Raw genomic sequence first — 288,358 nt, 5'->3', positions numbered from 1 at the left:
GCTGTCTTAGTGTTAATTTATATAAATACTGATAGACATAAAACACATAAACAAAAAATAGTTTTGTATTCTGTTGATTTTTAAAGATAACTGGTCTTAAGACCAAAAAGATTAAGAACTAAAAATATAATCATTTACCTTTAAATGTTGACACTTTGAGAGTGATATTTATGCTAGTTTGGCATAACAGGCCATACCTGTATTCCCAGGACTCAGGATGCTGAGGCAAGAGGGTACTAGTTTGAAGCTAGTCTAGGCTGTGCTATGAGGCTCCATCACAAACAAATATAGACTGTACAAGTTAGCAATATGATGCTATATCTCAGCTTGCCTATGTGCTTATCCATACTTAATGCTTCGTTTTTGATGTACTAAATTTTTAGCAGATATTTGGAAAGAGTCACTAGTCTCCTTGTCAACATGTCTTGTTTAGAGAATTGTCTCTTCACTCTTCTTTCCTCTAGCATTGAGTAATGATGGCTTGTCATATGTTCTTCTTGATTTGCCATTAAACAGCATTAGAGTGCATAGGCTTGTGTGGCTTCATAAACAAGAGGGAAATTGTATGGCAATTGTGTTTAACTGCTGCCAACACCATAACTAGAAAAACAAATTGAGGGTTCCATTTCCTTTCTTTGTGTGTCTGTGTTACTTTGCTGCTGTTTCTGTGCAGTGTTACAGGTGTGTACATCTTGGGTCTTTTAAGAGCCTTGTTAATCTATGATTTAGAGCAGTGGTTCTCAACTTTCTTAATGCTGCAATCCTTTCACACAATTCCTCATGTTGTGGTGACCCACAATCACAAATTACTTTTGTTGCTCCTTCATAACAATAATTTCGCTACTGTTATGAAATGTAATACAAATATCTGTGTTTTCTGATGATCTTAGATGACTCCCAAGAAGGCCTTGACCCACAAGTTGAGAACAGGAATAGATTTTTGTTTTCTGCATTTACATGCTTAATGTCTTAGTATCTCAGACACTTGAATAATTAAATCCTTCCATTGAAATATTCTCATTTGGTTTTTAAGTGTATCTCTCTGTGCTAGATTTTAGAGAACACTTTATAGGGCAAATGCCTCCTATACAAATTGAGAAGTTTGTGTTTTTAAATTGAAGAAAAGTTGCCATCTGAACAGAATTTTTTGAACAATATGCAAAATAAAATACAAACTGCTGCAAATGCCAGAAAGAAGAGGCACTGTGTTGATATTCTCTCCCTCTAACTAAATACCTAGATAGCAAGAGTTGCAGGGCAAGATTGCCCAAAGCTGTCATCATGACAGGCAGAGCTTATAGAAGACATTAGAGAAAACAGAATTGTTAAACGCACAGGCTCCTCTGCTGCCCCCTGGGAAGAAAATGTGTGAGGTCTTTTGGAGTAGATTTTGCCTAACTTTTGCTATTGAATGGATGCAGAACTCACCTGAATCTCCCCAAATCTTGAGCATTGTTTAGACTCTAATCCTGAACTTTTTCTCTCAGTGAATAGAATACATCTTTATGAAGGAAGTCCCATGTATTTTGGAACCTCCATCAATAGAATTCATTCTTATGCTTATTACAAAGCCTTATTCCCTGGTCCCTTACCCTGAGCACTGTTTATTAATCAATAGAACTCATTGTTACAGGGGCTTTGCTAGAAAGGTATATGTTGAAAGGGAGTTTATATGCAACCATCCCTGAATCTTTTTTGTGACAATTTTCACATGACTTTCCCCCCTCAAAGTTATATTTGACTTAAACAAAGAGGCCAGATTCTGGAAGGTTTTGACCCAGAGGCAGCTAAAGTGGGGGTGACTACACCTCATGTGGATTATTTCCCTGTGGGCTGTAATGCTTGCAGGGACCTTAATATGTCACTCAACCACAACTGGGGATTTTGAGAATAAATATATCCTTTGAAATCTCTAACAATAAACAGCATGGGAAGGTCGCTGGTACAGTTGGAGTGTGTACTTTGAACTGGTAGAAACATCACAAGCAGAAGGTTTGGGCAGTGCAGAAAGGAAGGGGAGAGGAAGAAAGTAAGTTATATACTTAAGGGAGTCCACCCCTCCTTTGTTTCCTGGGCACATCATTCTAGTCAAGGACTGTGATACTTTTCCAGACAATTTTACTGACATGAAATGAGCAGCCTAAATTACGATGAAATCAGAACAGCCAACCACCAGGGAAGCCATTAAGAATTTAACATGAGGGAGTGTGGATTCTACTTGTCAAAGAGAATATTAAAGGACTATTTGATATAAAATGCAACTATCACAGCACTGAGCGCCGGATTCCTCTGCTGGGTTTTCCTTGAACTCATCGCCTTACAAAGTTAAACACTGAAAGGGATTGCTTCACAAGAGCAGCATAGTTTGTGCCAAAACATGAAAACCTAGATCAAATGCACGGGACAGAGATTTGACGGGCTAGGTACCCATTGAATAGCCTTGTGACAGAAAAGAAATCCAAAGGGAAGAAGACCATATGAATTGGGAACTGAGGAAAATAACAGAGAATTTGAAATCTAAAACTGAATTAAATTCTACCACTACAATGTTGTTATAATTTTAGCCTCTATATTCTTAATCTCCTTCATCTTAAGACAGGAACGGTATCTACTTCATAAAAGGGCTCTCAGATTTAATGAGCAAATCACCTGCTATGATACCTAGTACAGGTCCTAGCAGGGAGTGGAATTTATTAAATATTACCTAGCCTTTCCTATCTTTACCCTTAATATCATGGTCCATTTTTTTCTTTTTCAACTTTTCTGATATTTTAAGTAACTTTTTATTTGGATTGTACTTAGGTTTATAGAAAAGTTGTGAAGCCATCATAGAAAGTTTCCCTGACATTCACTGGTTCTCACATTTTTGCTTTTAAATGTGTTTCTATTTATTTGTTTTGTTTCAATGCATGTCTTGCAGCAGTTTTTGAAGAATCCAAGTGTTGTATTTTAGTGTAATGTCTCACTATTCAACTGTAACTATATGAGATGCCGAGCACTTCCTGTCCCCAGGTAATAGGATAAGGAAGCCAGTTTTTTCTAGCTTCTTCTGCTTTCTGGTTTTTCTTTTTTATTTGTTTATGGATGTTGTTTTCAAAATTCCTCAAGTTACCATGGAGCTGTTTCATGTATCCATGCCTGCACTTATACTTGCTCAGCTCTTCGAACCTAACAAAGAAGCTTTTCTAATTTTCCCAGTATTAAAATGTTATCTCTCAATATGTTGTTTAAACAGAGCATCTGGTGAAGAACGTGAGATGAGGTATAGCAATTCATGTGGACTCGCACAGGCAAATAACTTAATGCCCTTTCTCTCCTTCAAAAACTTGTCTTTAAGAGAAGAAGCTTTGACTAAAAAAGACTGTGATGTCCAAGGATTACCAAGGATGACTGGAGCTGAACTTGCTACAGTGGGAAGAAGGAAAGAAGACTTGAGAGGCTTCAGTCTTCTTGAAAGTCTATTGCTAACCCAGAAAAAATATGCTTAACTTTTCCAGGTATAAGAAACGTTAGTGCTCTAGAGGCTTCCGTTCAGCTCACAACACATATCCTACTAGTACTTCCATCTGTCAGTCTTACAACTGTCCATTTAGACCGAGTGCCACTAATTGCCTTTATGGGATCTGAGGTCTTTATCCTCACTCGTGATGCTGGAGTGGAGCCTGAAGCTCAGCTGAGCTCTAACTGCAGTTTGATCAGAATTTGCAGAAGACCTCTCTGGCCTCTTCAAACCTTTGTAAACGTTCTCTAACCTACAAACACAGGCACACAGACACATACATACATACACACAAGCACACACAGACTCATAGAAACCTGCATAGATACACACACACACACACACACACAAGCACACACTCACACGGACTTATAGAAACCTGCAGACACACACACACACACACACACACACACACACACACACTCACACAGACTCACAGAAACCTGCATAGATATACACACACACTCACACACACACACACTCACACAGACTCACAGAAACATGCATAGATACACACAGACACATACACACACAAACACACACAGGCTCACAGAAACATGCATAGATACACACACATACACATACATACATACATACAGAGAGAGAGTTACTATTTGATGTGTAATGTGTGAGTTGAAATATTGACATAAAAAGGAAGAATAAAAGAAAGAAAAGAAGGAAGGAAAGAAGGAAGGAAGGAAGGAAGGAAAAGAAAGAAAAAAAGAAAGAAAGAAAGAGAGAGAGAGAGAGAGAAAGAAAGAAAGAAAGAAAGAAAGAAAGAAAGAAAGAAAGAAAGAAAGAAAGAAAGAAAGAAAGAAAGAAAGGAAGGAAGAAAGAAAGAAAGAAGAGAAAGACAAACCTGTACTTGCCTTGAACAGCAACTTCAGGAAATCAGGACTGCTTGGAAAACTGTTGCCAATAAAATCAATGTAGCTTGTTTCCTTATTTTTATGGAATAAGTTCTGATATTGTTGAAAAATAAATTAGTCTGATGTGTCCTTGACATACTATGCTTATGACACAAAGAGATGAGGGCAAGCTGCAGTGCTGCAAGGAGGCCAGGCTGCAAGGCTGAATTCCAGGCAGAGGTTTTGGAGCCATAGAGAGCAGGTGATATTTTAGAGCGTCTTCATGTCATTCTGAAAATGAAAACAGTGGGCTTTGTGTCATGAGCGAAACACCATGGAAATTTCCTAGATCCAAATCAATGCAAGTCAAAACACTCATCATCAGCAGTTTAAAAAAGAATTGTGTTTTCTCTCCTGAAAGCCATTCCTCTGGCTGTGGACCTTGGCACAACACTTTTGGAAAAGAAAAATAATGAAGACCAATGCTAAAGGCCTGAAAATGAAGAATGGTTCAAAGGTGTGAAAGAACTGGGAAAAAAGATAAAAAGTAGTGACAAAGTTTATTTCATTCCCATCATGAGATCTGGCCATGGCTATATTGCTTCAGTTACCAAGGCCACAAACCATTATTTTCAAAGGCTCATTGCTCTGTATGAGCATCAGGATTTGATGGGAAGATAAGGCAGTGTGGGCTGAAAATTGTCTGACCCTCTCCATGGTAGGGTTCTTTTCCTTGCTTTTTAAGAGAATAAGTAGAGGAAGGAAGTGTTCAGAAAGCAATACTAGTAATAACATTAATCACCCTTATCAAGTCTTTCTTAGAGTATTGAACTCTAATCAGATGACTTTATCCTCTATTTTCTCCTTAGTGTCTCCATTGTCATGACAAATGTGGAATGCATAAGTTTCTAAAAAGAATGTGGTCATACTCAGTGATAAAAATTTTAATTCAACTTTTAATAGACACACAGTGAAAGTTAATCTAATGGAAAGCATAAATTAACCAGACGAGCTATATAGCTCATAGACAATATAATTTAAATTATATAATGAAGATGAAAGCAGTGGAATAAAACAAATGCATATTCACCATTTCTGAGATATTTATCTGGGCTTCTCATGAATCAAGCTTAAGCTGCCTTGGAGGTAAGATTAATACACCTGTATATGAACAGTATAATTTCCATTGCCTTTTTTTGTTATTGCACTAATGAACTTTTTAAATGCATGAGCAGAATGCAGTTATCAGAGGGATGTAAACCAGAATTCCTTCTCTTCCTAGTAATAATCGGTGCTAGCAAAAACATCAGGTATTTTCAAAGATTTCCTATGAATCTATTAGATAACTAGACACTTCATTATTTTTCTATGGCAGTACAGACCCGGTTCAATATTCATTCACTATGCAGTCTTTTCTAGTAGTATTTGCTTCTAGTAGATTATTTGCAAAGCACATACTTCTGCCTTCCATTTGGTTCTCAAATCTGATATTGAAGGGTTAATTCTGATGGGCAAATTCTAGTAAGAAGGCAAACAGTATAGCCATGAGAACAGACACAGCCAAATTATGCTACCTAGATTGCTCATATCCTAGATCATCTAGGATGTATGAGAAAAAAAAAGAGCAGCATTTGAACATCTCAGGGCACAGATGCCACAGACCGTGTGGCAGAACTTTTACTACTCAGCTCATCCTCTTGAGAGCAGACGTGTCAAGGAAATGACACCTATGTCTGAAGTAAAGGGGATTTCAAGACCATCTAGAATGTGCACTTCTTTAAAGGAGATGTGTATCATTTTATTCACTCCCTTCTTCCTCATGCCTCTGTAGAAAATTTTTATATGAATCAGTCCGAAATTGACCCTGCTGTAAACAAGGACATGGAATCTTGATGGTTTACATAGGTTTCAGATTTTCTTTTTTGTTTCTTCCTTAGCATCTGCATGATGTAATGATTCCTAAACTCTTAAGGTTACCACAGTAATTATTATTCTCAAATGGAGAAATTATTTGTGAAGCAAGAAGCTCAACAAATTTATTGTTTGCAGCTCTACAGCAGAACCACATGCGGCCGTCTTTAAAGAAGAGCCGGCTTTGTGAAGCATTGGAACCTGCATTCCAAAACTGTCTTCATGTGGGTCTTTAGTGGGTATGTGAGTGAATGTGGTAGAACACAACACACCATGCATAGCTATAGGAGTTCTGCTAATTGGAGACTTTGACTTCTGAAGACAGTTTAAGGTTGTAGATAACCTCAGAATCTACTGGATTTTAGAAAAATCAGTTTGTTAGGGCACCTGAAAAGACATTACAACATGTCTCACCACAGTGGTTTTCAAGTCCATACACTGCATGGTTGTGGTGGCTTTTAAAGTTTCAATGAACTATTACCATTGTTTGCTGTTGTTTTTTTATTTTGATCTTAAGGTCTTGTCCATATCCTTATTGAAACACTGTATTCAACTTGCTCTAGTCAATATTTACAGGGATCTTGGCACACCAGCATGCCTTTGCAAAGAAGAGAAACCTGGATTTCCCTTTTCCATGTAGAAAGTCTTGATGTTGGCACCATTTCATCCACCAATAGTACGTTATATAAATGTGGAACAAATGTGTATGTTGAAAATCAGTCCTCTTTGTGTTCCCCTTGTTAGAGCCAGTCCAGCTTTGTTTAGACATATACAGAAAGACTGGGATGCAAATTTGCCTACAGCAAATGGTAACTATGACTTTTTAAGATAGACTGTGGCACACAGTCTTAAGGACAAAGACAACAGTGTATAAAGCATAATCATAGCTCCTACATTTAAACCCCTTTTCATTTTCTGCCTGTGTGTAATGGCCAAGTTTACTCTATAGCTTCAGTTTTCAATTACAGTGTGAGTTTAAAAAACGTTTCATGAGTTATTTTTAATGAAATCAATTAGTATCTGTAAAATTAGAGTAACTCTGGCCATAGAAAGTATCAGTTGCTTCAAAATATTTGAAAAATCTTTGCCTTTTCTCTGAGCATCTCAGGTTAGTTGCTTAATAGAGATTTGTTTGTTCTTTTCCTTTTGTTATTGGGAAGCGATGAGCCAATGAGCCTCGTGTTCCTTTGTGGAATCCTTTTGTCCATTGAGGATGAATGCTCATCCAACTTCTAGGTGAGAATGACCTGGAGCCATTGTAGTAGCCAGGGCACATTGGCCTATTCTATTGTTGAACTGCACAGGCGATTGACTGCCAAACACTCAGTTCTTGGGTAAAGGAAACTTGGCACAGTCTGCCCCAGGCAAAGGGTAAGAGAATGAATATTGATTTATCTCCTCTTCATATCAATGAGCAAAATGCATATGTCCATCTTAAATCAAGAAAAAACATTTACGGTGCAGAGGTATGGTGTGATCCCTAAACGCTGCATTGCCTATTTTGTGGGGATATTTTTTTAGCATGCCATTTGCAGGAGGTATTGGGAGAAAAGAAGACTTCCCTGACATTTCTAAGCCACTGGGATGCGTCTAATTTGTTTCCAGGGTATTTAATCTATAAGACATACTAGGGTGAATAATTTATGTAACAAAACAATGACAACAAGGTCAAAGAAGAAGTATGACTTTACAGTGGGGAATATTCATGACATGATGCTATCTGAGACAGGCTTCCTGAATATTAAAGAGTTCTTCCTAATGTTAAGCTCCAATTAAATAAGCAGAAAGGTATTTAAAAAAAAAGAAAATTGAATTCCTTTTGAATTAGAAAATTAAGCAAATTCCAGGATGGCAATTATAATTTTGCTAATTGAAAAAATGTCACCTCCTGTCTGTCCACATAGAGATGGTAACTGGCATTGTTTTCCTTTGTGACCTACTTGCGATATAAACCTCAGAGTAGCAGATACTCGGCATCAATAAATTAGATATTCATAACCTGATTTATTCAGTGATACATACCCTCAATTATTTATTTGCAGTTGCATTTCAGCTTAGAGAAGAGTCAGGGCAACAGTGTTGGCTGTTTAAGATGCCTTATAGATTGAGTTTCTGACAAGACCTAACACCACTCTTCATTTAGTGTCACAGTAGGTTTTATGTTTTGAGAGGAATGATAGCTTCTTATGCAGTAGAACTAAAGAATAGCTCTATGAGAATAGCAAAATATCTTGGACACAATAAAGGGCACAGAGACTGACTGCTTCTTCAGACCACAAGATTTAAATAAACTCATGGACATACAGACTTATGGATAATAACATAATCAGGATGTCTGAGGAGAGGCTAGTGCCCAGCAGCAGAGATAGCACAGTAGAGTTTTTGCATAGGGAAATCAGAACTTATATGGCAAAGGGGAGATTTCACATTGTAAGCCTACTACCAGGTTCAATGATTCTTAGGCAGGAGATATAACAAGGGAGAGGAGCAAGATTTGTGACTTTGATATAAACATATTTCTCAGGTGAGAGATACTGGCTTGGGAATATCTAATAGCCAAGGACTCACAGCTAACATCTTAGTAGGGTACCTGTTGGTTATCTGAAATGGGAAAAGCTGCCGCAGGAATTGTTGCCTGTGTAGTGGCAAGAAACATTCTTATAAAAACTAAACTAATGCTGAGGAGACCCTGTTGTTTGCAGATCTCTATCTTCAGTTCACTTGATTCCTCTGACACTACCTTCATTAACTGTAATATTTAATATTTTATTTAAAGTATCTTGGATTAGTTAGAAAGAATTAATTCTTCAGGCTCTAATGAACAAGCCAAGAATTTTAGAGGATGAAGGTAAAATGTCTACTCCTGGCTCATGTTGTCAAAAGATATTCATCCTCTGAGCAGTGGCCCTACCTTCTTCTATGTCTTCAAACTCCATGCACCCTTGGCAGGATGATGAATGAAAGGAAGAAGGAAAGAAACTTAGTTCAACATGGACCAGACCTAGGCCTGTGTTCATATCTTTATGGGCAGAATCCATTCATAGGCTCTTCTTATTTGAAGCCATACTAAGCAACACATTAAGGCCTATGGATAAATTCAGCATAGAGTTTAGATTCTCTAAGAGACTGATTTCTCTTTTAATCCACACCATCAGTTTTTGAAGATCAAAAATTTATATTTCTCAAGGCAAAATTGGGCCCATATTTTTGACTCCTTCTATACTCTTTTATTTCTTTTTTTTTGGGGGGGGGGGTTGAGACAGAGTTTCTCTGTGTAACCCTGGATGTCCTAGAACTCACTCTGTAGACCAGGCAGGCCTCGAACTCAGAAATCCAACTGCCTCTGCCTTCCAAGTGCTGGGATTAAAGGCATGTGCCACCACTGCCTGGCTTCCTTCTGTACTCTTAACTACTATGTTAAATTGCCTCCTTAACCTTTGCAAATCTCTATGTAAGATTATTTACCCTAAAAACTAAAATGTAAGTATATATAGTCTGTTATACCTCCAGGTATTGGGAAACTGTGGCCATGACAGAACCTGTCTTCTCACTGTTCCACAGATGAGATGTCCAGCAACCTTTTTTTTTTTTTTAAATTAGGTATTTTCCTCGTTTACACTTTCAATGCTATCCCAAAGGTCCTCCAAACCCACCCCCTCCAATCCCCTACCCACCCAGTGCCCCTTTTTGGCCCTGGTGTTCCCCTGTACTGGGGCATATAAAGTTTGCAAGTCCAATGGGCCTCTCTTTCCAGTGATGGCCGACTAGGCCATCTTTTGATACATATGCAGCTAAAGACAAGAGCTCCTGGGTACTGGTTAGTTCATAATGTTGATCCACCTATAGGGTTGCAGATCCCTTTAGCTCCTTGGGTAATTTCTCTAGCTCCTCAGCAACCTTTTAATAGCTATGTCCTCTGTGCATATATTCCATCTCTTCTTGTCATCTCCAGAATTTCTCCTCTGTTTGCCTTGTACTTCTTTGTAGTTGTTGCTGTTAATTTTTAGTTGGTTGGCTTATTAGTTTGTTTGTTTTCATCAATTAGACACAAGCTAGGTAATTTTGGTATAAAAAAATAAAATAAAATTCAATTGAAAAAGTACATCCATCAGATTGATCTGTAGTCAGGCCTGTGGGCATTTTTTGGATTAGTTGATATGAGAGGGTCCATCTCATTGTAGATTGTTCTGAGTTGTGTAAGAAGGAAGGCTGAGGAAGCTATGAGAAGAAAGCAAGTAAGCAGTACACTTCCATGACCTCTTCTTCAGTTCCTGCTTCCTGCCCTCACTTCCCCAATGATAGATTGTGGCCTGAGATCTTTTAGCTGAAATAAACCCTTTCTTGTCCAAGTTGCTTAGGTCATAATATTTTATACTGCAATAAAGCCATAACTAAGACAGAATTATGTCACAGCATCTTTCATCTCATCATACATATTATCATTTATTTTGATGACAAATATATTGCTCAATTCCATACATCCATTGCTTCATTGCTATACTCTCTGTAGCAAAACTTCTGTATTTTGTAACAAAGTATCTTTATTGATTTATACTCATCATTTCCAATTCTCCTCCTCCGGTTCCTCTGGAATTCCTTCTAATAACATTCTTTCACCCTTACAACACAACGGATCTTGACACTGAGAAAGCCACCTTGGCTACAAATATTTCTTTTCCCTTAGCCATACAAGGTCGGAAAGCAGGCTGAAAGTCTGACATCTCTACCTTCATTTCAGATATGTTCAATGACACAGGCAGCAAGGCAACTTACTGTCATTAACCATTCCCCTGAGGAACCTTAAATTCCAGGAAGAGCTGAATACCATTCAGATGAGGATAATTTCTGAGACTAAGGATGTCTCCCAATTGTCTCAGTGATCAACAATTTATCAAATTACCACACAATTTTACAGGACATAGCCTAGAACCCAGACGATTCACAGGACTGATAATAGGCACACCCTATCTGATATTTAAAACTAAAGCTCATTTGAGTGACCAGAAGATGGACCTGGGATCCCTAGATCCTTTTATGTGTTCTTCTTCCCAATATAGCTACAATGAATACATCGTCTTTTCTTTTTTTCCTTATTACTTCTCTCTTTAATTGGCATATTGGGGATCATTGGCCAAGCCTTGCTTGTTTGTTCCAATGAAGCTTGAGCATTTTCCTTAAGAAAGCTCCAGCTACAATCTTGGTAAGTTTACTAAGAGCATTCTTTATCTTGCAATATCTCTCAGTACTACAGGTTCTTTTCTGATAGAATTTTCTTCATTTTAAATTAATCTCCAAGATATGGATTAGCTTTGGCTTTCTTTCTATTTTTGTGGACTTCCCTTATGTCCTCTTGCTTTCCTCTTTATCTCTCTGGCCTTTAGCTAGATTTTTTATTATTATTATTAGATATTTTCTTTAGTTACGTTTCAAGTGTTATCTCTTTTCCTGGTTTCTCCTCTGAAAATACCTTGTCCCTTCTACCCTCCCCTTGCTCAATAATCTCCCCATTCCCTCTTCCTGGCCCTGGCATTCCCTTATAATTGGGCATAGAACTTTCACAGGATCAAGGGCCTCTCCTTCCATTGATGACCAAAATTTCTTAAGAGCTAAGCTCTGAAAAGCTTTCCTTTTTTCACTTTATATTTGCTTCTATGATGAAATCATCTAGTCTGATGGCTTCAAAGACCACCTCCAATTTGATATTTCCAGATGTCTTATATGTATGGTTTATTCAGTGTTTTTCCTTGGGCTTTAAAAAGTTGCAAATCAAAATTATTGTTCCTCCATCATAACAATCCTGGTTCAAGTTGCCACATCTCCCTTTTGGATTTTCACAGTGTTTTCCTGAATAACTCCTTTGCTTCTTCTCTTGAATATTCTCTAGTATATAAGGCCAAACTGCATCACCACATGGACTGATTAGCCTTTTTCCATTCTTACTTGAAATAAATCCATTGTTCTCATATGGTCTATGAGGCCATTCAAGATCTGAGACTATTGGATTTATCTAATTTTTATGTTCAGTATCTGTGAGCCATTTCCCTAGTCTTAGGTCTCTTAGAAATTTCTCTTCTCTCTTTATAATATCCCTTCTACAACTATTCTAAGGAAATTATCATGTAAATAAAATATTTAATAACAGTTTTAAATGGTAGCTTAATAATATGTTTCTTAAATTTAAAACAAACAAACAAACAAACAAACAAACAACAGGGAAGGGAAGGTTGTAACACTCGGGACCTTGGATGAATGAACAGGAAGGATAACAGAAGGAAGAAAAAGCTGTGCTTCCTGAGTGCCTGGCAGGAACTTTTGTCACATGGTAGTAGGCAGCCACATGGCATGGAGAGATCACCAGAGAAAGAGGAATAAAGACCAAAGGACCAGGAAAAAACACACTTAAGTCTCTGCTCACATCAAAATGAAAGCAAGAGGGGAAAAACAAATAAGTAAACAATAAGGAAAATTGGCACGGTTCAGAAAATGAGTAATCCCAGCCAGCCAGACATCATGATGACTAGGCTCCTAGTGACTGATGGATGGCATGGATTCTGGGAAGGAAAAAAAATGTAGTATCTCTTTTAAGGAAAAGATATTTCACCTATTTCTTTAGTATGACTGTTCTAGTTTCCTTCTATTGGAGTGGTAAAACAAACAAACAAAAACAAAACAAACAAACAAACAAACAACAACAACAACAACAAAACTGACCAAAGCACCTTTGGGGGTAAAGGGTATATTTTAGTTTACACATTATGAAGTGAAATCAGGGGAGGAAATAATGCACAGGCTGGGGGGGAATGGTGCCTCCAGCTTGTTCCTCTTGCTTTCTTATACCACCAAGACTTTCCTGTATTGGCATGTACTCTAGGCAACAGTCAGTTATGCCTGACTCACTATAAAAGGGGATGCTTGCCCCCTCCTTTCTATCTTGATCTTGCTCCCACTTATTTTCCTCTCTCACCCCATTCCCCTCCCCCCTCCCTCCTTTTGCTCCTTGAACTCAACTCCTCACCCTCTGAATAAACTTTATTATATACCATATAAGCACTGAGGAAGTATATCCTTCTATGCTCATTTAAATATTTTTCTACTAAGGTACCCCCCTTTGATTCCAAAGAGTCTCTTACCTCCCAGGTCTATAGTGCATTCTGGAGGGTGCCCCCAACCTCCTATTTCCTGAGGTTGCCTGTTTCTATTCTTTCTGCTGATCCTCAGGGCTTCCTTCACCCAATACCAGATCAGGTTTCCCTCTCCCCCCTCTCTATTTCCCCCAACCACTTTCCCTCCCAGGTCCCTTCCTGCCTCCCCACTTATGATTGCTTTCTTCCCTCTCCCAAGTGGGACTGAGGTGTCCTCACTTGGGTACTCAAGTTCTTGGGTACTTGAGTTCTGTGGACTGTATTTTGGGTATTCTCTACTTTTATTTTATTTTATTACTTTTTTTTTTTTTTGGTTAATGTCCACTTATTAGTGAGTACCATGCACACCTTTTGCCCGATCGTAGGGACACAGGACATATAGAACCCACCTCCAGCAGGAAGACAGGGCATCAAATAAGGAATTGGGTTGCCATCTCTCACCCTTAGTTGTTCTTGTCTGAAAAAATTCCAGGTATGGAAATAGAGAGGAGGCTGAGGAAAAGAACATCCAGTGACAGGCCCAAAGTGAGATCAAGCTCAAAAGGAGGTCCCAAGGCCTGACAATATTACTGAGGCTATGGAATGCTCACAAAAAGGGACCTATCATTACTGCCCTCTGAATGATCTAACAAGCAGCTGAAAGAATCAGATGCAGATATTTGCACCCAACCAATGGACAGAAGCAGTTACCCCCGTGGTTGAATTAGGGAAAGCTGAAAGAAGTTGATAAGAAGGGCAATCTTGTAGAAGGACCAGCAGTCTCAATTAATCTGGATCCCTGAGATCTCTCAGACACTGGACCACCAAACAGACAGCATACATCAACTGATATGAGGCCCCCAACACAAATAAAGTAGAAAACTTCTGGATCTGTGTTCATTCAGAGATAATGCATCTAACCCTCAAGGGACTGGAGGCCCCAGGGAGTTTAGAGGTCAGGTGGAGACAGGGGTGGGGTGGGGAGGAGGTGTGAGAAGTAGAACAGTCAGAAGGTGGATGGGGGGGGCCCAGAAATGGGGTATGGAATGTAAAAAATAAAGTAATTTAAAATTTTTTCTACTCATTTCAGTATTTATCTCATTTACAGTTTAACTGCCAGGGCGACTTTAATGTGCTACTTTTGGATAATTAAAAAAAAAAAAAGCTCTACAAGGATCTGAGATGCAGTACTTATAAGAATCTGAGATACAGTCCTTCCGTTCTGTCTTATGACAGCATCTTAATTCACTGGAAAGAAGCCGGTAAAATAAAGTCTTGCAGAATTAGGAAAAGAGTGATCCTTGATCTGGTGCCGCTCCTGAGATGCAACATTGCTTCATTCAACTTCTAGAGGGAAGCCCTGATATTTTGTGTTGTTATTTCTGCCATCTTCCCCTATATCTGAGGATCCAAAAGTCTTGTCGTTCTTATTGTCTTGGTAAGGATCATAACTGACTGAAACATCCCCATGCTTTTGTAGACACTCAAACACTTCTATATTTTATTTGAAAAAAATATATTTATATGTATGTGTGTAAATCTTGTCAATATAAGTCATGCATGTGAGACCAGAAGAGACAGTTGGAGTTACAACAGATATCTGAGTCAACAGATATAGGTGTGGATAATTCAACTCAGGTCCTCCAAAAGTTCAGAGAGAGCTATTAAATGCTAAATTATCTCTGTAAATCCCCTCTGCATCTCTTGGCCTTGATACCTTGGACCTCCTACCACATGATTGATTGCCTTACAGATATTTTTTACAACAACAATAATAAACACATATGTGGTTATTTAGCTTCCACCTTAACAGGAATTGACCTAGAAGTCACATGTGACACATGTCCACTCTGAATGACAGTTCCTAGAGAGAGCAGCACAGTCCACTAAAGCTTGTGCAAGGCCAGGCTAGTTAGCTGATTACAACTTGAATGACTGAGGAGAGATTTGAATGCTGCAAGTACAGAAACAAATATTCTTGGGCTATTTTAAGCACTCTTGATATCCCTTTCTCTACATAAATGAACATATTAGTGACCATTAGGTTAATCCTTTGAAATATCCAGACACCTAGTTTGAACCAACCACAAAAGCTAACAATGCCATCCAATCCAATAGCATCTGAAGCCAATAAGAGACTTTCCTTCTCTGCTGTAACATGTCTACTTACCAATGTATTGCAATGTATTGCAAAAGTGCCTTAATTTCTTTCTTTACTCTTTGTTCAAAACCCCAAATGAATAGTTACCATTTTGGGACATGGGATTTTCAGTGACCTAACTCTATATTCCCTGGCTATGGTCATATTTGGCCAGAAAAAGAAAAAAAAAATCTGTTTTGAGGAATAAGTCATGCTTTTGCCTTGAGAGTTTAGACTAGATTAGCTCTAGTCTTATCTTCTCTCTTCTTTTCTGAAGATGTTGCAGACCTCACACACATAGCAGTCACATTCCTACATCCCTAAGAAGGAGAACAGAAATGTCTCTTTTTTTCTCATAGAAAATCTGCATAAGGAGAGATCATATGTCTAATTATTCTTCTTTCTCTCTATATATCCATTTTTTTCTCCATAACCAATGGTCTAGGAAAAAAATGATCCCCTCTTTCATTTTCTCTTTGTTCTATGTATGTCCTTAGCAGTGTTATTGAAATGGACACTTCATGATAGACATGGACTGTTCAAAGGAACTATTTGCCCAATAGTAGTATAGCTGTGCTTTAAAACTAAAAGAAAACAAGAAAAAAAATAACCATACAAATAAACAAAGCCAGAAACCAAATCAAAGCAGAATAGCAGGCATCTCAATAACTACACAACACAAATATTACATTTTTTTTTCTTTTTGGAAATAGTTCAAGTTCAATAGAAGTTTGGTTCCTTATTTAAGATTCAGAGATGAGCTAAAATTTCAGAGGAAAATGAGCCCGTCTGTCACTAGAGAAATGAACCACAAGCATTAGAACTGTGTTTATGAGGGCTATTCTTAGAGCCAGGACTTGGAGGATCACCCACATAATATAGGCATGTGACATGGAGTCACGGAGAGCCCTGCATTCAAAATTGTTGTTTAACCCTTTGTGGTAGTTGTTATAAAGTTCTCAATGAGTTTTAAACAGTTGAATCCTGCATTTTTACTTCATACTGGCTCCTATGGTAGTGCCAGGAGGCATTTTGATACTTAAACATTGAGACAGTGCTTTGTGCCTGAAGTCTACAGGCTTACTATGGTTCTTCTGCAAGGCAGGTGAGCAGAAGCAGGATATTGTGCTTAGAGAGTAAAGAAAAGGGTGAATGTTTGTTTCAGTTGACTTATGGCTTTCAGAATTTGTATAGATGAAGTTGATGGAGAAGTTATTCTGGCTTCTGAGATGTTTTCTTGGATTATCACACATCTACCAGTAGGTGAAGATAGAGCAGGACCCATCATTAGAAGTGAAGAACATAAAAATTGGACTAAGATTAAAATTCCTCTTCACCACCAAGAGCCTTCATTTACATAGCCAGCACCTCATTCTCTGCTTGCTCTTACTTCCAGAGGCTGAGAATGAGAAGGGCTTCCTGAGTATTTCAGGGCCAGAGGGGGGATTTAAAAGATAAGACTAAGAGCTACGATCATTGACAAGTGAGTGATTATACTTTAATTGGAATGAATACTAACTGAGAGAAAAAGATACTTTAAAATAAAATTCAATGTACTTGATAAAGACTTAACTAAGAATGGACCAAATAAATAAAATATCTCAACAGTTTGAACAATGAAAGAACTGAATAGTGTTGTTTTATAGTTTTGACAATAAAGTCAGTTTTTCATGCTACTCATGTGTTTATACAGAATTCTCAGTCATACCAATAACACACTGATTACATATGAGTGGAAATTTATTAATCTTATAGAAGTAACAAGCATATTTATATGCATGAACATTTTATTTTTGGAACATTCCGGAGATCGTGTCTCTAGCTGCATATGTATCAATGATGGCCTAGTTGGCCATCATTGGGAAGAGAGGCCCCTTGGTCTTGCAAACTTTATATGCCTCAGTACAGGGGAATGCCAGGGGCAAGAAGTGGGAGTGGGTGGGTAGAGGAGTGGGGGATATGGGGGACTCTTGGGATAGCATTGGAAAATGTAAATGAAGAAAATACCTAATTTAAAAAAATGGCAGACCTACACTGCCCATGACTTTAATGACAATAAGTTTCATTTATACTCAATTTCTCTCATGTCAGTTATTACTAGCAAGCAAAGCAATCTGTAGAGGATATTTGAAAACATATTAGGACTTTTAGGGAAGTACTGTTAATTTATTTTGTTTCTGTCCCTTGGCATCCTCAGCACATGAAATCATCTGCCCACAGATGGATGGCTACAGTTTAGGTCTGTAGTAAAACACAGTTCATCGTTCAGCCAAAACAAGGCAAATTGCCGACAGGACAAACCAAAGAGCATTGTAGCTTTACACATAGATGACATTGATTAGAAGAAAAGCAAATGGTAACAGAGAATCCTAGAGATTCTGTACAGGAGTCAAAGAAGCTGCCAGTCAAAAAGAGAAGACAAAGAAGGCTGCAAGTGAGAACCGGTGGGACTGAAGATAATAAGAACAGCAGGAGGAGAGAGGGAAAACATATAAAGAAAAAGAAGAAAAAAAACAATAAAAGATGATACATAAAAGGGAATGAAAAACCAATAGAAGATGCCAGAATTTCTGACAGTGAGTGGTAGGATCTGAAAGAGCTTCTGAAAGAAGTGGCTGAACTTCCCTGAGAGGCACTATCCTTGACAGTGAGGTATTAACCTGGAGGGATAACAGTGCAGCCAAGTGCAACAGAAGTAAAACACAGAATAACTAAAAAGCATGCACCAGATTGCAGGTATCTGCTCAGAGCCACTTCACCACTGATACTTCAAAGAGAACGCTATAGAAAAGCTGTATGTTTTAGAAAATGAAATCAAAAGAATCTTTGATGTTTGTTGTTATTGTTATTTGTTTTTGTATGTCCCTCCATTTTTCTTGTTGGCATGGTACCCAGTCCTCAAAGCGAAGGCTGAATTGAATAATCATTTGAACATAGAATTAATTTGTTTTCCTGTGTATTTTCTTTTATTCATTCTCTCTTTCCTTGTTTATTCTGAAACGTTTGCTTGAAAGCATTTCCATCCTTGATTATTGATGATCTGGTAGCACCAGCTGCAGGTCTTGGTTTCTTTCAGAGAACAGCTATTTTAATCCAGCTCCACTTCCAGCTCATGTGTAGATTCTGCAAGCATTGACATTCATTAAAAATCTCTATGCCCTTATGTGTGTATGACTGGTGCCCAGAAGACTATAGAGCTCACTTCTGACTTTATATTCAATCCATCCGGCTCAGCCTTTAAGAGTCCTGTGCTGCGTCATCTCAGGCATAGTGCCCTGCCATCTTAACATCGGAGAATACTGGGATGATTTCACCAGGAATCGTCCTCAGCAAATGTAGAAACATTTTGAATAAGTCACAGGTCCATTTCTTGTTAGCAGTTTGCTTGTTTATTTTTGTGAGTGAGAGAGTTACATAAGAGACTGATGAGTTCACACTTCACCAGCCATCACACTGGGCAGTCCAATAGTTCTGGCACTAGCTATGGTATAAGACTATAGACAAGTTCCATTTGGTCTGATGGGTAGACATGAGATGGACAAGTGGAAACTCATATTTGTAAGGAAGCAAAGGAAACTTCTTCTGTGAGAAGAGAAAATACAGATAAGTTAAATCAAGGCTATTCAAAACCAGCCACTAACTCTGACTGAGAATAACTCCCAAGAAAGGGGGGCAGTGATAATTCTCTGATCTTTCTTTTGGCATAAAGACTGTACAAGGAAAGTGGAGATAAGCAGTTTCCATACCACCCCATTCCACAACACCATCTCTATGGTAGCCCTATTTGTGGGGGTGAATTTGCTGAGGGGTTTCAGGCAGCTGGAAGACTGTAGCTTATGTGACAGAAACTTTGTAGTAGTTTCCTCTCAGAAGCATCAATCTCATCAAAACTTTATGAAACAAAGTTTACCAGAGCCAAGTGTACTTCTTGAGGATGGTGTTCATTAGCCAATTTCAGAATACACAACATCAGTTCATCCTCTGATATACTGTTTTTCTTTAGTTCAAAGTGCCTTACAAAGAAACAAGTCGTCTTCTAACAGAGAGTTCACACTATTGAGAAGTGTCTATAGAGGTGGAATAATTCAAATATTTTTAGTTCATCAAAAGTGATCATTACAGTTGATGATGTACTGTTTATCTATATAAAGACAAGAAAATAGTTTCAAATACAAATAGTGGGTGGGTAGAACATTCCATATTCTGAAGTCATTTATTTGAATATTTTTCCTGGGTTTCTTTGTACTTTATCATATTTTAAAACACACAAAATTGTGCTGCTTGAATAATCTGTGATTCAGAAAATATTAATTTATTTTTATTCATTGAATGTGCCATCATAGTTTGCTAAGACTGTCATAACAAGACACCATAGAATGGGGATCTTAATTAATTATTTTTCTTACAATTCTGGAGAGTAGGAGTACAGCATTGGGGTTGGAACCGGTCTGGTAATACACTGAATTTTCTCTTCTTGACTTGCAGTTGGATGTCATTTTTGATTCTCTTAAAGTGGTTGCAGTTCTATGCCAACATGTCCAAGGGGCTCTGATATGTTAATTTTCTAAGGAAGACAACAGACACTTTGGATTAGGGCTCACCCTACCAGCCCAATTTTTAACATAATCACTTTTCAAAGAGTTCATGCTCAGGTAGAGTCACATTCTGAGGTGCTGAATTTAGTTAGCTGATATCTGTATTCAAGAAGACACAGTTTAGCTCAATGTACCTCCTATGAATGAGACACTGCTCTAAATTGTTGGGATCATAAAGAATTTAGGAAAAATAGCTACCAATGGGCATCCTACATGCTAACAAAGGGAATTGTACTGTTGAGGTGATATTGAATTTCATGTGTCTGAAAAAATTCCTTGCATGGATAAATCCCAAGCACTCTGGCAAATATTAAATATTATATATTAATATTAAATGTTATATAATGTTAGAAGGTGACCACTGCAGTGCTAGGAGGAAAATACTAGAACATAAAAAGGGATATGGAAAGCACTTAATTAAGAAAAAGGGAAAAGAGTCTACCAAGGAGTGGAAGGGTAGTGGAGGCTTTGGAAATTTTAGAAAGGTTTGCAAGTGGGAGCATAATAGCATATTATAGAAAACAACAAAACTTCTGTGGTCAAATCAGAGTGATTAGGAGAGCAGAAGAAATAGCAGTACTGGGAAGTTCACACAGAGTATCCAAGGAGCTAAAGAGATCTGCAACCCTGTAGGTCCAACATTATGAACTAACCAGTACCCATGAACTCTTGACTCTAGCTGCATATGTATCAAAAGATGGCCTAGTCGGCCATCACTGGAAAGAGATGCCCATTGGACAGGCAAACTTTATATGCCCCAGTACAGGGGAACGCCAGGGCCAAAAAATGGGAATGGGTGGGTAGGGGAGTGGAGGGGGGAGGGGGGGACTTTTGGGATAGCATTGGAAATGTAATTGAGGAAAATACGTAATAAAAAAAAAAGAAAAAGAATAAAAAAAGAATGGTGCTGCTGCTATTGTAAAATCTTAAGCTTTTTAAATACCCATGTAAGGAGTTACAGAGACAAAGTTTGGAGCTAAGACGACAGGATGGACTATCCAGAGACTACCCTACCCGGGGATCCATCACATAATCAGCCACCAAACCCAGACACTATTGCATAAACTAGCAAGATTTTGCTGAAGGGACCCTGGTATAGCTGTCTCGTATGAGGCTATGCCAGTGCCAGACAAATACAGAAGTGGATGCTCACAGTCATCTATAAGATGGAACACAGGGCCCCCAGTGGAGAACCTAGAGAGAGCACCAAGGAGCTCAAGGGGTCTGCAACCCTATAAGTGGAACAACAATATGAACTAACCAGTACCCCCAGAGCTCGTGTCTGCTGCATATGTAGCAGAAGATGGCCTAGTTGGCCATCACTGGAAAGAGAGGCCCCTTGGTGTTGCAAACTTTATATGCCCCAATACAGGGGAATGCCAGGGCCAAGAAGCAGGAGTGGGTGGGTAGGGGAGCAGGGTGGAGGGAGTGTATAGGGAACTTTCAGGATAGCATTTGAAATGTATATAAAGAAAATATCTAATAAAAAAAACTTAAGATAATTCTGTAAGCAGGTCAGCAAAACCTGAGAGTAGATCCACCTGAACTCTCTCAAAACAGCTCTTGTGGTTTGTTTTGAGATGAGAACAGTGGCAGGGTGGAACCTACAAATCAAGGCATCACTACTGCAATAGTCCCAGGGAGAAGTATTTGTTGCTCAGACTAAACTCAAGTTAATGGAAATGGAGGGGAATAGCGGTTTTCTAAACATGTTTGAAGACTGAGAGAGCAGAATTGACTAAAGCCAGATTAAATATGAGAGATGAAGTTCAGAGAAATGGGAGGTGACTGATGTGGTCCAAACAGATGAACTCAATCCAATCATAGAGTCTAAGAAGACATTTGGTAGGGAAGATCAGGACTGGAGTTGTGATGTTCTAATTCTCTTTTAAAAGAAAATGCATGACTGTAAAATGATGGTTGAGGAATTTTAGGGAAATACATCAGAATAATAGATTATAGGACCAGTCATTAGGTTAATATGAGACTGCATTCTTAAGAATATGAACCAGACTCTGGAACAACCATTTAATAATGCAGCTACCATAGTAGCAGCTTCTTTTATCCAAGAAAACTATCCTTCCAATACTAGAAAGGCACAAGTTTAATATCTAATGCATCACAGGAAAGGGATGCTGTGACTAAGAAGGGAAGGCACAATGGCAAATGAAAACTGCATATCAAACGTTAAAGTTATTCATAATTCTTGCCACACATAAGACAGACCTCAATCAATTCTGGTAAGAGTACAGTTGGAGAGTTTGGAAGAGTAGGGTCAGAGTATATCATCTGCCAACTCTGTTAGCTACTTTACATTAGCCAAGAAATAATTAGGCTTTATTTTACTTTCAAGTCTGGAAATAACTTGACAATGCAGAGACAGGCACAAATCAAGGTTAGGTTTTCAAACATCATAGAGAAAGTGGCTGATAAAGTCTATTTTTCTAGAGGAGGTTTACATTTCAAAAACTGGCTCCTATGAATTTGAGAAAGACATCCCTGGGTTGTAAAGCTGGGAGAAATCTTTAAAGATATTTGAATCTTAAAGGAAAAGGGAAAGGCCTGACAGTTTCAAATTGTCTGAAGAAACTGCTCTAAGGAAAAGGAAGTCAGGGACTCTGAGTCAGGAAGAAGTCTACCTAAATTTTGGTCAAGATGAGAAAAAAAAATGTCACTTATGTTTTAGTAAATTGTATTTGAGAAGCAAGTAATTCCAGTCCTATAGCATGCTAGGTGCTCCCAGAATCACAGCAATTATAGTTCATGTTATTGTTTGCTGCCATAGAAAGTCGGTCTAACATAGACAAAATGCCCAAAGACTGATGCTCTGGTCAGTACTGTCACATGTCAGGAAGATGAACATGGTGGTTAATTATGAGGTCATCATTTAGTATGCTACAGAAAGAACCAGTGATCACAGAAGCATCATCAAGGCTCTCGTCATGCTAGGGACATCCTAATGATTTTCTGAGGAATATTCCCCGGCAATGCTCTCTCTAGAGATGACAGGTGCCTGACCCCAGCAAAGCTGTAAAACAAAACTATGGATGTCATTGTTTGTGGCTAACAGAAAATGACACAAGCCAAACCTACTGCTTTATTCCTATCATTTAATGCATAAAGCGCCAGTGGCTACTAACTGAATGTTACTTATTTTTAGTGGGTGATTTAAGGTGAGAAGATACAGTGCAAAGGTTCTACAAACAATCATTCTAAACATGCTGGACTCTGGAAATCTGTATTGTCTGTAGTACAGTAGATATTTAAAAGCTCCAACAGATTGAATTCAATATTACTGGAATGACAAATTCTTGTAGAAAACCACATATTAAAAAAAAATCTGTCTACTTATCTAACTTACCCAGTATATAGAACCAAGAGTAAATGGGAGTTGAAATGTACATTCTTGACTGCACAGTGGAGAGAAGAAATTACGCCTGTAATATATAAGTCATGTAGAAATTATTTTATAGCTCATCAACTAAAATTCATATCATTCATTATTTTCAAGACTTGATGGAAAAGTACTTTGCTTTCAGTGATTTCCTTACTGAAAGGTTAGAGACGGAAATGCTTTAAATTTGCAAAATTCTAGAAGTCCAGGATGGCTTGTCAAGGGGTTGTATGGGTTTAGTTACTCTGCCACAACACTGAATGGTACCTCTGAGAAAAGGGCAGTACAGAAACAAAGGCTATGCAATAAGGCACCAAACCCAGGAATATACTTATACTTTTGAAAATAACATGAAAAAAATGTTAATCATTTTATTGCTTCAAAACCGTTTATCTTTAAACATAAGAAAATGTATTGTATTAGCCCACTCTTTTCATTGCCTTAAGGAAATACAATGCCTGAGGCTGGATAGTTTACTCAGAAAAGTGGTTTACATAGCTTGAAGTTTCATAAATTTAGTGGTACTTGCAAATGCTGGCAATTCCCCACGATAGGTAAATCATATCACAGTGGTAGGACTATATAAGAGAGAATGAGAGATCGCATTGCAAAACCAGTAATTAGATGCCCAGAGTACTTCATAAATCCCTTTTAGAGGCACACACTCACTAACCCTCTCAATGGGAACTACCATTCTTTCCAAAAGGGAGCATTGCTCCTGTCAAACTTTGAGCTTATGCAATTTTGACAGGTATGAAATGACCAAAGACAGCAGCCATTCTTGGAATAGAATGGATTTCCTGTTCCTCAAACAAGAACTCCCTTCTCATGTACCTGATAGCTGACTAGAAAACTATTTCTTTATGTCCATAGATACAGTAAGAAGGAAAGATGGTGTGCTATGGTGCTTAAGCCAGAAATAATTGCCTTTTACTTAAAAGCAAAATCAAAATAGATGACCAGAAGGTGTGTATCTGACAACTGTTATTTCTTCTATTTACCCTCAGTTTGCTTCATGGGGATAACAGTTAATATTTGGGAATACTGAGATTTTTGTCTTAATATATTCCTTGAATTTCTTGTTAATGGGTTAAGCTAAAAAGAGTATTGTAAAGCTAACTTCCCAATTCCCTTTGGACAGAAGTCTATGCAATTTATGCCAGGTGGTGTGTTTCACAACATTGTAAAACATAGGCAAGTGCCCTATAATTATTTTTATCACCTGAATGTAATTGATAAAAGTGCCACTCATGTAGATGTTTAATACACAAATGCACGCATGCACACACACACACACACACGTAAATTATATATATATATATATTTAGCCAATGCAATTATGTGTGGATGGATGCATTGGAACACATGTATAAACTCAGAACTCAGTACACAAGTCACACCATTTTGTCAAAACCAGCCTTGAACAAAGATTAAAATATTTTCCTAAAAATTATACAAAGCAAATGTCTATGTAAGTTGAATTTAATACTTAGTTTGCTATATGTGTACAAGAATGTAAACACAACTGCATAAATATTTTCTTGTGCCACTAATGAGTACTCTTTTTTTCAACAGAGGAATGAAACCTGCTTTAAAGGAGGTGGAGAAGAGCTTTAAAATTTTAAGTATTGCTGCCAAAAACAGAGAAAAATATTTTTTGTGTTGGCAGGGTTTGTGTGTATGAATAACCAGGAGGCATACATGGCAATAACCATACAAGGCAAAGTTCAACCATGGGTGCGGCCTCACTTGTTCTTATTAGGATTGCCCATGATATCATTCTAGAAGCTCTAAATGCATCCAAGCAGAATTTAATTCGTGAATCTTTCCTTAAGCCTCCAAAGAGAATGGCTCACTTCTCTCTCTGCAGTGATGGCAAAATACTTGAGTGTCTTATTTCATTACATGTATTGTAACATATTATAAATGTTTTCTATTAAACTTTTAACTGCCTAAAATCATGTGTTATCCATTTATATGCCTCAATCATTTTCATATAGATAAAATTAATGCAGAATAAGTTCAATATATCCATTCATTCATCCATCCATTTGTCCATCCATCCATTCATCCACCCATCCACATACTCACCTGTCTCTCTTCCTATCTATCTATCTATCTATCTATCTATCTATCTATCTATCTATCTATCTATCCATCCATTTATTTATCTACCTACCCATACATTTATCCTTCTATCTACTTACCTACTTCTGTGACTATCCTAATATTTTAGACATATTAATTCATAAACTCTTCTAAAAACTTTAATATACAGAGAACCTGAAGTTCAGATATGTAAAATGACTTCCTGTACATAAGAAATAACACCAAGAGAGTAATACTGCTAAACAATTCTAATAATCTTTGTATGTGGTTTTTTTTTTTTTTGTGTGTGTGTGTGTGTGTGTGTGTGTGTGTGTGTGTGTGTGTTTGTCCTGTTTAGGATTTTCAGAGACTAGAATCTGAAAACAGTGAGGACAAAACCAAATCTTTTAACAGGTAATAGTGGCAAGTACTGTGTCTGTATCAAGAGGCTACTTTAGTTCCTGTTGATTCTCAGGGCTCCTTGAGAAATTATGGGAAAGGTAACATTGATGAAAAATTGGTTTGAAAGAAGCAGTGGCAGGCAGACAAGCTTTGAGGTATAATCAGCGGAGTTGGGGGTTGTCTTGTCTTAAAAGGATATGTATACTTTGACCTATACCAAGGAAACAGTGATTGGTCACAGTCATTAAATCTAAGCGGTTACAAATGAAAATTATGTCTTCATTTTTGTTGCCTTTGAACAAAGTTCTCTCTTACTTCACACTATTGTCTCGAAATTTTTTCAGAGTCTGCATGAGTCCTCCAGATTCCATAATCCAAGATTCTTACCCCCTCAACCCAGAATGAGATGTTTCTAACTCTTGGCTGTTGTTTTTCTCAACCCTCTTCATTGAATTGTATGTACCAGTAAGATTATACAATTCAACTTGTTCTGATTTTCATTGCAAACTTAGACAAGAAATGGATTTATAGTTCCTATATTCATTCAATGAGTAAGCCCCCAGGAATATGTGGCTTAAAAGCCCATTAGGTGCATTGTAGAAGCATAGTGAGCGGTTACATCTGACATTATTAATGTCCTTCAGGGAAACACTCTTGTTCTTATAGAAGTAAAGTTACTGGAGGGAACCATTTGCATTATGTATCCATCCCTACTCACTCTGACTACTTTCCTTAAGGTCCCCTTGGGGTCTTACAAAGCAGGCATAGCACTAAATTTTCAATGATATTCTTCACTGCTAACATATTTGCTTTTCCAGTCTCTCTGTCACCAACATTTCTGATATGTGGAATAAGAGTTGACAAGAAAGAGCAGATAAAAGCCTCAATAATGAATGTGGGTACAGAAGAGAAAAAGAAAGAACAGGAAAAGAAAGAAAAAAATGAGCAGATTCAAATCAAAACAACTGAGACTGGAGAGATGGCTCAGTCCAGTAGGCAAGAGGATAGGTTTCACTTCTTGAGGATCAGGATTTAGTATCCAAAACTTACATGGCAGCTCACAACCATCTAACTCCAATTCCAGGTGAACAAATTCCCTCTTCTGGCCTTTTTATGTATCAAGCACATACACTGTTCACATACCTAAGCAAGGACACACACGCGCACACACACACACACACACACACACACACACACACACACCAACAGGTAAATTGTAACAATGTGTCTTCATAATCAGGTACACTCAAGACAGCTTCTTCTAGTTCCACATTTAAGGTAGAATGTGCCTCTTAAACTGCTAACCTTATGACTGAGAATAATGAGCCAGGAGGAAAAAAATCCTTATATTCTCTCAACTATTCTTTCCTCTTTGTCTTTTTCGGTTTTGTTCCTTTCTCTTTGTTTACTCTGTCCCTTTCTTCTTCCTTTTTAATGCCCATGCCCCCACTTGCCTTCTAGTACTATGATAAACACTATGACAAAAAACAACTTGGGGAGAAAAGGATTACTTTAAACATACAGTTTTAAAGTCCATAATGAAGAGACATCATGACAGAAACCCGGAGTTGGACACTGAAAGTAGAGACCACTGAGGACCACTGTTTACTATCTTGTTCAACCTGGGTTTAATTGCCATTGTGTTTGTTTGTTTGTTTGTTTGTTTGTAATAGCACCTAGAACCACGTGCCCACGATCGTCACCACCTTCAATGTGCTGGGTCCTCCTGCATCAATCACTAATCAAGAAAATATCCTTCAGATTCTCCTAGAGTCAATCATTTTAGAGCATTTTTCTCAGTTGGAGTTACTCATCCTAGGTAATCCTTACTTGTATCAGATTGACAAAATCTAACCAGAGGAATGTTCTAATGCTGACCAATTCTGTGAAAGTAGAAACGCTCTATATTTGAAATGTCCAATGCAGCAGCTTCTTTTTATCTGTGGCTCTTGAGAATTGAAATATGGCTAATACAAGTACAGTGGAAACTTTCTTGAATGAACATACACCATTAAATAAGTATCAAATTAACCAGTACAACTTTAAAGCAAGTATCTATCTCTAATATCAAATATGAAAAATTGCAGATATATTTATGACTGAAAGTTGAAATCCTCTTTGTACCAATGCTTTTTTATTCTGTTTTTTTGTTGCTTGACATTTTTATACATTTATATAATTTTTAGTAATATTCATTCCCAGACACCTCCCCTATTCCTGCCCTCTTGTGACAGCTGTTATCAGCAAAGCTACTTGGTCCAACTTCAACACTGGTTTAAATCTTTACCTAACTCCCTCAATTTAAGAGGCTTTTAGGGTAGGAGCAGGAAAGAACTTATCTGAAGATAGAACGTTCCTCTCTGGTTGCCTGGAGATTAGATATTCTTCAGCCAGAGATTCAGGGCACCCTGGTGGGTGGCTCAGACTTGGCTCATTTGTAAGGTATGTGAGTAGGTGTCTGAAAATTTCACAAGCAAAGGCAGAGGTCAGTAATCTCCTTGGTTATCTGCAGAAAAAAAATAATGTTGGTAAAGGGTCTTGAGCCAGGAAAAACATAAAAAGAAGAAGGGAAAGGAAGAATGAAAAAGAAGCAGTAGTAACAAATAATAGTGATAATGATGATACTAATAATAGAAGAATGTGTAAGAATGTGTGCACTGAGAGTGAAATCCTTATCACAGCTTTGCCCTTAGTTCTGGATGCCCAGGTAGCTGCTCTCTTAACCAAAATTTCAATCAACTACAGATGTTTATTCTCCGGAATGTGTAAGATTCTGGAAGTGAGGGAGGGAGTTGAGGTTATTTCTAGGTATCCCTCAAGATGTCTAATTTCCACTACACATGAGTCTAAGGCAACCCTAAAATGGACCAGTTGCTGTTTTCAGCACTTCTGCCAACGTTTTTTTTTTTCACAGTAGACAGTCCATCCTCTGAGTCTAGTGATCACCTTTTGGGGTTAGCCAAAGGGAGATGTGAAAGGCTTCTCAGGACCAACAGATCAGTAAAAGTATGCATTTTATCTCTAGACCTGCAGTTGTGCTAAATTACAGACTTCTGTTTTTCCTTAGCCTCTTCCTTACAGTCCTGGAAGCATGTTCCTCATATTTGAGAAATCTATTTTACATCGACTTCTCATATTTGCTACATTTTCTATTGACTGGCTTTGCTGGATGTTAAATGTATTTGTGTCTAGACTTGTGGGGTTTTAGCTACAGCCAATTTCTACATTATTAAGAGGGTTATTTTGAGTGGCCCCTGTGAATAAACCTAATTTTCCCTTCTGATTAGTGCTTAATTTGAAATTGTTTGTGCAGTGATGAAATCTTTCTTGAATCTTGCTTCCACATTCCAATCTCCATCCCCAGAGGTTGCTTTTGATTACATAAATGGATTCAGGTGATTATATGGGCAAGACTGGGCATTAGGTAGTTCCGTATTTTTTGTAGGAAATTTTGTTGTGTAGACAGAACTGCTGTGTTGGGTGCTGTGTTGGGTTTTGGATTGGAGGGTATTTCACAACTGCACTGATATTTCTTCTCCATAAAAGTTCACCCTTCACAAATAACTCTGTAGAATTTCATCACATAGATTCAATGACCCATTTTCTTTTGAAGATCTACACTGAGGAATGATGTTGTTCCCCTTAGAAACACACAACAGACTTTTCAGAGAATGTTTTTCCAAGTCTTTAGTGTCTCTAATTTTTGTAATAAATGTGTGTGTGTGTGCAGCTAATAAATTTATTACTATATTCAAAATACAACCTGGACATTAGAACCTTATGACCAATGCTTACAGTACACATCTTTAAATACACACTCTACTCGCTGACCCTTAGCCAAGGATTTGCTGTCTACACTCTCAGGTTCACAGCTGGAGAGGTTTTCTTTGAGGTTGAATCACCTTTCCACCTTATTTTAATGATACTGAGATTTTGAGCTTAGTGGTGATGTTCATATGAGTTAAACTGTAGAGGAGGTTGGAATGGACAATATTAGGGGTGGGCGGTACAACATATCAATTGAATATTTTCCAAATTAATTTGTGAAAGTCCTCACCCTGAGGACTTCAAAATCTGAACTTATTGGGAAATATTTTTAATAAAAAGAATGAGGGAAAAATTAGGTTATAAGAAGTGGTTCTGATTGAATATGACAGTGTTTTTATATAACAACCAAAAATTTGGATACCCAACCATACACAGTGAGAAGAGCATTAAGAGACAGACACATAGAGGATAGCATGTTGGCCTGTGTTGGGAACAGAGAACCAGAAGTACATGTTTGGATTTGAATAATATGGTGCTGATGAGGTTATGTGACACTAGAGAGTAGTAATCAACTGAAAATGGCCAGTACCAGATGTCTGGGGACTTCAGAAGTAAACAAGGGTGTAATCTGTTATATAACTATCTTTGGCAGAGTGACACTTTTGTATGATTTTGTATAAATATGATCTTGAAGGCAGAGGCCAAACCTTTGTTTTCAGCCTTCATGTGCCTGTCTGTATGTAGGACTGCTTCTTGTGTGTGTATGTGTGTGTGTGTGGGGGGGTGTAGGCCTGTGCCCTCCTATGTGTGTATGCTGACATGTGCTTGGGTTTCTGACACTTAGCCCAGAATGAATAGAATATGTCTTATCTGCCCATGGCTTTTCTTTTCTTCAATCTCCTGGCTACCTGTGAACCTTTTCTGGCAACTGAGCCTGGATGCCACAGCATAAAGACAGTCTTGTACTAGCTGAAGAGCAAAGTTAGGAACTAATCCTTCTTATAGCTCTGCAAAGTAACTAACCATCTCCATAACTTCTAGCTTTTAAACCTACAGAGCAATACACTTCTAGTCTTGAACTTCAGAGTTTTTGGAAGTAATCAACCGGAATTATCTGAGAAGGCCAGGTCACAGCATGGTCAATCTGGAGCATAGAAAAAGATCCTAGAAGAGATGACTTCCTATGACTAGTCCCTAATGGCTAAATACTCACCTCTAGGTCAGTATCACTTTACTCAATTCCTGTGAATGATTTTTAAAGCCATCTTCAGTTTTGGTAAGTCTTCTCACTACTTATCACTACTTATAAATCTCAAAGTCCAATGCTAATTTCTACATTCATTAGTGTCAAGTGTTATCTTTCCAGTGATATCTTGGAAGTTTTAACATGTTTTTAGTTTTTGGGGGAGGTATCCACCACAGAAGACCACTTAAACACAGGTTCAATCCAATAGAAAGTCTTTATTAGCTGTCCGGCAACTATACTAGATGTTTAGGACCCCAATGTAGCCCTGAGCCTTTTTCAGGATGAGCTTTTAAGCACAAACACCACATGCTGGATTATCACACCTCAATTAGCAAAACCAGTTATCAAGAAACAGAAAATCGAGGTTACTACATTATGGTCTTTCCCAGAACTGTGTACTTTGATGGAATAGATATTCATTAACATTTTGGCAGGCATTACTACCTACTTTCTGGGTTTCAAAGACTGAATGGTGCATCCATCATGGCATCAGTTGTGCTGAAGTCTAGGGATCTACTAATAAAGTCTGAGGGCCAGTTTTAACTTCCCTCATTTAATAGTATGAGTTAATATTTACTGAGTACATTCCTTTTGCCTGATAGTGTTTGACAATGCATTACATTTGGAAAGTGGACCCTGACACAGAGGAGGGATATACCTAAGCAAGCTCATTTAATTAGTTAATGGTGGAGGTGACAGTGATAAGCCTTCCATAATTGTAAGCATCCCGTTGCTAAGAGAATCAGACTGGGAAGGATCAAGGAAATGGAACAAAGTGAGACTTGAGAGAGGAGGTTGTGGGGACATTCACTGCTGCACATGGAATGACCTCCTTTTAAAACAATTTCAATTGCTTAAAGGCCATTCAGCTTTTCCCACTGAAGCCTTTTCAAACACCAGAGCCTAACATGGATAGATGTATCCGTTCAGAGCTCCAGCCACAGGCACACCACACTCACTGCACTAATTCAAAGAAACATTCTTTTGTAAACCACTAAACTCATTGCACTTGATTATTTGATTCCTGCCAAGAAACCATTTTAAAAGCTTGTTTACAATAATTTGATTTACAATTTCCAGGACCACTAAAATGACCTAGAGTTTTAGGAATTTTTCCTATGTTGCCTAGGAATGCTATGCCAGTAAAATGAGCAAATACAAGCAGAAGCCCATTCAGACTTTGATGATATCCATGTAAAATATACATACTCCCTGTTAATTGCATGGGTAGATAATCTCATGGGCCCCCTTTTTAAGGTTACCATTTCACTTCCATCATGTTCTCAGTGTGTGTATTTTAACTAGTTAACCCACTTTGACTCTTAATAACCTCATCTTTAGGTGTATGAGGTACTGTGTTTTTCAGGGGTGCCTATCAGAATTGGATGGACGAGTGAATCTATCGCTTCTGGTCCATGGCTGGGATCAGTGACCCCTCATTCATTCCACCTCTCCCTCTACTTACTTTCCACCCTTGTCATTTTCTAAGTCAGTTTCCTTTTGTGTATTTTTTGGGATCAGAAAGCAAAACCTACACAGGTAATGAGATTTTTGGATTCTATAATTTAAGGGTGGGTTTGTGTTTAGGAATTCTTTGAAGAGACAAATTTTTCCTCCTATTATTCAGAGTTAAGGCAAAACCAGATAGTTATTATCATGATATTTACAAATACATATGTGTATACTTATGTGTGTATATGTGTATATGCACACATATATGTATAGATATGTATATGTATATACCAATATTATATATATATATATATATATATATATATGTATATATATTCTGCCTGGCCTGTAAGCTCCAACTAGTGTTTGATTCCCTAGTACTGGAATTTGAGCACCTCCACTATATTAGGCTTTTCTACCTGCTGAGGATTGAACTCTTGTTCAGCAAATACTTTACTGACTGAACTATAACCCCAGCTGAAGTTTAAAGAATTTTCAGTCTTTAAAGTCTGAGGTTCTGATCTCTGGATCTCCTTGGATAGATTATAGACTACACTGGTATTTATTGATTCAATGAAGCCATCTCAGGGATAGCAAAAATCAGGAGATTCTGGGACCAGGGCAGATCTGTGTATTGGCCTCTTGGCATATTCTTTCTTGTATATTTCTGTTCTCTAAGAATTTCTAGATTCCAGATGGATGTTGAAGGCTTACATGAAGTAATTTCTCACATCTTCAGATAAACCTTATTAATATCCACATTTTTAGGTAAGTCCTACTGGCCTTCACATGTTCAGGTCTAGAATTTCAGCCTTACAGACTCTTTCTACCAGAGATCTAGAGAAATCCCCAGCCTTATATTGCATTGGTCACTGTAATAAAAGTTGGTATTTAACAGAAACCAGGTCTCTCATGTTCTGAGGGTTGGGAGTCTCTGGGAAAGAGGCCAATAGTATCTATTTCAAGGGACGTTTCTGTCCTAAGGTTGCAAACTTCAACTGCCTTCTTACTGTGTCCTTAAATGACTCTGCAATAGGATATGTTAGGGGTGGAGGAAAGACAGAAAAATAAACAAAGAAAGAAAATGGAAGGAAAGGGAGGTTAAATTATTTCTGGTATTCCTATGTATAGTTTGAATGTGAATGGCACTAGCCATAAGCTCACATATTTGTATGTTTTATTACCACTTGGTGGAATCTTTTTAAGGGATTAGAAGATGTAGCATTCTTAGAGTTGCTATGTCACTGGTAGTGGGCTTTAAGGTTTCAGAAACTCCTGCTAGGCTCTCTCTCTCTCTCTCTCTCTCTCTCTCTCTCTCTCTCTCTCTCTCTCTCTCTCTCTCTCTGCAATTTATGAATAAGATAAAACTCTTAGCCACTGCTCCACATCCATGCTTGCCTGCCTGCCTTCCAGAGTATTCCCTACTAAGAGGATAATAGACTAACCCTCTGAAACTTTAAGCCAGCCAGCCACAAACTAAACATTTCCTTTTATAAGTTGCCTTGGTTGTGGTTTATCAGCACAGCAATAGAACAATAACGAAAACATTCTGTATTGGAGTTAAACATAGTATAAGGTTCCTATCTTCATGAAGGCATCTAACCTTGTCATTTTCTTAATGATCCTATCTCCGAGTTATAACTTGTAGTTGGGGGTGGAGAGTACTCACATTCCTTTTATAACAACCTCTTTAAGTGCTTGCCATAATGGCTTTATGATGCAGATTTTGGTATCACACTGATCAATATAATCTTCATTCTTAGCACTTATAATGTGAGGATTACTTAAGTCAGAATTTGTACAAAAGCTAAGCATAATAACACATATAAAGCAAGACCACAAGGATCAGCACAGTGGGGTCTTCAGAATCAGCTTCCTTCTCACTTGGATCCACTTGCTCTAGACAATGCCATATATAGCAAGTAATATGTACTTATCAACTCCAAATTCAATCCCTAGCGGCAGAAGATAGGCCAGCTGTGACCCCAGCCACAATTACTCTGGTAAGAGATTTTATCATTTGGAGACAGAGTAGAGACAATCACATGAGATAAGGGAAATTAGACATTTCTATAACAGAAAGAAGCAAAACTAAACTATACAAAAAGGAAAAGATGACACTTGCATATTTTCATTTAAAAATCACATTTAAGCCAAAAGTTGCAAGCCAACCAGATGGTGAGCTAGAGAAGATAGAAATTAATCACTCATTTCTACTACAGTGGGAGAATTTAATGATCTTTGGGGAAGATGCTTAAAAGCTTCACTCTAATTAACCTTAGCTTATTAAGTGTGCCCAACCACAGATCAGAGCCAACGAATAAACTCTCAAGCTACTCTGAGGAAGACTGGGGAAGATATCTGCTCTGTACTCATTTTTCCAGAGTCGAGAAGCTTCCGGGAGTGGGGGTAATGAAACTACTTGAATAGCAAAGATGGCTCAATATACATTTAAGAGGGAATATAATCCTAAGAAAGTATTGAAAGTAAAACAGATTTTTGATAGAATATTGCCAGAATCCCATCCTGGGGGGAAACGTAAACAATGTCTATTTCTACTTCTAAGGTTCCAATGACAATTAGAGGCACAGATCCACCAATGCTAATGAGTTTATTAGATTCCCTGACAGAACTAAGGTGAAGGGTTACTTATAGGAGAATGAGTATTTATCAAGCATCACACCTGAAAATGACATACCTTTCACAGATGAGTATCTTCCTCTTGCCACAAAGATGAGGTCTCCTTTCCCCTCATCTTTCCTACCCTGTATACTATCTTCCTTCCCCATAACCACATGCAACTAAGGCAAAGTTGCATACAACAGGTGATAAGGAGTGGCTGGATACTCAGATAAGGGTCTTCTTCCCTTCTCAGATCATTACGGGAGTAAATAGTCAACAAGCCTAACTCTGAATGATTTTTGCAAGAGGTACAGCTGAATTCCCCCAAATTGTGGCTGCTTGGCTTAGATGATAGTCATGTATGACATTCACTTCTAAAGGCTGTATTTGAACTCTTTGACCCTGGTCTGAGTGTGATCTGAAAACTGAAATGACTTATGCTAATCACATGTTTGTAGTCTGGGCATATTGTGACTGTCCTAAACTATTGAGAACCTGTTTCTTCTCTGTGACACCTTCACATGAACATAAATGGAAAAGGATATTTCTTCTTGTGAATAGTCATCAAGTAAAGAGTTGGGTGGTTCAGTGGGACTTCTGAGAATTAAGAGATGTTTAACAGCCTTGAAATATTGCAAAGAAGAACTATTTTAAAATGTCTTTGTGACCTTTCTGGCTAAATTGGAAATGAAAAATAACAGATGAGCACACTTATTTTTTCTTATTCAAGGGAAATGGAAAACTCTCATTAACAGGCCAAGGAAATGAGGCTCAAAGAGAACAAAGCAGGGATAAAATGGGAACTTAAAGCACAAAGACCATGTCAATATTCATTTTACTTCATTGGTTCTGCACACAGGACTTTGACAAATATTGCTTTGTCTTAGAGGACCCTCTCCTAATTTCTGATATGTTTTCTTGGTTCTTTAATTTTTAAGTATTTCAAAATTAATAATTGTTAAAAATTTTTACCCTTCTCATTCTCCTTGGTAGTTTCCTAAATAAACTAGTGAAAGTGGGTATCTGCAGAATTTGCCATGAATCACAAATGGAAGTCTACCTGGTAAGTATTACATGTTTCTTTTCTGATTTCTGACTTCCAGGAAGGATGTTATCAGTCTGTCTTCAAAACTCTCTGAGATTTGACCAAAGCATTGTATGTGTGTATCAATGAGTATACATCTTTATGTATATAATATGTAAAATATGGGAATGTATATATGTGCATGTTTATATGTACCTTTAGGGAAAAAAAATAGCTATATAGTTCCTCTGGTACTAAGGTCAGTGTTTCTTACTCACTTAAGCTATTTCATATTTCCCATAAATAAAAAATATATATTTGAAAATGCAGTAGTAGGACTAAGTGAATTTAATACCTATGACAGAAAGCAATAGTGATTAGATTTGATGAAAAGAAAAATGAATTGCAAAGAAGGAGGCATAGTGAAACCTAGCAAGGCAGTGTGAACATAAATGCATGCCTCCTCAGGCTGCATTGATTCTTTATGTGAATAATTGCCTTAGCTGCCTTAGTTGATTGGGTGGAAACACTAATAATACTGAATGACTCTACTCCTTGAGAGTTTTTTTTTTATAAGAAGCAAGTATGAATAAATCTCTCTAGAAAATAGAAATTGTTCTAGTTATGTGCAAGTTGATAAATACAATGAAGTGCATAGGGCTTGTAGTTTGTAAAGTTACTAGAAATTTAAATTTAATACTCCTTGTCATAATCTTATAGAGTAGGTGGCTAAGAAAAAAGGAAAGAGGAAGGCACTCCAAGAAAAAGCCCAAGGACAGTCTCTCCTAAGTGACATAGAATTATCTGATGTGCTATTTTTAAAATTCACTCAATTTTCATAAAAATACATTATGCCCTTTGTTTGTTTTTATCTATTAATGCATCTGTCAAGAGCTACATAAGTCAATGTTTGTGATTTTTTTCCCTTAGCTGAAATTTCTCAGATACTCAGCTAATGTAAGAAAAACTGAGTGTGGCAGTTGATTGAGTATACTGTAACTTTTTCAAATGTCAAGAACATTTATAACTTTTCTTCAGAGAATTCTCCTTAAAACTTAAGAGTAACACATCAATAATTGTCAGTGGGAGTCAGGGAAAGGGAACACAAAAATACCACACATTTGTTCAGAAACAGAATGGTTTTCATTCTTGCCTGTGAACCTGCCTGGCACTTTAAAGAGTGTCTCACACATAGAATTCTTTGCTGAATATTGAGAAGTTACTAATGGAAAAATAATTTAAATGTTTGGGTATTTTCTGCCAAAAAGATATATAGATCTTTTACTAGAGCTATTTAAATTTCACAACAAAATATTGATATGAAAAGAAAAGAAAAGTGTGGACTTGCCACTGTCTCATATTCTATCTTAGTTGAACCCCACCCACCTTGAAAGTCAGACATGATAGAAGCCATTTTTGAAGATACTTCAAGTTTCAAGGTAGGCATATTCGGCAGATTTCTCTTTTCAGCCTTAGAAGGAGAAATGTATTGGAAATTTTATTTTGCTTTTGCCCTAAAGACGTAATTACAGCCCTGTGACCAGTACAGATTCCTTGGATTGCCTCACATTAGACACAAGAAGTAAAATACCTGAGTGTTGCAATCTGTACCAGATTGAGAATTAAAAAATATATATCCTAGCAATGATTCCTCTAAAAAAATAGCTATAAAATTTCTGGAAAACAGTGAATTTAGTGACTCTTTGTTTACTTTGAAAATGGGGGAAGTTGTAGATTATTTCTAAAATCATTCTTAGACTTACTACAATGGAGTCTGTGGATCAGAAGAAAGCCTGGCTATTTGTATTTGTCTCCCAGTCTCTTCTGATGTATTACTTTTTGCTGGGGACTAGGACACTCATTAGTTTTGTTTTCAAAATACTCATTATATTCACTTTAGGACAACTCAGAACTAGAGTTGGGGGGGCAGATATTGGCATAGTACTTAGACAAAGCAGGCTGATTCTTCATGTTCCACCACAAACAACATCCATTGATTGTCCTCATTCCTCACAGAAAAATCACTGGAACAAACCAAAGAGCTGTATGACTTTCTAGGTTACTTGTCTTCTTCCGTTAGGATTTGAAAGAAGCAAGTGAATAAGGCATACAGGTGTTTGCTGAAGGAACTTGTAATGCAGAGGTATAAGTGATGTGTTTGTAAAAAGATAAAGAGGTGTGGTATAAGAATATTTTCTATGGGGGTGTGGTGAGGTATGGGGGAAGGTGGTGCCTCAGCTGGCCTATGCCAAGACATCCCTTCTCCCTGAGGGACCAGCCTCAGGAGGATGATATAGTACAGAATAGAGTTTATTCAGTACATGGGGAGGGAAGTTAAGATGGAGAGAGAGAGAGAGAGAAAGAGAGAGAGAGAGAAGTTAAGATGGTGAGAGAGAGAGAAAGAGAGAGAGGTAGAAGCCCACTATGACCACGTGAAAAGAGAGGGTAAGGAAAAGGGGAACAGCCTAAGAGGGCAAAAGAGAAGCAAGAGGGAAGCAGGAGTAAGAGAGAGAGAAGGAGGCACACAGCCCCTTTCATAATGGACCAGGCCTACCTGGCTATTGCAACATAACTGTGAGGGGGAGCATATCTGGCTTTTTGGGGGGGTATTACATTTACATTTCCAATGCTATCCCAAAAGTCCCCCACAAGCTCCCCCACCCACTCCCCTACCCACCCACTCCCACTTTTTGGCCCTGGCGTTCCCCTGTTCTGGGGCATATAAAGTTTGCACTACCAATGGGCCTCTCTTTCCACTGATGGCCGACTAGGCCATTTTCTGATTCATATGCAGCTAGAGACACAGGTAACTGTGGGGTTGAGCTTAGACAGAATGCTAACAATAAGGTCAATGACAGAGATAAGGAAGGAGGTGGTTTATTTGAGGTGAACAATCTACCTACAAATGCACACACAGACATATACCATATACAATATAATAATGGGTGCTATTTGATGTGACTTTTATATATGATAATACATATTTATGCATATGCAGGATTTTTTAAAAGATTTATATTTTTACTCTCTGCTAAAGAATGGCTTGAAGCCATATATTTTTAGAAAAGGACTTTTTAAATTAAATTCTTATTTATTGGTTATTTATTTACATTTTAAATGTTGTTTCCCTTCCCAGTTTCCCTTCCTCCTTCCATCCCATCTCCCCTCCACTTTGCCTCTATGAAAATGTTTTTTTAGCTTCTACATCAACAATAGATTTTTAGAGAGCAATGGTAGAAGCTCTCTCTAGTGAATGTCCTGTTTTGATCCTCATAGGATTAGCAATGGCTTGGCTTAGCACCAGAGAAATAGAAGTAGCAAAGTAGCTAAAGCATCAGCATATGAGTTTTATGATTTGAAAATAAAACATCCGTCTAAGTTCATGTGTTTAAACACTTAGTCTTCAGCTGATACTGTTTGGGAAGGTTGCTGAACCCTTAGTATGTGGAGTTTGCTGGAAAAAGTGGTTCTCTGCTAGCTAGACCATGAGGCTTATCTGACCCCACTGTGCTACCTGACTACTAATCTCTTATGCCCAGAAGGGTTTTACTCCCTCTTCCATGTCTTCCACCCCCATGATGGGATATATCTCCCCAATCTATAAAAAGAAAAAAAAAACAGCTAAAATGAAAAACAGAGCCTCCCTCAATTGATTATAATTATGCATTCAATCCACAATAATGGCTGTCTAGCAATAGAAGGTCCAAGAATACAGTGATCATTTATTCTCTGAGGGTGGATATCTCAGCTGGTTTTCAGTGTACACCAAGGATCCTGAAGAACTAGGCCATAATTTCAGTGAAGTAATGAACTTGATAAGAAGAGAGAGAGAGTAAACAGGCCAAGACTAAACATGCTTCCTTCCTCCCTGTCCTTTATACAGGCTACCAGCAGAATATGTAGTCCAGATTAAAGGTGCATATCTTCACATTTTATATACAGGCTACCAGCAGAATATGTAGTCCAGATTAAAGGTGCATATCTTCACATTTTATATACAGGCTACCAGCAGAATATGTAGTCCAGATTAAAGGTGCATATCTTCACATTTTATATACAGGCTACCAGCAGAATATGTAGTCCAGATTAAAGGTGCATATCTTCACATTTTAAAATATTTGCATTAAAAGTGGGTTTTCCCACTTTTAGTGATATAATAACAATACTACTACTACTACTAATATCTTAACCATATGTTCAACCATTGGGTTTTATAAATTTCTGATGCAGTCAAGTTCACGACAAAGAATAGCTATGCCAGAATCTATACAATCAGATGAAAAAGACCTTGGAAAATGAAAATATTTGGTATAATAAATATGTGGTAAGACTAATGTATTCCACCATAAACAGGCAGTCTGGGCTGGAAGGGAAAGGTTTTGGTTATAGAGAAATGCAAACTTTTTTGAGATTCTTAGCAAATCTTACACATTCTTTTATTCTTTCAAGAAATATTTTATTAAATTTAATTACTTTTATCTACTTTGTGTGCACTGAGATATAAGTATGAGTGGAGACTCTCTTCTTCTATCCTGTGAGTCCTAGCCATCAAGTTTGGTGGCAAAATAAACCATCAAACATCCCACCAGTCCTCATTCTTCCACTTGTCTCACTTTCCTTTTGCTGCCCCACAAGTATTTTATGTTACTTTATAACTTTAGCGGGAATAGTAAAAATATTATAATTTTCATTTCTGGTATAATTCTCTTCATCACCTCAAAAATTAAAATTATGCATAACAAATACTCAGAAGATGAATCTTAGAGTATATTATTTTATATACATTCTATGAGAAAAGATAGCTTTGTTAGTGTCACATTATATTGAAAACAACAAACGACTATTAATTAGAATATTTTTATATTAATGAAGGATCAGGATGAACAAATCTTACAGTGTAGATTTAGGTTCAAGTTTTGTAACTATAAATTAAAAAGCCTGGAATCACTTAGTAAATCCTGCAAGAATAATATATTAATTTTGAAACAATGCATAGTTTTGAAGTACATTAAAATCAAATTTTTATTATGCAAATATAGGTGCTTCCTAAAATTAATGTGGTCAATTACATCATTAAATGTCAGAATTGCATTTGAAAGGATGGGTTGGAAATAATTCTTTTGAATGTCACATAAATTTTCTTTGCAGCTAATCTCTGAAAAGAGGGAAATTTTTCTCTCTACTCAGGCATAGAATAGAAGCATTAACAATGGAAAGGTCAGTGCATAATGATGCAAGAGAGAAAAGGCCTAAAGTGCCACATGGATGAAATGAGATGACGGAAGTCATACCGAAATATTAATCAATCAATCCTTAATTTAAGGCCTTAGGAATTGAGCTAAAAATCTTCTTTACTATTTAGTATCAAAGAAATGTTCACAATAAATTCATCCTGTGAATAGAAAAAAAAATAAGTTCAATATTTTCCTTTCCAATTCAGTTATTTATAATGAAGGTAAAACTGAAAAACTTGAGTTAACCTAGCAGATATTGAATAGCTATATTTTTCTCAATATAATTTGCCTGCATTAGTTTAGAGCCATGAATCTCAACTTGTGGATCATGACCTCTTTATGGGTCAAACAATATTTTCACAGGGGTTGCATATCAGATATTTACATTTTGATTCATAATAGTAGTAAAATTAAAGTTATGAAATAGCAACAAAATAATTTTATGGTTGGAGGTCAGCACAACATAAAAAACTGTATTAATGGGTAGCAGCTTTAGGAAGGTTTGAAACTACTGGCTTAGAGTTTCAAAGTTGATTACACAAACCAACACAAAAGAAAATTATGTGTTAATTAAAATTAATGTCTGGATAGTTATGCTATAATGGTTATGATGAAATGGCAGTTAAACTCGTGGAATATGAACCATCCTTTATAAAGACAGCACATACAAATTCATGTCCAAGCCAGAAGAAAACGCATATGATGAGAAAAATCATTATCTTTGTTTGACAAAACCCATTTTGTACAACCACTCTGGAAATCAGTCTGGCGGTTTCTCAGAAAATTGGACATGGTACTACCGGAGGATCCCGCAATACCTCTCCTGGGCATATATCCAGAAGATGTTCCAACTAGTAAATAACATATTTATTTGATTTTCCGAGTTACAAGTATGATGGAGTTCAACATATGGAGAGATGTGACTGGATTCAGCAAGTGTTCTTTTCTTGATCTCATTCATGTCATCCAATTTACTTATTTCTCTCATATATGTGGTAAAAAAGACATTAGTAGCTAGAAAGGAAAGAGAAACTCAAGACACATAAAAGGTAAGTTACCTTCTTGTAGGAAGATGAAGCTTTCAGGAAGAAAAATACTTTTTAAGTACATTTGAATCTGATTGTATACACGAGACTTCAAAACATACAAAGACAAAAAGAAGAACTTTACATTGACTTGCTGATTGACTCACTATTCATTTATTCAACTAAGATTTATAAGCATGAAATAGATGACTTTCTTATGGAATCACTGATGCATAAGTTCATCAGAGAACTCTAGGGTGTTGGAACTAAATATGTGAATGTTAGAATTGTGAAACATCAACAACTGAGATCTATACCAGTCAAGTTGGTAAGTTGATATCTATCTAGAATCATCCAAACCATGCAAGGTTGTTTTAAGTTTTAGTTAGGATTTAAATTTCTGTAGTTATTCACCAAATTAAGGAAAAGTCTTTCTTGAACAAGGTCAGCCTCTGAAAAATCCTGCCTGAGGTATCTAGAATTTGGGAGAGAATTGTAGTCAAGATGGAAGATTCTATAAGAATAATTCAACAGTCCTTCACTGTTGGTGGGATTGCAAGCTTGTACATCCACTGTGGAAATCAGTCTGGCAGTTTCTCAGAAAATTGGACATGGTACTACTGGAGGATCCTGCAATACCTCTCCTGGCCATATATCCAGAAGATGTTCCAACTAGTAAGAAAGAAACATGCTCCACTATGTTCATAGCAGCATTATTTATAATAGCCAGAAGCTGGAAAGAACCCAGATGCCCCTCAACAGAGGAATGGATACAAAAAATGTGGTACATTTACACAATGGAGTACTACTCAGCTATTAAAAAGAATGAATTTATGAAATTCCTAGGCAAATGGTTGAACCTGGAGGGCATCATCCTGAGTGAGGTAACACAATCACAAAAGAACTCAAATGATATGTACTCACTGATAAGTGGATATTAGCCCAGAAACTTAGAATGCCCAAGATATAAGATATAATTTTCAAAACGCATGAAACTCAAGAAGAATGAAGACCAAAGAGTGGACACTTTGCCCCTTCTTAGAATTGGGAACAAAACACCCATGGAAGGAGTTACAAAGACAAAGTTTGGAGCTGAGACAAAAGGACGGACCATCTAGAGGCTTCCATATCCAGGGATCCATCCCATAATCCCATAATCAGCTTCCAAATGCTGACACCATTCATACACTAGCAAGATTGTGCTGATAGGACCCTGATATAGCAGTCTCTAGTGAGACTACACTGGGGCTTAGCAAACATATAAGTGGATGCTCACAGTCAGCTATTGGATGAATCACAGGGCCCCCAATGGAGGAGCTAGAGAAAATACCCAAGGAGCTAAAGGGATCTGCAACCCTATAGGTAGAACAACATTATGAACTAACCAGTACCCAGGAGCTCTTGACTCTAGCTGCATATGTATCAAAAGATGACCTTGTCGGCCATCACTGGAAAGAGAGGCCCATTGGACTTGCAAACTTTATATGCCCCAGTACAGGGGAACGCCAGGGCCAAAAAGTGGGAGTGGGTGGGTAGGGGGGTGGGGTGGAGGGTATGGGGGACTTTTGGGATAGCATTGAAAATGTAAATGAGAAAAATACCTAATTAAAAAAAAAGAATAATACAACATAACCCCTAGCCCTAACATTTAGTGAACATTATAGATAAAGGGAGTGGAAAGGTCCTAAGAATCAGATGATCAGGAAGTATTGCATGAGAAAATGTCTCCTATATATGATAGGGAAGCTGCTCCATAAAATGTTGATAATTTGGTCCCATAAATAATGCACAATGATTGTACCAGTTAAGATTAATAATCAACATGAATATGAAAAATCTCATACAATCCTGCCACTAAATGAAGAGACTATATGCAATTAATGGCTACTAAGAAACAGGTAATCAGACTTCTACTTCTTTAGAAATGAGTCCCTTTGTGATAACCAATCTCCAAGTGATTGTATGTGTGTATATATATATATACATACATACATACATATACACACACAGACATATATGCACACATATATATGTATATATATATATGTATATATGTATATATACGTATATATATATATATATATATATATATATATATATATATATATGTACACACACACACACACACACACATATATATGGACCAACATTAAACAGATATATTTATATAGGCCTCTTTCTTTCTTTCTGTCTTTCTTTCTTTCTTTCTTTCTTTCTTTCTTTCTTTCTTTCTTCCTTCCTTCCTTCCCTCCTCTCTCTCTCTCTCTCTCTCTCTCTCTCTCTCTCTCTCTCTCTCCATATAATATACTTGCGTGTAGCAATAGTAGTTAAAAAAGGTCTGGAAGCTGAGAGGGCAGGAGAGCAACTAGAGGAAGGAGTAAATGGTGCTGTGAAAATGATTTAAGTATAGCACTCACATATATCATATATATCACATATATCATATATATTTCTAAATAAATTAAAATAAATGCTAAGATACTAAAAATAAAATCATTAATGGTTGAAACTAAATAAATATCTTCATGTCATGTGGAGTCATTGGTGTTTACAGTAGCAGTGTGTCACTGAACAACTGAGAGAGCATTTAGAAGACATGCTCTGTAAAAATACCAATATTTGCAAAATGGTGGCCCGATTGAAAAGAGCAGCAACAAGTGAGGAAAAGCAGAATACCACAGCAGTCCAGAAAAGGCATAGTGAAGATCTACAGCAATTAGGCGAGAACAGAAGGGGAAGGATGTATCAACAATAGGAACAATAACTCAAAATATAAAATAAGATAGTAAGTTCAACCTCTGAACCCATCAATGATTCACTAAATGAGAGTATATGCTATGATATTATGCAGATCTTGCTTTCAGGACCCCATTTCTTTTGCCCAATGTGATTCTCCTCAGCCTTAAGAACAGAGCCTATCAAGACAGACCCCAGAAATGCATGCTCCTTTGACTCAACTGAGTAATATTGTAAAGCATAACTCCAATTGCATGTCCAGATTATTATAAGCAGTTTAAATTTTGACTTACAAAAGTGTCTCCATTCAGTCTCTCTTACTTCTGCCCTCTGCACAGACAAGCTCTCCTTACTTCCTTACAGCAATAGGCTTCCTGTATATATATATATATATATATATATATATATATATATATATATATATAGATTTTTCTGATGCTAAGGTCCTGTCCCCCAATTGGTTCTTGATCTATCAATAAAGATACCAGTGACCAATGACTGAGGAGGGGGTAGGAAACTTAGAGTTGAACAGGAGAGCACAGGAGAATCAGGAGAACTGCACAAGAAGGAGGAGGAGGCAGGAGTGGCAGGAGATAAAGCTAACCAGCTGTCTTAGTCAGGGTTTCTATTCCTGCACAAACATCATGACCAAGAAGCAAGTTGGGGAGGAAAGGGTTTATGCAGCTTACACTTCTATACTGCTGTTTATCACCAAGGAAGTCAGGACTGGAACTCAAGCAGGTCAGAAAGCAGGAGCTGATGCAGAAGCCATGGAGGGATGTTCTTTACTGGCTTGCTTCCCCTGGCTTGCTCAGCCTGCTCTCTTTTAGAACCAAGACCACCAGCCCAGAGATGGTCCCACTCACAAGGGGCCTTTCCCCCTAATTGAGAAAGTGCCTTACAGTTGGATCTCATGGAGGCATTTCCTCAACTGAAGCTCCTTTCTCTGTGATAACTCCAGCTGTGTCAAGTTGACACAAAACTAGCCAGTATACCAGTCACGTGAGATTTTGGTTGAAGTGACCAATAACTACTCTACCCAATTAAGCCTGGGGTGGCAGGGAGGTTTAAGAGTGCCCAGTCATTAAGCTATCAAAGGCATATTAAGATTACCTAAATGTGTGTGTGTGTTGTTTTTTTATATCTGTGGATCCAAGGAAATCTGAGTAAGGGGCTAGTAGTGCAGTCCACCTGGAGCTGCAAATATATATACTTGAATCTCAGATCTAGTGAAGTTCTAAAGAATATGTCCAATACAATTTATAACAGGAATGTTTGCAGTATTCAATTAAATATTAGTGATTCAATCAGCATAGTTTCATTAACATTGAGAGCCTCATTATTAGTGGTGCATTGAAGTGATGAGATTATTAAGACTTCAAACAGTAGTAAACCATACAGGATCCACGTGGAGGAGACTTCCTGAAAGTACAATAACTTGAGCATTCAAGAAGTGGGCTAGCAGTACTTTTAAGCACAAAGAGAGTTGATATTATTTAAGACTACTAAGTGTGGTAGCCATATAGCAAAGGAGTAAAGATGACTAATTTCCAATTAAAGTGAAAGTAGGAAAGGCCAAGGGTCACTTCGGTAGCCTATTAAGAGAGTATTGTCTTTGGCAGGTTGAAGGAAAGACAAACTTGAGGATTGGATCTAATTTATAGTTATGCTGTATGACAATTTTCTACAGATTGAAGCATTCCATCAATGAGGGAAAATCATTATGACTCAGGAAGCAAATTTCAGGAAATCGCAGAAAATTTTCAGATTTACAAGGCAATTCACTCTCAATGAATATGTAATTAGTAACTACTCCTCAGGATAAAGGATATCAAGTGGAGGCATGGGGTTGCCATCACACCATCAAAACCTCTGACCCAGAATTGTTCCTGTCTGAAGGAACCACAGGGACAAAAATGGAGAAAAGCCTGAGAAAAGAGAGGTCCAGTGACAGGCCCAAACTGGGATACAGCTCAAGGCAAAGCCTAGGGCCCCTACACTGTTAGATGGTGGACTTGCAGATAGGAGCCTAGTATGGCTGTCCAACAAGCAGCTGAAAGACTCAAATGCAGGTATTAACACCCAAGCAATCGACAGAATCCAGAGACCTTTGTGGTTGAATTGGGGAAAAGCTGGAAGAAACTGAGGAGGGTAGTGCCATGGGTAGACCAGCAATCTCAACTGACCTGGACACCCAAGATCTTTCAAATACTAAGCCACCAACCAGGAAGCACTCACCAGCTGATATGATGCCCCTGACACATATACAGCAGAGGTCTGCCTGGTCTGACCTCAGTGAGAGAAGATGCACCCAACAGTTGAGAGACTGAAGGCCCCAGAGAATGGGGAGGCCTAGTGAGGTGGAGGTGGAGGGTGGGGACATCCTCTTGGAGATGGGCTAAAAGGAAGGAGGTATGGGATGGAGAGTGGTCGGGGAGCAGACCCGGACAGGGATGAAGTCTGGACTGTAAAAAAAAAAAAAAAAAGATTAAATAATAAAAATAAATAAAAATTTAAAAAAGATGATTGCTCATTTCCTAAAGGATAAAGAGGAAGAGAAATTAGAATGTTAAAAAGAGAGATTACAAAGAGTCCCATGAAATATTATAGGAAATAAATACATTTACTATAATGGTTTGAAGTTGTATATAAATTTCACATTTGTGAAACTATACTTACATATACACAATAATACAGTATATAATTCATAGATGCTAGGTAGATAGATAGATGATAGATAGTGAGATGATAGACATAGATACATAGAGAGATGATAGACAATTAGGTATCATTTACACATAACCCAAACAATGGAAAAAACCTCCCTATATATAAACATACACAATAGACCTTCTAAATCTAGCAGACTTGCAGTTACATTAGTCATTTTTATTCATGTCTACATATCATCATCATAGTTAGACACTGTACAAATCAAGCAGATAAAGTAATACCATATGACATTTGCCATTAAGTCCCTACTCCCTCTGTGAAAATGCACCAGTCCTTTCTTGTGATCCTTTTTGACCATCATTTCTATATCTGAGAATGGAGACTTTGGGCCCATGCCTCTGTCTCCTTCCTCAAATAAATAAGAAATAAATAGATTCCTTATCAAGTCTCTTGGAAGCTGCACAGGATCTGAACTTTGGTTGTCTTTTCAAGTATTGCTTCATTTCTACTGTGTTTGTTAGCTTACAATTGCTGTGACAAAATACCTAGGAGTAACACAGTGGTCAATATTTGCTTCCACTTACAATCCCAAGTCATGCTCTATGGATTCCATTGTTCCTTCAGTCAGTGATAAATGGGAAACATCATGAATATAGGCATGATAGAGAAAAGCTGCTTAGCTTAGGGTACTAAGTAAGAGAGGGTGAAGATAGGAAAGTTGGGGAGGGACAAGGATAAGAATTAGACTTCAAACTCACACCCTCAATGATGTACTTCCTTAACCAAGTCTCCATTTCTTTATAACTTTTCAATCCATTGATTAATTTAGCCCTTTCATGGTGTAAACCAATCCTTAACACATGAGCTATTTGGGGAACAATTTATATTCAAGTCAAAACACCCATAGAAAAGATCTGATGTTCCCGATAGCACAGTGAAAACACAATCTAGACTGTTTTCTTGGTGTTTCTCTGGCTATAAAATTTGAAGACTACCTGCAAACAAAATACTTATTCTGTGTAGACGTCCTGAGGGATGATTGGCTGGATCATCATAGCTGATGAAGGTCATTAGAGAGGAATACCGAATGGCAGAGAAGCACCTGAAAAAATGTTCAACATCCTTAATCATCAGGGAAATGCAAATCAAAACAACCCTGAGATTCCACCTCACACCAGTCAGAATGGCTAAGATGAAAAATTCAGGTGACAGCAGATGCTGGTGAGGATGTGGAGAAAGGGGAACACTCCTCCATTGTTGGTGGTATTGCAAGCTTGTACAACCACTCTGGAAATCAGTCTGGCAGTTCCTCAGAAAATTGGATATAGTTCTACCGGAAGATCCAGCAATACCTCTCCTGGCCATATATCCAGAAGATGCCCCAACCGATAAGAAGGACACATGCTCCACTATGTTCATAGCAGCCTTATTTATAATAGCCAGAAGCTGGAAAGAACCCAGATGCCCCTCAACAGAGGAATGGATACAGAAAATGTGGTACATTTACACAATGGAGTACTACTCAGCTATTAAAAAGAATGAACTTATGAAATTCCTAGGCAAATGGATGGACCTGGAAGGCATCATCCTGAGTGAGGTAACCCAATCACAAAGGAACTCTCACAATATGTACTCACTGATAAGTGGATATTAGCCCAGAAACTTAGGATACCCAAGATATAAGATATAATTTGCTAAACACAGTAAACTCAAGAGAACGAAGACCAAAGTGTGGACACTTTGCCCCTTCTTAGAATAGGAAACAAAACACCCATGGAAGGAGTTACAGAGACAAAATTTGGAAGTGTGACGAAAGGATGGACCATCTAGTGATTGCCATATCCAGAGATCCATCCCATGATCAGCTTCCAAACGCTGACACCATTGCATACACTAGCAAGATTTTGCTGAAAGGACCCAGATATAGCTGTCTCTTGTAAGACTATGCCAGGGCCTAGCAAACACAGAAGTGGATGCTCACAGTCAGCTATTGAATGGACCACAGGGCCCCCAATGGAGGAACTAGAGAAAGCACCCAAGGAACTAAAGGGAACTGCAACCCTATAGGTGGAACAACAATATGAACTAAGCAGTACACCGGAGCTGTTGTCTCTAGCTGCATATGTATCAAAAGATGGCCTGGTTGGCCATCACTGCAAAGAGAGGCCCATTGGACTTGCAAACTTTATATGCCCCAGCACAGGGGAATGCCAGGGCCAAAAAGGGGGAGTGGGTGGGTAGGGGAGTGGGGGGGTATGGGGGACTTTTGGTATAGCATTGGAAATGTAAATGAGCTAAATACCTAATAAAAAATGGAAAAAAATACTTATTCTGTGTAGACGTCCTGAGGGATGATTGGCTGGATCATCATAGCTGATGAAGGTCATTAGAGAGTTGATGGTTTTATTTTTGTTGTTGTTTTTTGTTTTTAGTTTTTAGGCTTTTTTTGTTTGTTTGTTTTTGCTCTATCATGAGACAGAAGTTATTCAGAAGTTATGTTTGTATCCAGAAGCTAAGCAGTGCTGATATATTCTTCACTTAATTAGCCTTAACATCTCTGTACTACTCATCATATTACCTTATTGTTTTTGTGAACTCTACCCACAAAACTTCATTCTGATCTTCAAAATGGTGAAATAATCCCATTTCTCCAGTCCTTTCCATTGTGTTAAATTTTAATCAAATTTCATTGTTTGAAATAAATCACATGTACACCATACATACATACTCTATTGGAAGGCCATATTAATTGTTATGTGTGTTTTGTGTAGTATATGCATGTGTTATTGTAGGTATATGCACATATGCATGTGGAGCATATGTGTGTGAGTGGCTATGCACATAGGGTAAGTAATGGTAGGCTTTGGATATCTTTTCTAGAGAATTCTCTATCATCCGATTATTTCATTATTATTAGTTCTGAGATAGGGTCGCTCATTGAGCCTGAAGCTCATGGATTAGGACAAGCTAGCTGGCCAGTCAGTTTCAGGATCTTACCTATCTCTGCCTCTTAAGTACTGGGGTTACAAGTCTACATCATCATGTCATTTTTTTTTTTTAATGTAGGTACTGGGTGTTAAATTTCAGGCATGTGTGGAAGATGCCTTACAAACAAAGTTATCTTGCAGTCCCTTAATTTGAGTTATTAATTATTGAAAAATAAAGAACAAGGAAGGCCAAACATTATAGAGAAGCTCTAGATCCTGATGAACTTTCTCTTGCCTTCTAGGTATCTTATTGGGGTGGGTGGAGTGCAGAAACCAAATAAACTCTCTGGTATATACTCAAGATAACATACTAGAGAAAACTTCACTCTGAAAGAACCCAAATGATCAATCTCCCTACCTATATTTAAGATAATGAAAACAACAAAACAAAACACAACAAACAAACAAACAAACAAACAAACAAAAAACCCAGAACATCCCTGGTTACTGAACCAGAGTCAATGCCATCAAAGATTAAGAACTGTTATACACCCCCAGGCTGTGTGTTCTAGGCATTTTGGAACCTCTTTATTCACACATTATCAAGTGTTTATTCTTGAGTAAAGATGAAATATTTGAAAAAAAACCACAGATGATGATACATAATAGGTACCACTAATAGATGACACCATTGGTCTTTCTCTAAAGGTCTTCATCTGTTCCTTTCATGGCTTTGGTTCTTTGACTTAGCAATTCTTTTACTTAGTTCCCTCTAGTTTGTGTGTGGTGTGTTTGCACATATATGTAATCTTTTGGCAAGATATATGGAGATGAGTCTAGATTCTATGTGCAGACATAATGATGGAAAGAAAAAAAAAAGTGTATAACATGATCACCAAGTCTTTTCCTGTTGTTCAACTCAGAATCCTAATAAATGAATCTTTAAATATGTGCATAAACTATGTTAGATGTCCATATTCTCTAAAAGTATAGTTTGGAGTCAGTTTTAATTTGAGTCATGACAATTACAATTACTGGGTGACAACTTGAAGGAGTGTTAAACCAATTATCTACTCTAAAATGGAATCGTGATATGTTTTGAAAAAGTGGTGTCTAAATCATGGTGTTGATTATTCTTGTATATTTGTTCCTACATTGCTGTCTAATTCAATCTTTGACATTGTTAAAGTTTATACCACTGCCTATTTTATATTTACACATTCAGCAATAGACATATAGAAAGTTTATATTTATATATAGAATTGAAATTTATATTTTTGGTTGGAGACAGCTTTGACAGAATTCTGATTCTGTTGCTCAATAGCAATGGTGAGATTTCTGAACTCGTTTGCTTTTCAAAATTTTTTATCTCTAAAATGATGCTAGTATAAGACATCCAAAAGAGCTTATAGCAGGATTAAATTCTGTCTGGCACTCAGTAAAACTCTGTGAGTTGTTATTATAATTACTAAACTTTTTCATATGGTGATTCTGTAAGTGAATAAAATCAAATAAAATCAAATGACAGCAGAGTAAAGATTAAAGATGTCAGCAAATAGATGAACCTCTTTCACTTTAACCTAATTTTTGAAACAGATGCTCCTCTCTTAATCTCAACAGGAAACAGATTTCACAGCCCAGGAGCATAATTACAGAAAACACTGACTCCTGTGGTCACAAAGTTATTCTTGGGGTGCACTGAGTAGCTGCCAATTCAGACCTCAATGGGTGATGAGGGCATACAGTGATAAAGGATCAGTCAAGAGTACACCATAGTGTTCAAGATATGCTCGCATATTTGCAAAATTAAAAATAGAGGTCACCATGCTGCTCCATCAATAAGAAGCAACAAAATTCACTGCATAGCCTGTTAGACACATTTCAATTCTTCTCATTCTTCTCCCCTCTTTTCCATTTTATTTTTTCATCTCTGATACAAAGTTGAGTGTATATTGACGATCTGTCATGTACCAGGGAATGTGTTAGATAGTGTGGACTAAATAATAACTGACAAAAATAAGTAATAGATAAAATAAAAACAGACATGTCCTTGGTTTTTGGAACATATAGCCCAGTGGGTCTCCACAGAGCTCCCTGCCATGTTAGTGTCTTGCAGGCTGAGAATTATCAGACACTCATAATTTACTACTGTTGTGTTTCACTATTCCTGTGGGAATGTAGGAAAATGTCTGCTCACCCTAGATAGGGAGCCAATAACAGACCAAAATATGGATGCTAGCAAAGTCTAAGCTGGAGAACTAATGAGTTTTAATGGGATTATTTACAGGGATATGGGTGAAGGAACAGAAATGATACAAAGGAAGCCAGATCATCAAAAGTTACCCTACCATGGTGACATTTCTAAAAAGCTAAACCAGATACACTGAATCTAATAAAAGAGAAAATAGAAAAGAGCTTTGAACTCATAGGCACAGGGGGGGGGGGTAATTTCCTAAACAGAACTCCAATGATTCATGCTCTAAGATCAACAATTGATAAATGGGACCTCAGCAAACTTAAAATCTTCTGTAAGGCAAAGGACATAGTTGATAAGACAACTCTGCAACCTACAGATTGGGAAAAAAATCTTCACTAACCACACCTCCAATAAAAGGTTATTATTCAAAGTATAAAAAGAACTCAAGAAGTTAATCACCAAAAAACTAAACAACACAATCAACATATGAGGTATAGAATTAAACCAAGAATTTACAACTGGGAATCTCAAATGGCTGAGAAGCACTTAAAGACATGTTCAATGTTCTTAGGGACCAGAGACATTCAAATCAAAACAACCCTAAGATTCCACCTTACAGCAATCAGAATGGCTAAGATCAAAACATTAGGTGACAACACATGTTTGAGAGGATGTGGAGAAATAGAAACGTTTCTCCATTGCTGGTGGAATTGCAAACTGGTACAACTCTGGAAATCAATCTGGAGGTTTGTCAGAAAATTGGAAATAGATCTACCTGAAGATCCACCTATACCATTCTTGGGAATATACCCAAAAGATGCCCCACCATGCCACAGGGCCATGTGTTCCTCCATGTACATAGTGGCCTTATTTTTGATAAACAGAAGCTGGAAACAATCTAGATGTCCAACAACAGAAGAATGGATACAGAAAATTTGGTTCATTTACACAATGGGATAATACTCAGCTAGTAAGAACAAGGACATCCTGAGTTTTGAAGGGAAATGGATGGAACTTGAAAATCTCATCCTGAGTGAGGTAACTCAGACCCAAAAGGACATGCATGGTATGTACTCACTAATAAGTGGATATTAGCCAAAAAATAAAAAATCAGAATACTCAAGGCTGAAGTGCCCAAGTGCAGAGGACACCTCAATCCCACTTAGGAGAGAGAAGAAAGCAATCACAAGTGGGGAGGGAGGGAGGAACCTGGGAGAGAAAGTGGACAGGGTTGGGGGAGGAGGAGAGGGAAAACTGATCTGGTATTGTGTGAAGGAAAAGGACTGAAGCCCTGAGGGTCAGCAGAAAGAATGGAAACAGGCAACCTCAGGAAATGGGAGGTTAGGGGATCCCCCAGAATGCATCAGAGACCTGGGATGTGAGAGACTCCCAGGATTCAATGGGAGTGACCTTAGGTGAAATGCCCTAGAATGGGGAGAGGGAACTTGTAGAGCCCACCTCCAGCAGAAAGACAGGACATCAAGTGAAGGATGGGGTTGCCATTCCACTATTACATCTCTGACCCATAATTGTTCCTGTCTGAAAGAATTATAGAGATGGAAATGGAGAGGAGACTGAAGAAAAGAAGGTCCAGCAACAGGCCCAAAATGGGATCCAGTTCAAGGACAGGCCCCAAGGCTTGACACTATTAGTGAGGCTATGGAGAGCTCACAAAAGGGATCTATCATGACTGCCCTCTGAAACACCCAATAAGCAACTGAAAGAGTCAGATGCAGATTTTGCACCCAACCAATGATCAGAAGCAGCTGACCCCTGTGTTGAATTAGGGAAGGCTGAAAGAAGCTGAGAAGAGTGATAGTATAGGAGGACTAGCAGTATCAATTAATCTGGACCCCTGAGATCTCTCAAACACTGGACCGCTAAACAGACAGCATACACCAGCTGATATGAGACCCACAACACACATACAATAGAGGACTTCCAGGTCTGTCTTCATTTGGAGATGATGCACCTAAACCTCAAGAGACTGGAGGCCCCAGGGAGTTTAGAGGTCAGATGGGGTTGGGTGTGGGGGGCATCCACCTGCAGATGGGGTGGGGTAGAGAGTACATGTGGGATGTGGAGCAGACGGAGGATGGAATGAAAAATGAAGTGTAAACAGTAAATTAAAAATAAAATCAAATTTAAAAAAAAGAAGAAGAAGCAGCTAAATACTTGCACCATACTGCCCAAACAGCAGCCAGCTCAACAGGTTCCTATGTGCCTTGATGGTAGCTCAGTTGTTATGAGCCTCCTTTTGGCAGCACAGCCTTTGTTATTTTCTCTGTGCAGCTTTCCTAGTTTCTGCTTCTTTCAGGCTGCTCAGATTTTCTGTTAAGCAGTCAGTTTGTTTGAAAGTAAATCCCTGTATTCTTAACGGCTTATATATTCGTAGAGGGGAAGCGAGCTATTAAATTTTGTCAGCTTCAGGGACTTCCTAAGTATATTAGTTGTCTTTTACTTTCTGATCTTAAAGAGCTTCCCTGCAAAATGAATTATTTCACCTTCCCTTTGAATACATCATTGTTTCCCTACCAATAAACGTCCTATCTCTTAGTGAGCTTTTTCTTTAGGATAGCCTCCATTAAAACATCTGTCTTAAAATTTCCTGCTGTTTTACCTCCCATGTAACATCCTGTATTTTCAGAAGCTTCCTTCCACGATGAAAGATTTTGATCTTGGAGGAAAATACTAGCCAAGATATCCACACAGAGAAATCTGTTCTTGATAACATGGCAGCCAACTGTTCACTGAAGATTCAGGTTTCACTTTCTTGTGGCCAAGCAATTTTATTATAGAAAGACAGTGATAGGATGGAAAAGAAAATAACTTCCATCAGATACATGAGTTCTCTTCTGTTAAGGCTTTGGTATGAATTACCAATGTAAGTGTCACTTGGCAATCTTCCATATGCCAATGTCTAATTTATTTTGTGTCTAGGCATATAGAATTGACTGTGCAAATAAATCCTCTTAAAGGTCAATACAGTTTGGATGAAGAGGAACTGGAATTTGTTGTTAATTCTGGCTAGGGCACTCAAGTTCTGCTTAAAAAATGGTGCCCAGTGTTAAGCTTGTTTTGCTTTTTATTTCTTAAAGATCACTTACAGATCATCAATATATATCTAGTCAGATCTGCAGAGTATTGTAAAAGAGTTGAAGTACTGAGGGGTGTGTGTGTGTGTGTGTGTGTGTGTGTGTGTGTGTGTGCAGAAAATAATCAGCTCTGCACTGCAATCCATCCCTGGATAGTTTAACTATGAGTGGGCATTTTATGATGAACACTGTACATCAGTTTCATGGGAGTCTTTTAACACCCAGAGCACCTTTGTGGTAGGCCAAATCCCCTTGGATACTTTTCTGAGAAAATGACTGGGCTACTCTTACTGCAGTTACTTTGGGTTAATATTGAAATTGGACACAGATGAAAGAAGCATAGTATAGGGGCAATACTAAAAATAAAGTATGTACCTTGCAGAGCATCTTGGATGGCTCTGACTTTCAACAGGTTGATCAAACTATGGCCTGCTGGGAATCTGAGAACACAGTTCCAGCTTGAATGATGCCTACATATTTAGTTTTATCCTATGCTCTAGTAGGAGGCCCTGAATTGTGCCAAATATAACTTAAAGTATAAAGTTTCTTCTGAAGAATTGTGTGTATGTGTGTATGTGTGCATGTGTGTGTGCAATCGAAAAGGTCTCCACAAAAGCACATAGAAGCAGAAGAATTGAAATGCATGAGGGAAGAAAGTGACAAAGATGGTTTACTTTACTTAGATTTCTCTCTATATATCCACTTTTCTTTCTCAGTCGGTGTATATGGATAATACATAAAACTAGATACAGACGTATATGTGCATATATGCATGTACATGCATATACACTATATAAATGTACATGTATGATGTGTATACACATACACACACAGATGGTTGTGGAAATGGATCAGGGCTTGAGAACACATAGTACTCTTACAAAGGACCACAGTTTGATTCTTTTTTTTTATTACGTATTTTCCTCAATTACATTTCCAATGCTATCCCAAAAGTCCCCCACACCCCCCCCCACTTCCCTACCCACCCATTTCCATTTTTTGGCCCTGGCATTCCCCTGTACTGGGGCATATAAAGTTTGCCTGTCCAATGGGCATCTCTTTCCAGCGATGGCCGACTAGGCCATCTTTTGATACATATGCAGGTAGAGTCAAAAGCTCAGGGTACTGGTTAGTTCATAATGTAGCACCTACAGGGTTGCAGATCCCTTTAGCTCCTTGGATACTTTCTCTAGCTCCTCCATTGGGGGCCCTGTGATCTATCCAATAGCTGACTGTGAGCATCCACTTCTGTGTTTGCTAGGCCCCGGCCTAATCTCATAAGAGACAGCTATATCAAGGCCCTTGCAACAAACACTTGCTAGTGTATGCAATGGTGTCATCGTTTGGAGGCTAATTATGGGGTGGATCCCTGGATATGGCAGTCTCTAGATGGTCCATCCTTTTGTCTCAGCTCCAAACTTTGTCTCTGTAACTCCTTCCATGGGTGATTGTTTCCAATTCTAAGAAGGGGCAAAGTGTCCACACTTCGGTCTTCGTTCTTCTTCAGTTTGATTCTTAACATGTATTTTTGCCAACAGAAAACCACCTGTAACTCAAGCTTCAGAGATTTTGATACACACACACACACACACACACACACGTGCACTCTCATGCATGAGCTTTTTCCTAATTCTAAAAATAATTTACCTTTTCCCTTTTATATTATGTAATCACTAACCTAACTTTATGGTAATGAGACATTTTGAAAATATGTGTGTGGGTACTCTCTCTACATATAAACCATATGTGTGTGTGTGTATACTAAAAATTCCATTACTATAAATCAAACTTAGTGAAATGATAATAGGATAAAAGAAAATGTTCTTTTTTTTTTGATGATTGATATAAACATTATCTTGAGTTTCAAGATTCTGCTCTACATGTTAAACCCGTTTTTGTCTTTGATTCTTATATGATCAGTTAGTAATCTACATTAAAGTATATGAAAAAGACCATTCCATTAAAATTCCTTTGTAGAGTTTGTTTCAATCAGCTTAGGAAGTAAAGAAGACAGTAGAGTGAAGATTGTGTCCTTAAGCAATATCACAGCTAGAAAACAATCTATTATGGTTCCCCACAGGCAATAATGTTCACCTTGAGTCACACAGGACAGATAATTCTTAAGGACACCAGACTCACTCTCCACAGGGCATCTCCAGATTGTTTCTAATTTTTAAAGTGTCCAGCATAGCTGGTAGACAGATAAAATTTTTATCTTAGTAAGCAGTTCTTTGCTGTTGTTTTTGTTTATGTTATTGTTGTTTTTCCAAAAAGCATAAAACAAAGCCATAAATATCAAGTCCATCATGGGTAATGTCCACTGACTCTCTTTATCTTATTTTTCTTAAATAAGTGACTGTGTTATGAGTTTTTCCCTGTGGTCTGCTCTGAGTAGGGAATACTTAGGATGCAGAAATACACATAATATGTTATACAAAGTTTACTTACTCCAAATAGCTCTGGAAAAATATGACACATAGCATTTAAAAGGAATAGCCAATGTTTGTAAATCTCTTTGCAAAGTTAGAAATTATACATTAAAAATAAATAATATGAAAACCTTGAGGGAAGAGCTAGGTAGCATTATTAATAATTTTAATGTATGTTGGCAGGGCATCTCCTTAAATAAAGTATGTCATAACCTCATTGAGCCTTGCTCCTCAAAATGTGAGCCATAAGGTTTCAGTGACCTTGACATCATACAATAATTCACTTTCTAAACAGGGGATCTGCATTTTAATGGGATTCTTGAGGTGAATCATGAGCCTATTAAAGATTCAGTAATACTTCCCTAGGGGTCTTTGTAAATATATGTTTCCTATGGGGGCATATTTATGTCAAAATCAATAACTATTATGGATAGGAACATGTCTTGGTCCTCATTAATATTAACATAGATGAAAGTACAAATGACATGTAGGATTCTACTAAGAGGGTGGACCGCAATGACCATATAGCTAAAATTATTTGAGAAAGTGTAGGGTCACTCACAACATGGTGTCAAGACATAACAGAAAAAAAAAGGACTAATCAAAAGGCAATAAACACAATGAAATAAAACAGAAAATAAGATTTTGTATCCAGGTGTTGAAATTTTGGTTGCATTTGGGTGAGTAGCAAGTAGGAATTAATCTTGTTCCACCTCACCTGAGAAACTAAGGACCCTTTCAAGCTAGGTATGCAATAGTAAAGTTCTCTCATAAAGACAGTGTGGGGTGTGCACAGTCAAACATGGCTTCGTCGACAGAGAAAAGGCAGCTTTAACTTCTCTGCACTTGGAGAAAAGGAGGCAAGACAGTAAATGTTCGAAACTAGGTGTTCAGAGTAAATCCAACTGGTACCACTAGGATCCCTTTCATTCTCAGTAATTTTTGTAACATCTATCGGTCTGTCTGCCCGCCTGCCTGTCTGTCTAGTAATGTGTTGTATTGTGGGGCTGTGAAAGCAGCCTGTTTTCTGGAAGAGTTACGTTTAAACCCTGGAGACCCAGCAGATTCATCTGCAAGGGACAGAAGGAAGTTTGCCACATGCTCCCAGACACCAGGCTCCTGACACGAGGCCCCAGCTCTATCATTCAATATTAACCCAAAGTAACTGCAGTAAGAGTAGCCCAGTCATTTTATCAGAAAAGTATCCAAGGGGATTTGACCTACCACAAAGGCGCTCTGCGTGTTAAAAGACTCCCACGAAACTGATGCACAGTGTTCTTAAAATGCCCACTCATAGTTAAACTATCCAGGGATGGATTGCAGTGCAGAGCTGATTATTTTCTGCACACACACACACACACACACACACACACACACCCCTCAGTACTTCAACTCTTACAATACTCTGCCGATCCGACTAGATATATATTGATGATCTGTAAGTGATTGTTCTTTAAGAAATCAAAAGCAAAACAAGCTTAACACTAGGCACCAGGTTATAATTATATATAATTAATATTATATATATTATAATTCTGTGCTCATCAGTAAAGTAGGCTGTCTGGAAACCACCCCCACAGTTACATGGCAACAGCCAGGTATGTTCCTCTACAGTCACCTGGGAACTGCTTGCAGCCTTCTTGCTCTCTTACTCTCTTGCCCTTTCACTCCCGACTCAGTTCTCAGCTCTTCCGTGGTATTCACCTTCAGCAACATCTGGGGTACCCAAGTGCTAGAACCTGCCATCCTGCCCTCCACGCAGGCCCGGGGACCCTGAGCCAACTCCAGCAGTTCCACAGGGACCTCAGACTGTGGCTTCTACTGCTCCCTCCCCAGCGGGGTCCTGCAGCTTCTCACAGCTGAAAGTCTACCCAGGAGCATCTTGGGGGTGCGAGCAGTCAAACTTCATTTGTCCTGCCTCATCCAGGGGCCGGGTCCAGAGCAGGCACGGGATCCAATTTTTAACCCATAATGTGTGTGTGTGTGTGTGTGTGTGTGTGTGTGTGTGCGCGCGCGCGTGTGTGTCTGTCTGTCTGTCTATCTATCATCTTTCTATAGTGTGTAGGTGTGCTGCCATAAACCTCCAACCCAAATATGCCTTGGCAATGAAAACACAACTCAGTTAATATGAATGCATGCTGTGTGCCAAGATTGGGAAGATCTACCACTATATTACCATCTTCCATATCTATGAGACAATTGGTTTTCCTGGTTACCGGCTAAAGGATATGTTGATTTGGGGAAAAGGTTTTCTCTTTGTGTTTTTGGAAAAGGTGATTAAGGTACTTACACGTTCCAGAGTATTATGGATCAGATTTGATAGAGGGAGACCCCCTGAAGAACTAGATTCCAGAGAATCCAGCAAAAAGGTTATCAATGATACTAAAATTTTGGTTTTGAGATTTATATATTATAGAATATATAGCCCTGGTGAATTTCATCATCAGACATGCTGAACTGAAGTGCCTGAACTCCTGATATTTTGTTTTTTCATTCAGATTCATTAAGAACACAAACATCAGAGACTAATTATACAATAATTCATTTGTTCTTCTTAAGGCTAACCAACTCCCCCATTTCTCTACCCTTCCCCCTTCCTTCAAAAATATCTCAATGCCCATATTCAGCTAGAAGAAGTTATGAAGAGTCATCAACCCAGTTCCCTAAGCTTTGAGGCTGGGGGTGGTTTATTATAGGTTGTCTTTGATACGAAAATGTTTGAAGTATAGGGCTTGGACCCAGTCCTTCTATTGCTTTTATTATAAACAGTTCTGAGATGTTTAAGGTGGGTTAAGGTCCAAATAGGAAATTCATGGCCCTGAGTTTATTGTTAGTGTGTTTTCAGTTATTTTGATCAGAAATGGTCGAGAGTAGTAACAGAGAACAGTCCAGATTACTTTGCATAGATCGTTGGTTTTCAAAAACACCCACAGAATGTGACATTTAATACTATTTATTCAGTTGTTGTTGAGACTAGTCTGTACCTGATAGCTTTCCCTGTATTGGATTCAAAGAAGAAACTGAGCATCCTTGTTATTCCACTTGTGGTAAAATAGCCACTAGGCTAGAATTGCCTCATTTCATCTACAGATATAATACTGTTCAAAGAAAGGCCACAATTGCAGGTTAGGACAGCTTGATTCTCCCAAGACAGAGGAGGCTAGATCTTAATATTCCTGGTTCTCTAAGTCTATCAGATGACCCTGGCCAGTAGACTGAAGACCGATCCTCCAATGTGTTGAAGTAAGGCAGTCTCTATAAATTGGCTAAGTTTTGAAAGCTGTATTAGGCTTCTATTTTCAGTTACTTATATTTCAGGCGTATATTTTCAGTTCCTATCAGGTATTATTGGATTTCTGATGGGGTTAAAAAATTGCATAGTCTCTGTACTGGCTGGTTTTATGTGTCAACTTGACACAGGCTTGAGTTATCACAAAGAAAGGAGCTTGAGTTGGGCAAGTGCCTCCATGAGATCCAGCTGTGAGGTATTTTCTCAGTGATCAAAGCGGGACGGCCCCTTGTGGATGGTACAATCTCTGGGCTGGTAGTCTTGGGTTCTATAAGAGAGCAAGCTGAGCATGCCAGTAGAATTTAGCCAGTAAGTAACATCCCTCCATGCCCTCTGCATCAGCTCCTGCTTCCTTACCTGCTTGAGTTCCATTCCTGACTTCCTTTGGTGATAAACAGCAATGTGGAAGTGTAAGCTCAATAAACCCTTTCCTCCCCAACTTGCTTTTTTTTTCTTTTTTAATATTTTTATTAAGTATTTTCCTCATTACATTTCCAATGCTATCCCAAAAGTCCCCCATACCCACTCCCCCACTCACCTACCCACTCACTCCCACTTTTTGGCCCTGGCGTTCCCCTGTACTGGGGCATATAAAGTTTGCATGACCAATGGGCCTCTCTTTCCACTGAGGGCCAACTAGGCCATCTTTTGATACATATGCAGCTAGAGACAAGAGCTCCGGGGTACGGGTTAGTTCATAATGATGTTGCAACTACAGAGTTGCAGATCTCTTTAGCTCCTTGGATACTTTCTCTAGCTCCTCCATTGGGAGCCCTGTGCTCCATACAATAGCTGACTGAGAGCATCTACTTATGTGTTTGCTAGGCCCCGGCCTAGTCTCATAAGAGACAGCTATATCAGTGTCCTTATAGCAAAATCTTGCTAGTGTATGCAATGGTGTCATCGTTTGGAGGCTAATTATGGGATGGATCTCTGGATATGGCAGTCTCTAGATGGTCCATCCTTTTGTCTCAGCTCCAAACTTTGTCTCTGTAATTCCTTCCATGGGTGTTTTATTCCCAATTCTAAGAAGGGGCAAAGTGTCCACACTTTGGTCTTCATTCTTCTTGAGTTTCATGTGTTTCATAATTGTATCTTATATCTTGGGTATTCTTAGTTTCTGGGCTAATATCCACTTATCAGTGAGTACATATCATGTGAGTTCGTTTGTGATTGGGTTACCTCACTCAGGATGATGCCCTCCAGGTTCAACCATTTGCCTAGGAATTTCATAAATTCATTCTTTTTAATAGCTGAGTAGTACTCCATTGTGTATATGTACCACATTTTTTGTATCCATTCCTCTGTTGAGGGGCATCTGGGTTCTTTCCAGCTTCTAGCTATTATAAATAAGGCTGCTATGAACATAGTGGAACATGTGTCCTTCTTACCAGTTGGAACATCTGGATATATGCCCAGGTTAGGTATTGCAGGATCCTCCAGTAGTAATATGTTCAATTTTCTGAGGAACTGCAAGACTGATTTCCAGAGTGGTTGTACAAGCTTGCAATACCACCAACAATGGAGGAGTGTTCCTCTTTCTCCACATCCTTGCCAGCATCCGCTGTCACCTGAATTTTTGATCTTAGCCATTCTGACTGGTGTGAGATGGAATCTCAGGGCTGTTTTGATTTTCATTTCCCTGATGATTAAGGATGCTGAACATTTTTTCAGGTGCTTCTCAGCCATTCGGTATTCCTCAGGTGAGAATTCTTTGTTTAGCTCTGAGCCCCATTTTTTAATGGGGTTATGTAATTTTCTGGAGTCCACCTTCTTGAGTTCTTTATATATAATAGATATTAGTCCCCCATCTGATTTAGGATAGGTAAAGATTCGTTTCCAATCTGTTGGTGGCCTTTTTGTCTTATTGACAGTGTCTTTTGCCTTACAGAACTTTGCAGTTTTATGAGGTCCCACTTGTCAATTCTAGATCTTATAGCACAAGCCATTGCTGTTCTATTCAGAAATTTTTCCCCTGAGCCCATATCTTCAAGGCTTTTCCCCAATTTCTCCTATAAGTTTCAGTATCTCTGGTTTTATGTGGAGTTCCTTGATCCACTTAGATTTGATCTTAGTACAAGGAGATAGGAATAGATCAATTCACATTCTTCTACATGATAACCACCAGTTGTGCCAGCACCATTTGTTGAAAATGCTGTCTTTTTTCCACTGGGTGTTTTTAGCTCCCTTGTCAAAGATCAAGTGAACATAGGTGTGTGGGTTCATTTCTGGGTCTTCAATTCTATTACATTGGTCTACTTGTCTGTTGCTATACCAGTACCATGCAGTTTTTATCACAATTGCTCTGTAGTAAAGCTTTAGGTCAGGCATGGTGATTCCACCAGAGGTATTTTTTTTTATCCTTGAGAAGAGTTCTTGTTATCTTAGTTTTTTTGTTATTCGAGATGAATTTGCAGATTACTCTTTCTAATTCATTGAAGAATTGATTTGGAATTTTGATGGGGATTGCATTGAATCTGCAGATTGCTTTCGGCAGGATAGCCATTTTTGACTATATTGATGTTGCCAATCCATGAGCATGGGAGATCTTTCCATCTTCTGAGGTCTTCTTTAATTTCTTTTTCAGAGACTTGAAGTTCTTATCATACAGATCTTTCACTTCCTTAGTTAGAGTCACGCCAAGATATTTGTGACTATTGAGAAGGGTGTTGTTTCACTAATTTCTTTCTCAGCCGGTTTATTCTTTGTATAGAGAAAGGCCATTAACTTTTTGAGTTAATTTTATATCCAGCTACTTCATCGAAGCTGTTTATCAGGTTTAGGAGTTCTCTGGTGGAATTTTTAGGGTCACTTATATATACTATCCTATCATCTGCAAAAAGTGATATTTTGACTTCTTCCTTTCCAATTTCCCAACTTGCTTCTTGGTCATGATGTTTGTGTAGGAATAAAAACCTTGACTAAGACAGTCTCCTAGCCAATCCTGGCTTTTTTAGTTTGAGAGGAACAGATTTGAAAGGATGGTTTTCAGATGGCATTCACTCTAAAGCCAAGACATAGCCAGGTGCAGGACTATAGTCTTTTAAGTAAGGATAGATGACAGAGGTTCTATTTAATTAACAAAGATGATGGGCTAGGTGTTAAGTCTCTTGTACTTTATAAATTACAAAATAGTAAATTTAATTTACCTTACCTTCAATTGTATCTGAGATAAAATAGTCTTTTAATTGTACAGAAAGGGGGAAGTGTTGTGGATAACTCTGGGGCTAATTACTTTTGATGTAAATTCTGTTCTCCTGTGAGGGGTTGTGAACAAGGAATGAGTCAGCACTCAGGTGATTTCCCGTAAACCTGCTTCCCACCTAAACTTATAAAATAAAGGAGAGCTGATGATTGTGCAGATAAAGGGAAGGTGGAGTAAAATGTTGGGGGAAAGAGAAAAAGGAGGAAATGGAAGAGGAAGAGGATGGAGAGGAGGAGGAGGAAAAAGAAAAGAAGAGCAGAAGCATGTGACCCGGAGAAACTGCAAGTTATAAGGGATCTCATAAATATGGAAGATGGTAGTTTAGTGGTATATCTTCCCAATATAGGCACATAGCATGTATTCATAATAACTGAGTTGTGTTTTCATTGCTGGGGCATATTTGGGTTGGTGATTTACCGCAGCACCTATACACTATAGAAAGATGATAGCTAGCTAGACAGTCACACATACACTGTGGGTTAAAAATGGGGTCAGATACCTGCTTGGGGCTCGGGGAGCTGGGTGAGGCAGGACAAGGGATATTTGACTGTGCACACCCCCACTCTGCTGCCAGATAGGCGTTGTGCTGTGAGAAGCTGCAGGATCCTGCTGGGGGCGGTGGGAGCCATAGTCTGAGGTCCCTGTGGAACAGCCAGAGTTGGCTGGGGTCCCTAGGCCTGCAGGTTGGAGATTTACAGCAACATAGGTGAGGGAAGAACTCAAGAAGCTGGACTTGAGAAAATCAAATAACCCCATTAAACAATGGGGTACAGAGCCAAACAAAATATTTTCAACTGAGGAATACTGAATGGCTGAGAATCACCTGAAAAAAAAAAATTCAACACCCTTAATCATCAAGGAAATGCAAATCAAAACAACCCTGAGATTCCACCTCACACCAGTCAGAATGGCTAAGATCAAAAATTCATGTGACAGCAGATGCTGCCAAGGATGTGAAAAAAGAGGAACACTCCTCCATTGCTGGTGGGATTTCAAGCTGGTACAACACAAGTGGAAATTCGTCTGGCGGTTCCTCAGAGAATTGGACATAGTACTACCAGAAGATCCAGCAATACCTCTCCTCAGCATATGCCAACTTGTAATAAGGACACATGCTCCACTATGTTCATAGCAGCCTTATTTATAATAGCCAGAAGCTGGAAAGAACCCAGATGTTCCTCAACAGAAGAATGGATACTGAAAATGTGGTACATTTACACAATGGAGTACTACTCAGCTATTAAAAACAATGAATTCATGAAATTCTTAGGCAAATGGATGGATCTGGAGGATATCATCCGAGTGAGGTATCCAAATCACAAAGAACACACGTGATATACACTCACTGATAAGTGGATATTATCCCAGAAACTTTGAATACCCAAGATACAATTTGTAAGACACATGAAACTCAAGAAGGAAGACCAAAGTTTGGATATTTTGTCCTTCCTAGAATGGGGAACAAAATACCCATGGAAGGAGTTACAGAGACAAAGTTCAGAGCTGAGATGCAAGGACCATCCAGAGACTGCCCTACCCGGGGATCTATCCCATAAACAACCACCAAACCCAGACACTATTGCATGTGTCAGCAAGATTTTGCTGACAGAACCCTGATATAGCTGTCTCTTGTGAGGCTATTCCAGTGCCTGGCAAATATAGAAGTGGATGCTCACAGTCATCTATTGGATGGAACACAGGGCCCTTAATGAAGGAGCTACAGTGGTCTGCAACCCTATAGGATGAACAACAATATGAACTAACCAGAGCTCATGTCTCTAGTTGCATATGTAGCAGAGGGTTGCCTAGTTGGCCATCAATGGGAGGAGAGGCCCTTGTTCTTGCAAATATTATATGCTCCAGTACAGAGGACTGCCAGGGCCAGGAAGCATGAGTGGGTGGGTTGGGGAGCAGGGCAGGCGAGGGTATAGGGGACTTTCGGGAGAACATTTGAAATGTAAATGAAGAAAATACCAAATAAAAAAAAGTGGGGCTTTCCTCACACAAGATGGGAAAGAGATAAGCAAATTTCACTAAGAGATCAGAAATAAAAAACAGGTTTGAATCTTGAATTTATGTGACCCACATGGCCTCTGGACCAGACCTGAACACCTTGTTTGTCAATGCTACTGGAGTTCTGAGTACAAACTGATAGGTAAATAATTTCAGAGATTCTTCAACAACCAAAGGTACTTGGAAGTTCAACGAAAATTTAAGAAGATATATTACAATTTTTAATATTTAAATATATGCTTTTAAAAGCAAGTTAGAATAATCATATTTCAATAATTTAAAAACAAGTAATACTTAAATAGGAATTGAAATTAGTATATTGCTATCAATACTAGTTAGGACAGTAAATTAAGAGTTATTGCCCAGGACTATAGAAAGAACTTATTAAGGAAATCAGTTGCTGTGTGTCATGATTTCCATTAGAACGCCTTCCTACCTCCCAACCCTACATAAAGTCATGTGTTTGAATGATTGGCCCATAGGAGTGGCACTATTAGGAGGTATGGCTTATGGGAGTAGATCTGCCCTAGTTGGAAGAAGTGTGTCGCTGTGGGGGGAAGGCTTTGAGGTGTTGTATATCCAAGGCATGACCAATGTGATGCACTGTTGTTCTGCTGCCTGCAGATCAAGATTGTAAAGCTCTTAGATCTTTCTCCAGCACCTTGTCTGCTTGCAAACCATCATGATTATAATGGATAAAACCCCTGAAAGCCAGCCTGTAAGCCAGCCCCAATTAAATGTGTTTCTTTATAATAGTGGGGTGGTCATAATTTTTCTTCATAGCAATGAAACCTTAACCAAGCTACTAAACAAACACGATTGGTCATCCCCTAGTGATTTCTAGACTGGTATCCTAGTCTACTTGGTGAACTGCTGATCACTGAGAAGTATTGCTTCAAAAACCACAAGGTGGGTGGCAAATCTGCTAAGGTTTTATTCTGACCCCCACATACATGTACATACATATGCTCACTTATTTCCTCTTCCACAAACCCAGACTTTAAAAGAGAGTTGTGGTCCAGTTAAATAGACAAGTATTGGATATATGAAGTTGATAATTAATTAAACTACCCAAATGACGTAAGAATTCAATGAAAAGTGATTTTAAATGTACTTGGAAGAACAATCAAGTTTCAATGTATATTTAGAGGTGTTTCATCATAAAAGAATACAGGGAATGACTACAAGGTAATAATCTGAGGCTCTAGCTATATTTTAAAACTAAGCAGAATTAATATAAACAAATCACAAACCAGGTCCATTGTGGTGAAATGAATGACTAAAGGCAGTGGTTTAAAAAAAAAGTCAAGAAAGCCGGGCGTGGTGGTGGACTCCTTTAATCCCAGCGCTCGGGAGGGAGAGTCAGCCGGATTTCTGAGTTTGAGGTCAGCCTGGTCTACAGAGTGAGTTCCAGGTCAGCCAGGGCTATACAGAGAAACCCTGTCTCGAAAAAAACAAAAACAAAAACAAAAACAAAAACAGCAACAACTAAAAAATTCAAGTAAAGAGAAAAGGGAGATCGGTTACAAAAGAATCAGAATTAGACTGACAGTACACAAAAGAGGCCAGAAACCCAGGGAAATTATGTCTTCAAAATGTTAACAGAAATAATAGCCAATTGAGAATTACATGCATGAATAAAGTATCATAGTGAGGAAAGAAAAGGTGAACAGATGTGTTAAAGACTATGATGTTATCCTGACAGAACTACAAAAGACTAACTTTCAGAAAAAAGAAAATTAGTCCTGGTGGAATAAGTGTCTGCAATACCCTCTGTGGTAAAGAATTACTAAATGTTACAAAGTCAGTAAAGTGTTTAATATTGAAAACAGCTATCACCATAATAGTAATTTAAGGTTGTTAAAATTAGGTAGAAAATAAAGTAATAAAAAATAAGGCAAAAGGAATGGGTCTGATCAGATGTAAATATTTTAGCTGTATTTTTTAAAATATTTGTCTTGTAACTTCCTTAATTTTTTTTCCATTTTTTATTAGGTATTTAGCTCATTTACATTTCCAATGCTATACCAAAAGTCCCCCATACCCACCCACCCCCACTCCCCTACCCACCCACTCCCTTTTTTTGGCCCTGGCGTTCCCCTGTTCTGGGGCATATAAAGTTTGCATGTCCAATGTGCCTCTCTTTCCAGTGATGGCCAACTAGGCCATCTTTTGATACATATGCAGCTAGAGTCAAGAGCTCCAGGGTACTGGTTAGTTCATAATGTTGTTCCACCTATAGGGTTGCAGATCCCTTTAGCTCCTTGGGTACTTTCTCTAGCTCATCCATTGGGAGCCCTGTGATTCATCCATTAGCTGACTGTGAGCATCCACTTCTGTGTTTGCTAGGCCCCGGCATAGTCTCACAAGAGACAGCTACATCTGGGTCCTTTTGATAAAATCTTGCTAGTGTATGCAATGGTGTCAGCGTTTGGATGCTGATTATGGGGTGGATCCCTGGATATGGCAGTCTCTACATGGTCCATCCTTTTGTCACAGCTCCAAACTTTGTCTCTGTAACTCCTTCCATGGGTGTTTTGTTCCCACTATTAAGGAGGGGCATAGTGTCCACACTTCAGTCTTCACTTTTCTTGAGTTTCATGTGTTTAACAAATTGTATGTTATATCTTGGGTATCCTAGGTTTTGGGCTAATATCCACTTATCAGTGAGTACATATTGTGTGAGTTCCTTTTGGAATGTGTTACCTCACTCAGGATGATGCCCTCCAGATCCATCCATTTGGCTAGGAATTTCATAAATTCATTCTTTTTAATAGCTGAGTAGTACTCCATTGTGTAGATGTACCACATTTTCTGTATCCATTCCTCTGTTGAGGGGCATCTGGGTTCTTTCCAGCTTCTGGCTATTAAAAATAAGGCTGCTATGAACATAGTGGAGCATGTGTCCTTCTTATCGGTTGGGGCATCTTCTGGATATATGCCCAGGAGAGGTATTGAGGGATCCTCCAGTAATACGATGTCCAATTTTCTGAGGAACGGCCAGACTGATTTCCAGAGTGGTTGTACAAGCTTGCAATCCCACCAACAATGGAGGAGTGTTCCTCTTTCTCCACATCCACGCCAGCATCTGCTGTCACCTGAATTTTTGATCTTAGCCATTCTAACTGGTGTGAGGTGGAATCTCAGGGTTGTTTTGATTTGCATTTCCCTGATGATTAAGGATGTTGAACATTTTTTCAGGTGCTTCTCTGCCATTAGGTATTCCTCAGGTGAGAATTCTTTGTTCAGTTCTGAGCCCCATTTTTTAATGGGGTTATTTGATTTTCTGGAGTCCACCTTCTTGAGTTTTTTATATATGTTGGATATTAGTCCCCTATCTGATTTAGGATAGGTAAAGATCCTTTCCGAATCTGTTGGTGGTCTTTTTGTCTTATTGACGGTGTCTTTTGCCTTGCAGAAACTTTGGAGTTTCATTAAGTCCCATTTGTCAATTATCGATCTTACAGCACAAGCCATTGCCTTTCTGTTCAGGAATTTTTCCCCTGTGCCCATATCTTCAAGGCTTTTCCCCACTTTCTCCTCTATAAGTTTCAGTGTCTCTGGTTTTATGTGAAGTTCCTTGATTCACTTAGATTTGACCTTAGTACAATTAGGTAAGTATGGATCAATTCGCATTCTTCTACACGATAACAACCAGTTGTGCCAGCACCAATTGTTGAAAATGCTGTCTTTCTTCCACTGGATGGTTTTAGCTCCCTTGTCGAAGATCAAGTGACCATAGGTGTGTGGGTTCATTTCTGGGTCTTCAATTCTATTACATTGGTCTACTTGTCTGTCTCTATACCAGTACCATGCAGTTTTTATCACAATTGCTCTGTAGTAAAGCTTTAGGTCAGGCATAGTGATTCCACCAGAGGTTATTTTATCCTTGAGAAGAGTTTTTGCTATCCTAGGTTTTTTGTTATTCCAGATGAATTTGCAAATTGCTCCTTCTAATTCGTTGAAAATTTGAGTTGGAATTTTGATAGGGATTGCATTGAATCTGTAGATTGCTTTTGGCAAGTTAGCCATTTTTACAATGTTGATCCTGCCAATCCATGAGCATGGGAGATCTTTCCATCTTCTGAGATCTTCTTTAATTTCTTTCTTCAGAGACTTGAAGTTCTTATCATACAGATCTTTCACTTCCTTTGTTAGAGTCACGCCAAGATATTTTATATTATTTGTGACTATTGAGAAGGGTGATGTTTCACTAATTTCTTTCTCAGCCTGTTTATTCTTTGTGTAGAGAAAGGCCATTGACTTGTTTGAGTTAATTTTATATCCAGCTACTTCACCAAAGCTGTTTATCAGGTTTAGGAGTTCTCTGGTGGAATTTTTAGGGTCACTTATATATACTATCATATCATCTGCAAAAAGTGATATTTTGACTTCCTCTTTTCCAATTTGTATCCCCTTGATCTCCTTTTGTTGTCGAATTGCTCTGGCTAATACTTCAAGTACTATGTTGAAAAGGTAGGGTGAAAGTGGGCAGCCTTGTCTAGTCCCTGATTTTAGTGGGATTGCTTCCAGCTTCTCTCCAATTACTTTGATAAAATGATAAATGGCTACTGGTTTGCTGAGGATTGCTTTTATCATGTTTAGGTATGGGCCTTGAATTCCTGATCTTTCCAAGACTTTTATCATGAATGGGTGTGGGATCTTGTCAAATGCTTTTTCTGCATCTAACGAGATGATCATGTGGTTTTTGTCTTTGAGTTTGTTTATATAATGGATTACATTGATGGATTTTCGTATATTAAACCATCCCTGCATCCCTGGAATAAAACCTACTTGGTCAGGATGGATGATTGCTTTAATGTGTTCTTGGATTCAGTTAGCGAGAATTTTATTGAGGATTTTTGCATCGATATTCATAAGAGAAATTGGTCTGAAGTTCTCTATCTTTGTTGGATCTTTCTGTGGGTTAGGTAACAGAGTAATAGTGGCTTTATAAAATGAGTTGGGTAGAGTACCTTCTACTTCTATTTTGTGAAATAGTTTGTGCAGAACTGGAATTAGATCTTCTTTGAAGGTCTGATAGAACTCTGCACTAAACCAGTCTGGTCCTGGCCTTTTTTGGCTGGGAGACTATTAATAACGGCTTGTATTTCTTTAGGGGATATGGGACTGTTTAGATGGTCAACTTGATCCTGATTCAACTTTGGTACCTGGTATCTGTCCAGAAATTTGTCCATTTCGTCCAGGTTTTCCAGTTTTGTTGAGTATAGCCTTTTGTAGAAGGATCTGATGGTGTTTTGGATTTCTTCAGGATCTGTTGTTATGTCTCCCTTTTCATTTCTGATTTTGTTAATTAGGATTTTGTCCCTGTGCCCTCTAGTGAGTCTAGCTAAGGGTTTATCTATATTGTTGATTTTCTCAAAGAACCAACTCATTCGTTTGGTTAATTCTTTGAATAGTTCTTCGTGTTTCCACTTGGTTGATTTCACCCCCGAGTTTATTTATTTCCTTCCATCTACTCCTCTTGGGTGAATTTGCTTCTTTTTTTTCTAGGGCTTTTAGATGTGTTGTCAAGCTGCTAGTATGTGCTCTCTCCCGTTTCTTCTTGGAGGCACTCAGAGCTATTAGTTTCCCTCTTAGAAATGCTTTCATTGTGTCCCAAAGATTTGGGTACATTGTGGCTTCATTTTTATTAAACTCTAAAAAGTCTTTAATTTCTTTCTTTATTCCTTCCTTGACCAAGGTATCATTGAGAAGAGTGTTGTTCAGTTTCCACGTGAATGTTGGCTTTCCATTATTTATGTTGTTATTGAAGATCAGTCTTAGGCCATGGTGGTCTGATAGGATACATGGGACAATTTCAATATTTTTGTATCTGTTGAGGCCTGTTTTGTGACCAATTATATAGTCAATTTCGGAGAGGGTCCCGTGAGGTGCTGAGAAGAAGGTATATCCTTTTGTTTTAGGATAAAATGTTCTGTTGATATCTGTCAAGTCCATTTGTTTCATAACTTCTGTTAGTTTCACTGTGTCCCTGTTTAGTTTCTGTTTCCAGGATCTGTCCATTGATGAAAGTGGTGTGTTGAAGTCTCCCACTATTATTGTGTGAGGTGCAATGTGTGCTTTGAGCTTTACTAAAGTGTGTTTAATGACTGTGGCTGCCCTTGCATTTGGAGCGTAGATATTGAGAATTGAGAGTTCCTCTTGGAGGATCTTACCTTTGATGAGTATGAAGTGTCCCTCCTTGTCTTTTTTGATAACTTTGGGTTGGAAGTCAATTTATCCGATATTAGAATGGCTATTCCAGCTTGTTTCTTCAGACCATTTGCTTGGAAAATTGTTTTCCAGCCTTTCACTCTAAGGTAGTGTCTGTCTTTTTCCATGAGATGGGTTTCCTGTAAGCAGCAGAATGTTGGGTCCTGTTTGTGTAGCCAGTCTGTTAGTCTATGTCTTTTTATTGGGGAATTGAGTCCATTGATATTAAGAGATATTAAGGAAAAGTAATTGTTGCTTCCTTTTATTTTTGTTGTTAGAGTTGGCATTCTGTTCTTGTGGCTGTCTTCTTTTTGGTTTGTTGAGGGATTACTTTCTTGCTTGTTCTAGGGCGTGATTTCCATCCTTGTATTGCTTCTTTTCTGTTATTATCCTTTGAAAGGCTGGATTCGTGGAAAGATAATGTGTGAATTTGGTTTTGTCGAGGAATACTTTGGTTTCTCCATCTATGGTAATTGAGAGTTTGGCCGGGTATAGTAGCCTAGGCTGGCATTTGTGTTCTCTTAGTGTCTGTATAACTTCTGTCCAGGCTCTTCTGGCTTTCATAGTCTCTGGTGAAAAGTCTGGTGTAATTCTGATAGGCCCTCCTTTATATGTTACTTGACCTTTCTCCCTTACTTCTTTTAATATTCTATCTTTATTTAGTGCATTTGTGGTTTTGATTATTATGTGTCAGGAGGAATTTCTTTTCTAGTCCAGTCTATTTGGAGTTCTGTAGGCTTCTTGTATGATCATGGGCATCTCTTTCTTTATGTTTGGGAAGTTTTCTTCTATTATTTTGTTGAAGATATTAGCTGGCCCTTTAAGTTGAAAATCTTCATTCTCATCAACTCCTATTATCTGTAGGTTTGGTCTTCTCATTGTGTCCTGGATTTCCTGGATGCTTTGAGTTAGGATCCTTTTGCATTTTGTATTTTCTTTGACTGTTGTGTCGATGTTCTCTATGGAATCTTCTGCACCTTAGATTCTCTCTTCCATTTCTTCTATTCTGTTGCTGATGGTTCCAGATCTCTTTCCTAGGGTTTCTATCTCCAGCGTTGCCTCGCTTTGGGTTTTCTTTATTGTGTCTACTTCCCTTTTTAGTTCTAGTATGGTTTTGTTCATTTCCATCACCTGTTTGGATGTGTTTTCCTGATTTTCTTTAATGACTTCTACCTGTTTGGTTGTGTTTTCCTGCTTTTCTTTAAGGGTCTGTAACTCTTTAGCAGTGCTCTCCTGTAATTCTTTAAGTGACTTATGAAAGTCCTTCTTGATGTCCTCTATTATCATCATGAGAAATGTTTTTAAATCTGGGTCTAGATTTTCGGTTGTGTTGGGGTGCCCAGGACTAGGTGGGGTGGGAGTGCTGCGTTCTGATGATGGTGAGTGGTCTTGATTTCTATTAGTAGGATTCTTACGTTTGCCTTTCTCCATCTGGTAATCTCTGAAGCTAGCTGTTATAGTTGTCACTGTTAAGAGCTTGTTCTTCAGGTGACTCTGTTAGCCTCTATAAGCAGACCTGGGAGGCTAGTTCTCTCCTTAATTTTAATGGGCAGAGTATTCTCTGCAGGCAAGCTCTCTTCTTGCAGGGAAGGTACCCAGATATCTGGTGTTCGAACCTGCCTCCTGGCAGAAGTTGTGTTCCACTCACTAGAGGTCTTAGGATCCTGTGGGGAATCCTGTGTGGGCCCTTGCGGGTGTCAGGCGACTCCGCTGGCAAGGCACCCCGGTGCTCGAGTGGAGTGGAAGGGACTTGTGCCCCAGGTCAGGCCCGGGTAGTCTGCTTCCCTATTTACCGCAGTCTCAGGTTTTGCGCGATTGGATTGGGGCAGACTCTGTGTTCCACTCACCAGAGGTCTTAGGATCCCGTGGGGAATCCCGTGTGGGCCCTTGCGGGTGTCAGGCGACTCCACTGGCAAGGTACCCTGGTGCTAGAGTTAGCTGTATTTTTTTATAAGAAACCAGCATCATTTAATATATTGGAAACCAAGGATCAGAATAGTGGGTTAAGAATGCTCACAAAGCATTAAACTATAAATTATAACTGTTCTGTCAGTAGGAAGAGCAGGTAATAAAGTAAAAATAATTAGTTGAACAATAACTAAACTAAAGATTTACATGGTACTTAGAGAGCCATGTCCCAGCATCATAAAATCTATGATGTCAACATCACACTATGATTTTGAGTATCTAACAGTTCCAAGAAAATTTCTGGCAAAATACACTTGGAAATATATATAGAGATAGATAGAGATAGATACACACACACACACACACACACACACACATTAAAATATTATATATATATATATATATATATATATATATATATATATATATATATATATATATTTTTAAAGGACTGGGCATGATATGCAGACCTTTGGTTTCAGTCCTGGTAATGCAGCCAGGCAGATCTCTATGAGTTCAAAGCCACCCTGCTCTGTCTATACAATGTGTTCCAAGCTTGCCAGGTCTATGGTCTACTTACAGTGATATCCTGTCTCCATATGTAAATGTTGAAACAACTGTACTTAAACCATGAAAAAAATGCTTAATTAAAATTGATATATCATATAATGTGTTTCAAACAAATGCTAATAAAAATCACTGGGAAATCAAACAAAGATAATTCAATATGTTAATATAAAAGGAACTTCAAAGGAAAAAATTCTAAACTTTGATGCATGAAACATCGAAATGTAAGATTGTACCATACAAAACATAAATTAGGTTTAAAAAATACAGCAACTCTAAGTTTCATTACATATAAAAACAAAATACTAACAAGATTATCCCAGTGGATAAATGTATAATAGCAGACAATTTAACAAACCACCCTATCGCACACAAAATGAACTGAGAGTTGGAGGCTGGGACAGTGCAAGTAATGATCTTGTGTTTTTTTTTTTTCCCCAAGCGGTTGTAAAACCGGTGAGCTATATTGATCATATCTTGAGCTAAGAAAACAAAAGTTTAAATGAACTTCAAGGACTTATAAAACAGAGACTAAAGTAAAATAAAATAAAATAAAATAAAATAAAATAAAATAATCAAAGAAGAAGGGACAGGAGAGATGGTTGAGTGGTTAAGAACACTGGTTGCTCTTCCAGATGATGTAGCTTCAATTCCCAGCAACCAGATGGCAGCTCCCAAGTGTCTGGAACTTCAGTTTTAGGGATCTGACACCCTCACACAGACATGCATGCAAGCGAAACACACCAATGCAAACAAAAAACAAACAAACAAAAAACAACAGAAAAAATCAAATAGAAAGTAAGAACACCCCTTTCCTTATTTCTCCAAGTTAATTTGGAAAAATGTAAATGCCTATTTCAATTATTTCTAGACCCATGTAAAAAAGCATATAGTTGAATCATCAAAGCAATAGAAGTGAAAGATACATGGGGAAAAAAATCCATATCTACTGCACTATGTGTTTTGTAAGGAGCTTCTTATGTTTCCTTGAAACAGGTTTGTCTCCCTAGACATCTTTCTGCCTGCCTTGTTAATGATTGTCAGTTTGTTTCACTCCAGTCCAGGCACCACTGGCCACCATGGTTATTTTATACTTGAAGTGCATCTTACATGAACTGAATTGTGATACTGATTATTCGTTGGATTTTACATCTTTCTATACAATAGAATAAAATGTATTTTTGTTAACAATATTTTCTGTTAATGACAGACAAAAGAATGGTGGGTTAAACTTCATTATACTTACTAAACTATATTTTCAGAAACATTCTCACTTGTTTCTTTTTATTTATTTGTAGTTGCTGTTAAAGTTTTGTATCCTAATGGAAGAAATACATGCAGAATGCTGAAATAGAACTATAGATATCTGCAAAGCATGGAACTTGGAAAAAGAAGGGAAAGGCTTTGTTCTAAAACCTGAAGTTTTTCTCAGCATTGAAATCAAAACTATAATTGCTAGAGAAGATAAAAAGGGAAGGTCCCCTCACCCACCAATTTAGACCAGGATTTGTGTGAAAAAGCAAGTACTATGAGAGGAAGTGTTTCCCAAAGGAAAATAGATTTTTTTCTTCTTTCTTTTCTTTTTCTTTTTTACTTAATTATGCCTACTGCCCATCACCAGGGAGAACTCTGAATTGCTAGTCCAATGCTTCATTTGCAGCATCAAGACTTCCTGTCCTCATGGAATAAGTTCTTTTCCTCTGGATTTCCTTCTCTATCCTTCTGTGGGCTTTGCTCTTTGTCTTTCAAGTGTGTGCTATTTCAATTTCTGCACTGTCTTAAACAAAGAGTAGCATCATTCCAAAGGAATTGGCATCCACAGCCATTCTGATCTTTTAAATTTCTCAGCTCTTTCTTAATAACAGGCAATGTTTCTGTCTCTACAAGGAAAATATTTCCCCAGGTTACATATTTTGTATACACAGCACCACACCACTCCCTGTCAATTGCGCAAAAAGACTTCTTGACATTTGAAGAAAATAATTTCAGCAATTTATGTGCTTCTTATCTCTATAGAGAAATTTAATGTAGAAGATAATATTTGCACTATATGTTAAAGCAGCTAATACTTCATTTTCTTCCTAGTTCAACCCCCCAAAATTTAAGGAGTTATTTCATGGCCACTGGGGAATTTGTGAATGTCCTTCATCATAGTTTTGGCATAAGGCATAGTTTTGCCTATGTTTTACACATCAATTGGCATCCCAAGGAATTTTGATTTGGATATGAGTTGCATCTTCTTAAAACAAAACAAACAAACAAACAAAAACAGTATGAATGGTTGAAATGGATAGTATGGGAAACTCAAAATGCTTTATGATTCTTAAAGTCAAGGAACAGGTGCTCCTGAAATGAGCTGTACATTCTCTCTAGTATTGTAGTGGTTTCAATGACAGAAGAGAGATTGTCCTGGAGGTTTCATATATGAAATATTTTGAACTCATGGTCCTCAGTTGGTGGAATTATGTGGGAAATATTAGGACATGTGTATTGTGTGTGTGTGTGTGTGTGTGTGTGTGTGTGTGTGTGTGTTTGTGTGTGTTACTGATTTGTGGATATGGATACAAGCAATGAGCTACTGCTTTAGCATCATTCCTGCCTGACTATTATCATGCTTCCTAGTATGATGGTCATGAACTCCAAACCCTATAAGCAAGACCCAAAGTAAATACTTTCTTTTTTGTTGTTGTTGTTTGTTTGTTAATTGTGTCTTATCACAGCAATAGAAAAACAAAAACCTAAGAGAGAAGTTGGTATCAGGCAGGAGGTTATTGCTCTGGCAGATCTGATCATTGCATTTTTTTTTGGAATGTGGAGGACTTTGGGACTTTGAACTATAAAGTCAGTTTGATGTTGTAAGCAGAACTTGATGGGCCATTCTAGTCAGAACTTGGAAACAGTACTGATAGTTTTGTTGACTGTGGAGGGATCAATCAAAATGTTTTCAGGAAAAATAATTAATAACTGGGTTAGGAACCTGTCTGTCTTGTGACATTTTGGCAAAAATTGTGGCTATATTTTACCTTTAACATAGGCATTTGTATGAAGCTACATTTGAAATAATCGACTACTTTCCTTAAGAGAGGAGATTTCAAGGTAGCCTAATAGTGATTCTATTGTGTGGTTATTAGTCATGCCATGCGGTTATCACTCTTATGTAGGTCTACAGTGAAAAAAAATAACAAGTGGGTAAAAAAAAATTACAAAATGAGCGGTCTGATAAAAAAAGTACTAACTTTAATAGTAACTTTAATGTTGAAGCCAAGGTGTGTGATTAAAGTGATGAAGAAAACTCTGATTGGGAGTGTCATAAAGGGAGTGGATCAGGACAAGATCCTCTGTAAAATGCTCTAGAAATTTCTGCTCCTAAAAAACGAAACCAAACAAATTTTTCTGAAAATATAGCAAGACAGTCTCCACTACAAATGGACATTTGAATTTGGCAGTGCTCTCCATATGATTGTGGCTTTCCAGTCATGAAGGAGAAAGGACCAAAGGCTGCATTATGGATCTACATTCATGGATAAGAAAGCTGCTAAGGCTAACCATGTGGCAGGGGAGCAAACCACTGCCTAGATACCCTGAGAGACTATTGTGTGAACCTGTGAAATTGAAGCCTGGATTTCTTTGGAGACTCTGAGATGTTAGATTTGCCAGAGTTATATGAAATTGGAAAGGAGAGTTCCAGACAGGGAATGGAACCAGTCTAAAAAAGCAGAGTGTGCTACCGGCACTCAATGCAGCAGGTTGGAGCTATCTTAACCCTTTGATCGGGCATAGATTTAGAGTTTGGCCTGCTAAGGTTTGGTTTCACTTTGGTTCAGTCCTTCCTCGCTGTGCATCATTCCCCCTTTGTGGAATGCTAATGTATAGTCTGTGCCATTGTATGTGGAAAATACCTTTTTGCTCTTTGATTTTTATTTTTCGTTAAAAATCTTTGCTGACATATAAGGAAAGACTTTGGACATTAAGCAGTACAAAGATTGTAAAAGACTGTGGGGACTTTTGAGTTTGAATGAAATTTATTTTGTATTCTGATATGGTCACAAGCCTATGGAAGCTAGAGAGTGGAATATGGTAGTTTGAATGAGAAAGGCCCTTTTTAGGCTTTTAAGTGTGAACACTTGTTTTCTAGTTAGTGGAATTGTTCTGCAAGGATTTGGAGGTTTGGCCTTGTTGGAGAGGGTTGAGGTAGTCTTTAAGGTTTCAACAGACTCACCCCTCCTCCCATTCTAGTCTTTCTCTCATTCTTTTTGTCTTGTTTGTGGGTGAAGATTAAAAACTCTCAGGTGGCCCTCTTACCAGAATTTTCCTTGACTCTTACGAACTCTAACATTCATAATTGGTAAGAACAAATTAAGCACTTTTTTCTTCTTCTATTTTATTATACTGACAACAATTAATTGGGTTCAGTCCATTTTCATCAATGCAGAGCATGACAGTATCCAGATAAGCATGGTACAGGAGGACCTGAGAGTTCTACAACTTTATCTGCAGGCCACTAGGAGAAGACTAGCAACAGCAGACCTGTGTTGAAATGGGGATACAGAAGAAGTTTGTAGAAGAGAAAGTGGTAGAAATGGCATACATACAGCATTTTCATATGAAGCTCTCACACAGATTAAATTAAATTACAAATCCATGTACCATTTGTGTCATATTATGAGATATGAACATATTTCATATACATACATATCATGTACTTGTGTGAGTGTATGTGTGTGTATGTGTGTGTGTGAGTGCATGTGTGTGTGTGTGTGTGTGTGTTCACATGCACACACATGTGTCTGTATTGTGAAACTTGAAGTACACATATTAAGCTCTGTCATATCTTTTTAGTCACTGGATTTCAAAAATATGTTCTAAAATGTTACTGCACTGACTTTGTGGATCCCAAGGAAACAGTATTGGGCACAGAGAAAGTGTGCTAATAAACCATTTCAAAGTGGTTTTGAAACCGTTGGTCTGTTCTCACTGCCTTCTGACAGCAAATTTAGACACATAAATCAAAGTACTGTAATCTTGTGACAAAATAAATGTAAGATTTTGATATGCTTCCTTTCTAGATACGTCATGTAATGCTTGTGTTCTTCACACTATAGTGGGCTCTCTCACTATGCACAGTACTTTTTACTACGTAAGTTGCCTTATGGTGGAGTCCCTGTCTGTAATGGAAAAGGATCATGTAAATGAAAACATGTCTTGAAGATTCCTTAAATAAGAAAACCCTGTGAATATACAGGTATTACAAACACAATGGCACTATTGATGCTATTTTGACTTCTTTGGAAAATAGCTGGCTATTCTTGATATTATATTTCTTTTGTTAAATGTTTAACATTGGAGGCTTTCCCATTTCATGTAAATTAGCATTACAATCTTATAAACATGTTTCTATTTGTTGAATTCTGGGTCAAAGTAATTATACAACAAAGAATAATGTTTTCATACCAAACTGCAATGCATGCATATAAATTGGGCCTCTTACTGAGGAGGCAATGGGTGAAATATTACTTTTCCTGAGTTGAATCTAAAAGGGGAAACCTGCTAAGAGACTTTTCATATTTCAGAAACCAGTAGTCAAGGAGTCACCCACTTTTCCATTCACTTTAGACATGATCTATTAAATGCTGTAACCAAAATTACCTGGGAAAGGTCCAAAAGACTCATACATAGGGGAAAAAGGTGAATTTTTACCTGTCAACATAATTTGAATAGTTTCATCTCATTAAACTATCATGACTCACATCTAACCTAATATTTCTAGAATAAAAACCATATCCTGGAAATTATACTATATTGTTGGCAAGGTCATAAGTCTACGGACCTGGTTTAGAGTTTGCCTCTTAGACCTAAGTGGCACTCAGCCATTTACTTAACCCTTCAGAGCTCCAATTGCCTGTTTAGAGAAATCTGACACGCATTTCAAGGGCATGTGAAAATTAAAAGATATTACTTATCACAAATAGTTAAGAATATTCAGTGTTTAGAATGCAACAAGATCACCACAAATGATAGTCTGTAAGCTGACTACCACTACTAAAAAATAGGTCACACACCATTGCCATCCCTTCTAAAATGAACCAGTGCAAAGCTACACTACAAGTAAGTGAGATGGAACCAGTCTGAAGCACTTAAAGTTAATTTTGCTACAATCAAGATCAGAATGTGTGGGAAATAGTATGATCTCTGCTCTTAGGATGTCCTCAAGTAGAATAATGAAGTGGCAATGCGGGAGCAACATTTGCTAAGTCAGATTGTTGTGTTACTTCTTTCTACACAATAAATTGGGAAAATAATTTAATATCTCTGGCTTCTACAATGGGCCTTGACTCTCAGAATGTGTGTGAGTTGTGTATGTTGTGTGTGTGTGTATATGTTGTGTATAATGTAGTGAATATATTGGTCACAATGTTGTCTACAGATTAAGTCAGCATGTGCACAGTGTGCTATATAGAGTTTGTTATTATAATTATTCAACTGACATCAAATTGAGTACCCTCTTGAAGCCTATACAGGAGAAAAATAAAAATTTCTGAAGAAATACAGAGAGATTTTATACCTCAGTGCTGAGTTCCCAGTCTCCAGCAACCTTTTGAATAGACAGCCAATCGAGTGCTAAAATTTATGTGAGACCATAATCTCAAATTTTGCAAATTTTTGATTAACATTCCTAAAAACATGGGTAGGTGTGATGGGATGTGTGGGGAAAGCATGGTAGAAACTGCACATATTTTGTTGTTGCTTTTCTAAAAGCTCAGGTTTTTGCATTCTAGGGGCAGTTACTGCATGGGTCTTTCAGCTGTGCAAACTGATATTACATGTCATAATTAGAGAAAGAAGTAGTTAAGAAGTTGCAACTGGAGGGTAAACTCCTTCCAGCCATCATAGAAAATGTAATCTTTGTGGCCTGAAGAACAGCATTTCTATAAGATGTATTGTTTCTTTTCTCAAAAAAAAAAAAAAAAAACCCAATAAAAACAAAATTTGTGTTTCCAAATGTGCATTTAGATGTCTACAAACTGCTATTTCTTCATTGATTTACTGCTTATGTATAGCATTTATGAAAGGATTTTCCCATCTCTGTTAGTATGCAGTTGAGACTGTAGGGTGAGGAAGGCTGTGTCCATATCAGAGTGGACCGAGCCAGTGCCACTTTCCATGAAGAGAAATTTTGAAACAGGAAATGAATTCTTAGTCTGGACACAGGGAAAGGATACCTTTATCTTTCTAGGACTGACTTACTTGGGTCTTGCTGGTGAGTGTCTACTTACATTGAGAGATACTTGAGAAAACAAAACAAAACAAAACATCTCTCCTTTTTTTTTACAGGAAGAAACAAAGAGACAATTTTTAATATCCTCAATACCAAGAGCTTGACAATGTAGCCCCTCAGAACAACCATTTCTAGAAGTTGCCTTTCTAGAAGTTCTGATGTGTACATGTACTACTTTTCTTCCTGGCCCGTCCTTCAGTGTTTGTCAAAAATCAAGGTTGTTTCTCCTATATCAGTTAAGAAAGAACCAACAGTGTGGTCACTTTGAAAAACTGCTCTCAGAGTTGCAGGTTGCATCAACAAAGCCTAGGTGTTCCTATGCTTTGGAAACAGTTGTTTCTTTGGTTGTGGGGCTAGCCTTCTGAACAAGAACTGATAAAAGAGAAGCTAGCTAAAGTTCTTGTGTCCAGAGGCTATGATAGGGACCCACAAGAAATCATGAGTTTTGACAACAGTATGTTACTAGGATAGAGTGGTGGTTCTGTCAGTAATAAGTATCAAGAAAACTTCATATTTCTAGTAGCATAATTTAATTTATGTACACAAACAGTGAAAGCTGAAACATTTAATTGTGTTTATTAGTAAAAGAAGGAAACCTATCCCAACAACAATTGATAGCCTAACAGTTAAACAAGAAAAGTATTGGTTGACCAGATGTGACAGAAGACTTCCTGGATATATATCAATTTTTAAATGATTGTCACTATTCTACCAACAAGACAAGTCATTTTCAGTCATGAGCATGGTGGATAAGGAACTGGGGATAGCCACTGGAGAGTCCCAGACACCAGAAAAATATGAGGCTCCCAGGACCCAACGGGATTTACTTTAGCCACAATACTCAGAGAAGGGAAAGATAGAACCTGTGGAGACCACCTCCAGTAGATAGGCACAGCCACTAGTTGAGGGAGGGGGCCAACAACCCATCTCAAAGTTTTTTTAACCCAAAAATGTTACTGTCCAAGGAAAAACAGGGACTAAAAATGGAACAGAGACTGAATGAAGGGCCAACTGGTAACGGTCACACCTGGGGATCCATAATGGGACACCAGACCCAAAACTGTAGCTGTGGTCAAGAGGTGCTCGCAGACAGGGACCAAGAGTGGCAGTTCCTGGGGAGGTCCAGCCAGCAACTGATCAATGCGGATGTGGATGCTTGGAGCCAACCATCATACTGAGCTCAGGGAACCTCTTGGGCATGCTGGCGAAGAACTGGAGTAGCAGAGTGGGGTAGAAACCCCATTAGAAGAACAACATAGGCTGGTCTGACTATGAAGTTCTCCCTAAGTCTAGACCACCAACCAAAGAATGTACCTGGAGGTACCCATTGCTCTAGATACAGATGTAGCCGAGGATGGCCTTGCCTCACAGCAACAGGAGGGGAGGCTCTTGGTCGCAGGGAGGTTGGATGCCCCAGAATAAGGAGATGCTGGAGCGGTGGAGCAGGATAGTGTAGGTTGGTGGGGGAGCACTGTAACATAGGCAAAAGGGAGGGGGCAGATGTGGGATAGGGGTTGGTGGAGGGATAATAATAATAATTAATAAAAAAGATTATTAAATAAGGAATAATTAACCTTATAAGTATAAGGTATAAGAATGAACCTTATAAGTAGTATAAGGAAAGAATGAACCTTATTTTAAAATATTTTTGCTATTTAATTCACATGTATGTGTATGAGCTTGCATGGGTTTATGTGCACCACATATGGAAGAACCCATGGAGACCACAGGAGAGAACTGAATCTTTTGCTACTCACATCGGAGGAGATTGTGGACGTTTAGAATCAAACTCAGGCTTTCTGAAAGAGCTGAGCCATCTGCCTAGGCCCATGAATGACTTCTTTTGTAGCCCAGCATTTGATGACCAACAAGATCCATTTTTACATTAGATTAAAATATTGACATTTTTCTTTGTTTTAACCCTACCTCTTTTCCAGTTATATAGTCTTTTTCATAATACATCTACTGCAATTTAAGAGTATCAGTTTCTAGACACATATATTCTTCAGGAAAAATCTTTTCCTGAATATTTCTCTGCCTGTGTATTAAACAGATTTATCTAGATTAATAATAGAATTTTGAGAATGCATCTTTCTTTATGTATGTACATATAATATATATAATCTCATATATACTGTATTCTACATTCTATATTCTAAATGCCATATAGCATATTCCATATTAACACATAACACATATCACATAAACATAACTTAACACATAACATAGTATATAATATATTAGATTTATTAAAATGACTTACATATACTGTGGTCCCATTGATTTTTTTTTTTTTTTGGCTGATTACCAACCTAGTAGTTGTTCAGTTCACGATGGTGGATGTCTCAGCTATTCGTCAGGATATGCCAGAATCCTATTCAAGCAGGCTGTATTGCCAGTGAATGAGGGGACTTGCTAGAGAGTTAATCTAAGAGCAAAAATTTCCTTCTTCCATGTCCTTATATCAGCTTTCATCTGAAGGTATGACCCACATTAGAGGTGTGTCCTCCCATAGCAGAAATCTGGGATCTTCCCACTTCAAATTAAGCAAGACTCCTTCACAGGCATGCCCTTTCATTTTGAGTTTTAAATGAATTACAGATGTAGTCAAAATGATGACCAAGAATAGCCATTACAGCCTGTTAGTGTTATCCACAGGAAAGTTTTGTGGTTTTTTTTTTTTTTTTTTTGTGAATTGCCTTTTAAATTAAATTACTGTGAATACTTTCTCTCTCTCTCTCTCTCTCTCTCTCTCTCTCTCTGTGTGTGTGTGTGTGTGTGTGTGTGTGTGTGCGCGCGCGAGTGTGTAAACATATGGAAATAGGAGGACAAATTTGGGGAGTCAGTTCTCTCCTCCCAGTTTTACATTGGTCCTGGAATAGGACTCAGGTTTTCAGACTTGTATGGTAAGCAGACTTTCCCATTAAATGTCTTGCTGGCCCTAGATCACTTTTTCTTTCTCTTGTTTTCTTCTATCCTCTCTTCTGTGTTCCTTTCCCTCTCAGTAAACAAACAATCCAAGAAACATATATATACATACATTGTTACCTTTGCTGTACGTCTTGTGATTTCAAGAGGTTACTGTATTGAGCAAGGATAAAATACAAGATTTTTCTTTTTATTAATGGGCTGACGTCATAGCTTTGGCTGTAAGGTAAAATGTCAGCTTGCTGGTCGGAATGAAATTTGCTGCCTCATGAAATTTCATGACACAGGGGTTCCTCTGCCAGCATCTTTTCACCTAAAGCTAGAACATTCCCAAATCTTATAAGACGAGGAAAGTAGTACCATAAAAAATAACATTGAAAATAAAACTTCATATATTTTAGCCTGTGGTGAAAACAAAACCCTAAGAGCTGATAGAACTGGGCTGTGGGGCATTTGGTTTTTGAGAGATGTTTGGGCTTTGTTTGCAGCTAATTAGTATGAAGTCTTTCATACTATTTTTGTATGTATGACTCATGTTTCAAAGACAGAAAGTTTTATCACTTAATATTCACCACGAGGCTGCTACAATATAGAAATATAGCCTCTAGAGAGCAGCAGGAATATGAAACCACAAATTGGCGCAATGCAGGTCGCTGTGCAGCTGATCCCCTGCAGTATTAGGATTCTGTAAGCGTGGAGGCTTGTACCTTGAACCGCAAATAATGATGGTCATTTCCTGGGAGCAAACAGGTCAGGACTTCAGGATGCATCTTCTGAGACTAGCAGCACCTTTATTCCAGAAACATAGTACTCCAAGTCTCCAATTCCGCCTTTGGGTCCTGACACCTATTCTCAACCTCTAAGGTTTTTTTTTCAACAACATTAACCTTTTCTCTTCTCACCTCTTTCTGTTTCCTAGCCCTGTTCTCTGCGGTTTTGGTGTCTTTCTAGGGCATCAGTGGGCTACTCTGGCATGAAATCAAACAGACTTAATTAGGTTTGATTACTTTTAAATAAATCTTGAAGGATTGGGAAAAGCACTTGGTAAAAGAAGCATGAACTAAACCCTAAGAGCTGCTATAATAAGCTAGAAATTCTTTAGAATCAATTCCAGAGAAAAGTATATTCCCTCACATTTTTTAAAAGGAGTGGATCCCTTCAAGATGATGTAGCAGGGTTCATTGCCTACCAAGTCTGAGGACCTCAGTTCATATCCTGGGAAGCACAGGGTGGAAAAGGGGGACCAACTTCCACAAGTGGTCTTCTGACCTCCACAGCCTCACAGTGATACACATGACCCCACCCCCACACTTAATTAATGAATAAATCCATTTCTAAAAGATGCCTTATCTCTCTTCTTGGATTTATTAGAAACGTCCTTCCTTCGACATTTGTTTTATACCATCTACTTTATCCTAGATTACTTCTCTTTCAAGTCAAAACAAAATATTGTAAAAATACTGAGAAAAGGTTGTGGCAAAACCAGACAGGATTTAGAATTTGAATCCAATTAGAAAAAAAAAAAACAATTGTGAATTTTATGCTTATTAATTTGTGAACTCTTAGCATGTTGCCACAGACCGCATGTGTCACTTATTCAGCTTTGAGGAAGAACATCAGACAGTTCACAACTGAACTGAGAGGCAAATTAAGCATATAATGTCTCAACCACTGGAAATCTTCACTTGTACCATACACTTGTGTGGTTAGTCTTTTTAAAAAATATATTTGGTTATGCATATACTGCAAACTTCGGGTCTGAATTTTCTAATTTTAAAGATAGAAATAAAGCACAGTATCTTCAAAAACAAATTTCTCCACATAAGCTTTGCTTGATGAAAATCAAAATTGTTTTTACCCTCAAAACACATGGGAATATCCAAAATGGCTAATTCGCCTGTATGTCTTCTTTACTGTTTATTTCATTTCAGTTATGCTGATGGTACTGATGAAGTGTAAGCCAGAGAGTCAATTGCATTCTGTGGAGTAACAATTTAACATAGAAACACACATTTTATTTGAATATTCGTTGGCCTAGCAGGCAAGAAGAAGAAGTGAATTTGCCTGGGAATGCTCACTGAAGAGACCTCAGATTTCTAAATTTCAATATATCTTCTTGTCACCTCAACTCAGCTAGCTCAAATATTCCAGGCTTGAAAGAAATTAGATCTACAGGGAAATCAAGCCTCCTAGACCTCACTGAGATGAAATATTCAATACTCTGCTTTTTCCCCAACCCCTTAATATTTCTCTGAGAATCAGAAGAAATAGTATTAAAACCACTGCAGGGTTCGAAATCTTAGTATTATTTATAGTCACCAAAGCAATATAATAAGCTAGAAATTGTAAAGAAAATAGCAACATTGGTTTATCTGGGTTATTGGACAAATAAATGCCCATACTTTGCCTGTATGTTCAAGAGTTGTTGAGATATATGTACCTGAGACAGAAAACATAAATACTAGAATATAAACTTCATTGTTGATAGATTTGATTTAGGGAAAGTAGACCAAAAATATGATCACAACAGGACCTGCATTATATTATACTCAGAACGAATGACTTATCAAGTCGCTGTCAGAATAGCCAGCATCCTGTCCCTTTTCCTATCTTCCTTTCTGAGGAACTCCTGCTTTAAAAATTCACACTCCTCTGACACACTTGAAGGCTACTGAAATTTCTTGAATCTATTCAAATTGTATCACTTGCTTTTTTTGTATGCCTTATATGCTTTTGTGTCAACAAGTCTTAGTGTTCTATTTCTGTGAAAAGGCACTATGACCTTATAAAGGGGAATATCTAATTGTGGCTATTTATAAGTTCAGAGGTTTAGTCCATTATTATCATGGCCGGAAGCATGGCAGCATGCAGACAGACATGGGTCTGGAGAAAGAACCAGGAGTTCCACACCTAGATTGGGGGCAGAATAAATAGAGAGAGACACTGAATCTGCCTTGAGCAACTGAAACCTCAAAGCCCAATACAGTGACAAAATTCCTCCAACAAAGCCACACCTATTCCAACAAGGCCACATCTCTGAATATAGTGCCACTCCCTGGTGACCAAGTAATCAAATCTATGAATCTAGGGGATCATTCCTATTCAAACCACACACAGCAACATGGTATATGGGATATATATAATATGTGGTGCAAAATCCTTTTGTACTATGATCTAAAGTTATGAGACAAGAGGAACATTCTATATCCTGTAATTAAATCCAGCCTTTTGTTGAGCCTGTGTCCCTGGATGGTAAGCTTTAGTAGCACTTCTCAGTTCCTCCCCATCCCTAACCCCCAGTTAGGTAGCTCAAGGCATGAGTATCCCCTTTCCTTCACAGGGACAGAGGCCTTAAGTGGCAGTAGGGATTTGCCATCACCCACAGGGATGAATGTATAGAAGTTGAGGTAGAAATCTCCTTTCCATTGCAGAAAAGATTGAATGGAGGTGAAAGTGGCTATTCCTTTTCTATTTAAGTAGATCCTTGCCTTATTAAACATTTATTTTTATTATTATCTTTGAGAATTTTATATATCTGTGCTGTATTTACATCATTTCCATCCCAAATTCTCTCCACTGCAGCTTCTTCTATATCCTCTTACTCTCTCTCAACTTCATAGTCTCTTCTACTTTATTATTGGTGTGTGTGTATGTGTGTGTGTGTGTGTGTGTGTGTGTGTGTGTGTGTGTGTGTGTGTGTGTGTGTGTTTATACTTGTGCATGCCTGGAGAGAGAGAGAGAGAGAGAGAGAGAGAGAGAGAGAGAGAGAGAGAGAGAGAGAGAGAGAGAGAGAAAGAGAGAGAGAAAGTATAAACACATGATACTGAGTCCATTTAGTGTCACTCATATGTATATCTGTTGTTCAAGGCTGGCTACTTGGAATTGACCAAATATATCAGAGAAAGATTGCTTTTCTCTCTCATAGACATTAATTGTCTGTAGCTCTTCATCTAGGAGTGGGACATATGAGATTTCTCCCAAGTAAATTGGGATTCTAACTGGTATTATCACTGTGCTGGTCTTATTTAAGTGAGAGTACTGTTAGGATTTCATGAATCCAATTCACTCTGTCCTACATATAATACACCACTTTGTAGCAGATGTCTTTGCCTCTGGCTCTTAGAATCTTTATAACCTCTTTTCAGTGATGTTCCCTCCTTCTTTCTTGAGCGTAGACGTGGTGTTGTAGATGTATCCATTAATGATACATCTATATGAATCTGTACATAACTCAGCCAGTTAGGTAGTTGTTTTCTACATTTTGATCAGTTAAGGGTCTGTGTGATGGTCCCTTCATGCTCTAAGAACTACATTTATTCATGGGTATAAAAACAAAATTTTGGATATAGTTAGAAATTATGCTGATTTGGGAATATGTATATTCCTTTAGAGTTTATGACCTCAACAGCACAGGTAGTTGTCTAGGTGTACAGTAGCAGGCACAAGCTCTATCCAATTGAGTCCTCATAGATGGCTCTTTACCCACACCCACCTCCAGCATGTCAGACTATCATGAACTATCATCTCATAGCAAAGCAAAATGTCCTGATATTTTTCTTTCCACCTCTGTCCTGCAAGCATTTGTTTGTGTGTGTTTGCATGTGTGTGTGTGTTTGCATGTGTGTGTGTGTGTGTGTGTGTGTGTGTGTTTCATTTTATATTTTGTTTTACTTTTGCTGTTTATTGTTAAAACCTGGTAAATTTCTTGGAGGTAAAACTCAAAAACAGTGCATAGCTAGGTAGCTAGGAGTTTTTAACTCTCATTCATTTTCAGAAATTATGAACTCTTTTTCCTGATCCAAAACTAGTTCCTGAAGAGGGTTCTACTAATGGGTTTTTGTTCTGAGTAGTAGTAATTTTTAAAAAATCTTCTTGTTTCTCTTGCCAATTTACAGGCAGGCAGTTTGCCCCATGATCTCATTCCTCTGACAAATGCCAGAAGAACTGTTTATTCTTCAGTTTGTTTGGGATTTTACTTCTTCTTAGAATGAATTGGCAATGTGTAATAGCCTTACTTGCCAACTCTGGAACTGAGATTCACAATAGTTTTTTAATACTTAATGTTTCTGCTTGGACAGTTTCAAGAACATCTGTTGTCATTCTAATGTTACGCCAATGGAGACTTAGAGATTTCTTCATGCTTTGGAAGAATCTTTTTTCGTTTACATGTAAAGTAAAATGAAAAGTCATAAAAACATTTTTATCATCGTTCTATCTGTTTCCCCAACACTGAATCACCACAGAGAAATGACGGGTGTAAATAAATTCACTCTGGTGTGTCTGTAGCTATGATGGCAGTGCTCTAACAGAGCAAAAGGATGAGGGGCATTTTTGCCTGACATCTGCATTTCAGACAATCTGTTTTATTCAAATGGAAAGAAGACAGGCAGATTACAAGCAAGGAATCAATTATGCTTCTCAGGCAAGACATTATTTTATCTCATCTTTATGAAAGTGCAATTAAAACACCAAAGGAGAGGGCGCTTCTTCCTTATGACATAGTCACAACCAGCTTTTAGGTCAGTTCACATCTTAGATATTCCCAGACCTACAACTTGGGTACATTGGACATGAATTTATCTAGTAAGCACAGTTTTTAAGAAACATGTACATAGGAGAGGACAATAAGAATTGTTTATGGGTTAAATTAGGTCAGTTTCATGTTGGAATGAGACAGGTTCTACAATGTACAATATTATTTAAAGTTTTAATCTGCTGTTAGCAAAATAATTTACTTCCTATTTTTCCTATTACTTGGGGAGAATTATGAAAGGAAAATTACTGTAAGTTGGAAGCAGGACCTTGTTGATAAGAATATATTGAAGAATTTGAAATGTAAATAAATAAAATACCCAATAAAAAGAATATAGGATAGATATCGAAACATATGGAATTAGATCACACTTATATCTTGGTATATTTCAAACTTATAAATCCATAAAACATAGATCTTCTATGGCTATCATGCTCTTACAAGGCATGTATGTTTGCCCAGTGAGTCTTTGTTTGCATATTTAGCCTATTTTAAGTATAGAGCACCAGTACACAAGTTAGATAATATGCCGACAGCTACATTTTCCATTTTTCTGTTTTATTTTTATTTTGTTTCAAACTCAGGCAAGAAAATGGAATCCAGATTATATATTGCCCTTTCCAATGTCATTATTAATATTTTATCTGAAAAGTAATATATAATATGGTAGAAATAAATAATTCTGAGGGCTATACAAGGAAGAGTAATACTTCTTGCTTTCAGATTTAATCTGTTTTCCAGACTAAACAACTATTGCTGGAATATTTAAGAAATATTCTATGAATAACCATGTGTGCACATATGTGTGACTATTCTATGTAAACCATTTCTTAATTTTGCTAACTTTAAACACACACACACACACACAAAGAGAGAGAGAGAGAGAGAGAGAGAGAGAGAGATGACCAGACAATGTATGTGTGTGTATGTGCAAATGTACATGTATTGTGTGTGTGAGTGTGTGTGTGGGGGGGTCTATTTCCTTTCTTAATTATATGCAAAAAAGTCAACTTTGACTATACCAGCACATTTAACCAATCCACAGTCAGTTTGAATTCAAATTATGTCTGCTCTCTCATTGCCGAGATTTTGTTTCCCTAACATCCTCTGGATATACATCCATAGAAATGGATACACTACATTAAAAAGTATATGAGATTGCATAGACTATATACATCACTGTCAAATTTCTCTCTACTGATAGCATATCTAGTAGCAACATTTGAGGATGTCAACTTGTACCTTTATCAATAATGCAACATTTCAAACACTTTGGTTTGTAAAATACCACTCTATGAAAAGTTTATACTTGAAAATAGGAACAAATGCCACCATGATTTTTTTGACATAAAAAGCAAATATCCACCTCAAAGTATGATTTTCTTTAAGACTTAATGCTATAAAGAATTTGTGTGGTGGTTGTAAATTTTGGACTGATGTCATTCTTCATGGAAATTGAACATACCTTTGACTTCTTTAGAAAAGAACACTCTTGGATACAGCACTTATTCTTACTTCTAGTTTGCACAATCCAATTTGCAGTGAACAAAACTAACTATAACAGGTATGTGATCCCATGGTGTCTAATATAAGTGGTCATATTTTGTGGGAAGAAAATGCCAATGAGGCATAGTTAAAGGTCATGTGTTCTAATGAGCTAGTCTCGGGCTCATGGCTCCACTGTTACTTTTTCCTTTGCCTTTTTGTAGGCTATGCTCTGATTAGCACAAAGATCGTTTAATACTTGTAGCATTTTAAGTTTAAATGGTTCTTTATCCAATGTATTTCTTTGTCCAGAATGAAAAGCAATTGAATTTTTATAAGCTTTTAAAAAGAGACTGGCTGCTCAGTGGCTAATGATCGAGTCTAACATGCATGGAAAAACTTCATAAAATTGGGTATGGTGGTAGAGGCACAAGGATCAGAAGTCTATAGGCATCCTTAACTACATTGTGAGCTCAAAGCTAGTAGTCTGAGCCCCTGTCTCATAAAAGAAGGGAGTGGGAGAAAGGGAGAGGGAGGGGAGGAGGAGTGAAAGGGACAGGGAGAGGGACAGAGAGAGAGAGAGGGAAGAGGGACAGGGAGAGAGAGAGAGGGAAGAGGGAGAGGGAGAGGGAGAGAGGGAGGAGAGAGAGAAGGAGAGAGAAAGAGAGAGAGAGAGAGAGAGAGAGAGAGAGAGAGAGAGTGATTGGGAAAGAGAAAGAGAAAGAGATTGGGAAAGGCTTAAAGCTTAAGATGTTCCACACTTTGTCTCTGCATCTCCTTCCATGGGTATTTTGTTCCCCTTCTAAGAAGGACCGAAGTATCCAATAAGATTACTACCAACCAGAGACTGCCCCACCTGGGCATTGATCCTATATACAATCTCCAAACCCAGACACTATTGTAGAGGCCAGCAAGTGCTTTCAGACAGAAGCCTGATATTGCTGTCCCCTGAGAAGCTCTTTCAGTGCTTGACAAAGACAGTGGTGGATGCTCTCAGCCAACGATTGGACTGAGCACAGGGTTCCCAATTGAGGAGCTAGAGAAAGGCCTGAAGGAGCTGAAGGGTTTTGCAGCCCCATAGCAGGAACAACAGTATGAAACAACTAGTTTTCCCAGAGCTCCCAGGGACTAAACCACCAACCAAAGAGTACACACAGAGGAACCGAAGGCTTCAGATGCATATGTAGCAGAGGGTGGCCTTGTTGGTCATCAATGGGAGAAGAGGCCCTTGGTCCTGAGAAGGCTCGATGCCCCAGTGTAGGGGAATGCCAAGACAGGGAAGCAGGAGTAGCTGTGTTGGTGAGCAGGGGGAGGGGATAGAGGATTTTTGGAGGGGTAATCAGGAAAGGGGATAACATTTGAAATGTAAATAAAGAAAATATCTAATAAAAAATTGAGGAAAAAAAGCTTAAGATATTCAAGAAGAGAGTTGGGGTTATTTGGTTAGAAGCTCTTCAGTTGTCATCATAAAATTTAGCAGAAAAGGGGAAATGAATCCCAGGTATCAGAATTGAATTAGTGAGTGTTTTGTGAGGCAACTGTCCTTTGTCTCTTGTGTTTTACTAGATCTGTGTCTGTGCTCCCGACTCTTGGTGATGGTGTGTGAACATCACTCAAGCAGACTAAACACAATTCATCCTAACTGATGAGCTTGCTGATCATCAGCCCCTGGGCCAGTCACCACATTTCTTCCCCTTCTTAGTGTTGAGTACCACTGAACTTGTGGTTTGGTGATTTTCAAAGTTTCCCTTATGTCTTCTCACCATATGAAATTCAGGAAAAACTTGTATGGTCTCACTGTGGGGTTTCAGGAAGTGAGGTATGAGGTAAATTTATAAAACTTGAAAGCTGTCTACCCACTAAGCTTTTGTGTCATTCTTAAAAAACATACCATAAGCTCTCCATGAGTGAGAATTATTTTTTCTAGTTTGATAGCATACAAACCCATTGATAACAATGGTTTGGTGAGAACTTAAAGAGGAATTTTTCTATCTCACCATCTAGTCTAAATGAATTGATGTTGATTAGGACATGCTGATTAGGAGAATATAAATAAAAGTATCTACAAACTACAACTACTAGCAATCTGTGAATTAGTAAGCAGTGATAGTTTCTCTCATGTTTCATATGATTTCACTTTCTTCAAATGTAGTAGAAATGGAAGTAGCAAATGAATTAAAATTCCCATGTATGTGAAAAGGTATAGTAATTAATATATGCCCATGTGCTCACAGGTTAGACAAAGAAGTCCTACCCATGCAGTGGTGATCTCTTCTCCTTCCATTAGTGGCCCCATCCTCTTTTGTTCATCCTCTTGCAGAGGCGACCCGTGTCTTACATTTTGGAGTTATCATTCCCATTTATATCTCTAGTCTCCAAAGAGTGTTGTGGTCCTTTAAAGTCCTTATCCTCCTTCTTACATGCTTTACCTAGTCACTTGGAGCCAGCTCTTAGTTCTTTCTTGTTCATGTTTTAGATTATGCATACTGATCAGTTTGCTTCTAGATTGTTTTACAAGACCTTAGAAAAGATTTTTTTCCAATAGTAACTTGATTCTATAACCTAGGAGCTGAATTATACAGTTTCTGTACTAATTTATTTTAGGGTTATAATACAAGGGAGTATATGTTGCTACTTTTTTTCCCCAAAGTCTTACCCTTCTTCTTCCTCTTCCTCTTCCTCTTCCTCTTCCTCTTCCTCTTCCTCTTCCTCTTCCTCTTCCTCTTCTTCTTCTTCTTCTTCTTCTTCTTCTTCTTCTTCTTCTTCTTCTTCTTCTTCTTCTTCTTCTTCTTCTGCCTCTTCCTCCTCCTCCTCCTCCTCCTCCTCCTCCTCCTCCTCCTCCTCCTCCTCCTCCTCCTCCTCCTCCTCCTCCTCTTCTTCTTCTTCTTCTTCTTCTTCTTCTTCTTCTTCTTCTTCTTCTTCTTCTTCTTCTTCTTCTTCTTCTTCTTCTTCTTTTCTCCTTTTTACAGCCCAGATCATTCCTCTCCTGGCCTGCCAGCTGACTGCTCCCCATCCCATAACTCTTCCCCTTGCCCCTGGTCTCCAAGAGATGTCCCCACTACCCACCCCGACCCATTTCCTGGGATCTCAAGTTTCTCAAGAGTTAAGTGCATCTTCTTTCAGTGAGTTCAGACCAGGCAGTCCTCTGCTGTATACGTGTTGGGGCCCTCATATCAGTTAGTGTATACTGCCTGGTTTGTGGCTCAGTGCCTTAGAGATCTGTGGACCCCAAGTCAGTTGAGACTGCTGGTCTTCCCATGGAGCTGTCCTCCTCCTTGGCTTCTTCCAGTTTTTCCCCAATTTAACCACAAGTGTCCCTGGCTTCTGTCCATTGGTTGGGTGCTCATATCTGCATCTGACTGAGCTGCTGTTGGGCTTCTCAGAGGGCAGCCATGTAGGCTCCTGTCTGCCAGCACACCACAGTGTTATTACTAAAGCTCAGAGTTCCCTACCTTCACCAAGTAATCACCACTGAATTGTTGGATGTTTTCATTTCTATGCTGTTCTTTTACTATTACATTGCACTTACTGAGGGAGAACTCTAGCACTCTATCATATGTTCTTATTTTTGAAAATCCAGGTGCCAAACTCCTGACCATGAGTAAAACATAGTGAAAGACACAGGATCTCCTATGAACAGGGGCCACCTTAGTAATGCAATCTTAGAAAAACCACCTACCCGCTGCTGCTCATTACTGAGGCAGTTGAATCGGCTGTTCCTGTACCATGTGGTGGCATTTAGCATCACCCAGTGTCCCTGAAGATGCTTTCTGTAGAAAAATATAACTGCTCCATAAAGCCACATACTGTTGCTAAAACCTAAGTCAAATCTCTAAGTAACATGACTGAAAAGATGCTGTAGAAAAATATAACAGGGCTTCACAAACCAACTAATGGTCTAGTTGTTAAGTAAAATTACTGTCTTACAATAACTCCTATTACAGACTATCCATTAAAGAGCAGCCTCTGCCTCCCTCTTGACTCTTTCATTAGCACAATACTCCCACATTAGTACCCAATTATAAACAAACCCTATCCGAATTTACATTGCTCTCCAAATTACATACACAGACTGATTACTGCTTCTTGAAAGAGCAGAAGCTACATAAGCATCGACTATTCCTTTCCTTTCCCAGTCTGGAAGTTTTTGGAGTCAAACCCTTTTTGAATATATGAGAACTACATCCTCTTTTAACTCAGTCTACAGAAAAAATCCTTGAACATGGATGGTACATGCTTCTATCTGGAGCAGGGGGCAGGAAGAACAGATCCTCTAGAAGTGTGGTTTCTCTTCTACATATATATTTCCTTATTACCTTCCTTCTCATTGTTTTCCTCACTTACTTTAAGCAGCTCCATGCTCTCATGATTTAGTAACATGGCTCTTCTCTACTTCTGATGATCTTGTGACCTCTCCATGCATGTATTAATATTCAGTGAGGTTGCTTCTCAGCATGCTGGCATTCATCAGTCTAAGAGTGTTTTATCCCTGGTGACTATTCACCATTTCTTATGGGTTAGAGAATCTGTGCTCCCACCTCATCTCAATGGAGCCACAGATGTTCAGTGCTCCAAACTATCTTATATTTCCCTGAAATTCTGTTTCTTCTCAGAATACAGGAAAGAACTGACAGGTCTGTGAGATATTTGATTCTTCAGGAAAAAAAAAATCTGAACTTTGGACCAAGGTACCATGTGTTTTAATCCTGAAGGTAAGATCCCTTTAATTTCCCAAATTTACAAACTGGTTAACAGTAGGAGAAACAGGGCTTCCCTAATGTATGGCTGTCATTTCTTTTGCATCTGAAGCTGCTAATCATTTGCTGTATTTTCCAATAGCAATCTCATGCTCATTTTCTTCTCAGATGCTAAGACAATCATTCTTGTTTGCTAGGAAACAAGAGTCTGATTTTCAAAGGGGTAAATAACATCACCATAATTTACTTAAAAATATTTCAGTGGCTTCTTCTGCATTTAGTATGTGATCTATTTTCAGTTGTGGTTTACTTTACTCTGTTTATAAACCCGACTTATCTCTTCCTTTTCACAGTTAGGATGAGTCTTCTCTCTCATTTAACAGGATGCAACTACATTGTTGTTCTTTGGAGGTGTTAGACTCACCAAGCTCATTCTTGCCTTTAGGGCCTTGCTATTTTTACTTGTTTCTTTCTCTAGATCTCCAAAAGACTAAGTACTTGTCATTTTTACCAAAGTGCAAATTTCAGCTGTTTATTTCCAGGGTTTTCATGGCATACAATAAGCTTTCCCAATCACTTGTTGCCTTATTAAGTTAAAAATCATCACTATGTTTATTTTTTTTTCTATATTGTTTTATACCTGCTAACTAGTTTAAGGTTTGTGGTGGGAGATAACCTGAAGTCTTCACATGTGGACTCCCAGCTCTGTCAGTCTCTGCCATCTGCTCACTGTTCCACCTCTGTGGCTTTAAGCATTGAAAGGAGAAATATGCTTTGCTTTCTGAAGATCTGACTTATAGTGGTACTATCTGGAAGAAACACAATGAAGCTTTGAGGATGAAGGAACACAGGCTTTTCCTTCACTATGAACTTCTCAGTCATGTTTGTGTGCCTTTCAACACATGGTAAGTGTGCATTCATAGGACAGACAAGACATTTGTCATTATGGCATTCTTCTCTGCTTTCTGTTGTCCGGGTTAGAGTTGCCAATCAATCTTATTTTTAGCTTATTATTTTATTTAATTCAAGGAAAGTATTGGAAATTTTCTATAAGCAAGATACATTTTTTCAGCTGTTCAGATCATACCATATCTACTAAGACTGCTCAGAAGTAGAAATAAGTAAGCACAAAAAAATATGGTTTTTTTCCTCAGCCTATGGTATATCTATCCTCATTTGCACATGCACAAACTAGGAAAACTGTGTCTTTATAAATTCATGCATCTTCATTCCAAGTCTTGGCATGATTTGAACTAATTTGGATATTTGAATATATCAATTCTTCCTTCCTTCCTTCCTTCCTTCCTTCCTTCCTTCCTTCCTTCCTTCCTTCCTTCCTTCCTTTCTTTCTTTGTTTCTTTGTTTGTTTGTTTGTTTCTTTCTTTCTTTCTTCCTTTCTTTCTCTTTTTCTTCTTCTTCTTTTTCTTCTTCTTCTTCTTCTTCTTCTTCTTCTTCTTCTTCTTCTTCTTCTTCTACTACTTCTACTTCTATCTTCTTTTATAGTCCAGACTTCATCCCTCTTGTGGTCTACTCTCCAACTGTTCCACATCCCACACCTCTCCCTGCCCCTGTCTCCAAGAACATGTCCGAGCCCCTACCCCAACCCACCAGACCTCCCCACTCCCTGGGTCCTCATATCTGAGAGTTAGGTGCATCTTCCCCGACTGAGTCCAGGCCTGGCAGTCCTCTACTGTTCTTATTCCTAAGAATAAAGCTGATCAAATGGCCATAAACTTTGCATAGTAGTTTAGGTACATTACTACTGACATAATAAATTTCCTCATTGCTGTGGGATAGCACTTTTGGTCCAGCCCAAAATAGAACTGGCCTTTTCTTCCCTGTTTCTTTGTCAACAGCTATTTTTGCAAGGTTTTCATTACTTCTTAATTGTTTAGACTTCCTATCTTCATTTTTCTTGTTAAGGACTGATTTTACAAATGAGTTCATTATCTCTACCATTTTAGACTCATCATTAATTTCATGCTCCTCATTTATTAGGGGGCCTATTTCTCACTGGTATTTGCAGTATATGTGAAATTCCCTTGTTTCCTTTGAGTCCCTTATGTCAGCTTTATTGCATTATTTTCATGCTACTGGTATCTTTCTTATGTTTAATTGATGCATATACATTTTATTCCAAATAGCAAGTTTTCCCCCACTGACTTTAATATAAGGTGTTCAAAAGACATTTGTGTTTACCTTTGTATTTGCACACCTCCTTCTTCAAACATATTTTAAATCTGCTCTAGTCTATTTAAAATATCAGTAGAAGCAGCACTGTCAGAAAGAATTGAGACAATTCTTCATCTTGTAAAATGCATTACTGTATACCATATATTTCTTAACCCTTAATTAGTGAAGAGATTCATGATAGTTTTATCTGTTAGGCTGATAACAGCTCATTATTCATTAATGTCCTTGTACACAAACAAACAGAGGAAAAGAGTTTCTATTGCTTTATTTGGAGGCATTTGGGATAAAAATGGATATGGTAACTCTAAATAGGCTCAGGAGTTGGAAAGCCTGGTCTAAGCCATGGATACCTCTGAGCAACATCAAACAAATCTGTCTTTTTTTCCTAATAGGATCACCATCTTCATTTTGACTTTTACTTCTCTATATCTTTGAAAGGTGGACATGGCAGTTGGGAAATAACAAAACTTGTGCTTATATGTAGAGCAGTCTGGCTGGAGATTATATGTTGCAAAATATGAATGAATGAATGAATGAATGAATGAATGAGTAAATAGCTTTGCTTACTATACTATGATACAACACAGCATTGGTTTTGGAAACAAGAGGCCTGGTGTTTTATTGAAAAAAAAATTTTTATTCATTTTTCTATTATTTTTCTGTTGGCAATTTAGAGTTCTCATTTGAAAATATGGAGGTTGAACTGGACTTCTGGTACCTTTTAAGTGTTCTATGTGATTCTCAAAACCGAGAAGCTATCAAGTAATTTGGACTCCTCTAGTCCTGTTGGTCTTCTCCTTGGAACGATAAAGGATTCTGGCCATTCTATACAATAGACATGCAATAATAGACAAATGAAGACCTGGAGGACAACCGTGTTTGGAGATACCAATCAAGGTTACTTTTGCCTAATTCTTGGATAATGGTGGTTTCATTGCAACTTTACTTAGGATTGAAATTTGAAGTCAGAGTCCTGCCTTTGCACTGGTATTTGTAGCATCTAGTATCCACAACATTGGAGCTCTCTAGGACTTGACACACTGCTTTAGTCTTTCCTCCAATGAACCAGTTTACTTTTCTGGTTCTAATCATTATGTTGTTACATGGAAAGGAAATGCCCATCGCACCTATACATTGAAACAAATCACACTCCTCAAATGACCTACTAAATGGTTTTGAAGGTTTCGGAAAACTCATTATTGTAAAATTTCACCTTGGGAAAATTTCTCCTTCAGTCGTAGCTTTGCCATTTGTAAACTGCTAAGTCACTTTATCAAAGCTGCTGTGAAAATCAAATGGTTTCTGTGAAATTCCTTTCTTAAGTACCTATAAGCAAATCTCAGACCACTAGCCTTGGTCTGCTAGTGGATCTGTTATGGTTTAGATATAAATTCCCCTCCTGGGAAGGCTTGTGTGTTGAAAGTGTGATCTCCTAGCTTGGTGGTGCCTTTGAAGGAAGAGTGGATCTTAAAGACAAACCTCATTAATGAATTAACCCATTCATAGCTGAAGGGCATGTGGCCTAGGTAGAGGAATGGAGCTTTGAGGCCCTTCCAAGTTGTCAGGAGGTAAAAGCAGATCTATGCTATTACCCCCTTTTCTGCCTCTGGCTCAAGCAATGGAGCTGTGAACCATGGACTGAAATCTCTGAAACTGTGGGACAAAATGCCATTGTTTTGATGGGAAAATAGTGATGAGTAAGCTACGGGGACTCAAAGAAGGTTCTGGTAATGCCTAGGACGAGTGTCATGATCATCACATTCCATTTGAACCTAAACAGCCTCACAAGAACTTAGCAAAGCCCCACACTATGCTTTGGGGTTCCCCCCACTGTCTTGGTTGAATGGTGGAGTGTTTTCTTGCCCTGCATCTTTCAATGATCTGACTTACACTCTTCCACCATTCCAAATGTTTGCTTCCTTCTCGGGAAGTAGGGGAGGACATTTAATATTAGTCATATTAAAGCCTCCACTGCTTAACATTTCTGAAAGTTTGTATTTAATTTTGAGATATTTTTCTTTCATTTCCTATGAAGTTTGCCCTTTTATTTATGAAATATCTTCCATTCTATCTGTATATTTTGATATTTCTGCTGCCTATCTAATTTCACTTAGCACACCACATAGATATCTCTTTAGTCTCCACTGTATTAGGGAAGTTGTAAGTCCTCTGGTGTTTTGGTGGAGAGAATGCAGCTTTTAGGTTAATGCTAATCTTGAAAAGGAAACCCTTTCCACAGGACTCTGAGCTCTTGGGATGTTTCTTATATGGTAATGTTGAACTCTGAAACAGCTTTCATTTTACCTTTAAGTCACAACTTGATCCACAGGAAGTTGAACTATTAAACACTTTAATGTCTACTGAGTCAAGGATCTCCCTGCAGATTAATTTATTCCTAAATTTTTAAATACAGAGATGTGTCTGTATTTAAGCCCATACATCTACAATGGCAAGATAGTCTCAGTTCTTCCTTAAGTGTTGGAACTTTCCTAAAGCTTGGTTCACCAGGAAAGAATCATTAGCAGTTATAGAAAGAATATCAAATATATCTTGATCAAGTAACTAATAAGTGGTAATGCAAACTCAGCAATTTATGTGGAATTCATTAGGGGTAGAGATAAAACACTATGATAATAAACTCATAGAAATATATGGGATCCAAAATTTTATATATGTATCAGTAATTATATGTATTTATATATGTATGCAAAAATATATAACATTTTAAATTTTGCACATCTATAAGAATTTATGGTTCTATGTTATTTAGAATGATGATGATTTTATAATTGTATATCATCAAAGTTAAGTGGATTTCTGAACCTAATGACATTAAAGAAAAAAGAATCATGCATGTGAGAAGTGTTTTTAACTAATTAAGAAAGAGACATCTTTCATTTCAAAATTAAAATAAGCCTAACATGCTGTTTTTCAAACTTTTGCATTGGTTATTATCATTTTAAAATATATTTTAGATAGGAAGTCCAATCAAGGCTATCTGAGAAGTATTTCAAGTACCCAAAATTTCAAGTCTTCTTTTTAGCTTTCAGGCCATAACTTCTAGAAAAACAAAAACAAAAACAAAAAACCTTCAACCAGAATTCTACCTTATAGAATTTAGCATATAATTTTTAAACACTTGTCTCTGAAATCCCACTTTCTTGCCAGACAAAAACGGCATCTTTCGTACAATTGTGTGGAACCCCAAATGGCGCACAAGCAACAGAAGTGCATGAAAGAAAGTGAAGCAGAACCTGAGACATGGGGAGAGCTTCCTGCAGTCAGCAATCCTCTTTCCTGAATTCAATTGTTTTTTTACACACTTAAGCAATTCAGGCCGAGAGACAGTGTTGGGATATTTTACTTTAAACCACATCATCCATTACTTAAATACATTTTATACAGCAAGATATGGAGGAGCCAAGGATTTACCACATGGCATAAACATTTCAAGAATCAGAAAAATCTTGATTCTGATTATGGTTTCTTGAGAGGTATTAACATGCTTACACATGTCTGTCCTTTTTTGCATTCCCCCCAAATTCCCAAATACAGTATGAATATTTTATAGTGATGTTTAGTAATGAGCACTGAATCCAACCTTAAAATGACTCCTCTCTTAATTAGCACATTAGTCACTCAGTAAAAATTGAGTGGGATGAATTATTCAAATATAATTCAGCAGAGACTTGGAGCAAATCTAAGGGATAAAGAAAAAGGGAACAAGGCTGCAGAGTTGCTTTTCTACTCAGAAGGTTAAAGAGGGACCCTGCAAAGCTACGAAGTGGGAGTCAGGAGAGTCACTCATTAGTAGAGGGACTTAGGCATCTTTGGCTGCCATATCAGTGGTGACCTTGAAGCACTGATAAGCACCAAGTGCAGAAGGGGAAAAACACTGTGATGAGGTAATGATTCCTTATCTTCTGCTTTCATAGCTTCAATTAAGCCACAGTGAATTGTGCTGTGTACAGCTTGGAGAGGACTCTCACTAGGCATTTACCTGCTGCAGAAAATAGTTTTGAACTGCAAAGAAGTGTTCATGCTGAAGGTTCTTGCCCCAGGATAATTCTCTAATTTATTGTGGAGAAATGATATGATTAGCAGTTGGGAGCAGAAAGAGATAACTAGAATGTGCTAAAACGTGTGTGTGTGTGTGTGTGTGTGTGTGTGTGTGTGTGTGTATGAGAGAGAGAGAGAGAGAGAGAGAGAGAGAGAGAGAGAGAGAGAGAGACAGAGACAGAGAGAGAGAGAGAGAGAGAGAGAGAGAGAGAGAGAGAGAGAATTATTTCAGGACTTTCTGAAGTAGTAGAGAAACTTGAGCAGGAAGGGGAATAGGGAAAGGAAAGGGGAATGGGAAGTCGATTTCAATAAGATAGTAGCCTTGGCAATTGGGAATAAAAATTACTTTTAAAACTACAAAGTCAGGACCATGAAAACAAGAAAGAAAAAAACGATACCCTCAAGAATTTAGAATTTCTCATGAAAATCTTCAAAACATGAGTAGTAAACAAAATGTGAATCCCAAGTGGTAGATTCCACCTCCGTGCATTTGTGTGAAGACAAGAAATAACAGGGCTGACAGGGAACTAGCACTAAAAATCAGCTTGGCTCTCAGGGTAATTTATCTACAAAACACATTCCCCTTCTCTGTGTAGTTTGTTTGGTTGCTAGTCTCTTTCCATTTTAGTTTAGTTTAGTCAGAGAAAAAAAACATTTGAAGAGAGTAAGTCTGATGGATAAGCCTTTCTCTGGGCTTGGTAGGAACTAGTTTGACTTTAGTCTAGTCTTTGCTCTTAAGCAAAGATCCTGTCATTGAAACGCCAGCCCTTCAATGACTGTATTGTGGAGATGGGTTATTTTATGATAACCTTGAAGGCATATAGAGCATTGGGATAAGTTAAGCCCAAGAAGCCAGAGTCTAACAGTCAAAATCTATATCACATGCGAAAACAGACCCAAATTGACTTCTTATCTCACCAAACAATGTTCTTCCACTTGACCACTTGGGCCATCAGGCCAAACTTTATCCTAGCTTAATCCATAAGTAACCATTGTTTGACTCAGTCTGTGCTTCTATTAGTCATTTGTTTGTAATACCTCGATCCCAGAATAGCCCTAGGCCAAAGAAATCTCTCCTTCCCTATAAGTGTAGAAGAAACAGCAGGGCTGCCTGTATATAAATGCTGTGCAGCTGCAGAAGCATCTCCTGCAGGAGGACCTAATTGAGGGCTGCCTGCTGGTGCAAATAATGCCAACCAATCAGAAACTGCTGTTTAGAATAGATACTTTCTTGGAACCAATGGGGGTGTGGGTGGAGGGTATTAAAGGAGGCTGAAGCAGTGTTCAGATAAGCTAGCTACAGCATTTCTCATGTTCTCCCAGAGTCTGTGTCATTGATTCTGCACCAACCCACCCCCAACATGCAAGAGTAGGCAGGGTCGGTCAGAAAGCTGTCCAGGGTAAAGGTAATGTATAAGAAATCATGGTAGACTATGCCAATGCTTTTAGAGTACAGGTCCTTTGAATGTGACAACACAGGCCCTGGAATCCTTATTCTCATCTCTAACCTAAGAGGGATATGTAGAGATTAGTTTATTTTAGCTACATAAAATTCTACTGCTTTTATGTTATTGAATTGATATATTCTAATATATAATGACAGCTTTACTGTGCAGTTTATCCTTCCTTCCTTCCTTCCTTCCTTCCTTCCTTCCTTCCTTCCTTCCTTCCTTCCTTCCTTCCATCCTTCCTTCCTTCCTTTTGTTTCTTTCATTCTTTTGTTGCTCTGGAATACACCATATAGCCAAGGATAATCCTGAACTGTATCAGATCCCATCTGCTGTCACCTTGCCAGTGTCATCTACCACTGTGAGCAGTAGAAGAAATTGAGGACTTGTTACTCTCAGTATATTGTATATAGCCAAACAGCAGAGTATTTGAAATATGAGTGAAAAGTAAATTTGCTTCACGAACTCCAGAATTTAACCTTCCTTACCAGCTCGAGACTAGAAATAGAATCACTTTCATAGAGTCACGCTATTATACAAAGTCTATTATTGCAGTTTTATTAACAACTATATCATATACATTTTCTGACCTATAAGTACAAATCATTCTAGTGACTTTCTGTCCATTGGCTAAGTATGATAACTTCAGCAGAATACAGGCCAGTTTTTTTCTCATTTGGTGGTTATATGGCCATCGCTCATTCTAGCTACGCAGTCAGTGTGACTGAACTGATGGAGGAGGGAATTTGATTCTGTTATTAATCCCTGCTCAAATGAAAATGCTTTGTGTGTCAAGCTCCAGTGGATTCCTTTCTAATTTCCTTTTGCTCTGTTTTACCCAAACCAACCTCCACCGTTGTCGTTTTAAATCTTGAATAACATAAAACCTCTTCGGCCCACTTTGCCACCTTGCTGCCTGAGAATGTCGACTTGAGAGGTTGTGTTAATTTAGTGGTCCGTGCATGTCCAACACTGACTCCATTCTGCCTTCACACTCGATTGTGGAGATTATTTTAGCTGGAATTGTCTTTTGTCTTTTAGATTGATTATTTGCTGCTAATGTATTCACTGTCTCTGATGCGAGGTAGCAAAAGATTTAGGCTGCTCTGGGGAAAGAGAACACAGCATTGTATATTGTTCATAAGATGCAAAAGGATTAACCCAAATATTGTTAAACGTCACAGAGTGTAAGATGGGGGCTGGCACTCAAAAGGATGAGAGGTGGTTTTTTATCAGGCTTTGAACATGGTGAGGTGGGTGCTGCCATTATGCTGTATATGTTCCATCCTGTCCTATCAGCCATAGAATAAATATAAATAAATGAATAAGAATACATTTGAACAAAGCTTTATTTACATACAGAAATATACTTCTCACATATTCTTTTTATATGATACTTATTTTAAAACATTTTTTTCCTAAAATTTAAACTCTGTTTTTAACTCACAGGTGATATTGATACATAAACAGACAGAAACCCTACAAATTCTCATTCAGTAAATACATAAATTAATGAATTCATGAGACAAGTCTCAGAGGAGAGAAATATATGTGGATAATAAATATTTGAAAAACTGTTCAACATCCGTACCATCGGGAAAATGCTATTACGAACCACCTCTTCCCAATCAGAACTGCTACTATCCAGAAAATAAAGGACAACATCTTACGAGGAGGAGAGCAAAGATGAACACTTACACATTGCTAACTGTAATATAAACTAGTGAAGCTACTATAGAAATTACCATGGAAATGGCTAAAAAGCAAAACAAAACAGAGCACCTAGAAACAAAAACTACTGTGTGATCCAACTATACTGGTAAATACCAAAAGTATCCACCCAGTTTCTGCATTATGCATAACATAATAAAAATACATGACTTCCATCAATAGATGAATGGATAAAGAAATATGGCATATTGGCACAACATAATTGCAGACTAATAAATGGGACCAGAAATTATTATGCTAAGCAAAATTAGCCATATTAAGGAAAATAAACAGTGTTTTCTCCCACATATAAAATCTCAATTAAATTTATGTATATACATGGGTGTGTGTACTGTCTATGATTCCCATTAAGATGATATTTAATTTTATCAATAATGAATCATAAATTTTTTTCTGATTCATTATATTTTATACTTCATTCTGGGAAGTTTCTTTAAAATTATCTTTTGCAATAGCAACTTTTACATATAACAATTTAATTACTTTGCTTATCCACCAACTTAATAAATTTACCATCATAGTTTAAAAATATAAGAATAATTACCCACTATATTATATTGTTACTGCTTTGAGTCTTGGGAGCCTTCCTTGAGTCATAAGGATTCCCTGTCCATTGGCAGTGATCTCTTCCAAAGGTTTCCCAATGCTCTCTTCATCAGTCTAACTCTACTACATAGCTTTCTTTATCCATCCTCAAAACATTAATTTTATTTTTCCTTTTGTTTGGTTTTGCTGTATTGTTAAGAAGCTCAAGCTAGCCTTGAACTGATGATTCTTCTACCTCAGCATCCCAAGTGTTGAGATTACAAGTTTGGGATCCTTTTGATTCTCATAATTGTATTTTCCCTTTACCGTTCCTCCCCTTGGGCTGCTACATGGATTCTTTGCATTTGAAAAAAATTTTTCTCCTGTTCACATCTTTTGACGAAAGAAAATAAATGTCAGTCTTATGCCTTCTTATAAGCAGGACATACAGTTGAAGTCAGAACAACAATGGTGGGAGTTTCGGGGGTTGGGGGAAGCAGATAATGGGATTCTTGTACTATCCTTTGCAAAGAAATATGTCGAAAGAAGCCAGCCTCAAGAAAAATGAAAGTCAGTCTTTGTTTATATATTAATAAATACTACCTTATAGGTAGATTAAATCTTAAAAAGGAGAATGTTTTCAGTTATCATCTACCCATAGTATTACAGCAGCCATTTTCACATTTCATCTTGTTTTTCCTTATTTAATATTTCATATTATTTATATTTATGTGCTTAAGTGTTTTACCCCTGTGTATGTCTAGACACTGTGTGTGCCCATAAGGCATCATATCTCCTGAGACTGGAGATACAGATTGATCATCATGAGCCACCATATGGGTGCTGGGATATGGTCTCCAGTATTTAGCAAGAGTAATCCATGTTCTTAGCTGTTGAGCCATCTCTCTATTCCTCTAATAAAATTTAATTGTATTACATCTCCTTTCCCTTTCTTTCTTTTAACATCTCCTCATCTTCCTTCTTTCCAACACCTTCCATATGTTCTCCACTCCTTTTCAAATTAATTTCCTCTTTTTTTGTTTGAATATCATTGGTGTGTGTGTGTGTGTGTGTGTGTGTGTGTGTGTGTACTCACTGGTTTATGTACATGTATGTATATACTGCTAAGTGTATTTGGTATGTTTTGTGGAGCTATGATTGATGTGTTAAATGGAATAAGGGAAGTAGTACAGGAGTTTACCAGAGATGAACATTCAGATGCAGTATATAGCCAATTGAAAGTCATTATTCCTGGTAATATGACTCTCTGGTAACATACCTTCGTGTTCACAGACTTGGGTATTACCCTAAGTATCCAGAGTACAGAATTTTTAAAGGCAAATTCTATGTCCTAGTATCTTACTAGACAGCTGCAGTGGAGACGAATACTCCACAGCATAAGCAGTTTGAAGCAAGCAGTTTCATCAGAAGCTATGTTAGCTAGGATATCATGGCCTTTGGTTCCTAGAATAGAGTTGAGTAGTTTACCATGGGATTCTCAGGCAAAGAGATTAAGATTCTAGTTAAACCTGGAATGGCCTCAGAAAGAACATAGGATGGAGAACCCTCTATACTGACTTGCTTCATCACAACCAGAAGGCTTTGTAAGAGCCAGAAGCTAGGGAAGACTGCTTGGAGATTGTGTATCATAGAAATAACAATAAATCTGCATACATGATACCTCAGAAAACCTGGGCAAGGACAAAAATCAGTGAACTTGCTAACTAGAAAAGGTTACATTTCCAGGGACCCCACCCTAAGACAAAGAATTGAAGGGCAGCGAATGACAGCTGAGAGTTGGAAATGTATTCTCTTCAGAGATGAGCCCCATAATTGGTTATTCAACACATTCTTTAAAAATAAGTCTGGAATAATAATATTTGTAGGATAAAAATTGCAAAATTCTGCACTAAAACAATCAGGGACCCAAGAGGTTCCCAGGACCCAACGAGAGGACACTAGCCGACATACAGAACAAAGGGGAGATAAAACCTGTAGAGACCATATCCAGTGGATAGGCACAACTCCCAGATAAGGGATAGGGAAACCCACCCACCTCAAAAATATTAATCCAGAATTCCTCCTGTCAAAAGGAAATGCATGGACAAAGAATGGAGCAGAAACTGAAGGAAAGGCCAGCTAGATACTGCCCCACCTAGGAATCCACCCCATCTGTTGACACCAAATCCAGACACTATTGCTGATGCCAAGAAGTGCTTGTTGACAGGAGCCTGGTATAGCTGTTCCCTGAGAGGCTCTTCCAGAGCCAGACCAATACAGATGTGGATATGCACAGGCAAACATTGGACTGAGTGCAGGTTCCCAAATGGAGAAACTAGGGCAAGGACTGTAGTAACTGAAGGGGTTTGCAACCTTGCAACCTCATATGAAGAACAACAATATCAACTAACCAGACCCCCCCCCCCCAAAGCTCACAGGGACTAAACCACCAACCAAAGAATACACAATACACGGGGGCTACCCATGGCTCCAACTGGATATGTAGCAGAGGATTGCCTTATCAGGCATCACTGGGAGGGAAGCCCATTTGGTCCTGTAGAGGCTTGATGACCCAGGCAGGATAGGGGAATGCTAGGGCACTGAGGCAGCAGTATGTGGGTGGGTGAGGGAGCACACTCATAGAGGCAGGGGAAGGGAGGAGGGGATAGAGGGCTTGTGAAGGGGAAACTTGGAAGGGGGATAACCTTTGAAATGTGAAGAAATAAAATAACCAATAAAAATGAAAAAAAACCACAATACAAATCTAAAAAAGTTGCAAAATTACAGTCAATATTATATTTTTGACACAAATATTTACATGGAAAATTATCACCCCAAACAGCCAAAATGAGCAAAATACCTTCAGCAAAATGAGCAAAGCTGAAGACATCAGTATACTATAACCAAGACATGTAAGTGATTCATACAAACTCAAACAATATTTTATTGGCATCGAAGCACATACATAAATTGGTAAACTCAATGTAAAGCCAAGAAATAGACCGTGCATAAAATCTTCTTCCAGTGTCTCATGAAGCTGTGAGTGGCGGTAGATGCCTTAAACTTCAGCTACTTAGGAGTCTGAGGCAGAAAGGCACCACCTTCTAGGCCATTCTGGGTTTAAACTAAAAGCCTAGGGACATTAATTAAGTGGCGAAACCCTTGATCAGCATGGGTGAGACTTTGAACTTAACTCTTAGTCCAAAACTAAAGACAAGATAACATCTGAAACATTAGAATTATCAGAGGAAAGCATAGAATGCAGGCAATGATTTTCTGGGTAGGATGCCCTTTGCCCAGGAAACATACACAAAAGGATGACCAATGATGGGATTGCAGCACTCTACAAGCTGCTGCTCAGCAATGAAAATGAATGCAAGAGACAGGAGGAAGAGGAGAGAGCCTCATTTGACACAACACACGAACACTGAGTGCAAGAAACTGAACATACCATACTTGAAAGATCTGGCAGCTTTCTGCATGAATATTCAAACAGTAAAATACAGTCAATACAGGCATAAAAATGTTCATCTCAATAACATCGTTAGGTATTAGGAAAATGCAAATCAAGAATAAAATGAGGTACTCAGCTAGAATAGTACTTTAGTTTTTATTAATTAATTAACTGATTACTGTACTTTGAGACAGGGTCTCTCTCTCTAGTAACAGTGCTCTTGGGACTCACTCTGTAGATGAGGCTAGACATCCACTTGCCTCTGCCTCCTCCATGCTGTGATTAAAGGCCTGTGCTATTTCAGGCTTAAGAATATTATTTAAAAAAAAACATAGAGGGTCAGCCAAAGGCTCAGGTGGTAAATGGGCTTGTTGCCAAGCTTGACAACTTCAGTGTGATTCTCCAGGATCTACATTGTGGAAGGACAGAAATAACTCCACATGTTGGCACACACTTTTATGTGTGTGCCATGGTATGTCTATGTACAACATCCATGTCTATACACATGAATTTAATTTTTAAAAAAATTCTTCTCTCATATATGACATACAGATTGCAGTTTCCACTCCCTTCTTTCTTCCATGTTCCTCCCTTCACCTCTCCCTCTCTCAGATCCATTCTGTCAGCTTTTCCCATCTGAAATGAACATGTCTCCTAGCACCAAACAGGGCATATCAAGTTTCAGTAAGTCTAGGCACATGCCTTCACACTAAGGATGGATGTAACAACTCAGTAGGAGGAAAAGGGTCCAAAATCAGAGATAGTACCTGCTCCCACGATTAGCAATCCCAAGGAACTTCAAGCTACACAACCATATTATATATGGAGAGGACCTAGATTAGAGCCTTACAGGCTCCCTGATTGTCGATTCAGTCTCTGTGAGACAGCATGACCTTGGTTAGTTGTTTTCTGTCTGTTTTCTTGTGGTATTTTTAAACCCTTTTGCTCTTAAATTACCTTCTTTTCCCTTTTAGGCAGAAATCCCCTGGCTCCCCCTAAAGTTTGGCTGTAGGGTCTCTGCATCTGCTTCCATTAATTGCTAGATGAAAACACTAGATGATGGTTATGCTGGTCTCCAGTCTACAATTATAGCAAAGCATCATTAGGAATCTATTTTTTTCTTTCCTTTTTTGTTTTCTACTTTTTTTTTTTTTTTTTTTTTTTGGGCTGGGCATGTATGGTTGTGTCCTAATTCTCTGGCCTATCTAGCCTCTGGTTCCTGACTTTCCAGCCAGTGTCAGATGTGAACGTCATACATGACATGAGTCTCAAGTTGGGCCAGTCACTGGTTGCCCACTAAAGAAAGTTCTCTATCACTCTTACCCCAGCACATTTGGCAGGAAGGACAAATTGTAGGTATAAGTTTTTGTGCCTGAGTTTGTGTCCCAATTCCTTTATTGGAAACAGAGGATGGTCAGTTCAGGATTTACATTCCCCATTTTTAGGAGTCTTCCCTCGGGCCACCCTTGTAGATTCCTGGGAGTATCTATTGCTTTAGGTTTCTACCTCACCCCTGAAATGCCCCCAATTCCAGTGATCTCTTCCAGTACTCTCTCCATTCCATCCACACTCCCCACTTGATCTCTCCTATTCCTATCCTGACCTGGTCCCGGTCTACTTGCAAAATCTATTCTATTTTCACTACTCAGGGAGGTTGATCCATTCCCCCTTGGGCCATGCTTGATACTTCCCATCTCTAGACCTGTAGTGATAGCATGGTTATCCTTTACTTTATAGCTAATATCATTTATAAGTGTGTACATATCATACTTACCTTTTTGAATCTCTGTTACCTCACTCAGGATGATTTTTTTTTCTAGTTCCATCCATTTGGTAACACATTTCATGTCATTGTTTTTAACAGCTGGGTAATAGAGCACTGTGTAAATGAGGACCCATTTACTATAGATCTTAGTGTCTGCACAGTTGGTATTCACTTAATTCACTTAAGCAAGTTGTCTCCTGTGCCAATCCGTTCAAGAATATTTCTCCCTTTCTCTTCGTCCAGGTTCAGTGTGTCTGGTAAATACTGGGTTATCAATTTAATTCTAGTGTTCAATCTGTCTGTTTTTTTTATGCCAAAACCATGAGACTTTATTCCTACATCCCTGTAGCAGAACTTGAAAACAGGGGTGGTGATACCCCTTGAAGGTTTTTGTTGAAGAGGATTATTTTAACTATCCTAGGATTTTGTTTTTCCATATGAAGCCAAGTTTTGTTCTTTCAGGATCTGTAAAGATTTTTGTTGGAATTTTGATGAGTGGGTTCAATCTATAGATTGCTTTTGGAAAGATGGCCATTTTTACTCTTAGTTCTACTGATCCAGGAGCATGCGAAGTCTTTCCATCTTCTCATATCTTTTTAAATTTCTTTCTCAAATGCTAAAGTTATTTTCATGCAGGTTGTTCACATGAATGGTTAGAGCTGCACTAAGAAATTTTATATTATTTGTGGCTATTGTGAAGGGTGTTGTTTTCCTAATCAATTTGCTGTTTGTATAGAAGAGGGCTACTGTTCTGTTTTTGTTGTCATTGTTGCTATTGTTTGTTTTTTGTTTGTTTGTTTTTGAGTTAATCTTAAATCCAGCCATGTTACTGAATGGTTTTTTGCAGCTCTAGCTTTTTCTTGGTAGAATTTTTTGGGTCGCTTATGTATTCTATCAAATCATCTGAGAATAGTGATAGTTTGACTTCTTCCTTTCCAATTTGTATCTCTTTCATCTCCTGTTACTGTCTTGTTGCTCTAGTTAGAATTTCAAGTACTATAACAAATCGATATGAAGAGAGTAGAGAGCGTTTGGTTGTTCATAATTTTAGTGGAATTACTTTGAGTTTCTCTCCATTTAATTTGATGTTGGCTCTAGGTTTGCTGCAAATTTCCTTTATTATGTTTAGGTAAGTTCTTTGTATCCCTGATGTCTCCAAGACCTTTTTTCATTAAGGGTGTTAGATGTGGTCTAATTATTTTTCAGCATCAAATGAGATGGTTGCATTTTGTTTGTTTGTTTACTCACAGGTTTTTTTATATGATGGATTTTATATTTTAATTTGTGGAATCCCTCCCTGCATCTCTGGGAAAAAGCTTACGTAATCTAGTTTGATGGTGTTTTTGATGTTTTCTTGGTTTTGGTTTGTACATATTTAAGCATATTTGCATCAAAATTCATGAGGGCAAATTGGTACATAATTCTCTTTGTTGAATCTTTGAGAACTTGGGTATCAAAGTGAATACAGCCTCATAAAATGAATTTCCAATGTTCCTTCTGTTTTTATTTTGTGAAATAGTTTGAAGAGTATTGGTGTTGGCTGTACTTTTAATGTCTGGTAGAATTTTGTTTTAAAAATCATCTTAGCCTGGGCTTGTGGTTGGGAGACTTTTAATGACTGCTTTTATTCTTCAGGAGTGATAGGTCTATTTAAATTGTTTATTTAACTTTGACTCATTTTTGCAATGTAGTATCTAATGAGAAAATTATCCATGTCTTTAAATATTCAAATTTTGTGGAGCATAGGTTTTCAAAGTATGATATAGTGAGTCTGGATTTCCTGGATATCTATTGTTATAGCCTCTTTCATCTTTCTGATTTTGCTAATTTGTATATGTTTTCTTTGTCTTTTCATAAGTTTTCTTAAGGGTTTGTCTGTCCTTTTCAATTTCCCACTGAATCAACTGTTTGTCATTTGTTTTGTTTTATGATTTTTATATTGTTATTTTTATTTTTATTAATTTTAGCCCCCAATTTGATTATTTTCTGTGATCAACTCCTCTTGGACTTTCTTACTTTTTTCTTCTAAAGCTTTCATTTCTTCTGTTTAGTTTCATGAATTAGATCTACCAGATTAATGTAGCCTGGTAGGACTATGAACTTTCCTCTTAGCTCTGCTTTTATTGTATCCCATAAGTTTGTATTTTCCCTTCATTTTCATTGAATTGGAGGACGTTTTCAATTTCCTTCTTTATTTTTGCCTTCAAGAGAGACGGGGGAGGTTCTCTTTCCATGAGTTTGTAGGCTTTCTGTTGTTTCTCTTATTGAAATCAAGCTTTATTCTATGGTGGTCTAAATGGATATAGGGGGGGTCCTTCCTTCCTTCCTTCCTTCCTTCCTTCCTCCCTCCCTCCTTCCCTCCCTTCCTCCCTCCACCCCTCTATCTTTCTTTTCATCTGTTGAGAGTTACTTTGTGACTGTCTATGTAACGAACTTTTGAGAACTTTCTATGAGTTACTGAGAAAAAGGTACATTTGTTTCTTTGATTGTTTGTGTGAAATATTCTGTAGATATACTAGGCCCATTTGAGTTATAACATCTGTTAACTTCATTATTTCTCTGTTTAGATTTTTCACTGAATGACCTGCCAATTTGTAAGACTCTAGTATTAAAGTCTCCCAGAATTACTGTGTTAAATAAATAAAGCTTAAATCTATACTAGTTTGCTTCTGGAGTTTATTTGCTTGGAAACTCCTTATCCAAAACTTTCAGCTGAGTTAATGTCTATCTTTGATGTTAGCATGTGTTTCTTGAATGCAATAGAATGATGGATCCTGTTTTCATATCCATTGTTAGCCTGTGTCCTTTTAATAGGAATTCTAACTCATTAATATTGCGAGTTAGAAATGACCAATGATTAATTCCTATTATTTTGTTTTTGGTGTTGGTAGTCATTGTGTGTGCATGTGTGTGTGTATGTGTGTGTGTGTGTGTGTGTGTGTGTGTGTGTGTGTGTGTATGTGTGTGTGTGTATGTGTGTGTGTGTACACATGTGCTTCTCTTTTGGTTTTGTAATGCGATTTCAGTTGCTTCCTATATTTTCGGGGGTGACATTAAGCTCCTTGGTTGGACTTACTCTTCTAGTACCTTCTGTAGAACTTAATTTGTAACTAGATAGTTTAAGTTTGACTTTCTTATGGGTATAGTGTATTCTCCATCTATGATTTTTTGAAAGTTTTGTTGGGTATAATAGTATGGGGTGGCATCTTTGGTCTCTTAGAATCTATAAGATATCTTTCCAGGCCATTCTCTCTTTTAGAGTCTTCATTGAAAAGTTGGGTCTACTTTTATTTGTTAGCTGGCCACTTTTGCTTGTAGCACCTTTTTTATTTTCTGGATTTTTGTGCCAGAAATATTTTTGATTTAACATTTTCTTTGATGGATGTATCAACTTTGTATAGAATGTCTTCAATACCTTAGGTATTTCTCTTTTATCTCTTGTATTATGGTGGTGAGGCTTGTATCTGTAGCTGTTGTTCACTTTTCTAATGCTTCCATCTCCAGGATACCCTCAGTTTGTGTTTTCTTGATTGCTTCTATTTCCATTGTCAGGTCTGGAACAGTTTTATTCATCTCCAAAATCTGTTTATTTTCTTGGCTTTCGTTAAGGGATTTATTCATTTTCTTCCACTGTTTATTCATGTTTTCAGGATTTCTTTAAGGGAGTTACTCATTTACCCTTTAAGGGTCTTTATCATAATTATATAGTTGGTTTTACAGCCATTTCCTTGTGCTTCAACTGTGTAGGAATATTCAGGTCTTGCTGTAGTATGATAGCTGAGCTCTTGTGGTGTCATGGTCCCTGGGCTGTTGTTGAGTGTCTTTTTATGCTTGTCTCTAGATATCTGGTTTTGGGGATAATTATAGGTTTAGATGCTGAGTTTTGAATTTGTCTTTGTTGTATGGGTTTTTATATTTCTTGGTTTCTGTTTCTTCTCTCATCTTCTGGCCTGAGTGGCCTGTGTTTCTGGTGACTGGTGACTGGTGGATTCTCTGGTTCAGTAGGCAATGTCTGATGGAGTTTTAGTGGCCTGATAGAGTTTAGAGGACCCTGAGCCTCTTCATGTCAGTGTGATCACTGGGATTCTCAGTTCCAGACATGCATCTGGGGTTCTGAGGTTCTGGTAATTGGTATTGCCTCTGGTACAGAAGTGAGCTTCTATAGAGTTGATGATAGCCAGTATATGGTGATGAGGAGAAGGGATTTGTTGGAGGAAGGCTGGGCTTGCTCTGAAGAAGTGTTGGTTATCTGACAGCTGGGGCGTATCTGTGGTTCTAGATAACTGCATGAACTCTGAATTAGCAGTGGTTTCTGATGGAGTTATAGGCTCTATTAAGGTGAGTGAGTGTAGAGGGAACTGATGGAGAAAGCTGGGTGGACTTTGAGAGTGTTTGTGGTCAATTGGTGGGGTCTTACTTAAGGTACCAGCATGGCCTCTTGTAGGGCCAGAGGCTTCTATAAATCTTATTTTAAAAAGATTTATTAGTAGGAACTAAGGATGTAGTTAAGCAGTTGACAACACTTATCGTTCCTGCAAGGAACCTGAATTTGGTTTCTGGAACTCATATTTGGTAGATCACAATTGCCTGCAATCAATGCCTCTGGTCTCTCTGAGACATCTGCACTCCAAGTCACATACCCACAAGCAGACACATATATACATACACACATACACATGCTCGCAGGCTTGCATGCCCACACACATAGTCAAAAATAATGAAATAAAATAAATGTTAAAAGTGTAAATGCCAAAATAAATTATTAAAATATAGAAAACACAAGTACGTATAATCTCGTTATGTCTACTTCAGAAATTAGAATATAGGCTCTTATAAATCTATGAACAATACAAATAATTGGATAAAGATGATATGGTAGAACTGTTGAATAAAATGTGCTAATTTTGAAGAATAAAGTCATTATTTGCAGCAAATGGATAAAAGAGAGGACTAGCCTATTAAGCAAAATAAGCCAGACTTACAAAGGGAAGCATAGCTTGTCCCCAGTATGTGAAAACAATAAAAGAAAAATGCTAACGTATTTACCTTAGATTAGTGATGATAAAGCCTGGGAATATGTTAATGTGGAAAAAGGACAGAAGAGAGGGAAAATAATATAATTGGTACACACAATATCCTTCTATTGTGAATATGAAGGGTTCTGCCAATATTGACAATTACTGTCTATTATTTCAAAGTACTAGAACTTCAGTATTTAAATTAGCACTATTATCTTGGCATAATTATTGACGAATACTTTTACCATTTGGTAAATTCAGTTGTGTAACTGAGCAGGCTAACTTAATTGGATTTCCTGGGAGTCTGGCTGATATCTAGAGACAGAAACTCAGTACCATGTGTGAGAAATCCCACTCAGTATCCTTATATGTAGGAAGAAATGACTCATACTTACGTAAACATGTTAGGATCACCACTGAGCTCACTCTTGTGCTGTTCTCAATCACTCGTACATAGATTAATGTTTCCTTGTCTTTCAAAGCATTTTGATCTTCTTCGTGAAATCATAAGCACTCCACTGCAAAATCACAATTGAGTGCTGTCAGAATGTTTTTGATATTGACTCCATGTAGCTCCTCAGATCCCTTCATGTCACTAATACCTTCCCTTAGATTGCAGCTTCCTGACCAATCTCTATCCCTTTTATGTTTGTTCTTCCTTCTGAATAGGGCAGTTTGCCTGGATGAGGGCTAAGAGCCCCCTGTGTTTTAAACTTGTTCATGAACTGAGAGGAACTTGGGAGCAAAAGACAAAGGACATTGGAAAAAAAAAACCTCCTTAGCTCCAAACTTTACAGGAAACTATTTCTAAGCAGAGTGCACACCCAGGGCTGGTTATTTATACAGAACCTTGCAGGAAATTGGCAAAATCTAATACTGGTCTCTCCCACACTATCTCCCTCTTCCCTTGTTCTTCTTCCTCCCTCCCCCCTCTTCTCTTCTCCCTTTCATCATACAAAACAACCATTGCACTTTTCTCTTGACTTAAGGTCCATGTTGCAGAATTGAATTGTAGACTACAAATCAACCTATAGCCCATGGAAGAGAAACAGAAATTATTTCCTCACTCTCTATTCTTTATATCATCTGTGTGACCCTTAATTGTGTTCACAGGGTGCTATTCAGAATGTGTCATGAAAGCTTAGGAATGAGGGAGATTCAAGGTAAATTAGACAAAAAAGATAACCTTGCAAAGCCTTTGTTTGTGAAGTAATACTGTGTTGGGTTATAAGTTTTACAAGGCAGAAGCACATGAGAATAATAGGGCTTTGTGCATCAATTTTGCTTCAGATTTACCACCTGGGAGTCACCAGTGAAAATGAAAGCAATAATATCTGAACTTATTTTAACCTTTTTAATCATCAGTCAATTTAAGTTGTGATATGTGAAAAACAGAAAATACTGCATTCTGCCCCTTTTTAGAATAGCTCTCAGTATGACTATAACTAAACTTGTAAACCACACTTATTGACCTTTAGGGTCAATGTGCTCATTTATGGGTGTCCATCAAACTATTTTATATTGAGCCGTGAGGATTAATCTTCTGCACTATGGCTCACATGGCACAGCATTTGTGTGTGTGTGTGTGTGTGTGTGTGTGTGTGTGTGTGTGTGTGTGTGTATGTGTGTGTGTGTGTATGTGTTAACAACTTCCTTATGTGAACAGGAAAGAAAAGTGTGCCATTGATCACTGAGATATGTGGTATATCTAAGTAAGTATGTCTACTGCTCCTTGCTCATATAACCTTTATGGATATCTGATTGGCATGTGGAAGATGCTGATTGAAAGGAGATACAATGCTGGCTTTCTTCCCTGTACTTGTTTCCTTATCATCTGAAGGAAGAGTGAAGCTACATCATTTCTCAGTTCTCTGCACTTAGAATCGCAATTCAAAACTGACATAATTAACAATCAACATTTTTTGTATCATTTGTTAACATAAGACTTGGAAAATCAAAACTGATATTCAGATTAGAAAGGAAGAGAGGTCAATTCTTGATTCTTAGATTTCTTGGCTTTTATATAATAATGGAAATGTTTAAGTGCTGTATATACAATATATATTATCTATTTCATGCAGCACATCCCTTCTTCTATGTAGAAATACTTGTGGTTACCTGCTCTTTGCTTCACTCTCTAAGTATGTCCCTGAGCTGTTTACTAAATCCTAGTGTGCTATTGAAAGAATTAAGGAATTAAGCAGACTCTTGTTTAATTGGAGGCAGGCTTTAAAAAGGAATTGCCCTAGAGGGACTCCCATCAATTTCGGTTTAGACTAAGACGTAAAAGTTTATAAAATTGTTTTTGAGGACAGATATCCTAAAATGTCACTGATGTTTGAAGGTTCCAAAATGAAACTCAGATATTTAAAGTTTATTATCTTTGTGTGCAAGACCTGTGTTTTCTTTGAAATCATAACCATTGAAACTGTGTAATCAAAGTTTCCATCCCTCACAAAAGGGTCATCTCTGTGGCCCTTTCTAATCGGTGCCTCTCTCACCTACCTACTTATTTCTGCTTTCTGAACTAAGCTTCATAAGGAGAATTTACTATAAACAAAACCATCCACCATGTGTAACAGAGCATAGTTATATAAGAGACATTCTGTGTTGTATATTAAGATTTTCTTTCTCCATATGGCTAAAATTCCATATATATATATGATATATATATATATATATATATATATATGATATATATATATATATATATCATATATATATCATCTATTCACTTTACTATCCATATAATGATTAATGTTTGCAAGCAACAGCTATACAGGTCTTTATGTGGTCATGGCCAGCTTTTCCTCTAGGATAAACATGTAAAATAAAAGAGCTGAATCAGATGATACATGCATAGTTAATGCTTTAAGAAACTGCTGAATACTTCTCAAACTAGTTGGATTATTTTAAATTGCCACTTGAATTATCACTGCACATGAAGGATCTATAAACTATGTTCTACTGGCTGAATCTGGCTTGCCATCTGCTTCAGTACTTTTTGTGAGTTAGGAATTGCATTCATACTTTTTATTAATTAAGAAAAGGTAAAAAATGAACTTTATGAAATTTTCCACTTAGTAATCACTAATAAATTTTATTTCAATATAACCACAGCCACTCAGATATGCATTATTTGTGATCATGGCTGAATAATTGCATCTACAATTACATGGGCTCTAAATATCATCCCAGTAGATACCTAGTTGTTATATTGTGATTTAAATCACTTTTTTCTAATGGTTATTATTGATCATAAAAATGCCTCCTTACTCAAGGGTATATTTAACCTTGTGACCATTTTGTAGTTGATACTTTTGTATTGTCTCTTTTTGAACTGTTATGATTTTTTACACATTTCAAGTAGGCAAGATATACATTTATCCCAACCAAAGCTTGTAGTTCTGGGATTCAATCACAGGTTTTCATGTATGTTTGGCAAGTATTTGTTCGCTGACCTATGACTCCTGTGTTCAGTTTGATGTGTGATGGTTTGAATGAGAATTGCCCAACATAGTTTCAAACATCTGAAAACTTGGTCCCCTGATGATGGTTTGTGAGACTTAGGAACTATTATTATAATGTCCATTTTGCCTTGATGATGATTTTAACTATGAATGAAAATATCACAAAATCAGGAAGTATGTGTTGTGCATACATATGTGAAAGAGAGAGCTTCACACCTTTTGTGTTTAAAGATGTCTCTATTATACTATGTTTTTGCAATTTCACATAAATCTCAAAATCATCATGACAATTTCCAAGGATTTTAATTGAATTAAGTCCTTCTGTAGATTAAATTGGAAAGACTTAATATCACCAAAGATACTTATAATGACTGAGTGTGATACAACTGTCCATTTTTGCTGTGTAAGATTGGACAATATTCCATCAAATTTGTAAGTTAGTTGTCTGGAGAGATGGCTCTCAGCAACTAAAAACCACCTACAACTTCAATTGAGTGGGATTGAATTACCTTGTATAGCCTCTGTGGAACTCTAGACATATGATACACTGAAATACATGTAAACATCTATACACATAAAATAAAAATAGTTAAATCCAAAAGAGTATAAAATATTTACAATTAAAACACATAAAATAAAAATAAAGAAATCCAAGAGTATAAAAATGTTTACACTTATCGTTTTCCATTTTATTTAATTTTTTTATTAATGTATACTAGTTATACTAAACAATTATTTTCCATGAGATATTGCCCTTTCTCTCTTCCTTTTAAACATATATTTAATATACTTTGGTTGTATTTTATTTTGTTACAAAAAGCAGTGGACTTCACCATTAAATTTATTTTTGTTAATTAGATACTACCTCAGAGTGAAAGGCTGGAAAACAATTTTCCAAGCAAATGGTCTGAAGAAACAAGCTGGAGTAGACATTCTAATATCGAGTAAAATCGACTTCCAACCCAAAGTTATCAAAACAGACAAGGAGGGACACTTTATACTCATCAAAGGTAAAATACTCCAAGAGGAACTCTCAATTCTGAATATCTATGCTCCAAATGCAAGGGCAGCCACATTCATTAAAGAAACTTTAGTAAAGCTCAAAACACATATTGCACCTCACACAATAATAGTGGGAGACTTCAACACACCACTTTCACCAATGGACAGATCATGGAAACAAAAACTAAACAGGGACACAGTGAAACTAACAGAAGTTATGAAACAAATGGACTTAAATACAGAACATTTTATCCTAAAACAAAAGGATATACCTTCTTCTCAGCACCTCATGGTACCTTCTCCAAAATTGACCATATAATTGGTCACAAAACAGGCCTCAACAGATACAAAATTATTGAAATTGTCCAGTGCATCCTATCAGATCACCATGGACTAAGGCTGATCTTCAATAACAACATAAATAATGGAAAGCCAACATTCATGTGGAAAATGAACAACACTCTTCTCAATGATACCTTGGTCAAGGAAGCAATAAAGAAAGAAATTAAAGACTGTTTAGAGTTTAATGAAAATGAAGCCACAACATACCCAAACTTATGGGACACAATGAAAGCATTTCTAAGAGGGAAACTCATAGCTCTGAGTACCTACAAAAAGAAACTAGAGAGAGCACACACTATTAGCTTGACAACACACCTAAAAGCTCTAGAAAAAAGGAAGCAAAGTCACCCAAGAGGAGTAGAGGGCAGGAAATAATCAAACTCAGGGGCAAAATCAACCAAGTGGAAACAAGAAGAACTATTCAAAGAATCAATCAAACAAGAAGCTAGTTCTTTAAGAAAATCAACAAGATAGATAAACCCTTAGCCAGACTCACTAGAGGGCACAGGGACAGCATCCTAATTAACAAAATCAGAAATGAAAAGGGAGACATAACAACAGATCCTGAAGAAATCCAAATCACCATCAGATCCTTCTACAAAAGGCCACACTCAACAAAACTGGAAAACCTGGATGAAATGGACAAATTTCTAGAAAGATACCAGGTACCAAGATTAAATCAGGATCAAGTTAATGATCTAAACGTTCCCATATCCCCTAAAGAAATAGAAGCAGTCATTAATAGTCTCCCAACCAAAAAAAAAAAGCCCAGGACCAGATGGGTTTAGTGCAGAGTTCTATCAGACCTTAAAAGAAGATCTAATTCCAGTTCTGCACAAACTATTCCAGAAAATAAATTAGAAGTTACTCTACCGAACTCATTCTATGAAGCCACAATTACTCTGATACCTAAAGCCCAGAAAGATCCAACAAAGATAGAGAACTTCAGACCAATTTCCCTAAAGAATATCTATGCAAAAATACTCAATAAAATTCTCGCTAACCGAATCCAAGAACACATTAAAACAATCATCCATCCTGACCAAGTAACTTTTATTCCAGGGATGCAGGGATGGTTTAATATATGGAAATCCATCAACGTAATCCATTCTATAAACAAACTCAAAGACAAAAACCACATGATCATCTCATTAGATGCGGAGAAAGCATTTGACAAGATCCAACACCCATTCATGATAAAAGTCTTGGAAAGATCAGGAATTCAAGGCCCATACATAAACGTGATAAAAGCAATCTACAGCAAACCAGTAGTCAACATCAGAGTAAATGGTGAGAAGCTGGAAGCAATCCCACTAAAATCAGGGACTAGACAAGGCTGCCCACTTTCTCCCTACCTATTCAACATTGTACTTGAAGTCCTAGCCAGAGCAATTCGACAACAAATGGAGATCAAGGGGATACAAATTGGAAAGGAAGAATTCAAAATATCACTTTTTGCAGATGATATGATAGTACATATAAGTGACCCTAAAAATTCCACTAGAGAACTCCTAAACCTGATAAACAGCTTCGGTGAAGTAGCTGGATATAAAATTAACTCAAGTCAGTGGCCTTTCTCTACACAAAGAATAAACAGGCTGAAAAAGAAATTAGGGAAACAACACCCTTCTCAATAGTCATAAATAATATAAAATACCATGGCGTCACTCTAACTAAGGAAATGAACGATCTGTATGATAACAACTTCAAGTCTCTGAAGAAAGAAATTAAAGAAGACCTCAGAAGATGGAAAGATCTCTCATGCTCACGATTTGGCATAATCAACATTGTAAAAATGGCTATCTTGCCAAAAGCAATCTACAGATTCAATGAAATCCCCATCAAAATTCCAACTCAATTCTTCAACGAATTAGAAAGAGCAATCTGCAAATTTATCTGGAATAACAAAAAACCTAGGATAGCAAAAACTCTTCTCAAGGATAAAAGAACCTCTGGTGGAATCACCATGCTTGACTAAAGCTTTACTACAGAGCAATTGTGATAAAAACTGCATGGTACTGGTATAGTGACAGATAAGTAGACCAATGGAATAGAATTGAAGACCCAGAAATGAACCCACACACCTATGGTCACTTGATCTTTGACAAGGGAGTTAAAACCATCCAGTGGAAAAAAGACAGCATTTTCAACAAATGGTGCTGGCACAACTGGCAGTTATCATCTAAGAGAATGCGAATTGATCCATTCCTATCTACTTGTACTAAGGTCAAATCTAAGTGGATCAAGGAGCTCCACATAAAGCCAGAGACACTGAAACTTATATAGGAGAAAAGAGGGAAAAGCCTCCAAGATATTGCCACAGGGGAAAAATTCCTGAATAGAACAGCAATGGCGTGTGCTATAAGATCGAGAATTGACAAATGGGACCTCATGAAACTGCTAAGCTTCTCTAAGGCAAAAGACACTGTCAATAAGACAAAAAGGCCACCAACAGATTGGGAAAGGATCTTTACCTATCCTAAGTCAGATAGGGGACTAATATCTAATATATATAAAGAACTCAAGAAGGTGGACTCAAGAAAAATCAAATAACCCCATTAAAAAATGGGGCTTAGAGCTAAACAAAGAATCCTCACCTGGGAATACCGAATGGCTGAGAAACACCTGAAAAAATGTTCATCACCCTTAATCATCAGGGAAATGCAAATCAAAACAACCCTGAGATTCCATCTCACACCAGTCAGAATGGCTAAGATAAAAAATTCAGGTGACAGCAGATGTTGGTGTGGATGTGGAGAAAGAGGAACACTCCTCCATTGTTGGTGGGATTTCAAGCTTGTACAACCACTCTGGAAATCTGTCTGGTGGTTCCTCAGAAAATTGGACATGGTACTACTCGAGGATCCCACAATACCTCTCCTGGGCATATATCCAGAAGATGTTCCAACTAGTAAGAAAGACACATGCTCCACTATCTTCTTAGCAGCCTTATTTATAATAGCCAGAAGCTGGAAAGAAACCAGATGCCCCTAAACAGAGGAATTGATACAAAAATTGTGGTACATTTACACAATGGAGTACTACTCAGCTATTAAAAAGAATGAATTTATGAAATTCCTAGGCAAATGGTTGGACCTGGAGGGAATTATCCTGAGTGAGGTAACCCAATCACAAAAGAACTCACACAATATGTACTCACTGATCAGTGGATATTAGCCCAGAAACTTAGAATACCCAAGATATAAGTTTCAATTTGCTAAACACATGAAACTCAAGAAGAACGTAGACCAAAGTGTGGACACTTTGCCCCTTCTTAGAATTGGGAAGAAAACACCCATGGAAGGAGTTACAGAGACAAAGTTTGGAGCTGAGACAAAAGGATGGACCATGTAGTGACTGCCATACTCGGGAATCCATCCCATAATCAGCCTCCAAAACGATGACACCATTGCATACACTAGCAAGATTTTGCTGAAAGGACCATGATATAACTGTCTCATGTGAGACTATGCCGGGGTCTAGCAAACACATAAGTGGATTCTCACAGTCAGCTATTGGATGGATCACTGGGCCCCCAATGGAGGAGCCAGAGAAAGTACCCAAGGAGCTAAAGGGATCTGCAACCCTATAGGTGGAACAACATTATGAATTAACCAGTACCCTGGAGATCTTGTCTCTAGCTGCATATGTATCAGAAGATGGCCTAGTTGGCCATCACTGGAAAGAGAGACCCATTGGACATGCAAACTTTATATGCCCCAGTACAGGGGAACGCCAGGGCCAAAAAGTGGGAGTAGGTGGGTATGGGAGTGGTGGGGAGGGCATGGTGGACTTTTGGGATAGCATTGGAAATGTAAATGAGGAAAATACCTAATAAAAATGTATAAAATAAAATAAAATAAAATAAGTATTATTTCAATCCTCTATTTTGCTCTAGTTTTCATTTATTATCACTGAACTTTCTATTGAAGTTTTTTGTTCCACTAATTATTCCACTTGTTTACATCTCAAATGATGTGCCACTTCCTGGTTAACCCTCCACAGGCACCCCATCCTACAACCTACCTCTCCTCCCTCCCCTTTGCCTCTATGAAGGTGCTCTCCCACCCACCCACTTTTTCCTGCCCCACTTCTCCATCATCCCCCTATGGTGGGGCAACAAACCTTCATAGGAGCAAGGGCCTCACTCCCATTGATGTCAGACAAGGCCCTCCCCCGCTGCCTATGTATCTGGATCCATGGTTCCCCTCCTGTACACTCCTTGGTTGATGGTCTAGTCCCTGGGAGCACTGGGTTGTCTGGCCAGTTGATGTGATTCTTCCTGTTAAAGTGCTTTAAAAGTTCTTATTACCAATTACAAAAAGTACTTCCTTTTCTTTGTCTTTTTAGCTTTTCCACCAAAAGATATTTATTTTTAGCTGTGGCAGTCACTTTTCTTGGATGTTACTCATTCCTACCCTTGAATCACAATGTGATACTCCTTTGAATTGTAGACAACATTATGTCTTCAGATATATTTGTTCCTGTCTCTGTCTTTGATCCTCTGTACATACTGTGCATCTTGCTGAAACAATTAAACAATACATATTTGCAATTGCTTTAGGCAGTTTGATTATAAAATGTCTTTGTTTAGTCTGATGTATATGTCTTCTATTCAGGCTCCTTTGAGTTTCAGGCTTAATAGTATCAAATTTGTGGAAAATCAGCCATTACTTATCTAAATTTCTTTTTTTTTTCTACCCTTTATGTTCTCATTTTCTCCCTTTGAGACTCAGCTTCATGTGCGGTGGGTGCTTTTACTTGATTCCCAATTTGTTGATGCTTTCTTAGTTTATTTTTCTCCATGTTTCATTTCATAATCTGAATAAGTATTATTTGATGACTATTAATGGTAAATAATTTTTCTGCAGTGTTCAATTTTTCTGACATCCTAATCAATGGAATTTTTGTCTGAAGCAGTATGCATTAGGTATTATATATATATATATATATATATATGTATATATATATAGATAGATAGATAGATAGATAGATAGATAGATGGATATTTATATGTGCTGTGTATTGTGTCTGCTTCTCATATTCACTCATTGCTCATACCGTTGAGCATTTGAAACATATTTTTAAATGAAACTTTAAAATACTTCTTTACAAATCAAATTTTCTTCATTATTTGTGTGTATGTGTACACATGCATGTATGTGCACATGTGCACACTGAAGAGTTAACGCATGACTTCAGGCATTCCAGACAAGTGTTATATCATAAAGTCAGTCTTCCTAGTACGTTTTAATTGGATGCTATACACTTGTAATTTTTTTTGTTGCTGGTCTTTCTTTTGCTTAGTTCCAGTGGGTATGGGATATTATTTTAAATATTTTGAGGTTTTGTTGTGATATGTAATATAGTTATTTGATTTTTTTCATCCTTTTATTGGTTGCTTTCATGTTCTCTTCGTCAGAAGACAGGCAGATCTTGGTTTAGGGCTACTGGTGTCTTCTATTGAGATACCACCATTTTGAGAACTTTATCCAATAGTCTATGCACTATAGTTCTTTCCACCTGCTATTTGTAAAAGAAATTATGACAAACCCCTGTTGTTTCTTCGATTATTCCTGCCTAAGCATGGGTATGTTCATCACAAGCATGTCCTGATGGTACTCAGAAGAAGGCTTCCTATGAGACATCTATATGTGTGTCATTGTGTCTTTGCTATCATATCTGCAAGTAATTCTATTCTATCTGATGCAATGCTTAATGAATTTTAGCAAAATTTTAAGTGGGTATTCCTTGAGATGTAAGACTCTGAGTTTTCCACCATCAATTGAAAAACTCAAGCCTTTTTTCTTACACTGCCATTGTGACATGAAAAGTACCTTCCACCACTAGACCCAATCAGTGAAAGGGCTGACCTTAAGCTCCTTTCCCTTGTAGACTCTCCTGTTGGGCTCTTCCAATTTCTGAGAAATACTCACTTTATCTTTTTCTCATGTCAGTGATGCCAAGGAGTTTCTACAGTGAATGATTAGTGGAAACAAACCACAGCTGCTTGAAATTTATGCTGCAACAGGTCATATGTCTAAAACCAACTTGTTAGAAACTTTTCTGAGCATATAATATTTTTTATCTTGGATTCTTCTGAAGGAATACATATGCTTTATTACTGGGAAGGCACATGTGTCTGCAACATAAAGATCTGAATAGGACTTCCCATCAAGGGCCATGCAGCGATGCCAGGTACTTTCAGATTAAAGTCACAACCTTCAACTTTACGTCCTCTGATGCCTTTTATTTTATAGTTGGTGATATTTTGCATAAACACCAGAGGCCTTACCACTAGGATAGGGTACTGATACTCCATTATGGTTTCAATATTTATGTTTCATTTGCATTAATGGGCCCTCAACTGGGTGTTAAGTGCTACAGGAAAAAAAAAAAAAGAGTAGGAGCTTTACCTTGGCATGTAACTCAAAGCAAGAAAAATCAGAAGTCCCACGACATGGTGTACATCCTTCGTTTTTATATCTATTCCTTGGAAAATTGCTGACAAAATGCTGTTTCATTTCTACGTTACTTTTATGGTTTTTAACGTTACTTTTATGGTTTTTAGCTGTTTGGTCATTTGAAAGAAAATACTAGTCTGTCTCAGAATTCCTTGAGTCTCTATTTCATTTCCAAAAGGCTATTCACTCACACTGTTGTCAACACAGAACACAAGTGGCCACACTGTGTCATGCCTTAGACTTTTTTATTATTATGTAACAACCCCAAAAGCTTATACTAATTTTTGTTTTACCAATATAGACTGAGTTAGTTCAGACAAAAAAAACAATAAAATATGTATTTTTATGACATAGAAAGCTGAAGGTTTTAAGAGGAGACCAAACAAACAAAAGCTGGAAACAATGGTTTTGTCTCTAAGAGGTAGTACATACAAATATTTAAGAAAGAGATTATTGTCCTATAAAAATCTTTGCAAGACATTTCATCTTTTAATTCATGTGACACTAGCTGTATTTAAGTTGTGTGACCTTATATGTCCTTGGGAGATAATATAGATAACTTAAATAAAATTAAATTCTACATTTCTGTCTACAGGCAGAAGAAATTCTGTGTAACCAGAAACTTGCTTAATTCTTTCATAATTAGATTTATGTTTTAAAACTTGAGTTTAAAATTATTGACTTTAACTGATTGGCTAAGGAACATACATAATTATGAAAGAAATTCAATAATTCTAAGGCAATAAAGTTTTCACTTTCATTAGGCCCTCCTGTTCAAGAATTGTATCATTTTATTTTCCCTAATCTACCCTTCTTATCTTCCTTCTCAATAGGAAATTCATCTGTGTTCTAGCATATATGCTTTCCTCCCTCAAGCCTGTTTAGCTTTCTCAAACACATAGACAAAACTTCAATCCTGTTCAAATCCAAATCTCTGACAGTGTACTATTTTCTTCATACAACTCATCACCAAAGTTTACTTCTCTCTCTTAAACATTTCTTTTAACTCCAGAGTCATATGCCTCCATGTTCAATAGCTGCATTCGGACATCCCATAAGCATCTAGACTCCATTGCTCAAAAGTAAACAATTTATCTTCAGTTCTCATTTTAATAATGGGTAAAATTGTTTTTAACTGAGGCCAAAACTTTGGAATAACATTGGACTTTACTCTCTGTTTCTATTTTTGTTTCTTTAAATTCTGTTGACATATATATGTATATGTATGTATGTATGTATATATATATATATATATATATATATATATATATATATATCACATTCAGTACAATATCAGAACAGCAACGATACCCTTAGCCTGAATCAGCACCATTTTTTACTTGAATGAATACAGTCTTACTATTCACGTGGTCATTTGTCCTATTATTCATACACATTAACATTGTACTTTAAAAATTTTAATCCAACAATTTTCTGCATTCTCTGCTCATAAGGCATTTATGACCTACATTAGCACTCAGAGTAATAGACAGAGTTCTTATAGTCAAGGATACACTATATTTTAAGCCTTTTTTCTGTGTTTCTAAGACTACAGTGCTCAAGTCAACATCTATAATTTTTCCCCTACAATGTTGTACCATTTCCCATCTTTCTTGGAACATTTCCATTGATCTGTTGGCAGAAGCAGCCAGCAAAGACTTGCCTCTCTTCTCTATGCTTATAATCATTGTCCACATCATTCTTGTAGCATCGTCATAATCTCTCTTATAGTAAAATCATCAGTGCTATGGCTCTCATTACCTTCTAAATATCTAGCTGATAATAGCTCATCCTTTTTAACTTTTTAATTTTGATTTTTCTTAAGCTTTTGCCCTGAATGTTGAGAACTGATAGATATGAGTTTATATGCTCTTAGACTTTTCTTCTCAGCTTTTCCAGTTTCCTTATATCTAACCACAACTGACCTGACACTGGTTTTCTACTTACCACTTGCCCCTTGGTTTATTGTAGCTATGTTAGATCTTCCATCTATGTTTTTTTAATTAGATATTTACTTTATTAGATATTTACATTTCAAATGTTATTCCCTTTTCTGGTTTCCCCTCTTAAAACCCCCTATCCCCTTGCTGCTCCCCCTGTTCACCAACCCACCCACTCCCACATCCTGGCCCTGGCATTCCCCTATACTGGGGCATAGAACCTTCACAGGACCAAGGGCGTTTCCTCCCATTGATGACCAACTAGGCCATCCTCTGTTATATATGCAACTAGAGCCACAACTGTTTTCTTTGGTTGGTGGTTTACTCCCAGGGAGCTCTGGAAGTACTGCTTAGTTCATATTGTTGCTCCTCCTATGGGGCTACAAACCCTTTTATCTCCTTGGGTACTTTCTCTAGCTCCTTCATTGAGGACCCTGTGCTCCATTCAATGTATAGCTGTGAGCATCCACTTCTGTATTTGTCAGGCACTGGCAGAGCCTCTTAGGAAACAGCTATATCAGGCTCCTGTCAGCAAGCTCTTGTTGGCATGCACAATAGTGTCTGGGTTTGGTGGTTGTATATGGAATGGATCCCCAGGTTGGGCAGTCTCTGGATGGTCATTCCTTCAGTCTCTGCTCCACACCTTGTCTCTGTAACTCCTCCCATGGGTATTTTGTTCCCCAATTTAAGAAGGAGTGAAGTATCCACACTTTGGTCTTTCTTCTTCTTTAGTCTCATGTGTTTTGCGAATTGTATCTTGAGTATTCCGAGTTTCTGGGCTAATATCCACTTATCAATGAGTGCATGCCATGTGTGTTCTTTTGTGATTGGTTTGCCTCACACAAAATGGGGTACAGAGCTAAACAAAGAATTCTCAACTGAGGAATACTAAATGGCTGAGAAGCACCTAAAAATGTTCAACATCCTTCATCATCAGGGAAATGCAAATCAAAGCAACCCTGAGATTCCACCTCACACCCATCAGAATGGCTAAAGATAAAAAACTCAGGTGACAGCAAATGCTGGCGAGGATGAGGAGAAAGAGAAACACTCCTCCATTGCTGGTGGGATTGCAAGCTGGTACAACCACTCTGGAAATCAGTTTGGTGGTTTCTCAGAAAATTGGACATAGTACTACTGGAGGATCCAACGATACCTCTCTGGGGCATGCACCCAGAAGATGCTCCAACATATAATAAGGATACATGCTCCAATATATTCATAGCAACCTTATTTATAATAGCCACAGGCTGGAAAGAACCCAGATGTCTCTCAACAGAGGAATAGATACAGATAATGATGTATATTTACACAATGGAGTACTATGCAGCTATTAAAACAATGTATTTATGAACTTCTTAGACAAATGGGTGGATCTGGAGGATATAACCCTGAGTTAGGTAATCCATCTATATTTTAAGGCTCACTTTAAGCCAGTTTTCTAGTTAACCTTTAGCATATAACAATGCCTCCTCCTTTAAGATAAAATAGAAAACTACTATTGTAAAAACCTTAATTTAATAATATTAAAGCTTTCTATTTCATTTATCTTCATTTCTCCATCTCTGATATCATTGTGTAATGCCTTGATGGTTGTCTTCTCTCAGTGAACCTCACTTCTATCTTTCTCTGATTTATGGTGCTTCACTCCACAAAGGAGATTGGATGTCTTCTTCTATATCTCCAACTCTCCAAATACTTTAGGCTTCTTTTTTTCCAAGTAAATATGTTTGAGTTTTGTCTGATCATAAACAGCTTTTCTTGTGAACTCATTTGTCTTTGGTCATTGCTCTCATTGTCCTGGATTTCTATATACAAATTTTGCTAGCCAGCAACTATTCTGGCTGTTATTCATTTACTCCTGATTCCTCAATATGTTCTTTTCTTCTTTCTATCCCAGGACCACACAATATCAAACTTTATACATCCAAGATTATAAGGTGACATAAATTTCTTGTCCCTTGAGCCTCATTTCTAGGCATATTTTTCTCAGTCTTCCTTTGTCTACCCATGTCTCTTCTCCCAAATGTACAAGAGTTTGTTGTAGTTCTTGGAAGGTATAACTATCTTATTGTCCTTCAGAATTTCTCAAGCCTGTGACTTTAGTGGCTCTTTAGAACTTGTATATTCTCCAACTCTCACATGTGGAAATTTTTAATCCAAAAATGATATTCAAGTATTAGGTAATATGTTTTCTGCAGCAAGTCGTACTTCTACTATAGCTGCATTCATGTATTAAGTTGTCTGTTTCCCTCACTGTACACTAGACAAAACTTTTATAATGGGATTTTCTCTGTGTTTATTATATTTTTATTTGCCTAATGGAGTATTTTTAGTTTTTATATGTGTGTGTGTATGTGTTTGTGTACATGCCCACATATGTGTCATGTGAATGTATACAGAAAAATACCTAAATACTATTGATTATTTAACTATTTTAGATTTTTTAATTAATTTAAATTAATTCCTCAAGAAAGAACGAATACATCTATTATACATTTTCTGATCATTTTCCCTCAGCCCTATATTTTCCTGGTCCTATCCTTGCCAACCTCTCTTTTCCCTATAAATCTCTTTCCCACAATAATGTTTTGTTTGTTTGTTTGTTTTGCTTTGGGGTACATTGTATTTCAATAGGCCATATAAGTAACTGCAAGTTTAGAACTATCTACAGAGGCTTACTGAGCTCCCCATTTGGTAAACAACTGAAGAGAAAGACTCCTGCTCTGAGAGCCAGTCAGTAGGCAACAGTTGAACAGTTTGTGTATGTGTATGCGTATGCGTATGTGAATGTGTATGTGTGTGTGTGGGGGGGGGGCTTATGATTTCCCCACATCTACACTTTCCTGTTGGCAGGGTCACTCTTATGCAGCCTAGTGTTAATAACCACAGCTATTCTGAGTTTGTGATTGCAGTTGTTGTCATGACCAAAAGACATGTTCTCTCCAGCTCTTCTTCCCATCTTCTGGCTCTTACATTCTTCCTGCTTCCTCTTCTTCAATGTACCTTTAGTCTGAGATGGGACAGTAATTGCAGTACTTATGAAAAATTTCTCAGTCATCATTCTTTGCTAGCATTTGGTGCAGCCAAGTGTTCTCATTCACCACCACCAACTGCAAAGAGAGGCGTTTTTGATTAAGACTGACAGTAGCCTTTGTATAAGGATATAAACAAATATTTTGAAAGAGCATGTTGGCACTTAGTCAGTTTAGCTGATCGATAGTTGTATCCTCCAAATACAGATGCATGCCATTCCTCTCAATTACACAACAAAATGAGGTGACAAGAAATTATTGCTGAAGACACCATACATCTTAATTGGAAAGTATATTGGTCAAGCTAAAATTGATCGGATGCTATATTACTACTACTTACCTTTCAAAGTGCTAGAAGGTATTAGGAGACTACTGGGAGCATGGAGAAAGACATTGATAGTTTTATCCAACTGTGAGAGCTATGAATGCCAATACTGTCCTACCAGGTAAGATAGACCCACTCATACACTAATAAATGACAGTACCATTATAGGGTAACCAATGCCTCTCAGAGTGGATTTGAAGTTTGCTCAAATGGAGAACATTTAGGACTAATGTTTTCAACCTGATCATTATGGATGATGATGATGATGATGATGATGATGATGATGATGATAATGAGGGAGAAGAGGCACGGGACTTAAAATTTCCACATTTTAAAACATGGAATGATAATGTTAGGACTTGTGAGTTAAATGACATAGAAACATGATCATTTCACCTTGGCAAGTTATCACATTGTTTTAAATTTTTGGAGTATTTTAATATACTCCAACAGTATAGCTAGATTGTAGTTTAACCTCCAGGCTAAGTTAGTAAATAAATATTATATGGATATTGGCTATGGCATAATTAGCATTGCAGTACCCATAAGGGTTAGTTTCTAAGCTCACTATTCCATGCATATTAAGAGCTGCTAATTGTAATCAATATTGTTGTTGAAATACTCATCAATTTTTAATGCTGTGTAACAGAGATCTCCAAAACATGGTTGTATAAAACAGTACTTTTTTCCTAACTCATGGTTGTGTGTAATGCCAATATGGGTCCTCTCCTGGTACTACATGAGTAATATTTGAAACTTCATTAAATAAAATTGCAGGCTTGTAGATCCTAGACAACTTATACATGGTTGTCTGTTGCAGTGTGTTGATTTTCTTGCTCATTTTTAGAACGACTCTTTGAAAGTCTTTGAAAGAGTATAAGAGAGACAAATAGGAAGATGAGTAAGTGGTTAAGCCATTTGTTGTTGTTGGTTTTGTTGTTGTTTTGTTTGTTTGAGTTTTTTGTTTGCAGAGGACCTGGTTCAGTTCTCAGCACCCACATGGATGCTCACAACCATCTGAAAGTACAGTTCCAGGGGATCCTCTTCTCACCTCTATATGCAACAGGCATGTACCTGGATACACATACATACTGGTAAAACGTTTATACACAGAAAATGATATTTAAAAAATATTGTTTCAAAGAAGAAGGGAATGTACAGATATTCCTTTAGAAATCCACCATGTCATCTGTCACAATCTGTTAATCAAGTAAATCCCATTCACAGACAGAAAACAGATTCACCCCTGATGGAAGGAATGGAAAGCCACATTACATGAACACAAGCAAAACTGAGATAACATGAATCTTTGGTTCTTGTCATTAACAGAGAAACATCCAAGATGTATTACAATCATGTTCCCAAGTTTACCCTTTACCATTATGTATTATTAGGACTACATTTGTATATGCAGTTTATAATTTCCTGATATATACTGAAGCAGATATATTCAATCTGCACCTCTCATCTCTCCTACCTTGAAACCTACCTCATTCAGAATTTTCTGCATTTCAACTAATAACAAATCTACTTGAGGGCTCTCTAACAGGCCCAAGTATGGAAAAAATGGCACCTTGCTAAACTGTCACATTACATTCCTAAAGCTAGCTCCCAAGGTCTATTTCCCTATTTGGCTAATGACTCATTCCTGAGACTGAACATCAAGGTTGAGCTATCAAAACAATGAGGCACAACAATTAAAATTCATTATTTGACTAGCATGTCCAATCAGAATTTACCAACTTATCCTCACACAGACTTCCCCTTTTCTCCTTAAAAACCCACTCCTACAAAAACACCCCTGTCTTTCTTTGACTGATCTAGAGGCAACCCCTCCATTGTCCCTCCTGGGTAATAAATCTGCTTTGTGATTAAAAAAGTACTGTCTGGTGTGGTCTGTGCTGACTTCAAGAGGCCCCCTTACACAATTTACCTAGTGTTCCTGGCAAAATTCTGGTGCTACCTTCAATTAGAGTGCAGTGAAATTCATCGTCCAAACAAAGACACACTGAGAAGTAGTAATGGTGGGGTTATATAGAAAATAGTTGGTAAAAGATTTCTTAAATATTTTTCTTAACTTTTTATAAGATATTTATTTCTCTTGTATATTTGTCTGCTTTGCTTGCATGTATCTCTGTGCACTACTTGCATGTCCTGTACCAATGGAGGCCAGAAAATCATATAAGACGCCCTCTGACTGGAGATCCAGATGGTTGTAAGCTGCCGTCTGGAGGCTGAGAATTGAGCTCAGGTCCACTGTAGAAGGCCAAGGATCTCTTCTAAGCTCAAACCATCACTCCAAGTCAAATGTTATCAGCTTCAAAAATATGTCTTGTTAGTAGGCAAAGTTATCTGTCTATCCAGTGCAATCCCTACCCAAGTGGAAATTCCTTTATTAGCAGAAGTAAAAACCAAATAGACACAAAAAAAATATAAATTACAAGGATGGCAGTGGTGGCATATGCTTTTAATCCCAGCACTTGGGAGGTGGGGGCAGGTATATTTCTGAGTTCAAGGCTAGCCTGGTATGCAGAGTGAGTTTTAGGACAGCCAGGGATATACAGAAAAGCCCTGTCTTGAAAAACCATATATATATATAAACAAACACACACACACACACACACACACACACATATACACACACACACACACACACACACACACACACATATATATATATATATATATACACACACACACATACTCATTGAAACTGTTTAGAGACATAAAATCTACAAAATAATTCAAGAAATCCTGAAGAGGAAAAATGAAGCTGGAGGCAATCTTACACAAAGGTATAGCTTTAAATAAGCATGCCATCACCATAAAACAGGACAATGGGAAAGAATAGAGAATCCCCAATCAGCAGACCTGGACAACTGAGAGCAGAGCATGCACTAGAATAGGAAAGCCTCTGGCCACTGCCCTTATAAAATTTGGATGGTCTGATGCAGAAGACAGAACTGGATATCTTTTTCTGACACTGTGTCAAAATTAAATGAAAATGAATCAAAGACATACATGGAAGAACAGAGAATATGAAACTCCTGGGATAAGACTGGAGATATATTTCTGGACATTTTTAGATCTGACACTAAAGCATTGTACAGATTGACAAGAATATATCAAATAAAGTATCTGTCTAGGAAAAAATATAAACAGGATGGAGAGGCAAACTGACCAAATGGAAGACTATATTTGCAAACAACTCATCTGGCAGACAAGAGATTAGTCTTTAGAATACATATGGGTTTCAACAACTCAGCAGTAAACAAATCAATATCATACAAATTTTCATAATTTAATTTTTAAATCTTAAAATGACCAAAATAGACCTTTACCAAAAACATAAAATATAGAGAGATACTCAAACAGAACACTAGAAAATGTTTAAGAGCACTGGTATTAGGGAAATATAAATGAAACCCACACTGTGACTTACCATATGTGGGTGGCTATTAACAAACAGGCAGTCTAAACAAATGCTGGAAAGGTTTCAGAAAACGTATTCTCACACACTGCTGATAGAAGTATAAACTAGTATAGTTTTATGGGGAGAAAGTATGAAGGGTTCTCTGAAACCTGGAAGTGAAACGACTCCATGATCCATCCATTCATTTCACTTCCAATTTCATGGGCAATCCCTATTTCCTTTCAATGAAAGGAGCTTGGAATATAACATTTTTGCATGTATTACACTGCTATTCATAGATGCCTATAGTATGGAGATCAATTTAGATACCTAAGAGTGGTTAAAGAAATATGGTGCATAAATGCAATGGAGTATTATTCAGCCACAAAAAGAAAGAAATTCTATTACTCAGAGCAATATGAATGGAACTAAAGAACAGCAACCTCAGATAAAGAAAAAAATAATGGTTAAGTTTTCCTTATATATGGAAGACAAAACCTTTTAAACAGAAAGTTAAAATAGAGTTGTAGCTAGCAAGGTCCCAGAAACGTTTAGCAGCAGAGGGAAATGAGAGGGAAGATATCAGGTACACAGCTTCAGTTGGACTGGAAGAGTAGCTCCTGGAATTCTACAGCTTCATACAACTGTTGGACAACTGTTTAATGTACACTCCAACACAGCTAACAGAGGGGGCCTCAAAGCTTCCCAGCAGAGACACATTCGACCTGATAAAAATCCTAATTAACTTCATCAGATCATTACACATTTTGTACATGTATTATTAGAATGCCACACTGTAACCTATGAGTGAGTACAGTTGTGATGTGCTAAGCCAAACAATCATACATAAGTTGACACCCATTCTGAATTGAAAACCGTTATGCCAAACTACAAGTTACAAAGCATTCTGAAGTAAAACAATCATCCCTAAACTAAGCCTTACAGAGAGAAAGTTTGAATTGCTGTCTTGTTCTTTATATATGGCAATATATTTTAAAGGAGAAAAATACTGTGTCCACAAGCATCATAACTCTCAGCTCAGAAGATGCTTTGCTAGATGATGTTTCAATTATGACTTCTCTTGTATATTATATGTATGGTTTGTTTTCAAATGTGTCACATCTCTTTCTTTTCATCTCCAATCTGAAAAATTTACAGGGGAAACTTGTAAAAATCATCTTCTCTGAATATGTGTCATTTATCTCAGAACATTTGGGTGTGAAATCATAGCGCTTTGCACATTCCACTGGCACAGCATATGTATGCATCTACATATGTGTGTTTAAATGGAGTTGCATCACACATGGTGATAATGCCTCTCCAAAAACAATCTACTAGCATAATCCTAGTTCTAGGCATGAGAAACGTTTCTTCAGGTTATTGATCAGGAAGTCCAAGAAACTCTCCCACCAATATAAACTACTGCCCTTGCCCTTGGTTGTCAGACAGAATTGAATGTAAGTAGCTATCCTTGAAAATATCTTTTGCTTTTTCAGACCAAAGACTTGGAAGAATGGAGCTGGAATTGACCTGCAAGATGCCTCCTTGAGGACTGCCTTTCATAGTATCTGATGATGCCATGCAAACTGCCAAGGAATAAAATGAAAAGTCCTAAGCCAGCTGTAAAGTCTCCAAATGACCAGCTTGGCAAGATATAATCAGTAGTGCAACAATGGTCCTTTTATCTTGGGAATAGCCAGCAGCTGCCTAATTTGACTAAAAGCCTACCCCATACAAGGGAATTTGTGTCTGGTACTATAAACCTAGTCAACTACCCATGACTTGGTGTATCCTTATGTCCAAAAAAAATTGTAGCACTCATGTCCCATCAAAGAAATAGTTTTTCAACAGATAAAGACAATTACAGAGATCTATACTTGATAAGAGAATGAAGAAAATAAGGGACACTAAGGTGCCCAGCTCCAACTGACTCAAGGAAAACCATAGAAGAGTGGTTGGAAAATTGTTAAGAGCCAGGTGGATAGGAAGCAATGATACTGAATTGATTATGTTCTCAATATATGACAAATTTTGACACCATAAACTCTCAACAACACAGTCTCCTAAACAAGACCCGCATAATGACAGCAATAATTGACATGCCAACAATACAAAGAAAATTTCACAAGGCTCCAGCCTTACAGGAAACAGTAAAAGAAATTAATGGCTGCTTGAGAGGGAGAATCATGCACTCACAAGTGGTCAGCCTTAACACATATACTAAATAGCAATACTAAATAGACATTAATACATTAATTATGTGTGTATGTGTATGTTTGTGTATGTGTGTGTGTATAACCAAAACAAAAGCCCAAAACAATAATAATTAAAAATAAGAGGCCATGAATTTGAGAGAGAGTCTGAGGATACAGAAAGAGTTGAAGAGGGAAGAGCAAGGAGTAGATCGTATAAAAATACAATATAAAACTGATGAAAAATAAAACTTTAAATTTAAAGCATCAAAGATAATTCTGTAAGAATAAAATAGTAAAATCATTACCAAGCAGATTGATTTTCTACTTGGTATCAATATCATATTAAAGTCATTTATTCAGAATATTCCTGAACTACTATACAACAAAACAAGTACAAAAATAGCAGCAACAAAACCAGAAAGAAAAACCTTGAATTAGAAGATGAGCATGCCATTTCATTGTATCATTGTCTCTTATTCTTTTACCTTATAAGAACATTAAGACTACCAGGATCATGAATGTAACAAGATTTTGTGTGTATTCCATATATATATTAACATCTCTATGTAATGAAAACTTAGTGCTACAATTTCTTCCCCAAAAGGATTAAGCCTAAATTTATTTGGGGGTTATTTGTTCAGTTATCTGAAAACACAGTATGTAAGAACATCAAGAAAATGACACCACTATTTCAAATTTATGTGTCATAACATATGACATATAATATCTAAAATAGCAAAGGTGCTGGTTTACTTGATTAGAGTCTTAAACACTCACACCATTTTATCTTAAAAATAACCTGTTCTTCTTGAGACAGCATCTAATATGGAAGAAACAGAGAAGGTAGAGTTTATTCCAGAAAATTGAGAAAAATCTCTCAGAAGCATTAGATTTGTATCCCAACAGAATGTCAACAGTTTGGATAACATATCCAGAGTAAAGATCATGCTCATAAACATCAACATCTATCTTAGTCATGGTTTCTCTTGCTGTGAAGAGACATCATGACCATTACAATTTTTATTAGAAAACATTTGATTTAGGATGGCTTCCAGTTCAGAGGTTTAGTGCATCATATCATCATCATGGAGGAAACCATCATGGCACACAGGCAGACATGACCCTGGAGAAATAGCAGACAGTTCTACATCAGGATTGGCGGGCAGTAGGAAGAGAATGAGACACTGGTCCTGGCTTTAGAATATGAGACATCAATATCTAATTTCATGATAAAACCACTCAGATTTCATGAGCTACTCTGGCCATGGTTCATTGCTGCTAGTGATATGGAAGCACTTTGTGCTTCATAGACCCAATGGGTATCGCTGGTTGTAACACTAAGTGGTCAGCAATTGTACAAATGCTGAATGCTTCTCCTATCACTAGAAATTACAAATACTGATCTGGAAGTGGTGGTGCACATGTGGGATCCTGCCTTCCAGAGAGCTGAGGAGGTACAGTTGTGAATTGAAGTCCAGATTGGCCTACATAGCCAGACCTATTTCTAATCAGGACAAAAGCAAGCACAAATGCTGTGCTGGTCACAGAGCCTATCCCAGTTTCTCAGGACAGTGTTTTCTTTTTCCTCATATCATACTCTACATGTCAATGCATAGCCTTTGCATATCTTAAACAGAAATGCAGCAGTTCAGAGTATTTGGTGAGTCCATCACTTATCTTTGGTTTAAGTAATACTGCTGTCTCAATTTTTCCAGGAATCACCTTACTAGTCCCCCTGAGTTACCTTTCCTCCTTAATAACACTGATCATGGCTGCAAAAATGATACTTTAAGATATTGTTTTTCATTCCTTTGTGAGAAACTCTGCAATGTCTCCATGACTTGCCCCCGGGCTTAATGCTGTATTGCCCTTTATCCCTTAGAACCTAGCTATCTTCCTGTAGCTAAAGGAAACTCATTGATTTTTGCCAAAGTCTCTAAGTAGCTTCTCATCTGTGGGCCTTGCATCTAGCTTATCCATCCTCATGGTAAATCTCCTGCCATTCTTCAGAATGCACCTACAATCTCATTTTCCCACTGGGGTCTACCCTCATGGTCCTAGGCAATGCTTGCACTTGATGATACACAGCCTTCCCTACTGTCCTGCATGTTCTACTCTGTTATTGTGCTTTTCCAAGAGTACACAGTGTCTTTGTACTGAGTATACTATTTACAAAATGAGTTTATTTAGCTTGCCGTGCTATGGTAAGAAATAACTTCAATCAGTTACTCACAAACTATCTTATTTCCATGAATTGGCTAAGGCTCTTCAGTGACTTGTGTTATTCTGGGTACTCCAAGCTGAATTGTTTTTGTCTGGACAGAAGAGAACAGAAGCTTCTACTTGGAAATAACACTTATCATAATCACTACCATTTCATTATCTAAAACAAATTGTATAACTAAGTCAATATAGGAAGTGTGTTTCTCCAGCAAAGGAGGGGGGAGCATCAGCTACTGGTAACTGCTAGAATCTCTTGGGCAGGCCTTCTTGTCGATTTTCATTTTGCTTTGCTTTTTTTCCCTGATAAACATTCAGTAACTAAAACAGAGCCTTGGATATAGTAATTATTAAGTAACTGTCGAATAAATGCATGAATGAAAATACACTATTTTATATGGTTTTGAATTCCCATAATCATTTAAATATGTATACTTAGTGCAATACATAAATATTATAGTCAATGCAAAAGGTGTTTCTCATTTTGGAAAAAGAAAAGAAGGTTATGGTATTGTTTTCAAAGAACAATTTATTGGTTTTAAGTTGACTTCCAGTTCAGATACATGAATATTGAAAGGATAATGAATAATAAAAAACAGGGCTTGACTGCTTGCTAATCATGTAGTTTTATAATTGGCTCCATGGTCTCATATACCTTTCTCTCTAATGGAATCAACATTGGAAGTTGCTAATGTAGGACATATTTCAAGGCTAGGCTAGGCAAATACTGTGTTTTTCTTTATTTTTTGGGTGCGGGAATTTTAGTAGGTTTCTTCTGGGATACTTTCTCTAAAAAGAATGCCAGTTGATGGCATCTTGGCGTTAGTATTCCTAATTAAGAAAAGAGTTAAAGAAGGGAGATGTCTTTTTTAGTTTCCTCCTCCACCATGGGTGGTATCTGGTTAATAAGACACACAAGAAGCTGTGACAGCTATGTTCTGACCTTGAAATCACAAACATAATGAAAAGGCAAACACATAGAGAAAAAACAAATATAGTGGTGGATAGCCATTTATCACAATTTGAGATGCTAGAATAATCTTGCAATTGACAATCTATGGAAATCTCAGTGAGTGAACTATACATATTCTCACACAGTGTTCCTGGACACTAGTTTTTATCCTGAGGTGAACACAATAGAATGGAACAAATTACTTAGGGGAAATCAACGTGGAAAAAAACCCCAAAAACTTCAGATGAAAGTATGTTTCAAAATATCAGAAATGGGTAAGAAATTATAGATCAAAATCAAACCTCTGGGATATTGGTAGTGCATTTGATTGTTTAAAATACAAGAACCTAATTTGTTTGACTAAGTGCAAACAGGAAAATATTAGAAAATATGATGATTAGTACTTGAACTGTTCCAGAGAAGTAAATTGAATAATTTTGTTATTTGTAAACCAGATGTTTGAACAATTATATGCACTTAGTTATAAATTAAAGAATTCAATTCTGTGGTTTACTAGTGCATTTGCTGGAAAATACAAGAATATAAGCAGGCCTTTGAAGTAATTTAGCATGGGTTTGAGGCTAAACATAGCTCCATAATTCCAAAGTCTTTGAGTCATAAATTTGGTTATAGCTACCAATCAATATGTGACTTTAGGTAATATGGATCACTCAAGGTGGGGAGGGCACTGGTCTTTTCTAACACAGGAAAATGGTGGGTTGCAGGAGGGCCTGCAGAAGTAATAGAAATAGCATTGCTTCTAAGGAAAAATGAATAAAATAAGGAAGGGAAGTAAAGGCATTGCTGTGTGTTCTGAGTGCTGATAAATTTAGTTAGCTAATTATTCTGAGTTAAAGTGTTATTTGTTATTTGCCTTGTGACGTAAGTATTAAGAATAAGAAAGCCTGTTTTGCCATGGCAGCTCAACTACAAGCTTGGACTAAAGTGGTTCTCTTCCTGGGTCCTATCTTTAGCATGCACTCTAGGCCATTACAACACCAATTTTGTTAAATAGCATAAATTTGCACTGGTGTTCCTCTAAAGAAGGAAAAAAAACTTTCTTGAACCTTATCAGTGAGACTTAGCCTTTTGATTTTGAATGCTTCTAAGATCTCAGGGAATTTGAGTAATGTCTGTATAGCAAAATCTGTTTCCAAGTATATCCCTAGAAACAGGCAAAATGGAAGACAAACGTATTTCCAGATTTCAGCTTTGATAAAATGATGCAGGTATAAGTCTTCCTAAATATAGAGGAGATAAAAGACTTTTGGCTTTGTCATGCTTGTCCCATGTACCCTTCTGGTGTGGAACCTTATATTATCCTCAGAGTGAACTACACGATCTGCTGTTCCAAGTGCAATAAGAAATTGTGGTTCTCCCACCAGGAATCAGATTCCAGTCTCCTCCTCAGATAGGACTGTCCCTACAACTAGTTCAAAGCCTCTAATTTGGAACATTCTCCTTACCTAGCATGAGCATAGGAAGCCAGCACATAAGTTCTCCACCAAGAGTGACTTCTTGACTGCTCTTGCTCTTAGGCCCTGGTTTTCCCCTTCATATACTTGTAACTTCCTACCCAGGTTATGAGCATCGTGGGTCATTTCTGATCCTACAATCTATTTTTACTCACTTTGTAGCTGCGCTTTAGTAGATACTATATCATAATTAGTCTTGTCCTTTGTCTCTGATGACAGCAGAAGCAAGGATAAATCCTGCTCTTCAGTTGTCAGAAGTAAAATCTTGATTAGTATTGTGGAAACAAATGTCTGGCACAGAGAACCATCCACTCATTCTCTCTGCACTCAGGTCAACATTCTCCAGGGAACTATATTTCCAGGGCTTTACAGGGACTGTAAGGATACACACACAACATGAGAAACTCCTTAAAAAGAGAAATTGTTTTCTCCATTCTGATATGTAATCCCTTTCTTTCCTGTTATAAGCTAGGGCATTGCTGTGCAATGTCACATTTGAGAAATAGCTCAACAATCAAAAAGTAATTAAAACCAATCCCATACTTTGCTGACATTTCTTGAAGATGGGCCACAGAATTTAATACATAATTCATATCAATGTCTTCACACTCTGCCACTGCCCCCAAACCTTTTCATCCACACTTTATAATCTATTCTCAGAAAATCTTACAGAAGCTCATTTTATCTGAATCCTTACTACCTTTATCCTATTCAATTTTCTGTTTTATTTTCCATAAGCATAGATCAATGTTCCCCTGATTTTTCTTATTGCAATATTCCTCCACTAGGAAGGACTGAGGATTTTCCTGAGAGGCTTAAAACTTGAAACACACACACTCATTCACAAACACAAATAAATATACACTCAATTTTACACACACACACATACACATACACAGAGAGACACACACAACACAGACACAGACACAGAGAGACAGAGGCAGAGAGAGACAAAGACAGAAACAGAGCTAACAGGCTAACACAGATAGTGAAAGACAATTTTCATAAAAGAACAAAAAGATTGGAACATGCATAATTAAACATCTTTTAACACCCCCATCTCCCTGAGAATCATTGTCAATGCCTCGGTTCACCTTTTTTTCTTTTGGGGGCTAGGAGGAGAATCAGTCTTACTGAGCTCACACAACCCTGTGCTTGGAGCAGAGAGCCAAGACTCCTTCTGTTTATTACGAGAAGGAGCTCAAGGTACTTAGTTTTAAGCTGCACCAAATCTGGTATCATTTATCTGTTTATGCTATTTTTTTTAAAGCCTTTAAAAATTCAGTGCAGAACAACAACAACAAAAAAGCAAATTGTCCTTTGATTCTATAATGGCTTTTATTCCCCAGAACTGCAGTGTGCAAATAAAAGAAAGCAAATTATGTTCTGAATTAAACTTTTTTTGCTTCAGCTAGGCTGAGTCACCTTTGACGTTATTTTTCTTTTCTTTTTTTAAAAGAGTTTCTGGCTGTACATCTAGAGCTATTTAAAAAAATGTCACATAGAAATCTGCAAACTTTAGGATGTTCTACTCCAGGCAAATAATCTAAAGAAATGGAGCTAAGCTGAATTTACCCCTTATTTCCCTAGGCTTTGGTTTCTATCCAAGTCTATCGGTATCTATAGTAGCATCCAGAATATTAAAGCACAGCCATTATAGATGTGGGCCTCTCTGGGCCTGTTGAATGCACCACAGATGGCAAAATGTGACTGGAGAGGGAATATAAATGTATTAAACTTCACCTTGCATATATCTGATAGTAGAAAGAGAACTAAATGCAATGCATATTTTAGGAAATGACTTCAGAATGTTCTTCATCCTTCTTCGTAGCCAAGCATACAAGGAGGACTCTCATTGTAGTGCTAGAGAAAAGCACGTGAGATAGAAATGCTTGGTAGACAAAGGAGAGAGATAGGCATAAACATCTTTTAGCTCCTGTCTTTTCCTATGATGTAGGGGATTTGTTCTTCTCATGAATGCTAGCTATGGGCAGTAGCAACTTCACATTTCCCTTGTGGATCCTGGGGACAGAATTCTAATGAGAAGGCAGTTGGAGGCAGAGGGTGTGTCCAGACATGGTTCACACAGATGTAGAGTAGTTTAAGGAGACTGTTCAGTACCTTGAAAGATAATGATGGTGATCATGCCAGAAGATGGCTGGCTATCATCCTGTCTCAACCTTTGCTACTTTTGGGCCATGCCTTTGTAATCCTGACCAGTGAAAAGTAGAGTTGTTACTTTAGGAATTTTTCTGAGAAGCACTAAGTAAATGAAACCGTAAGGAGAGTAGCGACATCTCCTACTCAGGATAGGATATGGGAAGAGGCATTTTAGCTGTGGCTCATGGATTCTACAGTCTATGTAACTTCTTCCTAAATTCCATCTATGTAAGTAATTAACTGTCAGATCTTCAGTAGGTACTTTGCCTCTGTGATCCCCAAATTCTTCAGTCTCTTTTTTTTGTGTGTGTGTGGGGGGGGGTGTTCAAGACAGAGTTTCTCTGTGTAGCCCTGGCTGTCCTGGAACTCACTCTCTAGACCAAGCTGGACTTGAACTCAGAAATCCACCTGCCTTTGCCTCCCAAGTGCTGGTATAAAGGCATGTGCCACCACTTCCAGGCTTCTTCAGTCTTAACAATCCCCCACCTAAGATTTTTGGCTCCATCTCTTCAAAATTTTTATGTTAAATAACACACTTGCCTGAGGTTATATGGACATGGAAATTTTGACAAAGTTCAGAAGATATTCCTTGGTACATCTTAGATGGTAATGAATTATATATAAATCACCATCACTGACATTATCATTATACCACAACCAAATATTTCTCCACATGTACCAAATTTCCATGTGCCCTATGCATCAATTAACTCAAAAAAGATGAGTGCTTGTGTTGGCCAAGACCTCGTACTGATTTGGGAAGCTGTTTGCAAAGTAGAAAGACCTACACATAAGCTGCCCATGGTGGTCTTCTGATCACTATGTGCAAAGCACCAGAAGTACTTGACTCACTGTAGAGGGTAAGCAGGTCTCACAGGAGAGAAGGCATATTTGAAGTAGTTCTAAAGGATGGACAGAGATCATCAGATGAGGATGCAATGAAAGATGGTGAACTACAAAAGATTGAGTAGCATGTTTATGGGAATCCAAAGTTGAAAGCAAAGTCAATTAGTGTTTAGTTCTTAAAAATAAAATACTCATTTGAGTGAAGGGAAATTGTCATGGATTGAGGTGGGGGACTAGCATATAGGAAAGTGAAGTGCATCTAGAGGTTTCACTAGGGCTGAGGGACTGGTGCCTATTCATGTGTGTGTATGGAAAATCCATTGGAAGACTTGTCAGGAAATGTCACCCCAGGGCTTTTGTATCTGACATGCAATTGTGGTATGTTGTGAAGGTTTTATTTGGAGGAAATTGTAGATGAGATGAAGAAACACAAATGAGAAAATTTTTACTCTAAAGAGGCATTTTAGACCAGAGCTAGTGCTGGTATAGGGAACAAGGCACAGTTCAGAAAAGGAAAGGCAAGGGACTTCTGCTGTCTTTATACCTCCATGGATACACTTAATACACCAAAAAGATATTAACTTTTCTAGATATCCCAATGAAAAACCAAACAGTTCTTAAGTAATCCATTGTTTCCACCTGGAGATAGCTTAAGTTATCTAAGGGTATTTTGAGCTTGTAAAAAATTGTTATTTTCCTCTTTTAAAAATTAGTGTTGAAAATTAAACTTCACACTTCAAAGAAAGACACCATATATACATTAATTTATTATGAAACATCACTATATTTCTACAAGTCTGCCACAATCTGAATATCTTTGAACTTGTATCCAAGGTGACCTCCTGTTCACTTTGCGTTAACTGCTGCTGTGACTCTTTTTAATAGAATATTTTCAAGGGTGCATTTGTCTACATAATCTGGTTTATAGATAGCTGAATTAAGAAGGCAGCTGACCAGAGAGAAAATATCTTTTAGAGTAGTATGTTTTCTTAGTGATTGTGAATGAGTTAGGCTAGCTTATGGTACAAACTTTTACAGAGTAAAGACTTAAAGTTAAGAGACCAAACATCAAGGAACTTCCACACCTACCTCTCTCCAAGTGAATTTTATAATAGATGCATTGTTGGAAACCAGCAAAATATTTTTAAAGCAAGCACATTTACATTTCATTTCTAACAGGGATCATTAACAAATGTATCTATATGTCTCATATGCCCAAATCACCTGCATGAACACTACACAGCACAATAATTATTCCTTAGGTCAGCACTGAAGAGAGTTGTATGGACATGTCTATCATGTGCCCCTGGGAAGATCATCTTCTCTCAGCCTCAGTTTTCTCTCTGCAACTCAGGGAAAACAACAAGAATTGTAACAGTATTTATAGTTCATCATGGGGACCAAATAAATAAAATAATAAAATGATTTGAAGTTTGGAAATTTTAGAAAAATACTACTGAGAAGAAACAATATAAAATTTTGTAAATGAAGAAGTACAAATTTCTCTTGCAATGGAAATAAAGTTATTCAATCAACTCCCTATGAAGATGAGACTTTTACTCATAGTCTGGGTTCTTTTTTTTTTCCTCAGATCAATAAGAACATCTGAACATGCACCAAAAGCATTTAATTATTATATACTAGTCATAGTACTTAAGTTGTGGCCCTAAAAGAGTAAGAAGACATGGTCTTTCCTAGAAAACTTAGTGTCTATGGTATAAAAAGTACTTAAACTACTAATTACAGTGCAAGCTAGAAGGTAGTGAGAGGTTGGTGATCTATAGACATGCCAGTGCTTGCTACCTCACAGAGTAGAAAACTTACATATATTCATAAAAAGCTGATGTTAGAATGTCAGCTATCTCATAAACAGAGGATTGGAGAGTGTGGTACATATTTTTATTAAGAGTGAGTTCTATTGCAAGCTTGTACAACTACTCTGAAAGTCAGTCTGGAGGTTCCTCAGAAAATTGGACATAATACTATCGGAGGGTCTAACAATACCTCTCCTGGGCATATACCCAGAAGAATTTACAACAGGTAATAAGAACACATGCTCCACTATGTTCATAGCAGCCTTATTTATAATAGCCAGAAGGTGGAAAGAACCCAGATGTCCCTCAACAGAGGAATGGATTCATAAACTGTGGTACATTTACACAATGGAGTACTACTCAGCTATTAAAAACAGTGGATTTATGAAATTCTTGGACAAATGGATGTATCTGGAGGATATCATCCTTAGTGAGGTAACCCACTCACAAAAGAAGTCATTAGATATGCACTCACTGATAAGTGAATATTAGCCCAGAAACATAGAACACCCAAGATACAATTTGCAAAACTCAAGAAAATCAAGAAGAGGGAAGACCAATGTGTGGATACTTCATTCCTCCTTAGAATTGGGAGCAAAATACCCATGAAAGGAGTTACAGAGACAAAGTTTGGAGCTAAGGTGAAAGGATGGACTATCCAGAGACTACCCCACTCGGGGATCCATCCCATAATCAGTCACCAAACCCAGACACTATTGCATAAGCCAGCAAGATTTTGCTGAAGGGACCCTGTTATAACTGTCTCGTATGAGGCTATGCCAGTGCCCGGCAAATACAGAAGTGGATGCTCACAGTCATCTATAAGATGAAACACAGGACCCCCAATGAAGAAGCTGGAGATAGCACCCAAGGAGGTGAAGGGGTCTGCAACCCTATAGGTGGAACAGCAATATGAACTAACCAGTACCCCATAGCTCGTGTCTCTAGCTGCATATGTAGCAGAAAATGGCTTAGTCGGCCATCACTGGGAAGAGAGGCCCCTTGGTATTGCAAACTTTATATGCCCAGTACAGGGGAATGCCAGGGCCAAGAAGCAGGAGTGGGTGCATAGGGGAGCAGGGCGGAGGGAGGGTATAGGGAACTTTTGGGATAGCATTTGAAATCTATATAAAGAAAATATCTAATAAAAAGTAAATTAAAAAGTGATTTAAAACAATAAATATAGATTATACTTTACTTTATATAGATTAAAAGCCCCCATAAAACAACCAAATCATCCAACCATTCCATAATCAAACTTAAAGGAAAAAAAAAACCCTGTAAGCTATAGAAGTCTCTCACATACAGATTACTAGATGCAAGGAAGCCTCAGATGCTAGGCTGACTAAGGATGAAAAGTGCTATGTGTGAGTTAGCTTTGTTAGATTCTTATTGGCATTGTCACCTCAAATTATTTTCTGCTGATTAACTATTTAAACATAGTTACTATGGCCTTACCCAGATTTAGTTGTCCATATTGGCCACGAATGTCAACGAAACATTCTTCCTGTTCATACAACCTGGCACTTTACTGATGCACCAGAAGTCAAGCAGCACTGTGAAAACTTTGGTCCTTTGCTGGGCTTCTGTGGTTATCACTAATATTACCAGTCACTCTTCATTGACACAATATGCTTTTAATCAGATTATCAAACAGCATGCCATTACTATTGGAGAAAAAAATTCAAGTGGTAAACATCTATAAAGCACGTTTTCTCACCTAAATTCAGAGTCTAATTGTATTTATTTTAAATATAGAAGATAAACTGATAAAGCAGGGTTGATTCTAAGCACTGCTTGGGCTATTATCCATGTCCTTGCTTATTCAATTTTTATTTTATTTATTTATTTATTTTTTGCCCATAACCTTCTTTCTCTTGATACTTACAATGCTATGCTACTTTGTAGGGTAGAAATAATAAATACTAAACTAAGCTAGATATTAATCACCACAAAGAGCTAAGTCCACTGACACATCCCTGGGTGCAGGGAGCACCTCTGTAGTGAGTGGGAAGGCAGCTGAGTTGAAGCCTTGGCTACTGCTTCTGAACAAAGTCAACAAGAGTGAGACTTGCTGATATGCAAATGATGATACTGTATTCAAAGAGCTTTCAGATATGTTCCTCCTGGTAGCATATCCACTGGGGGATTTCTTGTTCCTACACAGAGCATGCAGATTTCCCATGACTTCTAAGACCATCCCATCCTTTTCTTCTCATATGCATTGCTATTATTTTTGTATGTTTGACAATGGAGCATCACAAGCAACATACTAAAAGGAATTAAGACACTCAGGAACACTAGCAGCAGAGTCTGCTAGGCTGTTTCTGCTCTCTATCCTGGAAATCTTAATGAAATGGACCAGGAATCTATTAACTGTATGAACGGAGAACATTTTGAGAGGAAGGAGCACAAGGAGAGGGATAAGGAATGGAAGAAGACGACAAACTGGCTGCTGTTTTCAACAGTCCTTTCACGGGTCATATTTCTGAAGAAGTCTTCATGTTTTCTAGTGCCAAAATGAGATTTCAGAGATCCGAATCCCATTCTGGGCACTTCCTAGTAGCAAGTGATAATAAACACATTATTTTATCTCTGTAGATCTCAGCATGTTCTCAACTGTTAATTGGAATGGTTAATATTGATTTTCAATGTAGCAAGATCTAGTCACTTGGGAAACAAACTCTCAACTCACTTGTGTGAGGGACCATTTAGTTTAGATCAAATGAGGTCAGAAGATGCACCATAAATATGGGTGACAGCATTCCATGGGCCAGAGTTCCACACTCAACAAAAAGATGCAGCAGACTGAGGCACACATTCAACTCTGCTTCCTTAGTGTGGACGCAATGGAACCAGCTGCCATGCTTTCTCAACATGACTGACTTATCCTTTAAACTGTAAAGGAGAAAAACAAAACAAAAAACAAAAACAAAAACAAAAACCGAAACACTCCCTTTTAAAAATGTGTGTGTTTGTGTGTGTGTGGTATGTGTCATGTGTGTGATTTGTATATACTTATGTGTGAGTATATCTGTACACGTGTTTATGTTGTGTGTCTATTTGGATGTGTGGTGTATTTTCAATAGTGGGTGAATGTTGATTTTTGCAAGTGTGTGTGCTGCAGCACACATTTGGACGTCAGAGAATGATCTCAAGTGGAACACATACGTTCTGCCTTGTTCGAGATAGGATCTCTTTTCACCTCTGTGGACACCAAGAGAGGTAGCTTGCTGGATTCCTAGATTCTCCTGCTTCTGACTCTTTTTTCATAGCCTGAGCATGAGCATTGCAGACATATCCTTCTGCATCCAGCTTTGGGTCAGGTCTGGAGACAAAGCCAGATCCTGTGCTTGTGTAGCAAATCCTTCCCTCAATGAGCCATCTCTGCAGCCCCACTGACGTCCTTTTGTCAGCCATTTTGTCAGCAATATTAATGGTAAGTAATAAAAGCCAATGTAATACTCTTTCTCTGAATATTAAGTGAATGCAGTCACATGCTCAGATATGTGCATCTAAGAATTTGAAAATTGATATGCTTCATTTTTATTGAGTTTTATCTAGAAGAAGTCGATGGAATCATTATCAAATCAATTTATTGATCTTTCATAGTAATAGATGCACCAAAATACATTTAAGTAAATTTGAAATGACCCACTCTTCAGAAGGCTTTGTTTTGTCTTTTCTTACAGTCCCAGACAAGGTTGATATTAAGTCTTTGTAAATATCTAGACAAAGGAGCTTTGAGACTGAGCTGTGATCACCGCGGAGGTGAAGACCCAAGCCTCGGGGAGAATAGGAAGGTAGGAACAGAACCAGAAGGCCATGGCCAAGCCGTGGTAATGCTGCAGGAGCTCTTAATTTGCTCTCAGCTTCCCCAGCCTCTAAACTCAGAATCCTTGCTGGCAGGATTCTGCTTTTATTTGTTTCTGTTTTGTTTTGTTTTTGTTTGTTTCAATCAAAAGGCATTTTCCATGGGAACATATGTCTAGCTATGAATAGAAAATCAATAGTAAAGCAGGCTTGAGTCTGCTGAACTTATCGATTCCATAAAGGAAAGCTGCTCGTATATACATCCAGCTCAGGCAAAGGGCACTGGCATGGAGTCAGGCTTGTTTCTTTCTAAGCTGCCTTTCTCGGGCCTTTCAAATCCAACAGCGCTGAAAATGGAAAGCGGTGTTCTTTGGCTTCACACAAACTCACAGCCATTTTGATGACAAGAAAGCAGAGCTGCTTCCCAACGTGTCTTTGTTCGAGTGATAGCAGGCCCATTGAAACCTCCTGATGGAGCTCATTGAAAATAATAGGCGCCATTATCTTCCCTGCCAATGCTGCCATGAGAGCTTCAAAAGCTCAAATCATGACAGCACATATTGGATGTACAGTAGAAAGGCAGAGCGTGATTATGGGCAATTTCTGGCTCTCCTCCGCACACCTCATTGTATGCGGAGGGGGCATGGGGCTTTGTAATGCACAGAGAAAGGGCACTTTGTAGCGAACACTCTTGGGGATGTTTTTGTATCCTTAGAATTTAAATGATTTGTCTCAAATAATTTGTGAAAGTAAAATATCAATTTCAGAATATCTTCAGAAACCAGAGCTTGGAAGTAACCGGTTCTTTAATTTAGTATCGGAATACTGTCATATCTGGTAAGTGGGTAGGGACTGCAGCGAGGAAATAAGTAGGAAATCTCTATCTCAGAGACAGCCAAGTGCAGCCCCAGAGTGGGGTCGATAGATCAGGCTGCTGGAAGATTGCGAAGGTCTTCCTTTCCCCAGGTCAGCACTCTGTCACCTCACATGTCCCTAGAAATCTGATTTTCAGCTCTCTGGAGTCAGGAGGAACAGTGTGAAGCAGGATAAACCTGGACAGGGGAAAACATCAACCCTCAACCCTCAGCACAAAGAGCAAGCCTGTTAGGCAGTGAGAAATTATAGGAGAAAAACTCCCCTCAAGGGCTCAGTGACAGCAGAGAAGGAAGGAAACGGCTCAGGAGGAGAAAGGCTCTATCTTATTAAAAGAAAAAGGGGAAGGGGAGTATTGGCTTTTGGGGAATCTTTCTTTTTGTTGTGTGTTATTATCTCTATGTCTTCAAAAGCGAAATGTCTTAAAACCACTACCCAAACACACAGAGACATTTTTTTTTTTCATTTGGAACATCTCTGAAGAACACGCTGCCATGTACAGCACCCTTGGGGCTTATATTTAATATCAGAATAAGATGGACTCCCTGTTTGCCTGATGGCTGACTCGAGCTAGGGAGAGGTCATCAATGGTAATAGCATCTTCCAGCTACTATGGCAAAATGAGAAGTGACAATAAAGACAAGGGTCCCTATAGAAATGGCCTGGGGTTGAAGGCAGAGTCTTAGGAAGGTTACACTGAGCAACTGATGGAAGAACTTATTGGGATTTATGTCTACCTAAAAAACAAACTTCTCTCACCCTCATCCTGCTGCTATACCTTCCAGTCTGTTTGGCAGTGAAAAAAAATCCCGTGGTCTGAGTGGCAATGCCTGCCTAGCTCTCGATGTGTTGTACATGTACACACATGGCAAGGAAGAAAGAAGAACAGAGGAGAGGAGAGGAGAGGAGGGGAGGGGAGGGGAGGGGAGACAGAGACAGAGACAGAGACAGAGACAGAGACAGAGAGGAGGAGAGGGGAGAGGAGACAGAGAGGTGCACATATTCTAAACAGATTTCCCACATGACACCAAAACAAGGTACCTAGAATGAGCAACCAAGGTATGATGCTGAATGAAGTCTCAAAACCAAGGAATCACAATTGCCCTGTAGTAAAGCTTTAGGTCAGGCATGGTGATTCCACCAGAGGTTCTTTTATCCTTAAGAAGAGTTTTTGCTATCCTAGGTTTTTTGTTATTCCAGATGAATTTGCAAATTGCTCCTTCTAATTCGTTGAAGTATTGAGTTGGAATTTTGATGGGGATTGCATTGAATCTGTAGATTGCTTTTGGCAAGATAGCCATTTTTACAATGTTGATCCTGCCAATCCATGAGCATGGGAGATCTTTCCATCTTCTGAGATCTTCTTTAATTTCTTTCTTCAGAGACTTGAAGTTTTTATCATACAGATCTTTTACTTCCTTAGTTAGAGTCACGCCTAGATATTTTATATTATTTGTGACTATTGAGAAGGGTGTTGTTTCCCTAATTTCTTTCTCAGCCTGTTTATTCTTTGTGTAGAGAAAGGCCATTGACTTGTTTGAGTTAATTTTATATCCAGCTACTTCACCAAAGCTGTTTATCAGGTTTAGGAGTTCTCTGGTGGAATTTTTAGGGTCACTTATATATACTATCATATCATCTGCAAAAAGTGATATTTTGACTTCCTCTTTTCCAATTTGTATCCCCTTGATCTCCTTTTGTTGTCGAATTGCTCTGGCTAATACTTCAAGTACTATGTTGAAAAGGTAGGGTGAAAGTGGGCAACCTTGTCTAGTCCCTGATTTTAGTGGGATTGCTTCCAGCTTCTCTCCATTTACTTTGATGTTGGCTACTGGTTTGCTGTAGATTGCTTTTATTATGTTTAGGTATGGGCATTGAATTCCTGATCTTTCCAAAACTTTTATCATGAATGGGTGTTGGATCTTGTCAAATGCTTTTTCTGCATCTAACGAGATGATCATGTGGTTTTTGTCTTTGAGTTTGTTTATATAATGGATTACATTGATGGATTTTCGTATATTAAACCATCCCTGCATCCCTGCATGGTACTGGTATAGAGACAGACAAGTAGACCAATGGAATAGAATTGAAGACCCAGAAATGAACCCACACACCTATGGTCACTTGATCTTCGACAAGGGAGCTAAAACCATCCAGTGGAAGAAAGACAGCATTTTCAACAATTGGTGCTGGCACAACTGGTTGTTATCATGTAGAAGAATGCGAATCGATCCATACTTATCTCCTTGTACTAAGGTCAAATCTAAGTGGATCAAGGAACTTCACATAAAACCAGAGACACTGAAACTTATAGAGGAGAAAGTGGGGAAAAGCCTTGAAGATATGGGTACAGGGGAAAAATTCCTGAACAGAACAGCAATGGCTTGCTCTGTAAGATCGAGAATTGACAAATGGGACCTAATGAAACTCCAAAGTTTCTGCAAGGCAAAAGACACCGTCAATAAGACAAAAAGACCACCAACAGATTGGGAAAGGATCTTTACCTATCCTAAATCAGATAGGGGACTAATATCCAACATATATAAAGAACTCAAGAAGGTGGACTTCAGAAAATCAAATAACCCCATTAAAAAATGGGGCTCAGAACTGAACAAAGAATTCTCACCTGAGGAATACCGAATGGCAGAGAAGCACCTGAAAAAATGCTCAACATCCTTAATCATCAGGGAAATGCAAATCAAAACAACCCTGAGATTCCACCTCACACCAGTCAGAATGGCTAAGATCAAAAATTCAGGTGACAGCAGATGCTGGCAAGGATGTGGAGAAAGAGGAACACTCCTCCATTGTTGGTGGGATTGCAGGCTTGTACAACCACTATGGAAATCAGTCTGGCGGTTCCTCAGAAAACTGGATATTGTACTAACGGAGGATCCAGCAATACCTCTCCTGGGCATATATCCAGAAGATGCCCCAACTGGTAAGAAGGACACATGCTCCACTATGTTCATAGCAGCCTTATTTATAATAGCCAGAAGCTGGAAGGAACCCAGATGCCCCTCAACAGAGGAATGGATACAGAAAATGTGGTACATCTACACAATGGAGTACTACTCAGCTATTAAAAAGAATGAATTTATGAAATTCCTAGCCAAATGGGTGGACCTGGAGGGCATCATCCTGAGTGAGGTAACACATTCACAAAGGAACTCACACAATATGTACTCACTGATAAGTGGATATTAGCCCAAAACCTAAGATACCCAAGATATAAGATACAATTTCCTAAACACATGAAACTCAAGAAAAATGAAGACTGAAGTGTGAACACTATGCCCCTCCTTAGAAGTGGGAACAAAACACCCTTGGAAGGAGTTACAGAGACAAAGTTTGGAGCTGAGATAAAAGGATGGACCATGTAGACACTACCATATCCGGGGATCCATCCCATAATCAGCTTCCAAATGCTGACACCATTGCATACACTAGCAAGATTATGCTGAAAGGACCCTGATATAGCTGTCTCTTGTCAGAGTATGCCTGGGCCTAGCAAATATAGAAGTGGATGCTCACAGTCGGCTATTGGATGGATCACATGGCCCCCAATGAAGGAGCTTGAGAAAGTACCAAAGAAGCTAAAGGGATCTGCAACCCTATAGGTGGAACAACATTATGAACTAACCAGTACCCCGGAGCTCTTGACTCTAGCTGCATATGCATCAAAAGATGGCCTAGTCGGCCATCACTGGAAAGAGAGGCCCATTGGACACGCAAACTTTATATGCCCCAGTACAGGGGAACGCCAGGGCCATAAAAGGGGAGTGGGTGGGTAGGGGAGAGGGGGTGGGTGGCTATGGGGGACTTTTGGTATAGCATTGCAAATGTAAATGAGCGAAATACCTAATAAAAAATGGAAAAAAAAAAAAAAACAAAAACCAAGGAATCTATGACCTACCATCTCAATCCCTGCTTGTTGAATACTCCTGGTTCTTTTCTTGTCTCTGAAGTGTCCCTTAGATGACCCCCCAAAATGTTTTATTTCTGGAAGACATAAAATTGTCTTAGATCTCTTCCTTATGAATTTACCCCCAAATAATCAGGAAAGATTTGAGTTCAGAGACTAAAGTTCGTCTCCAGATATCAACAAACTTTCATTTGTTTCTCTGAAGGTATTTCCTAGAGATCACTGAAGAGATACTATCTAGTTTAAATCAAGTTGTGGTCACCCTTCCTTAGACAGAAGGGAATTACCCCCAGGTCATTGTATGTTTTAAAGGCAGACATTAACCCTCCCAATTGCCTGCCTTTCACTTGTGAAGAACAAGTTACATAGAGCATATCATTCTCATGGGGCTATTGATATTCTTTGCTTTTGTCACACACGTTAATGAGCAGAAGCTTCCCTCTATAAATCTTCCTACCTTCAGTTCACTTCCATAAGTTTCAGAAAGCAGAGTGATATTTCTCTTTGTCCCTGAAAAGACAATGACAATTTCCTTCTAGCCTTGGTATTTAATGAACACTTCACAGATATTTCTGATTGAAACCATTGACCAATCATAAAAATCATTGCTCATGAAAGTAAAATGGTGATTTTTAGTTGTAACTTCTTCAAAATGTCTAAAAGATTTTCAAGCCAAAATACTTCTTTTATTAAATTCCAAACAAGAATTTGGCTTTCCTCACCTTGACTCTGGCAAGGCTCCTTGCTCCTGGATCACTTTGCTGTTTCAGGTCTGTGGTGGTTTGGATAAAAATGGCTCCTATTGGCCTATAGGCAGTGGCACTATTAGGAAGTATGACCTTGTTGGAGAAGGTGCATCACTAGGAGGTGAGTTTTGTGGTTTGTAAATGATCAGGCCAGGACCAGTCTCACTCTGATTTCCTGTTGACTAGTGATCTGGATGTACAACTCTCAAGTACATCTCCAGCACTGTTTGCCTGTGTGGTGCCAACAACCCAAACCTTTGAAATGTAAGGCAGTCCCAATTACATGTTTTTCTCTGTAAGAGTTGCTGTAGTCATGATGTCTATTCACAGAAATACAAACCCTAAGACATAGTGTTACTAACTCATTAAATCTTCAACAGAGAATGGCATCGTCTGGCATCAATAGAAGGAGAAGCACTTGGTCCTGTGAAGGCTTGATTCCCCATGTAGGGGAATGCCAGGGTGGTGAAGAAGGTGTGGGTGGGTGGGAGGGGGGCATCCTCAAAGAAGCAGGAGGAGGGAGTATGGGAGACAGGGGTTCCGGAGGGGAAACTGGGAAAGGGTATAACATTTGAAATGTAAATACATAAAATATCCAATAAAAAAAAGAAAAAGAATTTCAACAAACTCCTCATGTGCTATGCTTGTTTGGTCTTATTATTTTTTGGGGTGAATGGGTAGGGTAAATTTGTGCATTTGTTCATATTTGATAAAAATGCTAATTCTTTTAAAGGTTTTAATGGGTCAAAGGTACATAAAAGAACATATTTCTAAAACATTCTATTTATCAATAAGGATTAATGTTCATTCAGAGACAAACATAAGTGATGTTGTCACTATGTTCATTTAAACAAAGGTGTCAAGCACTTATCAACGTCTTCTGAATTGAAGACTGGGGGTGCCAGCTCTAGGAACCCATATTTGTATTTATTTATTTTGCTGTAGTTATTACTTTGTTTTATTTCTATTTTCATGGTTGGCAATGATGATGGTGATAGATTTGATTCACAGTCTTTGTAACCAAAGATGGCCTTGAATTTACAATTCTCCAGCCTTGGCCAGTCGGTTCTAGGATTGCAGGCCTGAGCCACTAGCATACATAGAAATCTACATTTTAAATCAAACACCCTAGGTGTTTTCTGTTCACGCTAATGCGTGAGGGCAGCAAGAGCCAAGACATAGAGAACAAAATGGCAGCACCCATGTTTCTGAGTGGATCATCACAATTACAGCACCTAGGGAGAAATGAGTAAAATCTATATTGCATTTCCAAAGCAATTCCCCAATCTTACCTATATTTTCTGCTCCTGGTTTCAATACGGTTTATTGAAAGTTTTTCCAACATTATAGACTTGGCTTTAAGGGACTAGAGGGAAGGTTTGACAAAATATACCAAGGAACATGCCTCTATTCTAAATTAAAATCTGCTGGCTACTCAAAAGCAATGCCTGACAGTAATACAAAGGAACAACTTGGCTTCATTTGGAAAACAGTTTATAGAATCCATGCATTATCATGGCTGAAAATAATCATAGAAAAATTAAGGCAATGAAGATTAATGTATCCTAAGGATTAAACATTCTTGGAATTAAAATACTAGTCATTAAAACATGCCAATATCAATGTCATATATTTTGTCAAAGATTAACATTAACACCACACTTCTTTATGAATTAAACAACATGAATGGCATGGCAAATAAAAAAATCCATCAGTGCTGTTGCTCAGAATGACAGGCCCTTAGTGACACTGAGGAGAGCAGACTTTTAAATTTTAATTATATAATTTTTGTGTTTTTAATTTTCTGCAAACTATACATTGTCCCCTCTGCATCTAGGAAAGTAAATCAATGATGCATAGCTTCAATTGGCTTGAGGGATGCTTAGTCTCCTTTGCTTGATCCTATGATTTAATTTGCATAATTTTAGACATTAAACTGTATCTCATTTTTTGTCACTAGGACACTCTTAGTGTGAGCTCTGTTCAGACCCTAGTACTAATAAAATTTAATAGAAGAGGCAAAGTATGGCATTTTTCCTGATTGAAATTTGTTATCAGTTTTCTCCTTGTTCCAATTTCATTCCATATTAATTAGAGAAAAAAATTGATTCCTGATTAGAACTCTGCCCCAACCAGTCTAGGATCTTTGCAAATCCAAAAGCCTGTGGTTGCAAAATAATTTTGTATAATGATTTTTATTTCATCTGGTTATATTTTAGAGAAAACTGAAGACACTATTTTTTTCCTACTGTGTGGATGAAGAAAACATGCTTAGTGAATTAGTAAATGGCACAATTAGAACCAACGTTCTGATCTTCTGCCTGTGGATTTCCTTTGACTCCATTAATCTCTTTTAAAAGTTATAACTTCTACTTCCCCTGCTATGTAAAGCTCCACTTCCTTTGTTTCTAGTTTCTTTTTCTACATAAACGTTTCTATTATAGGTCTACCTTCTAGTGAAGATGATAGCATTTAATATTAATTCAATATTTCAAAGGGCTCTCTTATTTTTCACTAACTTAAGCTTATTCTTCCTTGAGAATAAAACCTTCCTCACATAAGTCTGTACAGCTGGATCTGGGGTCAGGACTCCTGGCCCATCCTCTTTCTGGATTAAGTTATAATTCTCTAGCTCTGATTCTTGTTTTGAATTGTATGTTTTGGGATTAGCATGCCATGCTACCAGAGTTATTTACCATATGTTTTATTTTCTTCTATTATTTTTATTTAACATTATTATTCATTAGTATTCATGCAATATTTTTAAGAATTTTATAAATGAATACTATATGTCTTTTCTGTCCTGCCTTCTCCCTCCAACCTTTCCTGTGTCCCTATTCTCTTTCAAGCTCATGACCATATGTATGTGTGTGTGTTTGTGAGTGTATATGGGTGTGTGTGTGTGTGTGTGAGAGAGAGAGAGAGAGAGAGAGAGAGAGAGAGAGAGAGAGAGAGTGTGTTTGTGTTTATACTGCTGAGTCCACTTAGTCTTTCTCCTATGAATGTGTTTGAAGCTTTCTACTTGAGACAAGATAACTTATGTGGATGTGCCTAGGAGAAAACTGAATCTATTTCTATCACCAGCCATTAACTATCAGCATATCAATTGGTGCTGCCATTTTGTAGGTCTTTGTAATTATGCTGTTGAGATTTCATAGGTGCAGATCCCTATTATATATAGATAACACAATACAACAGTAAAGTTCCTGGCCAGCAGGATTTCACAATCTTTGACACCTCTATTCTGCATTGTTTTCTGAGCCTTGGTCATAGGTGTTGTGTTGTTGATGTATCAATTTGAGCTGGGTAATCTATGGTTAGTTTTTCTTTGTATTTTGACTGTTGTGAGTTTCTGCAGTGCTCTCTGCTTTAAAGAAAATAAAAGGCTTTGTTGATGAATAGTAAGAGCTATACTTATTTGTGGGTATGGAAATATGTATTGATAATTCATTCAGAAATTTTACTGGTTCTACTCTTTGGTGGCCTCACCAACCAAAGGTAATTCTACAGGGTATAATACAAAGCACATACATATTTTTCTATTGATCATGCCATAAATCTTCAACTCATTAGACTATGATGTCTTTGCAAGACCTTCATTATGAAAGTTCATGCTACTGGTACACATATTATTCTGTTTTACAAAAGTTCATATACGTCTATCAAAATGTATATGTGGATGAATGAATTGAAATGAATTACATAATGCACAACTTCAAGACTGGCTCTGACACATACCAGCTGGCTTACCTAAAGTACATGAAAACTTTCACTGTGTGAACTGTACCATATGGAAATGTGAGATTTAAAATGATCCACTATCTTCACTTTGGGGTTTTTGTGAAAATAAAATACAGCGTTCTTGTTAATTCTTGCTAGATAACAGGCTGACTAAATGGCAGTGCTATGCATTTTGCATTTAAAAATAAACCTGGCAATGAGTAACAAATTTCACTGCATGTAGTTTAAACAAACAGCTATTTTTAACTACACAATACAACTAAAGCTGCTGGTGGTTAGACTTTCATGATGCTACCCTCAATATTTCTTCAACTCTGTCCTTTTCTCTGTCAGTGTTTCAAGTTTTTGCAGAATCTCTAGCTGCTACACTTTGTTCTGATAAAGCATTGTGGAGGACAGAGGGGAGAAGATGTTGGTCATGTTGTCTGTTTCCCTTGACCTGAAAGTCTCTTCTTTGAAGTTTACATAGAAGCATGGCCCTTAGGGCTCACTGGGCAGAGCCTCTTACATGGCTACTCTGATCTGAAAGAGCTTTCGTGATTGGCTTTTTCAATCACATTTCATTCACTAGAGATAAGCATGCTCTGCACCCAGCAAAATTAAGACCCTTTTAGTCAGGAAAAAATAAACCTACCATGCCTTTCACGAAAATATTAGAGATGTTATACAGAAAAAAACTTTTCAAGGGAAAAAAAGAATAATATTCCAGCTAGATGTAAGTATACATGTCTCTGTTTGTATGTAAATGCTAGAAGATGTAAACTTTTTGTTCTTTGATTAATTACTAACTGCCTACTCTGGGAAAGGACCAAAGTGAAGAAATCTGCTCTGTGGTGTAGAATCAGGGTTTTCTTTCTTTCATTCATGAAATCCCTGCATGGTCAGTTCTGTAAGGATGGAGTGACAGCCTTAGTATGGGCGGGAGCACTAGGTGATTCCCCAATCCACCACACACATAGCACTCTTTAACTTTTGATACTGAAAAGAGACCATATTCTGTATCATCAGAGCAAAACGTCTGTTGAAAAAAAAAAGTCCAAAGAATAGTAATTGCAGGGTGCAGTAAAGCAGTATATCCAGGCTGCAGTGTTTCTGACTTATGTCTTTTCCCTTAATTATGGGATCAGCCCAGTATGCCATGCCTGTCATCTCCAGTGACCCACAAGTTCCCTTTACATGAGCATGTCTGGCATACTTAAATACGATATTCATTCCATCATTTATCTGACTGTGGTTCCTGTCCCCTCCTCCTTCCTCCACACCTCCTGTTAAACCGCTTTGCTTACTTTCCATTACAGAAGTGACTAGAATGCTGGGCACTGACTCTGCTTATTTACTTTTATGAACGCATCAGTGTTTAAAAAGCAGAATCTGGAGACATCTGTGACCTAGCCAGTGACAGGGAGTCACAATCTACAACTGCAAAGTTACCAAGTAATTATATTAATGCTAGCCTCTGAAACACCAAAAAGGGCACCCTTGGGTCCTTGTGGTCACATGAGCAGACCAGAACACTATTTGAAAACCAGCTACTTTGCTTCCTCCATGTCTTACATGCCAGTAGAGCCCGGTTTATGGCGTATCATGATCCTTCAGAGATTGAGACTGCAGAGGGGGCTATATATTGACTACTGAAATCTTCTTATTTCTAAGTATAGCCACATAAAAAACAAAGGTCTTTTGAATTTGAATTAGCTAGAGGAATCTTGATAATATTTTATATCTGTAACTATAATTGTACTCTCATTTTTTGTAAAGTAAACACACCATTTTAGAAAACTTCATGTTCAGCACAGGTTTTACTATATGAAGCGTCTATAGATGGATTCTTTATGCTACACAGAAGTTTTTGCTGTTTTTGTTTGTTTATTTCTTCTTTTCTTTCTTTCTTTTTTTTCTTTTACCTTGACAGAATAAAATCATTCTCCTCTCTGATGTTCTGTTGATTTTGAACTTCACTCAATTTTCCAGTTAAGGTTAACATGAATTGAACTCTTTATTCTACATGAATAATCAGTCTATCATCATTATTGTCAATATTATTATTATTATTAACTTTTATTTTCTCAAACACTGTGGTATATCCGAATTTATGGAGAGATAAATGTTACACTTTATATCAATTAATTTTTGATATAAAACAACAGCATCAAGACCTGCCCCTTCAAACTCATTCATATACATTGAACAAACAAAATCGTAGACCTAATATCTCAGCAAGATGACTGATGATTTTCCGGAATATCATAATAAAATGCCATCAGCTAGGTGGCTCCTATGTCAGAAACTGATTTTCTTACAATTCTGGAACCAGAGAGTCTGAGATCAGGGTACCAAAGCTGTCTAGTTTATGGTACATACAGAAACACTAATTCTGTCTTAAGGCCCCTTCTTGACATCTTTATCTGAACCTATTGCCTTACCACTGCCCATCTCTAATTATCATCAAATTGGGCTTAAGGCTCCAACATAAGAATTTGAAGATACCATTTGCTAAATATATATCTTCCATCAGAAAGCACTTGAAAACTACTGATTTTGATAGATGAAAATTATCTAAATATTAGTTGAGTTGACAAAAAGTTTAGGAAGTTATCAGATCATCAAAACAAAGAAAAATGTATGGAGAGAAGACAAACTTCAATTGAAGCCTCAATTCTAGGTTCCTAGGAAATACGAAATGGGAAGAGCTATAGCTATAACAGAGCAGAATGCTGCCGCTTAAAAACTTAAAAATGAAGACTGAAGTGTGGACACTATGCCCCTCCTTAGAAGTGGGAACAAAATACCCTTGGAAGGAGTTACAGAGACAAAGTTTGGAGCTGAGATGAAAGGATGGTCCATGTAGAGACTTCCATATCCAGGGATCCACCCCATAATCAGCATCCAAACGCTGACACCATTGCATACACTAGCAAGATTTTATCGAAAGGACCCAGTTGTAGCTGTCTCTTGTGAGACTATGCCGGGGCCTAGCAAACACAGAAGTGGATGCTCACAGTCAGCTAATGGATGGATCACAGGGCTCCCAATGGAGGAGCTAGAGAAAGTAGCCAAGGAGCTAAAGGGATCTGCAACCCTATAGGTGGAACAACATTATGAACTAACCAGTACCCCGGAGCTCTTGACTCTAGCTGCATATGTATCAAAAGATGGCCTAGTCGGCCATCACTGGAAAGAGAGGCCCATTGGACACGCAAACTTTATATGCCCCAGTACAGGGGAACGCCAGGGCCAAAAAGGGGGAGTGGGTGGGTAGGGGAGTGGGGGTGAGTGGGTATGGGGGACTTTTGGTATAGCATTGGAAATGTAAATGAGCTAAATACCTAATAAAAATGGAAAAAAAAAAAGAAAAAAAAAACTTAATCAAAGAACTCACAAAGGTTGTTTTGATTTGCGTTTACCTGATGATTAAGGATGTTGAACATTTTTTCGGGTGCTTCTCAGCCATTTGGAATTCCTCAGTTGAGAATTCTTTCTTAAGCTCTGTACCCCATTTTTAATGGGGTTATTTTAATTTCTGGAGTCCAGCTTTTTGAGCTCTTTGTATATATTGGATATTAGTCCCCTATCAGATTTAGAATTGGTAAAAATCCTTTCCCAATCTGTTCGTGGCCTTTTTCTCTTATTGACAGTGTCTTTTGCCTTACAGAAGCTTTGCAATTTTATGAGGTCCCATTTGTCAATTCTAGATCTTACAGCACAAGCCATTGCTGTTCTGTTTAGAAAATTTTCCCCTGTGCCCATATCTTCGAGGATTTTCCCCACTTTCTCCTCTATTAATTTCAATGTCTCTGATCATATGTGGAGGTCTTTGATACACTTAGACTGGAGCTTGGTACAAGGAGATAAAAATGGAACAATTCGCATTCTTCTACATGATAACCGCCAGTTGTGCCAGCACCACTTGTTGAAAATGCTGTCTTTTTTCCACTGGATGGTTTTAGCTCCCTTGTCAAAGATCTAGTGACCATAGGTGTGTGGATTCATTTCTGGGTCTTCAATTCTATTCCATTGATATACCTGTCTGTCACTGTACCAGAACCATGCAGTTTTTATCACAATTGTTCTGTAGTACAGCTTAATGTCAGGCAAGGTGATTCCACCAGAGGTTCTTTTATTGTTGAGAATAGTTTTTGCCATCCTAGGTTTTTTATTTTTCCAAATGAGTTTACGAATTGCCCTTTCTATCTCAGTGAAGAATTGAGTTAGAATTTTGATGGGGATTGCATTGAATCTGTAGATTGCTTTCTGCAGGATAGACATTTTGACTATATTAATCCTGCCAGTTCCACCTCACACCAGTCAGAATGGCTAGATCAAAAATTCAGGTGACAGCAGATGCTGGAGAGGATGTGGAAAAAGAGGAACACTCCTCCATTGCTGGTGGGATTGCAAGCTTGTACAACCACTCTGGAAATCAGTCTGGAGGTTCCTCAGAAAATTGGACATAATACTACCGGAAGATCCAGCAATACCTCTCCTGGGCAATACCTTCTCCTACCCAGAAGAAGTTCCAACTGGTAATAAGAACACATGCTCCACTATATTTGTAGCAGCCTTATTTATAATAACCAGAAGCTGGAAAGAATCCAGATGTCCCTCAACAGAGGAATGGATACAGAAACTATGGTACATTTACACAATGGAGTACTACTCAGCTATTAAAAACAATGGATTTATGAAATTCTTGGACAAATGGATGTATCTGGAGGATATCATCCTTAGTGAGGTAACCCAATCACAAAAGAAGTCATTAGATATGCACTCACTGAGAAGTGGATATTAGCCCAGAAACATAGAACACCCAAGATACAATTTGCAAAACACAGAAAATCAAGAAGAGGAAAGAATGGGTGGATACTTCATTCCTCCTTAGAATTGGGAGCAAAATACCCATGAAAGGAGTTACAGAGACAAAGTTTGAAGCTAATATGAAAGGATGGACTATCCAGAGACTACCCCACCCGGGGATCCATTCTATAATTAACCACCAAACCCTGATTTTGCTGAAGGGACCCTGTTATGTAGGAGGCTATGCCAGTGCCTGGCAAATACAGAAGTGGATGCTCACAGTCATTGATAAGATGGAACACAGAGCCCCTAATGGAGAAGCTAGAGAGATAACCCAAGGAGGTGAAGGGGTCTGCAACCCTATAGGTGGAACAACAATATGAACTAACCAGTACCCCCAGAGCTTGTATCTCTAGCTGCATATGTAGAAGAAGATGGCCTAGTAAGCCATCACTGGGAAGAGAAGCCCCTTGGTGTTGCAAACTTTATATGCCCCAGTACAGGGCAATGCCAAGGCCAAGAAGCGGGAGTGGGTGGGTAGGTGAGCAGGGCGGGGGAAGGGAACTTTCGGGGTAGCATTTGATATGTATATAAAGAAAATATCTAATAAAAATAAATAAATAAATAAAACTAAAAAAGGTGAATTTTGGCGAAAAAAATCTATATACTATTCTAGAAAAATTAAAATATAGCTTACTGTATCATTAGCTCCTTGACATCTTAAATGCCTGAAACACTAACCTTGGACATCAAATAAACATGTGGTTCAGAGTTACTGTGCATGTATTGCCATTGTCGCTTAGTCCAAATGATAAAAATGAAAAGTTAACCCCAGAAGTCGTGATCCTGGGAGTGAAATTTAAAGATACTGGAAAATGTATCCATAGGGATTCTTATAAGGAAGGAGGCAAGTTTAACACAAAATAATTTACCATGAGTAGAACCCAAATTTACAAAATCAAGAATTGTGTAAACTAAGAACAATGGATTATATATATATATATACATATATATATATATATATATATGTATATATATATAAACTATTAAAAAGCCTAAAAAGAATAGATTTCCTAATGGCTAATCAGTCATATAGAAGAAAGTTGACTATAATATTTTACACATAGATTTAAAACATATAAAATATGTGTATATCAAGAATATTGTTGAAAATTGAGTTATAGCTTTAAATAGTAGGTTGCACACAAAATAGAGGGGGTTCTGGAATATTAAAGATAAATCTGGGGAATTTAAAAATAGCAATGGAAATAAATAAACAGAAATGATACAGGAGTTTAAAACAGAGATGGGTAGGGTTGCTCACTAGTAGCATTCTAGGAATGAAAAATGAGTAGTTTATAACAAATGCATGTAATCTGAAATTTTACCTAACTGATGAATAATTTTATTTTTTTTTTCAGGTTAAAAAAAAAATCATAGCTTAGGCCCTTCTGGCCTGCACCTCCATCTGTATCTGTAGCAGAATGGTGAGACTCCCCAAACCCAGCCTGCCTGTCTCCAGGATGTCTACTCTAACTACAGACACAGATGAGACCTCACCCCAATACCCACAACGCCTGGAACTCTGACAGAGCCCAGCAGACATGGAATCTATTGCCTTTCTGGTCTGTACCTCCAACTGTACCTGAGGCAGAGCAACTTTTCTGTCCCTGAACCACACAGTCTCCTGTCTTCCAGGAGGCCTTCTCTAACCCAGGTCACACAGCTGTATCTACCTCCAAGGAAACTTGCTCTAATCCAAGACACCTGGGCCAGTTAACACCAGAGATAACTTGATAGCAAGCACAAGAACTTAAGTAACAAAAGCCAATATAAGCTGGAACTATCAGAACCTACTGGTCCTACCACAGTAAGCCCTAAATAGCCAACCACACCCAAACAGCAATTTTCAGACCTAAAATTCCATCTCATGAAGATGATAAAGAACGTTAAAGAGGATATTAGTAACTCCCTTAAAGAAATAAAGATTGTGTTTACAACCAAACAGCTAGAAGCCTTTAAAGTGAAGGAATTGAACAAAATGGTCCAAGAACTAAAAATGGAAGTAGAAAAAATAAAGAAGTGACAAATGGAGGCAATCCTGGAGATTGAAAATTTAGGAAAGAGAACAGAAACTACAGATGTAAAAATCACAGGATAAAAGAGATGGAAGAGAGACTCTCAAGTGTAGAAGATATCATGGAAGAAGTTGATATATTGGTCAAAGAAAATGCAAAGTGTAAAAAGTTCCTCACCCAAAATACCCAGGAAATTTGGGACACAATATAAAGGTTAGATCCAGAAATAATAGGAATAGAACAGGGTGAAGATTCCCAATTCAAAGGTCCAGAGAACATTTTTAACAAAGTCATAGAAGAAAACTTCCCTAATGTCAAGAAAGAGATGGCCATAAATGTACAAGAAACTTTCAGCACACCAAATAGATTGAAACAGAAAAGAAAATCCTCCCACCACATAATAATCAAAACACTAAATTATGTATAGAACAAAGAAAGAATATTAAAATCTCTAAAAGAAAAAGGCCAAATAACATATAAGGCAGACCTATCAGAATTATAACTGACTTCTCAACAAACACTAAAAGCCAGATGATCCTACAAAAATATCATACAGATCTTAGGATACCATAGATGCCAGCTCAGAGTACTATACCCAACAAAACTCTCAATTACCATAGATGGAGAAACCAAGACATTCTATGACAAAATGAAATTTAAACACCATCTTTCTACTAATCATCATTACAGAGAATAGTAGAGGGAAACACAAGAAGGGTGATGACACCCAAGAAAACACAAAGGATTAATCATCTCATAACAAATTCGAAAGAAGAAAATCACACATACATAATACCACCCTCAACAACAAAATAACACAAACTAACAATTATTGATCATTAAAATATCTTAACATCAATCAACTCAATTCTCCAATTAAAAAGACACAGGTTAACAGAGTAGACAAATAATCAGGGTCCATCATTCTGCTGCATACAAGAAACACACCACAGCAACCAAGGCAGACACTACCCCAAAGTAAAGGACTGGAAAAAAGCATTCCAAGAAAGAAGCTGGAGTAGCCACTCTAATACCCATTGAAATAGACATTGAAGCAAAATTAATCACATGAGGTGATGAAGTACACTTCATACTAATCAAAGGAAAAAAAAGTACCAAGATGAAGTCTCAATTCTAAACATCTATACTCCAAATACAAGGGTAACTACATTTATAGAGGAAACTTTACTAAATATCAAAACAGATATTGAACCTCACACGTTATTAGTGGAAGACCTCAACACCACATTCTTACCAATGGACAGATCAGTAAAATAGAAACAAAACAGAGACAGAGTGAAATTACCAGAAGTTATGAACCAAATTGATTTAACAGATATCTTCAGAACATTTCAGCCCCAAACAAAATAATATACCTTTTTATCATTATTTCATGGAACAGTCTCCAAAATTGACCACATAATTAGATACAAAACAAGCCTCAAAAGATACAAAAAGATTGCAATAATTCCATGCATTCTATCAGATCGCCATGAACTAAAACTGGACCTCAATGATGATAAAAACAATAGAAAGTCCACATGCTCATGAAAACTGAACAACTCTCTACTGAATGATAACATAGTCTTTGTTCCCCATGTGAGTCCTAGAGAGTGAATTTAGGAAAACAAGTTTGGTTGAAAACACCTCTACCTGCTGATCTGTCTCACTTTTGAATATTTAATTCAATTATGGATCAAACCATTCATGGCCACCCATGTAAAATTAATCCACTCTTGAAAGATATCCACAGACAACAGACATTTCCACAAGTGTACTTTATACATCCTTTGGATGATTCAGAGTCCAATCAAGCTGACTGCACATCACATTCTTTTGCCATATTAGCAAACAATACACCTGTATGGACAAACATCTAGAATGCCTTCCTTTGGGAGATGTTCTACTTAAAATAATACATATTTTCCTTCAAAAATTTATTTTTCTTTCCCACACCAAGGGCTTATGCATGTGACCAAGTTCAATGTCCCTAGAAGATTATGTTCTTTCCTGATACCTAGTTGTATAGCTGAAACTTAAATACTTCTGCAGTGGAAAGGACACAGCTTTACAACTTTACTACCAAGAGAGCTCTGTTCTCTCAACATCAGCGATTCAAGGATATCTTCCTCCATTATACATTATTAATGTGATGACGTTTGAAGTTAGCTAATATAATCAATTTAAAAGTAAAATGAAACATCAAAGGCACAAGTACATCAATGGACAAGGTGAAACAAATCTAGAATTGTGCTATGAACTATATGCATTTAAAATGTACATTGTGGCATTTTGATATAGTCTTATGAAAGACTCATCGCAACCAAGGCAGTAACCCATAGTGTGTTACCAGGAAGGAATTTTTAACTCATTCTTGTTGTTGTTGTTGTTGCTGCTGCTGCTGCTGTTGTTGTTGTTGTTGCTGCTGCTGCTGCTGTTGTTGTTGTTGTTGCTGCTGCTGCTGCTGTTGTTGTTGTAACCTTTATATTTTATTTTGTTTTGAGACAAGGCCTTTTGTAGTGTCAGGCTGGCTTCAATTTTATTCTGTAGCCAGGGTTGTCTTTGAACTTCTGATCTACCTGTTTTAGCCTCCAAAGTGCTGGCTGGTACAGATATATGTCACCACATTTGGCTGGAGAAGTGTCTTTCAAAAACAGAAAATGTAACTTGTCAATACTTGTTTTGTGTTTGGGTAGTGAGTGCTTTTCATATATAAAGACCAAAATAAGTCTAACCTGGAGTAAAAAAAAAAAAAAAAAAAAAAAAAAAAAAAAGATATTTTCCTTGTAATCCTAGATTTCAAGTTTAGGTTTTGTAATTTCATTGGACAATTCTTTACAAAAGATTACCTGATAGACTGAATGAGTCTTTGTCACTTTTCATATTCGTGTGGATTCAATTAGAATACCTGTTCTATTCTTTTGAATTGACTTTTCTATACTTAAGCCATTTTCATGTTGGCATCACATCTACCTTTGAGCTACATATTCACATAAGTCTCCTATGGCTAGCCTCACAGGTACATATCTTCACAGCTATTTGAGTTACTCTAGCTTTTTACATGTAAAGTTAAGAAAAAAAAACAATCTATATGTATGGGGTTTTGCTGGTACATGTGTCTCCATACCATTAGTGTGCCTGACACCTAAAGAGGGCAAAAGAGGACCGTAGATCCCATAGAACTGGTTGTGAGCTGACATGTAGATGCTGGGGAGAGGATAAACCTTTGCCCTCTTCAAGAGAAGCCCATACTTTTAGCCACTGAGTCATTGCTCCAGCACTTTTTGAAGTTTTATGAGGCTTTTCAAATTAATTCGTTAGTTTCAAGAAATAGAGAGTGGGAGCAATCCTGAATTATAGAGAGACAGAAAGAAACACAGAGAGAGGTAGATACAGAGAGAATGAGAGAGAACACATCTTCCAGAATTTTGTGGTATATATGCCAACTGACAGAATACTTAAAGAAAATGAGAATTATTAAGCATCCTAACTCATAAATACAATTATTGTGTCATCTTTCACTTAAATCTTCTTTAATTCTATAAATGACCTTTTCATAATTTGTAGTTTTTAGTTTTATAAATATTTAGTCAGATTTAGGATCACCATTCTCTTATCTTTGCATGTTTTTAGTAACATTTTTTAATTTTTGTTTTCTATTTTGTTGCTAGCACACAGAAACACATCTGGATTTTATAGAGTTGGTGCCATAGCAAGCATGTCAAGCAGTCCTACTAGACTCACAGAGTGCTTGAAGCACATTTTAAACATTCAATTCTTTGATTACCACAATTAATAAATATACTCTTATGTTCTTTGTAAATATTAGTTTTCAATTGGTTTCTTTCTTTGTCAACCATAGTTATACTAAACTAGCAAAACTATCAAATAAACTCTTCATTATTATTATTATTATTTTACTATTTGTTATACATTAGTCATACATATAAGTAAAAGGCTAACATTGTAAGAAAACTTAAGTAATTATTCACCTGTTAAAATAATCATGTGCTTTTAGCATGTATAGTAGTAACTGTGAGAAATATTTAGTGAAATGTGGATATTTAGACAAAAGGAAAATAGAAAAATCCAAAAAAATTCTATCTTCTAAAATGCAAAGGATTGGAAAGAATTCATTTTGTGTTCTGTTTAAATCCATGGGGCTTAAGGAGGATTAGTGGTAAGATGTTGAGAAAGAAACTTGAGAATTTATTACCATAAACTATTTGTTATTGAAACAATTCTTTTTACAAAAATATTTTGAAAAGTGTATTAAGACATTAATCAATATGTTATTAGACATCAGGCAGAAAACATCTGAATTGTAAACCAGAGTGCTTTACAATTTGGATAATCAAAAATTACAAGAATAAAAGAATGGATGTCAAATATATTGTCAAATTCAAAAGAGACTCAGAACAAATGGCTATTTGTAAGTGCATGTGGGCCTGTAACAATTTTGAGTACCATAAATTCTAACTCTTCTCAGCTTTTCGCATCCACCGCCTTAAACTTCTCCAGTTCATAGGCTTTCTTTCTCCCAGCTCCTAATTCTTACATAACCCTGCCATTTTGGCCATGTGTTCTCTAGGCCCTCCCTCAAGCCTTCAGCTCTCTTGGCCCTCTTTTTTTGTCTTCCTCTCTTTCTCTTCTTCTCTAGCATTCTCTCCATCCCTTCTCACATGGCCTCCTCCAATATGCTGGTCCTGTTTAGTCTACTACTTTCTCTCCCTGCTCTAGATACTTCCACATGCCTCTGGCTTTACTCTCCCCATATCAACAGTAAAATCCTTTCCCTTGGCCACACCTTGGAGTGATTATGTCCTCACTTCACACAATATCATTTTCTTGGGTCTCCTGTGTGTGTCCTTCCTCCTTTTAATGTGATTTCAAATGTCCAACTCTTAATTCACTGTTAAGTATGACTTCCAACACCTATACACACACACACACACACACACACACACACACACACACACACACTCACACACACACTGGGAAGTTCTCACCTCAAAGTCATTTTGACTTTTGGATTATTGATTATTTTTGTTTTAGTTCTATTAGGAAAAATATTTTTTCTCATTTCTGAATATGTCTTATTTTCAGAGCAACTCTGTTAATGCATTCTCACCAAGTAGGAATTATGGGAACAAAATCAACAATGCCAAGGAGAGAATGGTGGAACAAATTCTATGGCAACCTCACTCCACACAGTCAGGAAGAGCATTCTTATTGCCAACTACCTCTTGATTTATTGGTTCATTTGCTAGGTGAACAAATGTCCTTTTAATGGCTCATGGGTCTTATATTGATAGAGATTGAACATGCTGAAGAAAAGTAAGACATATATGTTCCCTTAATTCATAACTAATATTTTTATTGTAAATATCAGAAGAAAAATAAATAAAATAATTGAAAATTTTGAAGGAAACAGACCAGAGACTACATTCATGAAGAACAGTTTTCAGGCCATGCTTTTCTGAATAATGAATGAATACTCAAGTTAAAATCAAAGAGAACAGTTGTGTAGTGTTTCAATCTGGGAGGCATTTGAAACAGAAAATGGAAGGTTTCCAAAAGTTGCTGTGTAAAAGTCTCCTTCATTCATAGACTGTACAGAAGGCCATGTATGTGTGCTATCTGGACAGAGGAAGATCGATGAGATATGAACTTTGAGAGTTAAACAGGAAATACTGCAATTTTTGATTATTTTTAAGATTTTAAGTTTAAGAGGCCAAATTTTGATTTTTAAGAAAAAAATTAAAATGGGGGCTGAAGAGATATTTCATTGGTTAAGAGCATTTCCTGCTCTTCCAGAGAACTTACATTAGGTTCTGAGCACCCTCATGGTAAGTAGTCCACAATCACATGGGACTCCAGTTCCAGAGGGTCTAATTCCCTCTTCTGGTCCCTCCAGACACTACACACAAGTGTACAAGTGTTGATACCAAAGAAGAACAAGATTTGAAAATTTAGGAGATGCTAACAATCTTGCATACTGCACTCCGATCTACCTTCTTTTTTTTTTATTACATATTTTCCTCAATTACATTTCCAATGCTATCCCAAAAGTCCCCCATACCCTCCTCCCCCCACTTCCCTACCCACCCATTCCCATTTTTTTGGCCCTGACATTCCCCTGTACTGGGGTATATGAAGTTTGAGTGTCCAGTGGGCCTCTCTTTCCAGTGATGGCCTACTAGGACATCTTTTGATACATATGCAGCTAGAGTCAAGAGCTCCAGGGTACTGGTTAGTTCATAATGTTGTTCCACCTATAGGGTTGCAGATCCCTTTAGCTCCTTGGGTACTTTCTCTAGCTCCTCCATTGGGAGCCCTGTGATCCATCCACTAGCTGACTGTGAGCATCCACTTATGTGTTTGCTAGGCCCCTGCCTAGTCTCACAAGAGACAGCTATATCTGGGTCCTTTCAGCAAATTCTTGCTAGTGTATGCAATGGTGTCAGCGTTTGGAAGCTGATTATGGGGTGGATCCCTCTACCTTCTAATGGCAGTAAACAGTCTTATGAGCATGAGAGTGTCCGAATTCACACTTTTGTCCTCAGGTCTGTGTTAAAAGATGAAGAAAGTTTGACAAAGAAGGACACTTTTGGGGCTTTTGTGATATTTGCTTAAACTTGGACACTATTTATGCTGAAGGTGCTCTGGGCTTTCACCAGTAGCACTACTTCTAATATAGTCTTTTGCTATTCAGTCAACAACCAGCCTTTCTCTCAGTTATATCAAGGCATTGTAGCTGCTAGGGAATCTAGTTGGGGTAGTGCTTTATTCTTAAAAAAAGAAAATACTAGCCAGATGTTTTTGTTATCCAAGGCTCAAAATTTAGCCAAGATGGTAGATCTTCATGCTCAGCTACAGTGCAGTTTGGATACCTACATCTATTCAGAACTATTAAAAAAATGACTTCCATGCTTAGAGAAATTGTCCCTATCCCCAATATCATGTTGATATTTAACTAGAAAAATTCTGAAAGTGCAGTGCCATTGTTTCAGTGTGACTTGAGTGTTCCTCCTGTGTTCCTCTAACAGTGTTTCATCAACTTGTTGGATCGTTACACTGATAAAAACTAACTTGAATGTGTTACTTAGCAAAGGTCCTTAGGGAAGAGACTAGAATTGAATAAAACCATTAGAAGACTCCCACTATTGATGTTTATAATATTGGTTTATAAGATTGACAGAAGACAGAGTAGACTCATATGCTTCCTGTCTGGCCATACAATGTCTGTGCTGTCTCACTGTCAAAATATAATTAATCGCTACACCTTTGAACTCTGAGAAATGTGAGCAACACAAACTTCTTTCCTTCGTAAAGAGATCTAGACGCAAATATTTCATTATAGCAACACAAAACAAATTAATAGAGGCAAGAAAAGCATATACATTGCGAGGCCCTGCAACCAGAATTACTTTGACCTACTGATAAAGGGTTCAGGTTCAAGTCATCTTTCTCTTTATTCCAAGATTAAATCAAGACTCCTGTTCCCTGGCAGCCTTGGAAACAACAAGGTCAGGGATGAGTTCATTTTTACCCTCATTTGTTGCTATCTACACTGCTTACAAAGTGTCTTACATCCTAGGTCACTCGTGCCTGGGGTTGTGTCTTCTGATACTAGAAGACTGGGTGATTGCCACTTTTTTTTTAAATTAGGTATTTTATTCATTTACATTTCAAATGCTATACCAAAAGTCCCCCATCCCCTATCAACCCACTCCTACTTCTTGGCCCTGGCGTTCCCCTGTACTGAGGCATATAAAGTTTGCAAGACCAATGGGCCTCTCTTTCCACTGATGGCCGACTAGGCCATCTTCTGATACATATGCAGCTAGAGACACAAGCTCCAGGGGGTACTGGGTAGTTCATACTGTTGTTCCACCTATAGGGTTGAAGATCCCTTTAGCTCCTTGGGTACTTTCTCTAGCTCCTCCATTGGGAGGCCTGTGATCCATACACTAGCTGACTGTGAGCATCCACTTCTGTGTTTGCTAGGCCCCGGCATAGTCTCACAAGAGACAGCTATATCAGGGTCCTTTCAGCAAAATCTTGCTAGTATATGCAATGGTGTCAGCTTTTGAAGGCTGATTATGGGATGGATCCCTGGATATGGCAGTTTCTAGACTCAGGATGAATCCCTCCAGGTCGATCCATTTGCCTGGGAATTTCATAAATTCATTCTTTTTAATAGCTGAGTAGTACTCCATTGTGTAGATGTACCACATTTTTTGTATCCATTCCTCTGTGGAGGGGCATCTGGGTTCTTTCCAGCTTCTGGCTATTATAAATAAGGCTGCTATGAACATAGTGGAGCATGTGTCCTTCTTAACAGTTGGAACATCTTCTGGATATATGCCCAGGAGATGTATTGCAGGATCCTCTGGTAGTACTATGTCCAATTTTCTGAGGAACTGCCAGACTGATTTCCAGGGTGGTTGTACAAGCTTGTAATCCCACCAACAATGGAGGAGTGTTCCTCTTTCTCCAGATCCTCTCCAGCATCTGTTGTCACCTGAGATTTTGATCTTAGCCATTCTGACTGGTGTGAGATGGAATCTCAGGGTTGATTTGATTTGCATTTCCCTGATGATTACGAATGCTGAACATTTTTTCAGATGTTTCTCAGCCATTCAGTATTCCTCAGATAAGAACTCTTTGTTTAGTTCTGAGCTCCATTTTTTTTTTATGTTTCTTTTTTTTTTCCATTTTTTATTAGGTATTTAACTCATTTACATTTCCAATGCTATACCAAAAGTCCCCCATATCCACCCACCCCCACTCCCCTGCCCACCCACTCCCCCTTTTTGGCCCTGGTGTTCCCCTGTACTGGGGCATATAAAGTTTGCAAGTCCAATGGGCCTCTCTTTCCAGTGATGGCCGACTAGGCCATCTTTTGATATATATGCAGCTAGAGTCAAGAGCTCCGGGGTACTGGTTAGTTCATAATGTTGTTCCACCTATAGGGTTGCAGATCCCTTTAGCTCCTTGGCTACTTTCTCTAGCTCCTCCATTGGGAGCCCTATGATCCATCCATTAGCTGACTGTGAGCATCCACTTCTGTGTTTGCTAGGCCCCGGCATAGTCTCACAAGAGACAGCTACATCTGGGTCCTTTCAATAAAATCTTACTAGTGTATGCAATGGTGTCAGTGTTTGGATGCTGATTATGGGGTGGATCCCTGGATATGGCAGTCTCTACATGGTCCATCCTTTCATCTCAGCTCCAAACTTTGGCTCTGTAACTCCTTCCATGGGTGTTTTGTTTCCAAATCTAAGGAGGGGCATAGTGTCCACACTTCAGTCTTCATTCTTCTTGAGTTTCATGTGTTTAACAAATTATATCTTATATCTTGGGTATCCTAGGTTTGGGGCTAATATCCACTTATCAGTGAATACATATTGTGTGAGTTTCTTTGTGAATGTGTTACCTCACTCAGGATGATGCCCTCCAGGTCCATCCATTTGGCTAGGAACTTCATAAATTCATTCATTTTAATAGCTGAGTAGTACTCCATTGTGTAGATGTACCACATTTTCTGTATCCATTCCTCTGTTGAGGGGCATCTAGGTTCTTTCCAGCTTCTGGCTATTATAAATAAGGCTGCTATGAACATAGTGGAGCATGTGTCCTTATTACAAGTTGGCATATGCTGAGGAGAGGTATTGCTGGATCCTCTGGTAGTACTATGTCCAGTTTTCTGAGGAACCGCCAGACTGATTTCCAGAGTGGTTGTACAAGCCTGCACTCCCACCAACAATGGAGGAGTGTTCCTCTTTCTCCACATCCACGCCAGCATCTGCTGTCACCTGAATTTTTGATCTTAGCCATTCTGACTGGTGTGAGGTGGAATCTCAGGGTTGTTTTGATTTGCATTTCCCTGATGATTAAGGATGTTGAACATTTTTTCAAGTGCTTCTCTGCCATTCGGTATTCCTCAGGTGAGAATTCTTTGTTCAGTTCTGAGCCCCATTTTTTAATGGGGTTATTTGATTTTCTGAAGTCCACCTTCTTGAGTTCTTTATATATGTTGGATATTAGTCCCCTATCTGATTTAGGATAGGTAAAGATCCTTTCCCAATCTGTTGGTGGTCTTTTTGTCTTATTGACGGTGTCTTTTGCCTTGCAGAAACTTTGGAGTTTCATTAGGTCCCATTTGTCAATTCTCGATCTTACAGCACAAGCCATTGCTGTTCTGTTCAGGAATTTTTCCCCTGTGCCCATATCTTCAAGGCTTTTCCCCACTTTCTCCTCTATAAGTTTCAGTGTCTCTGGTTTTATGTGAAGTTCCTTGATCCACTTAGATTTGACCTTAGTACAAGGAGATAAGTATGGATCGATTCGCATTCTTCTACACGATAACAACCAGTTGTGCCAGCACCAATTGTTGAAAATGCTGTCTTTCTTCCACTGGATGGTTTTAGCTCCCTTGTCGAAGATCAAGTAACCATAGGTGTGTGGGTTCATTTCTGGGTCTTCAATTCTATTCCATTGGTCTACTTGTCTGTCTCTATACCAGTACCATGCAGTTTTTATCACAATTGCTCTGTAGTAAAGCTTTAGGTCTGGCATGGTGATTCCGCCAGAAGTTCTTTTATCCTTGAGAAGACTTTTTGCTATCCTAGGTTTTTTGTTATTCCAGACAAATTTGCAAATTGCTCCTTCCAATTCGTTGAAGAATTGAGTTGGAATTTTGATGGGGATTGCATTGAATCTGTAGATTGCTTTTGGCAAGATAGCCATTTTTACAATGTTGATCCTGCCAATCCATGAGCATGGGAGATCTTTCCATCTTCTGAGATCTTCCTTAATTTCTTTCTTCAGAGATTTGAAGTTTTTATCATACAGATCTTTCACCTCCTTAGTTAGAGTCACGCCAAGATATTTTATATTATTTGTGACTATTGAGAAGGGTGTTGTTTCCCTAATTTCTTTCTCAGCCTGTTTATTCTTTGTATAGAGAAAGGCCATTGACTTGTTTGAGTTTATTTTATATCCAGCTACTTCACCGAAGCTGTTTATCAGGTTTAGGAGTTCTCTGGTAGAATTTTTAGGGTCACTTATATATACTATCATATCATCTGCAAAAAGTGATATTTTGACTTCCTCTTTTCCAATTTGTATCCCCTTGATCTCCTTTTGTTGTCGAATTGCTCTGGCTAATACTTCAAGTACTATGTTGAAAAGGTAGGGAGAAAGTGGGCAGCCTTGTCTAGTCCCTGATTTTAGTGGGATTGCTTCCAGCTTCTCTCCATTTACTTTGATGTTGGCTACTGGTTTGCTGTAGATTGCTTTTATCATGTTTAGGTATGGGCCTTGAATTCCTGATCTTTCCAAAACTTTTATCATGAATGGGTGTTGGATCTTGTCAAATGCTTTTTCTGCATCTAACGAGATGATCATGTGGTTTTTGTCTTTGAGTTTGTTTATATAATGGATTACATTGATGGATTTTCGTATATTAAACCATCCCTGCATCCCTGGAATAAAACCTCCTTGGTCAGGATGGATGATTGCTTTAATGTGTTCTTGGATTCGGTTAGCGAGAATTTTATTGAGGATTTTTGCATCGATATTCATAAGAGAAATTGGTCTGAAGTTCTCTATCTTTGTTGGATCTTTCTGTGGTTTAGGTATCAGAGTAATAGTTGCTTCATAAAATGAGTTGGGTAGAGTACCTTCTACTTCTATTTTGTGAAATAGTTTGTGCAGAATTGGAATTAGATCTTCTTTGAAGGTCTGATAGAACTCTGCACTAAACCCATCTGGTCCTGGGCTTTTTTTGGTTGGGAGACTATTAATAACTGCTTCTATTTCTTTAGGTGATATGGGACTGTTTAGATGGTCAACTTGATCCTGATTCAACTTTGGTACCTGGTATCTGTCCAGAAATTTGTCCATTTCATCCAGGTTTTCCAGTTTTGTTGAGTATAGCCTTTTGTAGAAGGATCTGATGGTGTTTTGGATTTCTTCAGGATCTGTTGTTATGTCTCCCTTTTCATTTCTGATTTTGTTAATTAGGATTTTGTCCCTGTGCCCTTTAGTGAGTCTAGCTAAGGGTTTATCTATCTTGTTGATTTTCTCAAGGAACCAACTCCTCGTTTGGTTAATTCTTTGAATAGTTCTTCTTGTTTCCACTTGGTTGATTTCACCCCTGAGTTTGATTATTTCCTGCCGTCTACTCCTCTTGGGTGAATTTGCTTCCTTTTTTTCTAGGGCTTTTAGATGTGTTGTCAAGCTGCTAGTATGTGCTGTCTCCCGTTTCTTCTTGGAGGCACTCAGAGCTATGAGTTTCCCTCTTAGAAATGCTTTCATTGTGTCCCATAGGTTTGGGTATGTTGTGGCTTCATTTTCATTAAACTCTAAAAAGTCTTTAATTTCTTTCTTTATTCCTTCCTTGACCAAGGTATCATTGAGAAGAGTGTTATTCAGTTTCCACGTGAATGTTGGCTTTCCATTATTTATGTTGTTATTGAAGATCAGTCTTAGGCCATGGTGGTCTGATAGGATACATGGGACAATTTCAATATTTTTGTATCTATTGAGGCCTGTTTTGTGACCAATTATATGGTCAATTTTGGAGAAGGTCCCGTGAGGTGCTGAGAAGAAGGTATATCCTTTTGTTTTAGGATAAAATGTTCTGTAGATATCTGTCAGGTCCATTTGTTTCATAACTTCTGTTAGTTTCACTGTGTCCCTGTTTAGTTTCTGTTTCCACGATCTGTCCTTTGAAGAAAGTGGTGTGTTGAAGTCTCCCACTATTATTGTGTGAGGTGCAATGTATGCTTTGAGCTTTACTAAAGTGTCTCTAATGAATGTGGCTGCCCTTGCATTTGGTGCGTAGATATTCAGAATTGAGAGTTCACTTGGAGGATTTTACCTTTGATGAGTATGAAGTGTCCCTCCTTGTCTTTTTTGATAACTTTGGGTTGGAAGTCGATTTTATCCGATATTAAAATGGCTACTCCAGCTTGTTTCTTCAGTCCATTTGCTTGGAAAATTGTTTTCCAGCCTTTCACTCTGAGATAGTGTCTGTCTTTTTCCCTGATATGGGTTTCCTGTAAGCAGCAGAATGTTGGGTCCTGTTTGTGTAGCCAGTCTGTTAGTCTATGTCTTTTTATTGGGGAATTGAGTCCATTGATATTAAGAGATATTAAGGAAAAGTAATTGTTGCTTCCTTTTATTTTTGTTGTTAGAGTTGGCATTCTGTTCTTGTGGCTGTCTTCTTTTTGGTTTGTTGAATGATTACTTTCTTAGTTGTTCTAGGGCGTGATTTCTGTCCTTGTATTGCTTCTTTTCTGTTATTATCCTTTGAAGGGCTGGATTCGTGGAAAGATATTGTGTGAATTTGGTTTTGTCGTGGAATACTTTGGTTTCTCCGTCTATGGTAATTGAGAGTTTGGCCGGGTATAGTAGCCTGGGCTGGCATTTGTGTTCTCTTAGTGTCTGTATAACATCTGTCCAGGCTCTTCTGGCTTTCATAGTCTCTGGTGAAAAGTCTGGTGTAATTCTGATAGGCCTTCCTTTATATGTTACTTGACCTTTCTCCCTTACTGCTTTTAATATTCTATCTTTATTTAGTGCATTTGTTGTTCTGATTATTATGTGTCGGGAGGAATTTCTTTTCTGGTCCAGTCTATTTGGAGTTTTGTAGGCTTCTTGTATGATCATGGGCATCTCTTTTTTTATGTTTGGGAAGTTTTCTTCTATTATTTTGTTGAAGATATTAGCTGGCCCTTTAAGTTGAAAATCTTCATTCTCATCAATTCCTATTATCCGTATGTTTGGTCTTCTCATTGTGTCCTGGATTACCTGGATGTTTTGAGTTAGGATCCTTTTGCATTTTGTATTTTCTTTGACTGTTGTGTCGATGTTCTCTATGGAATCTTCTGCACCTGAGATTCTCTCTTCCATTTCTTGTATTCTGTTGCTGATGCTCGCATCTATGGTTCCAGATCTCTTTCCTAGGGTTTCTATCTCCAGCGTTGCCTCGCTTTGGGTTTTCTTTATTGTGTCTACTTCCCCTTTTAGTTCTAGTATGGTTTTGTTCATTTCCATCACCTGTTTGGATGTGTTTTCCTGTTTTTCTTTAATGATTTCTACCTGTTTGGCTGTGTTTTCCTGCTTTTCTTTAAGGGCCTGTAACTCTTTAGCAGTGCTCTCCTGTAATTCTTTAAGTGACTTATGAAAGTCCTTCTTGATGTCCTCCATCATCATCATGAGAAATGTTTTTAAATCTGGGTCTAGATTTTCGGTTGTGTTGGGGTGCCCAGGACTAGGTGGGGTGGGAGTGCTGCGTTCTGATGATGGTGAGTGGTCTTGATTTCTGTTAGTAGGATTCTTACGTTTGCCTTTCGCCATCTGGTAATCTCTGAAGCTAGCTGTTTTAGTTGTCACTGTTAAGAGCTTGTTCTGCAGGTGACTCTGTTAGCCTCTATGAGCAGACCTGGAGGGTAGCACTCTCCTTAGTTTCAGTGGGCAGAGTATTCTCTGCAGGCAAGCTCTCTTCTTGCAAGGCAGGTACCCAGATATCTGGTGTTCGAACCAGACTCCTGGCAGAAGTTGTGTTCCACTCACTAGAGGTCTTAGGATCACGTGTGGAATCCTGTGTGGGCCCTTCCGGGTGTCAGGCGACTCAGCTGGCAAGGTAGCCCGGGGCTCGAGTGGAGTGGTAGGGGTTTGTGCCTCAGATCAAGCCCGGGTAGCCTGCTTCCCTATGTACCGCAGTCTCAAGTTCCGCGCGATTGGATTGGGGCAGGCGCTGTGTTCCACTCACCGGAGGTCTTAGGGTCCCGTGGGGAGTCCTGTGTGGGCCCTTGCGGGTGTTGGGCAAGACTCTGCTGGCAAGGTAGCCCGGGGCTCGAGTCTGGAGTCGAGCGGAAGGGACTTGTGCCCCAGATCAGGCCCGGGTAGCCTGCTTCCCTATGTACCGCAGTCTCAAGTTCCGCGCGATTGGATTGGGGCAGGCGCTGTGTTCCACTCACCAGAGGTCTTAGGATCCCGTGGGGAGTCCCGTGTGGGCCCTTGCGGGTGTTGGGCAAGACTCTGCTGGCAAGGAAGCCCGGGGCTCGAGTCGAGCGGAAGGGACTTGTGCCCCAGATCAGGCCCGGGTAGCCTGCTTCCCTATGTACCGCAGTCTCAAGTTCCGCGCGATTGGATTGGGGCAGGCGCTGTGTTCCACTCACCAGAGGTCTTAGGATCCCGTGGGGAGTCCCGTGTGGGCCCTTGCGGGTGTTGGGCAAGACTCTGCTGGCAAGGAAGCCCGGGGCTTGAGTCGAGCGGAAGGGACTTGTGCCCCAGATCAGGCCCGGGTAGCCTGCTTCCCTATGTACCGCAGTCTCAAGTTCTGCGCGATTGGATTGGGGCAGGCGCTGTGTTCCACTCACCAGAGGTCTTAGGGTCCCGTGGGGAGTCCCGTGTGGGCCCTTGCGGGTGTTGGGCAAGACTCTGCTGGCAATGAAGCCCGGGGCTCGAGTCGAGCGGAAGGGACTTGTGCCCCAGATCAGGCCCGGGTAGCCTGCTTCCCTATGTACCGCAGTCTCAAGTTCCGCGCGATTGGATTGGGGCAGGCACTGTGTTCCACTCACCAGAGGTCTTAGGGTCCCATGGGGAGTCCCGTGTGGGCCCTTGCGGGTGTTGGGCAAGACTCTGCTGGCAAGGTAGCCCGGGGCTCCCTGAGCTCCATTTTTTAATGGGGTTATTTGATTTTTTTGGAGTCCACCTTTTTGAGTTCTTTATACATCTTGGATATTAGTCCCGTATGTGATTTAGGATAGGTAAAGATCCTTTCCTAATCTGTTGGTAGCCTTTTTGTCTTATTGACAGTGTCTTTTGCCTTACAAAAGCTTTGCAGTTTCATGAGGTCCCATTTGTCAATTCTCGATCTTTCAGCACAAGCCATTGCTGTTCTATTCAGGAATTTTTCCCCTGTGCCAGTATCTTGGAGGATTTTCCCCACTTTCTCCTCTACAAGTTTCAGTGTCTCTGGTTTTATGTGGAGCTCCTTGATCCACTTAGATTTGACCTTAGATGTGGAGAAAGCATTTGACAAAATCCAACACCCATTCATGATAAAAGTCTTGGAAAGATCAGGAATTCAAGGCCCATACCTAAACATGATAAAAGCAATCTACAGCAAACCTGGAGCCAACATCAAAGTAAATGGTGAGAAGCTGGAAGCAATTCCACTAAAATCAGGGACTAGACAAGGCTGCCCACTTTCTCCCTACCTATTCAACATTGTACTTGAAGTCCTAGCCAGAGCAATTCGACAACAAAAGAAGATCAAGGGGATACAAATTTGAAAAGAAGAAGTCAAAATATCACTTTTTGCAGATGATATGATAGTATATATATAATTGACCCTAAAAATTCCACCAGAGAACTCCTAAACCTGATAAACAGCTTCAATGAAGTAGCTGGATGTAAAAGTAACTCAAACAAGTCAATGGCCTTTCTCTACACAAAGAATAAACCGGCTGAGAAAGAAATTAGGGAAACAACACCCTTCTCAATAGTCACAAATAATATAAAATACCTTGGCATGACTCTAAGGAAGTAAAAGATCTCTATGATAAGAACTTCAAGTCTCTGAAGAAAGAAATTAAAGAAGATCTCAGAAGATGGAAAGATCTCCCATGCTCATGGATTGGCAGGATCAATATATAGTAAAAATGGCTATCTTGCCAAAAGCAATCTACAGATTCAATGCAATCCCCATCAAAATTCCAACTCAATTCTTCAACAAATTAGAAAGAGCAATCTGCAAATTCATCTGGAATAACAAAAAACCTAGGATAGCAAAAACTCTTCTCAAGGATAAAAGAACCTCTGGTGGAATCACCATGCTTGATCTAAAGCTTTACTACAGAACAATTGTGATAAAAACTGCATGGTACTGGTATAGCGACAGACAAGTAGACCAATGGAATAGAATTGAAGACCCAGAATGAACCCACACCTATGGTCACTTGATCTTTGACAAGGGAGCTGAAACCATTCAGTGGAAAAAAGACCGAATTTTCAACAAATGGTGCTGGCACAACTGGTGGTTATCACGTAGAAGAATGCGAATTGATCCATTTCTATCTCCTTGTACTAAGGTCAAATCTAGGTGGATCAAGGAACTTCACATAAAACCAGAGACACTGAAACTTATAGAGGAGAAAGTGGGGAAAAGCCTTGAAGATATGGGCACAGGGAAAATATTCCTGAACAGAACAGCAATGGCTTGTGATGTAAGATCTAGAATTGACAAATGGGACCTAATGAAACTCCAAAGTTTCTGCAAGGCAAAAGACACCGTCAATAAGACAAAAAGACCACCAACAGATTGGGAAAGGATCTTTACCTATCCTAAATCAGATAGGGGACTAATATCCAACATATATAAAGAACTCAAGAAGGTGGACTTCAGAAAATCAAATAACCCCATTTTAAAATGGGGCTCAGAACTGAACAAAGAATTCTCACCTGAGAAATACTGAATGGCAGAGAAGCACCTGAAAAAATGTTCAACATCCTTAATCATCAGGGAAATGCAAATCAAAACAACCCTGAGATTCCACCTCACACCAGTCAGAATGGCTAAGATAAAAAATTCTGGTGACAGCAGATGCTGGCGTGGATGTGGAGAAAGAGGAACACTCCTCCATTGTTGGTGGGATTGCAGGCTTGTACAACCACTCTGGAAATCAGTCTGGCAGTTCCTCAGAAAATTGGACATAGTACTACCGAAGGATCCAGCAATACCTCTCCTGGGCATACATCCAGAAGATGCCCCAACTGGTAAGAAGGACACATGCTCCACTATGTTCATAGCAACCTTATTTATAATAGCCAGAAGCTGGAAAGAACCCAGATGCCCCTCAACAGAGGAATGGATACAGAAAATGTGGTACATCTACACAATGGAGTACTACTCAGCTATTAAAAAGAATGAATTTATGAAATTCCTAGCCAAATGGATGGACCTGGAGGGCATCATCCTGAGTGAGGTAACACATTCACAAAGGAACTCACACAATATGTACTCACTGATAAGTGGATATTTGCCCAAAACATAGGATATCCAAGATATAAGATACAATTTCCTAAACACATGAAACTCAAGAAAAATGAAGACTGAAGTGTGGACACTATACCCCTCCTTAGAAGTGGGAACAAAACACCCTTGAAAGGAGGTACAGAGACAAAGTTTGGAGCTGAGATAAAAAGATGGACCATGTAGAGACTGCCACACATGGGTTTATAGAGCAGAGGCCTGGCTATCTTTGAGTCTGTCCAGCAGCTTTTACAGTCTCAGCCTATTCTCGTGCTAGAAAATATCCTTAGAGTGGAAGCCAGTGCATGTGGTTTCTCTTACCTCTCCCTTAGGTTGTCTCCCTTGGGGCACAGTTAAAGGAAGAGTCCTGGATGTTTTGAAAGGCTTTAGGTTTCTAGGGACTAACAGAGCAACCCTGTGGTTGTAAACTACACTGGTATTAGCCAGCTGAGAAAAGGTCCCTGGGAAATCAATGCATCTTGAGACCACATGATTCCTTTTCTTTCTCCCTGACGATACCTATGGAGGCTTCTCACACACACACACACACACACACACACACACACACACACACTACATGTTAGAATTGATCCTGATGACTAGACAAAGTGCTCTCTTACCCACACCTTTTGCTTATTGCTGTTCTGTCCTTTCTAACTCTGCAAATTCTACCTGTTGATGGAAGCTCAATGACACATTTTCAAATGTCACAATTTTAACATTCAGAGAATGTTTTTCCTTATCTCAATAGATATGTTGGATAAGAGTTGTTGATTCACACTCATCATCTTATTATGTTTTTATCAATTGGGGGCTGGGAAATGGCTCAGTGAATAAAATGCTTGCCCTACAAAAATTAGAACCACATAGCATAACCTCTAGTCACAGCACTATGGAGTTAGAAACAAGACAATCCCAGGTACTTGCTAGATGCCAGGCTAGGCAAAATGATAAGACCCCATTTGCTACCTACTGGGTGAACTGGGGCCTGATATGTATCACCTGTAAATCTCTTTTTCATCATTTATAAAATGGTAGATTTTGTCACAGGAGTATAGTAAGAAATGTGTGTGTGTGTGTGTGTGTGTGTGTGTGTGTGTGTGTGTTTGAATTTGAATTTGAATTTGGCAAGTGTTAATGGTGTTAAAGGTGGCATGGTTTCAAGACTACTGCCCTGGCTTTATAACTTTTAAATCTAACTGTTTTTCAAAAGCATAGAATGAAAGGTTCAACAGGCTTTGTCTTCATCTTTGCTCAGCTCTATCTGTCCCTGGAATGCCTGCAGCTTTAGACTCTCACCATGGAAAACATCTCCACCATTCCTGCATTACAACAGACCTTTTCATGGGAGATTATATAATCATTTCTCACCATGAGATTCCTTCTGTGGAGGTGCCCACTCCCTTACTTCTTCACCCACATGCCAAATGCTTGCTGCTTTAATATCTCCTCCTCTGTGTGGCCTGTCTCCAGTCTCCAAAGGGAAGCCTAGCTCTTCTTTGCACTCCCACATGCCTTTTCTAAACTTATACCCCTCACATAGCACTGGAAGGGTCTGCTTGTACCTTATCTGTTTACATCTCTGAATCTTTCTTTTCTTGGAGCATATGAATTTAGAAAGTTCAGGGACAAGTCTGTCATTCTTAAAGATTTTAACAAATGCCCAATATGCTAAAAACAAACCAAACAAACTTGTAAGGTCAGTGTTTCCTTGGCTAATAAAATACATAAGCTCTTAGGAGTCTCAAGGGCATATCCGTCTGAGGTTTTGTTCTGTGTGTGGGTAGGACTGAATGGGAGTCAGGAGGAAGAGTTTCATTCAGCCCCAACATAATATAGTCCTCACTTGATTCACTTTTATAAATGGCAACCATCAGATTCCAAGTTGTGGCTGAGTGACATCTGGCTCTTTTGCAGGCAGTCCCAGCAATAGCATTAATGACTTTGAAGATGGCTTTTGATGTGTAATGTAGTTAAGTTTGTTGTCTCAGTTGTGATATCCTCCTCAGCATCTTCTTACATCTTCCCCTAACGGACTTCTGGCTCAGCTTCTGTGAAATCTGGACACATTTATCCAAATTTGTCCAATGCCCTTCATGGCCGTGACATATCAGTCCTTTAATATATTTTCATCAGCTCCTGGACATTTTTCACACACAGTTGAAGGAACTTCACAGCTATTTTATGTTCTCATAGGCAACTCAAAGGTGAAGGTTTTTGTTGTCTGAGAAAAAAGTTCTTTAGTGCTGAACCAAATTACATTTTCTAAGATGACCACATTTGGGGCTCCTTTTGAAATAGTGCTATATAAAGAAAAAATGCCCCAGTGACTACATATGCTTTGAATTTGAAACCAATATGTAGCGCTTCATTAGCTCCCAGGATGAGCTGTGGAAAGGCAGGCTTGCAACTGCAACAGTCTTTCAGTGACTGAGAAAAATATACACATTTTAATTTTTCCAAGGTATTAAAAACAAAAGCCTCTATCTGAAATTTTATCCTGTTTTAGAAAATCATGAAAGTAATTTAAAATGATTCTGCTTTCTTTTCTTCTCTTTCAACAATGAAGAAATACAAGGCCAAATACAGGCAAAAATGTATAATCTGAGAAATAATAATAATTCACAATGCCTTTTCTTTTCTGTTAATCAGTTACTGTGCGTTCAGAAAACATCAGAATTAATCAAGTACAGTGTATATGTATATATATATGTATAAAATTTAACAATAACATTAGTACTCAAATGGTAAGTCATCTCAGTAAGAAATTATATCAGGTAATCCTCACAATGCAAATAAGTTCCTGGAATCGATAGGATAAAATAAATGATAACTTTATTTTAAAGGCTTTATTACTTCTTAGCATACAAAATAACTACAATGCTCACAATTGAAGAAAAAAATCACGTATCTAGTGTTATGACTTATTGGAGAAATGTTTATGTGTGGAGTCAATGCATTTATCATGTTTAATTGGAAATTAATGAAACAATATTTATATTGCATGTGCTTTTACTTTTTTCATCAGCCATGCCATCTTTAGATGTATTATACCTGTTTAAAATGCTGATGAAAATCATAGATAAAGTGTTATGAAATGTCAAGTGTAAAATCAAAAGGGAGGATGGCTGTCTAAGTATCCACCACTAGCACCTCTTTAGTGAGACCAAGACATGCTCTAGCTCTTCAAAATCTGGCAGTAATTTGTTTAAGGAAGGCTATCCATGGTGCAAAGGTGAATTTCATACACTGTAACTTTCATTTGTTTTTCAGAAGATAACCAAAACAAGAGAGGTCAGAACATAATTGTTCTGGGAATGGTAAATGTTTTCTATTTATTAACTACTTTGATGAGGGAAATTGGGATCTTCCTAAAAGTCATCAAGCCTTTGGCCAAACTCCTCTGTGCCTTGGTTAACAGCACTCCCTTCAATTTCCATAAATATACCAAGGCGTTGTGAAAGGTGCAAACAGCTGCTTTGTCTCCGCATTGTGTGCATAAATGTTCATTGTGAGATGTAAATTGATCAAACTGTGGAAACAAATCATTTAAGGTTTGTGCAGTGATTAATAACAGAAGCCAGTAATCAGAGCTCCCTGCCACCAGCACATCTGGTACAGAGAATTTCTAGTTTGCCCTATTATGCAAATGTGCAATAAAACAAATACATTACTTAATTTAGCAGCTGCTTCAGACACGTTATTTTAGGTGATTTCTTTATGTTTTGTGTACTTTTGCTGTAGATGATGGTTAATGTGAACTAATTCAGTTGTTTATGGAGTGAGGGTTGCCACATCTAAACAAAAAATAAATAAATAAATAAATAACAGCCCTCAGGAAAGTCAGCTTTTGAGAAGACAATGTGGCTATGGTCTCCAAGAGCCAGACACAACAGCAAATTCAATGTCTCAGAAGTGTAAAATCAAAGTTCACTTGATTTCTATGGTACTGAAAATGAAAGAAAATCCACGGCCATTGTTAAAACCTCTTGGATTTAGATTTTGTGTTTGTTGTATATATAGTTTCATACTGAGCAAATATGTGGATCACAAAGGGAAATTTTAGAAAAGAACGTACCACTAAGGGTGAAGGGGTTCAACCAATTTGTCCCAGGCCATAGAACATAGATGGGAATGAAGATCTGATTTCAAAATTCCTTTTCACAATTCTATTATCTTGTCTCTACTCGAAAGTTAAATTTCCACAGCAGAGTAAATAAACAGTAAAGAGTGAATTTCGCAGCACGAGAATTAGAAAAACAACATGTCTAAATACAACCATCCTCCATACAATAATGTTTAAATCAATAACGGACGATATTTAAGGAAGAGGTGCTACAAGACTGTATCTCCCAATAACTGTGGTTGCCTTGGCTTGTGTAACGGCACTCTGCTGGTCACACGAAAACTGAATTATCCCAGAGACAATGGCTATAATTATTCAACTGTACATTCTGCCAAGTACAAAAGACCAGAGTAAGCTGAGAACTCAGACATTAATATTTAGAAAGAAGTAGCAGGGATTTGGAATTCTTAAACGAGGGCAGGCATTTTGGAAATGTGAATCAGTCAACAGAGAGATTGTTTTGATCGTGATTTTACAGAGAAACAGAAAAGTCACATGTATAAATATATTTTCTACAAGGAATATGTTTCTATAACTAAAGCATATGGAAACCCCAGAATCTGTATTATGAGCATCATTCAGGAGACCCAGGAAAGCTTCTACAATAGGTGAAGCCTACAGCCTATATATAAGGAAAACTGGTTCTATCTAGGCATAAAGATGTATGGAAAAGTCCCACTGAGAGTATGAATAGCAGTCTGTTTTACTCTAAATCCAATGACTTAGATGTCAATCTCATTCCAAAATATCCTCCAGACCAACATATAAAATTCAACTTTCACATAAGCCAAATGTGTATTTAATAGGGCAAAAAAATAAATAAATAAACTGTGTCAAAAAAGAATGAAATAATTTTGAAATAACTACATACATAGCATTTCTAACATGGTAACTATCATAGTCAAAGCTAGGACTCTGGAATTTCATTTTTATCTTTCAGTATAGATATCCAGACATGTGCATCGTTATACCACCTCAGTATTTCAGTAATTTGAATTCTTAAAGAGTGGTCTTTGGATCACACTGAAAGTTTCAAGGTATCAACGTGTGTGTGTGTGTGTGTGTGTGTGTGTGTGTGTGTGTGTGTGTGTTTTATTCAGTCTGGAGAAGTCATAATAGAAGTGGATTGAATTCACTCAGCTAGTATCAGGTTTGTCAACAGTAGTCTTACATAAGTGTGGACGATTAAAGTCAGAAGGCTCTTTGCCCTGTTCAACACTCTATTGGTGTAATTTCTTGGCAAGCTGCATAGCTCACTAAGCCACAATTTCCATATCTATAAACTAACGATAATTGAGACTATTTTCCTAGGGCTATCATGAGGATTAAAGGAATTAAAGCATTTGCAACTCTGCACAATGGTTGACATGTGATAACTCAATAAGCATTGTACTTACAATAGCTACAGGAGAAGAAAAGAAGTTGAAGCCAGAGGCATAGTAGTGCTATAAACCAACTCACCCCTACTTCCCATCTTCTACAGTAAGGATTCTTGGTGAGTGAACAACTGAGCTAACACTAGATCATTGAAGGACTATCACAGTTGTCACAATCACTTTGGGAGAGACCTATTTTATAGCACAGAAAAATATTTTTACAGATTAATAATAACAAATATATAGATAAATCCCATAATAAAAATTAGAACTTGAATTGCTATAAAAATTCTTCATATAATTTGGATGTTGAAAGTTCTGTGGATAAACGAAACTATTAACCACTGACTTCAAACCTGAAGGATAATATTATACATATGCAGATTACTTCAATTTATAAAGTTTATTTTCTAATGATGTGGAAGTTTTATAAAATTAAAATATAGGGGATGTTAACATTATCTGTTGCTGAAGTGCTTTTGTGCATTTAAGGACTTTTTACAGTTTATATGCTTGAAGACTGTCATATTTCCTCACAGTTTACAAATGTTCTTGAATATTTTTGTGAAAAAAATCTTTAAAGGCTTGAAATATTCTCATGAGACATAATGGTTAAAATTGCCTTGTTTTAGGTACTAAAGAGGCAATAAGCTAATGAGGGTGGAAGCCATGCTTTTTTATTATTACATGCTTTATATTTTTGCCATCCCTCCTTCCTTACTCCCCCTCTCAGAGTTCTTTAACCTATTCTCCCTCTCCTCCCCACATCCCCCTTCCCTGGGGTATCAAGTTTCTACAGAAGATAGGTGCATCCTCTCCCACTGAGGCCAGACAAGGCAGTCCTCTTCTACATATGTGCTCCAGGGCCTTAGACCAGCCAGTGTATTCTCTTGGGGTGGTAGCTTAGTCTCTGGGACCTCCCAGAAATCCAAGTAAGTTGACACTATTGGTCTTCCTATGAGGTTGCCATATCCTACAACTCCTTCAATCTTTCCCCTAACTCTTCTGTAGGGGTCTCAGACCTCAGTCCTATGTTTGACTGTAAGTATCTGCATCAGTCTCAGTTGGCTGCTGATAGAGCCTCTCAGAGTACAGCCATGGGAAGCTGTTGTCTGCCAGCACAATAAAACATCAGTAATAGTATCAGGTTTTGGTGCCCACCCATGGGATAGATCCCAAGTTGAGCCTCTCACTGGTCAGCCACTCCTTCTGTCTCTTCGTTTCTTTTAGACAGGAACAATTTGGGGTCTAACATGTTGAGGGTGGGTTGGTGTCCCTATCCCTCTACTGGTGGCACTGTGTAAAGACTGGATGCAATTTCTTCAGGTTCTCTCTCCTCATTGTTACGCCTTAGGGCTAAGGTCACCACCATTGAGTCCTGGGAGCCTTTCACATCACAGGTATCTGGAAATTTCTAGAGATTTCTCCAACCCCCCCACCCACGACCCCTGGCTACTGCATGTTTTTATTCATTCTACTAGCCCTCTGGGTTTCTTTCCTCTCTCTCTCTCTCTCTCTCTCTCTCTCTCTCTCTCTCTCTCTCTCTCTCTCACACACACACACACACACACACACACACAGACACACAGACACACAGACACACACACAGACACACAGACACACACACACACACCAGGTATTTCCCCATTTCCCCTCCCACCCAGGTCCCTCCTACCCTCTACCTCCAATGATTATTTTGTCCTTCCTTCTTGTTTAACTTCTTAGAGTCTGTGAGGTTTATCATGGGTATTCTATACTTTTTGTCTAATATCCATTTATCAATGAGTGCATACTATGCCTGTCCTTTTGAGTCTGGGTTACCCCACTGAGAATGATATTTTCTAGTTCCATCCATTTGTCTGAAAATTCATGATGTCCTCATATTTAATAGCTGAATAGTATTCCCTTGCATAAATGAACCACATTTTCTGTATCCATTTTTCAGCCGAGGGACATCTGGGTTGCTTCCAGTTTCTGGTTATTAGGAACAAGGCTGCTATGAACATAGTGGAGCAGGTGTCTTTACAGTATGGTGGAACATCTTTTAGATATATGTGAGGAACAGGATAGCTGGGTCTTCAGGTAGAACTATTTCCAATGTTCTAGGAGTATCACCAGATTGATTTCTAGAGTAGTTGTACCAGTTTGCAATCCCACCAGCAATTAAAGGTTGTTCCTCTTTCTCCACATCCTCAACAGGATGTGCTGTCACTTGAGTTTTTGGTCTTGGCCATTCTGATTGGTGTGAAGTAGAACCTTGAGGTCATTTTGATTTGCTTTTCCCTGATAACTTAAGGATGTTGAGCATTTCTCTAAGTGCTTCTAGGCCATTTGAGATTCCTCTGCTTAGAATTCTCTGTTTAGCTCTGTACTAAATGTTTCAGTTGAGTTATTTAAGTTTTTGTAGGCTAACTTCATAAGTTCTTCATACATTTTAGATATTATCCCTCTATTGGATGTAAGGTTAGTGAAGATGTTTTCCAAATCTATAGGATGATGTTTTGTCCTATTGGCTATATCCTTTGCCTTTCAGAAGCTTCGCTGTTTCAAGAGGTCTCATTTATCGATTGTTCTTAGAGCCTGAGCCCTTGATGCTCTTTTCAGAAAAATTTCCCTTGTGCCACTGTGTTCCAGGCTATTTCCTACTTTTTCTTCTATTAGATTCAGTGTATCTGGTTTATGTTGAGGCCCTTGATCCAGTTAGACTTGAGCTTTGTGCAGGATGATAATTATGGATCAATTTGTAATCTACATGCAGACCACTAGTTAGACTATCACTTGGTAAAAATGCTTTTTTCTTCTGTATGGTTTTGACTTCTTGTTCAAAGATAAAGTATCCATAGGTGTATGGATTTATTTCTGGGTCTTTGATTCTAATCCATTGATTGACCTGTCAGTCTCTGTTTCATTACCATGCAGATTTTATCACTATTTCTCTGTAGTACAGCTTGACATCAGGGATAGTGACTCCCCCAAGAAGTTCTTTTATTGTTGAGAATTATTTTCTTATCCTGGGTTTTTTTTTTTTGTTGTTGTTGTTTTTCCACATGAAGTTGAGAATTGCTCTTTCCATGTCTGTGAAGAATTCTGTTGGAATTTTGATGGGAATTTCATTGAATCTGTAGATTTCTTTTGAAAAGGTGACCATTTTCACTATGTTAATCCTACAGATCTGTAAGAATGGGAAATCTTATCACCTTCTGAGGTCTTCTACATTTTTTTTTCTTCAGAGAATTGAAGATATTGTCATATAGATATTGCTTCGTTAGAGGCATACTAAGATATTTTATATTATTTGTGGCTATTATGAAAAGTGTTGATTTCCTAATCTCTCTCTCAGCCCATTTATCATTTGTGTGATGAAAGCTAGTGACTTTTTGGAGTTAATTTTATATCTAGCCTCTTTGCTGAAGTTATTTATCAGCTGTAGAAGTTCTCTGATAGAATTTTGGGGGTCACTGATGTGTAATATATCATCCAGAAAGAGTGATATCTTCATTTTTTCCTTTCCAATTTGTATTCCCTTGATTGCCTTTTGTGGTCTTAGTGCTCTACCTAGAACTTCAAGTGTGATCTTAAATAGATAGGGAGAGAGTAGGCAGCTTTGTCTTGTCCCTAATTTTAGATCAATTATTTCAAGTTTTCCTTCTTTTAATTTGATGTTGGCTTTTGGTTTAACATATATATTGTTCTTATTATGTTTAGGTGTCTGCCATAAATTTCAGGTCTCTCCAAGACTTTTAACATGAAGCGGTATTATATTTTGTCAAAGGCTTTTCAACATCTAATGAGTTGATCATCTGACTTTTTTCTTTGAGTTTGTTTATGTAGTGGACTACATGGATGGATTTTCACATATTAAACCATCCCTGCATCCCAGGGATGAAGCCTACTTGATCGTGATAAATGATGTTTTTGATATGTTTTTGGATTCAGCTTGTGAGAATTTTATTGAGTATTTCTGCGTCAATATTCATAAGTGAAATTGGACTGAAGTTTTCTTTCTATGTTGGGTTTTTGTGTGGTTTAGGTATCAGCATAACTGGGGCTTCATAGAACAAATTCAGTAGTGTTTCTTCTGTTTCTACTTTGTGAAATAGTTTGAAAAGTATTTGAGTTAGCTCTTCTATAAAAATCTGTTAGGATTCTGCACTAAAACCATCTGGCCCTTGACTTTATTTTGGTTGGGAGGTTTTTAATGACTGCATCTATTCCTTTAGGGGTTTTGAGGCTGTTCAGATAATTTACCTACTCTTGATTTAACTTTGGTATGTAGTATCTGTCTAGAAAATCTTCCATTTCATCTAAATTTTCCAGTTTTGTATAGTATAGTATAGTATAGTATAGTATAGGCTTTTGTAGTAGGTTCTGATGATTTGTTGAATTTCCTCAGTTTCTGTTGTTATGTATCCCTTTTCATTTCTGATTTTTGTTAAATTGGATACTGTCTCTGTGCCTTTTAGTGAGTTTGACTGAAGTTTTATCTGTTTTGTGGATTTTCTCAAAGAACTAGCTCTTGATTTTTCTGGCTCCTTGTTCTCTTTGTTTCTATTTGGTTTATTTCAGCCCTAAGTTTGACTATTTCCTGATGTCTATTCCTCTTGCATTTGTTTGCTTCCCTTTGATTTAGAGCATTCATGTGTATTGTTAAGTTGCTCATATAGGGTCTCTCCAAGTTCTTTATTAAGGCACTGTGTGCTATGAATTTTCCTCTTAACATTGATTTCATTATGTCCTATTACTTTGAGTGGCTATATATTCATTTACATTGAATTCTAAAAAGTCTTTCAATGATTCTTTCAAGCTTCCCTCTAATGTGCATACATGCATACATTCACACACACACACACACACACACACAGAAAACCACACACACACACAGGGAGGGGGGGGGAGAGAAGGAAGAAGAAGAAGAAGAAGAAGAAGAAGAAGAAGAAGAAGAAGAAGAAGAAGAAGAAGAGGAGGAGGAGGAGGAGGAGGAGGAGGAGGAGGAGGAGGAGGAGGAGGGCAGAGGAAGGGAGGGGGGAGGAAGAAGAGAAGAGAGAGGCAAAAATAATAATAAATTTTAATTTTTGAATAGACAGTAAGGAGGTGATGGTGATATATGGAGTAGAACTTAGTGGGAGGGAGCAAATCACCAGGATATGTCATTGGGGCTATCCTTTCTCTTAGACCCTAGCAACATACCATCTTTTCTTTTTGCATCTGCCAGGAAACAGAGCTCCCTGTTATAAGATGTTCCTACCATGATATGTTCTGCTTAAAAACATGGGAGCAAGCATCTATAAACAGAAACTTCCAAAACCATTGAAGTCATTGTTGTATGTATTTGGTCACAGTGATAAGAAAAGTAATTAACATACATTCATGACAGTCCAGAAAACACCATGAAGGTGAGTGCAGTCTTTGAGGACAAGGCCCTTTGCCTCTGAAATGTTTCTAGCTCCCCAGGTTCAATCACCTTTATTGTTGGTGTATCTCCACCTTCATACAACAGGCTGCAGGTCATTGTGTCTGCCTGGCCTTGGGGGGGAGGGGGCCCAGAGCACCAGGAACAGCAGCTCAGGGGAGGCACAACACAGTGTGATGGTCCTGCAAGTGAGAAATAGTGGGGTCTGGGAAGATTGATGTGGATCCCAGACTACTGTGTACCCAGACATAGCTGCCATACTGTTGGGAGTTGGGAAAAGCATTCCTGGTCCACTTCTCAGGGTGTCCACATGCCAGGCAGGAAGGAGAATGAAGAGCCCAGGATGAGGGCAGAACTTGGTTTGATTCTGAATGAGTGCTGAGAGTATTGAGGGGCTGGAAGAGAGAAGACCTTCTTCAGGAGACATAGGCTTGGTTCTTTACCACAAAGACTACCCCCATGGTGGTCCTTGCTTATTCAAACTGCTTTATTTGATTGTGAATGTGAATGCATAAACCTCAATCAGTGTGAACCAGTGATAAAATACCTTTCACAGGAAAGAATGCTCAGGCAGGGAAGCTTATTGACACAACATTCTGGGTCTATCTAGATACCTCATTAGTGTGGAAGACTCCAGTTTTTTATGCCATGTGACTGTTTTTCATGGTCCTCAGTGGACTGTGGTGGTAACATGTTCCGGAGCAGGTCGAGTTAGGCAGTGAGTTGGCTCCACTCCTACCACTCTCAATTCTGAGATTCTTGGGGTGAGGACTCACACAACCTTACCAGTTCTTCTATTTGGTAGCATGACCCACTTCCCCACTGATAACTGTCACTATTCACAACTATGTTGCTGCAGTTACACCCAGATCTGCAGAGCTGTACCATAATCATGCTTCACTGTATTATTATGGCAGATTTTTTTAACCCCTCATAGCAGGGAATACCTTTCCTGATTTATACAGCCCCGTGCTGCCAGGGTCACATTACTGGGAATAACACTTAACTTCCTTACCTTATTCCATTAATCTTAAGACCTTATGCAATAAGAAATAGTTTATTGCATTTGTGTTATCAACAGTCAATCCATCTGTGTTTTTTTAATAGTATCATAAATGTCTTTCAAATCATAAAAACAACTGCAGATTAAAAGCAGCTCTAGAAAAATTTAACCAATTAGTGTTTTTATCTACAAGAGTGTATACTGTCTCACTTATTTTATTTTTATTTTTTCTCTTATTAACTACCTCCCTGAAACACTTAGGGATTTTATTTATTTGCATCATTTTCATTAATAGTGAGTACATAAAGGCATTTATTTTTGGAATTTGGAATACGGCACACATTTGACATATTTTCTTTCCTCCCTATTATAGTATTTGTAACTTTGATACACCTGACTATCCAGGCCTGCAATTTCATTCCCAGAGGCAGCATTACCTTTAGTCAGTGTGGTCACTGGGGAATGAACCAGGATAAATGGGATTAAACTGAAACAATAGGAGGTTCAGGTTAAACACTAAGAGAAACATGACTAGAAAAGATCACTTCAATAGGAATGCTTCCCCAAGAGAATGCCAAGATAGCTTCATGTAAGCACAGCCTAGAGCTCAACAGGGTCACAATTTCATAGCAGACAACCCAGTTCTGCCCACCCCTTAAGGAAGATTTAAAAATTTTGCCACTTGGGCATTAGGTTTAAAATGCTACACACACATTCAAACACACACACACACACACACACACACACACACACACATTTTGGGGGCCTAATTTACATAGTAACTCCTTTTTTGGAAGTCTGAAGAATAAGGCACAAGAAGCAAAATTATAATAAATTATCAAAGTCTTCTTTTAAATGCTGTGTTAAACATACCTTTTGAAGGCATTGGTTTAAAAATATTAGTTTATGACTATTTCGTGGAGCTTCCTAGAATTGTCTGTGTATCCATATCATTTAGGTTGTGTAGATAATACTGTTATCTAGAGCTAGTTTTCTGATAAGTATAATAACCAAGCCAAATCTCTTTTATCCACCAAGAAACAAATGAATGTGTGGTGGTTTCTAGTAATAATCAAAGATATATGTATGTAAGGAATTAGAGTTTTATGGTAGAAAGCTAAGAAGTGGAAAACAGAATATTACACAGAATTCATGTCCATACTTTTATCTTTTGTGCAAATCAGATCAATTGACTGGATTCTTAACTGTCGTTTTAACTCATCAGTTCTCAATTTAGCATCTGTTCTATTGACACATGTCACTCATGGTTGAAGAATGATCATGTTACTTTGATATCAACGTATGTAATAACTTCTAAAACTAATGGTAATCTTTAGCCATTTCTACATCTGCCTGTAGATTTGAAATGAAATGAAATGGAGGTAGAAACCTTCCTATATTTTGTAGATGTTGATGTCTCTGAAATAAATGTTATAAACTGTATCTGCCTTTGGGCAGCATTAATTGTGCAGGTGTATTTAATGTGTTCCCCATTACATGATTCTGGAATTTGTTGAGAGTCACTGCTAATAACTCCTGAGATTAAATTTACCTTTGAGACATTCTGATAATCACTCTAAAAATAGGAACTTTAGAGAAGAATGGTCCTGGAAAGATGGCTCAGTGGTTAAGAGCACTGGCTGTCCTTCCATAGGATGTGAATTAGATTCCAAGTACACACACACACATCAGCTCACAATTATCTGTAACTATGGTGCTTGGGAATATAACACACTCTTCTGGCCTCCATGGGCACCAGGCATACACTTGACAAAAAAATGTGCAAATGAAACACCTGTACACATAAAAGTATATTAAGTTAAATTACAAAGAGAGGTTGTATTTAAAAATAAACTTTTACAAAATCTAAATTGTAAAATAATATTATAGATATTGAGCTGGTTATACCAAGTGCTACTTTGAACTTTCTGTCATCATCTAATATTTCTCTTTTTTCAAATTCATAATATACTTCTATTAATGTTTGTAATACCTTGTCTCTCTTAGTTTAAATATTAGTTATTACCCTGAAATTTAGCTATTGGCTTGCTTCCTTTCTTTAATAAGGAGAACAATGGTGTCATTAGTGAGTGATTCAACTTTCTTTTCTACTGTTTCATTTCTCTGTTTAAGGGCTATATCACTTAGAGTGAGCTTTAACTTACATCTCATCTAATCAACTGTTTGTTATTCTATTTGGTAGAGTTGCCACTTTACCTTATAATATCATATTAATTAATTAAACAATTAAAACTTGAGCAACTTTAATATAGGTATAAGTTTCAACAGTTTGTGATTAAGAACCAAGGTCTTATTTATAATCAATTCCTAAAGCCATATTGAAAAAAAATGTTAGCAGTAAAGGTGAATCTTTAGGAACATAGGTGACTCCAGACAGGACAGGGCTTAAGTTTGGCTCCAAAGTGCAGAACATGAGGAGCTACATATAGAGGACCAGAGACAACATGCAAGCAGCAAGTTCTGACGACAAGAATCAACCTGAGACTTGTCTTGGAGGCATTGCACATACATAGTCTGCTTCCAGTGTACTTCTATGATTATATGTTTAGTGTGTTTTATAAAAATATTTCCAACCAACGTTGTTCAAGAAAATTCCCTCCTCCTTCTTCTTCACATCTCCTTCCATAAATTTTCCACTAGCTCAGGTGTCGTGATATTTCATGGTATTGAATTAATGAAAAAATATTGAAGTGAGACAGTTTTAAGGGAAAGAAGTATAGAGAATAATTTAACATTGTGGGACTCTGCTTGGTCCTAACAGTGCACATAGCAATGCAGGTGCAATCAGGTAGCAACCTAGGAACCCCACTTGTATCAAGCAGCATGCACATGACACTCTGAACAATGAATTGATTTGTTCTCCCAATGAGCAGAAAATATAGAACATGTCTTCTCTTCTAATCTAGAAAGGACATTTACATTCATGAAGACAAACAGAAATTGTGCTTGCTTACACAAAGTTTAGCCAGTCAACATTTCAACATAGATGAAGGAAGAACATACACGATGCTCCAACCAGAGTGGAAGAGCTATTGAGAGTAGTTGAAGAGCTACTAAGGAGAAACGAGTTGGTTTTATTTAGATGTATGGTCTCCTGGTAGGTCAACCATGCTCTGGTGAATGGTTACACACCTATACACTGAATAGCATTAATTGTACACAGAAGGCTATAAAATTAGAAAGGAAAAAAACCTTGTATTTGGGAAGGGGTTGTGTTTCTGTCAGTGTGGGGAGGGGAGAGGAATCCTAGAAGAATGAGTAAATTCAAAATACATTGTATACATGAATGAGATTATCATTGTATAACCTATTAAATATTTAACTTTAAAAGCAAGATGATTAAAATATAAGTAAATAAAACTGGGTTGATGTATTCTAGAGAGTCAAACTGATGGAACTCAAGTTCAGAAACATCAAGAAGAGATAAAATAAAGTATAGATTTTCAGGTTTGGTGGATCCACAGATTTAAAAGTGTAGGAGAGCCAAGCAATGTTGGTGCAGATTGCTTACCACTTACAACTGCTATCAGCTTGAACCAGAAGGACCAAGAAATTAACAAGATCCAAGTAAAGTGTAGCATTGTAGGGAAGTGTCCTGGAGAGGAACTCTGTGTTATATTGAAAGCAGAGCCAGATAGAACACAACTGAATGGCATTGTCATTGCATGCATGGAAACCTTTCGCCTCTTAACTCTTTCCACTGGCCTCTATTAATTTTATTCCTATTTCTATTACAACATATGTAAAATAGTCTAACTGTGACAACAGACAGGAAAAAAGGGTCAAGACAGTAAGCCTGTAAAACAGGGACTAAACAAGAAGACAAAATACATGGGTGTATGTAATATAAATATATGAATGGGTATGTATATGTACATGGATACTTATACTTTGTGCATGTATTTGTATGGCACAGATACATCTAGTAAATACTTCAAATTCTCACAGAAGAGTGCTTTCCAGAAGAACAGTGCCAGTTGAGGCACCCTGCCGCAACTGGGTCCCTTTGTCTGTGTGGAACGGGTCTCTAGTTGCAGATGGGCAAGGAGTTGGCAAATGAATGACAGAAAGACGCAACACAAGAGGTTGTGTAGAATCTGAATGTAATTTGTCAAATTGAGCATCAAACTTTTTATACAAAAGAAAATAGGTAAGTTAGGTGACACATTGGCAAGGTACAAATGAGGTTATTGCTTAATGACTCTTACACAAAACAGAGGAATGTAAACACAAAGACTGGCAGGAACTGGGCAATAAAACAACTGAGACAAAGTCAGTCCAATCTAAGGTCAGCTATAGTCTTAGAAGCCAGGTATGAGATCTTTACACTCCTAGGGCAAGGGCTTTCACACCCAAGTCATGGCTCTAGTTAGGGAGTTCCACTCTAACTAACCATCTCATGAATAATTCAATAAAACCACAGCCCAATCTACTTCCTAAACCATTGTAAATTCCTGTATATGGGAGTGACTTGGCTTTTATTCTAAGTGATAGTGTAATACCAGAGGCAATTCTGAATGTCACTGAATAGGCAACATTCTTAAGGAATTCCAAGCCCATGGTCAGCTCAAGGACTTTCTAGGACGTTGGAGCACTGGCAAAGGCTTAGCTATGTCAGAATTCGATCTTAAAAGGCACTTATAATAAGATAATACTAAAAGAGAGTACGTGGATCCATACACCAGACTAACTCGGGAATAGGGTATGAGTATACGGGTTAATGAGAACGCCAAAGCTCCAGGAGGTGAGTTTCCATGAAACTCTGCCTCATGAGCGCTTCCAGGCCTCTGGGCCTGCCAAGCAAACTTCACTGGACTGTGAGTAGCAGCACCCCATTTGCATAGCAATGCTTGCTTCACCCACATTCCTATCTGGTACCATTGAGAAATACCTTGAAAGACAATCTAAAAGTCTACTTTCTCACTATTGCCTATTCCTGAGTGCTGGTAATCTGAAACTGTGTTCTTCATGAAGCACAATAACCTCCCACCTTTTAATGTCAATGGCTATTTATAATCCTTATCATTGTTTGCACAGAATTTGTTATTATTGGCCTTGACCTTTCTTTCAAAAAGTCTGCTTTCATTAGCCCTGTGATGCACTCAGTCCTCAACTGTATTCTTGACTCCACTATTTCTCTGTTTTCCTTACTACTTCATTCTCCTCTTGATTTTTTTTTTTCTTTCCTGGTTATGCAATCACACTCGGAATGCTTTCAATTTGGTGCTGCTGTCAGAACACTCGGCCTCTTTTTGTTTTGTAGCCTCTTCTCCATGTTTTCACTCTCTTCATCAAGCCTTTATTTTCACTGAAATCAACAGTTTCCCAACTGGTCCCTCTGATTCCTAGAACAAAATTAAGGAGCAAACCTCGTTAGAGAAAGGGGCTTTGGGAGGGAGTTCTCCTAGGTAATGTAAGCATTTGCATCCCTGTGTCTCTCTAAAGTGCATGCCACAGGGCCAAAAGAACTTCTTTTTATTTGTTTTATTTTATTTACATTTCAAATGTTATCCCCTTTCCTGGTTTCCCCTCTGCAACCCCCCTACCCCACCCCTCCTTACCCTGCTTCTATGAGGGTGCTCCCCCACCCACTTCCAGATTCCTGCCTCACTGCCCTAGCATTCCTCTACACTGGGGCATCAAGCCTTCACAGGACCAAGGGCCTCCCCTCCCATTGATGCCAGATAAGGCCCCTTCAGCTCCTTCAGTCCTTCCTATAACTTCTCCATTTGGGTTCCTTTGCTCAGTCTGATGGTTGACTGCAAGCCTCAACATCTGTATTGGTCAGGATCTGGCAGAGCCTCTCAGAAGTCAGCTCTATCAGGCTCCTGTCAGCAAGCACTTCTTGGCATCAGCAATAGGGTCTGAGTTTGGTACCTGCATGTTGGATGGATCTCCAGGTGGGGCAGTTTCCGAATTGCGTTTCCTTCAGTGTCTGCTCCACTCTTTGTCTCTGTATTTCCTTTAGACAGGAACAATTCTGGGTTAAAATGTTGCAGATGAGTGGGTGGCCCCATCTCTCAACTGGAATGTCATGCCTAACCTCTGGATATGGTCTTGACAGGTTCTCCCTCCTTTTTGTGGCATATTTCAGCTAATGTCACCCCTGTGGAGTCGTTGAAGGCTCTTGCTCTCCTGGCATCTGGGACTTTCTGGTTGCTATCCCCAGTTCCCCATTCCCCATTTCTACACACCTCTGTGGGTCAGGAAATTGAACTAAAGAACTTCTTTAGCCCCAAGAGGAAAAGCTGAGCTTCAATAGAGACTAGATCCATGTACTTTTTTTGTCTCAAGGAAAGTACTATGTATTTTGAAAATCATATATGCATTAATTGTGTCTCTTTAAGAATAGAGTTATTTTCTCCAACTGGGAACAAACAATTTATTCATATAGGGGAGACATATGATCAACCTCTCTGCACCAGTATTCTTAGATGAATGTCGGCTTGGCTTCTTACTAAATTAGAAACCATGGAAAAGTTGTGTTCAGGAAGGGTGCTGAGAAAGTACCTGAATTATCAAGTGGAAAATGTGACCTGCATCCTCCAAGGACCGTGCAGATGAGAAATGACATTCATGTGTGGTCAGTTTTAATTTGCTAACACTGTATATAATCTCAAGTTTAGCCATATGTTGACCTCCAATTAAACTGTGACGTGTAAATCCACAACAGTGCAAAAACAGACAAATTCCATTCTCCACAGTACTGTCAGGGGGACAGAATAGCAGTTTTGCATTTGCCTGCAGTTTAATCTATTTTCTAATATGACTACCTGATCCATGCCAAAACCACATTGTTCTCCTTTATAATCCTGGGAGAAAAGTTTCTCTAAGACGTCTTTGCAAGGATATGTCTCTCTCTCTCTCTCTCTCTCTCTCTCTCTCTAAGTGATTTTGAGTGGGAAATACAGGGTTTAGTCTGTATGTTAAGAATCTAAATGTTGGAGCTAGCATTTAGAACTAGCTGGAGGTAATATGTTTTGCAGAGAAAATGTAAAATCTGACCCACATCTGACAATGTATACTTACCACTGAAAACTAAGTCCTCAAGTACTTCTTCAAAATGGCTGACAGTACAATATTCTCAGTGTAAGGTGGTCTGTAATAATGACATTACTAGTGTTCTAGGTTTCTCTCCCACCAAGAAAGTTTATAACTGCACACATTTTCTGAGGAAGCTTATATAGTATATAGATTAAGGGTATATAGGCTTTCTTTGTTGCAAAGAGATGTTTTCTTGATGCAAGGTGAGAACTACACTGACCTGTGTGTATAAATATTTCAATGGTTTCTAAGGACTGTGATGTTTAAGTAAGTGCTGCTTGTAGGTTCTCCTCCAAGATCCATGACTTCAATAGCTTGGGTAATTGGCTAGGTTCCATTATGGGGCATGATTTCTTTTCTTGACCTTAAGTCTGATAAAGGAAAGGGAACATGATGTAATTATACAATTATATAATTCTGTCAAAATTTAAAAATTTTTTTAAGTATATAGGCTTTATAGAAGGTAAGTGTGTTCATATCTGGCTCTATCTCTTAAGCAGATAAATAAAGCCTTTTTCTCAGTTTCTACCGTTAAGCTGGCAAGATAGTAACCTCCATAAAACTGATAAAGCCGGTAAACCATGAGTCCTTTTAAGTGTTTAGCACTTAGCCTTAGATTAGCAGTCTTATATGTTTTTATAATTAGGTTTCAGGTTAGCATGGTAAGTGTTTGATAATTGCCATCCACATGCCATTCCCCATGTTTTTAGCTGATTTTTAGCTGTTTGCAGTTATACTTTAAGCTTCTTAATAAAAGATGTCATTGTCAGTGCATGTAAGGAGAAGGATCAAAATATTAACTCGAGGGAGGGGACAGAGAATATTGTTCAGTGGGTCAAGCATTTACTACCCAAGCACGGGAGCCTGAGTTCTAATTCCCACAATCCGTTGAAGGCTATGTACAGTAGTTCTGCACCTCAGTGCTCCTTTACTGCGATGAGAGGCCAATATGGGAGAATGCTCACAAGCACTCAGGCTAGTTAGCATGGTTTACTCTGGTATGATCAACAAGAAATCCTATCTCAAACCAGGTAGCAGGTGAGGAATGATAACTGAAGTTGACCTTGGACTTCCAAAAATTCACCCACAGGAAAATAACACAAGGTGCATACACACTTGTGCCCACATAAATAAACATAATAAATGCATCATATGTATATGCATACATATAAGCATATGTACATAATGTGAGAAATCTAGAGAAAACCACTGTGAGATAACATAAAAAATCATTCTATCATATATGTATCTGTCTGTCTGTCTGTCTGTCTATCTATCTATCTATCCTGCCCTGCCTCCTCCTTATCTGTGCTTCCTCTTGAAGTCCATACAATAGTACAGCAAATCAGAAGGTGCTCTCTTTTCTTATGATATTCTAACCAACTTAATGAGATATCCAGTTGGTCATAAATATAACAGGGCTCCCACTACTGCATTGTGGCATTGCTCTCGGCATTGACATGCAACCTACTGTATTGACACGAATGTTCAGCTGTGCTTTTGTTACTGAGCTGCTCACACAATCCCTGGGAAACAACCGTTAGCCTGTGGGTGGTGAGCAAAAGCCAGGGGTGAGCAGTGCTTTCCAGTGGGCCAGCTCCTGCCTTCGTTAATGACTTCAAGGATGAATATGTTTCCTGTCCTTCCATATTTTATGAATGTATATGTTGGACTTTGATGACATCAGTGCTAACTGTAAAATATGCACTATGCAGAACTGTTCTGTCGAGCTTTGAATCATTATTTGTTCTCTTCTTTGGGACAGACTGTAGGGTTAAATGGCTGAGGTTTCAGAAACAAAAGATTTATACTCCATTTTCTTTGTACTATCCATCCACGCCTCCTGTAATAGGAGCCGGTTGAAAAGCCCTTCATCTGGGTTGTCATTTCTCTTGCACAGTACATATTAGAGTCCAAATGACCTCTACACCATCAAGTTTCCACAAACCTTAAATTTAAGCTACCTGCTCCACCAAAGTACCTAAAACAATAACTTTTATATGTTGCAACAAACATTACCTTTAATGAGTACAGTGCACATGTAATGATACAGTGAATCAGTGTGAAGCCTCAAATAATGATTTCTGTTGGCACTATAAAAGGAATGTAATTTTTCTTGTTGAAATACCATTTTTCAGTTACTGCATGAGTGATGTGGTAATTATCCCCTACACCTGGGATTTAAATCCAATCCTACAAGCCCATTTTCTGTTTGCAAGCTGTCAGGCTGATGCATAGGCTTTGTTCGTATCTGGCAGTAGGCAAGGAATCGGTAATTCAGAAACAACAAAGCCACTGATGGGTCATCATGTAATCTGCACTGAAAATTGCAATCTGTAATGAGATTGGAAACGCAGATGAGGTGACTAAAATTGATTACCTACCATATCTGAAATTTTCAATTTTATTGCACAAATATGATCAAACTAGTCCATAAGTTTGGGGATTAGTTGAGAAAGAATAAAGATTACTTTTAAATTAGGTGAATGCAGATAAGTTATTTAAATGTAAATTATTTGCTTTACAGCAATATGGTTGGTCTGCTGGGTGACTCATATGGACACATATTTTAAGCTCTCTGATGGCATCATTTCTGCCTGGGAGTTCCAATTAGAGATGACATATACACTTTCAAGTCTTTTAAAGCAGTGCAGCAAAGCCAACCATGAGTGAAACTCATACTGATCCCAAGGCCATATAAATTCACCTTTCATATGATTATTATGGAAAGAAATCATCTGAATGTCTTGGAAGCCTCAAAACCAACTAGAAACTTGTGCTTAGAATATTTCAACATATCCTTCCAAGCCTTTGACACCCACATGCTTTCTTCTGAAGGTTTATTTAGCTCAGAAGTCAAGGTGACAACAGGTTCACAGCCTTCTGCCCAGTAGGACCAATGGGTAAGATATCAAATAAAATTTGGGGCTGTAGAGGTATTAAAAATCCGTTGAATTAATTTTTTACCTACTATGAGTATTTATCTTTCTTCTACTTTTCAGTAATACACAGTGGCCTAAATCTGGCCACTGGAAAGAGAGGAGCAAATGATGTTTTGAGCAACTACTACTATACTACAACAACAGAAACACACACAGACACTTAGATAAACACACACACACACACACACACACACACACACACACACACACACATACAATGAGGAATAAGACCCAAGATGGTTTTAGAAGTAAATTAAAATCTGTTCTTATAATGATAACACTCGAGTATGTATTGCATAGTGTAGTACCCTGAAATTATCCTTAAGGTTGGCAAGATAAAGACTTGGAAGGCTAAGTAAAAAGCATAGAATTGAGTCTCAAACTGGTATGCTAAGGCAATGGTTATTTCTATCAAGTAGACTACAGCTGCTGCTGCAGTTGCAAATTTTTGTCTGGTGAGGGGAGTTTTATCAGAAGTTATAAAAGTTTATCCTCTTTGCATTTATGCTTTAATGTTCAAACAAGCACAGCCAAGGAGCAGGAGGACATGGAATAGTATTGTGGCTCATACTTCAAGTAACTTTTCAGCATGAGTTTAGCATTCTAAAATTACTAGTTTTAGAGGTCTCTTGGCCAGTACACAGTGCTCTTAGTGCAGTTTTATGAATTGTTTCTGCTCAGAAGGAAAGTTCTTAGGGAAAATGGTCATAATTTTGATTTTATGTATATATAAACATATATATACATATATATGTACATATGTTATATATAAGTTATATATGAGCTATATATAAGTTATATATAAGCTATATGTATATAGTTATATATAAGTTATATATAAGTTATATATAAATATATTTTTGTGATTTTTTGTTTTTTTGTTTGTTTGTTTTTGTTTTTGTTTTTTTGAGACAGGGTTTCTCTGTGTAGGCCTGACTGTCCTGGAACTCACTTTGTAGACCACGCTGGCCTCGAACTCAGAAATCCACCTGCCTCTACCTCCCAAGTGCTGGGATTAAAGGTGTGAGCCACCACGGCCTGCTGATATATTTTGATTATTATAATTTTTATTATATGCTTTGGCCGGCTATGTTCTATCATTTCAGTCCCTCTGAAGTCACAAGAGGGTCTGATAGCAGCTCACACATGCAGTAGACTCTGAGATTGATGTGTAAGCTCTAATTAATATTTGCTAGGCTTTATATATTGGAAGAAGAGAAAGTAAGACCGGAGGTCCTTGCCCACTTACTATTGCAAGTACCATTTACATTTATTGAATGTCTGTCTTTCTTCACTCTTATTCTTTTCTCTATTAAAGTTTGTTTCTGAGGTGTGGTCCCCTTCTCTTTCATATTCATTCTTTTTCTGAATCTCACAAAATGCCTTATCATGGAGAAGAGTTTTAATGCTCCCATTCCTAGCCTGTATCCCTGAGACTCAGGTACTTAAACAAAAGAGCACCTGCTCCTGTTTCCAGTGAACCCATCCTACCTCCTCTCACACAAATCTAATGGCCTAGCTGCCAATTTTAAAGAAAAATTTCTTCCTTAATAAATCCTCATCAGGTCCATCCCAGCATCTCACTGAAAGGGCCACAGAGATATTTGGTTTCCTATCATGCATGGCTAAAATTTCTTCCCTATAAAGATGTCATTGACCTTTTAAAGACAGACTCGATGGTATTACCCTTATTCTTAAATCTGTACAATTACTTCATTTAACACTAAAAAAAAAAAAATTATCTGAGTCCCTTATTCAGGCCTACAATTTTAGCGATACTACTGCCATCATTTCCTGTAATTCCCAGCCTCTCTTTCTGCACTAAGCTAAGGTTGACATTGATTACAAAATATAAAATTGAAAGTTCTGACCATTTGACCATAACCAAATTATTTCTTCTCACAAAGTCCTTTCTTTCCTGCTGTCTCAGTCCAATCAACGATATCTACTCAGTCACTCTCTATTTTGATTTTGGCTTGAAATTCCTTAATACTATCTACTTGTTTTATTATTATTATTATTGTTGTTGTTGTTGTTGTTGTTGTTGTTATTGTTGTTGTTGTTGTTGTTATTATTGTTTCATGCCTTCATCTAAATAAATGCTGCATGTAACCTTGGATTGATTGTCATACTCATCTTTGATAGTTGAGCTTTGAAAATTACATAGTACATAGTATCTACCCAATGAAGATGTTACAATAAATGTCAGCTCCTATCACCTGAACCCAATTACTTATTTATTTAGACAAGATCACACTCTGCCTTGAACTTGCTTCAGTCTTCAGGGTGCCTGGATGTTGCCACGTCTACTTGATAACAATGACTTTTTCTTATACTATGTTTGATACTTGTTTTCTCAAGAACAACTGATGCACTTGATACCTCTTGGTTCTGTTGCCCTTTGAATTATATCCAATAAATAAGATAATCTTCTTTTATTTCTCCATTACTTTAGCAGGCATTTTACTAATTAGTTTCTCCTCTGGCCCAGGGTGGATAATGAATAAATGACATTTTGAATGGCACTGACAGTCATAAGATAGTATCTAGCATAGGTTTTCCGATAAAGAGCAAGAATCAAGGGCATGCCATTCATTGTGTCCTCCCAAGTGTAACACAAATGGGCTTGACAACTTGTGCAGGGTAACTATATATTCTAGAAACTTTAAAAGTGCTGTAAAGCTTATTTGAAATACAGATGGGCTTATGAACCTTGGACCATTGTTTGCCCTCACCTCTTGAGACTGCTTCAATTCATTCTGTAATAAACCCTGTCTTCTACAGCAGTGTTTCTCAACCTCCCTAATGATGAGACCACTTACTACATTTCCTCATATTGTGATTACCCCAGTCATACATTTATTTATTTTTTTATTTTTATTTTTTATTAGGTATTTTCTTCATTTACATTTCAAGTCCCCCATACCCCCCACTCCCCTACCCACCCACTCCCACTTCTTGGCCCTGGTGTTCCCCTGTACTGAGGCATATAAAGTTTGCATGAACAATGGGCCTCTCTTTCCACTGATGGCCAACTAGGCCATCTTCTGATACATATGCAGCTAGAGACACGAGCTCCGGGGGGTACTGGGTAGTTCATATTGTTGTTCCACCTATAGGTTTGCAGATCCCTTTAGCTCCTTGGGTACTTTCTCTAGCTCCTCCATTGGAGGCCCTTTTATCCATCCAATAGCTGACTGTGAGCATTCACTTCTGTGTTTGCTAGGCCCTGGCGTAGTCTCACAAGAGACAGCTATATCAGTGACCTTTCAGCAAAATCTTACTAGTGTATGCAATGGTGTCAGCGTTTGGAGGCTGATTATGGGATGGTTCCCGGATATGGCAGTCTCTAGATGGTCCATCCTTTCGTCTCAGCTCCAAACTTTATCTCTGTAACTTCTTCCATGGGTGTTTTGTTCCCAATTCTAAGAAGGGGCTAAGTGTTGCTACTTCATAACTGTAATTTTGTTACCTATGAATTGAAATGTAAATATCTGTGTTTTGCAATGGTCTTAGGTGACCCCTGTGAAAGGGTCAATCTACCTCTAAAGGGGTCATGCCCAAAAGGCTGAGAAGCACTATTCTACACAGTACTCTGCATATTTCCAATCAGTTCTTCCAACAGATATCACAAACAGGGAATTGAAGGGAACCCATGGTGAGTGCCTGGTGACAGTTGAATTGAGAAAAAATGTACTGGATAAATCAAATAGGCAATAAAGACTTTATTAAAGAATGATGTTATAGGGAAGAAAGATTTAACTCAACTGAATGGAATCATTGAAGCCCCAAGATAAGCTGGGGTAAAGTTCTAGAAGAAAGAAGGCCAAGAAGATTGGGCAGTATGATTAGATCATTGAAATTTAATAATTGGTACTTACTGAAAGGACCACTTACTCCATGATTTTTTTTCCCATAGTGACTGGGGTAAAATCTCTACGGCTTCTGATTATTATATTTCAGATTAATTCTGGCATTTTCAAGGTGGTATGATCCTTAACTGATATTTGCATTTCAAAAGATGACTCTAAGATATTTGAGAAGCACATTTTTGGATTATCAAAATAGAAAAAGGCTAAAGAAAGCTTTACATTTCAGAAAGGAAGAGAGAATTTAATTAATGAACTTTCTAATGTAAGTTGGGACTCTCTTTCTCCTCTGGAATTGTTCACAGAATTTTCCAGTATCATAAATGCTAGTCAGAAGGGGTGAAGCCTCTAGCTCAGCATCAGCTCAATTTCTCCGTGTTCTATGAAATATGTAAAGGTTTTAGAGAGCTACTATTAGCCTTGACAATAGCCTTTGCCATTTGGCAATTTCCATAGGGCCCCTTTGGTAATTGACTCAGATAAAGCCCTTTCTTGACTTTGGAGCTTTTTTACTTGATGATATAAGATGTCTAATTAGGAACATTGTCTTCCATATTATATGATCACGCCATTTATAGCATTTCATATATGCATATTTTTAGAAAGCCTTCATCTGGTTTTTCAAAAGACCTTTAGTGTCACTTGTCCTTCCCCACATTCCCTTCTTTATTCTTCTCTTTCATTCTACTTTCTTTTTAATCCTCTATTCTAGCTTCTTTGTTTTTCCATAAAAATATATTGTATTTTCCCTTCATTTGTAGAACCTCCTCTAGTTACTTATGGGTACCTAACCTCTGTGCTTATTTGTATTGTAGCACACATATCTAAAGGATAAAAAGCTAGCATGCATACATAAGTGAATATCCATAAAGCTAGCATTTATATAAAAGAAATTGTATACTGTCTATTTTGGTCAGGCTTACCTCACTTAGGATATATTTTTTTTTAGTCCAATCTATTTACCCGTATATTCCATATTTCTTACCAGCTGTGTAGTAGCCTATTTTTTAACTGTACCATTATCCACTCATACATTGACAGACATCTATGTTATTTGCAAATTCTAGTAACTATGAATAGAATAGTAGTGAACACAGATAAGGAAGTATCTACAGTGGGATGTAGAGTGGTATAGCTGGCTTTTGAGGTAGACCTATCCTAAGGTTGTTGAGCAAATGCCACACTGATTTCCATAGTGTTCATATAAGTTTGCACTCCCATTACACATGAATTAGTGTTCCCTTTTGTTCACATCTACACACTGTCAGTTGTTTCATTGAACGTGACCATTCTAAATGGTGTATAAGGATGCTGAACATTTCTTTTAACTATCTCACCCATTTGTGTTTTACCTTTTGACATCTCTCTGCTTAGTACTCATCCTATTTTTCAAAAATGTATTATTCTTTTTTTTTTTACAGTTTCATTGTTTTTAGCTATTTATATAGCATAGATACTAACCCTCTACCAAATATATAATTGATAAAGATTTTTTCATACTGTAGGTTGCTGTTTTGCCTCTATGATGCTGTCCTTTTTTTCAAGCAGAACCTTTTTAAATTCAAGAAATTTCATTTACAAACTATTATTGTTCTTAGTGTCTATGCTACTTTGGTTCTGCCTGTTCTTGTGCCATTCTTCACTTTCTCTTTTTTTTTTTTAGATGCAGGTTACCTGGACTTAAGTTGAGGTCCTTGATCTGTTTGGAGTATAGTTTGGAGCATTGTGCTAAATAATTTTTTAACTTTTTCTTTCTGCTCAAAAATTACTTTTATTCTCAAAATATTACTTCGGCACAATCATTATCTATAAGATCTTAGTGATTTTCCACCGTCTATAATATCATTACAGTATGTCACCATTTTAGAATTGTGAATATTCTTCAACATTCAGATTAGTAGGATTTCCCAATTATTTAAAAGACCTTTTTGGCGGCACAGGCCTACCTTGGGCACAAACACAGGCTACAGTCCCACGGTCCCCAAAAGAGTCTCTACTCCCAGGTGCTCTGGAATACCCATGATCTTACAATCACTGTGAGTAGAACACAACATCTGGCCAACACCACCGGGAGTGACTGGCACCAGCAGGATCCAGGGATGTAGGAACCCTGCCTGACCAGTAGTTCCATTTCATTCTAGTCAGCACTGGTCAGCATTGGTCATGAACTTGGCAGACAGTCCCATAGCCCCAAGAAGAGGTACCACTCCCTTGAGCTTTAGCACACCCAGGATCTTAGGATCCCAGTGTAGCCCCCCCTTCCCAGCCTGAAACCTGTTTGCTCAGGTTTCACTGTTTGATGGGGTGAAGCTTGCTGCTCAATCTTTCTGCCACGCCCACTGCTGGAGCCTTGTTGTTCTGGAGCCAACACGTGGTCACCCTGCAACTGGACTCCAGGATGATTTGGCAGGAATCGGGCCCCTTCCCTTCCTTCATAACTGAGTGTCGAAATAGTAAAATTGAGCTTTGATCAGAATTTTGTCTTAGCTACATCTTTTTCTCACCGGCCTAGCTCCCTCTTCTCTTCCAGGTTTCCAAGATGCCTTTCCAGACTAAAGCCCAGACATGTGAGCTGCTGGCGGGCCACAACATCCCAGGATCCCAGCATCACAGCAGCGTGGTCACACAGGATCTCTGGGTCTCAGAGGCAGCTTGACTCTCAGGAACTCCGATACACCCAGAATCTCAAAATCATAGGATCATGGAATCACAGAATCACAGAGAAAACTGGATTCTGAGATCTGACTGAACCAGGATTACAGGAAGGACAAGCTCAAATCAGATATAGCAACGACAGGGAGCACTTGAGGTAATCAGATGGCAGGAGGCAAGTATAAGAACAGAAGCAAAAGAAACCAAGGCTACTTGGCATCATCAGAACCCAATTCTCCCACCATAGCAAGTCCTGGATACACCATCACACCAGAAAAGCAAGGCAAGGATCTAAAGTCACTTCTCATGATGAGGATGGAGGACTTTAAGAAGTACATAAGTAACTCCCTCAAATAACTACCGGAGAAAAATTGACCATATAATTGGTCTCAAAACAGGCCTCAACAGATTCAAAAATATTGAAATTATCCCATGCATTCTATCTGATTACAATGGACTAAGGCTGATCTTCAATAACAACATAAAAAATAGAAAGCCACATTCATGTGGAAACTGAACAACACTCTACTCAATGATTCCTTGGTCAAGGATAAAATAAAGAAAGAAATTAAAGACTTTTGAGAGTTTAATGAAGATGAAGCCACAACATACCCAAACTTATGGGACACAATGAAGGCAGTCCAAAGAGGAAAACTCATAGCCCTGAGTGCTTCCAAAAAGAAACTAGAGAGAGCATACACTAGCAGTCTAACAGCACACCTAGAAGTCCTAGAACTAAAGGAAGCAAACTCACCCAAGAGGAGTAGACAGCAGGAAATAATCAAACTTGGGGCTTAAATCAATCAACCAAGTGGAAACAAAAAGAACTTTTGAAAGAATCAACCACACCAGGAGCTGGTTCTTTGAGAAAATCAACAAGATAGATAAACCATTAGCTAGACTAACTAGAGGACACAGGGACAGTATCCTAATTAACAAAATCAAAAATGAAAAAGGAGACATAACAAGAGAACCTGAGGAAATGCAAAACATCATCAGATCCTGCTACAAAAGATCCTACTCAACAAAACTAGAAAAACTAGACGAAATTGACAACTTCCTAGATAGATACCAGGTACCAAAGTTAAATCAAGATCAGATTAACAATCTAAATAGTCCCATTTCCCCTAAGGAAATAGAAGCAGTCACCAATAGTCTCTCAACCAAAAAAAGAAAAAAAAAAAAAAAAAAAAAAGCCCAGGACCAGATGGGTTTAGTGCAGAGATATATCAGACCTTCAAAGAAGACCTAATTCCAACTCTCCTCAAACTATTCCCCAAAATTAAACAGAAGGTACTCTACCCAGTTCATTATATGAAGCCACAATTACTCTGATACCTAAACCACACAAAGATCCAACAAAGGAAGAGAACTTCAGACCAATATTCCTTATGAATATCAATGCAAAAATACTCAACAAAACCCTCACAAACTGAATCCAAGAAAACATCCAAATGATCATACATCATGACCAAGTAGGCTTCATCCCAGGGATGTAGGGATGGTTTAATATACGGAAATCCATCTACTTAATCCTCTAAATAAACAAACTCAAAGACAAAATCCACATGATTATCTCATTAGAAGCTGAGAAAGCATTTGGCAATATCCAACACCCCATCATGATAAAAGTTTTGGAAAGATCAGGAATTCAAGGCCAATACCTAAACATAATAAGAGTAATATGCAGCAAACCAGTAGCCAACATCAAACACAATGCAGAGAAACTTGAAGCAATCCCACTAAAATCAGGGTCTACACAAGGCTACCCACTTTCTCCCTACTTATTCAATAAAGTACTTGAAGTCTTAGCCAGAGCAATTAGACAGCAAAAGGAGATCAAGGCGATACAAATTGGACAGGAAGAAGTCAAAAAATCACTATTTGCAGATGATATGACAGTATATATAAGTGACCCTAAAAATTCCACCAGAGAACTCCTAAACCTGATAAACAGCTTCAGTGCAGTAGCTGGATATAAAATTAACTCAAACAAATCAGTGGCCTTTCTCTATACAAAGGATAAAAAGGCTGAGAAAGAAATTAGGGAAACAACACCCTCACAATACTCACAAATAATATAAAATACCTTGGCATGACTCTAACTAAAGAAGTGAAAGATCTGTATGATAAGAACTTCAAGTCTCTGAGGAAAGAAATTGAAGATCTCAGAAGATGGAAAGATGTCCTATGCTCATGGATTGGCAGGATTAATATGATAAAAAATGGCTATCTTGCCTAAAGCAATCTACAGATTCAATGCAATCCCCATCAAAATTCCAACTCAATTCTTCACTGAGTTACAAAGGGCAATTTTCAAATTCATCTTGAATAACAAAAAAAACTAGAATAGCAAAAACTCTTCTCAAGGATAAAAGAACCTCTGGTGGAATCACCATGCCTGACATCAAGCTGTACTACAGAGCGATTGAAAAAATTTCGTGGCACTGGTACAGCCACAGACAGATGGAATAGAATTGAAGACCCAGCAATGAACCCATACACCTATGGTCACTTGATCTTTGACAAAGGAGCTAAAACCATCCAGTGGAAAAAAAAAAAGACAGCATTTTTAACAAATGGTGCTGGCTCAGCTTTCTGTTATCATGTAGAAGAATGCAAATTAATCTATTCTTATCTCCTGGTACAAAGCTCAACTCTAAGTGAATCAAGGACCTCCACATAAAACCAGATACACTGAAACTTATAGTGGAGAAAGGGGGGAAGAGCCTGGAACATATTGGCACAGGAGAAACATTTCTGAACAGAACACCAATACCTTGTGCTGTAAGATCAAGAATTGACAAATGGGACCTCCTAAAATTGCAAAGCTTTTGTAAGGGAAAGGACACTGTCAATAAGACAAAATGGCCACCAACAGATTGGGAAAAGGTCTTTACCAATTCTACGCACGATAGAGGGCTAATATCCAATATATACAAAGAACTTCAGAAGGTAGACTCCAGAAAAAACAAATAACCCTATTAAAAATGGGGTATAGATCTAAACAAAGAATTCTCAACTGAGAAATATCTAATGGTTGAGAAGCTCCTAAGAAAATATTCAGCATCCTTAATCATAAGGGAAATGCAAACCAAAACAACCCACCAGTCAACATGGCTAAGATAAAAAAAATCAGGTGACAGCAGATGCTGGCTAGCATGTGGAGAAAGAGGAACACTCCTCCATTGCTGGTGGGATTGCAAGCTGGTACAACCACTCTAGAAATCAGTTTGGTGTTTCCTTTTAAAATTGGACATAGTACTATCTGAGAACCTAGCAATACCTCTCCTGGGCATATACCCAGAAGATGCTCTAACATGTATTAAATTAAGCGCACATTCTCCACTATGTTCAGAGCAGCCTTATTTGCAATAGTCAGAAGCTGGAAAGAATGCAGATGTCCCTCAACAGAGGAATGGATACAGAAAATGTGATACATTTAAACAGTAGAGTACTACTCAGCTATTTAAAACAATGCTTTTATGAAATTCTTATGAATCTGGAGGATATCATCCTTGAGGTAACCCAGTCACAAAAGAACACACGATATGCACTCACTGATAAGTGAGTACAGAAGCTTGGAACACCCAAGATACAATTCACAAACCATATGAACTACAAGAAGAAAGAAGACCAAAGTGTGCGTACTCCAATGCTTCTTAAAAGGGGGAACAAAATATCAAAGACAATATGTAGAACAGAGACTGAAGAAATGACCATCAAGGGACTGCCCCTTTTGGGCATCCATCCCACATACAATCACCAAACACAAACACCTTTGTGTATGCCAGCAAGTCCTTGTTGACAGGACCCTGATGTAGCTGTCTCCTGAGAGGCTCTGCCAGTGCCTGACAAATACAAAAGTGGATGCTCACAGCCATCCATTGGACTGAGCATAGGGCCCCCAATGATGGATCTTGAGAAAGGACCTAAGGAGCTGAAGGGGTTTGCAGCCCCCTAGGAGGAACAACAATATGAACTACCCAGTAACGCCAGAGCTCTTTACAAGTAAACCACCAATAACAGAAAACACATGGAGGGACTCGAGTCCCTAGCTGCATATGTAGCTAGGCATATGACAACCTAGTCAGTCATCAATGGGAGGAGAGGCCCTTGGTCCTGTGAAAGTTCTATGCCCCAGGATAGGGTAATGCCAGGGCTACGAAACAGGAGTGGGTGGGTTGGTGAGCAGGGGTATTGGGGAGAGAATATTGGGAGGGGAATTTCAGAGGGGAAACCAAGAAAGGGGATATTATTTGAAATGTAAATAAAGAAACTATCTTTAAAAAATCCTTAAAAATAAAATAAAAAATATAAGACCTCTTTGTTCTAACTCCCTAGGGCATGTACAGAATTCATAATGTCAAAATCAGAAAAAAAAAATTAAAAGGAGGATAAGGTAACCCAGCCCTATTTTCCCAGTAAGTGATACAGACAAAAGCAGAGGAAATTAAAACATGACCAAGTGTTTATGCTCCAGGACTTGGGAGCTTCCAAGGGGGCAGCATGCAGAATTTAGTCCTTGCCATTTCCTCTGTCCTGTCATTATTTATTTGTCTCCATTCCCAAGATCAAACACAGCTACTCCAATAATTTTTTCATTTGAAGTTTTGACAACACTAGTAGTCTACATTGCAAAAATCACTCCTAAAATGATAAAGAACAGCAAAGCCAGCTACTCCAGTCAAAAGAAAATTGTGAAATTATGAATGTTCCTTGAATCATCAATTTATGTCATATATAATCATGGAAGAAGCCCCATGATTCAGAGAGAAATATAATCCTCTTCTTTTGCTGTGCTGTTACCTCAGAGGTTTTTCTGTTGTAATTAAAGCATTTTTTTTACTACTTCTTTTTTTTTACTTGGTTTTTAAATTAGGTATTTATTTCATTTACATTTCCAATGCTATCCCAAAAGTCCCCCACATGCTCCTCCACACATTTCCCCACCCACCCACTCCTACCTCTTGGACCTGGGGTTCCCCTATACTGAGGCAGATAAAGTTTGCACGACTAATGGGTCTCTCTTTCCACTGATGGCCAACTAGGCCATCTTTTGATACATATGCAGCTAGAGACACGAACTCCGGGGGGGGGGGTACTGGTTAATTCATATTGTTGTTACATCTATAGGGTTGCAGATCCCTTTAGCTCCTTGGGTACGTTCTCTAGCTCCTCCATTGGAGGCCCTGTGATCCATCCAATAGCTGACTGTGAGCATCCACTTCTGTGTTTGCTAGGCCCTGGCATAGTCTCACAGAAGACAGCTATATCTGGGTCCTTTCAGCAAAATCTTCCTAGTATATGCAATGGTGTCAGCGTTTGGAAGCTGATTATGGGATGGATCCCCAGATATGACAGTCTCTAGATGGTCCACCCTTTTGTCTCAGCTCCAATCTTTGTCTCTGGAACTCCTTCCATGGGTGTTTGTTCCCAATTCTAAGAAGGGGCAAAGTGTCCACACTTTGGTCTTTGTTCTTGAATTTCATGTGTTTTGCAAATTGTATCTTATATCTTGGGTATTCTAAGTTTCTGGGGTAATATCCACTTATCAGTGAGTACATATTGTGTGAGTTCTTTTGTGATTGGGTTACCTCACTCAGGATAATGCCCTCCAGGTCCATCCATTTGCCTAGGAATTTCATAAATTCATTCCTTTTAATAGCTGAGTAGTACTTCATTGTGTAAATGTACCACATTTTCTGTATCCATTCCTTTGTTGAGAGGCATCTGGGTTCTTTCCAGCTTCTGGCTATTACAAATAAGGCTGCTATGAACATAGTGGAGCATGTGTCCTTCTTACTGGTTGGAACATCTTCTAATTTAGAGGAAAAAAAAATAGAGTGAGCTGGTTTTGTGCATACAACATAGATGCCAAACTTATATATGCTGTATTCACATGTATAAGTTAAATTTTCAAGCTAGGTTTTACAGATTATTATGAGTGAACATAGGAAAATGGATTTCTACAAGCTGAACCTTGAAAATAGTCGCATTTAATGAAAAACAGACATTTGGAAATATTTTCAATCTCTTGCTATACAAGACTTACTTATTTGGAAACAGTGTTACTTTATTCAAATGTATATTTACACAATGAGTTGAATAAAATATCTCACACACACATGTATGCAAAACTCATTACTACATAAAATCTATTCTTCTCTGCTTCATTTGATAATATGGAGGAAATATATACAAAAACAGACATTGTGAGACTTGTAATAGCAATCAGGCACTTCTGCAGCCAGCCCAAAGAGACCCCACAAAAATATTAGCAATCAGACAAATTCCTGTTCTGCCCTGAGAGACCAGGGGACAACATGTCACATCATCACTAGTTGCCTAGAGGTGACATGTTCCCATTATAGCCCCTGTCACATGTCTTCCTGCACATGTGGCCTGACCCCAATAAAAAGCTGTGTTTTTTTATCCCCCCATCTCGTCTTCCCTTCCTCCATCCAGAGGCAGTCTGTGTACCTCTTCCTTCTGATAAACCTCTGGCCTGAGAGACCTGTTGCACAGCATGATTTTGTAGGAATTTGCTACATAGTTCCAACATAATCTTTATTTCCAAGATTTAGCATTTCATATATAATGTATAAATATGAAATGTAAATAGTCATAAATATTTGTTTTAAATGCAAAGACAATACCTATATACTATCAGAAACATCAAGAACTTTTATCACTGTCACTTTGGATAATATTAACAGCTCCAAAAATTAGACCTTGAATCAATCTACAGGTTGGCTGAACCTAACACAAGTTTACTATTTATTTTTTATGGGTACTTGCATATGCAGATGAGTATGAATCTAAGTGTGTATATCGATATGTCTCTTTGTGTTTCTTCATTTATTTTTCTTTTTTTAAACAATCAAGCAAATAAACAAATACCAGATGATAGCATTTATCCTGAGAACTTTTTATGTTTATTTTTTCTTAAAAATACATCTCAAAAAAAGTAATAAATTTGTTTCTTTTTTAAATTTTTTATTGGATATTTTCATTATTTACATCTCAAATGTTATCCCCTCTCCTGGTTTCCCCTCCGGAAATTCCCTATCCCATCCTCCCCTCCCTGCTTCTATGAGGGTGCTCAAAATACTACCCACCCACTCATTCCCACCTCCATGCCCTGGCACTCTCCTCCACAGGAGCATTGAGTCTTCACAGGACCAAGGGCCTCTCCTCTCATTGATGGCCAACAAGGCTATCTTCTGCTACATGTGCAGCTGGATTCATGGGTTGCTCCATGTGTACTCTTTGGTTGGTGGTTTAGTCCCTGGGAGCTTTTGGAGAGTGTGTGGGGGTGACTGGTTGGTTGATATTGTTCTTCCTTTGGGGTTTAAAAGTTTGTTTGTTTCTTTTTTATTTAAGGAATTCCTTTTTATTAGATATTTTCTTCATTTACATTTCAAATGTTATCCCGAAAGTCCCTTATACCCTCCCTCTGCCCTGCTCCACAACCTACCCATTCCCGCTTCCTGGCCCTGGCATTCTCCTGTAGAGGGGCATATGATCTTCACAAGACCAAGGGCCTCTCCTCTCATTGATGGCCAACTAGGCCATCCTCTGCTACATATGCAACTAGAGATACAAGCTCTGAGGGGTACTCATTAGTTCATATTGTTGTTCCTCCTATAGTGTTGCAGACCCCTTCAGCTCCTTGGGCACTTTCTCTAGCTCCTCCATTGGGGGCCCTGTGTTCCATCCAATAGATGACTGTGACATCTACTTCTGTATTTTCCAGGCACTGGCATAGCCTCACAAGAGATAGCTATATCAGGGCCCTGTCAGTATAATCTTTCTGGCTTATGCATTAGTGTCTGGGTTTGGTGGTTGTTTATGGGATGGATCACTGGGTGGGCTAGTCTCCGGATGGTCCTTCCTTCTGTCTCAGCTGTGAACTTTGTCTCTGTAACTCCTTCCATGTATGCTCCACTATGTTCATAGCAGCCTTATTTGAAATAGCCAGAAGCTGGAAAGAATCCAGATGTTCTTAAACAGAGGAATGGGTACAGAAAATGTGATACAGTTACACAATGGAGTACTACTCAGTTATTAAAAACAATGAATTTATGAAATTCTTAGGCAAATGGATGAATCTGGAGGATATAATCCTGAGTGAGGTAACCCAATCACAAAAGAACACACATGATATGCACTCACTGATAAGTGGATATTAGCCCAGAAACTTTTATCCAAAATAAGATTTGCAAAACACATGAAATTCAAGAAGAACAAAGACCAAAGTGTGGATACTTCATTCCTTCTTAGAATGGGGAACAAAAGTTTATTTCTTAATCAAGAAATTGCCATTTGACAAGTTGGCATATCAAGTCTTACTGATTAGACCACTCTGGGAGAAAAATGTATCATTGTTTTTTAATGTTTTTTGGTGACTAGGGTAGTACAGCTTTTGTCCTAAAAGCTGTTTCTCAGCAGCTATTCTTAAAACCAGTCACAGATTCTCAGTGGTCAACTGGTTCCTTCTTCCATATGTCTTCAAATCATATCTTAAACCTCAGTGAATTAAACCATCCTAAACATCTAAAAGTCAAGATCAATTATTCACTAGAGTTTTGTAAACAGACACATTTACATAGGTTGAAAGCTTGTATATGTCTGTTTCTATATAATTTTATTACCAACATGAAGAAGGAGTTAGAGGTGGAGAAAGAAGCCTTCTCTTAGCCCCATAATTCTTTTCTGAATCTGAATGTATTTAAAGCAAGTGTAGAGGGTGGGATGTGTAGCTCACTTGGTAGCATGTTGGGTTTGATTCTCAGCAGTTTATAAGCCAATCATGGTGTGTTGCATGTAATTCCTTGAAACTTGGAAGCTACAGGCCAAACATCTATGCTCATTCTCAGTTAGGGCAGCTTAAGTTACAACACACACACACACACACACACACACACACACACACACAACTATACACAAAACTATCTAAAAATAAATCTACAATGGATTTAAAACTATAAGAAATCAATCTAAAGAAAGTTGGATTTTTTTCATAAGCATATCTACAGTATTCTATGAGTATGATTTTCATAAACTTTGTGTTATAAAAAAGAAATGACATATAAATATCAACTCAAAAGAAAATATTTGAATCGAAAGCAAGAGTTGGGGAACTGGCCAGCAAATCCAATCTCACAGGCTGTGGTATCAATAAAGTTTTCCTGGAGAACAAAACACCAATTACTTCTATACTGTCCATAGCTGCCATTTTATTTTGCCACTGAAATAATATGTTTTCTACAAAATACTGAGAATATATGCTCTTTGATGTCTTACAGAAAATATTGATAAACTCAAACTGCAGAAATTATCATCTCTCTACCCTGACTTTGTAATATCAGAAGGAGCTTTGTTATTCCTAGAAAATTGACAGGGAAATCATATCATAACTATATAGTGATGTGTGCAACTCATTTTGTCTTTAATATCACTTTTAAAATATCCAATATTTGTAACATTGGATTTTAGTATTTTAATTTGAAAAACAAATCTACTTCCTTCCTTAATGCTTAGCTCAGTATTTTGAGATTATATGATTTTATCAAACAGTGATTTGTATTGGAAAAACAATGGGATTTTACATTATAAATTTACATTTTAAAATTCAAATATTATGATATATGTATCTGTCTACAGCTAAATTTTATTAATTATTTGTCTGAATAAAATATAAATTCTAGTCAAGATATGCTATTAAATTTCAGTATTTTAATCCCACTATGCTGTTTTCTAGAAATAACCTTTTTGCATTTAGAAGGTATTGAAAGCATGTTCTTAGTTAGATGTCATTCTACGTAGGATCCTCAGCTAGAGAGACAGAGAGCTACTGTACATCTCTGACTTTTCTGTGTGGTTACTGAAACAGAAAAGCATCACTAAATGAAATGACTACTTGTAATTTGGAAACAGAAGAAGAAAAATATGTACAAATGTATTTACCAGGGAGGAAGAAGTTGAATCCAGCTAAACTGCGTCAATACCAGAACACTGTGAAAATCTTCTACACTGTCCTGTTATTTATGCATTACTCTCAGGAAAAACAAAACAACAAAGAAAGAAAGAAAAAACAAAGAAAGGAGTATTTCAGTGTTTGAAATCTCCCTATTGACTAAATTGCTTATGTATAGTCATTTTTCAAATGTCATAAAATCATCTGAAGTATTAAGAACAAAATGTCCTATTTTGTTCCTCTAGAAATATTTTTAGAAACCCAGACACCAAAATCAACTGTGGTCCTCAGGTGAAGCTGGTGTAAAGGTCTGCTTGACAGTGTGGATGCTCTGCATTCCTATTTCAGTGCTTAAGTAAGAGGATTCAGCCACATCGCTCCCTCACTGTGACAGCCTTTATTTATGATGGGCATTTGTGGAAAAACTCTAATCATTGGCCAGAGAACAGGATAAAGCTACCAGGATCTTGTGATGATAAAAGGGAACTTGTCTACATTAAAAGATTAAATTCTTACAGTAAAGGGCTTATACTCTTAGCTATGATGGATTAGTGTGGAAAGATCAGCCCCTCCTCTTTTCAGAGGCTGGATAAAACAATGAGAGATATGCTGAGAAAACTGCAAAGTTAGCAAAGAAAAGAGGTCCAAGATCTCGAAGAATTCCTGAAAAGAATTCCTGGAAGAGCTGTTTAGACCTGGATTTTTCTGCACTTATAATTGCTGACCTTTGGAGAGGTAAAAGCTAAGTTGACCTTCAGGCTCTTAAAGAATAAGAGAGAACAGAAAGGTACTGTGAAAACAGGGCCAGCTAACTGCTCATTACAGTATCAATGGGGTTTGGGGGAAAGAAACAGAAAGAGAGACAGAGACATAGAGAGAGAGACAGAGAGAATGAATGAATATCTCACGAAGTTTACCAGAGTGCTTAACCCAAACATCATTTTAACAGCTCGTTTTTTATTACTTTTATTTTATTTTATTTTTTATAGTGCAGTAATTGCCCTCCTCCCAGTCTCCCCTCCAGAGTTCTTCATCCCATTCTTCCTTCCCCCTGTCTCCAAGAGGATGTTCTTCTCCCACCCCACCAGGCCTCTCCATTCCCTGGGGCCTCATCTCTCTCAAGGGTTAGGCTCCTCTTCTCCCACTGAAGGCAGACAAGGCAGTCCTCTGTGTCTATGTGTCAGGGGCCTCAGACTAGTTCATGTATGCTACCTAGTTGGTGGCTCAGTGTCTGAGAGATCTCAGGGTTCAGGTTTGATGAGACTGCTGGTCTTCCTATGGGGTTGGCCTCCTCCTCAGCTTCTTCCAGCCTTTCCGTAATTTAACCACAGGAGTCCCCAACTTCAGTCCAAACTTTAGTCCAATGATTGGGTGTAAGTATATGCTTCTGTGTCAGTCAGCTACTTGTTGGGCCTCTCAGAGGACAGACATGCTAGGCTCCTGTTTGTAAGCACACCATAGCATAGTGTAGTAGTGTCAGGTCTTGGACACTCCACTTGAGATAGATTCCAAGGGGATCCAGCTGTTGGGCTGGTCACTGGACTTCTTTTCCTTCAGTGTTTTCTCCATTTTTGTCCATGAAGTTCTTTTAGACAGGAACAATTCTGGATCAGAATTTTTGACCTTGGGACAGCAAACACATACCTCCACTTGATGCCCTATTTTTCTTTTCTTTTTTTCTTTCTTTCTGTTTGTTTGTTTGTTGTTGTTTTGTTTTTTGGTTTGTTTTGTTTTTTTTCTAGATAGGATTTCTCCGTATAGCCCTGGCTGTCCTGGAAGTCACTTTGTAGACCAAGCTGGCCTCGAACTCAGAAATCCACCTGAGATTAAAGGAGTGTGCCACCACTCCCTTCCCTATCTTTCTACTGGACGGGGACTCTAAGAGTTCCCTCTGCCCACTGCTGGGCACTTCATCTAAGGTCCCTCCCTTTGAGCCCTTAGAGTCTTGCACCTCCTAGGTCTCTGGTACTTTCTAGAGGGTGCTCCACCTCCCACTTCCCAAGGTTGCATATTTCCACTCATTGTGCTGGCCCTCAGGGCCGCTCTCCTGTTTCTCTGTCTCTCTCTGTCTCTGTGTTTCTGTCTCTGTCTCTGTCTCTCCCTGTCTCTCTGTCTCTCTGTCTCTCTATCTCTCTGTCTCTCTCTCTCTTTCTCTCTCATACACACACACACACACACACACACACATACAAACCTGATGTTGTTCCCCTTTTCTCCTCCTGCTCCCCGCTCCCACCCAGGTGTCTCTCTCTCTCTCTCTCTCTCTCTCTCTCTCTCTCTCTCTCTCTCTCTCTCTCTGTCTCCAGTGATTGTTACCTTATCACTCCCAAGTGGGATTGAATGATCCTCACTTGGGCCCTTCTGCTTGTTGACTTTCTTGAGTTCTGAGTATTGTACAGATTGGGAAAAAACCTTCACGAACCCCATAGGAGATTGAGGACTAATATCAAAAATATATAAAGAAGTCACGAACCCGAAATCCACAAAATCAAACAACTCAATTAAAAAATTGAGTTCAGAGCTAAACAGAGAATTCACAACAGAGGAATCTTGAATCTCTAAGAAGCACTCAAAAAAAAAAATGTTCAAAATCCTTAGTCATCAGGGAAATGTAAATCAAAACAACCCTGTGATTCTACTTTACACCAATCAGAATGGCTAAAATCAAAAACTCAGCTGACAGCACATGTTGAGGATGTGGAGAAAGAGTAACACCCTCCATTGTTGGTGCCATTGCAAATTGGTGCAACGACTCTGGAAATCAATATGGATATTCCTCAGAAAATTTGGAATAGACCTACCTGAAATCCAACTTTACCACTCTTAGGCATATACCTAAAAGATGCCCCAGTATAGGAACACATTCTCCACTATGTTCATAGCAGCCTTATCTGTGATAGTCAGAAGGTGGAAACAACCCAGATGCCTCACAAAGGAAGAATGGATAGAGAAAATGTGGTTCATTTACATAGTTTACTATTCAGCTATTAAGAACATGGACATCATAAATTTCTAGGCAAATGCGTGGAACTAGAAAATATCATCCTGGGTGAAGTAACTCAGACCCAAAAGAACAAGCATAGTATGTACTCAGTAATAAGTTGATATTAGCCCCCAAATTACAGAATAACTATAATACAGTCCATTTTTAGCAGCTCTTTAGACAGAGTGTGTAGATCTCTTTCAGACCTATCCTTCATGACTGATAATAACAACAAAATCTTCAGTGTAGAACAAAATGCTTATAAATTTTCATGACAGTCATGTAGTCAAAAGGTACAATGAACACCAAAAGATATCACCAAATGAAGAAAGGATTATATATAAAAAAGTGAAAGCAATAGCAAAGACAGAGTCATAGGAAATCTAGATTCCATATTTACCAAATTCAAATTTCTCAATAATGATAATAAATATGCCCGAGAGTGTAGATGACAAGAATTCTATTAGAGAGAGTCCAATGAAAATGACAATTTTGAAAATTGTAATAACTTTAATCATAAACTCAACACATTGATGTAAAACACATGCAAGAATATAATAAGTCTATTTCTGTCTGTTCAACCTATTTCATTTGAATAAAAATATATCAGAACAGGATTTTATTTATTTTTCCTTATTATGTCTGCAATATCTGTTACTTAATTATGCCTAACAAACAATAGGTTTTTGACAAAGCGTTATTAAAGGAAAAACTTAATGATAGCTTGCCAACATGCAGAGCAAAATTCTATCTAGAGGTGCAAGAGCAATCAAGAAGATGAAGATAAAAAAGAAAAAGAAACAAGAGCAGACATTAACAGAAGAGTAAGAAAAACCAAAGATAGAAGGGCTAGCAAGACTCTAGCAAACTTCACCATGGGCTCTTTTAGATGCAATTTCTTCTCTACCAGCTACCCAGCCATTTCAAAGATACTAAGACTTTAAGTTACATACAAGAAACCATGAGCAGGGCCACCTGTGGGAATATACCCTGCTGAACAATTTTGGGCTACTTCACCCAAAGACTGACTTGCAAACTTGTCTGTAAACTCCATAAGTGACAGATCTGACAAAGAATCCAAAGCTTTCATAATTAGACTGTTCACTCCTTTCTCCGAGCCCCTTCCTCTAATGGGATGGGATTGCGAGAAAATTCTGTCTGAGAGTACATTGTTCACCCAAGGCAACAGGCACTGCCATGTTAAAAAAGTTGTATTTTCAGAAGTCATTATGTAAAAGGAAAAACATTGCTAAAAACAAACAAACAAACAAGGTAGAAATGAAAGTAAAAATAAGTAGCCCCAAAAGTCTACAGGTGATGCCTTCAAAGCCTTCTGTTTCAGAGCTTTTAAATAATAAAAATTGTGTTAAAATTAACAGTAAGAAAATAGTAATAAAAAAGATTAGATTTAGTAACAAGGCTCGTGGCTACGAGGAAATCATGAAAGGTAAATAGATGTCCCTGAAGTCAAATATTCACAATGAGCTTTTTTTATAGTGCAATTTTTATTAGATATTTTCTTCATTTACATTTCAAATGCTATACCAAAAGTCCCCTATACCCTCCCCCCCCCACCCTGCTCCCCTACCCACTCACTCCCATTTCTTGGCCCTGGCATTCCCCTGTACTGGGGAATATAAAGTTTGCAAGACCTAGGGGCATCTCTTCCCAATGATGGCCGACTAGGCCATCTTCTGCTACAAATGCAGCTAGAGACACAAGCTCTGGAGGTACTGATTAGTTCATATTGTTGTTCCACCTATAGGGTTGCAGACCCCACCAGCTCCTTGGGTACTTTCTCTAGCTCCTCCATTGGGGGCCCTGTGTTCCATCCTATAGATGACTGTGAGCATCCACTTCTGTATTTGCCAGGCACTGGCATAGCCTCACAATGAGCTTTTCTTAATATATGCAATACATAGACTTCTGCCCTACACATCCTCCTGCTCCAGCTAATAACCTTTCTCATTGAAATGCAGTGGCATTCTTCCCTAAGATCAGAGCCTGCTGCTTAGCGTCTCGACTTTATCAAAATCAAGGTGATTTTGTTCATAAGAGGCCAGTGCAAGCCATCACTTTAGCTAAGTCAGAAAAAAAAAAAGAGTCAGAAAGGCTATGAACAAACAACAAATGCAAGGCTTTGGAATGAGGAAAGTTGGAAACCATGAAAAGAAAGAGTCTTTCCTAGAAGGGTATATCATATGATAACCAAGTGTGAGACACGCCTTGTCCGGTTGCCTTGGGTAGAAACTAACTAGACCAAAAACTGTGTCAGGGACTCAAGTCATACAACAGCAACTTAGAGACTTTTTGCAAGCACTATTTGCAAAATGAGCAACACAGTTTTCATCAAAAGCACTGGGTAATTACACATTCTTGTGAAATAACTCTGTATATATGGTATAGACATCACATTGGGATGATACATTCTCTCCTAGTAAATAGTTTCCAATTCCATGTAAAAAAAGTAGGAGACTTGAAGACTTCTGAAAATAATACTGCTGTTTCAAGGCCAACTGTTTTTCTTTAGCATATATATATATAGTTTTATAAGTACCACTGTCCTAATTGCAGAAAAGTAAATGGTTCTCTTCATTGAGATTTGACAGGTAAGAGGGTGGATGCTTGTGACTTGAAGAACTGTAAATAACTGTCAGAATTATGCAAAATAATGTATATGTGTATGTGTATATGTGTCATACACAGAAATAGACATACAGTAAAGTGGAATTGGTTCTCTGAGGGCCATTAGCTATTTATTTAATTCCTTTAAAGCAGTGCCTTGCAATTCAATAACACACTGTGAAACTAGGTAAGGGGGATGTTTTTGTCACTCAGTGTGTCATGGTATAATTTTACCTATCATTATTTCAGCTGAAGGTGCCATTTAGGAGTTCATTAGTGATTAATAGAACCCTCTATTGCTCAAAGATGATCTTGGATATTTAAAGAAAGCATTTAGTTTAGATTGATGGTTTTTTTTTTTTTTTTTTTTTTTTTTTGTAATCTCCTCACAATGACTCTAAAACAAACAAACTAAAAAGTTAAGGGTCCCTCCCTCCCTTCCTCTCTCCCCACTTGTGATGGCTTTCTTCTCTCTCAAGTGGGACTGAGGTGTCCTCACTTGGGCACTTGAGCTTGTCCCCTATACTGGGTCATAAAACCTTCACAAGACCAAGGGCCTTTATCCCCCATTGATGACTGAATAGGCCATCCTCTGCTACATATGCAGCTAGAGCCATGAGTCCTACCATGATTGCCTGCAAAACTCAGGATGTCCTCGTTCTTCATAGTGGAACTTAGGTGATATGCCCTACAGTAGGGAGATGGAACTTATAGAGCCCACCTCCAGCAGGAAGACAGGTCATCAAGTGAGGAATGGCTTTGCCATCCCACAGTCACATCTCTAACCCATAATTGTTCCGGTCTGAAAGAATTACAGGGATGGAAATGGAGAGAAGTCTGAGGAAAAGAAGGTCCAGTTATAGGCCTGAAGTGAGATCCAGCTCAAGGGGAGGTCCCAAGGCCTGACACTATTACTGAGGCTATGGAGTGCTCACAAAAAGGGACCAAGCATGCCTGCCCTCCAAAGACACAACAAGCAGCTGAAAGAGTCAGATGCAGATATGGTCACCCAACCAATGGACCAAACCTGCTGACCCCTGTTGAATTAGAGAAGGCTGAAAGAAACTGAAGAGAAGGGTGATCCTGTAGGAGGACCAGGAGTCTCAATTAATCTGGACCCCTGAGAGCTGTTAAACACTGGGCCACAAAACAGACAGCATATACCAGCTGATATAAAGACCCCCAACACACATACAGTAGAGGACTTCTGGGTCTGTGCTTATTCAGAGATGATGCACCTAATCGTCAAGAGAATTCAGGCCCCAGAGAGTTTAAAGGTCAGGTGGGGAGGTGGGTAGAAGCATTCACATGGAGACAGGAGATGGGGTGGGGAGGAGGTGGGGATGTGGAGCAGTCGAGGGTGGATCCGGGAAAGGGGGCAGAAAATGGAACATGGAGTGTAAAAAGTAAATTAATTTTAGAAAATTTAAAAAAATTAAGGCATCTTCATTTGAGAAGAGCATGTTCCTTATAAGTTTGCCACCAAAGTACAGGAAGAAATGATAGTAAGGTATAGTTCTCTGACCCTGCAATGTTTATTCCTCTATCAAATGAGAACCACACTGACAAGGCTGGAGTAGTGGACTCTTCTTACCTCTCTCTGCTTCCTGCATTGTGGGAACTCTGTGCCCAGGCCATTGGGTCTGGAGATATCCCCTGCTTGTTGTAGCTCAGGTGCTAAAAGAGAAGAAAGAATATGCATAATTCTTTCAGGGGGCATTAGAATGGCCCATTTTGGCATATTTTATGACACTCCCCACTAGACACTGAACATTTTGTGAGGTTGGCATTCAAATCGTGTTAGTTGGCTTTTGATAGCTTCTGCCAACTTCCTTTGAGCATATGATTAATCAGTACAATAAAAGTGGGACACTCTAAAATGCAGGACTGATGCCCGCGAAGGATCTTAAAACTTTCATTCCTTTATCAGTCATTCAAGACAGCTTTAGTGGCTTGTTACTGAAATATATTTTAGGAAATCTCCCGTCTAATCAGTGGACTGCCATCCCTGGGGAGAGATGTGTCTTCTGATTTTTATAAAGTTTCTCTTTTTCGAAATGAGGACGCACTGTTTTCTTCTTAGTAATATTGTCAGGTTCCTTTTGATAGTAACCTAGTAGTGGCTAAGAAATCTTAAGCCAAATTATCTTTAAAAGCCTCTTGGTAATGAAATCTGAATTAAGTTGGACAAGATTCTTCTATATACCTCTGCAGTTGGGGGATTTGGGGGAAATGCTTATTAAAATGTAGGAGGTCTTCAATTTTGCTTTTATTAATTCACTCACTTAACTCAGCTCCGTGTGCAGGGGACTGCAATTAAAAAAAAATAAAGCCAGTCTTTAAATTAGTCACAATTTAGCTGCAGAAAAATGTCTATAGATGTGTGGGAAGTATCTTAGACCAATTCTGTTTAACAATGACTTTACGGGGTAGAATTAATGCACATATAGAAACTTAACTAATCAGCCCCTGAAACTTCACTTTCAGCAGAAACCTTAGCAAAGAGCATGGCTCAGGGCTAAAGACTCTAAATGAAGAAGTAGCAAAAGCAAGCCAGCAGATACTAGATGTATACATCAACACAGAATAGAGAATCTAGATCAGACAATCATGTTCTCAGTTATAACTATGCAAGGGTATAATTATGTCCTTCCAAAAAATTTGGAAAAATCTGAATGCGAAACTCTAAATCCTTAAAATTGGTTTCTGCTATATTATCTCAGGAGTCTAGATACTTCTCTTTATTTATTTTAATAAAATATAGTTACATCACTTCTGTTCTACCTGTCTTTCCTCCTACCCTTCCTATATACACTCCTTCTCCAACACATTCAGTCTTCTCTTCATTAATCATGGTTGTTACATACATATAAGTGAATTAACATATGAATATAACTTGCTTATTTCCTTCAGTATTGCATTTATAATTTATCCCTAGGGAGATGAATCCCCTCCTGACTCCCCATGCAGTTGGTAATTGCCTGTAGCTTTGAATCTAGGGCTGAGATTCATGGGTTTTGTCCTATTCTGAGAAATCAGCTGGTGTCTTCCCTGTTCAAGTCTTCTTAAGGAATCTATGGTGTAATTTCATAGATGTAGCTTCCTTGCCCTAGCTACAAGAACTTATCTTGCAACACATTCCTTGGTCCTCTGGCTTTTCGGATCTTCTCATGTTCCCTTCTGTGATGCTTGCTGAGCCATGAGTACTGGAGTTGCGTGGTGGATATCAGTTGGGACTGGGTACACATACTAACTTGGACTCTGTATTTTCAATTTTTGCTTTCTGTAATGATCTCAGCTGTTGAAAAGAGAGCTTCTTTGATAAAGGGTGAGAACTACACTCATCTGTGGATATTTAAAGAACTATTTAAAATATGGTTCAATATTTTTTACACTCCATATTTTATCCCCCACCCTGTGGTTAAATATGTTTAAATGAATATTGAACCCCGCCTTTTATACAAAATTGAAAATTGAAAATACAGTGCTGAGTTTATGAATTCATTAACTATCATTTTATCTTCATACAGGAACTGAGTGGAAAATCCTCACCAGTAGGATCAGATTCTAGTTCCTAATGGCACATTTTTCAGAATCCCATCTAGTGTGATAAGGCAGAAACAGAACCACTCTGTGTTTCCATTCCTGATGCAAAGTCTCAGAGGTGAGGGAATTCTAAGAGGAAACAAAGGGTGTGAGCTGAAACATAAGGATTTATGAATATGTGGTGTTCAGGAAAAGCCTGCTGGCATGTATTCCTTTAAAAAATATTATTATGGTTTTCTTCATTCTTGTGTTTACCTTTAACAAGGGGTGACTAAGTTGCGAAACTTTTTTAAAAAATTTTTTAATTAGGTATTTTCTTCATTTACATTTCCAATGCTATCCCAAAAGTTCCCCATACCCTCCCCCCCACTCCCCTACCCACCCACTCTACACTTCCTGGCCCTGATGTTCCCCTGTACTGAGGCATATAAAGTTTGCAAGACCAATGGGCCTCCCTTTCCAATGATCTTCTGACACATATGCAGCTAGAGGCACGAGCTCTGGGGGGGTACTGGTTAGTTCATATTGTTGTTCCACCTATAGGGTTACAGACCCCCTTAAGCTCCTTGGGTACTTTCTCTAGCTCCTCCCTTGGGTGCCCTGTGATCCATCCAATAGGATCTGTATGATAAGAACTTCAAGTTTCTGAAGAAAGAAATTAAAGAAGATCTCAGAAGATGGAAAGATCTCCCATGCTCATGGATTGGCAGGATCAATATAGTAAAAATGGCTATCTTGCCAAAAGCAATCTACAGATTCAATGCAATCCCCATCAAAATTCCAACTCAATTCTTCAACAAATTAGAAAGGGCAATCTGCAAATTCACCTGAAATAACAAAAAACATAGGATAGCAAAAACTCTTCTTAATGATAAAAGAACCTCTGGTAGAATCACCATGCCTGACCTAAAGTTGTACTACAAAGCAATTGTGATAAAAACTGCATGGTACTGGTATAGAGACAGACAGGTAGACCAATGGAATAGAATTGAAGACCCAGAAATGAACCCACACACCTATGGTCACTTGATCTTTGACAAGGGATAGAAAACCATCCAGTGGAAAAAAAGACAGCATTTTCAACAAATGGTGCTGGCACAACTGGTGGTTATCATGTAGAAGAGTGTGAAATGATCCATTTCTATCTCCTTGCACTAAGGTCAAATCTAAGTGGATCAAGGAACTCTACATAAAGCCAGAGACAGTGAAACTTATAGATGATAAAGTGGGGGAAAGCCTCAAAGATATGGGCACAGGAGAAAAAATTCCTGAATAGAAGAGCAATGGTTTGTGCTGTAAGTTCGAGAATTGACAAATGGGACCTCTTAAAATTGCAAAGCTTCTGTAAGGCAAAAGACACTGTCAATAAGACAAAAAGGCCACCAACAGATTAGGAAAGGATCTTTACCTATCCTAAATCAGATAGGAGACTAATATCCAATATATATAAAAAACTCAAGAAGGTGGACTCCAGAAAATCAAATAACCCCATTAAAAAATGGGACTCAGAGCTAAACAAAGAATTCTCACCTGAGGAATACCGAATGGTTGAGAAGTACCTGAAAAAAATGTTCAGGATCCTTAGTCATCAGGGAAATGCAAATCAAAACAACCCTGAGATTCCATCTCACACCAGTCATAATGGCTAAGATCAAAATTTCAGGTGATAGCAGATGTTGGCAAAGATGTGAAGAAAGAGGAACACTCCTCCATTGTTGGTGGGATTGCAAGCTTGTACAACCACTCTGGAAATCAGTCTGGCAGTTCCTCAGAAAATTGGACTTAGTACTACCAGAGGATCCTGCAATACATCTCCTGGGCATATATCCAGAAGATGTCCCAACCGGTAAGAAGGACACATGCTCCACTATGTTCATAGTAGCCTTATTTATAATAGCCAGAATCTGGAAAGAACCCAGATGCCCCTCAACAGAGGAATGGATACAAAAAATGTGGTACATTTACACAATGGAGCACTACTCAGCTATTAAAAAGAATGAATTTATGAAATTCCTAGGCAAATGGATCACCCTGGAGGTCATCATCCTGAGTGAGGTAACCCAGTCACAAAAGAACTCACATAACATGTACTCACTGATAAGTGGATATTAGCCCAGAAACTTAGAATACCCAAGTTACAAGATACAATTTGCAAAACACAAGAAACTCAAGAAGAACAAAAACCAAATTGTGGACACTTTGCACCTTCTTAGAATTGGGAACAAAACACCCATGGAAGGAGTTACAGAGACAAAGTTTGGAGCTGAGACAAAGGATGGACCATCTAGAGACTGCCATACTCGGGGATCCATCCCATAATTAGCGTCCACATGCTGACACCATTGCATACATATACACTAGCAAGACATTTTCTTAAATGTTCATATAATTTCTTCCTACTTCTTCTCAGAGTCCCCTCTAATAAGGAAGAAAAATAAAAATAATAAAGAATGGCTGAGTGCAGGTCTGTGTACTGGACACTATCTGCAGAGCTCTGACCTGGCTGGAGTGGCCATATAGTTGTGCTTTCTGAGGAGAAGGGGAGTCAGTCTTCAGTGACCACTGGTGCTCTGGATCAGCTAAATGCTATGCACCTGAGTCAGATCTGGGAAAGTTGCTGGGTCCCTTATGTGGCCAGCAGGGGCAGCAGCTTGGAGCTAAGGCTTCCCTAGGCTTGGGCAGCTTCCAGCTGCAAAAGCTTTGGGCAAGAACTCTCTTTCTCAAAAGTGTTAGAGCTCTTATATGACAGATGTTCTCAGGCAATCTTTGATGAAATCATTCTTGAGCCTTTATTCCTTCTGGACAGGGACTTATATACATTTTGGGATGGATTAGGGTCTAAAAGCAGATGCTTTCTCTTGGCTTGATCTTAGCTGTTAAGGATGTCTTATCAGCATGTGGAGGAGCTTCAAGTGCTGTCACTACATGACTGGTTGCTATGGTCCTCTTCACAGAGGTTCAATGGTCAAGAATACATGAAACACCACCGTCCTCAGATCTGAGGATACTGGCACTTCCTAACCCACTCAACATTACCAAGTTTCTTGGCACAGTCCACTGCCCAACAGCTGAGAATGATGGCTCTTATTTGCAGTACCCTAGTGGAAGCTTCAAATTTGTGGAAAAATATTTGAGTTCTCTTTTACAAAACGTTCTTAATTCATCATTTGCCATTTAAGGGGATGGGTGAGGTGAACATAGGAGCCTGTACCTGTAATTTTAGGAAGTAGGGAGTAGGAAGACAGAAACGAGAGAATTACTAAGAGTTCAAGGCCAGTCTGAGTAACATAGTATGCTTGGAGTCAGGCTGGGATATACAGTAAGACACTTTCTCAGTAAAAGAATGAAAAAGAAAGAAAGGGAAAGGTCAAAGTATGGCAGAGTCTTGCTGACCTTAGTGTCTAGGGATTTAAAAGTTCTCATCTTTCTTGAATATTCTGTACAGGTAGTAATTGCAAATATTATGCAAGTTTAGGATTTCAAGAAGGTCAGTTTTGAAAACTGAAAACCATGCTCAATGAAGAGCATGGAGTAATTAAAAAAAAATCATGGACTGAAGTCTTGGACAATGTCTGTACTGCTGAAGTAGTACCTGGATACGTGTGACAAGTGGAGTGCAATCACAGGAACCCAAATCAAAGCAGCACAGGTGTGGAGGCCCACCTGGAATCCTGAAACACTAGAGGTGGATGCAAAAAGTCCTCAGAACAGACTCTCCGGACTAGTCTAAATGATGAATTCCTGATTCAGCAAGAAATGAGAAAGGCATCTGACATTAACCTCAGACCTCCACATTCACTTGCACACCTACACATGTGAAAACATACAAGTAAAGAGGATATAAATGCCATCTAGTTATACGTGTAGACATTTGAATAAGAATGAACAGAGAATATGTATGCCTGCCTCATTGTCCTCTACTTGGTGATTAATGGAGATGAAAATGTCCTTACTAACATATTCCCTCCTTGTCCACTATACCCAGTTATCGATAAGAAATTAGTAGCTCCTGTGTCTGTGGTACTTGTAGGGAGTATGGAAATTTCAGAAATTCAAAAGAAAGATGCAAAAATGTTATAGGGGACACACACACACACACACACACACAGAGAGAGAGAGAGAGAGAGAGAGAGAGAGAGAGAGAGAGAGAGAGAGAGGCACATGCAGATGCCAAGAACTAATATACACAAGTCAGAGAGAAGCATAGAGACACCACACCTCAGCAAAGGCTGACCTTTAAAATGGAGTCATCACAAAAGGTTGAACAAAATGCTTCTTTTGCCTTGGTAAACTGTTACATTTTAAAAGCACTGTTTGTTAAAATTATAGAGAAAACATCAACTACTATTATCAGCTCTCTGGGTTTTTAGTCCATTTTCTAAAACTATAAAGGAAAGCTGAAAACTCAGTAGAAGAAATGTGTCCAGAGAAGAAAGGAAAACATGGAGATTTGAACAAAAATGATAAAGATCACTCATACTGTTTTATTGAAATAATTAAATATGAAGTACATTGGAGACTGGTAAATAGTAATTGAATTAGCACATACGTGCATTAGTTCACCTTATCTGCCTCACTATAATTCAAAACTCCCAACAGTGTTTTCTCTCAATCCACATTATATTAATTGTTCCTTGCCTCCACCATCTTGGTTAGGAGCAAACTAGTTAGTATTCAAGGAAACCCTGAGTTCTCCTAACAACATTTAGAAAGTCACTAACAATTTAGTGTGCAAAATAGCCTTCCTGTCTCTATCACATTAGAAACTGTTAACATACATGCTGGCTGCCCAGGGATGTTCACCTCTTGGCTTCATGGAAGAATGAAGGCTTCTATTGAACTATGTTGTTGTACTTTCTCCATTTGGAAGAAAATCCTTGAAGCTTGTTTCTTCTCAACTCCACATTAAAGTGTTTGACTTCCAAATAGTCAGTTTTTGTTTTTGTGTGAGAGAGGTGAGACAGGTGTTTTGCATTTATCTACATAAGTTTTGCCTATTACAGGTCTTGTGGAACAAAACAGATAGGCTGAGTGAAGTGGATTTTTGTTCCATAAAGTTTCCTACTAAAATATTTTTACATTACTTCAATGTTTTAATTTACAGAAAATAGGAAATTGTTGATCTAGATTTTCCAGCCAATCAAATTCCTCTGTCTCTAATTGTCATTCTCTTCTTTGGATGAGGAAATAAAATGACAGATGCTTTGTGCCATAAATAGATTTTTTTCAACTGTGAACTAATGTTTACTTTAGTTTTAATATCAACCAATGGATTGGAGGAATGAGGATTTTGTTAGTTGAGATTCTCTCTCTTTTATTCTTCTTGAATAGCTGCAGAATGAAAAGTAAAAAGGTGGAGGGCGAGCTTATAACTAAATTTAACCTATGTCCTATTGGTAAATTAATCACAAGAGAAGTAAAACAACCAGCTGAGGTAATAAGTGTTGAAGGTAGGTTCACTGAGCCCTTTGTCTATATGTGTTTAACTCACATCTGACATTCTTATTCATTGGCCAGCATGTATGAAGAGGACTTGGGCCTCAGGATCCAGGTCCTAACAATTCTACGCTGCAATTTTTTTATGAAATCATTCTCAACCATTAAAGTTATCTTTCTGAATATAAATTGAGTTTTCCCTCTGGCCACACAATATTGGGGCAAGAAATATTCAGCTTGCTGTGACAGGTATGGTAGAGAAATATATTTCAATAGAGACTGCTTGGATAACAGTGCATACCATCACAGATGTTAGAGAAATGGCAGACAGTAGCATATTAGTTGGCTTTTTTTTTTCAAGATCAAATTTCAATCTATGTCTCAGTGACTTCTTTGCTATCTAGGTATCATGGCCTTGTGCTATGATTTGTCTTCTAACCTTTGCTAGTTCTCCCAAAAAACCCAACTGTGAGATTTTCTATACTCAGATAATTAAATAAAGGTCATATCAGCTCAACAAATATTCTTAGAACAAAAACAATCATATCAAGACTCAGTTGATTTCTGAGGTCTTCACAATGTTTCTGGGCATTTTAAGATGACTTAAAATATGATGTACTGTTTTAGCATTGTTTTGATGAAAGCCTAACTCCCCTACCCCTAAAGTAAAAATGTGATCCCGAATTGCCTTATTGATCAGCTCTATTTATCAAATTAGTAGATTGTTAGCTAAATCTACATTCTTCCTTTGTTCTTATGGGCCTGGCAGCAATTTCACAGACTTCAAAGAGAACAAAACTGGAAGTGTTGTATAAAAGGAAAAATTTTACACTAGCTATGTGATTTCACTAATGGAATGACACTGTAAATTGCAGCAAAACAGGAAAAATCCTTCCATTACTGTAAAATAAAACAATTCAAGATGGATAAAATGTATTAAATCCTACAAATGAGAAAGAAAAAAGTGGTAAGAAAAATCTGAAATTCTAGTGGAGAAAAATCAGCTTAGTGGAAATTGAAAATGTATGTAATAAAACTAATTCAAGCAGGATATTAATCTTGTGTAAAAAAGATAAAAGCATGTTAAAGCCTGATTGTAAAATATTAATGTGCTAAACCATCATAAAACTTCCCATATGCCCTTTAGCGATAGTATTGTTAATGATGATAAAAACTTATTTGCAAATTCTTCTTTTATGAAGTCTAGAAACTGAAAATCTAAAAAATGAAGACTAATGTAGTCATCTACTGCATGTAAGAGACAGGAAATTGTAGGGTAATGAGATCTAAGGTGACTACTCTCTTGAAATACTATTGTGCTGCAGATGAAGAGTCTTGTGTAGTCTCTGGAAAAACTTGGGGTGATTTGTGCTTGCCTCCTGGTAATATTGGGATATTCTTAGTTTCTTTACCCATGTTTTCCCATGTGTAGAGAACTTCAATAACTATACTTATATTGGCTCACTTAATAACTATGAAAACTTATTTCTCAACTTTTCATTTCTTCAGAAGCCCTGCATAATGAAAATAAACAGCAAATGTATATATCAAGCCTATTTCTACTTTTGCATTCAATTCTGAATTTTAGGGAATGGACACACTCAAAAGACATGATAGCTGAGGAAACATTTTGCATAACTGTAAGAAACAAAAATATTCTAGCAGGAAAGAGCAAACAATGGACCATCACAAATCATTTGGCTATATGTAAATCTTCATTTTGATACTTTGGAACCTAATGTTGATTAGTGTTGTTCATCACCATCACCGTCACCATCACCGTCATCATATTGGTAGTGCTGGTGGTTAAGACAGGTTCTCATTCTTTATCCCTGGCTGGCCTGGAACTTACTACGTAGCTCAGGCTCTTCTCAACATCAGAGATTTGTTGTCTTTGCTGCCTGAGTGCTGAGATTAAAGACATACACCACCACATCTTGCATCTTTGTAGAAATTTTAAACATATTTGGCTCAGTCTTCCAAGAATATTTCAGAATCCTATTATGTGGCATGTCACTGTCTAATTTATTTTATTTTGTAGATATCAATGTTTTACTTGAATGTATATATGTATACTATGTGCATGCATGGAACCTTTGGAGGTCCAAAGAAGGTGTCAAATCCATTAGTACTGCTGTTATGTATGATTGTAAGCCTCTATGTAGGTGTTGAGAAACTACATTTGCTTCCTCTGCAAGAGCAGTAAGTGCTCTTAACCACTGAGCCATTTTTTTTTTGGCCCTGCATATCATTATTTAAAATGTAGGTCTAATTAGAAATAGGCCACTGACTATACTCTTTGTTACTGATTTCATAAACCGGTAACTTAGGTCAGTGACAAAGCATGATAATGTGCTTTTGCATGATAAAGGACTGAGTGTTTGCTTAGCATGGATGAAGGACTGTGTGCAATCTCATATATATCTCTATTGTCAACATGATAGTGACACATGAAATGATCATTCTCAGACTCGTTGCTATGTACATTTATCTACTGTTTCCTTCAATTTTATTTAACCTTTTCCACAGTTATCTTTGATTCCTTCTTTTTATCTGCTTTAATGTCATCATCCTGCAAGTCTGAGAGACATGAGGAGGAACAAAGAGAAGTGTGCTCTCATCGTTTCCTTCCCATTTTGCTTTTATGCCCTTGTAGTTTTTTATACTTGAAGATCCAGAGAGAACTTACACAGCATAACACAGCTCAGGGAAGCTAGAATCTAGGAACAAAGCACGTCAGTGAAGACGGGATGCATAGTGTGGAGATTTCTGAGAACAAAGTTGATGTTGTATTAATTACTTTTCTCATGACTGCAAGCACACACATGACAATAGGCCATGTAAGAGGGGAAAGGTTTGTTCTGAGTCTTAGTTGGAGGAGAAAGAGTTCACAGTGACTGGAAGGCATAGAGGTATTTATGGTATCACGGATGAGTGAGAGGGAGTCCTCATATTCCTGGCAGTGCAGGAAGCACAAAGATATGAATGCTTGTGTTCAGATTGCCTTTTCCTTTGCAGCATCTTATTCAGTTCAGTACCACAAACACATATGTGGGATCATTCACATCTAGGGTAGGTCTTTTTGCTTCAATTAAACTTTCCTGGAAACTTCTTTAAATGCACGCCCACAGTTGTGCTTAAGAGGTGAATCCAAATCTAATCATATTGATGATGAAGATGAATTATCACAGGTGCACAATGGAATCGCTGTACTGAACCAGCTACTATTTCAACAGATACTTGTCTTGGAATATAAAGATAGCTGTATGACCCTTGAAAGGAACAGAAATTAGCATGGTAGCACTTTAAACATGTACAGCAAAATGGAGAAGGAGCTCAAAACAAATATTTTATATCGGTGGATTCACTGTCTTGAGTTTTGTATTCTTATTTGTATCATAGTAACTTGTAATTGATATGTATGCTAATTCATGTTTAAAAATCTAGTGCATGAGTACATCAAATCAACCACTACTATACTCTATAACTTTTTTTAATTAGAGATAAGCCTCAATAAAACATGATTTGCACCATCAAGCTTTACACATGATCCTGTGATCATATCACCCTGAATGTTGTTTGGATAAAACCATCAATAAATGTAAGCCTTCTTAATATGATGAGATGTTTATAGATAGGATCAGAAAGTGTCTTGGATATGATAGATTAGATTTAACAAACAAAACAGCTAGAGAGGTCTATTCATTTATTCTTTATATTTAAACTTTCACATATACTAGTTTAGAAAATACGTAGAGACATTAACCCCGACTTTCCATTAGACAGCATAGGGTTACTGAAATTTGGTTCTCTTACGGGATTTATGATTTCAGAAGCTTTAAGATTGGAGTAATCGGGTTATGGCCCCAAATCTCTTCTTTGCATTGGGTTGCTATATGGAAGGCATGAGGGGCTGCTCCGCTAGTGCCCCACTAATGCAGAGACCTTATACTTGTGTGGTTCATTTTAGAGCAGAATTTCAAAAACAGAAGACCACTTGGCACTGAATTGTGAACTATCCCGTGGGAGCCCCTACTGCTTCACTTGAAAGGAATTCCCAAAACAGTGACATGCACCTCCGTGGAAAATTTATAGCTTGTTTGAAAAATTCTTCCAAATGGATAACTCAATGCATCCAGTGAAGTTATACAAAACACACAATCACCCTGCACTTGAGTTTCTATATCTATGAGAAAACAATTATTATTTTTGACTTGTCTAAGTCACAAGATCTCTCTGAAGCCTATGTGAGATATGTGGCTAAGTATTTCATAAGTTGTTAAGCTCTACAAAGATATCAAATATTATTGTGAAAACTGACATCCCAAAGTATCTTTTCTTTCAGTATTACTATAATGAAGTCAAATGCCAAACATTCTCTGGAGCAATATTTTATTGTGTTTTGATATATTCAGCTTTTTCGGAGATGTTTAATGCAATTTTCGCTATACTTTATAGACCATAGCAATCAAAAAATTAAGTTGGCATTTCTCTCCATATTGATGAGATGAAATTCATATTATCCTGTGAAGAAAAATGGATTTTGTTTCTGTGAAGCCGCATATTTCTCATAATTCTATACCATGAGGTTCAAAGAAGTCTTTATGACCAGGAGTCCTAGTATATTGCTTTTTTTCTAAGATTTCTTTTTTTTGTTTTTTTGCTTGTTTGTTTGTTTTATGCATGGCTTTTCTCCTTAGTCATCATCCACGGGACTCCAAGAAGTCTTAGGGATATGAAGGCACAGACTTGAAGTCCAGCTTCATCTCCAACATTGTGGAAAGGAACTTTATATCACCATGCAGTGCCCTGTGGTTCACTATGCCACTAGGAGAGAGCTCCGGGAGAATGAATGACCTCCAGGGTGTCCATGTTGAGTCTAAGATTTCTTCTAACACACATGTAAAAAAATTTAAGCAGTATAATTAAAATTTATCATTTTCATAACATTTGTATTATTTATGCTTATTTTCCGAATTTCATTAGATTATTTTCTGAGTTTCCTTAATTTTGCACTTATTAATGAATTAAGTTGTTAAATAGAATACATTGATGCTAATGAGAATGACTAGATTTCCCTGGGTAAAAAAGGGAAAGTAGACAAGAAGGTTTTAAGTTTCAATTATTTATAAACTCTCAGAAGGAAACACAAGAACAATTGTTTCAAACTTCTTTTAGAGCAATGGGTACCTACTGTGAAGTCTCAGAACTAGAACCATACCAAAGAACACATCAGTCACATACCTTTTTGATAAGAAGTTCTCATTTGCCATCAAAAGCTAGCAATTGCCCTATCAGTGAACCAATAAGCAAAAGAATATAGAAAGTATTGCAAACATAGGAAGGAAGAACATTTTTTAAAAAGTTCTTATTGATGCACTTTATTGTGCCCATCACAACAAAACTTCTTCATTATGTGAATTACATTTAATGAAATATGTATCATTATAGAGAAAATCAGCTCTGGCTTTATCACACCTTGAACATGTCTTCCTTATTTAAATAATAATGGAAGCATCCCAGAGCTTAACTCATCCACAATCTCACCATGACTTAACACTGCTGTTGTCTCTTCCTTCATTGTTCTAGTTCTGTCGTTCTCTGTAACATCTTCTTTGACTCCTTATTTATCCTTTGATTAGTGTCCTTCCTGTACTTGAAGACCAAATGTTTTTTGATGGAGGCTTCTTGTCTTTTCTTTGCTTGCAGGATTCTCCTGTGGAAAATCTAAGTCAGCATTCATGCTGATTATTCCCTATCTAGCCAAAAATTCTTGCTGAGCCTAGGACTCAGAAAGAACAATTGCTGAGGACATGTGTGTTTTCTTGTCCTGTTCCAAATTTATGTTCAATGATGTTCAGTGATGAATTTAAAATCTTTTTTATCAGCTCCAAACTCTTCCTGTTCTTCTGTTGTTTAATTCAATAAGTAAAACTTGATGAATTATTAGGCTTTACTTCTTATCCTGTATTGTGTTATAAACAGTCATTCTAAGGCTAAAGAAATATCCATGATGATAGTAGCCATATGTACATAATATGTACATATTTACAATTATATCTATTTATTATTATTATTATTATTAAGAAAGTCTCATATTTCTACACACAGGGTAATAGTGATATCATTTAATCTCACCAGAAGTCTTCATAACATTCTGGTTTTTTTCAGTCCATCAAAGGGTACATTTGTCATGGAATATGGTCATGTTCTTTTGGGTATAGTCAACATAGTGACCTTTCTGGTTTACTCTTTCATGCTCTCTGTGATTGGCACAACATAAGCTAAGATAAAGCAGAGCTAGCAATACTCCAGCAAAAAAAGTATACACACTTTCCTAGATGGAGTCTATTTTCACGGTTTTAATGCTATCTGAATTGTGAACCTTCTGAACTATGTTAATTGAATTTTAGGTTTTATTAGATTTCTTATTCCGATGAAGTTTTAAGTAAGGAATTATAATTAGAATGCATAAGTGAGTTAAATGATTCCCCTATTAGAAACTTAAAACACAGCATATTTCTTGTCGTTTCTCCTAAGGGTTACTAGAGATTTGAAATTCCATTTCATCAACATAGATATTATCCAAAATTCTGCTATAATAAAATATATGTGCAATTGGGGTATAAAGATAAAAATCAATGAACTGTTTCTATATCAAAAAGCAAAGATGATAAATAAGGCAAAAATAATTACCATATTCTCAGTCATCAACAGAAAGCAGATGATATACTGACATCATAGACACACCTACAGTTCAAAAAAAGTCTAAAGGTAGGCTTACAACTGAGCATCATGAAGTATGACAGAAGAAGACTACTAATCCTCAAAAAAGCATCGGTGGTTTTCTAGGCAAAGAGATAGACATCTGAAATTTTATAATTCACCCAAGTTTGACCAGTTCAAAATTTAAACCCAACTCCATCTGTTTGTCTGTAAAACTTGTGCTATTTCTGTGATTAGTAAAAAGATGTATTTTTGTGTGTTCAAAAATAGTTAATTGAATCATTATTTGAAGTCATAAAGGAATACTTATAAGAAACAAATGATTGGTATTTATTCTCAAAGAGTTCACAAAGAAAGATCTGGAAAAAGATGCATCTAAATATTCTTGGTAGAAAGAGTTGCATGATAGCCATCAATATGGGAAAGTGGGAACACATTCAGTAAGTAGTTTTTATTTCAGACTCAGTCAAGGATGGGAAGATACATGTGGCCAGTTTATAACGAAAATGAATTTGAACTTAATTCAGTGTTCTACAGGGAGCCATGCCAGTGTTCTGAGAAGCATAATTACTGACATGTAATTTTATTCTAGGATGTTTAGCCTGATATTAGAATGTAAAAGTAATTCATATATGGGAGAGGAAATAGAAAAACAGATCATTGTAAAAGGTCATAAAAACATGTGGATAGTGATCTGATGGGAACGGTACAAGGTAGCAGAGAAAGTCTGTCTGATTCATAGACCACCATACATTTGAGGAATCATCATGATTGATCCTCAAAAATTAAATTTCAGCCTGACTTGTTGGATCAACCTGTTGTGATAGCACTCAGGAAGGAGAATCAGGAGAATTAGGAGTTGAAAGTCACATATGGCTACAAAACAAATTGTATTTCATCATGGACACCATGAGACTATATCTCCCAGAAAGAAAACAGCAGGACAGACAGTAGCTTGTGATGTGGTTATTCTGAGGCATGCAGCTTTGGGAAAGCAATGCTTCCATTTAGATTCAAAATACCTATTTTTCTTTTTTCTTTTTTTCCTGACATAGGGTTTCACTCTAATGCAAAAATGATCTGAGTGAAGCTTACTCTGTATCCCAAACTGTCCTCAAACTCACAGTAAACCTTTTATTTTTAGCCTTCTGGATTTTAGGATTAGAAGCATGAGCCACCATACCCATCCCAAATCACGTTTAACACAAAAACACCATTGATTCTTGAAAATATTTGAAATAATAGTTTATGTATTCTAAGTAGTGACTCATTCCTTAAAGCACATGGATCTTTCTGATAGGGGACTTATCCAGCTACATAGTCAAACAGCAGGTTTTAGGAGAGCCTACCTTTATTGGTAGCATACCTTAATTTCTAGGGTCCTTGATTTAATCTCATTTTTAAATATATATATTTCTACATTTTGGGTTTGACCAAAATCTAAGACTTTAGATTTATAAAGATTGTCCTGTTTAGAAAAGTATATAATAATAATGATAATAATAATAATAATAATAATAATAATAATTTGCCTTACTTTTCTTGGCTGTTACATAATATTTTGAATGAGACACTAATGTGAAATTTCTCTAGATATAAACAAACTTCTGCACTTTCAACAGTTTGGTCTCTTGGTTCCTTGGTAGTCTTTATATTGCTGCTTGAAACTTTCGATTGAAGCTAGATTGCTTGAGTATTTGGATGCACAGAGGAGTTTGACAGAAGACTGGTTCTTCTCCCAGCAGTGTGCCATATGTAAGAATTATGAGTACATATTTAGACTTAAATGATACTCTAGGGTCAAAGGAACAAGAAAGAAGCACCAGGTGGATTAGAAAACTAGGAAGTAAAGCATAGCCACTTTATTTCTGTTAACTGTCTGCAGGAAATTCTTTAAGGTATACCATAGTATGAAGATGTAAAAATTACAAAGTAAAATTTACTAGTGAAGCAAGCATGTAGGCTACAGAATCTAAAGCGGAATGTCACAAAACAGATGTTTCATTTACTATGGCTGGGGGCGAAAGACCATGTAGGTATTTTATGACTTTATGATGAAGAAAATAACAGTTTCCTGTGGCATGATATTAGTGTTCAAAAAGGGAAAGTCATAAGATTCAAGGGGAAGAGGCAAAGCAAAGTAACTTCATGCACAATTATTTATTAAGCACATGAATAACACCAAGAGAAACAGGCAGTGAACTTCATTTAAAGATGTTCTGAGCACTGATAAAACACACAGACATTGAAAGAATAAAAGCACACAATAAATCGTGTTTCTTAGAAATGCCGAGCACAAACAACATGCTACTTTTAAGCTATAACAAGAATGGTTAAGTTCTGAATATGCTTTCACCAACTTAAAACATACTCATTTCCTTAACAGATAGGAGACAAAAGTATTTTTGAAAGGAAAAAGAGATGCATGGGAAGGGGGCACGGTGGGAAGGACATGAAAGGAGTTGGAGGGGGAATATAGGAGTAGGTGTAATCATATTCCATTGTGTACATGTATACATTTTCAAAAAGTGAAAAAAATGGGATGAAAATCTGTAAGCTTGATTTGTGTTTAGCTAATAATCTTCATTCTAAAAATGATTTTCTTTAATTGTTCAAGATGTTTATCATGTGAGTAATGATTCTGAGGGAATTAAACTGCTTTCTAAAAGTCTCAATAGTGAGCCTTTGTTTCTCAGTGTCATGGTGAACACTATTAAAAAGAATTAAATTTTACACAAAGGCTAAGGATATTTGAAGCAATCTACGGGGACACAAGCTGATTGAAAACCAAACTAGAAGAAATTAGCTGGATCAACATTCAGACACAGCAGAATAAAAAGGGATTGGCCATGCCTTTCCTGGTGGAGCTCTAAGAAAAGGAAGCCATGTGGTGGACAGTAGTGGGGAGACTCAACTAAAAGCCAAGATCTTTGGCTTCCCCTACTCCAACCTGAGAGAGCATTTCACTCATCCTGCCTATTTTCAAAATGCTTCCTAATCTTGACTCATACATTTATTGTTACTGTGTGAGATTTACATATAGACATGTAGCCAGCACGTAGGAAAGACTGAACAAAGAAGGCTCACACAACCAGAAAGGTTGAGACAGAGAGAGCAATAGGAGACAGGGTGGCTGAAAAGAGAGGATGACCCTGGGTTTGTTTTTTCATCTTACTTTTTCCATTGACCAAAATGACATTTTGCTCACTTAGAGGTAAGACTTTTTTGAGAACACAGCCACGAAATTCTTTTCAGCCTGAACGACATAGTCACTTTTGTTTTTGTTTTAGTTTGGCTTGGCCTGCAATCTTCCACGATTCCTTTTATAGAAAATTGTAACATCAGATTCACAACGCTCTCTAATTTTTGTCAATAATAAAAAAAAAAAAAGAATGTATCAACGCACTGTTTGGTGACATTTTAAAATGCAGTAACGACTTTTAATATTCATAGACACACTGCCCTAAAAATAGAAACTGCTGTTTTCCCTCAAATTTGGAAACATGGAAGGCATTTACCTGAAGCCTCTTCAGGGGAGGCACCTCGGTTTTCAGCTTGATAATGGGCTTGGGATCACACTGTGCATCTACACATCACTGACAAAGGAGAACATTAGAGTGCTCTCATTTCAGGGTACTTCTGACTATTGCCCTTCAGAGATACTCTGGAGACAGAATAATGGTGTCTCATAATTTCAGCCTATCTAGGTATTTAGCACAGCTTCTGCCAGGCAGTAATTCACTCGTATTTATTTTTCTCAGGATGCAACAGTGGTCTGAATTAAACATTATGATACATACCTGTACAAGCATAAACTATTTTTTCAAATTTTCCTAGTCAAGATTTCTTTCTCAGAGAAGAAAATTAGACAGGTGCAGCACACCAAATGAGATGAACTTTGTCCTCAAAGAAAATTGGTTTTTCCTTTTCAATTTCATTTCAAAGAGATCTGACAAGTGTGGCTTTGAACAAACTTTAACAGCACAATATCCTTTGTGTAAGTTTTCCCTTGTCAGCTTTTCCATTCCAGCAGGAACTTAGAACAAAGTGGATGCTGCCCTTTGAGTTGAGAACTTCATCAGTTGAATGAACACTAGCATAGTGCAGCAAAATTGAGGGCATACTCTCTCTTAGAATCTCAACAGTGCAGTGTCTCAACAAATATAATTTCTCTATCTGCTGCAAAGAGAGACACTCACCATGCATTTTCTTTTATACATCTTTCCTCCTTCCTCCTTCCTCATAGCCAAGCTATTTGGCACCTCACCCACTTGAGACTGTACAGATCACACCATGAAGTCTCCAACTGTGTGTAGAGCAAAACCAGATTATTGGTGATATTGTTTAATCCAACATTATTTTGTCTCAGTATGATAGGGAGCCCAGTACAAAATTAGACTTTCAGATGTGTGCTAGGGGTTTTGGTTTTGCTTTGTTATAGTGAAAGGAAAGTAATGTAATTTTCTATGTGTTTGGCTTTGTTTCAGTTTTAACCTGCTTTGTAGCTTAGTGATGATTTAAAAGGAAGACTCAAGTGCAGAGGGGAGAGAAACCATAAAACCCTGCTTTCCAGAGATTCTAATCTTTATTGCACATGAGCTTGCATGGCCCCTCCCTCCTTGGAGCTTTACATTGTGTGTAAATTGTCCTTCTCCACACTGGGAACTGCTGCCTTGGCAGGTTATTTTTCTTTGCAGTACCCTAACTTTCTGAAGGGATTGTGTTACAATTGCTTCATGCTATCATTCCTTTTCTCTTGGTTTCAGCTATTCCTTTCATCTATTTTCCCCCTTCCACATTAATATTTAAAGACTGTACTGGTGTCAAACATTCATGTAGATACAACTTAAATGCAAAGTGAATAAGGTTACAGAATAAGTCCATGCCCAATTTAATTACAGCATTTTGATTAACACAGATTGTAAGTAGTTTGAACTAAGAATTTTAAGTTGCTCAGCTTGAATATTACAAAGACTAAGTAGAGATTCAGGATAACTTTGACTCAGAAACTGCCAGAAAACACTCTGATTAACCAATTTAGATGTACTATCTAATTAAGGACCTAAATATCTTTGGGATCACAGAAATTCATGTTTATTGATAAGATAAAATATTTATTACTCAGAGAGCTGAATTAGCAAAAAGAGAAACTCTAATCAGTTACTAAGTTCCAGAAGGAAAAAGAAATAAGGTTGGTTCAAGTTGAGTGCATGATACTTATGAGCAGAGCTGGCTTATTTATTCACAGGCCACACTTCCAGAAAACTGTATTCTTTAAAGCTGATGTTGATGAAGCCTGTGACCAAATTTCTAAACTGGTTCAATGGATAATGACTGTGCATGGCAATCTCTAATTGAGAATAATGACTAGGCAAAGAGGAACAGGCACAGAGAAGAGATCTAAAAACTCCAAGGACAAGGGCGAAGGACCGTGTGACTTTCACACTCATTAAACATCTTTAACAGAAAAAAAAAGTTTTCTCTTTGATTCTTTTGTACAAATCTAAGGTATTTTCTATTATTAACATAACAACTATACAAATTGCAAATATAAGGGAATGGGAAAACACTTCAAGCATCTAAACGGTACTTCCTAGAGTCTGAAACCCAAGCATTGAGAGAAAGCAACACGTGGATTTCCCAATCCGGAACCCGGCAGCAATGCGGAGGTGACTGATATCTCTTTATAAGGTTTGGTTTTTAAATGATTCCTTGAGGCATCCCCACAGGAGGTAAAACCAGGCTTAAATTCTGTAAAGTTTGGATGCAAGAAGTAAAATAATTGATGTCTAGGAGGTGTCCTTCAATTTGAAAATGTTTATAAACATTATATGCACAGATTTTAACTCGTGACTTTTAATATAGCAATCATGACTTCTGATTGAATGGTATGGCATGAAAGGGGAGCCTCACTCAAATCAAGCTTACATCCCATTGCTCTTTCAAGGTCAGTGTCTGATCAAATGAGATTGACCAAACAATTCCATCTACCTGTTGGCAATTTTACTTAAATAATAATTTAAAAATTGAAACATACACGCACACAAGTTCCAGTCATTATAACTCCAGTATAGCAATTGAAAGAGGTAAAGTCTTTGTTTGGACAAGCCTTCTGCTTTGATTTATACCTTCATTCTGATACCTATTTTATTTCAGAGTAAAACTGTGTGGGTGTGTATAGGAGGGCTGAGGGTAGGTGTGTTTTCCTAGATTGATCTTCAACAACTGAAGTAGGGTCTCTCATTGTATCCAGAGCTTGCTAATTATAGTGGGTTTAGATAGCTAGACTACCCCTGGAATATTTGGTTCTTATATCCCAAGCTTCACGGAAGCTGTCACACTTATTATTCTGTACTTGAGTACTATGGATATGAACTGTGATTCTCACAATTGTATGCTTAGCTAACCAATATTTGCACCCAACCAATTGACAGAAGCCACTGACCCCTGTGATTGGATTAGGGGAAAGCTGGAAGAAGCTGAGGAGGAGGGTGATCCTATAGGAGGACCAGCAGTCTCAATTAACCTGGACGCCTGAGATCTCTCAGACACTGGACCACCAAACAAACAGCAGCTGATATGAGTCCCCCAACAAATATACAGCAGAGGACTGCATGATCTGGGTTTAGTCAGAGAAGATGCACATAACCCTCAAAAGACTGGAGGCCACAGGGAGTTTAGAGGTTGGTTGGGGTAGGTGTTGGGGCATGGGGACAGGGTTGTGGGGATGAAGTATGGAATAATATGGAACAGTCAGAGGGTGTACAGGAATAAAGTCTGGAGTTTTTAATAAATAAATAAATAAATAAATAAATAAATAAATAAGATTGAAAAAAAGAGAAGAAATCTCTGAAAAAAGGGTGAAATGGAAAGAAGGGGAGAGGAAAGTAGAAGATCTTGCTTAGACTAATAATGTCATGATTTGTCATATAGTCTTTACATAAATATTTACTCCTAAGAATATAGCTCCTAATAGTTCAGATGCGGAATCCTGAGTCATTAAAATTAATAAAAGGTAGGCTATCAAGACATCTCTTATTTATTTGTTTACTTACTTAGTTTTGTGACACTCCATGCCTCCATAGAATTGTACACACACACACACACACACACACACACACACACACACACAATCAGACCACCAATGTTAGAGCAGCAAGTTCTGTTCTCTGCCTGAAGTGGCACTGGAGATGCTCAATCCAGAAGCCTGACATTTGAAGATCTTTTAACTGTGATTCTTACATGTAGAGAAAAGCAGAGATTTGTTCATGTCCCTTTCTAGAGGGAGGAAAGGGGTAATTATAAATATTATGAAAATCCTTTGTCACACATTTCCATACTTAAATTGATTCAAGCTCATGCTTTTAGCTTATGCTTGTAACTCGAGCACATGAGAGGCTGAGGCAGGAAGATGGAAGTATTAGCATGATGGAAGCCTAGTATTAATCTAGTTTTGGCTACAAAGTATATGCATATTTCCGGGGGACCTCATAGAGCTTTGAAGTGACACAGAAAGCACTTAACAGAGGGCTGCTTGACTCAGCATTTCCAACAATATCAGTGTTCTCTAGGACCAGAAGCTGAATACAGATGCTCTTGAAGGGAAAGGATGCCTGCTGACCACCTTGACATTTAAGTTTAAATATGAGTCTAGGGTTTGGGTCTTTTGCTTGTATGCAAATGTCCTGAGGCAACTAACAATCTGAATGTCACTACAAATATCTCCTTACCTGTAAATAAGGATTATGCTATTTTTCAGTCCCCAGCATTGTTGAAAGATGGTTCATAAATTAGGACATGTTATATGATAATATTTGTTACTAATGTTTCATTTCATAACCTCTTTCAGTTTAGTGCAATAGCAGTAGTCTGTGGAAACCCAAATCCACTGGCAGAATAAAATCTTGATTATAGACATACTACTTTTTGAATAGCAGTGATGGGACTCAGGAAAAATATGAACAGTAAGTGATTGGAAAAGATTGAAGTCTTAATTTCTAAAAATCAAAATCAACTAACAATATTACTAAACCTGCTATATGGGTCCCCCCACTGAAGTTCAAGGTGTTGAGAGTGAAGCCCGCACTACATTGTGGTCTGGGAAGAATAGATATTAGGTTCTTTATAAGTTATATACTCATCTGAACTAAGAGCCATAAAAATCTTCAGTGTAGACTTGATAGACTTATTTCAAGGTTAAAATGGATTCAATGTCTATTTTTAAGTCCATGGAATGTTGTTTTTAAAATAGTTTATGTATAAAATGTCTGTTACAGAATTAGTGTCATAATATGCTTTCAAGGTTGCCATAACTAGATTATGAGGGCTAGTGAGTAAGACATGGTTCATAACTTAGAATGGAAGAAACAATAATATCTTCAGCAAATCTGTACATTTGAATTTTCAGATCAACACGTATACTAGGGTTCTCTAGAATACATATATATATATATATATATATATATAATCTGTTCTAAAAGAAGCTAACAAACTATTCTATATATTTACCAGCTCTATTATAATGTGTGATGACAGTACTGATAGAGCAAATAAAAATTAACAGTGGGATTAAATATACTGGAATGACTGAAAGGCTTCAGTCCAGCTAATCCAACAATCTCCAGTTGTGAAAGAAAATCCAGAAATCTGGTAGTTACTTAGTCCCACAAAGCTGAGTGTCTCAGTTGGTTTTCTGCATAAGTTGAAATCTCAAAGAAGTTTACTCTAACGGATGTGCTGGCAAAGTAAGTGCAAGCAGTCAAAGAGCTAATAGCATTCTTCTTCCATTGTCTTTATAAACGCCTTCAGCAGAAGGTCTGGTCCAGATTAAAGTAGAGCCTCCAGATCTGGATTAAAGCATGTATCAATTTGTATTAAAAGTGTATGTGTCAGTTTTCCTCAAGATCTAGATGAAAAACAAAAACAAAAAACAAAAAAAAAAAAAACAAAAAAAAAAACAAAACAAAAAAAAAAACCAACAGCAACAACAACAACAAAAACTGTGTCTTCCAGGATCAAGATCCAGATAAAAGGCATATGTTGTCTTCCTGCCTCATGATCCAGATTACTGGAGTACCTTCCATTTCTGTACTATAATTCATTCACTATATAGTCAAGTTGACAACGAAAAATAGCCATCACAATAAGTAAAAACAAAGAAGATATACAGAAGAGTGCACTTTGTGAAACAAAGAGTCGTTAGGAGCAGCAGAAACCTAAAACTTCTCAAGATACACATCCAGAAATTTATCTTAATCAGAGATTCACAGAAAGATATCTCACATTTCAGGACGAAAGACACAAACCATCTAAGTTGTTAGTTGAAATAGAAGCTAATAAAGGATTATATACATTTATGGGCTTTATTATAATGTGTGATAAGAGTATTGATAGAGGAAGTAAAAAATTAACTATATGATTAGATGATACAAAAATTTGGGAAAATATAAAAATCTGTATAAAAATTTAATTAAGCAATGGATCTAATGAATAAAATATAGAAACCCCTAATTGCATTATTAGCTAGTAAATTACTGAAATACTATCAGGCATTTATATTTTTATATGTAATATTTCTGCTCCTAAGTGACTGCCATTGGATTGATAGGTGCAGTCACACGCCCACTGTGAGAACATGAGGCTCCTAGACAACCAGAGCTGAGTTTATGTCTTAAAGAGTAGGGCCAGATATAACTGTTTTGTCAGTATTCATAGGAAAGAGTGCTATGGGATCCTTTTTTAAATACAAGAGATGTAAGACAATTTCAGGCATTGACAAGTGAGGGGTCAACCAAAGGACACATTTTTCTTTTTGTGAATTTTTGGCAAGAGAAACAGAAAGAGGGGCCATAAAAGGACATTTAAAGAATGGTTAATATAGACAATGCCCATCTCCAGCAGAAATTAATTTGACAAATCAAATGGTAACAAGACTTCAATGTTATAAAACCTGAGAATATCTGAAGTTTTTTATTAGAACAACAGCTAGTTAAGAAGAATTTGGATTTTGTGTTGATTTTCTTTGTATTTAACTGTCTTTTTTCTTAACCCAGTAATTTTCTTTGTGGACTAGCATGCCAATGTATGGTTTGGTAACTTTGAAAAACATGGTTTATTTTTTCCCAATTAAACCAAAAAGCCCCCACAGGAGTCACTGTAGTCTATTGGTTTAAATATGTTTTCAATCATTGGCTTCTTTAAAAGGTTTATTATTTACTAACATGAAGTAATGGTTTCATCCAATTTAATCTAGTTTATCTTGTCATTAGGTATTTAGGGCATGTCCTGAATTTCAAAATATCCCTTGGGAATTCTGTACAAAATGCCAAGATTGAGGAACATTGGTTAAAATTCCCGTTTACAGGATAATATGCACCTTTCTCCCCTAGGGAAGATCAGCAATTTGCTTCTTGCTCCAGTATTACTCAAGCAAAACAAACTCAGATTCTTGGTATAGATGACTTGGCAGCATTGGCCGGACTCTGCTCTAAGTAAACAGGTAAAATAGTCTTCCCCAGTGAGGGGGCTGTAAGCAAGCATAGGGGTACACATTTTCCTTTATTAAAATTGCTGCCAAGTGGCTAACAAAGAGCTTACAAAGTACCATGTTCTGGAGACCCTAAATCTATGAGGAGCTTGGAGCTTGTGATCCCTATGTCCCATGACTTTATCCTAAGATTCCAGTATTCTCATTCCAGTTTTCATCTTCCATTTTAAGATACAACCAAAAAATAAAGTCTGATTTTTTAAAATGAAAAATGTATTCCTAATTGAATTATATTTTTTTCCAAAATTATACTTGCATGTCTGTCTGTCTGTCTGTCTGTCTGTCTGTCTTTGTGTGTGTGTGTGTGTGTGTGTGTGTGTGTGTGTGTGAGATGTGTGGTGGTCAGAAGACAAACGTTAGCAGTCAACCCAGCCTTTCAACCATCTTGGTTTTAGGGATTAAACTCAGGTCATCAAACTTGTTTAAAAATAACTTTCACCCATTGAGCCAACTCACAACCCCAATATTTTTTTCTTATGTCAGTAAAAAGGACTGTTTGATAAAGAAAATATTGCATTGAATATATGTTTTTATATATATGTCCATCTCAATGGAACGTGACATTAAACACAAACTCAGAGAAATGATTATGCATGCATATTAAAGAGAAAGATACCTCTAAAAGATTATATAGGCATTAAGTAACACCCCTATTCAGAAAGCTTGTCACTCAGTTAACTAACTAATGTTGCCTACTGGAATCTTCTATGAAAGCCAGGCCAGGCGGGGAATGCTTGACTAGTCTTTGTGTCCAGTATCATGACAGTCTTCCTTAACAGAAACACATGTTTTCCTACTATTTGTTAGACTTTAAATATTCTCACTGGATTTTTAAGTCAGTGAACTGAAGGAGGAAATAGGAAGATCGGAGATCTTAACAATCAACCTGAAGTCTGGTAAAGAGGCATTAGCTGATCAAGGAAGTCAATACCAGGAATGCCTTGAAGCAGGGAGCCTTAATGAAACTTCTCAAAACCAAGGTGACCAGAAGCTGTTTGCACTGATGCCGAAGCTTGTCAGGGGAGGCATGGATGCACCGATTGTTCAGGTCCTGAGAGAACTTCTCTAAGCCACCCAACCTGGTTTTAAAGACATACTTTGAATAAAAACTTCAAGGAGTTATGAATGAGTTTCTTGAAAAAGATAGATGCTTACTTTTCTGTAGTCTTCATTTTTCTTTTGTCCCAGACAATTCCAGACTCCATTCCCATATTTTTCTCTCTATGTATGTGCAAAAACTAAGGCTTTGTGCACTCTGTTACTATGGAAACAGGAGAGAGAGAGAAACAGTTTATGTATTTCAAAAGCTGTCAGCCTGTATACTGTGGATTTTGACAACTAAACCTTAGCAGGAACAATCCTTCCTCTAGTTCTCATGCCTGACACCACAACGTTTATTTCTTATACACACGTGATTCACTTAGGAAAATTAAAGATCTATTTATGTATCTTTCTTGCAATCCATTTTATACTTAATGTAGTGTCCAGAGGACAGAGAGCAGCACTGATGACACAGTTAAAAAATGTTCTTAATAAGCACTTATTAAATCAAAATGAAAACAGAGTTAGCAGGCATCACAACTCAATCTATTGCACAAATATTAAAAAAAAAGATTGAAACTCTATTAATTTTAAAACAGATCTGAATGTTGCCTGACTGGTATTTCATAGAAATACAATGTCTGCTATCCCCTCTTCAGCTCTCTAATAAAAGAGCTATTTTGAAATTACAAAATACACTGTGTTCTCCCCCAGAGAACTTGATTCAATAGCTTATTGATTTTCCCTGGCATCCTTAGTCTGGTGTGAAGGGGCTTTTGGGCTCCTGAACCTGGAAGGAGAGAGATTGTTTGTAATTGCCTTGGATTCTGCACTGCAATGCTCCCTCCCACACCCCTAACCCAGTGTCTTGATTGTAGTCCAGCCCATTAAGTGCTCGCCTTCCTACTATTCTCAGTTGCTTTCCAACATTTCCTAATATTTTCATGAAAATGACTGCCATTGTGAGGTCATTTTCATCAAGCTTAAATGATGCAATTAAGTGGACCAGGAAAAATGCATCAGGACTTCAACCTTCAAATCTAGAGTACCCTTCAGTAGTTAAAGTATCTATTCAGTTCTCTGCTTATAAGGCCTGCCTCCCTGATCTTTGCATGATCTGACATCAGGCTCACATTCTAAAATGTTTGTGTCTCTCTATTCATGAGTATACATAAGTTGTCATTGACCTGTTAATAAAAGGATGAGCAACAGACAGATAAAAAACAATGAAGAGCTGGTGTGGTGCTCTATTTAATCCCTTATATCTGCTCTCTTTCCTTCATTTTCCCCCATTCACAAAAAGAGAGTTCCTCTTATTACAGAAAGAAGGAAAAAACACATCATGTTATATTAGCTTGACTTTCTTGTACTGTGGAATCATTTACCTTGTTTATTTCTTTTTAAGTAGTCACAGAAAAAAAAATTATCCTAATCTAGAAAAATAAAGAAAGCTAAATGTTACATAAAAAAAGTAGTCACAGAAGGATTAGGATAATCCAATTTTAATTATTTTGTAATTTTGATAATTGAAGAAATAGAGCCTCTTTTCTCCCAGTGAACTCACAGCATTGAATTGACCTTCTCTCACAAACATTTACCCTGCCTTGATAAATGATAAATTTAAATCTTCTCTTAAATTTATAGGAGTAAACAAACCCAAAGAAACCCATCAAATGAGCTCACCAAAGCATTTGACAATGTCTGATAGAGTTTAGGTTAAGTGGAGTAGAAACGACTTGCTAATTGAATTTTCCTTATGTGTATAGTATGTGCCCCTTATAGTCTGGTAGAAATTCTTGTAAAGTGTCAGTGGGTTCTCCTCTCAGTGACCTTATTCTCTGTTTAGATTTTTGCTGTTACTTGAGAAAGAATATTAAGAGAACATTTATCAAATTCCAGATTATATATGCTCAGAGGAGTTGAATATATATTGTGTAGTAAAATCAAAGACGTCTGTGCCCACAAAGAGAATAACATCTTGAGACAATGGCCAGAGACATTGAAACGGTATTTTGCGGATATAGAAATACCTAATCTTAGGTTAATAAAACTTAGAAATAGCTGTGAAATAACAGCTTAAATAGTTGTGAATGTTATTTTTATAGATTTTTTGTAGCAATAACATCAATAAGGATCTGCCATGTATTTCATTTTATGAAAGAGCATACATGGCCTTGAGCATCATTCTCAAACTGTAATTATAAGACTGAAAATAACAAAGGTGCTGGTTTACTTGATTAGAGAGTCTTAAACACTCACACCATTTTATCTTAAAAATAACCTGTTCTTCTTGAGACAGCATCTAACGTGGAAGAAACAGAGAGGGTAGAGTTTATTCCAGAAAACTGAGAAAAATCTCTCAGAAGCATTAGATTTGTATCCCACCAGAATGTCAACAGTTTGGATAACATATCCAGAGTACAAGATCATGCTCATGAACATCAATATCTACCTTAGTCATGGTTTCTCTTGCTGTGAAGAGACATCATGACCATTACAATTTTTATTAGAAAACATTTGATTTAGGATGGCTTCCAGTTCAGAGGTTTAGTGCATCATCATCATGGAGGAAACCATCATGGCACACAGGCAGACATGACCCTGGAGAAATAGCAGACAGTTCTACATCAGGATTGGCAGGCAGTAGGAAGAGAATGAGACACTGGTCCTGACTTTAGAATATGAGACATCAAATCCCATCTCTACAGTGGCATACTTCCTCCAAGAAAGCCACATCTACTTCAACAAGGTCATATCTCCTAATAGGACTATGGTGACCATTTTTATTCAAACCATCACAGCATCCCAGGGCTGGAGAGATTTGTCAGTGGCTAAGAACACCAGATGCTCCTCTAGTGTTTTATCCAGGTTCAAGTCTTAGTACTGACATTGTCCTCTTTTACTTCCACAGGTACTGCATGTTTGTGCATGAGGGCATGTATGCAGGCAAAACATATTCTTTTTAAAATGAGGGACTTCTTGGGGAGAATAGAGGGAAGTTAATAAAGGAGAGGGCTAGAAGGTGTGAGGGGGACAAATAACACTAAAGATGATTTATGAGGCCATAAGGAGTCATATTATTCTATACTTACATATAAATTACATGCAATGTATAAGGATACACACACACACACACACACACACACACACACACACACACACATGAAATCATGCCACCTGAGGCTTTAATATTCTCACCGAGAGCCATAAACCATCTAACAAAAACCACAGTACTAGGCATGAGAAACATCCTTTTGACTTATTCATTGGAGAAGCACAAGAGACTTTCCAAACAACATAGGCTATTGTTATTTCATCCCAGATGTTGAAAGCAAGTTCCTATTAATAATTACACCATTCATTTCAGACACAGCACTCAAAGGAGTAAATCCGTATTTCATCCAGAAGTGTCTTTTGTGTGGAGCAGCTTTTGTAATACTGGAAGATTTAATGTAAGCAACCAAGTGAAGAAAATGCTCAATAGTCCTACACTCTGCCTTACTTTTCTATTGGTGTGATAAAACACCCTGATAAAAACCACTTAAGAAAAAAAGTGTTCAATTCAGGCTACATTTTCAGAGGGTTAAAGTCCATGACAGAAGGAGCAGTGTCCTAGCAGTAGCAACAGATGAGAGTTCACACCTTCATCTGCAAGTTGGGGGCACTGAGGAAGATAGTGTGATGAGTCTTTTGAAATATCACTTCTCAGTGATATGCCTTCTTCAAGTCTGTCCCAAACTTTTCTACCAACTATTCCAATACATTAGCCTATGGAAACCATTCTCATTCAAATCACCATACCATCGCAAAATAGCACTAGTCCAAGTGCAAAGAATCATTGACTATAATATTGTCCATCCCCAACTGGTACTCCTACAACACAACTCTTGAAACAAAGGCTCAAGGAACATCAGTGAAGCAGGAGAGAAAAGACTGGTAAAACCAGAAGATGGAGGAGTCTGCAGGCCTCTGGGTCTAAAAGGAAAACTACATTCATGCAATCTCAACAATATGACTGCTTAAACAATATCTAAAGGTTGACTGTCCCAAATGACATACCAGAATGAATGAAAAAAACTCGAAGGGGGAGGGCTTACCCCCAGATGAAGGCAATATCTGAAATCTGCTGAGAAAGAGAGATTAGTTTTCCCTAGAATGAACAGCCTAGATGGTTCTCCGTTTTAAAGTGATCAATTGTCCCCAAATATATACACAAGCAGCACCATATGAACTCAGCTGGTTGCACACACACTTGTATGTGAAACACAGGAGAGGTAGATAAGGAAAGAGAAAGAGGGGAGGAAAGAGAAGGGGAAGAAGATGATGTAATTTTATTTCACCTTATACTGAAATAGATTATTTACTCCTATGGTAATAATTCCCCCTTACTCCTCCCAGTTCCTCCCACCCATACATGTACTTATATTTTAATTATTTTTTCTTTGAAACTAAAAAAAAAAATACAAAATAAATAAATCTATAAAAGATAGTTTCCCAAGCTTCTGAGTCTTTCCTCTGTTTTTTTTTCTTCTTTTATTTCCTTCAGACAATATATCATTGTGATGTATTTACAAATACAGTTATGCATAGGTCAACTGAGCTGAGAATACACAATTGGGAGGAAAGATAATGATGAGAATTTGTCTTTAAAAATAATTGATTCAATTTAGTATAGAAATTATCAATTTCTTATGGGAATAAAATGGAGTTACATATTAAACATATTGAAAGAAAAGTACCCACAATAATCTTTAATTATCATTGATCTACACAGCATGGAAACTATAGCAGTACTGTTATTTATAGTGAAAGAGTACATTTGAAATTTACATTTGCTGTCTCCAACTGCCAGATCACTGGGTAGAGAAGTTAAAAAAATTTAAAGCAATTTCAATGTTTACAATGATATTTTCTTAAGACTACAGTTTGTAAAAAATCTGACCTAGAATATAGCCTTACCTTTTCTGGCCTACTTTTTTAAACTTTATATTTTGTTATGTATTTTTCCCTCGCACAACTTCTTATTTCTGCCTAGATTATCCTCTTCTTAACCTCTCAGCTTCTCTCTCTCTCTCTCTCTCTCTCTCTCTCTCTCTCTCTCCTCTTTGTGTGTGACTGTGTCTTCTATTACTAACACACACACACACACACACAGAGAGAGAGAGAGAGAGAGAGAGGGAGAGAGAGAGAGAGAGAGAGAGAGAATATGAAGTGAAAATGCTAGCAAAAAACCCATAACCCCATGACCCCATGGAGTCCACTTTGTTTGGTCAACTATGAAATGTGTGGTCTACCTTGGTGTGTGGTTTATATACCCAATGTTAGTCCATTGGGGGAAAAAAGTAATTTTGCCTTTCCCAGTAATTGTCAATTACAAATAGCTTTTTGAATAGGAGTGCGACTTTGTGTTCACTCTCCCTTTTCCATGTTAGGATTTTTGTCTTGATTGAACCTATACAAGTCTTGTCAGTTCATATGAGTATATGTTTATCAGTACTACTGTATATGAAAGACACCGTTTCTTTGGAGTTGTCCACTATCTTTGGCTTTTACAATCTTCCCACTTCTTCTACATAGATTACCTGAGCTTTGAGAAAAGGAATTATGGATAAATGTGCAGGTGTCTCTTAATTTTGCTTGTTTTCCAGTTCTATAACTCTGTTAATTACCAACTACTGCAAGAAAAAAACTTCTCTGATGTGGATTCAATGATACACTGATTTACAGTATAGTAATGTGATATTGGAAATCATTTTATTCCTATGTTCACTTAACAAATAATTGTAGTAGGTTTTTCCCTAAGGCTCATGTACTATCTAGTCTCAGGTTCATGGTCACTTAGGCAGTCTCATTTATGGGCTCCATCTCATGAGTCAGGTAATACATTCATTCAAAAGGTGATTGGTTTCTCTAATAACATGTGTGTCACTATTGTGCCAATCATATTATCATTCAGAGAAGTCACTGTTGTAGTTCCTAGGGTTTGGACCTGGGTGAAATTGATGATGACTTTTTCCTCAGGTAGCATGCACAGCACCATCTAGTACTATGAATCCTTGTCAGTTGGGATACAATTACTAAATGGGCACCAGCTTGATTTCTCCATAATTTATGCCATAAATATGTGATATATTCGTCAATGGGGTCTTTATCTTCAGGATGGGAAGGATAAAAGATAACTTTAACAATAGCCTGTGCTATTGTTAATACAGGTGTCTGTGGTTCCCCTTTCCTAATGACTTAAGAAGATATAACTCTTTCTTGATCCTGGAGGTATAATGGTGGCATATGATGTCAAATTGGGTCACTGTTACTCCCATTGTACAGTCACTCCATTTAAATTATGTTTTCCATGTATATATTTTAGGAAGCTTCTGCAGGAGCAGGTTTCCATGTGGCTTTTCAAGAGGCTTTAGTGTTAGTTACTCTTCCTCATATGCCCTCCTCTACCCTGTTCTACTCTGCTCTCAACACCCTCCCTGTTTCTGTCTTCATTTATTCTACTTTATCCTTTATCCTTTCTTCACATTAATTCTATTTTCCTTTCATTGAAAGGTCTCTTCCATGTCTCTTACAAACACTATGTATTTTCTCTTATATGTGGATGTTAACTTTTAAGCTTTAGATGTGTGTTTCATTCACAACATCCACTGCTCTATATTCTTACTTTTAAAAATCACCAGAGTCCTTTCAGCAAAATCTTGCTGGCATATGCAATGGTGTCTGCATTTGGAGGCTGATTATGGGATGGATCTCCAGGTGCAGCAGTCTCTAGATGGTCCATCCTTTTGTCCCAGCTCCAAACTTTGTTTTTGTAATTCCTTCCATGGGTGACCCTGTTATAGCTGTCTCTTGTGAGGCTATGCCGGAGTCTGGCAAACACAGAAGTGGATGCTCACAGTCAGCTATTGGATGGACCACAGGACCCCCAATGGAGGAGCCAGAGAAAGTACCCAAGGATCTAAAGGTGTCTGCAATCCTATAGGTAGAACAACAATATGAATTAATCAGTACACCCAGAGCTCATGTCTCTAGCTGCATATGTAGCAGAACATGGCCTAGTTGGCCATCATTGGGAAGAGCGGCCCCCTGGTCTTGCAAATTTTATATGCCTCAGTACAGGGGAACACCGGGGCCAAGAAGTGTGAGAGGGTGGGTAGGGGAATAAGAGGGGAGGGTATGGGGGACTTTTGGGATAGCATTTGAAATGTAAATGAAGAAAATACCTAATTAAAAAATATATACAGCAAGAAAACAACAACAACAACAAAACAAAACAAAAATATCACCAGAGTTGCTAAAGAACTTTTATTTTTTGTGGGCAATATCATAATTTACTGTGAGAAATTAATTCTTAGGATTCAGGAAAATATTTCCCTCTAATTCACTTAAATTTATACTACTATGTGTATAGGATAGGTGGTGAAGGATATACCTCAAAGTCTACTGGAATCCTTGGCAGCTGTGCAGATCCACCATTAAAACTACAGTGTCCTCAACTTTCTTTTCTGCATCATCTTCAAAGTCAGTGGGAAGAAGACAAGAACATCTAGGTATTATTACAGAAATAATTTTGGCCTTCAGACCTGAAAGAACCATCAAGGGTTCTACCACAAGAAGTTCACTGTTTTTCTATGGAAGTAATGTAGAATCCAATAGGTATATAAATGACTGAGACAATAAACTTGGTCATCATGCAACTCAAGTATTTTTGATGTTGTACATAAATGTCATCAATTCCTAATCAGATATCACCAAGTTTTATTCTATTATTAATTATCTTCATTTCACAAATGAAGAATAGGTTTGATAGAAACACAGATTAAAATGCTTGATCAATTTCACAAAATCAGTGAGGGCAGAGCCCATACTATTCTTCAGACCATTTCCTAACTACAGGCATGCTTTGGGACTAACTCAAGATATCAAATTAATATTAAGAATAGTGGCTAATTCTGGGCGGCACCATCTTCAGCTCCAGACAGCCGGCCACCTTCCTGGTGAGAGCACGGGGGTCTGCCTGGCCTGAGAGGTTTGTGGCACAGGCGCCGGCGGGAGCCTTCTTGGCTCCGGGACTCCGCGGAGGGCAGGCTGCACGGGTGACCGTGTGGAATACAGAGTGCCAGCCGTTTCTGGGACGGGCAAGAGTCGCAGAGCTTCTGGGCGGCGCCATCTTCAGCTCCAGATAGCCGGCCACCTTCCTGGTGAGAGCACGGGGGTCTGCCAGGCCTGAGAGGTTTGTGGCACAGGCGCCGGCGGGAGCCTTCTTGGCTCCGGGACTCCGCGGAGGGCAGGCTGCACGGGTGACCGTGTGGAATACAGAGTGCCAGCCGTTTCTAGGATGGGCGAGAGTCGCAGAGCTTCTGGGCAGCGCCATCTTCAGCTCCAGACAACCAGCCACCTTCCCGGCAAGAGCCACAGAGCTTCTGAGGCAGCGCCATCCTCAGCTCCAGACGGCCGGCCTCCTTCCGGACAAGAGCCACAGAGCTTCTCAGGCGGCGACATCTTCGACTCCAGACAACTGGCCACCTTCCTGGCCAAAGCAACACAGCTTCTGGGAAAGATCCTGTTTTGGGCCTTCACCTTCAGCCAGGAGGAGGTCCAAACACCCTGATAACTGTACACCTTCCCTGAAAGAGGAGAGCTTGCCTACAGAGACTGCTCTGACCACTGAAACTCAGAGAAGAGAGCTTGTCTCCCACGCCTGCTGATAGAGGGTAACAAAATCAACAGAGGAACAATCTCTTAACAAAGACAACTATAACAACTAACTCCAGAGATTGCCAGATGGCGAAAGGTAAACATAAGAATCCTACTAACAGAAGCCAGGACCACTCACCATCATCAGAACCCAGAACGCCCACTTCGCCCAATCCAGGACACCCTAACACACCTGAAAAGGTAGACCTGGATTTAAAAGCATATCTCATGATGATGGTAGAGGACATAAAGAAGGAATTCAATAACTCACTTAAAGAAATACAGGAGAACACTGCTAAAGAGTTACAAGTCCTTAAAGAAAAACAGGAAAACACTGCTAAAGAGTTACAAGTCCTTAAAGAAAAACAGGAAAACACAACCAAACAGGTAGAAGTCCTTATAGAAAAACAGGAAAACACATCCAAACAGGTGATGGAAATGAACAAAACCATACTAGACCTAAAAAGGGAAGTAGACACAATAAAGAAAACCCAAAGTGAGGCGACGCTGGAGATAGAAACCCTAGGAAAGAAATCTGGAACCATAGATGCCAGCATCAGCAACAGAATACAAGAGATGGAAGAGAGAATCTCAGGTGCAGAAGACTCCATAGAGAACATCGGCACAACAATCAAAGAAAATGGAAAATGCAAAAAGATCCTAACTCAAAACATCCAGGAAATCCAGGACACAATGAGAAGATCAAACCTACGGATAATAGGAGTGGATGAGAATGAAGATTTTCAACTCAAAGGACCAGCAAACATCTTCAACAAAATTATTGAAGAAAACTTCCCAAATCTAAAGAAAGAGATGCCCATGAACATACAAGATGCCTACAGAACTCCAAATAGACTGGACCAGAAAAGAAATTCCTCCCGACACATAATAATCAGAACACCAAATGCACTAAATAAAGATAGAATACTAAAAGCAGTAAGGGAAAAAGGTCAAGTAACATATAAAGGCAAGCCTATCAGAATTACACCAGATTTTTCACCAGAGACTATGAAAGCCAGAAGAGCCTGGACAGATGTTATACAGACACTAAGAGAACACAAATGCCAGCCCAGGCTACTATACCCAGCCAAACTATCAATTACCATAGATGGAGAAACCAAAGTATTCCACGACAAAACTAAATTCACCCATTATCTCTCCACGAATCCAGCCCTTCAAAGGATAATAACAGAAAAAAACCAATACAAGGACGGGAACCACGCCCTAGAAAAAACAAGAAGATAATCCCTCAACAAACCTAAAAGAAGACAGCCACAAGAACAGAATGCCAACTTTAACAACAAAAATAACCGGAAGCAACAATTACCTTTCCTTAATATCTCTTAATATCAATAGACTCAATTCCCCAATAAAAAGACATAGACTAACAGACTGGCTACACAAACAGGACCCAACATTCTGCTGCTTACAGGAAACCCATCTCAGGGAAAAAGACAGACACTACCTCAGAGTGAAAGGCTGGAAAACAATTTTCCAAGCAAATGGTCTGAAGAAACAGGCTGGAGTAGCCATTCTAATATCGGATAAAATCGACTTCCAACCCAAAGTTATCAAAAAAGACAAGGAGGGACACTTCATACTCATCAAAGGTAAAATCCTCCAAGAGGAACTCTCAATTCTGAATATCTACGCTCCAAATGCAAGGGCAGCCACATTCATTAAAGACACTTTAGTAAAGCTCAAAGCACACATTGCACCTCACACAATAATAGTGGGAGACCTCAACACACCACTTTCATCAATGGACAGATCGTGGAAACAGAAACTAAACAGGGACACAGTGAAACTAACAGAAGTTATGAAACAAATGGACCTGACAGATATCTACAGAATATTTAATCCTAAAACAAAAGGATATACCTTCTTCTCAGCACCTCATGGGACCTTCTCCAAAATTGACCATATAATTGGTCACAAAACAGGCCTCAACAGATACAAAAATATTGAAATTGTCCCATGTATCCTATCAGACCACCATGGCCTAAGACTGATCTTCAATAACAACATAAATAATGGAAAGCCAACATTCACGTGGAAACTGAACAACACTCTTCTCAATGATACCTTGGTCAAGGAAGGAATAAAGAAAGAAATTAAAGACTTTTTAGAGTTTAATGAAAATGAAGCCACAACGTACCCAAACCTTTGGGACACAATGAAAGCATTTCTAAGAGGGAAACTCATAGCTCTGAGTACCTCCAAGAAGAAACGGGAGAGAGCACATACTAGCAGCTTGACAACACATCTAAAAGCTCTAGAAAAAAAGGAAGCAAATTCACCCAAGAGGAGTAGACGGCAGGAAATAATCAAACTCAGGGGTGAAATTAACCAAGTGGAAATAAGAAGAACTATTCAAAGAATTAACCAAACGAGGAGTTGGTTCTTTGAGAAAATCAACAAGATAGATAAACCCTTAGCTAGACTCACTAAAGGGCAAAGGGACAAAATCCTAATCAACAAAATCAGAAATGAAAAGGGAGACATAACAACAGATCCTGAAGAAATCGAAAACACCATCAGATCCTTCTACAAAAGGCTATACTCAACAAAACTGGAAAACCTGGACGAAATGGACAAATTTCTGGAAAGATACCAGGTACCAAAGTTGAATCAGGATCAAGTTGACCTTCTAAACAGTCCCATATCCCCTAAAGAAATAGAAGCAGTTATTAATAGTCTCCCAGCCAAAAAAAGCCCAGGACCAGATGGGTTTAGTGCAGAGTTCTATCAGACCTTCAAAGAAAATCTAATTCCAGTTCTGCACAAACTATTTCACAAGATAGAAGTAGAAGGTACTCTACCCAACTCATTTTATGAAGCCACTATTACTCTGATACCTAAACCAGAGAAAGATCCAACAAAGATAGAGAACTTCAGACCAATTTCTCTTATGAATATCGATGCAAAAATCCTTAATAAAATTCTTGCTAACCGAATCCAAGAACACATTAAAGAAATCATCCATCCTGACCAAGTAGGTTTTATTCCAGGGATGCAGGGATGGTTTAATATACGAAAATCCATCAATGTAATCCATTATATAAACAAACTCAAAGACAAAAACCACATGATCATCTCGTTAGATGCAGAAAAAGCATTTGACAAGATCCAACACCCATTCATGATAAAAGTTTTGGAAAGATCAGGAATTCAAGGCCCATACCTAAACATGATAAAAGCAATCTACAGCAAACCAGTAGCCAACATCAAAGTAAATGGAGAGAAGCTGGAAGCAATCCCACTAAAATCAGGGACTAGACAAGGTTGCCCACTTTCTCCCTACCTTTTCAACATAGTACTTGAAGTATTAGCCAGAGCAATTCGACAACAAAAGGAGATCAAGGGGATACAAATTGGAAAAGAGGAAGTCAAAATATCACTTTTTGCAGATGATATGATAGTATATATGTGACCCTAAAAATTCTACCAGAGAACTCCTAAACCTGATAAACAGCTTCGGTGAAGTAGCTGGATATAAAATAAACTCAAACAAGTCAATGGCCTTTCTCTATACAAAGAATAAACAGGCTGAGAAAGAAATTAGGGAAACAACACCCTTCTCAATAGTCACAAATAATATAAAATATCTTGGCGTGACTCTAACTAAGGAGGTGAAAGATCTGTATGATAAAAACTTCAAATCTCTGAAGAAAGAAATTAAAGAAGATCTCAGAAGATGGAAAGATCTCCCATGCTCATGGATTGGCAGGATCAACATTGTAAAAATGGCTATCTTGCCAAAAGCAATCTACAGATTCAATGCAATCCCCATCAAAATTCCAACTCAATTCTTCAACGAATTGGAAGGAGCAATTTGCAAATTTGTCTGGAATAACAAAAAACCTAGGATAGCAAAAAGTCTTCTCAAGGATAAAAGAACTTCTGGCGGAATCACCATGCCAGACGTAAAGCTTTACTACAGAGCAATTGTGATAAAAACTGCATGGTACTGGTATAGAGACAGACAAGTAGACCAATGGAATAGAATTGAAGATCCAGAAATGAACCCACACACCTATGGTCACTTGATCTTCGACAAGGGAGCTAAAACCATCCAGTGGAAGAAAGACAGCATTTTCAACAATTGGTGCTGGCACAACTGGTTGTTATCGTGTAGAAGAATGCGAATCGATCCATACTTATCTCCTTGTACTAAGGTCAAATCTAAGTGGATCAAGGAACTTCACATAAAACCAGAGACACTGAAACTTATAGAGGAGAAAGTGGGGAAAAGCCTTGAAGATATGGGCACAGGGGAAAAATTCCTGAACAGAACAGCAATGGCTTGTGCTGTAAGATCGAGAATCGACAAATGGGACCTAATGAAACTCCAAAGTTTCTGCAAGGCAAAAGACACCGTCAATAAGACAAAAAGACCACCAACAGATTGGGAAAGGATCTTTACCTATCCTAAATCAGATAGGGGACTAATATCCAACATATATAAAGAACTCAAGAAGGTGGACTTCAGAAAATCAAATAACCCCATTAAAAAATGGGGTTCAGAACTGAACAAAGAATTCTCACCTGAGGAATACCGAATGGCAGAGAAGCACTTGAAAAAATGTTCAACATCCTTAATCATCAGGGAAATGCAAATCAAAACAACCCTGAGATTCCACCTCACACCAGTCAGAATGGCTAAGATCAAAAATTCAGGTGACAGCAGATGCTGGCGAGGATGTGGAGAAAGAGGAACACTCCTCCATTGTTGGTGGGAGTGCAGGCTTGTACAACCACTCTGGAAATCAGTCTGGCGGTTCCTCAGAAAACTGGACATAGTACTACCGGAGGATCCAGCAATACCTCTCCTGGGCATATATCCAGAAGATGCCCCAACAGGTAAGAAGGACACATGCTCCACTATGTTCATAGCAGCCTTATTTATAATAGCCAGAAGCTGGAAAGAACCTAGATGCCCCTCAACAGAGGAATGGATACAGAAAATGTGGTACATCTACACAATGGAGTACTACTCAGCTATTAAAAAGAATGAATTTATGAAATTCCTAGCCAAATGGATGGACCTGGAGGGCATCATCCTGAGTGAGGTAACACATTCACAAAGAAACTCACACAATATGTATTCACTGATAAGTGGATATTAGCCCCAAACCTAGGATACCCAAGATATAAGATATAATTTGCTAAACACATGAAACTCAAGGAGAATGAAGATTGAAGTGTGGACACTATGCCCCTCCTTAGATTTGGGAACAAAACACCCATGGAAGGAGTTACAGAGACGGAGTTTGGAGCTGAGATGAAAGGATGGACCATGTAGAGACTGCCATAGCCAGGGATCCACCCCATAATCAGCATCCAAACGCTGACACCATTGCATACACTAGCAAGATTTTATTGAAAGGACGCAGATGTAGCTGTCTCTTGTGAGACTATGCCGGGGCCCAGCAAACACAGAAGTGGATGCTCACAGTCAGCTAATGGATGGATCATAGGGCTCCCAATGGAGGAGCTAGAGAAAGTAGCCACGGAGCTAAAGGGATCTGCAACCCTATAGGTGGAACAACATTATGAGCTAACTAGTACCCCGGAGCTCTTGACTCTAGCTGCATATATATCAAAAGATGGCCTGGTCGGCCATCACTGGAAAGAGAGGCCCATTGGACTTGCAAACTTTATATGCCCCAGTGCAGGGGAATGCCAGGGCCAAAAAGGGGGAGTGGGTGGGCAGGGGAGTGGGGGTGGGTGGATATGGGGGACTTTTGGTATAGCATTGGAAATGTAAATGAGTTAAATACCTAATAAAAAATGGAAAAAAAAAATTAACTCAAAGAAGTCAATGGCCTTTCTCTACACAAAGAATAAACAGGCTGAGAAAGAAATTAGGGAAACAACACCCTTCTCAATAGTCACAAATAATATAAAATATCTCGGCGTGACTCTAACTAAGGAAGTAAAAGATCTGTATGATAAAAACTTCAAGTCTCTGAAGAAAGAAATTAAAGAAGATCTCAGAAGATGGAAAGATCTCCCATGCTCATGGATTGGCAGGATCAACATTGTAAAAATGGCTATCTTGCCAAAAGCAATCTACAGATTCAATGCAATCCCCATCAAAATTCCAACTCAATTCTTCAACGAATTAGAAGGAGCAATTTGCAAATTCATCTGGAATAACAAAAAACCTAGGATAGCAAAAACTCTTCTCAAGGATAAAAGAACCTCTGGTGGAATCACCATGCCTGACCTAAAGCTTTACTACAGGGCAATTGTGATAAAAACTGCATGGTACTGGTATAGAGACAGACAAGTAGACCAATGGAATAGAATTGAAGACCCAGAAATGAACCCACACACCTATGGTCACTTGATCTTCGACAAGGGAGCTAAAACCATCCAGTGGAAGAAAGACAGCATTTTCAACAATTGGTGCTGGCACAACTGGTTGTTATCATGTAGAAGAATGCGAATCGATCCATACTTATCTCCTTGTACTAAGGTCAAATCTAAGTGGATCAAGGAACTTCACATAAAACCAGAGACACTGAAACTTATAGAGGAGAAAGTGGGGAAAAGCCTTGAAGATATGGGTACAGGGGAAAAATTCCTGAACAGAACAGCAATGGCTTGCTCTGTAAGATCGAGAATTGACAAATGGGACCTAATGAAACTCCAAAGTTTCTGCAAGGCAAAAGACACCGTCAATAAGACAAAAAGACCACCAACAGATTGGGAAAGGATCTTTACCTATCCTAAATCAGATAGGGGACTAATATCCAACATATATAAAGAACTCAAGAAGGTGGACTTCAGAAAATCAAATAACCCCATTAAAAAATGGGGCTCAGAACTGAACAAAGAATTCTCACCTGAGGAATACCGAATGGCAGAGAAGCACCTGAAAAAATGCTCAACATCCTTAATCATCAGGGAAATGCAAATCAAAACAACCCTGAGATTCCACCTCACACCAGTCAGAATGGCTAAGATCAAAAATTCAGGTGACAGCAGATGCTGGCGTGGATGTGGAGAAAGAGGAACACTCCTCCATTGTTGGTGGGATTGCAGGCTTGTACAACCACTATGGAAATCAGTCTGGCGGTTCCTCAGAAAACTGGATATAGTACTACCGGAGGATCCAGCAATACCTCTCCTGGGAATATATCCAGAAGATGCCCCAACTGGTAAGAAGGACACATGCTCCACTATGTTCATAGCAGCCTTATTTATAATAGCCAGAAGCTGGAAGGAACCCAGATGCCCCTCAACAGAGGAATGGATACAGAAAATGTGGTACATCTACACAATGGAGTACTACTCAGCTATTAAAAAGAATGAATTTATGAAATTCCTAGCCAAATGGATCGACCTGGAGGGCATCATCCTGAGTGAGGTAACACATTCACAAAGGAACTCACACAATATGTACTCACTGATAAGTGGATATTAGCCCAAAACCTAAGATACCCAAGATATAAGATACAATTTCCTAAACACATGAAACTCAAGAAAAATGAAGACTGAATTGTGAACACTATGCCCCTCCTTAGAAGAGGGAACAAAACACCCTTGGAAGGAGTTACAGAGACAAAGTTTGGAGCTGAGATAAAAGGATGGACCATGTAGACACTAGCATATCCGGGGATCCATCCCATAATCAGCTTCCAAATGCTGACACCATTGCATACACTAGCAAGATTATGCTGAAAGGACCCTGATATAGCTGTCTCTTGTCAGAGTATGCCTGGGCCTAGCAAACATAGAAGTGGATGCTCTCAGCAACAGAATACAAGAGATGGAAGAGAGAATCTCAGGTGCAGAAGATTCCATAGAGAACATCGGCACAACAATCAAAGAAAATGGAAAATGCAAAAAGATCCTAACTCAAAATATCCAGGAAATCCAGGACACAATGAGAAGACCAAACCTACGGATAATAGGAGTGGATGAGAATGAAGATTTTCAACTCAAAGGACCAGCAAACATCTTCAACAAAATTATTGAAGAAAACTTCCCAAATATAAAGAAAGAGATACCTATGAACATACAAGAAGCCTACAGAACTCCAAATAGACTGGACCAGAAAAGAAATTCCTCCCGACACATAATAATCAGAACAACAAATGCACTAAATAAAGATAGAATACTAAAAGCGGTAAGGGAAAAAGGTCAAGTAACATACAAAGGCAAGCCTATCAGAATTACACCAGATTTTTCACCAGAGACTATGAAAGCCAGAAGAGCCTGGACAGATGTTATACAGACACTAAAAGAACACAAATTCCAGCCCAGGCTACTATACCCAGCCAAACTCTCAATTACCATAGATGGAGAAACCAAAGTATTCCACGACAAAACCAAATTCTCACATTATCTCTCCACGAATCCAGCCCTTCAAAGGGTAATAACAGAAAAAAAACAATACAAGAACGGGAACAATGCCCTAGAAAAAACAAGAAGGTAATCCCTCAACAAACCTAAAAGAAGACAGCCACAAGAACAGAATGCCAACTTTAACAACAAAAATAACAGGAAGCAACAATTACTTTTCCTTAATATCTCTTAACATCAATGGTCTCAACTCCCCAATAAAAAGACATAGACTAACAAACTGGCTACACAAACAAGACCCAACATTTTGCTGTTTACAGGAGACATATCTCAGAGAAAAAGATAGACACTACCTCAGAATAAAAGGCTGGAAAACAATTTTCCAAGCAAATGGTATGAAGAAACAAGCTGGAGTAGCCATCCTAATATCTGATAAGATTGACTTCCAACCCAAAGTCATCAAAAAAGACAAGGAGGGGCACTTTGTTCTCATCAAAGGTAAAATCCTCCAAGAGGAACTCTCAATTCTGAATATCTATGCGCCAAATACAAGGGCAGCCACATTCATTAAAGAAACTTTAGTAAAGCTCAAAGCACACATTGCACCTCACACAATAATAGTGGGAGACTTCAACACACCACTTTCACCAATGGACAGATCATGGAAACAGAAACTAAACAGGGACACACTGAAACTAACAGAAGTGATGAAACAAATGGATCTGACAGATATCTACAGAACATTTTATCCTAAAACAAAAGGATATACCTTCTTCTCAGCACCTCATGGTACCTTCTCCAAAATTGACCACATAATAGGTCACAAAACAGGCCTCAACAGATTCAAAAATATTGAAATTGTCCCATGTATCCTATCAGATCACCATGCACTAAGGCTGATCTTCAATAACAAAAAAAATAACAGAAAGCCAACACTCACGTGGAAACTGAACAACACTCTTCTCAATGATACCTTGGTCAAGGAAGGAATAAAGAAAGAAATTAAAGACTTTTTAGAGTTTAATGAAAATGAAGCCACAACGTACCCAAACCTTTGGGACACAATGAAAGCATTTCTAAGAGGGAAACTCATAGCTCTGAGTGCCTCCATAAAGAAACGGGAGAGAGCACATACTAGCAGCTTGACAACACATCTAAAAGCTCTAGAAAAAAAGGAAGCAAATTCACCCAAGAGGAGTAGACGGCAGGAAATAATCAAACTCAGGGGTGAAATCAACCAAGGGGAAACAAGAAGAACTATTCAAAGAATTAACCAAACGAGGAGTTGGTTCTTTGAGAAAATCAACAAGATAGATAAACCCTTAGCTAGACTCACTAGAGGGCACAGAGACAAAATCCTAATTAACAAAATCAGAACTGAAAAGGGAGACATAACAACAGATCCTGAAGAAATCCAAAACACCATCAGATCCTTCTACAAAAGGCTATACTCAACAAAACTGGAAAACCTGGACGAAATGGACAAATTTCTGGAAAGATACCAGGTACCAAAGTTGAATCAGGATCAAGTTGACCTTCTAAACAGTCCCATATCCCCTAAAGAAATAGAAGCAGTTATAAATAGTCTCCCAGCCAAAAAAAGCCCAGGACTAGACGGGTTTAGTGCAGAGTTCTATCAGACCTTCAAAGAAGATCTAATTCCAGTTCTGCACAAACTTTTTCACAAGATAGAAGTAGAAAGTACTCTACCCAACTCATTTTATGAAGCCACTATTACTCTGATACCTAAACCACAGAAAGATCCAACAAAGATAGAGAACTTCAGACCAATTTCTCTTATGAATATCGATGCAAAAATCCTCAATAAAATTCTCGCTAACCGAATCCAAGATCACATTAAAGCAATCATCCATCCTGACCAAGTAGGTTTTATTCCAGGAATGCAGGGATGGTTTAATATACGAAAATCCATCAATGTAATCCACTATATAAACAAACTCAAAGACAAAAACCACATGATCATCTCGTTGGATGCAGAAAAAGCATTTGACAAGATCCAACACCCATTCATGATAAAAGTTCTGGAAAGATCAGGAATTCAAGGCCCATACCTAAACATGATAAAAGCAATCTACAGCAAACCAGTAGCCAACATCAAAGTAAATGGAGAGAAGCTGGAAGCAATCCCACTAAAATCAGGGACTAGACAAGGCTGCCCACTTTCTCCCTACCTTTTCAACATAGTACTTGAAGTATTAGCCAGAGCAATTCGACAACAAAAGGAGATCAAGGGGATACAAATTGGAAAAGAGGAAGTCAAAATATCACTTTTTGCAGATGATATGATAGTATATATAAGTGACCCTAAAAATTCCACCAGAGAACTCCTAAACCTGATAAACAGCTTCGGTGAAGTAGCTGGATATAAAATTAACTCAAACAAGTCAATGGCCTTTCTCTACACAAAGAATAAACAGGCTGAGAAAGAAATTAGGGAAACAACACCCTTCTCAATAGTCACAAATAATATAAAATATCTCGGCGTGACTCTAACTAAGGAAGTGAAAGATCTGTATGATAAAAACTTCAAGTCTCTGAAGAAAGAAATTAAAGAAGATCTCAGAAGATGGAAAGATCTCCCATGCTCATGGATTGGCAGGATCAATATTGTAAAAATGGCTATCTTGCCAAAAGCAATCTACAGATTCAATGCAATCCCCATCAAAATTCCAACTCAATTCTTCAATGAATTAGAAGGAGCAATTTGCAAATTCATCTGGAATAACAAAAAACCTAGGATAGCAAAAACTCTTCTCAAGGATAAAAGAACCTCTGGTGGAATCACCATGCCTGACCTAAAGCTTTACTACAGAGCAATTGTGGTAAAAACTGCATGGTACTGGTATAGAGACAGACAAGTAGACCAATGGAATAGAATTGAAGACCCAGAAATGAACCCACACACCTATGGTCACTTGATCTTCCACAAGGGAGCTAAAACCATCCAGTGGAAGAAAGACAGCATTTTCAACAAATGGTGCTGGCACAACTGGTTGTTATCATGTAGAAGAATGCGAATCGATCCATACTTATCTCCTTGTACTAAGGTCAAATCTAAATGGATCAAAGAACTTCACATAAAACCAGAGACACTGAAACTTATAGAGGAGAAAGTGGGGAAAAGCCTTGAAGATATGGGCACAGGGGAAAAATTCCTGAACAGAACAGCAATGGCTTGTGCTGTAAGATCGAGAATTGACAAATGGGACCTAATGAAACTCCAAAGTTTCTGCAAGCAAAAGACACCGTCAATAAGACAAAGAGACCACCAACAGATTGGGAAAGGATCTTTACCTATCCTAAATCAGATAGGGGACTAATATCCAACATATATAAAGAACTCAAGAAGGTGGACTTCAGAAAATCAAACAACCCCATTAAAAAATGGGGCTCAGAACTGAACAAAGAATTCTCACCTGAGGAATACCGAATGGCAGAGAAGCACCTGAAAAAATGCTCAACATCCTTAATCATCAGGGAAATGCAAATCAAAACAACCCTAAGATTCCACCTCACACCAGTCAGAATGTCTAAGATCAAAAATTCAGGTGACAGCAGATGCTGGCGAGGATGTGGAGAAAGAGGAACACTCCTCCATTGTTGGTGGGATTGCAGGCTTGTACAACCACTCTGGAAATCCGTCTGGCGGTTCCTCAGAAAATTGGACATAGTACTACCGGAGGATCCAGCAATACCTCTCCTGGGCATATATCCAGAAGATGCCCCAACTGGTAAGAAGGACACATGCTCCACTATGTTCATAGCAGCATTATTTATAATAGCCAGAAGCTGGAAAGAACCCAGATGCCCCTCAACAGAGGAATGGATACAGAAAATGTGGTACATCTACACAATGGAGTACTACTCAGCTATTAAAAAGAATGAATTTATGAAATTCCTAGCCAAATGGATGGACCTGGAGGGCATCATCCTGAGTGAGGTAACACATTCACAAAGGAACTCACACAATATGTACTCACTGATAAGTGGATATTAGCCCAAAACCTAGGATACCCAAGATATAAGATACAATTTCCTAAACACATGAAACTCAAGAAAAATGAAGACTGAAGTGTGGACACTATGCCCCTCCTTAGAAGTGGAAACAAAACACCCTTGGAAGGAGTTACAGAGACAAAGTTTGGAGCTGAGATTAAAGGGTGGACCATGTAGAGACTGCCTTATCCAGGGATCCACCCCATAATCAGCATCCAAACGCTGACACCATTGCATACACTAGCAAGATTTTATCGAAAGGACCCAGATGTAGCTGTCTCTTGTGAGACTATGCCGGGGCCTAGCAAACACAGAAGTGGATGCCCACAGTCAGCTAATGGATGGATCACAGGGCTCCCAATGGAGGAGCTAGAGAAAGTAGCCAAGGAGCTAAAGGGATCTGCAACCCTATAGGTGGAACAACATTATGAACTAACCAGTACCCCGGAGCTCTTGACTCTAGCTGCATATGCATCAAAAGATGGCCTAGTCGGCCATCACTGGAAAGAGAGGCCCATTGGACACGCAAACTTTATATGCCCCAGTACAGGGGAACGCCAGGGCCATAAAAGGGGAGTGGGTGGGTAGGGGAGAGGGGGTGGGTGGCTATGGGGGACTTTTGGTATAGCATTGCAAATGTAAATGAGCAAAATACCTAATAAAAAATGGAAAAAAAAAAAAAAAAAGAATAGTGGCTAAAAGATTACCAAGCTTATATTTGCCTGAAGGAACACTTCCATCCTGTCCCATTCATAAAGTTTTAATTATCCTAATGTAGCTTGTAAATTTTATGCATCTGTAATTTCTTAATTCTTGTTTTATCTAATATAGTGAATTAAAATTAATAATATATATTGATTTACCCCTCTTGCTTGCTTTTTGCATGATCCCTTGAAATGAGCAAAGTTACTGAAATTCAATTAGCCATAGGAAAGACTTAACCATATGTCTGGATAATATACTACAGGGATAAGGTATCAATTATACACAGGAAGAAAAGGCATCTTACATCATAAGCTTTTTATGACCCAAAAATTCCAGAGAGTTGTTGTCATCAGAAAGGGATGTCCTCATACAAATGCTCATATCCCCAAATAGTTAGCATCATTATGTACCTAACATAATTTCATTTTCCATATATTTTGGTATTGAAATTTTTAGCTTCAGAAAGAGACTGTTAAAATTCAGACAAAATTAGTGCATATTCAGTACCTATGTAATATTCCTGTTAAATTCATCCTCTATTTCCAAACCTTTCCTCAGCCCCAAGTCTAGCAATTTCTTTTGCATGTATAGCACTATGTCCTGTTTGATATATTTCTTTCATCTGATTTCAAAGAAGGGAGTGAAGTTCAGAGGAGCATGGTTATTTGTATCTTAACTTGTATGTTAGCCAGAGGTTTTATGTAAGAACTCTAACACCAAGTTACCAAATGGGAGAAGAGAGGAATTAATGTCCAAGCAGCAAGCATGTGTCATTCTACATTTTAGGTGCACCTTAATCATTATGAATGATACATTATATGCTATAATACAGCAAGATGGGGTATGTTATATCCAAATACTCACACCTTTATATATCAGAAGCACATTGAGGTCCTCAGAGCTAACTCTTGCACGATCTTGATGATTTATTTCCTTCTAAATTATAAGGAATTACAATTACAGTCCTTATAAATGGCACAAAGAAAGCTCTAGCCAAATTCTGCCATTCCTTTCTGTGTGCTTTAGCATGGATTTCTCTTCTGTTGAGCCCTGAGGTTGCTTCAATATTCTCTTCAACACAGGGCTCCAAGCAGCTACTTCCAATTGATCACAATTAACAATTTAAGATGAAAGTAGTTTTCTTCTCTGACTTAAAGAGAGTCTTTGTGTAAGCAACTCGGATACAGAATTTGGTTTACAAGATTAATAGATGAGAGTACCACATCCATTGTGTACAGATGTTTGAAATCCCATAGGTTTTTAATGTCATAAAGAAAGCAGGTACCATTTAATAGGTACTCAGTGCATAATCGATTGCATAGCCTGGGCAAATTTTCCACTACTAAACAACAATTGTCCTCTTGTATCGGGACTGAAAGACAGCCACAGGACACTTGGTTATATTCTAAGTTCTTCAATAAGTCAAATGGAAGGGAGAATCAGAACAAATTTCCAAGGCAACAAGGATCCAATGACAAAGAGTCTTATACCCCTTAATAGTTAAGTCCAGATGGGCTTCCTTGTTCAATTGCTTGCATGTCCCAAAGAAGAAAGAACAGGGTTAGAGGGTGTATATGAGCTTGGCAGAAGAAATGTCTGGACAATCCTAACAACTTTTAATCAACTACCAGATTCCCTTGAGCTTTTCAGAAAACTAGGCAAGGACTGAAGATAAAGCTTTAATAAAAATTAAGGTGATTATTCATTGCAGTGCAATAGGAGAATCAGCATTGCTTGGTAGGCAGAGGGACGTGTACAATGCAACAGCTGTGCATTAAAGTTGAAACTCTCCCGTGGGTGCTTTTAAGCCTCAATCAGGATGGAGTTAAGGAAATTACATTGGAAACCTGGGGCTGCCAATGGCTCAGTTGAGGTGGTCAAACAAACAAGTCTCACCTTAAAGGCCTGTCTGAGTTAAGAGCAACACAACAAAAGAGAAGAGAGAAAGCAGCCCCACCCCTCCAGCTCCATCATGGAAGCTCTCCTTATCATTCCACTCCAGTCTCTGTGATTGTGAGGAGGGAGTGAAACCTCCACTAATCAGGCTGGTGTGCTGTTCTATTCACAAGCTCATAACAGGCAGTAAAACAGAGAGGCGCCAGTCTGCTCTGCTAAGTAATTTCCACACTGAGGCTCTAAGTAGAGATGTCCTGTCATTTTTAACATCTGCCTTGGCATCCTAGAGTCAAAGTAAGCTAGTTAGGGACTTACACCGCTTCTTTCTTCCTCTTCTTATGACAAATCTAAGGGTCTCAGGGTTATTTATAAAGAAAACTAGAGTGGACTCCTCAGGGAGTTGTCAGTTTGATGCATGTGAGGCATCTGAAGGTGAGGCAGAAAGGTATTTCTGGCTAAGGAAGCACTCTAGCTTCTTATATTCTTAGGGAAGATAGAAGACATGGTATCATTTAGAGATGAAGAGAGCCTCCAGAACGGAAGCAGAAGCATGCAGTGCAGAGCAGGAAGCCCGACAGCTGAAGTGCAAAGCTGACTTAGCCTCCATCACCACACCATTGCTTTAACAGAGAAAGTGACAATTTCCTCACAGGAGACTATGCCCCAACAATAAAATGAGGGCCAATAACATTGATACTTCCTGCAGCACTGGAATTCTGACAGTTTTCTTGTTTTTCTACCTATCCTAAAGCACGTATCCGAGGAACATGTTTCGTATTCTTTTTTTTTTTTTAACTTTTTGAGAGTACTATATTTACACTATAGTTTTCTCCTCTCTGTTTTCCTACTTCTCCTCTGTTCTGGTCTAAAATTTATGCCCTTTCTAATCATATAGATAGATAGATAGATAGATAGATAGATAGATAGATAGATAGATAGATAGATAGATAGATAGATATGTATATACATATACATATATATTGATATGTATATATATATATATATATATATATATATCTTTTAGTGAGTTAATTTAGTATAACTCATATGTTCATGTATTTGATGACAGGAATTAGATAATCTATCAGGTGGATTGTCCCTAGTTAAAATTGATTCTCCCTCTCTGCTGCATATAGCTCTTCATGTAGGAATGAAGCCTTGTATAATTTGCCCCCTTCAAATTGGCATATCAAAAAATATTGTCACTATGCAGGTCTTATTTATGCAACAACCCCATTGATATTTCCTGACTGTAGCTTTCTCATTATATGCAGGGTATCCAGCTCCAACAGATTCATCTCTAATGGAACTCCTATACCTAATGCTTAGGGAAAATTGAGGAAGAAAGGGCAGAAAGATTGTAAGAGCTAGAGAACCAGAACATGTAATACTCATTATTAATATGGACACTCATTATCTGGAGAGTTTTTTTGGAAAAGGAATTTAGATTCTAAAATTTCAGGTGCACTGATACAGTTGCTGACCACTACTTGATATGCTAAATATTCATTGTAGAGAAATACTAAACACTGCATTTCTGGACCAAAGGATGGTTCCTGAAATAGCCTTCATTCACTTTTTCATTTCCTCTATAATTATGATTTTTCTTGATAAAACAAAGTCCAGACTATAGTCACACTATCAAACTATACCTTGCCAGAAAATCTTATTCTTCCTATGAATGTGGAAAACAAGACTATAAAATAAACTCCTCTAAGACTACATCAAGTGAGGTCAATTGTTTTCTGATGTTTGGGTAGAGGTGAAATGTAGATGATTCTGTGTCAAGTCATATACCTATATGACAGATAGCATAGTCAAAAAGCCCAGGGAAACCAGGAAATAGAGATATGAAAGTTTCTAACAGTCTGTAACCAGGAAACTGTCCAGGCGACACAAGACACATCAAAGACAGTAGACATTATCTGAAAAGTAATGTCCCAGGGCCTTCTTCAGAATTTCACTTGGTCTTATGGCTTATTATGATTAATGCCTCTCACCTGAATGATTTATGAGACATGTGTTCTGAAGGCAGTGCCACAGAGAGAGACTATGAGGCACAAAGCAGAACTGAGAAGATGACCTCATGATGGTTGCAGGGGTGTCAGAGTGGAGAGAGTATATCTCTATTTATTTTCCTCTCACATGTTGCTATTATTTTTCTACAAAATTTATACAGGAATGGTATTCTTCTAGCCATTGCACAAAGACCAGCTACATCTAACAACCAATGCCTGACTGTCAAACAGAATAATTTTAATCACATTTATAGCAAATGATCCTCATAACAAATTGGTTTTAAACTTTTTCACTGCCCTTTCTATATCTATGATATTCTGTGTTAATTATGAGAGAATTCTTCTACCTCATTGCTTCTCTAAAATGTTCATCTGTATTCCTTTTTTCATTTTACAGGTGGAAGATAGATAAACTGACTGACCCAAACCAGAGCTGGAATCAGAAGCAGGGCCTGGGCCTTCTACTCTCATTCTTAAACAATTAATACATGCTAGTTCTTCAGCCGACTCTATGTACTCACTAGCCCTGCCAACAGCTTTAACAGCCAGCAACAGATGAATCATTAGGAGTTGCTATGTAGGGAAAAGAAAATGTAAGCCAGATTTTTATCCTATATAACTATAGAGGAACTTTAAATCACCAGATGTCAATCTGGAATCTCTCCTGAATGCTCTGTCTCTCAGGCACAGAGAGAGAATTTAGGCATTAGCGAAATTTATTATGCTGATCTTAAGTACAGAATTCAGGAATGGACAATGCTTCTCCATAGCTTGCAAGTGGCCCTTTGAGATATGTTAATGAACCTTTCTGGAAAGCTCAGCCATTAGAGATGGACTATTGTGTCCAGATATGTGAATTTTGAAGAGAAGAGGCTTAGCAGAACAAAATTTATATCCAATCCTAAACTCTCCTCAATTCAACAATAGACAAGCTAATCAACATTTCCAAACCTCTGTGTTCTCAGGTTTATAGATGTAAAGATTTCAGAAGCCATTCTACATTGACATAGCTGGGACTTGTACCTTAACAACTACATTATACACCCACGAGTGTTACTCTATCAATTACCTATTTCTCCTACTCCTTCTGATATTCATGCATGAAATATATGGAAAATATTTGGCAAAATATAATGTTAATATATTAATCCTCTTTTAATAAGCATTCACTCTAGGTCAAAAATATATCAACAAGTTAACTCATATAGAAGCAAGGTAATTGAGAGAAATTAGTTTGTAAAAAATAGAAGACCAAAAAAAAAAGGAGTTACTTAATTGTCCTCAAATACATGAACTGTTTTCATTCAATAAATTATGGTTTCCTATTTGTTTTCACCGGTGAACTAAGACACACTAATATATGTTCAGAATAAAGCAATCAAGGAAAGCCTCCTGAAGGTAATGGGAAACCTAAATATTTCTAGGAGAGGATCTTCTGGTAGAGGTGAGCCCATGTAAGGAAACACAGTCTATGAAATCCTGTGATGGTACTCATGTTCTTAACAAATAACAACCATAGAGTACCATCCAATTAGGAAAGTGTTAGTGAAAATAATGGATTCATAGAAATAGCTTTAAAAAGACTAGAAAAGACAATAGAATTTTTTCCCCTTCTGGTTTGTCAGTAGCTACATTTTATATCTGTATAACTTAAGTGTTTGCTCCCAGGTTTTTATATATGACTGGGATAGCTGGGTTAACAATTCTAGGATAATTTTAAATATGATCATGTCTTTCTGATTTAAGATGTGTCCAGAACACAAACTTAAGGTCACTTTCAACTCCTCTTTTAGCATTAGACCTCTTTTGTATGATGAGATATATCTGTAATATAAATTTCTGTCTGTTTTAATTGACAAAGACAGTGCTTCAGTCTAGAGGCCACATGATTGGGTCACGGTCATGGTGCACAGGACAGTAAATCTCTGCCTGCCACATAGATCTGCAATAAAATTTTGAATAAAAATATATGAGCAAACAATCCCAAGCACTATTTGCATTCCAGCATATGTTAGTCAAGTGGGACATTTTTTTTTTTTTTGCTGGCAATATGCTCATTTTAGACACATTTTTGCAGGTAATATATCCTTTTGGAGTGGTACTTGGATATGATATGGGCATCAGTTTAATTCTTTGAAAGTAACCTGCTACCATTCAACATATAATTTTCCTCATAGTCTCATAAGCAAATGAATTATGCTGATTTTGTACCATAGAAGAAAAGATAAGAAGCACACCTCGTTGACCTTAGCTTACATGTTTGTCCTCAGTGACAGAGGCTCTTAATTACTAGATTTAAGAAAACCTGAAAGCTAGGAGAATGCAAAGAACAAGGACTTTGCTTTTCAGCCTCTAGAGACTCCAGGAGTAGGGCATAGACAAGCAGTGCATTGAATGTTAACCTAGAGAGGAAAATGTTTGTTTTTTTTTTCTCCTATTGGAGACCCTTTCATATATATTAACTGTGGAATACACATTACTCCACCTAAACTAAAAATAGTGAAGTGGACAAAGATGAAGGGAAATAATATCTGCAGGTAAACTTTCCTGGGGATTTGACATGAAGGCCAGCTTCCAAATGCTCTGACTGGAAGGAATGAGAAAGCAAAGGCAAGGAACAAGTAGGTGTAGAGAGTGTGGTTTTGGAGGGTGAGTCACTGTGTAGGTTTCTTTCCTTCAAATGGTATTGTCACAGTGTCTGCTTTAGTTATTTGATCCAAGCTTTAAAAGGAAACACAGCAAATCTTTCCTTCAGAAAGTCAACCCTAAGGAGTTGAACAGAAGTTATGGCTTATTTTGAACATTTCTGTAGCCTTATTGCCACGAGCACTAATTGTTATAGTAGAAGTACATACCTTGTATTTTTTCTGTAACTAAAAGCTCCAAGAATCCCCAAAGCTGTACAGGAGATATCTAATACTGAGGTGATGTTTTTGGGCTCTCCTTTTAGAATGCATTATATAAGAGAGAGAATCCTCATCTGAAACTACACACCTGTAGGTCTTAAACTGGACCTTTTTTTTTTTTTTTTTTTTTTTTTTTTGAAGCTCAGTTTCAGCCCTGTAGATATGAACACGAGCTGAAAGTCATATTCTGGTGATAGTGATGTTGTGCTTTTTGATGAGGAGAGTTAGAAGAAGTTGATCAAAACTGAACACATTGTAGAAACTAAACAGCTAAAAGTACTTGAGGAAAAACTGCCTACTGTGGAGAATACTTCCTTGAGATTTATTCCTAAGAAGTATGTCCACATGGGAGACTGATGGATTAGTCCTTAGGAAGTATTTTAAGAGAAGTAAACACATTTTGTCACAATGCTATTGAAATAGAATCATAGTCAGCCTGAAATTTGAAGTAATGATGGTTTCCTTTAGCTTTCTCCTAGGGTCCCATATCCCTGTGTTCATAAAAGTAGTTTTATGTCAATCCCATTTTTTCTAAAATAAATAATAATAATAATAATAATAATAATAATAATAATAATAATTTTGTTATGCCTTTGTTATATGATACAGGGTCTAATGAAGGAAATCAGGCACAGGGTTGGGGCTGTCGCTCAGTAAAGCCTCAATTCACTGTGTAAGAGGCTTTGGATTCAATTCCCAGGAGCAGAGTTCAAAGCAAGAAGGAGAATGAACATGAGGAGATGAGAAAAGGATAGAAGGAGAAAGGGAGGAAGATGAAAGCAGAGAGATGTCTGTATGTGAAAGGGAGGCAGAGACAGACAGGGAGATAAAAAGAAAGAGTGGATAGATAGGCTAAAAATTCATAATTCCAACAAATATTATTTAGGAAATGAATTTGTATGGAAAGACACAGATAAAAAGTCTAAAATTGGATACAAACTTACATTTTTGGTAGAAAGCATAAATTTATGCTCAGAGCAATCTTAAAAATATTATCTCACATTTAAATTTCTGTAAAATCCATATCATTCATGAAGATATTTTAAGTCGGTAATTTCG

At 37.9% G+C, this 288,358-nt stretch overlaps 2 long non-coding RNA genes and 1 other non-coding gene across 3 annotated transcripts; all 3 read right to left on the bottom strand.

Moving 5' to 3' along the window:
* Positions 1–17,498: 17,498 nt before the first annotated feature.
* Gm40416 lies at positions 17,499–24,002 on the bottom strand. The gene is made up of 3 exons (XR_872731.1): positions 23,476–24,002; positions 19,926–20,083; positions 17,499–19,101 (listed from the first exon to the last, which is right to left on the bottom strand). It is a non-coding gene; the product is annotated as a predicted gene, 40416 (long non-coding RNA).
* A 92,981-nt stretch (positions 24,003–116,983) lies between these two features.
* On the bottom strand, positions 116,984–258,955 carry Gm33811. The gene is made up of 3 exons (XR_381573.2): positions 258,856–258,955; positions 233,041–233,123; positions 116,984–118,254 (listed from the first exon to the last, which is right to left on the bottom strand). It is a non-coding gene; the product is annotated as a predicted gene, 33811 (long non-coding RNA).
* Gm24948 lies at positions 245,099–245,305 on the bottom strand. The gene has a single exon (XR_003950310.1). It is a non-coding gene; the product is annotated as a small nucleolar RNA SNORA73 family (small nucleolar RNA).
* Positions 258,956–288,358: the final 29,403 nt, after the last annotated feature.

Source organism: Mus musculus, chromosome 12 (genome assembly GCF_000001635.26).
Source record: "Mus musculus strain C57BL/6J chromosome 12, GRCm38.p6 C57BL/6J".
Taxonomy (NCBI): domain Eukaryota; kingdom Metazoa; phylum Chordata; class Mammalia; order Rodentia; family Muridae; genus Mus; species Mus musculus.
The sequence above is the reverse complement of the archived record's forward strand: the minus strand, read 5'-3'. Positions and strand labels throughout refer to the sequence as shown.